Source organism: Scyliorhinus torazame, chromosome 5 (assembly GCF_047496885.1).
Source record: "Scyliorhinus torazame isolate Kashiwa2021f chromosome 5, sScyTor2.1, whole genome shotgun sequence".
Classification (NCBI taxonomy): domain Eukaryota; kingdom Metazoa; phylum Chordata; class Chondrichthyes; order Carcharhiniformes; family Scyliorhinidae; genus Scyliorhinus; species Scyliorhinus torazame.
The window spans coordinates 68,856,646-69,145,003 of record NC_092711.1 but is presented as its reverse complement, the minus strand read 5'-3'; the positions used below and the strand labels follow the sequence as shown (position 1 = coordinate 69,145,003).

General features: G+C 47.7%; 8 protein-coding genes, 4 long non-coding RNA genes and 3 pseudogenes across 25 annotated transcripts; 8 read left to right on the top strand and 7 right to left on the bottom strand.

Moving 5' to 3' along the window:
• Positions 1–6,273: 6,273 nt before the first annotated feature.
• On the bottom strand, positions 6,274–20,508 carry LOC140418291 (uncharacterized). Of its 3 annotated transcripts, none has more exons than XR_011944913.1 (3): positions 20,451–20,508; positions 17,315–17,800; positions 6,274–7,253 (listed from the first exon to the last, which is right to left on the bottom strand). It is a non-coding gene; the product is annotated as an uncharacterized lncRNA (long non-coding RNA). The 3 variants fall into 3 exon arrangements; XR_011944911.1 differs by lacking the exon at positions 20,451–20,508 and adding an exon at positions 20,015–20,152; XR_011944912.1 differs by lacking the exon at positions 20,451–20,508 and adding an exon at positions 19,499–19,982.
• On the top strand, positions 20,270–29,023 carry LOC140418282 (uncharacterized). 3 transcript variants are annotated; one of them, XM_072501746.1, is made up of 4 exons: positions 20,270–20,343; positions 20,921–21,010; positions 24,469–24,583; positions 27,648–29,023. In XM_072501746.1, the coding sequence occupies exon 4, from the start codon at positions 27,759–27,761 to the stop codon at positions 28,800–28,802; it is 1,044 nt and encodes a 347-aa protein (XP_072357847.1). In that variant the 5' UTR covers positions 20,270–20,343; positions 20,921–21,010; positions 24,469–24,583; positions 27,648–27,758; the 3' UTR covers positions 28,803–29,023. The 3 variants fall into 3 exon arrangements, with proteins under 3 accessions (XP_072357847.1, XP_072357848.1, XP_072357850.1); XM_072501747.1 differs by having other exon boundaries at positions 24,469–24,590; XM_072501749.1 differs by having other exon boundaries at positions 20,921–21,027.
• A 13,494-nt stretch (positions 29,024–42,517) lies between these two features.
• Positions 42,518–43,696, top strand: LOC140418295 (uncharacterized). Its single transcript, XR_011944916.1, has 2 exons — positions 42,518–43,094; positions 43,179–43,696. It is a non-coding gene; the product is annotated as an uncharacterized lncRNA (long non-coding RNA).
• Positions 43,697–50,244: 6,548 nt separating this feature from the next.
• Positions 50,245–88,367, bottom strand: LOC140418290 (uncharacterized). Its single transcript, XM_072501759.1, has 4 exons — positions 88,318–88,367; positions 85,188–86,663; positions 65,532–66,009; positions 50,245–52,329 (listed from the first exon to the last, which is right to left on the bottom strand). The coding sequence occupies exons 2-4, from the start codon at positions 86,493–86,495 to the stop codon at positions 51,653–51,655; spliced, it is 2,463 nt and encodes an 820-aa protein (XP_072357860.1). The 5' UTR covers positions 86,496–86,663; positions 88,318–88,367; the 3' UTR covers positions 50,245–51,652.
• LOC140418288 (sodium/potassium-transporting ATPase subunit beta-1-like) lies at positions 58,474–59,362 on the bottom strand (annotated as a pseudogene).
• Positions 88,160–132,362, top strand: LOC140418286 (uncharacterized). 5 transcript variants are annotated; one of them, XM_072501755.1, is made up of 2 exons: positions 88,160–88,815; positions 129,799–132,362. In XM_072501755.1, exon 2 carries the CDS (start codon positions 130,148–130,150, stop codon positions 130,865–130,867), a length of 720 nt encoding a protein of 239 aa, XP_072357856.1. In that variant the 5' UTR covers positions 88,160–88,815; positions 129,799–130,147; the 3' UTR covers positions 130,868–132,362. The 5 variants fall into 5 exon arrangements, with proteins under 5 accessions (XP_072357856.1, XP_072357859.1, XP_072357855.1 ...); XM_072501758.1 differs by lacking the exon at positions 88,160–88,815 and adding an exon at positions 104,579–104,887; XM_072501754.1 differs by lacking the exon at positions 88,160–88,815 and adding an exon at positions 125,875–125,975.
• LOC140418284 (uncharacterized) lies at positions 104,093–110,280 on the top strand. The gene is made up of 2 exons (XM_072501751.1): positions 104,093–104,152; positions 108,986–110,280. Exon 2 carries the CDS (start codon positions 109,102–109,104, stop codon positions 109,966–109,968), a length of 867 nt encoding a protein of 288 aa, XP_072357852.1. The 5' UTR covers positions 104,093–104,152; positions 108,986–109,101; the 3' UTR covers positions 109,969–110,280.
• Positions 125,991–183,277, top strand: LOC140418280 (uncharacterized). Of its 5 annotated transcripts, none has more exons than XM_072501743.1 (3): positions 175,731–175,757; positions 176,189–176,275; positions 180,458–183,277. In XM_072501743.1, exon 3 carries the CDS (start codon positions 180,574–180,576, stop codon positions 181,534–181,536), a length of 963 nt encoding a protein of 320 aa, XP_072357844.1. In that variant the 5' UTR covers positions 175,731–175,757; positions 176,189–176,275; positions 180,458–180,573; the 3' UTR covers positions 181,537–183,277. The 5 variants fall into 5 exon arrangements, with proteins under 5 accessions (XP_072357843.1, XP_072357844.1, XP_072357846.1 ...); XM_072501744.1 differs by lacking the exon at positions 175,731–175,757 and adding an exon at positions 175,771–175,914; XM_072501742.1 differs by lacking the exons at positions 175,731–175,757; positions 176,189–176,275 and adding an exon at positions 125,991–126,082 and having other exon boundaries at positions 180,466–183,277.
• On the top strand, positions 142,388–146,033 carry LOC140418285 (uncharacterized). Its single transcript, XM_072501752.1, has 2 exons — positions 142,388–142,456; positions 143,626–146,033. Exon 2 carries the CDS (start codon positions 144,246–144,248, stop codon positions 145,086–145,088), a length of 843 nt encoding a protein of 280 aa, XP_072357853.1. The 5' UTR covers positions 142,388–142,456; positions 143,626–144,245; the 3' UTR covers positions 145,089–146,033.
• A 7,822-nt stretch (positions 183,278–191,099) lies between the features above and the next one.
• On the bottom strand, positions 191,100–200,134 carry LOC140418283 (uncharacterized). Its single transcript, XM_072501750.1, has 2 exons — positions 199,762–200,134; positions 191,100–192,922 (listed from the first exon to the last, which is right to left on the bottom strand). Exon 2 carries the CDS (start codon positions 192,489–192,491, stop codon positions 191,469–191,471), a length of 1,023 nt encoding a protein of 340 aa, XP_072357851.1. The 5' UTR covers positions 192,492–192,922; positions 199,762–200,134; the 3' UTR covers positions 191,100–191,468.
• A 7,955-nt stretch (positions 200,135–208,089) lies between these two features.
• On the top strand, positions 208,090–217,848 carry LOC140418294 (uncharacterized). Its single transcript, XR_011944915.1, has 3 exons — positions 208,090–208,144; positions 209,111–209,217; positions 217,469–217,848. It is a non-coding gene; the product is annotated as an uncharacterized lncRNA (long non-coding RNA).
• A 10,939-nt stretch (positions 217,849–228,787) lies between these two features.
• LOC140418279 (uncharacterized) lies at positions 228,788–274,193 on the bottom strand. 2 transcript variants are annotated; one of them, XM_072501740.1, is made up of 4 exons: positions 274,040–274,193; positions 271,447–273,168; positions 267,491–267,495; positions 228,788–230,344 (listed from the first exon to the last, which is right to left on the bottom strand). In XM_072501740.1, the coding sequence occupies exons 2-4, from the start codon at positions 273,057–273,059 to the stop codon at positions 228,918–228,920; spliced, it is 3,045 nt and encodes a 1,014-aa protein (XP_072357841.1). In that variant the 5' UTR covers positions 273,060–273,168; positions 274,040–274,193; the 3' UTR covers positions 228,788–228,917. The 2 variants fall into 2 exon arrangements, with proteins under 2 accessions (XP_072357841.1, XP_072357840.1); XM_072501739.1 differs by lacking the exons at positions 267,491–267,495; positions 271,447–273,168; positions 274,040–274,193 and adding an exon at positions 231,515–231,666 and having other exon boundaries at positions 228,788–230,643.
• LOC140418287 (sodium/potassium-transporting ATPase subunit beta-1-like) lies at positions 234,934–236,883 on the bottom strand (annotated as a pseudogene).
• LOC140418292 (uncharacterized) lies at positions 250,615–264,435 on the top strand. The gene is made up of 3 exons (XR_011944914.1): positions 250,615–250,669; positions 251,636–251,742; positions 259,994–264,435. It is a non-coding gene; the product is annotated as an uncharacterized lncRNA (long non-coding RNA).
• A 3,265-nt stretch (positions 274,194–277,458) lies between the features above and the next one.
• LOC140418278 (sodium/potassium-transporting ATPase subunit beta-1-like) lies at positions 277,459–279,408 on the bottom strand (annotated as a pseudogene).
• Between the last annotated feature and the right edge of the window lie 8,950 nt (positions 279,409–288,358).

The window sequence follows — 288,358 nt, the reverse complement described above, 5'->3', positions numbered from 1 at the left end:
ATTTTTTTCAATAAATTAAGTTCTGAGGTGTTTGGATAATACTAATAATAATAATGAAAAGCATTTTAGTTAACTCCATAAAACAAGGTGACTTCAGCACAATGGTAAAAGCTGATTGGTGAGTAGCTGATAAACCGTTATTTATTTTAATATGAAATTTATCCTGTTTTACTTAATGGATAAAATAAAGGCATGGTACAGCATCCGAGTCCCGTGGACAGCACATCCAGTCCCACGGGAAAAGCAATATGTTTCTCATATGCTGGACAAACACAAGCGGGGCTCCCGCTCGGTCCTCCAGTTCCGCCCGATTCACTCCCATTGGCTGCAGAACCAGCCGCACCCGCTCGGTCCTCCCATCCCGCCTCTCATTCACTCCCATTGGCTGCAGGGTCAGCCGCTCGCACTTGGTCCTCCAGCCCCGCCCCTCATTCTATTGGTCCAGATTTTCCGTCAATCACCCGGGCGTTGTGATCTGGAGCATGCGCAGTGTGATTATGAAGCTGACCTCAGGCCGCCATGTGGAAATTCTCAGCCGTGAGAAGCTGCCGTGTGAGCGGGTGGAATGGAGCCGGTGGGTGGGGCAGAAAGGAAAGTTTCAAATACACCCCATCAGGCTCCAACCCGAATAGGAAGCTGGTCCTGGGTTCAAACCAGCGGTCATTGTTGGGCTCTTTCCGCTGAGCGGCTCGGGTTAACGGCCGCCATCTTCAGAGGGGCGACTGTGTCGCGCAGCCAATCAGCGCCGCCCATTCTCAACTGTAAGTCCCGCCCTCGCATTCTGATTGGTTGGCGGGTCACCCCAATATCAGTCCTCCAAGTATTCCCTCATTTCCTATTGGTCAGGAGCTGCCGTCAATCACATGCCGGGCTATGAACGGAGCCTGCGCAGTAAGGAGACCCTGGTAGGTGGGCGGGGAGCATTCAGAAACAATATCTGGTGTTTGGGGAATTTGAATGTCATAATATACACCAGTATATTGTGCAGACACACACACACACTGATGGACACACAGTGGGACCAATCAACACACACAACACAGCAGCCAATCACCAGTGAGAGCACACGCACTATAAAGACAGGGGGCATCAGAGTTCCCGCTTATTCGAGTAGCAGCTAGCTAGGAGGACAGAGCTCACAGCCTGCAACACAGACATTCACCATGTGCTGAGTGCATCGACTGGTTAGGACAAGGCAAAGGTCTTTAGTTAAAGCTAGTATCGTATTAACCCACAGTCTAAGTAAGTTTAAACAGTTAATGATTCAATAAAATAGTGTTGCACTATTTCAAGTGTTGGTCACCTGTATGTGATCCAGAACACCCAACACATCATGATACCAGGTGTGGTGGGATACTAGCACTTCTTAGACCTACCTGCAAGTGATCTGCCTTCGCCAGCATTCCGTCATCCTGCGACATGGACAACATCAGCACGCCGCCGCCGCTCCGCATCGCCGGCAACAGCGCTTCCAGCTCTTCCTCGAAGCCACGGACAGGGAGGGCGCCTCGGACACCAGAAAGATTGCTCTTCTCCTCTCCACGACCTGGGATCATGCCATCCACATTTTCAACTCTCTCACCTTTGCAGATGATGAAGACAAGATGAAGTTCAAGACGGTCCTCCTCAAGTTTGACACTCACTGCAGCGTAGATGTGAATGAAAGTTTTGAACGCTACGTGTTCCAGCAGCGTTTGCAGGGTAAGGATGAACCTTTCCAATCCTTTCTTACGCAGCTCCGCATCCTTGCGCAATCTTGCAGCTATGGGCCCACCTCCGACTCCATGATACGCGACCAGATTGTCTTCGCTGTTCAGTCGGACCCCCTACGTCAATAGCTCCTCAAAGTAAAGCAACTCATCCTAGCGACCGCTATCGAGACCTGTGTCTTACATGAAAACGCCACAAGTCGGTATTCCCATAGACATGTGGCTGAAACGGCGCGGCAAGGTCCCCACGAGGCGGAACGGGTCCAAGTGATTGAGCACCACCAGGGCCTCAGCCTGGATGAGGGCGGCCATTTCATGCGCTTTTCGCAGACTCCCGCGCGTGTACGCACCAAATGAGGGGACGGCGACGTTGAGGAACGTAATGCGCAGGCGCGCACCACACACGACCGCACCGCGCATGCGCGGTGGCGCAACGAACGTGCTGACGTCACGATGTGCGGCAACTGTGGCTCCGCCCATTTAAAGCAGCAATGCCCCACAAAATCTCGACAATGTCTACGATGTGGAAGTCTTCGCCACTATGCTGCCTGCTGTCGAGCAGCTCAGCCTGCCAACTCGTATCGCTTCAGCCAGCCTCGCAGGAATGTTCGGGCAATTCAACCCATGGTCACCGAGGCCGATGCGGACCACCCACACAGCCGTGACACTGAGGACCTGAAGGCGCCTTTTCGAGTCGGTGTCGTAACGAAAAACAGGCTGTCCCCTAAGCAAAGACACCAGTCGGTATACAGCATCGATCCAGACGATGACTGGTGTGCCACCCTGACGGTCAACCGGTCCCAAATACGATTCCGCCTGGACACTGGTGCCTCTGCCAATCTCATGGCATGGTCTGCTTTCCAAAGCCTTCGTGTCAAACCAGCGATCCTTCCATCTGCCTGCCAGCTATTGAACTACAATGGCAACATCATTCCTGCTACCGGCTTGTGCCAACATGAAGTGACGCACAAGTCACGGAGAGCCATCCTTCTTTTCGAGATTGTGGGCTCCGCGAAGGACTCCCTGCTTGGCGCACATGCGTGCAAGCTGTTGAACCTCGTTCAAAGAGTTCACTCTCTCTCCTGATGACACGCCCGCCTCCCAGGATGCTGACTTCAGTGCGCAACTCAACGCCATCATCGACCAGCACCGCGACGTCTTCAAAGGCATGGGCTCGCTCCCATATACTTACAAGATCCTACTCAAACAGAACGCCACGCCTGTGGTGCATGCACCTCGCAGAGTCCCAGCACCCCTCAAGGACTGCCTCAAGCAGCAGCTGCAGGACCTCCAAGACCAAGGAGTGATCTCGAGAGTTACGGAACCAACTGACTGGGTCAGTTCCATGATGTGCGTAAAACAGCCTTCCGGCGAGCTGAGAATTTGCATTGATCCCAAGGATCTGAATCGCAATATTATCCAATTCCCAAGCGCGAAGAGATCACTTGCGAGATGGCTCGCGCCAAGCTCTTCACCAAACATGACACCTCGAAAGGGTTCTGGCAAATGCAGCTCGACAAATCCAGCAGAAAACTGTGTACCTTTATCATAGAATTTACAGTGCAGAAGGAGGCCATTCGGCCCATCGAGTCTGCACCGGCTCTTGGAAAGAGCACCCGACCCAAGGTCAACACCTCCACCCTATTGGACAGCACGGTAGCATTGTGGATAGCACAAATGCTTCACAGCTCCAGGGTCTCAGGTTCGATTCCGGCTTGGGTCACTGTCTGTGCAGAGTCTGCACATCCTCCCCGTGTGTGCGTGGGTTTCCTCCGGGTGCTCCGGTTTCCTCCCACAGTCCAAAGATGTGCGGGTTAGGTGGATTGGCCATGCTAAATTGCCCAAAGTGTCCAAAATTGCCCTTAGTGTTGGGTGGGGTTACTGGGTTATGGGGATAGGGCAGAGGTGTAGTCCTTGGGTAGGGTGCTCTTTCCAAGAGCCGGTGCAGACTCGATGGGCCGAATGGCCTCCTTCTGCACTGTAAATTCTATGATTCTAATTCTATGATTCTATCCCCATAACCCAGTAACCTCACCCAACACTAAGGGCAATTTTGAACCAGCGGGATTTGTCTGCCAGGTTGACGCCCATGTGGCCTTCGTGGCCTCCAATCTACCTGCCACGGATGAACGCCTCGTCCAAATTCGCCGTGAGACAGCGGCTGACCGTCTGCTACAGCGTGTCATGCGCCACCTAACAGACGGGTGGCTCAAGGGCCAATGCCCGCCGTTCTACAACATCAGAGATGATCTGGTGGTAGTCGATGGTGTTCTGAAACTGGACCGCATTGTCATCCCGCACAGCCTGCGCCAGCTCATCTTGGAACAGCTACACGAGGGCCATCTTGGCGTGGAGAAGTGCCGCCGATGGGTCCGAGAGGCAGTATACCGGCCCGGCATCAATGACGACATCGCCAACACAGTGCTCAACTGCCCCACTTGTCAGCGCTTACAGCCGGCCCAACCACGTGAGACCCTACAGCCCCATGAGTTGGTCACGTCCCCTTGGTGCAAGGTCGGCATCGACCTGTTCCATGCGCTGGGCAGGGACTATGTCCTGATTGTAGACTATTTTTCAAACTACCCGGAGGTGATATGTTTACACATCACATCGTCTGCAGTCATCCGTGCCTGTAAGGAAGGACACCTTTGCTCAACACGGCATCCCACTCACTGTGATGTCGAACAATGGCCCCTGCTTCGCAAGCCAGGAATGGTCCAACTTTGCCAGGAGGTACAACTTTGTGCATGTGACATCCAGTCCCCTGTACCCCCAATCCAAAGGCAAAGCGTCCACATAGTCAACCGGCTCCTCTGCAAGGCTGCCGATGCTGGGTCTGATTTCTACCTCGCCCTGCTGGTCTATCGCTCGGCCCCACTGTCCACTGGCCTGTCGCCAGCCCAGCTGTTCATGGGTCGCACCCTGAGGATGACGGTGCCGTCCGTTCATGTCCCAGACTTCGACCACGTTCCGGTCCTTCAACGAATGCAACTGTCTCGTGTTAAGCACAAGGCGGCTCATGACTCCCGTGCAGCTGATCTCCCTGCTCTAGCTCCAGATGACAACGTCCGCATCCATATTCCGGATGGTGGCTGGTCTGCAACTGCTGTGGTTCTTCGGCAGGTGGCCCCCCGCTCGTTCCTGGTTCGTCTACCGGATGGCTCCATTCTGCGTCGCAATCAACGTGCCCTTTGTCTCGTTCCATGATCGCTACGTGATCCTCCACCATTGCCACACCCTCCTGTTGATCCTGACCTGGACTATGCAGAGATTCCGGTCACTCTGCATCCTCCTCACTTTGACACAGTCCAGCCCGCTCCTCAGCCAGCGGCTCCCGACCCACCCTTGAGGCGGTCAACCAGAATTCGTCGCCCACCTCAGAGACTTAATTTGTGAACTTTGTGGACTTATGGACTTTCTGATTTGTTCTGTTCTTCCGTTTAATCGTTCAAGTGGTTTGTATATAGTGTTCATCTCGTTATTCTTGTGACACACTGTTTTTCTGCACCAGGTACCTTCCCATGTAAATAGCTTAGTTTTTATGTACATAGTCCTGTAAATATTTCACACGTAGTCAGGAACATTCTCCATACACTATTTATTGCCATGCAGGTACATTTTTTATAAAAGGGGGGATGTCACAATATACATCAGTATATCATGGTGCAGACGCACACTGATGGACACACAGTGGGACCAATCAACATACACAACACCGCAGCCAATCACCAGTGAGATCACACGCACTATAAAGACAGGGGGCATCAGAGTTCCCACTCATTCGAGTTGCAGCTAGCTAGGAGGACAGAGCTCACAGCCTACAACTCAGACATTCATCACGTGCTGAGTGCATCGACTGGTTAGGACAAGGCAAAGGTATTTAGTTTAAGCTAATATCGTATTAACCCACAGTAAGTTTAAACAGTTAATGATTCAATAAAATAGTGTTGCACTATTTCAAGTGTTGGTGACCTGTATGTGATCCAGAACACCCAATACATCAGTGAAGATATCGAACTTTCTGTTCATTTAATTGACCAGGCAACACATGGACTATCTTTCTCTCCGGTTTTTATTTAGACATATGCATATGGGAGCTATCTCCCAAGAACAGCATGCAGACTCCCTAAACAATTCATTATTATACCTTCAGGTCGTCTTACAGAAAGGTAATTTACATATTCCAATCAGAGGTTTGCATTTGTTTTTCGCCCATCGATACTCAATCACAACTGGTGGTTCCAATTACCTAATTTGTCTCCCATGATTGTAGTTAACCAATTACAACATCGATATGCTGACCTAATTGCAATACTAACAAGCACATGTCCATAATTATACCATTCAATCAATACTAAGACATATGCAGGCATGGGGAGAACGTGCAGACTCCACACAAAGAGTGACCCAAGCAGGGAATCGAGCCCGGGTCCCTGGCGCTATATCATAGAATTTACAGTGCAGAAAGAGGCCATTCGGCCCATCGAGTCTGCACCGGCTCTTCGAAAGAGCAGCCTACTCCAGCCCACCCCCCCTCCCCATCCCCATAGCCCAGTAACCCCACCCAACATTGAGGGCAATTTTGGACACTAAGGGCAATTTAGCATAGCCAATCCACCTAACCTGCACATCTTTGGACTGTGGGGGGAAACCGGAGCACCCGGAGGAAACCCACGCAGACACAGGGACAACGCGCAGACTCCGCACAGACAGTGACCCAAGCCGGGAATCGAACCTGGGACCCTGGAGCTGTGAAGCAATTGTGCTAACCACTGTGCTACCGTGCCGCCTGTGTGAAGTAACAGTGCTAACCATTGTGCTACTATGCTGCCCTGTATTTATCAATATCAGCAGAAACAGACCCATTTCACATATTTCAGTCTGGATGCGATTAACAGCAGAATCCAACCATTAGAGTTAGTTGTGAATTCTTTGATGTTTCAGCAGGTTGGATGACTGAGTGAATCCCTTCCCACAATCAGAGCAGGTGAACGGCCTCTCCCCAGTGTGAACTCGCTGGTGTACAATGAGGTTATATGATTGTCTGAACCCAGTCCCACAGTAAGAGCACCTGAATGGTCTCTCCTGATGGTGAACATGTTGATAGAGCATCAGTACACCGGAACCTTTGGAGCACTTCCCACAGTCTGGGCATTTAAACGGTCTTTCCCCAGTATGAACTCGCTGATGTGTCAACAGGTAGGATGAAGAAGTGAATCCCTTCCCACACTCGGAGCAGGTGAACGGTCTCTCCCCAGCGTGGCTACGCCGATGAATTTCCAGCTTAGATGGGTAACTAAATCCCTTACCACAGTCCCCACATTTCCATGGTTTCTCCATGGAGTGACTGCTGTTTTGACAGGTCAGATGTTGGCGGAAACCTCATCCACCCAGAAAACAGTTTCTCCTCACTGTGAACGGTGCTTTTCAGTTCTACGTTCAAAATCCGATGATATTCAGGTTACAAAAACATCAGCAACTGTCACATTTGACGGAATGATTAGGCTGAGTTTCCCGACTGTAAGTCCTTCCCCTTCTTACATCCTGTGAAATGGATTTAAAACAGAAAGAAAAAGTGAGAAAGAAACCACAAAAACAGTTTCTGAAACTGAGCTGAATGAATCTGGTAATTTGTGGGATCAGCACTCAGAAAAAAGTGACCAGGAAAACTGTTGGATTGTTGCAGAAGCCCAACTGGATCACTCATGTCCTTCAGGAAAGGGAGGCTGCCACCCAGTCTGGACTGACACAAGACGCTGGTCTCTGTGGGAGACGGAGGGAGAAGTGGGAAAAGCAGGGGCTGAAAGAGAAAGATCTATATATCTACAACCAGACACAGTCTTCCAAACCCTCGGCCCCTACCACCTAGATGGACGAGAGTAGCAGGTTTATGTGAAGAACACCATCTCCAAGTTCCCCCCAACTCACACATCATCCTGACTTCTCTGACATCTAGTGCTGCATGAACAGAAATTTCCTCCAATTAAATATTGGAAAAACTGAAGCCATTGTCTTCAGTTCCTGCTTCAACCCTAGCTGCCAACTCCATCCCTTTCCCCAGCAACTTTCTGAAGCTGAATAAGACGGTTGAGAGCCTTGGTGTCATACCTGATCAGAGATGATTATCTGCACCATCACTAAGACTGCCTATTTCCACTTCAGTAACATTGTCTCACTTAACCCCTGCCTCAGGTTGTCTGCTTCTAAAACTTGTAAATATATATACGCAACTGTTACCTTTAAACTTGATTATTCTAACACACACCTGGCCACCTCCCACCTTCAACCCTACATAAAATTGAGACGTGTACCGAGGTACAGTGAAAAGGATTGTTCTGCGTATTGTCCAGGCAGATCATTCCATAAATGAAAAACATAGGACATACGATAAATACATAGACATTGGGTGAAGCATATGGAGTATTGTATATTACAGAGTATAATTTCCTCCAACCCTTTGAGATTACTGCGCCTGACAGCTGCCCCACATCCCCACTGGAGGCAGACATTGAGCAGCTGGAGCCTGCAGCTTGGAACTCGGCGTGGAAGCAGAGGGTGAATGAAAGGCAATAAAGTCTAACACTCACAGCAATCTACAATCCACTCACATGACCGAATAGGGAGACAGAATTTGTAAATGCTCAAAACATGACTCCAGTAAAATGCTCCACAAGAAAAATACATTGGTTTCTCTTCTGCAAACCCCCTCCTTCTGACCAACCCCCTGTAAAAGGAGTTTCCAGAATCCATCCCTGTCAGTCCAGGAGAGAAATTCACAACATTCTCTCCTCCTGCTGACAGGGAGCACCGCGCATGCGCCCTTAACTCGGTAAAAATGGCGGCCGTTAAACCGGCTCCAACAAAAGTCTCGGAGGAACCGAGAATTCTTTGGAATGAGGCCGAAACATGGTTTTTCAATAAGTTTTCAGATGTCCTGTCCTAAGCTCCCCCGGCATACAATCAGTTCCATTTCTCCCGCCAGCCCCATTCCTCTCCAGTCCTTTCTCACCCGAAACCTCGGGTTCTCACCCCGTTAACCAAACTGCGCATGCTCCAATCACAGCAGTCCGGGCGCATGCGCAGTCTCTCCTTGTAGGGAAGATCGGTTGCATTCGGACACAATCTTGGTGAAGTCTAAATTATCATTTGTGATCCGATTAGCTGAAGGGCCCAGGTGGGAAATTAGGAATTAATTGTTTGGAAAGCTCCAGTGGATTGGTTCTGTACCATAGTGCTGTCCTGGATATATTTTTTTCTTTTTTTTTTAAATTTAGTGTACCCAATTTATTTTTTCCAATTAAGGGGCAATTTAATCCACCTAACCTGCACATCTTTTGGGGTGTGGGGGTGAAACCCACGCAGACATGGGGAGAATGTGCAAACTCCATACGGACAGTGACCCAGGGCCGGGATTCGAACCCGGGTCCTCAGTGCCACAGCCCCAGTGCTAACCACTGCACCACATTCCACCCCGTCCTGGATATTAATAACATTAGAAGCTAGTCAAATTTGAAACAACTCGTGAGTGATCAAGTGGGATGAATGAATCTTTTTCCACACATACGACATTTAAACAGCCTCTCACCAATCACAATGCACCAATCGTGTAACAAATCTATTGACGTTTTGAAGCTGGAGTGTTAACTGCGAAGTATCTGAACAGTCTGCCTCCAGTGTGACTGCTGATGTCAGTAAGTGTGAAAACGGAATTAATTTTTTTCTGCATACAACTGGTGAACAGCCTTTCTGTATTATGATTGTATCCACCCAATGAATAACTGAATACCATCCCAGTCTTCAGTAACTACAGCATGTTTTATACAGTGCCTTCGTCACAGTAAAATGTTGCAAAATGTTTTTTAAAAATATTTTATTGAAAATTTTTGGCCAACCATCACAGTACATTGTGTATCCTTTACACAGTAATATAACAATATAAATAACAATGGCCAGTTTTATAAACAAGAAATAAATAATATGTAAACAAAAACAAAACTAAATGGCAACTGCCTTGTCCCAGATAGATATTCTCCAAAAATATGTTTTAACAGTCCAATGTGCAATTATCTATAACAACAACCTATACATATTATACTTATATATTAACAGCCCTGAGAATCCCTCTGGTTCCAGTCATATGCGCCCTGTGTAACACCTTAAATTGTATCAGGCTTAGCCTGGCACACGAGGACGATGCGCTTACCCTATTTAGGGCATCAGCCCACAGCCCCTCCTCAATCTCCTCCCCCAGCTCTTCTTCCCATTTCCCTTTCAGCTCGTCTACCATAATCTCCCCATCGTCTCTCATCTCCCTATATATGTCTGACACCTTACCGTCCCCCACCCATGTCTTTGAGATCACTCTGTCCTGCACCTCCTGCGTCGGGAGCTGCAGGAATTCCCTCACCTGTTGCCTCGTAAAAGCCCTCAGTTGCATATACCGGAATGCATTCCCTTGGGGCAACCCATATTTTTCGATCAGCGCTCCCAGACTTGCAAACGTCCCATCTACAAACAGATCTCTCAATTGTGTTACTCCTGCTCTTTGCCATGTTCCAAATCCCCCATCCATTCTCCCCGGAGCAAACCTATGATTATTTCTTATCGGGGACCACACCGAGGCTCCCGTCTTTCCCCTATGCTGTCTCCATTGCCCCCAAATTTTCAGAGTAGCCACCACCACCGGGCTTGTGGTGTATTTCTTCGGTGAGAACGGCAACGGCGCCGTCACCATGGCTTGTAGGCAAGTCCCCCTACAGGACGCCTTCTCCAATCTCTTCCACGCCGCTCCCTCCTCTTCTCCCATCCACTTACATACCATTGAGATGTTGGCGGCCCAGTAGTACTCACTCAGGCTCGGTAGCGCCAGCCCCCCCTATCCCTACTCCGCTGCAAAAATCCCTTCCTCACTCTCGGGGTCTTCCCGGCCCACACAAAACTCATGATACTCTTCTCAATCCTTTTGAAAAAAGCCTTCGTGATCACCACCGGGAGGCACTGAAACACAAAGAGGAATCTCGGGAGGACCACCATTTTAACCGCTTGTACCCTCCCTGCCAATGACAGGGATACCATGTCCCATCTCTTGAAGTCCTCCTCCATCTGTTCCACCAACCGCGTTAAGTTTAACCTATGCAATGTACCCCAATTCTTGGCTATTTGGATCCCCAAGTAGCGAAAGTCCCTTGTTACCTTCCTCAACGGTAAGTCCTCTATTTCTCTGCTCTGCTCCACTGGATGCACCACAAACAGCTCACTTTTCCCCATGTTCAGCTTATATCCTGAAAATTCTCCAAACTCCCCAAGTATCCGCATTATCTCTGGCATCCACTCCGCCGGGTCTGCCACATACACCAATAAATCGTCCGCGTAAAGAGATACCCGGTGTTCCTCCCCTCCCCTGAGTACTCCCCTCCACTTCCTGGAACCCCTCAATGCTATTGCCAGGGGCTCAATCGCCAGTGCAAACAATAATGGAGACAGAGGACATCCCTGCCTCATCCCTCTATGGGGCCGAAAATACGCAGACCCCCGTCCATTCGTGACCACGCTCGCCATCGGGGCCCTATACAGCAGCTGTATACATCTAATATACTCATCTCCAAAGCCAAATCTCCTCAACACCTCCCACTCCACTCTATCAAATGCTTTCTCGGCATCCATCGCCACCACTATCTCCGCTTCCCCCTCTGGTGGGGGCATCATCATTACCCCTAGCAGCCTCCGTATATTCGTATTCAGCTGTCTCCCCTTCACAAACCCAGTTTGGTCCTCATGGACTACCCCCGGGACACAATCCTCTATCCTCATTGCCATTACCTTGGCCAGAATCTTAGCGTCTACATTTAGGAGGGAAATAGGTCTATAGGACCCGCATTGCAGCGGGTCTTTTTCCTTCTTTAGGAGAAGCGATATCGTTGCCTCCGACATAGTCGGGGGCAGCTGTCCCCTTTCCTTCGCCTCATTAAAGGTTCTCATCAGTATCGGGGCAAGCAAGTCCACATATTTCCTATAATATTTGACTGGAAATCCATCCGGTCCCGGAGCCTTCCCCGCCTGCATACTCCTAATTCCTTTCACTACTTCCTCTATCTCTATCTGTGCTCCCAGTCCCACCCTCTCCTGCTCCTCCACCTTAGGAAATTCCAGCCGGTCCAGGAAGCACATCATTCTCTCCTTCCCATCCGGGGGCCGAGCTTCGTATAATCTTTTATAGAATGCCTTGAACACTCCATTCACTCTCTCCGCTCCCCGCTCTATCTCTCCTTCCTCATCCCTCACTCCCCCTATTTCCCTCGCTGCTCCCCTTTTCCTCAATTGATGGGCCAGCAACATGCTCGCCTTCTCCCCATACTCATACTGTACTCCCTGTGCCTTCCTCCACTGTGCTTCTGCAGTACCCGTTGTCAGCAAGTCAAATTCTACGTGTAACCTTTGCCTTTCCCTGTACAGTCCCTCCTCCGATGCCTCCGCATATTGCCTGTCCACCCTCAGATGTTCTTGCAGCAACCGCTCCCGTTCCCTACTCTCCTGCTTTCCTTTATGTGCCCTTATTGATATCAGCTCCCCTCTAACCACTGCCTTCAGCGCCTCCCAGACCACTCCCACCTGGACCTCCCCGTTATCATTGAGTTCCAAGTATTTTTCAATGCACCCCCTCACCCTTAGACACACCCCTTCATCTGCCATTAGTCCCATGTCCATTCTCCAGGGTGGACGCCCTTCTGTTTCCTCCCCTATCTCCAAGTCTACCCAATGTGGAGCGTGATCCGAAATGGCTATAGCCGTATACTCCGTCCCCCTCACCATCGGGATCAACGCCCTTCCCAAAACAAAATAGTCTATTCGCGAATAAACTTTGTGGACATAGGAGAAAAACGAAAACTCCTTACTCCTAGGTCTGCTAAGTCTCCACGGGTCTACTCCTCCCATCTGCTCCATAAAATCTTTAAGCACCTTGGCTGCAGCCGGCCTCCTTCCAGTCCTGGATCTCGACCTGTCCAGCCCTGGCTCCAGCACCGTATTAAAATCTCCCCCCATTACCAACTTTCCCACCTCTAGGTCCGGGATGCGTCCTAGCATGCGCCTCATAAAATTGGCATCATCCCAGTTCGGGGCATATACGTTTACCAAGACCACCGCCTCCCCCTGTAATTTGCCACTCACCATCACGTATCTGCCCCCGCTATCCGCCACTATGGTCTTTGCCTCAAACATAACCCGCTTCCCCACTAGTATAGCCACCCCCCTGTTTTTTGCATCTAGCCCCGAATGAAACACCTGCCCCACCCATCCTTTGCGTAGTCTAACCTGGTCTATAAGTTTCAAGTGCGTCTCTTGTAACATAACCACGTCTGCCTTAAGTTTCTTAAGGTATGCGAGTACTCGTGCCCTCTTTATCGGCCCGTTCAGCCCTCTCACATTCCACGTGATCAACCGGGTTGGGTTTTTTTTACCCACCCCCTTGTCGATTAGCCATCCCCTTTTTCCAGCTCCTCACCCGGTTCCCACGCAGCTGTGTCCCCCCCAGGCGGTGCCCCCCTGCCCACCCACCCCCATTCCGGCTCCCCCCTCTCTCCAGCAGCAGCAGCAACCCAGTAGCTCCCCCCTCCCACCCCCCCCACCCCCGCTAGATCCCCCACTAGCGTAGTTACACCCCCCATGTTGCTCCCAGAAGTCAGCAAACTCTGGCCGACCTCGGCTTCCCCCCGTGACCTCGGCTCGCACCGTGCGACGCCCCCTCCTTCTTGCTTCCCTATTCCCACCATGATTATCATAGCGCGGGAACAAAGCCCGCGCTTCCCTTTTGGCCCCGCTCCCCATGGCCAACGCCCCATCTCCTCCACCTCCCTTCCTCCCTCCACCACCACCTGTGGAAGAGAGAAAAGTTACCGCATTGCAGGATTAATAACATAAAACTCATCTTTCCCCCCCTTTTTCCCCCCCTCTTCGCCCCCCATACTCGCCCCACCACTTTGTTTCAAACGTCCTTTTTTAATAACCCGCTTATTCCAGTTTTTCTTCCACAATAAAAGTCCACGCCTCATCCGCCGTCTCAAAGTAGTGGTGCCTCCCTTGATATGTGACCCACAGTCTTGCCGGTTGCAGCATTCCAAATTTTATCTTCTTTTTGTGAAGCACCGCCTTGGCCCGATTAAAGCTCGCCCTCCTTCTCGCCACCTCCGCACTCCAGTCTTGATATACGCGGATCACCGCGTTCTCCCACCTACTGCTCCGAGTTTTCTTTGCCCATCTAAGGACCATCTCTTTGTCCTTAAAATGGAGGAATCTCACCACTATGGCTCTAGGAATTTCTCCTGCTCTCGGTCCTCGCGCCATCACTCGGTATGCTCCCTCCACCTCCAGCGGACCCGCTGGGGCCTCCGCTCCCATTAACGAGTGCAGCATCGTGCTCACATATGCCCCGACGTCTGCTCCTTCTGCACCTTCAGGAAGACCAAGAATCCTTAAATTATTCCTCCTCGTGTTATTCTCCAGCACCTCCAGCCTTTCCACACATCGTTTATGGTGTGCCTCGTGCATCTCCGTCTTCACCACCAGGCCCTGTATATCGTCCTCGTTCTCGGCAGCCTTTGCCTTCACGACCCGAAGCTCCCGCTCCTGGGTCTTTTGCTCATCTTTTAGCCCTTCAATCGCCTGTAATATCGGGGCCAACAGCTCCTTCTTCATCTCCTTTTTAAGCTCTTCCACGCAGCGTTTCAAAAACTCGTGTTGCTCAGGGCCCCATATTAAACTGCCACCTTCCGACGCCATCTTGGTTTTTGCTTGCCTTCCTTGCCGCTGCTCTAAAGGATCCACCGCAATCCGGCCACTTTCCTCTCCTTTTTCCATCCGTATCCAGGGGGGATTCCCTTCTGGTTTACCGCACAGTACTTTTAGCCGTTAAAATTGCCGTTGGGGCTCTTATTAAGAGCCCAAAAGTCCGTTCCACCGGGAGCTGCCGAAACGTGCGACTTAGCTGGTCATCGCCGCACCCAGAACGTTGCAAAACTTTTTACAGGTGTGTTAACAATTCCCACATCAACTTTGTTGAATGTTCCATACACCTATACCTGGGTCTCCAATTTGATCCCTGGAACAATGTCAAAATGAATTTATTCATCAGTCACTCTGGAATTGGCTCTGACATCCTCCGCGACTGTGGGTCACTATCCCTCCTCATACCTCCTGACCTCCCAGACGAGAGCACCGTCCTCCATTACCTCTCCCCCACTGTCCAGCTGAGAGCCACTGACCTCACTCGGCTCCACTCAGACCGATCCAATCAGAGCCAATCAATCTCCAACAATGGCTTCTCTTCTCACTCCATGTCCTTTGGTGTCTCCCAACGACCTATTGATGGCCCCTCTGCCCCTCATCGATCTGCTGCCCCTTGGTGCCACCATCTGAAGACAGGACATTAGGTTCCCCATGTCCTGTGATGACCCCCATCTCGATCTCCCCACCCCTCCCTTGATCAGTGTTTCTGTGTGGTCAGCCTGCTTGTCTATTCTAATGACCTCATCCAAACTCTGCCGCCCTTTTCCCTGATTATCCCCAAATCCCACTCACCCATCACAACTGCGCTCACTGACTTCATCAGCGGGCACGGCTTCATCAAAGCCTCAATTTTAAACTTCTCAGCTCCTGTTCAAATCTCTTCAGGGCCTCACAGCGTTCCTTTATCTGTAACCTCCTCCAGTCAGACATTCTCAGAGCGCTCTGCATTCGTCCAACTGTGGCCTCTTACACATCCTTCAGTCTCTCAGCCCCATTCACTGTGCCTTCAGTCATCGCCCCCTACCCTGGAATTCCCTCCCTGACCCTATCTGCCTGTCCACAGATATCTCCCTTTAACAAACTCCTAAAAACCTACATCTTTAACCAAACCTTTAGTCAGCCCTCTTAACATCCCCTTAGTCATGGAGTTTTACAGCATAGAAAGAGGGCTTTCAGGCCATCGTGTATGCACCTGCCATTAAGCACCTATCCATTTTACTCACATTTCCCAGCACTCGGTCCGTAGCCGTGTCGGCTCTGGCATTGCAAATGCTCATCTAAATGCTTCTTAAATATTGTGAGGGTTCGCGCCTCGACCAACCTTTCAGGCAGTGAGTACCAGATGCCCACCACCCTCTGGTGAAAAAGCTTTCCTCAAATTCCCTCTAAATCTCTTGCCCCTGACCGTAAAACTGTGCCCCCTGGTTATTGACCCCTCACCGGCAGCATGGTAGCACTATTGCTTCACTGCTCCAGGGTCCCATGTTCAATTCCTGGCTTGGGTCACTGTCTGTGTGGAGTCTGCACAATCTCCCCGCGACTGCGTGGGTTTCCTCCGGGTGCTCCGGTTTCCTCCCACAAGTCTCGAAAGACATGCTGTTGGGTAATTTGGACATTCAGAATTCTCCTTCTGTACCCAAACAGGTGCCTGAATGTGGCGACTAGGGGCTTTTCACAGTAACTTCATTGCAGTGTTAATGTAAGCCTACTTGTGACAATAAAGATTATTATTGTACTGTGGGGAAACGTTTCCTCCTATCTACTCTACCCTATTTCCTTTATAATTCTGTACACTTCAATTATACCCCACCTCAGCTTTCTCTGCTCGTAAAACAGCCCAGGCAACATCATGGTGACTCTCCCCTGCAACTTTTTCAGTGCAATCACATCCTTCCCATTGTGTGACTCAGTGTCAGGTTTTTTTTCCAATGAAGGGGAAATTTAGCGTGGCCAATCCACCTACCCTGCACATCTTTGGGTTGTGGGGGTGAGACCCACGCAGAAACGGGGAGAATGTGCAAACTCTACACGGACAGTGACCTGCGGCCAGTATCGGACCAGGGGCCTCGGTGCCGTGAGGCAGCAGTGCTAACCACTATGTCAGTGTGTGCCCCTCAGTGTCAGTTTCTGTCTAGTTGATGTTTTTGAGATTTTCCTCGGGACACTCTCCTACATTAATGGTCTGATGTAAACAAAAGTTTGTTTTAAATCACATTGTAACAGACTGGGGAAGTCAGGATTAAAATAATATCTGGCTAAATGGAGTTAGGTCACAGATCAGCCAGGACCTCGATGAATAAGAGAACAGGCTTGAGGGTGATAAATGACCTCCTCCTGTTCCCATGTCCCTAATAAACCTGGACTCAAACACCAGCTGATGAATGGAAAGTGATGGGAGAGCTGGGGAAGAGACAATTCACCAGTGGCTTCAGCACTGGAGCAGAATTAGAGAGTGGGTGAAATCTCAGGGGAAACTACACAGGAACTGGTTAGGAGGGGTTACTGGATTACGGGGATAAAGGGGGATAAGGTGCAGGCATGGGGCTTGAGGAGGGTGCTCTTTCCAAGGGCCGGTGCAGACTCGATGGGCTGAATGGCCTTCTTCTGCACTGTAAATTCTATGATTCTATGAACTGGAGTAGGTTGTTCAGCTGTTTGAGTTTGTTCTACCATTCAGTTAGACCATGTCTGATCAATTATTATCTCTTAACTTGCAGAACAAATACGTGAATAGTTAATTCCAGTTGATTTTAGTGGTTATTAACAGCAGCAGAAATTAACCACAACTATCAGAATGAATATGGGTCAGTCCTGGATGGGATTACCTGATCAATGACAGGAGAATCTACCTTCAGAAGTTACTTGTGAACTCGCTGGTGTCTCACAAGGTTTTGTGACTGAGTGTATCTGTTCCCACACATGGAGCTGGTGTGTCAGGAGGTCAGTTGAATTAGTGAATCCCTTTCCACACATGGAACAGATGAATGGCTTTTCCCCAGTGTGACCACGCTTGTGTTTCAGCAGGTATGATGAACTGCTGAATCCCTTCATACACACAGAGCAGGTGAACGGCCGCTCTCCAGTGTGAATTCGCTGGTGTGTGCGAAGGTTGAACGATCGATTAAATCCCTTCCCACACACAGTGCAGGTGAATGGCCTCTCCCTAGTGTGACTGCGCTGATGAATTTCCAGCTGGGATGGGGAATGGAATTCCTTTCCACAGTGCCCACATTTCCACAGTTTCTCTATGGTGTCGATGTCCTTGTGGGTTTCCAGGTTGGATGATTTCACGCCTGTAGATTTCAAATATCCTGTAAAAGGAGTTTACAAACGTCACTGTCAGTACAGCATAGAAATTTCAGAACAAACATTTCTAGTTTCGACGGAACATGTTTTCTCCACTTGTTCGTGTAAAGAACATAGAACATACAGTGCAGAAGGAGGCCATTCGGCCCATTGAGTCTGCACCGGCTCACTTAAGCCCTCACTTCCACCCTATCCCCGTAACCCAATAACCCCTCCTAACCTTTTTTGGTCACGAAGGGCAATTTATCATTTATCATGCACATCTTTGGACTGTGGGAGGAAACCGGAGCACAGGAGGAAACCCACGCAGACATGGGGAGAACGTGCCGTCTCCGCACAGAGTGACCCAGCAGGGAATCAAACCTGGGACCCTGGTGCTGTGAAGCCGCAGTGCTAATCACTGTGTTACCATGCTGCCCTAGCAGTAAATCTCCGTCCCACACCCTCTCCCTCCTGCGGTGCTGGAATCCAAACCACAGGGAGACCACCCATTGCACATTTTATCAGATTATCCTGTATTTGGATCCACAGTGCCAGGCTGCATGGTGTTTGGATGCTGTTTAACCCGTACAATGGATCTGTGCAGCACCATGTCAACTGTTCTGGCTGCCAACCAGTCCATTCCCTGCACTCTCAGTTCTGGCAGCATCCCACCCAACACCGTACACCTGCTCCAATGGCTTCAAGCAGGCTGTCCCTTAACTTTCTCTGACAGAGTGAAAATACAATCAATCATTTTCTCTCCTGATCACTGGAGCCCTGAAGCCCCGCCCACCCTGCTGCTCCACCAGATCATAGAATCATAGAAGTTTACAGCATGGAAACAGGCCCTTCGGCCCAACCAGTCCATGCCGCCCAGTTTTTACCATTCAGCTAGTCCCAGTTGCCCGCACTTGGCCCATAACCCTCTATACCCATCTTACCCATGTAACTATCTAAATGTTTTTTAAAAGACACAATTGTACCCGCCTCTACTACTACCTCTGGCAGCCCATTCCAGACACTCACTACCCTCTGAGTGAAGAAATTGCCCCTCTGGGCCCTTCTGAATCTCTCCCCTCTCACTTTAAACCTATGCCCTCTAGTTTTAGACTCCCCTACCTTTGGGAAAAGATGTTGACTATCTACCTTATCTATGCCCCTCATTATTTTATTACATAGAATTACATAGAACATACAGTGCAGAAGGAGGCCATTCGGCCCATCGAGTCTGCACCGACCCACATTAATCCCTCACTTCCACCTTATCCCCGCAACCCAATAACCCCTCCCAACCCTTATGGACACTACGGGTAATTTATCATGGCCAATCCACCTAACCTGCACGTCTTTGGACTGTGGGAGGAAACCGGAGCACCCGGAGGAAACCCACGCGGACACGGGGAGAACGTGCAAACTCCGCACAGACAGTGACCCAGCGGGGAATCGAACCTGGGACCCTGGCGCTGTGAAGCCACAGTGCTAATCACTTGTGCTACCGTGCTGCCCACGGTAGCACAAGTATAGACCTCTATAAGATCACCCCTAAGCCTCCTACGCTCCAAGGAAAAAAGTCCCAGTCTATCCAGCCTCTCCTTATAACTCAAACCATCAAGTCCCGGCAACATCCTAGTAAATCTTTTCTGCACTCTTTCCAGTTTAATAATATCCTTCCTATAATAGGGTGACCAGAACTGCACACAGTATTCCAAGTGTGGCCGTACCAATGTCTTGTACAACTTCAACAAGACGTCCCAACTCCTGTATTCAATGTTCTGACCAATGAAACCAAGCATGCCGAATGTCTTCTTCACCACCCTGTCCACCTGCGACTCCACCTTCAAGGAGCTATGAACCTGTACTCCTAGATCTCTTTGTTATGGCCCGACATGAAGCAAACAAGCCCGGGAGCTGCAAACTCGGGATCTCTGGGTTCTTGTTGGGGGTTTGGGGCCTCCAGTGGGTGTTTGTGAATCCTCCCCGCCCACCTGCCAGGGTTTCCTTCCTTGCCAGAGATGAGAGTCCTCATTGATTTGAGTGCAAAGTGTCAGCTCTTATTTCTTATCACCCCCTCCCCCATCCTCTGGTGTGAACCATCCTCCAGTGTCTGAAGCAGGATGGTGCCCGTTAACCTGGGCCTGTTCCCGGGAGAAAAAGCCCCGCAGCTGCAAACCAGGGAGCTGACAATGATGGTGAAGGGTTTGCGGATCCACAAAGTGTTTCCAAATCCTCCCACCCACCGCCTGACGCTGACTCCGCTTCTCCGGGACAAAGGACTCTTCCCGAGGCCAACACTGGAAATGCGCATGCTCCAAACTCCGTCCCCGCGCCTGCGCTCAGCTGTTCAACTACAGCAGTTGCACCGCGCATGTTCCGAATCACAATGCCCAGGGAGTGATTGGCAGCAGCGCCGGACCAATGGGAAGAGAGGGCAGCATTGGGGGACCCATTGAGGGCAGCTCGTCCTCCCACCAATCGGAGTGAATGAGGGGCGGGTCCGCTGTGATTGAAGCATGCGCAGTGTGGGTAATGGCGATCGAGAAGAGCTGTGGCTTCAGATCCGAAATTGGTAAGGGGCGTTTAACAATATGGAGGGAGCGAGAGATCGCGGGAGTGGGCGAAAACGTTGTGTAAAGTTTTTGTAAGCCGCAATCTTCGGAAAAGAGTTTATACGACCTAGTTTGTACCGAGCGGGGCTGCAGCCTCTCATCTTCGGCTCGGGTTAACGGCCGCCATCTTTATTGAATGTGCATCAGGGCGCATGCGCGTCTGCCGTCTTTGGCCGATGTTTCAATGAGTGGGAGGAGCTTGTTGCCCATTGTTCAGAATGGAGACAACTTGTCCATCAAACTAGATTAGTCTTTGAGTCCCAATGTCTTATTGATGATGCAAAGCGGGGGCAGAAATGAAAGAAAACCTGTTCTCCGGATTTTACTGTCTCATTAGACATCCTACCCCATGTGTCCAAAGCTCTGCGGCTCTGTTCAGTCACATGAAGACCCAGGGCATCTCACAACCCTGAGTCAACATCACCCTAAAATCAGGGGGGCATGAGCGATCATCCTGGACCCATAAGCAAGAGGGGAGAATGTAGTGAATTTCTATCCTGGACTGACAGTTTTTAATTTTGTAAAATTCTTTCACAGGGATTTAGAAAGGGATTCGCAGACAGGAAACACATAAGTAATCCTCACATCAAATTCCGACAGCACCATTCGGATTATCAGGATCTGGAGGTAATCAACCTTTGTGTGTAAGCATTGAGTTCAGATCATTACCACTCACTGTGTAAAATATCATCATCATATCTCCCCTATGGATCTTGCTCACAATCATAAATCTGTGTCCCATAATCCTTTTACAATCTGAAAATGAAAATCGCTTATTGTCACAAGTAGGCTTCAAATGAAGTTACTGTGAAAAGTCCCCAGTCGCCACATTCCGGTGCCTGTTCGGGGAGGCTGTTATGGGAATCGAACTGTGCTACTGGCCTGCCTTGGTCTGCTTTCAAAGCCAGCGATTTAGCCCTGTGCTAAACAGCCCCATCTGCAGATGGGAACAGATTTCTTTATCTTTTGCCGGGTTTGCTGTTGTTGTTTCCGGTGCCTGGGTCATGCCAGGTGGTCCGTCCAGATTTCACTCCATTTTTGTGTATTTGTAGTGGTTGAATGGGCTTGGACCAGTCCATTTTAGGATCCAATACACAATTGAAGTTTGCTCCAAGAATTAATTGATGTGTATTCAGGTCTGGGATGGATCCCACCAATGTTTTTTTTTAAATACCACATCGTCCCAGTTAGGAGCATAGCCATTCATCAGCACCACCAATTTACCCGCCAACGACCCACTGACCACCACGTATCTCCCATTAGTGTCCGCAATGATCTCAGTGACCGAAAGAGGGACCCGTTTATTGATTAGAATTGCATCGTCTTGAGCCCTTCATCAAAGCCCAAGTGAAACACTTGGCTCACCCCTCCGCAGTCTGGTCTGATCTCTAACCCGCAAGTGAGTCTCCTGCAAGAACACCAGACCAGCATTTAGATTTTTAGGTAAGCGAAAATCCTGAACCCTCACTGGTCCACCTAATCCCCTTACGTTTCAATTGACCAGTTGAAGCAGGGGTCTCTCCTCCCCCCCACCCCCCATCACGGAATCAGCCATTTTCACCATGAGGGACTATCCAGCAAATCTTCGAAAAGTACAGGCCAACGGTCCACCCAAGATGGCCGCCACACACACACACCATCAGAGTAAAACAAAATCAGTTCTATAGTCATTATCAGTGAGCCAACCCCTCCCCCACCATTTCTCACCAACGCCCAACCTACACACACAAATTGAAACCAAACCCAAGATCGAAACCCACCCCCCAGGCTGCGGCCCAGACTCTGAACTTGTCGAACCATCCAAAACTGCAGCTTCACCTCCCATCTCACTCCCATTCACCAGCTTGCTGCTGCCGGGACAGCCCTTCTCAGGACAACATGAAAATAAAAACAATGATATTGCCTACTGCGAGGATAAAACATATTTCAGAATGCAGTCCTAGACTCTACTTACTAGACTATCTCTAACACTAAAAGGCCTATACTTAGCTTTGGAACTGGCCCCACCAGGTCAGGGGAACAAATGGCCTTTTGTTTGATTCTGAGTTTGCAGGATTCAAAGCTGGTATAGACTGGTAGCTAGGAGCGCCTATCTGGTAGCGTGCATTGACTGGAGACTTACTTGGTTGATGCGGCAGCTAGGCAGGTCACTGTCAAGGATTGTTTTGAGCTGCTGACTGACCCTGTCAAGAAGGACAATTTGAACTTGGGGGCTTTACTTTATAGTCCCCAGGGGCTTCCTGCCTTTCGGGGCGGACCCCGTACCTGGTCCCAAGTGATTGGACTACTTTGCAATCACTTGGATCGATTTCTCCAACCCTGGAGTGGTTGCCTGATCGCTGGGCGGTTCCTGAGTGTCCATTGGCCTTCCTTTGTCTGCTGGCGCCGAGGAGTCTGGCTTGGCCTTATTTCCCTTAAATGTTTCCAATTGTTCCCGGGGATCGCTCATTAATATGCAGATGGCTTTGGTTCCAGGGCTGTCTGGGTTTCTGCAAGTTCTAATAAACAGGAAACTTTGCACCTGTTAATTTTTTTCCTGGCTTGACTGAATTTCCCTACATTCTTTGCGGATCTCCATTTTAAGTTGGGAAGTGGCCAACCCAGTGGCTACATAATCAGTTTGCAAAGCATAATTTATATCAAAAATATCCATTTCAATGGCGGGTTTATTGCCCAACATGTGTAGCAGCTGAGAATGTGCTCTATCCACATGACAGAAGCTCCTCGCACATGCACAGAGTCCGGCTGTGACTGGAGCATGCGGCGTTCGGGCTGTGACTGGCGCATGCGCAGTTCAGGTTGACGCTGATGGTGCGAGGAGAGGGAAAGAGACAATCGAGTGACTTTCAGGATTGGAGCCGGTGGGTGACTGGGGAGCAATAGAAGCTGCGGAGTGAGCCGGGAGGCTTCATAAATACCCCGTGGAGGCTTCAACTCCCAAGGAAAATGTTAATGGTCCCGCCTTAAACAGCACCAAACAGAGTGAGAGCTGAGCGGTGCCAGGCCTGGGTTACCGGCCGCCATCTTTACAGAGGACAAGATGCCGCAGGGAAGGGGCTGCTTTAGCACAGTGCGCTAAGACAGCTGGCTTGTAATGCAGAAAAAGACCAGCAGCGCGGGTTCAATTCCCGTTTCAGCCTCCCCGAACAGGCGTCGGAATGTGGCGACTAGGGGCTTTTCACAGTAACTTCATTGAAGCCTCCTTGTGACATTAAGTGATTATTATTATTTTGCGCTACGAGCCTGGACCGGATGCCAACTCTCCCGGATTGACTGACTGGAGTCTCCAGGATTTTATTTTAATAATTTGTGGGAGTCACTGGCTGGGCCAACATTTATTGCCCATCCCTAATTTCCCTGGAACTGAGCGACTTGCTCGGCCATCTCGGAGGGCATTTAAAGAGTCAACCACATTGCTGTGGTATGGAATCGTGTCGGCCAGACCAGGTAAGGATGGCAGAATTTATTTTCTGTTCATTCACGGGATGTGGGTGTCGCTGGCTGGGCCAGCATTCACTGCCCATCACTAATTGCCCTTCAACTGAGTGTATCTCAGAGAGCATCTCAGAGAGTCAACCAGCTGACTGTGGATCTGGAGTCACATGTAGGCCAGACCAGGTAAGGATAGAAGATTTCCTTCACTGAAGGACATGAGTGCATCAGGTGGGACTTTGCAACAACCAACAATTGTTTCAGGGTCTTCAATAGACTTTAAATGAATTCAAATTTAACCTTCTGTCTTGGTGAGAATCGTGTCTGGGAAATCATTACGACAGTAAAGAAGATTTTAATGTAATTTTCTTTGAACATTTCTCTTCAGTGGATATAAAAATATTGAAAATGGGGTAAAGGTTATTTGGCTGACAGTCAATCACTGTCCTGTAAGGTAATGAGTCCTTTTGCTTCCTAATTGGCCGAGGAAGGCAGTGTGTCACAAGGATGGATGTGTTGACCGATTAATGGCTGGAGGATGGGGGCAGGTCATGTGATCAAACCTCCAGGAATACATTTAATCAAAGTTGGCGAGGAGAGAATGTTGTGAATTTCGACCCTAAACTGACAGTGAGGTTTCTGTAAATTTACAGGATAATGGAAGTGGACGTTTAACAGACGGGAACGCAAACCAAACGTCACATCACAATCTGACAGAGTCACTCGATTCATCAGAACCTGAATATCAGCAGCATCTGGGTGTGGAAGGTAAAAGGTTTGACTGTTCTGTCTGTGAGGGAAGATTTCAGGTCTCAGTGTGACTGGAAAAGCCCCGAGATTCACAAACCCTGGTTAGGCCAAACCTGGAGAACTGTGTTCTGTTCTGGGCAACAAACCTGAGGAAGGAGAGAATGAAATGAAAATGAAATGAAATGTAAATTGCTTATTGCCACAAGTAGGCTTCAAATGAAGTTACTGTGAAAAGCCCCTAGTCGCCACATTCCGGCGCCTGTTCGGGGAGTCTGGTACGGGAATCGAACCGTTCTGCTGGCCTGCCTTGGTCTGCTTTAAAGGCCAGCGAATTAGCCCAATGTGCTAAACCAGAATGGCCTTGGAGCGAGTGTAGCACAGATTTACCTGAGTGATATCTGAACCCCCAGATGTTAAATTACAAGGCGAGATTGGACAAAAGTGTCAGCTGGCAGCACGGTGGCGCAGTGGGTTAGCACTGCTGCCTCACAGCGCCGAGGTCCCAAGTTCGATCCCGGCTCTGGATCACTGTCCATGTGGAGTTTGCAAGTTCTCCCCGTGTTTGCGTGGGTTTCGCTCCCAAAACCCAAAGATGTACAGGTTAGGTGGATTGACCACGCTAAATTGCCCCTTAATTGGAAAAAATGAATTGGGTACTATAAAGTTATTTTTAAAAATAAAAAAAAAAAAACATTATGGGCCGTGAAGGGCATTCGGTCCATTGAGTCCATGCTCGCTCTCTAATCGGCGCGGTGGTTAGCACTGTTGCTTCACAGCGCCAGGGACCCGGGTTCGATTCCCGGCTTGGGTCACTGTCTGTGCGGAATCTGCACGTTCTCCCCGTGTCTGCTGTGGGTTTCCTCCGGGTGCTCCGGTTTCCTCCCACAAGTCCCGAAAGACGTGCTTGTTAGGTGAATTGGATATTCTGAATTCTTCCTCTATATACCCAAACAGGTGCCGGAGTGTGGTGACTTGGGGATTTTCACAGTAACCTCATTGCAGTGTTAATGTAAGCCTACTTGTGACACTAATAAAGACTATTATTATTATCTGGAGCAATCCAGTCAGAGTCATTCTCCTGCTCTGTCTCTGTATCCTCACAGCTTTATTTCTCTCAGGTTTCTATCCAATTTAAAAAAAAAAGATTTATTGTGTCTATTTCCAAACTCCGTCATAGGCAGCAAGTTTAAGGTCATTGCCACTGGCTGTGTAAAAACATTCTTCCTCATACCTCCTGGACCTCACATGCATAGATACGGAGCAACGTAGAAAATAGGAGCAGGAGGCCATTTGGCCCTTCGAGCCTGCTCCGCCATTCATTACGATCAGAGCTGATTAGGCTCAATACCCTAATCCCGCTTTCCCCCATATCCTTTGATCCCCTTCACCCTCAGTGCTGTATCTAACTACTTCTTGAAAACATGCAATGTTTTGGCCTTCATTAGTTCCTGTGGCGACGAATTCCAAAGGCTCACCACTCTCTGAGTGAAGACATTTTTCCTCATCTCTGTCCTAAATGGTCTACCCCGTATCCTCAGACTGTGACCCCTATTTCTGGACACACCCACTATCGGGAACATCCTTCCTGAATCTACTCTGTCTCGCCCTGTTTGTTTTTTAACATAAATTTAGAGTGCCCAATTCTTTTTTTGCAATTAAGGGGCAATTTTAGCATGGCTAATGTACCTACCCTGCACATCTTTGGATTTGTGGGGGTGAGACCCACGCAAACACAGGAAGAATGTGCAAACTCCACACAGACAGTGGGCCGGCATCGAACCAGGGTCCTCAGCTACATGAGGCAGCAGTGCTAACCACTGTACCACCCACTTTTTATACGTTTCTGTGAGATCCCCTCTCATTCTTCTGAACTCCAGCGAACACCATCCTAACCGATTCAACCTGACCTGCACATCTTTGAACTGTGGGAGGAAACCGGGGCATCCGGAGGAAACCCACACAGACACGGGAGAAAGTGCGAACTCCACACAGTCAGGGTCGGAATTGAACCCGGGTCCCTGGTGCTGTGAGGCAGCAGTGCTGAGCACTATGCCACCCTCCGTCTTGCAACCCTCAAGAGAAAAATAAATCCTTATCCCCATCTGAAATGGGTGCCCCCTTATTTTGCAACAATGACCCCCCTTGTTCCAGATTCTCCCATAAGAGGAAACATCCTCTCCACATCCACCCTGTCAAGACCCCTCAGGATCTTGTATAGTTCAATCCAGGTTTTACCCAAAACTTTAAATCTGTGTCCCGACTGCTTGTACGATCAGTGAATGAAAACAGTTTCTTTGTCCACCTGATCGAAACCTGGTATAATCTTGTGTACCTGAATCAAATCTCCACTCAACCTCCTTTGCTGGAACCATTCTGGTAAATCTCCTCTGCACCTTCTCCAAGAACCTTCACATCCTTCCTGAAGAGTTGTAACCAGAGCTTTATAAAGATTCATAGAATAGAATTAGAACCATAGAATTCCTACAGTGCAGAAGGGGGCCATTTGGCCCATCGAGTCTACACCTATTCTCTGAAAGGACACCATGCCTAGGCCCACACTCCTACCCTGTCCCTGTAGCCCCATTGCCCCACCGAACATGCACATCCCTGGACACTAAGGGGCAATTTATCAAGGCCACTCCACCTAACTTGCCCTTCTTTGAACTATGGGAGGAAACCTGAGCACCAAGTGGAAACCCACGCAGACACGAGGAGAAAGTGCAAACTCCACACAGACAGTCGCCAAGGCAGGAATTGAACCCTAGTCTTTGGCGCTGTGAGGCAATAGTGCTAATCACCACCAGAAGCATAGTTTTGGTGTCAATATTACTGTTTATGAAGCTCAAGATCGAATTTGCTTTGCCAACTACTCTCTTAATATGTCTTGTAGATACACAGAATCCCTCATCACCTCTTTCTCTCTCCTCCCAAAGAGGCCAGTTGGGTTTTTATGACAATTCGGCAGTTTTCATGGTCACTTTTTCCTGGGGTCGGCCCCACAAATGACCAGATTCATTCAGCTCAATTTCACAACCTCACCAACCTCTCACTCCCTATTTTCTGTTTTCAATCCATTTCACAGGGTGGTCGAAGAGGAGGCTTCAAAGTCTGGAGAATCAAACCAAGTTCACATCAAGATCCGACAGAGTCCTCAATTTATCATACCCTGAACATCATCAGAATATCATTGAACATGGAAGGAGAAAGCATTGTTCACAGTGCGGGGAAACCGTACACGTGTTGTGTGTGTGGACGAGGATTCAGTCAATCATCAGGCCTCACAAGCCACAAATGCAGTCGCACTGAGGAAAAACCGTGGAAATGTGCGGACTGTGGGAAAGGATTCACTGTCCCATCCAAGCTGGAAATTCATCGACGCAGTCACACTGGGGAGAGACCATTTACCTGCTCTAAGTGTGGGAAGGGATTCACTAAGTCATCCCACCTGGTGAGTCACCAGCGAATTCACACAGATGAGAGACCGTTTCAATGTGCAGACTGCGGGAAGTGCTGTAAAAGTTCTGGGAGTCTGACAAGCCATCAACGTGTTCACACTGACGAGAGACCGTTTAGGTGCCCGCACTGTGGGACTGGATTCAGACGATCATCTGACCTCGCTGTACATCAGCGAAGTCACACTGGGGAGAGGCCATTCACCTGCTCCAAGTGTGGGAAGGGATTTACTATTTCAGCCCGCCTGTTGAATCACCAGCGAGTTCACACTGATGAGAGACCATTTCAATGTCCAGACTGTGGGAAGTGCTCTAAAAGTTCTGCGGAACTGATGCGCCATCAACGTGTTCACACTGACGAGAGACCGTTCAGGTGCTTTCACTGCGGGACTGGGTTCAGACGATCATCTGACCTCACTGTACATCAGCGAAGTCACACTGGCGAGAGGCCATTCACCTGCTCCAAGTGTGGGAAGGGATTTACTATTTCAGCCCGCCTGTTGAATCACCAGCGAGTTCACACTGATGAGAGACCATTTCAATGTCCAGACTGTGGGAAGTGCTATAAAAGTTCTGGGAATCTGACAAGCCATCAACATGTTCACACTGACGAGAGACCGTTTAGGTGCTCTCACTGCGGGACTGGGTTCAGACGATCATTTCACCTCACTGCACATCAGCAAATTCACACTGGGGAGAGACCGTTCACCTGCTCAGAGTGTGGGAAGGGATTCACTCAGTCATCCACCCTGCAGAACCATTGTCAAATTCATACTGGCGAGTGACCAGTCACCTGCTCCGAGTGTGGGAAGGGATTCACTCAGTTATCCCACCTGCTGAGACACCAACGAGGCCACAAGTAACCATAGTGATTGGATTTTGCTGTTACTCACATTCAGGACTGAACCATGTTCATTTGGGTCTCTTTCTGCTGATGACAAACTCCAGCCCATTTACAGGGGCTAATATTCTGGCTAAAAGTCAAATAAATTAGATTTGTGTGAAATACCCTTGTCTGACTCTGTGAGCCCGTTGCCCATATTGTCTAAAGCTCAATAGAGTCAGGGATTGTCCCGAGATTGGAATATAGCTCACGTCGTTCACGTTTTCCAAATCAGAGCCAGGGAACGACAGGTTCATCAGTGTGACCTCGATTACAGGGAAGATGCTTGACGGATGCTTGGAGATATTGTTTCTCATCACTGGGGAAGAGAAGGAACCATTAGAGATGTTCTAGTGTCCAATTCACTGAGCAAGTCTTGAAACCTGTTCTTCAGCCCAGACTCACTATGCACATCCACATGTTAGCTAATCCACGCCTAATAAATAAATCTGTCCACTCACACTGGTATCCCATTATCATGCACACGTTCCCTATGATTACAACCCATTCATAGACTTTCAGGTGATCTTATCAAAAGTTCAAGGTGGTGTCTGTCTCGAGATCTTTGTTTATCTTAACGGGTTAGAGGGATATGAGGAACAGGTCGACAGGTGGATTTGAAACCAGGAAGAGATCAGCCATGATCTGACTGAATGGTGGAGCAGGCTCGAAGTGCTGAATTGCCTGTCTCAGCTCCTAATTCCTATATTCTATCTCCCTCTGAATGGTCCCAGTATCTTGGGCAGTGGCCAGGCTCACTAACGAATGCAGGATTTTAGATATATTAGATTATAAGTATTTGGCAATTTAAGGGTTAACAGCTAGGGTTACAGTGTGTCTGACTGCTGTAGTCATGTTTTTAAAAAGAACCTTGTTTTGCAAGACCAGAAAGTTTTTAGGAGCCAGAGGTGAAATTAACCAGTGGAATGTGTTTTCAGTCTGGGGTAATGCAATGTTGTTTGACTAGGGGGAATCCCTGGGGAGTTAATGTGTTTTCAGCCTGGGGTAATGCAATGCTGTTTGACTAGGAGGAATCCCTGGGGAGTTAATGTGTTTTCAGCCTGGGGTAATGCAATGCTGTTTGACAAGGGGGAATCCCTGGGGAGTTAATGTGTTTTCAGCTTGGGGAGTTAATTTGTTTATAGCTTGGGATATGATGTCATTGCTGGGTGGAGCTACGGTATTCAGACATTTTGCGAAAGCATTTTGAGTTCAGGTCTGATCTGGCTACCATTTGGACCACAAGAAAGGTATTTTGCTCTCACTGTAAGATAGTTAAAGGAGAGTAATAGTATTTAATGCAGAGCAGAATTGTATGAGGACAAGGGAAAACAAACCATTTGAAACAGCTTTTTGACGAATTCCTGCCAAAAGACATCCAGCCAGGCTGACAAGGTGGTTAGCACAGCTGTCTCACAGCGCCAGGGACCCGGGTTCAATTCTGACCTTGGGTGACTGTCCGTGTGGAGTTTTCACTTTCTCCCCATGTCTGTGTGGGCTTCCACCGGGTGCTACAGTTTCCTCCCACAGTCCAAAGATATGCAGGTTCAGTGGAATGGCCACGCAAAAATTGCCCCTTGGTGTCCAGAGATGTTCAGGCCAGGTGGGGTTACAGGGATAGGGCGGGCAAGTGTGGCTAGGTAGGGTGCTCTTTCAGAGGGTTGGTGCAGACTCGTTGGGCTGAATGGCCTCTTTCTGTACTGTGGGGATAATATAATAGAGTCTGCAGGGGTTCTAACAGAAGTCAAATCTGTTCTGGAAAACTAATATTACTCTGTGCCATTGGGATGTGGGATGAATTGAGAGCTGTAGGGTTTTCCTTTCTTGTTATTTACTTAGGAACAGAGATGGTAATTAAGGGTATTTATTGTGTTGAGTAATGTTATTTACGGGGTCATTGGAAGCTATTTTCGGGTGTGATGTTAAAGTGTTTAATGTTGTGTTAATAATAAAGTTTTGTTTTAAAACACCAAATTCCTATTTTTTTGTGCAATCACTCCTGGTGCAAAGTATTCTTTTTGCACAGCCTTACAAAATAAACAAAAATATTGGGGCTTTGGTCCAGTACACTAGCGACTGCTGGGGTCTGGTCTGGGATTGTAATATAACAAATGTAGTTTCCTTTTAAAAATGATCATTGACAAAGATACAAACTTCTTCAAAAGAATGCTGTCAATTTATTCATCTCATTCACACTTTCCTTTCACTAGAACGTACATTAATACCGGATTGAGATGTTACATTGAATTACGTTCATTTGCTGCTGTGATTTCCTGTCTCTTCCCCTATCCTCCCTCACTTCTACTCAATCTGAGACATCTCATTAATTCCCACCCTCTCTCATTGATGAGCTCTGGATAAACTTTCCTGTCCAACAATATGCTCAGAAAACCTTGAGATCAGAGATCCAACATTCCCATTGATTCCAGGCATTAATATATTTTGTTTGTTTATTTTTCACTTTAACCCATTGTAAAAGCTCCTGATGTTTTATCATTTCAAAATGATTCCAAATTCAAACAGGATTTCTGCCGGACATCCTTCAAGGCTGAAGCTTATCCTTTGGGAATCAAACATAATCCTTTTCTCAGTTGTAATTTTACTGTTTAATTTTTATTAGTACAGAAGCTGGCAACATTTTAGATTAAATAACAATTGTTTTCAAACTTCTTCCTCAAATCAATTTACTTTTGGATTTTTGATGTTTATGTACAACACACCTCTTTAACAATGACCGGACGGTGTTTTGAGTGTCTGTCGTACTCTCAGCAGGGAGAGGGTACTGTTTCATGGGACACTGTGTCGGTCCGCTTATATCTTTGAGTTTGGACACGTCTCCATAACCATGTTTATGGATTGTGAATACACCCGGCACAGACTCGAGAACAGCCGGGACCTCAGGATCATCAGAGGTGATTGGTTCACACTCTGCTGCAAAGCCTGGGAAAACCTGGACCTCGGGATCATCAGTGGTGACTGGTTCACACTCTGCTGCAAAGCCTGGGAAAACCTGGACCTCAGGATCATCAGCGGTGACTGGTTCACGCTCTGCTGCAAAGCCTGGGAAAACCTGGACCTCAGGATCATCAGTGGTGACTGGTTCACGCTCTGCTGCAAAGCCTGGGAAAACCTGGACCTCAGGATCATCAGCGGTGACTGGTTCACGCTCTGCTGCAAAGCCTGGGAAAACCTGGACCTCAGGATCATCAGTGGTGACTGGTTCACACTCTGCTGCAAAGCCTGGGAAAACCTGGACCTCAGGATCATCAGTGGTGACTGGTTCACGCTCTGCTGCAAAGCCTGGGGAAACCTGGACCTCAGGATCATCAGCGGTGACTGGTTCACACTCTGCTGCAAAGCCTGGGAAAACCTGGAGCTCAGGGTCATCAGCGGTGACTGGTTCACGCTCTGCTGCAAAGCCTGGGAAAACCTGGACCTCAGGATCATCAGTGGTGACTGGTTCACGCTCTGCTGCAAAGCCTGGGGAAACCTGGACCTCAGGATCATCAGCGGTGACTGGTTCACACTCTGCTGCAAAGCCTGGGAAAACCTGGAGCTCAGGGTCATCAGCGGTGACTGGTTCACGCTCTGCTGCAAAGCCTGGGAAAACCTGGACCTCAGGATCATCAGTGGTGACTGGTTCACACTCTGCTGCAAAGCCTGGGAAAACCTGGACCTCAAGATCATCAGCGGTGATTGGTTCACGCTCTGCTGCAAAGCCTGGGAAAACCTGGACCTCAGGATCATCAGCGGTGACTGGTTCACGCTCTGCTGCAAAGCCTGGGAAAACCTGGACCTCAGGATCATCAGTGGTGACTGGTTCACACTCTGCTGCAAAGCCTGGGAAAACCTGGAGCTCAGGATCATCAGAGGTGACTGGTTCACACTCTGCTGCAAAGCCTGGGGAAACCTGGAGCTCACCCTTCATGGAGTCAGGGTGAGGATCATAGATGATGGTGGTGGGGGAGTCAGAGTCGACTAATATTAATTGCTGATGGCCGCCATTGTGGGAATGGTGAAGCAACTCATTCCAGGGCATCGTTATAATGTTATAAATGCTCAACATGCTACAGACTCATGGCTGGAGCCCTTTCAGAAAGAGAGTCTTGAAGCTCAGGGAGTGAGAATGGTTTACCAGTCCCAGAGGACAGACAGACAGATGCTGCAGAGTGAGAGCTGGTCTCTGTAGCTGGTGGCGGCCGTCTCCTCTGAATTTTTAACTGGCAGAAGCCAATGTGTTGGTGTTGGGCTGAAGCTCATCTTCCTGGCAAAGTGGTATTTTTCCTTGCGAAAGCCAGTTTTAACCTTTACAGAGTCAAACCACAGATAGTTGGTTTACTATGGGTCATGAGATCCAATTATATTCGGGTTAGAAATGACTTTTTCAGGGTCCGTGCGAGAGACATGTCCTTAGAATACAGACCTATCCTGTGTTTGTCGGCCAGCAAGCTACTCTGGAATCTGTCTTCGTAAGACCATAAGACGTAGGAGCAGAATTAGACCATTTGGCCTGTCGAGTCTGCCCCATTCTCCTGCCTTCTCCCCATAACCCATGATCCCCTTATTAACCAAGAACCTAGCAATCTCTGTCTTAAAGAGACTCAGTGATTTGGCCTCCACAGCCTTTTGCGGCAAAGAGTTCCACAGATTCACCACCCTCTGGCTGAAGAAACTCCTCCTAATCTCGAAGGATCATCCCTTCAGTCTGAGGCTGTGCCCTCACGTTCTAGTTTTTCCTACCAGTGGAAACATCCTCTCCCCCTCCACTCTACCGAGGCCTCTCAGTATCTTGTAAGTTTCAATAGGATCCCGCTTCATCCTTCTAAACTCCAATGAGTAACACCCAGAGTCCTCAGCCGCTCCTCATATGACAAGCTCTTCTGGAGAGTGAGAGAGAGAGAGCTATTTCAATAATCAATAACGTTCTGAAGATTTCATAAGATTATTAGACGGTGATTTCTTACAGTCCAGTACTTGAATTGAACGTGTCTCCATTCCTGTCCTCGGGGGTTTCTGTACCAGGCGGCATTTGGAGACTCTCGATTCTCCACCAATTCCCATTCTCCTTCTTCCTGCTGGATAATGGAGGTGTCGCTGTGTGTAATGTACAAACCAGTAAGAATTGTCAGCAATGATCAATCAGCACTTTCTAATTGGAGATGTTCATCAGTATAATCTTCCAAATCTTGGATTATAAATGTGTCAAAGTTCAATTTTACAAGTGAAGTAAAAGTTCATCTAAACCCATTTCTGATGAAAGTTCCTGAATTATAGGGAAGGTCACAGACAGCGGAACTGCAGCCCCAGGAACACAACCAGCCCAGTTACTGAGAGTATTAAAACAGCAGAAACAAATATGAACTGTCACAATGAGCATCTTTCAGTGCTGGATGTGATTAAGAGAAGAATCCAATCTCTACAATCACTTGTGAATTTGTTGGTGCGCCAAAAGGTTGGACAAATCAATGAAACTCTTCCCACACTCGGAGCAGGTGAATGGTCTCTCTCCAGTGTGAACTCGCTGGTGTGTCAGCAGGTGAGATGACTTTGTGAATCCCTTCCCACACTCAGGACAGGTGAATGGTCGCTCTCCGGTATGAACACGTCGGTGTGAAATGAGGTGTGATGAACTCCTGAACCTCTTTCCACAGTATGTGCAGCTGAATGGTCTCCTCAGTGTGAGTTCGTTGGTGTGACAGGAGGCAGGATGAATCAGTAAATCCTTTTCCACACGCGGAACAGGTGAATGGTCTCTCCCCAGTGTGAACCCGCTGGTGTATCAGCAGGTGGGATGGCCGACTGATTCCCTTCTTACACACAGAGCAGGCGAACGGCCTCTCCCCAGTGTGAATTTGCTTGTGCGTCAGCAAGTTGGATGATTTTGTGAATCCCTTCCCACACAAGGAGCAGGTGAACGGCCTCCCCTGTGTGAACCCGGCGGTGTGTAATGAGGGTGCCTGACTGCCTGAAGCTCTTTCCACAGAAAGTGCAGCTGAATGGCTTCTCCTGAGTGTGAATGAGCTGGTGTGACTAGAGACTGGATAACTCGGTGAATCCCTTGCAACACACAGCAGGTGAATGGCCTCTCCCCAGTGTGACTGCGTCGGTGAGCTTCTAGCGTGGATGGGCATTTGAATCCCGTCACACAGTCCCGACATTTCCACGGTTTCTCCATGGTACAGTTGTCCTTGTGTCTGTCCAGGTTGGATGATCAGTTGTCCCATCCACACACAGAACACGTGTATGGTTTCTCCTCACTGTGAATGGTGTGATGTTTTGTCAGGCTGTGTAACTGGTTAAAGCTCTTTTCACAATATGTTCACTGGAACACTCTCACTCACGTGTGTGTGCGTCTCGATGCTTTTCCTGCCACATTGATGTTTTAAATATTTTTTTTAGATAGAACAATTGTTTCTCATTCCACATTGAAAAGCTGATAATATTCAGGTCCTGATGGAATCTCTTTCAGAGATTGTTTCATTTTAGTTTCCTTGCGCAATCTATAAAAGGAATTTACAAAGGTCATCACTGTCAGTCCAGCATAGGATAGAAATTTTGAAGAGACAATTCTCGTTCCTCTGGAACATTTTTTCCTCTCTTGTTCCCCCAAAGCTGTAAATCCCCGTCTCACACACTCTCCCTCCTCCCTGGGCTGAAATCCAAACCCATCTCACCATCTGCACCATTTCTTTCCTCCACTCCCAGTTTTCTCCCTCCCTCTCCTCTGCCTGGATTCAGTTCTCCAGCTCCTGTCTGCAGACTGACAATAAAATCAATGGGTTTTATTGGGGGTTTGGGGTCTCCAGCGGGTGTTTGTGAATCCTCCCCACCCACCTGCCAGGGTTTCCTTCCTTGCCAGAGATCAGAGTTCTCATTGATGATTTGAGCCCAGCCTGGAACCACGCTAAATTGCCCCTTTATTGGGGGAAAAATAATTACATGATTCGCGGCTCCACAAAGTGTTTCCAACTACTCCCACCGATCTCCTTAACAGGTTTACGCATTTCTTTGTCTGACTAAAAGGATGGCACAGTGGTTAGCACTGCTGCCTCGTGGCGCTAAGGACCCGGGTTCGATCCCGGCCCCAGGTCACTGTCCATGAGGAGTTTGCACATTCTCCCATGTCTGCGTGGGTGCCACCTCCGCCACCCAAAGATGTGCAAGGTAGGTCGATTGGCCACGCTACATTGCACCTTAATTACAAAAAAAAAACAATTGGTTGCTCTAAATTTATTTCAAAAACGGCTTGTCTCTTTCCTAATGTTCACAATTAAAGGGGTGGGTTCCCCAGGAGATGGCTGACATTTCAGGGCAATTAAATTAATAATGGACAGAGAAATGTCTAGTGTTGTTACATGGTACAGATTAGATATATTATTTACCGTTCTGTAATAAAGTAAATGTATTATTATTTCTCGTCTTGTAATAAAAGACTGTAGCTACGTTATGGATTTCCAGTCATCTCTTCCTCAAAGGGTTGTGAGTCTTTGGATTTCTCTTCCACAGGGACCAGTTGTACCTGGGGGTCATTGAATATATTGAAGCACAAGTTTGACCGATATTTTATTGACAATGGAGTTAAGGGTTATGGGGAACAGGTAGGAAAATAGAGAGAAAGCTGAGATGAGGAGGGATTTCTTCACTCGAGGATGTGGTGAAGCTTTGGAATTCTCTACCCCAGGGAAATGTGGAGCCTCAGTCATCAGGTATGTTCAAGACAAATATTGATATGTTTCTAGATATTGAAGATATTAAGAGATATGGGGATCATGTGGGAAAATGGTGCTGAAGTAGAGTGACCAAGGATCGCATTGAATAGTGGAGCAGACTCGGTGGGCCGAATGGCCTACCCTTGCTCCCATTCTAATTTCTGTGTCCTGGTCAGGAAGCAGTGAGCTGAGCTTGGATCTGTCAATCAACATGAATCAGCACGCCGGTTGCGGTGATGCCTTGCTAGCCGCACGTTTCGGCGGCTCCAGTTCCGACGGACCTTCGGGCTCTTTTAAGAGTCCCAACGGGAAATTTTGGGGCGACGCAACCCGGTGTGGGGTGAGTGAGAAGGGAGTCCCCCCCTAACGAAGGAGGAAAAAACCGGCGGCGGCGGCTGCAGCGTGAGGAATCGTCGACCAAAGAGACAGAAAGGGAGAAGCACAAGATGGCGGCGGAGAAAGCGCAGGCGACATGGGGGCCCGAGCAGGATGAATTTTTGAGAAGGTGCGTGGAGCTGCTGAAGAGGGAGGTGCTGACCCCGATGCTACAGGCAATTGAGGGGCTCAAGGAGACACAAAAGACCCAGGAGACAGAGCTCCACGTGGTGGAGCAGAAGGTGACGGATAATGAGGACGAGATCCTGGGCCTGGCGGTTAAGACACAGACGCACGAGGCACTTCATAAAAAGTGTACTGAAAGGATCGAGGCCCTAGAAAACGGAGCGCGAAGGAAGAACCTTCGGATATTGGGTCTCCCTGAGGGTGTGGAAGGAGTGGACTGTGGAGCTTATGCAAGTACGATGCTGAGCTCACTGATGGGTGCTGAGGCCCCTACGGGCCCCTTGGAGGTGGAGTGGGCACATCGGATCCCGGCGAGAAGACCAAAAGCGGGAGAACCACCCAGGGCGATAATCGTGCGATTTCACCGCCTTAAGGATAGAGAAGAGGTCCTGAGATGGGCTAAAAAGGTGCGGAGTAGCAGATGGGAGAATGCAGTGGTACGGATGTACCAGGATTGGAGTGCGGAGGTGGCGAGAAGGAGGGCGAGATTTAACCGAGCCAAGGAGGTGTTGCATAAAAAGAAGGTGAAGTTCGGGATGCTGCAGCTGGCAAGATTATGGGCCACGTATCAGGAGAGACACCATTATTTCGAGACGGCGGAGGAAGCATGGACCTTTATCAAAGAGGAGAAATTGGATTGGAACTGAGGGACTGATGCTGCAGGAAATGTTATTGTTAATGTTATGCTGGAAGTTAATTGAGAAGTAAATTGGGAAGGGGGGAGACATTGGGAAATGTGGGCGCCGGTGAGGAGGGAAAGACGGGACATAGATGGAGAATGAGGAAGGGGAGGGGGAGGGGAAAGGGAGCTGTGCCACAAGAGGCGGGTCAGGTAAAGGGATGTTCCCGCGCCAGAAAGAATATGGCGGGAAGATAGGCGCAAGGTGGATGGGAGTTCCCCACACGGGGGGGTCGAGGAGTGAGCAGGAGCAGCCGGGGTCAGTTGAAGTCAGCTGACTTACGGAAGTAATATGGGGGGAGCAATCACGCTAGAAAGAGATCTGGGGGTGGGGGGGGGGGGGGACAGCTGGGTTGCTGCTGCGGAAATCCAAAAGGAAATGGCTAAATAGTGGGTGGACGGGGATGGTATGCGATGCTGGGAGAGCGAGTGGGAGCGCGGAGGCGGGATATGGGACTGGCCTAGAGAAGGTAATGGCTAGTCGACATGGGAGGGGGGCAGGTAGCCCCCTAGTGAGGCTGATCACGTGGAACGTGAGAGGCCTGAACGGACCGATTAAAAGGGCCCGAGTGCTCGCGCATTTGAAAGGACTAAGGGCAGACGTGGTTATGCTCCAAGAGACGCACCTAAAGGTGGCAGACCAAGTTAGGTTAAGGAAAGGATGGGTGGGACAGGTGTTCCACTCAGGACTAGATGCAAAGAACAGAGGGGTGGCCATTTTGGTGGGGAAACGGGTAGTATTTGAAGCAAAGAACATCGTAGCAGATAGCGGAGGTAGATATGTAATGGTGAGTGGCAGGCTGGAGGGAATGGAGGTCGTGTTGGTTAATGTATAAGCCCCGAACTGGGACGATGCGGGATTTATGAGACGGATGCTGGGGCGTATACCGGACCTGGAGGTAGGAAACTTGATTTTAGGAGGGGAGTTTAATACTGTGCTGGACCCGGGGCTAGATAGATCCAGCTCAAGGACTGGAAGAAGGCCGGCAGCGGCCAAGGTGCTTAAGGGGTTTATGGACCAAATGGGGGGAGTGGATCCATGGCGATTTCTTAGACCTAGGGCTAGGGAGTTCTCCTTCATCTCCCATGTCCATAAAGTGTACTCCCGGATAGATTTTTTTGTTTTGGGAAGGTCGTTGATCTCTAGGGTGGAAGAAGCTAAGTATTCAGCCATAGCGGTTTCGGACCATGCCCCACACTGGGTGGACCTGGAATTAGGAGAGGAAAGGGAGCAGAGAGCACTCTGGCGATTAGATGTGGGATTGATGGCGGATGAGGGAGTGTGTGCAAGAGTGCGGGGGTGTATTGAGAGATACCTGGAGGTCAATGACGACGGCGAGGTCCCTGTGGGAGTGGTATGGGAAGCACTAAAAGCAGTGGTCATAGGAGAGCTGATCTCCATTGGGGCCCACAAAAGGAAAACAGAGGCCAAGGAAAGGGAAAGATTACTGGGGGAGATTTTAAGGGTGGATAGGGAATTTGCAGAGACCCCGGAGGAGGGACTGTACAGGGAGAGGAGACGACTCCAGACGGAGTTTGACCTTCTGACCACCAGAAAGGCGGAGGTGCTGTGGAGGAAGGCACAGGGGAGGAGGTATGAATATGGGGAAAAGGCTAGTCGCCTGCTGGCTCATCAATTGCGAAAGAGGACAGCAGCGAGGGAGATAGGAGGAATTAGAGATGAAAAGGGAGACACGGTGCGAAGAGCAGGAAAGATAAATGAGGTGTTCAAGACTTTTTATGAGGGACTGTATAGGTCTCAACCCCCAGAGGGAGAGGAGGGGATGCGGCAGTTCCTGGATCAATTGAGGTTCCCGAAAGTGGAGGAGCAGGAGGTGGTAGGCCTGGGGGCACCGATTGGGGTGGACGAGGTTATGAAGGGACTGGGAAGCATGCAAGCAGGGAAGGTTCCGGGACCAGACGGGTTCCCGGTGGAATTTTACAGCAAATATGTGGACTTGTTGGCCCCGTTGATGGTGAGGGCGTTCAACGAGGCTAGGGAAGGAGGGACTTTACCCCCGACAATGTCGGAGGCGACGATATCGCTAATTTTGAAGAGGGATAAAGATCCGTTGCAGTGCGGGCCCTATAGACCTATTTCATTATTGAACGTGGACGCCAAATTGCTGGCAAAGGTACTAGCATCGAGGATAGAGGACTGTGTCCCAGGGGTGGTGCACGAAGACCAGACAGGGTTCGTAAAAGGGAGACAACTGAATGTTAACGTGCAACGACTATTAGGGGTGATAATGATGCCCCCAGTGGAGGGGGAGGCAGAGATAGCGGCGGCAATGGATGCAGAGAAGGCATTTGATAGGGTGGAGTGGCAGTATTTATGGGAAGTGTTAAGGAGGTTTGGGTTCGGGAACGGGTTTATTAGCTGGGTCAAACTTCTTTATGGGGCTCCAACGGCAAGTGTAGTTACGGGTCGACAAAGATCGGAGTATTTCCGACTATATAGGGGAACAAGACAGGGATGCTGTCTCCATTGTTGTTCGCGTTGGCAATTGAACCTCTGGCCATGGCGTTGAGAGACTCCAGGAAATGGAGAGGGGTGATTAGAGGGGGAGAAGAACACCGAGTCTCGCTATACGCAGATGACCTATTGTTATACGTGTCGGACCCAGCGGGGGGATGATAGAGGTTATGCGAATGTTGAGGGAGTTCGGGGATTTCTCGGGGTATAGGCTAAACATGGGGAAGAGTGAATTATTTGTGATACATCCAGGGGACCAGAGTAGAGAGATAGAAGGCCTGCCTCTAAGGAAAGTGGAAAGAAACTTCCGATACCTGGGGATTCAGATCGCTAGGAGCTGGGGAACCTTGCACAGACTTAATCTGACACGGCTGGTAGAACAAATGGAGGAGGACTTCAAGAGGTGGGACATGCAGCCTCTGTCGCTGGCGGGCAAGGTGAAGGCAATTAAGATGATGGTCCTCCAGAGGTTCTTATTTGTATTTCAATGTCTCCCTATACTAATCACTAAGACCTTTTTCAATAAAATAGACAGGAGCATCACGAGCTTCGTGTGGGCAGGGAAAGTTCCGAGAGTGAGGAGGGGGTTCCTTCAGCGTAGCAGGGACAGAGGAGGATTGGCACTACCGAACTTGGGCGATTACTATTGGGCCGCCAATGTGGCAATGATACGTAAATGGATGATGGAGGGCGAGGGAGCGGCGTGGAAAAGACTGGAGAGAAAGTCCTGTAAAGGGACGAGTTTAGAGGCGCTGGTGACGGCGCCGCTACCGTTCTCGCCAAAAAAGTTTACCACGAACCCGGTGGTGGCGGCAACATTGAATATCTGGCGAGAGTGGAGGCGACAGAGAGGGGTGCGGGGTGCCCTGGTGGGGTCCCCAATTAGGAACAACCATAGGTTCGCCCCAGGAAGAATGGATGGAGGATTTCAGAGCTGGTACCAGTTGGGAATTAGGAGGGTGGGAGATTTATTTATAGATGGGACTTTTGCGGGCTTGGGAGCATTGGAGGAAAAGTATAAGTTGCCCCGAGGAAACTTCCTGCGATATATGCAGGTGAGGGCGTTTACTAGACAACAGGTGAGGGAATTTCCGCTGCTCCCGACACAGGGGACTCAGGACAGAGTGCTTTCAGGGGTGTGGGTCGGAGAGGGCAAGGTGTCAGAGATATACCGAGAGATGAGGGAAGAGGGGGAGGAGTTGGTGGGCGAACTAAAAGGAAAGTGGGAAGAAGAACTAGGGGAGGAGATAGAGGAGGGTATGTGGGCTGATGCCCTAAGCAGGGTAAATTCCTCTTCCTCATGCGCCAGGCTTAGCCTGATTCAATTTAAGGTGCTACATAGAGCACACATAACGGGAGCAAGATTGAGCAGGTTCTTTGGAGTGGAGGACAAATGTGGGAGGTGCGGCGGGAGCCCGGCAAACCACGCACATATGCTTTGGGCGTGCCCGGCACTGGAGGGGTATTGGAAGGGAGTGACGGGAGTGATTTCAAAGGTGGTGAAGGCCCGGGTCAAACCAGGCTGGGGGTTAGCTCTATTTGGAGTTGCGGATGAGCCGGGAGTGCAGGAGGCGAAAGAGGCAGACGTTGTGGCCTTTGCGTCCCTAGTAGCCCGGCGTAGGATCCTACCTATGTGGAAGGAGGCGAAACCCCCCCGGACTGGAGGCCTGCGTAAACGATATGGCGGGGTTCATTCAACTGGAGCAGATAAAGTTTGCCCTGAGAGGATCGGCTCAAGGGTTCACCAGGCGGTGGCAGCCATTTCTCGACTACCTAGGGGAACGTTAGAGGGAAGACAGATGACCAGCAGCAGCAACCCAGGGGGTGAGGGGGGGGGGTGAGGGTTTTAGTTTAGTTTATGTTAAAAGATTATGGGGTATAGTTATTTGTGTACTGTTTAAAAATTTCTTTACTGTTATGTTTGCTTTGTAAGAGGGAAAAAATTGTTGTTTGGAAAAAAATTTCAATAAAATATATTTAAAAATAAAAAACATGAATCAGCCCTTCAGGAGAATTGGGAGGGTGAATATTAGGTACAGCAGAGTGAGAATGGAGGAAGATTGTGTGGGATGGAGATTTATAGCTTTTGGAGAATGAGAGAGGAAATAATGTTCCATAGGAACTAGAATTGTCTGTTCTGAATTTCTATCCTGTGCTCACTCATGACTTTTGTAAATTGTTTTTAAAAGGATATTGGAAGAGGAGGAATTATAGACAGAAATCTCAAACATCACGTCTCGATGTGACAAACTCACTCGATTCCTTCTGACCTGAATATCATTGGGCTCTGAATATCATTGGCGAGAAGGAGTAATGTTTGTCCAATCTGTCGGCTTCAAAAGATTTTTAAACGTGAGTGTGACTGGAAAAGCACCGAGATCCACACAACACACACCCGAGTGAGAGTGTTCCAGTGAACTGGTTGTGGAAAGAGCTTCAACCAGATACACAGCCTGAAACAACATCACACACCATTCACAGTGAGGAGAGACAGTGCACATGTTCTGTGTTTAGAAAGGCTTCCACTAATTGTCCAATCTGGAGAGACATGAGGAGACCCAAAACATGGAGAAACCGTGGAAATGTGGCGACTGTGGGAAGGAATACAGATTCCCATCTGAGCTGGAGATTCACCGACGCAGTCACACTGGGGAGAGGCCATTCATCTGCTCCGAGTGTGAGAAGGGATTCACTCAGTTGTCCACCCTGTGGAAACACGAGCGAATTCACACCGGGAAGAGACCATTCACCTGCTCTCAGTGTGGGAAGGTATTCATTGATTTATTCAACCTGCAGACACACCAGCGAGTTCACACTGGGGAGAAGCCATTCACCTGCTCTTAGTGTGGGAAGGGATTACATAGAAATATAGAAAATAGGAGCAGGATGAGACCATTTGGCCCTTCGCACCTGCTCTGCCATTCATTATGATCATGGCTTATCATTCAACTTAATAGCCTATTGGTGTCTCCTTAAAGCCCTGATTAGCCTCAACATTTGAAACTGTATGAAAAAGGAATTGTACAAAATCAGATAAAGGAACTGTATGAAACAGTTCAATTGTATTCCTGTCTAAGGTGGTGTCAGGAATTGGAGATTCAAGTAAATTAAACTATTGCCCAATTGACCAATGGTCATGTTACAACAGGCCCAACTCTGACATGAGGTAATGGTCACTTTGGGGAGAAAGGTCGATGTTCCGAAAGTCTTCCTTGCTGGCCAAGTACTTAAGACTCGAGGCCGAGTTCCAAGGAAATTACTGTCAAAGATGAAGCCAGAGAGTGTTACACTCCACCGACTTGAAGTTGCAAATGCCACTGTCTTCAAGTTGTTCAGTAAACTTTTTCTTTTAATAAACTTTTTAAATTGACTATCCAGAGAATTCTGCCTTTTCTTTAATTGGTTAAAATTCTTATCCGAAGGCAGCACGGTGGCACAGTGGTTAGCACTGCCTCACGGTGCCGAGGTCCCAGGTTCGATCCCGGCTCTGGGTCACTGTCCATGTGGAGTTTGCACATTCTCCCCGTGTTTGCTTGGGTTTCACTCCCACAACCCAAAAATGTGCAGGGTAGGTGGATTGGCCACACTAAATTGCCCTTAATTGGAAAAAATGAATTGGGTACTCTAAATTTAAAAAAACAATTCTTGTCCGAAACAAAGCAAATTTATTAAATGGGAAGTTGGGGATCGCTGAAATAAATTTAGGATCAGAAAACATTAATCTTCAATTTAAAACTTTCAGTTCTGTTGTAGAGGGTGCCATCTCCGCTACTCCACTACTGGGCCGATATCTGGGGTTTGGATGTCTGTGTGTGTCTCTCTCCAGCTGGCACTGAAACTTCAGAGGCCAGGGGATGTCGCACTGGGACACTTCCACTGAAGAGAGCACTGATTCAAGCCTGCCGTTTATTCCTAACCGACAGCCTGAGACTTATATCACACAGATCTCCAGACCCCTACCAATACCCAGGTGATTCTCTCTCTTGCCGGTGGGGCAACACCCACCCGGTTCCTACTCCACTAGAGTAGCTTTCCCAAGAGAGAGAATAGGACACTGCTGTTTATTTCCTAACCAGCAGTCTGTCCTGAGTGAATCGCTCAAGATGACCCTCGATTCTTGAACCCGGAATTAAGGTGAGGAGTATTTTAACAATGACTTGGTCAGAGATCGCTGGTGAAGGATTGAAGAATTTAAACGACTCCAATTATCATCAAATCAAGGTTTATTGTAAAACCCAGGTCAAAATCATCAACAGAAGGAACACAATAAAATCTTATGCTCTAATACAACTAAGTCTATTCAAAAGTAATATAGCGGACACAACGAAAATTCTTATGATTACACAGGTTTTAGCAATATCACAAGGCACAAAACAAGTTCCCTTCCCCAAAGCCTCAACCACTATTAAAGCCAAGGGAGTTTCGCAAGCTGCTGCAGAGTACTTACGGTCACAGGCTGCAGAGGTCAAGTCAGGGGTGCAGAGGTCGAGCCAAGAACGAAGAGACCCTCAATCGAAACACAGCCCCCTTTATATTGTTTTACCTGGCTTTGTTCTGTGATCGGCCAGCCCCTTTTGCATTGAAAAAGGTAAGTTTTAAAGTTCCCGCTGGTCCCGCCCCCTTTGAGCCGGTCAGAGCTGTATGTTTCCGGGTATTCCTTGCAGGTCCGCTTCTTCCAGCTAGGCAGACCTGCGCGATTTGAATTTGGCGCTGGCTCCGCCCCCTCCTTCCAGTGAGTTTCTGCCGGTAGCTTCTGTCAAGCTTGGAGTACCTCCCCCAGGTCCGCCTCCAACTTGGTTTTTCTGCCGGTAGCTTCTGTCAAGCTTGGAGTACCTCCCCCAGGTCCGCCTCCAACTTGGTTTTTTCTACCGCTCCGCGATTTGAATTTGGCGCTGGCCCCGCCCCCTCCTCCCAGTGAGTTTCTGCCGGTAGCTTCTGTCAAGATTGGAGTACCTCCCCCAGGTCCGCCTCCAACTTGGTTTTTTCTACCGCTGATCTTACAGGGGCTTTTCCAGCGCAATATGCTGAATCCAGACAGTCTGTTTCCTAGGATAACGGGGTTAAGCTCTCTTTGTGAAGAATTTCAGTGTCTTCCAGCTGCTCCGGAGATGGCTGCTATTCTCACCTCGCTATGTTGATGGGGTGTTAATTGGATTCTGCTCTGGTGGAGGCCAGGTCATTTACATTTGCATGGGGCTATGACCATCCCATTGTCCTGCTTGCATGCAAGCCTCCTGTGTATTCCCGTGCCCCTTTGTCTGTGTTTTGATGTTATCTTGTTGTCTGGCTCCTTCTTTCTTGTAGCTCCTAGGGGGGTGTTTGTAAATATTTATGTACTTATGTCCCTACTCAGCTCAGCGGACCAAGCCTGCTGGGAAAACTGGTTCTGTTCTCTTGGCTGAAAAGTCAGTTTACAGTCTCTGAGTTTTTCCAAAAGGGCCGAATTGCCCGAAAACCTTACACTGTAGTGCCTTTCATTACCACAACATGTCCCAAAGAGCTTCTGAAGTGTGGTCACTGTTGTCGGAAATGCAGCAGCCAATTTCAACAAAGCAAGATGCCACACACAGCAATGTGGCAATGAGCAGATGATCGGATTTTGGCAATGTTGATTGAGGGATAAATATTTGCCAGGACACCAGGGTTTATGAGCTGGTCTAGCTCAGTGGACTAGACAGCAGGTTTGTAATGCAGAACAAGGCCAGCAGCGTGGGTTCAATTCCCGTACCGACTTATCCGAAAAGGCGCCGGACTCTGGCGACGAGGGGCTTTTCACAATAACATCATACTTGTGACAATAAAAGATTAGGGCCGGTTTAGCTCAGTGGGCTAGACAGCTGGTTTGTAATGTAGAACAAGGCCAGCAGCACGGGTTCGATTCCTGTACCGGCCATTTCTGTATCCATCTTGTCAGCTCACCTCTGATCCTGTGCGACTTCATCTTCTGTAACAGTCTGCCATGAGGGACCTACCTTGTCAAAGCCCTTACTGAGGTCCATGTAGACAACATCCACTGCCCTACCCTCGTCAATCATCTTGGTCACTGCCTCGAAAACTCGATCAAGTTCATGAGACACGACCTCCGCTTCACAAAACCATGTTGCCTCTCACTAATATGTCCACTTATTTCCAAGTGGGAGTAAATTGTGTCTCAAAGAATCCCCTCCAATAATTTCCCTACCATTGATGTAAGGCTCACCGGCCTGTAATTACATGGATTATCTTTGCTACCCTTCTTAAACAAAGGAACAACATTGGCTATTCTCCAATCCTCTGGGACCTCCCCTGTAGCCAGTAAAGATTTATCTCACGGCCCTAGTAATTTCCTCCCTTGCCTCTCACAATATTCTGGGATATATCCCATCAGGCCCTGGGGACGTGTTTACCATCATATTTTTCAAGACCCCCAGTACCTCCTTTTTAATCTTAGCATGCCGCAAACTATTTACACACCCTTCCCCAGACTCATCATCCACCAAGTTGAGTCCGTAATTAAGAAAGCAAATGCAATGTTGTCATTCATCTCAAGAGGCTTGGAATATAAAAGCAGGGATGTACTTCTGATGCTTTATAAAGCATTAGTTAGGCCCCATTTAGAATACTGTGAGCAATTTTGGGCCCCACACCTCAGGAAGGACATACTGGCACTGGAGCGGGTCCAGCGGAGATTCACACGGATGATCCCAGGAATGGTAATTTGGACATTCTGAATTCTCCCTCAGGCACCGGAATGTGGCGGCTAGGGACTTTTCACAGTAACTGCATTGCAGTGTGAATATAAACCTACTTGTGACAATAAAGATTATTAAAATTAAGACTTGGAACTTTCCTTAATCCTGCCGGCCAATTACTTTTTGTGACCTCTTTTAGCCCTCCAGACTCCTTTCTTAAGTTTTTTTCTACTTTCCTTGTACTCCACACTTGCTTTGTGTGTTCCCAGCAGTAGAGTGAGGGATTATGCCGGCCTATAGCAAATGTTGTCCCCTTGTTCAAGAAAGGGTGTAGAGACAACCCCGGTAACTATAGACCAGTGAGCCTTACTTCTGTTGTGGGCAAAGTCTTGGAAAGGTTTATAAGAGATAGGATGTATAATCATCTGGAAAGGAATAATTTGATTAGAGATAGTCAACATGGTTTTGTGAAGGGTAGGCCGTGCCTCACAAACCTTATTGAGTTCTTTGAGAAGGTGACCAAACAGGTGGATGAGGGTAAAGCAGTTGATGTGGTGTATATGGATTTCAGTAAAGCGTTTGATAAGGTTCCCCATGGTAGGCTACTGCAGAAAATACGGAGGCATGGGATTCAGTGTGATTTAGCAGTTTGGATCAGAAATTGGCTAGCTGGAAGAAGACAAAGGGTGGTGGTTGATGGGAAATGTTCAGACTGGAGTCCAGTTACTAGTGGTGTACCACAAGGATCTGTTTTGGGGCCACTGCTGTTTGTCATTTTTATAAATGACCTGGAGGAGGGCGCAGAAGGATGGGTGAGTAAATTTGCAGATGACACTAAAGTCAGTGGAGTTGTGAACAGTGCGGAAGGATGTTAGAAATTACAGAGAGACATAGATAAGCTGCAGCGCTGGGCTGAGAGGTGGCAAATGGAGTTTAATGCAGAAAAGTGTGAGGTGATTCATTTTGGAAGGAATAACAGGAAGACAGGGTACTGGGCTAATGGTAAGATTCTTGGTAGTGTGGATGAGCAGAGAGATCTCGGTGTCCATGTACATAGATCCCTGAAAGTTTCCACCCAGGTTGAGAGGGTTGTTAAGAAGGCGTACGGTGTGTTAGCTTTTATTGGTAGAGGGATTGAGTTTCGGAGCCATGAGGTTATGTTGCAGCTGTACAGAACTCTGGTGCGGCCGCATTTGGAGTATTGCGTACAATTCTGGTCGCCGCATTATAGGAAGGATGTGGAAGCATCGGAATGGGTGCAGAGGAGATTTACCAAAATGTTGCCTGGTATGGAGGGAAGATCTTGTAAGGGAAGGCTGAGGGACTTGAAGTTGTTTTCGTTAGAGAGAAGAAGGTTAAGAGGTGACTTAATTGAGGCATACAAAATGATCAGAGGATTAGGTAGGGTGGACAGTGAGAGCCTTTTTCCTCAGATGGTGATGTCTAGCACAAGGGGACATAGCTTTAAATTGAGGGGAGATAGATACAGGACAGATGTTAGAGGTAGGTTCTTTACTCAGAGATTAGTAATGGTGTGGAATGCCCTGCCTGCAACAGTAGTGGACTCGCCAACACTAAGGGCATTCAAATGGTCATTGGATAGACATATGGACGATAAGGGAATAGTGTAGATGGGCTTTAGAGTGGTTTCACAGGTCGGCGCAACATCGAGGGCCGAAGGGCCTGTACTGCGCTGTAATGTTCTATGAGGTTTGATTGTAATTGAGTATTAGGCTGCTGATGGTCACAGCAGCTCTGAAAATGAAATTAAAATCGCTTATTGTCACAAGTAGGCTTCAAATGAAGTTACGGCGACTAGGGGCTTTTCACAGTAACTTCATTTGAAGCCTACTTGTGACAATAAGCGATTTTCATTTCATTTCATTTTCATTTCTTGGATACCCTGTTTTTATCGAGATGTGTTCTGAATCTACCCCATTTAGCACAGTGATAGTGTCACACGGGACAATGGAGGGTATCCTCAGTGTGAAGATGGGATTTTGTCTCATAAGATCACAAGAATATTGTTTTTTCTATTCTTCCTGCCAAACTGGACAAGTGAAATACATCCCATGGCCTGAGGCAAGGACAAAGTTACACTTTAATGGTTTAATTACAGGGCAACTGCTGTGAATCCCATAAAGGTTGGATGAACAAAGGTTTGGAACCGTTAAACTCTCCTGCCATTGAAAATGAACAGTTATACATCAGTTTGAGTGAAGAAAACTGTGAGGTTGTGTGAAGAAAACTGAGATTTCAAACCTTCAGCCTTGTATTTTAAATTAGTTTAACCTTTAACTTGTAGTTTCTGGAAAGAAGCAGTCACTTTCTGTCACACTATGTAACCACCTTTGGTTTGTGAACTTAAATAATTTAAGTTCTCCAATCAGTTTTCATAGTTCTTTCGTCAGTTTAACACATATTACATACAAATATGTTTTATTTGAATATGTCATGCTGTAGTTTATAATATATTTTGCTCTCTCAACATTTACACACTGACACCTTTATGCACTGATTTTATGCACACTTGTTATAAATTTTATGAGATAACTTTGTAATTTCTGTATTAGTTTTAGGCTGTGTGTCACTTAGTATCCTTTTCATTAACTGTGTTCCAAGCTTTTGCAGCCACTATGAAAACATAAACCAGCAGTTTATTTTTCAAAACATATTGATAGGTGCCTGTCCCAGTGAGAACTCAGGATTTCTATACGTCAACTAAACATTTGGGAAAATGAGCCTTGTGATGAATGGAGGGATTTCAGATATATTGTATTATAGGTATTTGGTGCAGTAAGGGTTAAAGCCTGGGTTAGTGTGTGTATGACTGCTGCAGTGGTGTTTTTAAAGAATCCTGGTTTGAAAGATTTTGGCAGCCAGAGGTGTAATTATGGCATTGTAAAAAGTTTGGGCGAATGGAGTTTTATTTGTATTAAGGAGGTTCCCTGTGGAGTTAATTAAGTTTCATCTTGGTAAGATGATGTAATTAATGGGAGGAGCTATGGTACCAGGCATTTTGCAGAAAAACAGTTGAATTGAGTTTTCGTTTGGAAGGTGAGCTGAAACGAGCTGAGAAGTAGCTTCTGAAGAAATACAGCCAGAGTTTCTGCATGGGTCTGACCGTCAGTAAATTGTGAGCCTGAAGTTCAGTTGCTGCCGTATGAGCCTCCCCCAGATTGTCCTTTCTGAGCTCGAGACACGTGATGTTAAATACTCAGATGGGAAACACAAAAATGTACAACAGGTTTAAACAAAGCTGATTTATTTGACATTTATCCAGAATATTAAACTTCATTCCAGTTACTGGAATTATTATCAACAGAAACAAACTCCAACTGTCAGAATGAACATGGTTCAGTCCTGGATGTGATTAACAGCAGCAATAACAGCAGAATCCAACCCCTGTAATCACCATGAATTCACTGGTGACTCAGTGGGGGTGATGACCAAGTGAATCTCTCGCCACACACAGAGCGGGTGAACAGCCTCTTACTCGTGTGAATGTGTTTGTCAGCAGATCCGATCTGCTCACAGTCAGAACTTTGAAAAGTGTGGACAAGTGGATGTGTGTTGAGGTGGGATGACTGAGCGAATCTCTTCCCACACATGGAATAGATGTACAGTCTCTGCCCAGTATGAGTGCGCTGGCGGACACTGAGTCCACATGATCACCTGAACCCACAGTGAGATCCTGAATGGTCAGTGTGAACATGCTGATAGGACATCAGCTCCAGAGAAATTTTAAAACACATTTAAAATAGCTTCCGACAGTATGAACCCGCTGGTGTGTTAACAGGTTGAATGACTCAGTGAATCCCTCCCCACACATGGAGCAGGTCATAGAATCATATAATTTACAGTGCTAAGGAGGCGATTCGGCCAATTGAGTCTGCACCGGCCCTTGGAAAGAGCACCCTACCCAAGCCCACACCTCCATCCTATCCCCGTAACCCACTAACTCCACTTAACCCAGTAACCCCACTTAACCTTTTTGGACACTAAGGCAATTTAGCATGTCCAATCCACCTCACCCGCACATCTTTGGACTGAATGACCTCTCCCCGGTGTGAACTCACTGGTGCTGCTGCAGGATAGACAATCGGCTGAACCTCTCCCTGCACTGAGAGCAGATGAATAGAGTGGAACCAGAGTGACTGCACTGGTGAACCATCAGTGAATGTGGGTTTTACAGCTCCTGTCACAGTCTCAGCATTTAAACCCTCTCTCTGCAGTATGAACTCACTGGTGTGTGAGGGTGCTGGATGGAGGAAGATAGGAGTTCAGGACTCAGACAAGGGGGAAATTAAGAGTCAGTTTGTCCCGGTGGGCTAGTAGGAGGGAGGGAAGCAGCAGAGGCAGCGGATTGGATTGTCACAATTTTAGTTATAAAGAAGCTCCAAGAGCCCCTCACACTTGTTGTTAGTGATGAAGATGGAGGAGACTGGGGAGGGGGAGAGCATTCAAAAGGAACTCATTTGTGTTAGAGACAGTAAAAACATTCACCAAACTGCTCAACACAAAGTTGTTTTTTAAAACTTTTATCCATAACATGTCCTACAACTGTGCTGGGGTCTATTAACCTCAGCAGAAACAGATGCCAATAAAAATGATTTGGTCCTGGATGTGATTAACAACAAAATCCAATCACTGCAGTCACTGGTGAACCCGCTGGTGTTTCAGCAGGTGAGATGACTGAGTGAATCCCATCCCACATTTGGAGCAAGTGAATGGCCTTTCCCCAGTGTGAACTCGCTGATGTCTCAGCAGGGTGGCTGAATCAGTAAATCCCTTCCCACAACTGGAGCAGATGAATGGCCTCTCCCCAGTGTGAACACGCTGGTGTTTCAACAAGATGAATGACTGAGTGAATCCTTTCCCACACTCAGAGCAGGTGAATGGTCTCTCCCCGGTGTGACCTCGCTGGTGTTTTTGCAGGGTCTTTGACTGAGTAAATCCCTTCCCACACACAGAGCAGATGAATGGCCTCTCTCCGTTATGAATTCGCTGATGTTTCAGCAGGTCGGATGAATCAGTGAATCCCTTTCCACAATCCGAACAGGTGAATGGCCTCTCCCCTGTGTGAACTCGCTGGTGTTTCAGCAGGATAGACGAGGTAGGGAATCCCTTCCCACACTCGGAGCATGTGAATGGTTTCTCTCCAGTGTGAACCCGTTGGTGTGTCAGCAAGATGGATGAGGTGGTGAATCCCTTCCCACAGTCGGAGCAGGTGAACGGTGTCTCTCCATTGTGATTGTGTTGATGAGTTTTCAGCTCAGACGGGTATCTGAACCTCTTCCCACAGTCCCCACATTTCCATGGTTTCTCCCCAGCGTGTTTGCATTTATGTCTCAAGAGGCCAGATGATCGGCTGAATCCTCGTCCACACACAGAACACGTGGACGGTTTCTCTCCATTGCTTTCTCCTTCCATGTTCAAGATTAAATGATATTCAGATTACAGTAATTTAGGCAATCGCGTCAGATCCTGATGTGATGTTTGGTTTGAGTTTCCTGCCTTCATCTCCTGCTTTTCCAACATCCTGTGAACACAATGTCGAAGGTTAAAAATTCAACAGAGACAAATATTTTTTTTGGTTTGAGTTTGCGGTGTTACACCCTATAAAAGGAGTTCCAAAATCCATTGCTGTCAGTCCAGGATGGCAATTCAGAACATTTACATATATATTTCATAGAATCCCTACAGTGCAGGAGGCCATTCAGCCCAGAGTCTGTACTGACCCTCCGAAAGAACACCCGACAGGACCCACTCCCTCACGCTATTCCCATAACACCACCGGACCTTTAGACATGAAGGGGCAACTGAGGGATGCCAATCCACCGAACCTGTACACGTTTGGACTGTGGGACTAAACGAGAGCACCAGGAGGCAAGCCTGACACAGCCACGGGGAGAATGTGCAATCTCCCCGCAGTCACCCAAAGTTGGAATCAAACCCGTGTTCCCAGTGCTGTGAGACAGCGGTGCTAACCACTGTGCCACCGCACAGGGACAGTGATGACCCTGCACATGTCCTGCCCCCCCGAGGAAGTTGACTGTCATTAACCCAAGTCCATCAATTTTTCCTTTGTTATTTTATGGGATGTGGGTTTCATTGGATTTGTTTCTGAATCTCATGTAGGCCAGACTAGGGAAGGACAGCAGATTCCCATCAGTTTACAATTGATGGTAGCTGTAATGGTCATTCCTACTGAAAGTGAATTTATGTTCCAGATTCCTCCCCCTTTATTAATTTAATTTAAACTTCCCCAACTCCAGGGTGGGATTTGAGCCCCTGTCCGCAGACCATTGGCCTGGGTCTCTGATCCACTGGAATTACCCCCATCTCCCCAGTTACAGAGGTTCTGCAATTACCACCGGGGTCGGTTCAAATTGGGGACGGGGAGCTTCTTGTTCTGGGTTTGAGGCCTCCTCCACTGGGTGTTCCTGAAGCCACTCCATCGCGCCCCTGCAGCTCCAGCACCCAAACTGCGCATGAACACGCATGGCGCATGCTCTATTCAACAACATCCGTTGTGCATGCGCACACATCTGCTATTGTGATGATAGGGCATATTCTCGTTCGCCAGGAATGCTGGGTACCACCACCCGCCATTGAAAGGTGATATTGTTTGACGAAAATTGTATTTCATGTCTGATTATGATCGCAGCTATAGGGTTAACATGTAAAATTATTAAACTAATTGATGCATCAACCAATTTCTCAGGAAGCATAGTCCTGTCCTCAGTGTAATTAACTGCAGAATAAACCCCAATAGTTCGATATGTACTCACTGGCGCCTCAGCAGGTGGGGTGAACAAGTGAATTTTCCCCATACACCGAATATTTAAACTCTGTCTTGCCAATAAGAATTCAGCAATTGTGGATCAGAGCCTTTCGAACCTTTAAAGCTGGAGTGTTAATGAGTAGGGAAACTGAGTAAATCCCTCTCATACACACTATGTATCTGAATGGTCTCTCTCCAGTGTGACTGTGTGGCCAAGTCAGTAAATGGCATGACCGAGTGAACTCTTTTCCACTTTCAACTGGTGAACAATCTTTTTACAATGGCATTTACACATGTGTTTCCAGCCCAGAGAGGGATTTCAAGTCCCAAAATACACTTTCCAGATGACGCGGGACATACTTATACTTCTTGCAATTTAGTTATGTTCACTTGCTGCTCACTATGTGATCTCCACACAGTTTAGGACAGTGGAATTACGGCCGGGATAAGATCAGACATGATTAAATTGCGGAGCAGATTCGATTGGCCAAATGGCCTAATTCTGCTCCTATTGTCTTATTGACACAACCAGACCTCACTTCCCTTGGAACAACATGAAGTGTCTACTGCTTTCCAGATCCCTTCCTTTCAACTCACTTTTCAATTCGACTGCTTTGTATTATTCTGAAACTAAATTCAGATTTTGTGACTGCTTTGTGGAACATCACCACATGATGAATGTGATTCTGAGCATTCATTTGAATTCTCTGCTCCACTCCTAGTCTGACCTCTGTACCTTGGATGTCCTGCACTGTTCCAATGAAGCTGAATGGTAGGTCAGAGAACTCATCTGTTGATCAGGCACATTCATTTCAACAATTTCAGATTGGAACCATCATTCAATCTTTCAGACATTAGATGTTGATAGTGGTTTGTCTGTTATAATTTTAAATTCGGACCTGTCTTTTGTTTCTTTTCTTGGTCTATTAGTTTTTTTACTTCTCTCATTATTACAATATTGCCCGGTACCATCATCCTCTTTGTCATTTAATCACTCCATTTATCAATCCCATCATAAGATCATTTGTTCTTTCCTCCCCAGCCCCTCTCTTTTTCCTGACTCTCTGCTGGCACTGTTTAAATCTAAGTATTTTTTCCTTCTTTCTGTCTGTTAATCTAAGTTAGCAATCATATGGAATGGTGAAATGTATCTGCTGCTTTTAATGTCTACCCCATTCTGTCTCTCTTTGTTTCTATATTTGGCTCAGTCTCCTTCACTCTTACATTCTGCCTATCTGTGTCTCTATCGCTTTTCACCTTTCTGCTCTTTCTTCTCTCTATTCGCTCACTGCCAGTGAGGAGCTAATTTTCACTGGATTGATTCCTGAGATCAGGCAGTTGTCCTTGGAGGAGAGGTTCTGTGGGATGAGTGTTCTCTCTGGAGTTGAGAATAATGCAAAGCAGTCGAATTGAAAAGTGAGTTGAAAGGAAGGGATCTGGAAAGCAGCAGACACTTCATGTTGTTCCAAGGGAAGTGTTTTTTAAAAAAAAAAATTTATTCTCCTCCATTTTCACATTTTCTCCCACATTTACATCCATCAACAATAAACAATAATCAGCAAGATATGTCAGTCCCCATAATAACAACAACGATCCCATCTACCCACCACCCCCCAAACCTCAACCCGCATGTTTACATAAACAAATTACAAAAATAAATCAGGGATTACCCGTAGTCACCCTTAATCTTACACAGCTCCCCCCCACCCCCCCCACCCCCCCCACCACCACCCCCCCACCACCCACCCCCCCACCACCACCCCCACCACCCCCACACCACCCCCCCCACACCCCTCCCCCACCCCCCAACCTCCCCCACCACCCCCACCACACCCCCGCCCCCCCACCCCCCCCCCACCCCATCCCCCCACCACACACCCCCACCCCCCCCACACACACCCCACCACACCCCACCCCCACCCACCCCACCCCACCCCCACCCACCCCACCCCCCCACCCCCACCCCACACCCCCACCCCCCCCACCCCCCCCACCCACCCCACCCCCACCCCCCCACCCCACCCCACCCCCACCCCACCCCACCCCCACCCCCCCCACCCACCCACCCCCACCCACCCCCACCCCCACCCCCCCCCCACCCCCGGTCTCCAGCTCCTCGGGTCCACTGCCTCCTGTAAAACTCCTCCCCCTACCCTCAGTTCCTTCCCCCCCAACTTTCCACCCCGGCTAGACCACTCGGACCCTGTTCTGCCAGGCTCCGATGGCCGCAGCCCCTCCCCCACCTCACTTCCGTTCACTGGCCGGCACACACCGGCCAGCATGGAGGCCCCCGCCCTGGTCCCTTTCCCACTTGCCCGGCCCCAGGAAAGTCCAAAGATCCCCTTTTAGCACACAAACCCCGCATATCCACCTACACCCCAAAGAACTCTCATTTTGAGTGAAAGTCCCATCCCTTCCCTTGTCCAAATATATACCACCTTGGCTCCTTTAATCTCTACACCCGCGCGCAGTGATACAAAAAAGAAGAAAATACAGTCATGAGGTTACATCGGCACATGGCCATTCCTCAATTTGTCAGTTCTGCCTTCGCAGTCCTTCTGCTTTCGCAAACTCCTCCGCTGCGTCCGTCGTTCCAAAATAAAAGTCCCTGAGCTTGTAAGTCACCCTCAGCCTCACTGGATATACAATGCCGTACCGCACCTTGCTAATGTACAGTGCCCTCTTCACACGGTTGAAGGCAGCCCGCCTCCTTGCCAGCTCCACCGTAAAGTCCTGGTATACCCGTATACCAGCTCCAGCCCACTGCACCACACGCTTCTGCTTGGCCCAGCTCAGGACCTTCTCCTTCACCCTGTACCTACGAAAGCACAGAGTCACTGCACTTGGCGGCTCACTCGCCTTTGGTACAGGCCTCCACGACCGATGAGCCCGATCCAGTTCATATCGGGAGGGGTCCTCCCCCTCCCCCAGTAGTTTTGCCAGCATCGCGGCAAAATACTCAGTCGGCTTCGGTCCTTCAACTCCTTCGGGCAGCCCCACAATCCTCAAGTTCTGTCACCTGGATCTATTTTCCAGGTCTTCCATTTTTCCTCGCAGATCCTTGTTAGTATCCATCACCTTCCGCATCTCTTTCCCCATCGAGGCAAGTTGATCACCGTGCTGCAATGTCTCCTTCATTTCCTTCTGTGCCTCCTCTTGCTCTCGCACCTCCGCCACTGCACTCGTCCTCCGTCCTCACCGGGGAAACCGCCTCCTCCACCAGCACACACAAGACCTCCCTCATCTCCTTCCTCACCGTCTCCATGCATTTCGCAATCTGCGCCAACTGCTTTTCAAATTCCGCAGCCATCACCTTAGTTATTTCTTCAGCCGTAAGCAGTGCGGCCTTCCCTGGTGCTCCTGCCTCCATTTTTCCTGGTGACCCCGCGGTGACCTTTCCACTCCCCGACGGACCTCCAGCTGGTTTTTTTTCAGCCGTTTTTTTGCTCACCCTCGACATTTTTCTTTGGGGGTTTTTCCCTCCTGTGTCTTCTCAGTGCCTCCTCCGTGCCTTCTCCCATCTTCTGCCGCCTCCGTGGGACCGGGCTTAAAGCCCCGAAATTGCCGTTCCCGAGCGGGGGCTCTCCATTCTGCGGCCGCCTCCTGCCCGCCGTCACCGGACGTCCTCCAAGGGAAGTGTTGATAAGTTCATAAGATATAGGAGCAGAATTAGGCCATTTGGCCAATCGAATCTGCTCCGCCATTCAATCATGTCTGATCTTATCCTGGCCGTAATTCCACCATCCTTCCCATTCTCCATAACCCTTCAACCCATTACCAATTAAAAATCTGTCTAACTCATCTTGAAATTTACTCACTGTCCCAGCATCCACCGCACTCTGGGGCAGCGAAGTCCACAGATTCAGCCCTTTGGGAGAAATAGTTTCTCCTTAACTTTGCTACCTTCACTCAGTCATCCAGCCTGTTAAGACACCAACAAAGTCACACTAAGGAGAAGTATATTCATACACATGGGCATAACAGAAACAAAATCAAATACCATGGCAATTTTCAGAGTATTTACAACTGGGAAAGCAAAGTGTGCTTAAAAACGGCAACATAATTTGAAGGACCTGTGAATGCTCTACAGTAATGTACACTCAAACTCACACGAGGCACAAGGCAGCAATACCCAAGAACACAAACACTGCTTCATTAGTGGAATTATAATTTACAGTAATGGGCATACCCATAGCTCAAGTATTATCATTTACAGTGGAATAAATATGTACTACTATTGCTTTTATGTTACGTACCTAGGTAAATGCAGAAAGCTAGTGTAAAGCATATAGATTAAGTGTAGGTCCCATATATACGACAGTTTGTTCAAGACTAATTTGAAATAAAGGGGCAAATTGTATTATGCAGTTATCAGCTCGTGATCTCAAATTTTACTTCAAAACGTCCCAGAAATGAAAATCACTTATTGTCACAAGTAGACTTCAAATGAAGTTACTGTGAAAAGCCCCTAGTTGCCACATTCCTATAGTTAATATTTTCACCATACACTTTACGCTCAATGCGCACTTCCGTATTCTGTTTGACGTTTATAAACTGAATAGCAACAAAGAACTGAAGGTATTTTTCCTGCAGACGGTTGCCATGTATGGGGAGTACTGCAAAGGAAAGCCGCTGAATCCTCCCAGTCCAAAGATGTGCAGGTTAGGTGGATTGGCCATGACAAATTGCCCTTAGTGTTGGGTGGGCTTACTGGGTTATGGGGATAGGGTGGAGGTGTGAACCTTGGGTAGGGTGCTCTTTCCAAGAGCTGGTGCAGACTCGATGGGCCGAATGGCCTCCTTCTGCACTGTAAATTCTATGAAAACTATTTCACAGGTCCAATTTTATCTCGGTCTTCTTTCTTTGCTGCACAATGAATGGGAATAATAAACGGATTATAATTGATTTGCAAATCTTCTGCAAGTTCGGTGGAATTCTTTGGAGGCCCGGGATAAAAGTTAAGAATCCTGTTGAGCTTCGGAACAATGTGGGGTTTTCAGCATAACCGTAATTAGGATCATTTAATCCAGAGCAAGTCTTAAACCACGTCCGGTAAAATCTGCACGCTCTCTTCTGTCCTGAATCACCCAGTGGGCCTGCATGAATGTAGGCTGGAGGAATCTCTTCACAGTTCTCAAAAGGAGTGTTGCCACCCTGACTGGAGTCATTGTAAAGATCCAAGAACGTGTTCAAACTTTTCGCAAAACTTTCGTAGGAGTTTGGGTCTGACATACTAAAGGAACTTTCTGTTTTGAACAAATACAGTGTTTGTGATAGTCCTGGGGGTGCAACTCTGTCTTGGTGTTTGGGTTCAAATAGACTAATCGTGAGCAGCAGCGCTTGAATGGTTCCAATGAAGATCCCAGCGAGGCAGCCATAAAAGATCAAGAAGAACCAGAATATCTTGAGCCAACGACTGCCGGTCCTGCCTAAAAAGTGCTTTTTTATTTCGGAATCCCAGAGGAATTTCTTCCAGTCTCCACCTGCCTCCTTGCCCTTGGCCCGGGCCCGGGCCATGCTGTCTCGAGGAGGCTGAGCGGGGGATTGTGGGAGAGTTTGAGGAAAGCTTGGCCTCGCTGTTGAGCTGATGCTGGCCGGCGGCGCGCGCACTCCCTCGCGCGGCTGCCGTTGCTTTTCAAACAAGAAAGGGGCGGGGAGGGGGGGGGGGGGGGGGGCGCGGAGGAAGGGAGGGGGAGGGGCGCGGGCATCGGTGGGGGCGGGGCGGGCGGGAAGTGGAGTTGAGAAGCTCCAGGTGTCAGGAGTCCCGCGGAAGGTGAAGCTTCATTCAGGAACTCTGAACAGGAACAAGACAATTCTGAACTTTTACTTCAATCCGAAATTGATGTTTGATCCAAAATCTACAATTCAGAGTTTGAAAGGTTCCACTGATTAACATCTCCAATTAGAAAGTGCTGATTAATCATTGCTGACAATTGTTACTCACACATTCCTCACAGTAGCATGTCCATTGTGAAATGACATTATCAAGGAACATTAAACTAAACTGTGAAATATTTCACAGGCACATCAATAAAAACTTCATCAATCAACATTGATATTGATGAAACTTGGAAGTCACTGAGTTCAATCATTTCTGACACAGCAGCAGCAGCCAGGGTTAGGGGGATAGAGCGGGGGAGTGGGCCGAGGTTGAGTGCTCTTTCACAGGGTCACTGCAGACTCGATGGGCCAAATGGCCTCCTTCTGCATTGGAAAGATCCTACAGCATTCAACGATAAAGATGGAGCGCACAACACAGACTGGTTTGAGAGCCACTCAGCAGAGATTAACCTGTCATTGAAGCAAAAATGGGTCTGACCATCACCAAAGTCGTTCCCCTGAAATCCCAGATGGTGACATCCTGACGGATGTGAATAGATGTCCCGCTAGGTTGAACATGACTGTCAGCTGTAGACATATCCCAGTCTCTTTCTGACGCTCCTGCAGCTTCCAGTTATGGTTAAGTTGGACAAGGCCATTGATTGCTCAACAAGTAGAAAGGTGCCCGGCAAGGATGGAATTCCAGCTGAACTGCTCAAACGCAAAGTCCCATCGACTGTCACACCTTCACGACCTCCTTCCCGGTTGGGAGGCTGGAATCATTCCATGTGCATGATGCTAAAATCATCACAAATGATAAAAACAGCAGTGACAGAGGAAATTGCAGCAACTACAGGATTAGCATCACCAGGAAGACCTTCACTAGGGTCATGTTTAAAAGATTCATCTACCTGCAGAATGAGTGTATCCAGAAGCACAGTGCGGTTTCTGTGCTGACAGATCTACAGTGAACATGATCTCTCCACACACCAGTTGATAATGATGCTCCTTCATTAAATGTTTTCAAGATAAAGGTAAATAGTTTTTTGAGGAATAAAGGGTGATGGTGTTTGGATGGGAAAGTGGAGCTGAGTCCACAAAAGATCAGCCATGATCTCATTGAATGGCGGAGCAGGCTCGAAGGGCCAAATGGCCTACTCCTGCTCCTAGTTCTTATGTTCCTTTATAGTCTGTGTTGTTCTAAATGATGACATTATTAACCTTCTCCGTAACTTGTCCTGACCCTACTGCTCGTTCACCAACTGAAATCAGGGACTCCTTGTTCTCATGGTGACATTCCCTGTCTGCCGAATTATTCCTTTAAATCAGCATTATTTCATCATGTTGCCACATTTCAGTAACAAATGTTGAAATGTTTGCTCCACACCCACAGGGTTAAAGCCACAAACAGAAAGGTCCAGTTTTCTCCTGGAGTTTGAGACAAATCAGCTTTCGAAATGATGCAGAGTTTCAGCCAATAAGGGAGTTCTGGGCTCAGCCCCGCCCCTCATTCATTCTCATTGGTTGGAGGACCAGCTGCTCCTGCTTGGTTCGCCAGTCTCGCCCCCCTTTTCCCATTGGTCCTGAGCTGCCGTCAATCACTCCCCGGGTATTGTAATCTGGAGCATGCGCAGCGCCGATACTGGAGCGATGTTCTTGGGGTGAAATTCTTCGCAGTTCAGAATTATATATGATGTGGAGATGCCGGCGTTGGACTGGGGTGGGCGCAATAAGAAGTCTTACAACACCAGGTTAAAGTCCAACAGGTTTGTTTTGAATCACTAGCTTTCAGAGCACTGTTCCTTCACCTGAGGAAGGAGCTGCGCTCCGAAAGCTAGTGATTCGAAACAAGCCTGTTAGACTTTAACCTGGTGTTGTAAGACTTCTGACAGAATTAGAAACTGCAGGCGAGCGGGGAGCGATAGTACTGGCGGGTGGTTTGTGAGGCTTCATAAACACCCGGTGTAGGCCCAGAATGAAAAGCTACCGATCCGCATTTGCAAACAACCACTGTGTTCTCGTGCCGCCCCTTCAATGCGGTTCTCCGATGAAAGGCCCAGGTTAACGGCTGCCATCTTGCTGAGGGCGATATGCTGCAGTACCAGCCCGTACCAGCCTCCCCGAACAGGCGCCGGAATGTGGCGACTATGGGCTTTTCACAATAACTTCATATGAAGCCTACTTGCGACAATAAGCGATTTTCATTTTCATTTCATTTCAGTGCACCTGTGCGGTCATTGCTGAGGGAGTCTGAAGGTGATCCAAGCCCCGCCCACTCGGTGCTTCAAGCCCCGCCCCCTGACAGGAACATAGTTTCACCTCCAAGGTAGGAATTTGTTATTTATTCTTTCATGGGATGTGGCGAGGCCAACATTTATTGCCCATCCCTAATTGTCCTTGAGAAGGTGGTGAGCTGCCTTCTTGAATCGCTGGAGTCCGTGTGGTATAGATACACCTACTGTGCTGTTCCTGAGGGAATTCCAGGAGTTTGACCCAGTGACAATAAAGGGACAGTTGAAGGGGTGGCACGGGAGCACAGTGGTTAGCACTGTTGCCTCACAGCACTTGGGATCCGGGTGCGATTCCGGCCTTGGGTGACTCTCTCTCGACTTTTGCAGCCTCCTTAAATCTACTTCACATATTACTTCCCTTCCTGAGTCATACATTCAATCCCATCATCCTAACACATTCATGTTGATTGTAAATGGTTGGGAGCCCAGCATTGATCCTGGTGATATTCCACTTGTCACATCTTACCCACCCAGAAATTACCCATTTATACCTGCTGGCTGCTTCCTGTTAGCTAACCAATCCTCTATCCATGCTGATATGTTGCCCCCCACACAGTGAGCTCTTATTTTGTGTAATAAGCTTTGATGTTGCACCTTGGGACATACCTTCTGGAAATCCAAATAAAGCACATCTACAGGTTTTCCTTTATTGACATCCCTTGTTACCTCCTCAAAGAACCTTGATAAATTAGTCACGATTGATTCCCTGAACTTCATTTTCAAACTATGCATCAAAAGAAAAATCAAATCTTCTCTACCCCAGGACAAGTCCAGCAAATTAATGTATTTTCTGGTTGAAAGTTTATTGATGAAACAGAACATGGTTAAAAAAACTAACAGAGAATTGTTTGAGGATCAAAGACAACCAGAGAAAAAGGATGTTCACAATGTTCTGGTCCCAAATTGTTTTCCTTCAGCTCCTCTGTACCCTGTTTCTCTAACTCCCCGCTTTGGACACAGGAGCAATGAAACCTGGCAGTCGCATCACCATCAGCCCCTGTCACCCTCCACCCCTGATTAGTTGGAGGTCCATTTGCCAGTCAGGCCTCCAACACCTTCCTGTCTCTATTAGTGAACAGGCCCCTTTATTCTCAGCTAAATTCAGTCCTCAGCTCCATCACCGGGCTGTCATTGACACGAGCAACAGAGACAGAAAAGTGCACGAGGGAAGTCAGAATTTGTGGATTAGGACCTCCATAAAGGTCAGCAACTTCTTGAAAAAAAATTGAATTCCCAGTCAACAAATTAAAGGATCACACGACGGGACTTCACCTTTTATGACTTTTAATGCAACAAACAAATTAGAAGCTACTTTATCCTGCGCACAGAACTTTGCTCTTTTTAAATAATAATAATCTTTATTATTGTCACAGGTAGGCTTACATTAACACTGCAATGAAGTTACTGTGAAAATCCCCTAGTTGCCACGTCCGGCGCCTGTTCGGGTACCCAGAGGGAGAATTCAGGATGCCAAATTCATCTAACAAGCACATCTTTCGGGACTTGTGGGAGGAAACCAGACCACCTGGAGGAAACTCACGCAGACACGGGGAGAACGTGCAGACTCTGTACAACAGTGGCCCAAGTGGGAATTGAACCTGGGACCCTGGCGCTGTGAAGCTCCAGTACTAACCACTGTGTTACCGTACCAAAGTTACACAATCTAAAGTCGCACTGCACGATTATAGTTACTCTGCCCTGCAAGTCGAAATTGAATTATCTCAGAACCAGTCCAATGTAATGAGTCATTTCTGAGGATTCACTTCCGTTCTTTTCTTTTCACAGTCTGGCAGTCTTTAATCCCAGAACGGTCTTTCACAGGGAAAGATTAGCCAGCTGCCAGAAAACCGAGAGTAGGCACAAATAGGCCATTTTCTGGTTGGCAAGATGTAATGAGCGGTGTGTCACAGGGATCAGTGCTGGAGCATCAACGTTTCACAATTCATATCAATGACTTTGATGACAGGACCAAAGGTATGGTCGCTTAGTTTGTTGATGATGCAGGCAAAAAGGAAAAGGAGGTGAGGTGATGTTGCTCGGATAATAAGGGACGGCATCAGAACATTAGTAAGGGTGGATCTCAGATCAGGAATACAAAATGTGGAATATGTTTGGGTGGAGCCAAGAAACAGCATGGGGCAGGAAACATTGGTAAGAACTGTTTCGGACACCAAACAGCAGGGGTTGTGTGGGATATGGTATTGATCGGAGATGAGAGAAGCTTGTAGCATGGGTAAAACATTATTGGGTGACTTCAATCTGCATGTAGACTCGGTTAACCTAATGGGCACTAATGCTGGACAAGTTTCTGGAGTGTGTTAGGGACAGTTATCTACAGCAGTAAGTTGTGGAACCAACTAGAGAACAGGCTCTTGTAGATCTAATATTATGCAACGATAAAGGGCTAATTGATAATCACGCTGAAAACAACCTTTAGGGATGAGTGACCAGAATATTGAATCTGAGGTATTCCAATCTGAAGCCAGGATATTAAGTTTGAAGGAAATTTTGAAGGTCGAAGGGACAAATTAGTTGAGGTGGATTGGGGTAAATACATTAAAAGGTGTGACAGTCCACAGGCAATGGATAGACTTTCAATAATTATTTCACACTTTACATTCCTTCAATAATAATAATAATCACTCATTGTCACAAGTAGGCTTCAATGAAGTTACTGTGAAAAGCCCCTGGTCGCCACATTCCGGCACCTGTTCGGGGAGGCTGGAACAGGAATTAAAGCTGCGCTGCTGGTCTTATTTTGCATTACAAGCCAGCTGTCTTAGCCAACTGTGCAAAACCAGCCCTTAAGGCATAAGAACCTCAAAAGGTCAAAAAACCATCACTACCAGAGGAAGTGGTTTTGGATAAGATTGAAAGAAAAGGCCGATAAAGTTATCAGAAATAGGAAAAAACTTGAGGATTGGGAGGATTTCAGAATATAGCAGAGGACCAAGATACTGAGACAGCGAGGGAGAACAAACAGAAATGGAAACTAAATATCTTCAATCTTCCAAACACCCTTGTGAAATTTGAAGCAAGGTATTAGCAACAAGGCTCAAAGAGCAACAGCCCATTGGAGGCAAAGTGGTGAGACAGGCCAGTCCAGCAGAAGAAAACCCTCCGACCATCCCCACTGACCACCTGTCAGAATGAACAAAATGCAGTCCTGGATGTGGAGCAGAAACAATAACAGCAGAATCCAACCCCTGTAATCAATTGTGAAATTGTTGGTGTCACAGCAGGTGCGATGAAACATGCAATACCGTCTCACACTGAGAGCAGGTGAATGGCCTCTCCCCAGTGTGAACTCGCTGGTGTCTCTGCAGGTTGGATAACCGAGTGAATCCCCTTCCACACTGAGAGCAGGTGAACGGCCTCTCTACAGTGTGAACTCGCTGGTGTCTCCGCAGGGTGGATAATTGAGTAAATCCTTTCCCACACTGAGAGCAGGTGAATGGCCTCTCCCCAGTGTGAATTCTCTGGTGTGTCTGCAGGTTAGATAACTGAGTGAATCCCTTCCCACACTGAGAGCAGGTGAATGGCCTCTCCCCAGTGTGAGCCCGCTGGTCTGACTGCAGGCTGGATAATTCAGCAAATCCTTTCCCACACTGAGAACAGGTGAATGTCCTCTCCCCAGTGTGAACTCGCTGGTGTGATTGCAGGTTGGATAACTGAGTGAATCCCTTCCCACACTGAGAGCAGGTGAATGGCCTCTCCCCAGTGTGAACTCGCTGGTGTGTCTGCAGATTGGATAACTGAGTGAAGCCCTTCCCACACTGAGAGCAGTTGAATGGCCTCTCCCCAGTGTGAACTCGCTGGTGTGACTGCAGACTGGATAACCAAGTGAATCCCTTCCCACACTGAGGGCAGGTGAATGGCCACTCCCCAGTGTGAACTCGCTGATGTGAATGCAGGTGAGATAACCGAGTGAATCTCTTCCCACACACAGGGCAGGTGAATGGCTTCTCCCCAGTGTGAACTCTCTGATGTTTCTGCAGGCTGGATAACCGTGTGAATCCCTTCCCACACTGGGAGCAGGTAAACGGCCTCTCCCCAGTGTAACTGCGTTGATGAGTTTCCAGCTCTGATGGGACTCTGAATCCCTTCCCACAGTCCTCACATTTCCACAGTTTCTCCATGCTTTGGGTCCCCTCGTGTCGCTCCAGGCTGGACAATCAGTTGAAGCCACTTCCACAGACACAACACAGGTATAGTCTTTTCCCGCTGAGTATATTGTGATGTTTTTCAGGCTGTGGAACTGGTTAAGGAACTGTCCACAGTCAGTTCACTGGAACACTCTCACTCGGGTGTGCGTTGTGTGGGTCTCGGTGCTTTTCCAGTCACACTGATGTTTGAAATCTTTAGCTGACAGTTTGGGTAAACTTTCTCCTTCTAGATTCAAAGGCCGATGATATTCAGGTTCCAAGGAAGGGAGTGACTGTCAGATCGAGACATGATGATTGAGATTTGTCTATAATTCCACCTCGTCTAATATCCTGTAAAATCAATTTACAAAATTCATCACTGTCAGTACAGGATAGAAACTCAGAACAGACAATTCCCATTTCTATGGAACATTATTTTCTTTCTTAATACCCAAAAGCTGTAAATCTCCAACCCACACAATCTCCCTCCATTCTCACTCTGCTGTATCTAATATTCACCCTCCCTATTCTCCTGAAGGTGCTGATTCAGGCTGATTGGCAGATCCAAGCTCAGCTTCCTGTCCAGGAGATCAAAACAAATATGAGCTGCAGTCGGCCATTCGGTCCATCGAGGGAGGCTTCGGGGCCTGGGGCCAATGTGGAATTCTGTCCAGGCAGGGATTCGCCCAGACGGGATACCACCATTCAACTGTGCGTCCTCCAAACCGCAAGTGCCAGCGGATCCGAGCACCACTGTTTTGAGATCTCGGATGGCATTGGCCTCAAGCCGGATGTCCACCGCCGCACGTTGTGCTAACTCATGGGGTGTCAACCAGCCCATTCTTCCGCCACCCAGCACGTCCAGGATCCTGGTTAGCCCAGCAGCCACAGCTCGTTCCTCCGCCAGCCGCTCAAAATGGTATTGGTGGAGGTGCGGATTCCTGAGCAGAGCAGGTCCTGGTAAAAGACGGGCAGCGCCAGCGGAGGGTAACAAAGACCCTGCAGATCTATGAACAGGAGCTGCATGTCATAATTCAGGCCGTGCACATGGCAGAAGAAATGCATCGCTAGGACACACCATCGTGGAGGGGACTCAAAGTAAAGGTAACGCTGCAGAGTCTGAAGGCGGAAGGTCACCACCTGGGTGCGAAGGCACAACAGCACCTGGCCGCCCTCCCTACGTGGGAGACTCAGAATCTCAGCAGCGACCCAGTGCAGTCCCTTGTCCCAGAAGAACTCTACAAGCATTCTCTGGAGCTTTGTGACAAAGTCAGAGGGAGGGGTCGAAGTGACCAGCCGGTACCACAACATGAAGGCTATCAGCTGGTTTATGACGAGAACGCGACCCCTGTAAGACAGCACTCAGAGCAGTCCTGTCCAATGTTTCCTGCGAGCATGACCTTGGCCGCCAGCTCCTGCCAGTTAGCCTGCCAGGATTCCTCAGCCGGGCAAAGATGTACTCGCAAGTAGAGGAGGCTGGTCCTGCTCCAGGTGAAAGGCCTGAGCTCCTCTGGGAGGGGGTCCGTCTGCCACAGAGTGACCAGGAGTCCGGAACATTTGGCAGTTTATCCTGGCAGAGGACACGGCGGAGTACACAGCCTGGCACTCTTGCATCCTCCGCAGGTCAGCAGGATCAGTGAACATGAGGAGCACGTCATCAGGGTAAACCGAGAGGACCACCCCAATGCCCGGCCTGCGCAGAAGCAGCCCGACAACCTCCTCCGCATGAGGCGCAGGAAAGGCTCCACGCAAATAGAATAGAGTTGACCAGGCAAGGGGCAGTTTTGATGCACTCCTCCCCCAAAGTGAAGGGGCGCTGACAGGGACCCATTGACCTTAACGAGACACTCTGCAACAGTGTACAGAAGTCGGATCCCGGCGACAAAATGTGTCCCGAACCCGAATGCTTGCAGAGTCCTGAATAAATATTCGTGATCCTCCCTGTTGAACGCCTTCTCCTGATCAAGGGGCAGGAAGGTGCTCGACAAACCAGCCCTCTGGGAATGATGGACCAGGTCCTGGACCAGATAGATGTTGCTATGGATCGTGCGGCCCGGGACCGTGTAGAACTGGTCAGGGTGGATCATGTGGTCCAGCACAGTGCCAAGGCACAAACACATCGCCTTGGCGAAGATCTTGTAATCCGTGCTGAGGAGGGAGACCGGACACCAGTTCTTAAGATGGTGGAGATCCCCCTTTTTTGGCAGCAGGATAATGGTGTCTGCAGCCCATGAGAGGAGCATCTTCCCGGTCGTGATACCTTTCCCCAGGATCGCCGCATAGTCACTCCCCAGGACATCCCAGAACGCCCTGAAGAACTCGACGGTCAGCCCATACACCCCAGGTTTTGCCCCTGGATAGACTGTCGAGGGTGCCGGTCAGTTCCCCAAGGCTCATAGGGGTAGAAAGTCTCCCGGCACCCTCTGGGTCGACCTGCGGCAGGTCCTCCCACAAATCTCTGCAAGCACCTGCTGCACAGATGCCATCGGGACATGGGGCAGATACGCCCTTGAAATGTAGAGGCAGTCGATTCTGGATGCTCCGACCCCAGGCCTCATTAAATTGCAGATGCTGGAGTCAGGATGGATAGTCCACCAGACATCCACCAAGTCAAAGAACCCGAGCAGGTTCCTTAACTTCACCACCGCATGAGAGCTGCACTGGGTACGAGGCAGTCCTTTGTTCCGAGGGTGCAATTAAAATTCCACCCCCAGGATGATGCACTTTTCCACAGCAATGGTGCCAAGATGAGTGGACACTTGTTCGAAGAAAGTCATCTTCTGCTGTCCAGCCTGGGGAGCATAGACATTCACAAGATGAATACCTCAGCCCCCTCGTGGACCGTCAGGTCGGGCACTGGCCCCTTGACCCCAAAGATCTCCGCTGAAAATGTGGGGTCAAAAATAGAGCCACTTTGCCTAAATGTGAGGTTAGGTGACTCATGTAGACACCCCTCACCACTCCAGGAGCCACGTGGCTTCATCTCCCAGAGCAGTGTGGGTTTCCTGCAGGAAGCACGCCGCATACTTCCTGTCCCGGAGGACCAAAAAGTTCTGGAACCTGCAGGGCGTGTCCCTGCTGCCTTTGATGTTGTGGTTGACTATGTCACCTCCATGTCAGCAGTAAAGTGCTACCTTTACGTTTCTAGTATTCAGAGAGAGCAGAGGAGCACGGGCCCCAACTCTCCCTCAGGAGTCCAGTGAGGAAAGATTTCAGCCAACGCTGCTCAGTCATGTTCGTGTCTCCCACCTCTTTAACGTAGGTGCGGGAAGACTTAATGAGCAGTGCCACAGTTGCACAGTGGTTAGCACTGTTGCTTCACCGTGCCAGGGTCCCAGGTTTGATTCCCAGCTTGGGTCATTGTCTGTGCAGAGTCAGCACGTTCTCCCTGTGTCTGCGTGGGTTTCCTCCGGGTGCTTCAGTTTCTTCCCACAAGTCCTGAAAGACGTCCTGTTAGGTGAATTGGACATTACGAATTCTCCCTCGGTGTACCCGAACAGGTGCCATAATTTGGCGACTTGGGGCTTTTCACAGTAACTTCATTGCAGTGTTAATGTCAGCCTGCTTGTGACAATAAAGCTTATTATTATGTCCAACCACCGGTCGAGATCTAGCTGCACTCGGTTTCGGCGACTAAGGTTGGCATATAGAAAATCCCAGTGTTCCCCTCAGGAGATGAGGGGCGACTTGGTGTCGGGCACGAGGGAAACCACCGCCTCGCTACAGATGGACTCAAAATCATCCCCCGTCCTCCCCACCGAGCAGCCGTTCTCATCCAGGCAGTCGGACCAACTTCTCAAGAGCAATTACAGTTGAGCAATGACTGTTGGCAAAGCAGTGAAGCCCACCTCCTGTGAATGAATAAAAGAATATTTAGTGTTGATTTATATAGATTTTTGATCGACAAGGGAGTGAAAATGAAAATTGCTTATTGTCACAAGTAGGCTTCAAATGAAGTTACTGTGAAAATCCCCTAGTCGCCACATTCCGGCACCTGTTTGGGGAGGCTGGTACGGGAAGTGTAATGGGGACAGACAAGAAAGTGGAGTTGGGGCCATAATCGGGTCAGCCTTGATTTAATTGAATGGCAAACAGGCTCAAGGGTTCAAATGGTCTGTTCCTGCTCCCAATTCCTGTGTTCTTCTGGTTTTACAAAAATGATGGGGGAAATAGGACAAATTGGATTTCTCCATTAAAGAGCTGGCACAGACCTAATGGGCCAAATGGCCTCCTTGTGTTGGAGTATTCTGTGACTTTTTAAAATTCATATGTGGTATGTGGGCATCGCTGGCTGGGCCAGTATTTATTGCCAATTCCTAAAGGCCCTTGAACTGAATGGCTTCCTCGGCCATTTCAGAGGGCAAGAACAACCACATTGCTGTGGGTCTGGAGTCACATGTAGGCCAGACCAGGGCCTTCCCTAAAGGACATTAGTGAAAGATGGGTTTTACGATAATGGTTTCATATTTCAGCATTGGACTTATAATTACAGATTTTTTGTTAAATTCAGGTTCCACTGTCCACCGTGGTAGGAATTCGAACCTGGATTCCCAATAAGTTTTTACGGACACTAATTAGTCATTAGCATATCCCTTCCTTTTTAAACTCGATGCTCAATCATTATTTCCTTAATTTGCAGCTATTTCCTGACCATCACCATTTTCACAGATCCCACTTTTCCCCATTTATCATTTGCCTTCATTTTTACAGACGCTCCGAGTGAGCTCCACACTGCGCATGCGAGAGACGGACCCGGACGCCAGGGATGAAACCAGGGAGTCGAGATTGATGCGGGAAATAATATTCATGGTTTTGTTTGAAATTTTTTTTATTCTCCTCCTTTTTCACATTTTCTCCCACATTTACATCCATCAACAATAAACAATAATCAGCGAGATATGTCAGTCCCTATAATAACAACGATCCCATCTACCCACCAACCCCCAAACCTCAACCCGCATGTTTACATAAACAAATGGCAAAAAGGAATCAGGGATTACCCATAGTCACCCTTAATCTTACACAGCCCCCCCTCCCCCCACCACCGCAGGTCTCCAACTCCTCCCGTCCACTGCGTCTTGTAAAACTCCTCCTCCCAACCTCGGTTCCTTCCCCCCAACTTTCCACCCCGGCTAGACCACTCGGACCCTGTTCTGCCTCTACACCCGCGCGCAGTGATACAAAAAAGAAGAAAATACAATCATGAGGTTACATCGGCACATGGCCATTCCCCAATTTGTCAGTTCTGCCACAGTCTTTCTGCTTTCGCAAACTCCTCCGCTGCTTCCGCCGTTCCAAAATAAAAGTCCCTGAGCTTGTAAGTCACCCTCAGCTTCGCTGGATATACAATTCCGCACCGCACTGTGCTAATGTACAGTGCCCTCTTCATCCGGTTGAAGGCAGCCCGCCTCCTTGCCAGCTCCACCGTAAAGTCCTGGTATACATGTATAACAGCTCCAGCACACTGCACCACCTGCTTCTGCTTGGCCCAGCTCAGGACCTTCTCCTTCACCCTGTACCTACGGAAGCACAGAGTCACTGCCCTTGGCGGCTCACTCACCTTTGGTACAGGCCTCCACGACCGATGAGCCCGATCCAGTTCATATCGGGAGGGATCCTCCCCCTCCCCCAATAGTTTTGCCGGCATCGCGGCAAAATACTCAGTCGGCTTCGGTCCTTCAACTCCTTCGGGCAGCCCCACAATCCTCAAATTCTGTCGCCTGGATCTGTTTTCCAGGTCTTCCATTTTTCCTCGCAGATCCTTGTTAGTATCCATCACCTTCCGCATCTCTTTCCCCATCGAGGCAAGTTGATCACCGTGCTGCAATAACGTCTCCTCCACTTCCTTCAGCGCCTCCCCTTGCTCTCGCACCTCCGCCACTGCGCTCGCCACCTCCGTCCTCACCGGGGAAACCGCCTCCTCCACCAGCACACTCAAGACCTCCCTCATCTCCTTCCTCACCGTCTCCATGCATTTCGCAATCTGCACCAACAGCTTTTCAAATTCCGCAGCCATCACCTTGGTTATTTCTTCAGCCGTAAGCAGTGCGGCCTTCCCTGATGCTCCAGCCTCCATTTTTCCTGGTGACCTTTCCACTCCCCGACGGACCTCCAGTTGTTTTTTGTCCGGCCGTTTTCTTGCTCACCCTCGACATTTTTCTTTGTTCTTTTTTTCCTCCTGTGTCTTCACTGTGCCTCCTCCGTGCCTCCTCCCTGCTTCTGCCGCCTCCGCGGACCCTGGGACCGGGCTTAAAGCCCCGAAAATGCCGTTGCCGAATGGGAGCCCTCCATTGTGCGGCCGCCTCCCGCCCGCCGTCACCGGAAGCCAATATTCATGGTTTGATAGTCATGTTGACGATTTTATTTTGGACTCTGGGCCCGCACTCGGTCTTCGGACAATCTCCATTTTAAACTCGCTCGCTCGAGAACTCATACCAAATGCTGCCATTGCCTGCGCATGCTCGGTTCACTCTGCCCGGGAGTGATTGACAGGAAAAGGAGCGGGACCAGAGGACCAAGCTGGTGTTTCCGGTCCTCCTGCCAATCGGAGTGAATGAGGGGCGGTGCTGCGTGTGAGCAGCTTCTTCCAATAACAGCTGATGGAAAGCTGGACCACTCTCTTCTCAGTGTCAACTCACTGCTGTGACAAAACGTGCATTAAATTGCTCCCCATATTCAACACAGTTGAAAGGACTTTCTCCAGATGAACTCTCTGGTGTTTCAGAAGGTCGGATTATAGAGTGAATCCCTTCCCACAGACGGAGTAGGTGAACGGCCTCTCCCTAGTGTGAATACACCAAATAATTTCCAGGTTAGATGGATAATTAAATCCATTTCCATAGTCCCCACATTTCCAGTGCTTGGAAAATGTTTCTTACACACCTCAGGTTTATTCCACATCTTATTGAAAGTGAAGAGAGGCAAGAAAGACCAAAGTGACTTTTGTAACTCAGTATAGCTCACATCCAAAGAGGTGCAGACAGGTATGTGAGGAGAGGGAATCAGGAAAGGCCCACTCCCACGACCCAAAGGACTACAGTGGATCACACAATCCTTATTTCCATTTAAATAGTTATTTTGATATGGGGGGAGCAATCAAGCTAGATAGGGATCTAGCGGGGGGGGGGGGGGGCACAACTGGGTTGCTGCTGCGGAAATCCAAAAGGAAATGGTTAAAGAGAGGGTGGTCGGGGGCGGAATGCGACGCTGGGGGAGCGAGCGGGAGCGCGGAGGCGGGATATGGGACTGGCCGAGAGAAGGAAATGGCTAGTCGACACGGGAGGGGGGCAGGTAGCCCCCCAGTGAGGCTGATCACATGGAACGTGAGAGGCCTGAATGGACCAATAAAAAGGGCCCGAGCGCTCGCGCATTTGAAAGGACTAAGGGCAGACGTGGTTATGCTCCAAGAGACGCACCTAATGGTGGCGGACCAAGTTAGGCTAAGGAAAGGATGGGTGGGACAGGTGTTCCACTCAGGACTGGACGCAAAGAACAGAGTGGTGGCCATTTTGGTGGGGAAACGGGTAGCATTTGAAGCAAAGAACATCGTAGCAGATAGTGGAGGTAGATATGTAATGGTGAGTGGTAGGCTGGAGGGAATGGAGGTCGTGTTGGTTAATGTGTATGCCCCAAATTGGGACGATGCGGGGTTCATGAGATGGATGCTGGGGCGTATTCCGGACCTGGAGGCAGGAAATTTGATTTTAGGAGGGGACTTCAATACGGTGCTGGACCCGGGGCTAGATAGATCCAGCTCAAGGACTGGAAGAAGGCCGGCAGCGGCCAAGGTACTTAAGGGGTTTATGGACCAAATGGGGGGAGTGGATCCATGGCGATTTCTTAGACCCAGGGCTAGGGAGTATTCCTTCTTCTCCCACGTCCATAAAGTGTACTCCCTGATAGATTTTTTTGTTTTAGGAAGGTCGTTGTTCTCTAGGGTGGAAGAAGCTGAATACTCAGCCATAGCGGTTCAGCCATAGCGGTTTCGGATCATGCCCCACATTGGGTGGACCTGGAAGTAGGAGAGGATAGGGAGCAGAGAACACTCTGGCGATTAGATGTGGGACTGATGGCGGATGAGGGAGTGTGTGCAAGAGTGAAGGGGTGTATCGAGAGATACCTGGAGGTCAATGACGACGGCGAGGTCCCTGTGGGAGTGGTCTGGGAAGCACTAAAAGCGGTGGTCAGAGGAGAGCTGATTTCTATTGGGGCCCACAAAAGGAAAACAGAGGCCAAGGAAAGGGATAGATTACTGGGGGAGATTTTAAGGGTGGACAGGGAATTTGCAGAGACCCCGGAGGAGGAGCTGTAGAGGGAGAGGAGACGACTCCTGACCGAGTTTGACCTTCTGACCACCAGAAAGGCGGAGGTACTGTGGAGGAAGGCACAGGGGAGGAGGTATGAATATGGGGAAAAGGCTAGTCGCCTGTTGGCGCACCAACTGCGAAAGAGGGCAGCAGCGAGGGAGATAGGAGGAATTACGGATGAAAGGGGAGACACTGTGCGAAGGGCAGGAAAGATAAATGAGGTGTTTAAGACCTTTTATGAAGAACTGTATAGGTCTCAGCCCCCAGAGGGAGAGGAGGGGATGCGGCAGTTCCTGGACCAGTTGAGGTTCCCGAAAGTGGAGGAGCAGGCGGTGGCAGGCCTGGGGGCGCCGATTGAGGTGGACGAGGTTATTAAGGGACTGGGAAGCATGCAAGCAGGGAAGGCCCCGGGGCCGGATGGGTTCCCGGTGGAATTCTACAGAAAATATGTGGACTTGTTGGCCCCGTTGTTGGCGAGGACGTTCAATGAGGCCAGGGAAGGGGGAACACTACCCCCGACAATGTCGGAGGCGACGATATCGCTAATTTTGAAGAGGGACAAAGATCCGATGCAGTGTGGGTCCTATAGACCTATTTCACGATTGAACATGGACGCCAAACTGCTAGCAAAGGTGCTGGCATTGAGGATAGAGGACTGTGTCCCAGGGGTGGTGCACGAAGACCAGACAGGGTTCGTAAAAGGGAGACAATTGAATGTTAACGTGCGACGGCTATTAGGGGTGATAATGATGCCCTCAGTGGAGGGGGAGGCAGAGATCGTGGCGGCAATGGACGCAGAGAAGGCATTTGATAGGGTGGAGTGGGAGTATTTATGGGAAGTGTTAAGGAGGTTTGGGTTTGGGAACGGATTTATTCGCTGGGTTAGACTACTTTATAGGGCACTGACGGCAAGCATAGTTACAGGTCGACATAGATCGGAGTATTTCCGATTATATAGGGTAACAAGACAGGGATGCCCGCTGTCTCCATTGTTGTTTGCGCTGGCAATTGAACCTCTGGCCATGGCGCTGAGAGACTCCAGGAAATGGAGAGGGGTGACTAGAGGGGGAGAAGAACACCGAGTCTCGTTATACGCGGATGACCTATTGCTATACGTGTCGGACCCAGCGGGGGGGGGGGGGGGGGGGGTGATAGAGGTTATGCGAATCTTGAGGAGGTTCGGGGAATTTTCGGGGTATAGGTTAAACATGGGGAAGAGTGAATTATATGTGATACATCCAGGGGACCAGAGTAGAGAGATAGAAGGCTTACCGCTAAGGAAAGTGGAAAGAAACTTCCGATACTTGGGGATTCAGATCGCTAGGAGCTGGGGAACCTTGCACAGACTTAATCTGACACGGCTGGTAGAACAAATGGAGGAGGACTTTAAGAGGTGGGACATGCAGCCTTTATCGCTGGCGGGCAGGGTGCAAGCAATTAAGATGATGGTCCTCCCGAGGTTCTTATTTGTATTTCAATGTCTCCCTATTTTAATCACCAGGACCTTTTTTAATAAAATAGATAGGAGCATTACGAGCTTTGTGTGGGCAGGGAAAGTTCCGAGAGTAAGGAGGAGGTTCCTTCAGCGCAGTAGGGACAGAGGAGGATTGGCAGTACCGAACTTGGGAGATTATTATTGGGCTGCCAATGTGGCAATGATACGTAGATGGATGATGGAGGGTGAGGGAGCGGCGTGGAAAAGGCTGGAGAGAAGGTCCTGTAAAGGGACGAGTCTAGAGGCGCTGGTGACGGCGCCGCTACCGTTCTCACCGAAAAAGTACACCACGAACCCGGTGGTGGCGGCAACACTGAACATATGGGGACAGTGGAGGCGACAGAGAGGGGTGCGGGGAGCCCTGGTGGGGTCCCCTATCAGGAACAGCCATAGGTTCGCCCCAGGAAGAATGGATGGAGGATTTCAAAGCTGGTACCAGTTGGGAATTAGGAAGGTGGGAGATTTATTCATAGATGGGACTTTTGCGAGCTTGGGAGCACTGGAGGAAAAGTATAAGTTACCCCGGGGGAATTTCTTGAGATATATGCAGGTGAGGGCGTTTACTAGACAACAGGTGAGGGAATTTCCGCGGCTCCCGACACAGGGGATACAGGACAGGGTGCTTTCAGGGGTGTGGGTCGGAGAGGGCAAGGTGTCAGAGATTTATAGTGAGATGAGGGAAGAGGGGGAGGAGTCGGTGGGCGAACTAAAAAGAAAGTGGGAAGAAGAATTAGGGGAGAAGATAGAGGACGGTATGTGGGCTGATGCCCTAAGCAGGGTAAATTCCTCTTCCTCATGCGCCAGGCTTAGCCTGATTCAATTTAAGGTGCTACATAGAGCACACATAACGGGGGCAAGATTGAGCAGGTTCTTTGGAGTGGAGGACAAATGTGGGAGGTGTGGCGGGAGCCCGGCAAACCACGCACATATGTTTTGGGCGTGCCCGGCACTGGAAGGGTATTGGAAGGGAGTGACGGGAGTGATTTTGCAGGTGGTGAAGGCCCGGGTCAAACCAGGCTGGGGGTTAGCTCTATTTAGAGTTGCGGAAGAGCCGGGAGTGCAGGAGGCGAAAGAGGCCGATGTCGTGGCCTTTGCGTCCCTCGTAGCCCGGCGCAGGATCCTACTCATGTGGAAGGAGGCGAAACCCCCCAGACTGGAGGTCTGGGTAAACAATATGGCGGGGTTTATTAAACTGGAGCAGATAAAGTTTGCCCTGAGAGGATCGGCTCAAGGGTTCACCAGGCGGTGGCAGCCATTTCTCGACTACCTAGGGGAACGTTAGAGGGAAGATGGATGACCAGCAGCAGCAACCCAGGGCGGGGTGGGGGGGGAGGAGGCTCAGTTGAGTCTAGGTCAATAGAGTCCGAGGTATTGTTACTTGAAATTATTATTATTGTTAAAAATTTCTGTTTTGTTACTGTTATCGTTTCGCTTGTTTTGTAAGCGGGAAAAATGTTGCTCAGGGAAAAAAATTTCAATAAAATATATTTTTTTTTAAAACAATTATTTTGAAAAATTATTTTTAAATCTAGAGTACCCAATTTATTTTTTCCAATTAAGGGACAATTTAGCATGGCCAATCCACCTACCCTGCACACCTTTGGATTGTGGGTGCGAAACCCATGCAAACACGGGGAGAATGTGCAAACTCCACACGGACAGTGACCCAGGGCCGGAATTGAACCTAGGACCTTGGCGCCATGAGGCAGCAGTGCTAACCAGTGCACCACCGTGCTGCCCCTTGTTGAAAAAAATCTTGATTGCGCTTTTGGATTATGTCAACAGAGAGACTGGATGATAGCATTGTCATTCTGAAGAAGAGTCAGACGGATTCAAAACGTTAACTCTGTTTCTCTCTCCACAGGTGAATCTAGACCTGCTATACCTTTCCAGCATTTTCTGTTTTTATTGCAGTTTATGTTGTGTATGTGAATATTAGATCAAGTACCATTTATTAATTATGTAGCAAACTTGAAGCCCACAGGATTAAATTGTCAGCAGAAGCATGGATACAAAATAAGCCATGGGATGAAATCAGAGCTGTGGTGAATGGTTGTTTTTCATGAAGGAGTAAGGGATACAGTGGACCTCGCTATGGTTAAGTATCAGGATCACAACTCAAGTATCAGGATCACTGCTCTTTTTGATTCTATATCACTGACTTCCATAAAATCAATATCCATAGAAACCTTACAATGCAGAATGAGGCCATTCAGTCCATTGAGTCTGCACTGATCCTTTGAAGGAGCACCCTACCTCAGCCCTCTTCCCCACCCTACCCCTGTAACCCCATCTAACCTGCATATTTTTGGACACGAAGGAGCAATTTAACATGGTCAATCCACCTAACCTGCTCATTTTTGGACTGTGGGAGGAAACCGAGCACCCAGAGGAAACCCATGCAGACACGGGGAGAAAGTGCAAACCCGGAGAGTCAACCAAAGCCTGAATTGAAGCCGGATCCCTGGCTCTGTGAGGCAATCATGCTAACCACTGTCCCACCATGCCGTCCTTCTGACTGGGATTAGAGGTTACAGGAACTATATGAATATTTTTAGAAGACACAAAAGTTGAAAGCATCGGAAACAGTGAGGAAGAGCGTGAGAGATTTGAGTAGGACAGAAGCAGAATGGTTGAATGCGTGAGCTCACCGCAGATGAAATTCAACACAGCAAATTGGGAGGTGATCTACCCTGGGTGGAAGAATGAGGAGAAATAATCCAAAGAAGGGCAGAATTTTGTTAGAATTTCGAATACACAGCCAGATCGGGTGGTGGATACAGATTCAATAATAACCATCAAAAGGGAATTAGATTAAAAACTCAAAGCAGCAACAAATGCAGGGAAATGGGAAAATTGGACAAACTGGATTGGTTTTCTAAAGAGATAGTACAGAATCGATGGGCCGAATGACCATTTTTTTTACTGTACTATGATTCTTACAATTCTGCAATATTGTATTTTTATTTGGGTCTTGCTGAATAGAGCAAAATCAGGAGCTGAGTTTCTTGTCAATCAGTGAGACTGCTCTGTGTATCAATCCACTTCCTGAGATTGTTAAACTAGCTGCAGCCCCTGAACCAATTTCCTGTATGTTCAGACATGTCCTGTTTGTTTTTCCAATGGCTTCAGTCAATGCAGTTTTGTTTTTGAACAACACATTACTCTATATCCGACCTGTGGGATTTGACTTATTTCCTCCTTATCAGTTGTTTTTGAACACTGTTCCTGTTTTTATCCTGAATCAAACTGCACAAACTGTTTCACCAGGGGTTCCTGGATCCTTTCTCTCCTTCACGGTATCATTGTCAGACTTTTACAGCGTGCTCTTTCCAAGGGCCGACTCGATGGGCCGAATGGCCTACTTCTGCACTGTGAATTCTATGATACTATGTTCCCCTTCAGCTTTCTTTGCTCCAAAGAAATCAATCCCAGCCTATCCAGCCACCCTGAACCGCTCCAGCCCAGGCAACATCCTGGTGAATTTCTTCTGAACTCTTTCCAGAAAAATTAAATGCTGACTCTGACTGGGTTCAGTTCTACATTCACTGGTCACTAGTTCTACTCCAGCCTCTTGTCCAAGTGCTCAGTATTACAAAAGCTCAATTCTCCAGCCAATTGATGCTGGGGCTCTGATATCGGAATCTGGAGTTGACCTCACCTGATGCGACGCACCATGTAAAGAAAACGAGGTCCTTTTAACCATGACGATTGAAAATTGTGTCTGTATCTTTAAGAACTGCTCGCCCACGTTTCCATCAATGTGTGAAATATGGCCCGTCAAGAACTGCTCTCACTCCCACGTTTCCTTGTTTGAAATGCAACACATTTACTTACCAATGTTAACCTATGTCTCCACTCCAGCAAGTTGATTTCTTGAACCAATAGATTGTTGAGCTATTTCTGAGTTGGGTTCCAAAGGCGGCCGGAAAGATCCTGGACTCTGATCCACTGAACCCGCCCCACCCACTGACAGCTCACAATGCCCGGGGAATGATTGACGGCAACTCCGGACCAATAGCGGGTCTGGAGGAGCGAATATGGCGATTGGTCCTCCAACTAATCGGAGTGAATGAGGGGCGGGGCTGATCCCGGACCCTCTAATTGGCTGAAACTCTGCATCATTTTGAAGCTGATGTGTCTCAAACCCCAGGAGAAAACTGGACTTTTCTGTTTGTGGCTTTAAACAGATGAAACCCTGTGGGTGTGGAGCAAACATTTCAACATTTGTTACTGAAATGGATTCCTTCAGAACAAACAGTCGGGATTATTTGAGGGTTAGGTGTCAGTCAACTCAGTTGGCTGGTTCGTGCTGTGGAGCGTCGCCAACAGCGTGGGTTCAATTCCCGTGCCTGCTGAGGTTATTCATGAAGACCCACCTTATCAAACTTGAGAGTGATGAAAATCGGGGATCTGTGAGGTCCAGAGTTGGAGGAGCAGAACGATCTGGGTGGGATGGCGGGCAGGAGGTGATTACATAGAGAGGGAGGAACGACATCAGGCAGGGATTTGAAAAAAAATCTGAGAATTGTAAAAAAAAAATCGATGCATTGTTGGACCGTGAACCAATGTAGATCAGTGAATGGGACTAACTGTGAGTTAGGATACAGAGAGATGGAGGGGTAGTGATTATGTCACTGGACTAGTAGTCCAGAGGCCCAGATAAATATTCTGGAACATAGGCTTAAATCCCAATATGGATTGGTGGAATTTAAATTCCATTAATAAAATCCTCAATAATGGTGACCATGAAATTAACATGAATTGTCGTAAAAACCCTGGTCTGGCCTACATGCGACTTCCGACCTAAAGCTATGTGGTCGACTTTTAACTGCCCTGAAACGGCTGTAAACTCCAATCAGCAACCCCCCCCCCTCACCCCCCACCCCCAGGACTAAAAAAAAAAGGAAATCCACACAAAACAAATGTTCCAGTGTTCAGCGACAGTACAGAGGACAAAGCCTAACCTCCGATATTGGAGGAAGTTGTGTCCACTCACACTCCTTTCCCTGTCTCTGAACATTTTACATCTGAAACAGTGTGATTTTTGTGAAGTACATCAGGTGACATTGAAAAAATATATATATTGAACCTCAGGAAGTCCCAAAACCTTTATAAAATGAAATGCTGTTGAAGGTGAGTCACTGTTGCAATGCAGAAGGCCTGGGAGCTCCCACATCAGCAATGTGCCGATGACCAGCGATGCTGGTGGCCACCCAATACAGCCAGTTGGGAACTCGCTGGTGTGTCAGCAGGTTAAGTGACTGAGTGAATCCCTTCCTACACAGTGCAATGAATGGTTTCTCTCCTGTGTGAGTTGGTATTTCATCAGATATTTATCGCTTTAAAAGTTTTCACACAGTGCGGACACTTAAATATGCTGGTGTTTCTGGAAGCTGGACAATTCAGTGAATTTCTTCCCACGCACACCGAGCAGGTGAACGGTCTCTCCCTGGTGTGGCGGTGTCTCATTAGAGCGGAGAAGGATGAGGGGCGACTTGATAGAGGTTTATAAGATCATCAGGGGAATAGATAGAGTAGACAGTCAGAGACTTTTTCCCCGGGTGGAACACACCATTACAAGGGGACATAAATTTAAGGTGAAAGGTGGAAGATATAAGAGGGATATCAGAGGTAGGTTCTTTACCCAGAGAGTAGTGGGGGCATGCAATGCACTGCCTGTGGAAGTAGTTGAGTCGGAAACATTAGGGACCTTCAAGCAGCTATTGGATAGGTACATGGATTATGGTAAAATGATATAGTGTAGATTTATTTGTTCTTAAGGGCAGCACGGTAGCATTGTGCATAGCACAATTGCTTCACAGCTCCATGGTCCCAGGTTCGATTCCGGATTGGGTCAATGTCTGTGCGGAGTCTGCACATCCTCCCCGTGTCTGCGTGGGTTTCCTCCGGGTGCTCCGGTTTCCTCCCACAGTCCAAAGATGTGCGGGTTAGGTGAATTGGCCAATGATAAATTGCCCTTAATGTCCAAATTGCCCTTGGTGTTGGGTGGAGGTGTTGAGTTTGGGTAGGGTGCTCTTTCCAAGAGCCGGTGCAGACTCAAAGGGCCGAATGGCCTCCTTCTGCACTGTAAATTCAATGATAATCTATGATTAATCTAGGACAAAGGTTCGGCACAACATCGTGGGCCGAAGGGCCTGTTCTGTGCTGTATTTTCTATGTTCTATGTGTCAATGAGTTCCCAGCTGGTATGGAGAACTGAATCCTTTCCTACAGTCACAAAATTTCTAAGTTTCTCCCTGTTGCAGCTATCCTTGTGTCTTTCCAGGATGGATGATCAGTTTCAACCTTGAATGGGATACACAGGATATACAGTACAGAGACTGGCCATTCGGCCCACCCAGTTTGTACTGGTGTTTGAGTTCTATTTGAGCCTCCTCCCAACTTTGCTTCTCCCATACATACACGTTGTCCAGCCTCCCTATAAATACATGGATACTATTCGCTTCACCCACTCCCTTTGATAGAGTAATAGAAGTTTACAGCATGGAAACAGGCCTTTCGGCCTAACTTGTCCATGCCACCCAATTCTTACCCCCAAGAGAGTTCCAATTGTCTGCATTTGGTCCATATACCTCGATGCCCATATTACCCATATAACTGTCTAAATGTTTTTTAAAAGACAAAATTGTATCCACCTCTACTACTACCTCTGGCAGCACATTCCAGACACTCACCACCCTCCCTGTGAAAGAATTGCCCCTCCGGACCCTTTTGTATCTCTCCCCTCTCACCTTCAACCTATGCCCTCTAGTTTTAAACTCCCCTATCTTTGGGAAAAGATATTGACCTTAATGTCCCTCATTATTTTATAGACCTACATAAGTTCACCCCTAAGCCTCTGACACTCCAGGGAAAAGAGTTCCAGTCTATCCAGCCTCTCCTCTTAACTCAAACCATCAAGCCCTGGTAGCATCTGAGTAAATCCTTTCTGCGCTCTTTCAATTTTAATAATATCCTTTCTATAATAGGACCAGAACTGTAGACAGTGCTCCAAGGTGGCCTTACTAATGTCTTGTACAACTTCAGCAAGACGTCCCAACTCCTGTATTCAATGTTCTGACCAATGAAACCAAGAATGCTGAATGCCTTCTTCACCATCTTGTCCACCCATGACTCCACTTTCAAGGAGCTATGAGCCTGTACTCTTAGATCTCTTTGTTCCATAACTCTCCCCAATTCTCTACCATTAACTGAGTAGGTCCTGCCCCGATTCGATCTACCAAAATGCATCACCACACATTCATCTAAATTAAACTCCATCCGCCATTCATCTACCCACTATCCCAATTGATCAAGATCCCAATGCAATCCTAGATAACCTTCTTCACTGTTCACTATGCCACCAATCTTGGTGTCATCTACAAATGTACTAACAGTGCCTCCTACATTCTCATCAAATCATTATTAGTAACAAATAACAATGGACCCAGCACTGATCCCTGAGGCACACCACTGGTCACAGGCCTCCAGTTTGAGCTCATTCTCACCATTCTCTGGGTGAAAGTGTTTTCTGAATTTCCTATTGGGTTTCTTGATGACTATCGTATATCGTGGTCTCTGGTTTTGCTCTTCCCCACAAGAGGAAACATTCACTGTGAATCCTCGCTATCAAAACCTTTCATCATTTTATACACCTCCATTTGGTCACCCCCTCAGTCTTCATTTACCAGGAGTAAAGAGGACCTGCCTCTCAATACTTTCCTGATTTATAAGCTCACACATTTCTGGTATCATCCTTGTGAATCTTCTCTGTTCCCTCTCCAGTGTCTCCATCTTATAATGTGGGGACCAGAGAAATGGAAAGTTCAGTTTGCTGAGGAGAGGATCCAGAGAATCCAGCACCTTCTCAGCCCAATGTCTTCATCTGCAGCAAATGTGTCAGGTTTTGTCTTGCCACAGAAAGGCTCCTGAACTATCCCAGGCAATGGTTAAAACAGAGCTGAAACCTTAAGATGCAAACTGTCATCTCACAAGATGGAAGGTTGCCTAAGATGTAGGCTGGACAGAACCACAGCCTGTACTCTACGTATGGTGTAACCAAGGTCCCAAAGGATTATCATAACTTCCTTCTTTTTATTTCTAACCCTCCGACATTAACGCTCCGTGCTTGGTTTAATTTCTTTATTGCTCGGAGACCTCTGTTTCTCTCCAACATCAACACTCACAACTTCCACGTAAGTGACCTCCCTATTCCTACCAAAATGCACAACCTCACATTTTTCCATGTTCTACTTCAGTTGTCAATTATTTGTCTATTCAGCAAGTTTTGAAATGTCCTCGTGTAATTTATTGCAGTTCTCCTCGATTCTATCTTCCCAGTTTAGAGATTGTGTATTGGATTTCAAAGTCCAAGTGGTGAATGGAAATTGTGAACAGCCATGGTCCCAGCACTGATCCTTGTGGAACATCACTTCCCACCTTCTGTCACTCTGAATAACTCCCCTTTACTCCCACTCTCTCCTTTCTGTCTTGAAGCCAGCTGGCAATCCAGTCTATCATTTGTCCCAACACATTCTCAAACCATGTCCATTATTCTCCCGTAGGTAATCTTATCAATGGCCTTTTGAAAATCCAGATAAATAACATTGACTGCATTACCATTGTCTATGCTCTCTGTTATCACATCAAAACATTCAAGAAGATTGGTCAGGCAAGATTTTCCCTTCTGAAATCCACACTGACTGTTCATTGTTATATTTATTTTTTCTAGATGTTCTTATATTCTCTATTTTAGTCAGGATTGTATTATTTGCTGATGTGAAGCTGACTGGTGTACCATCCCTGGGCATGGTCTGTCCCCTTCTTAAATACAGGAATTACATTAGTGATCCACCAGTCCTCTGACACTACACCTTTCGTGAATGAATTATAAGCAGTACTGCCTGTGCTACCACTTCCCAGGGGCTGGTTTAGCACATTGGCCAAATCGCTGGCTTTTAAAGCAGACCAAGACAGGCCAGCAGCATGGTTCGATTCCCGTACCAGCCTCCCCGAACAGGCGCCGGAATGTGGCGACTAGGGGCTTTTCACAGTAACTTTATTGAAGCCTACTCGTGACATGGGTTCTTGAATTAAGCGGAAAATTCACAGATGGTGCTTTTAAAAAGGGGGACTGTGATCCTCAAAATCAGTGGCTTGTCCAGAATATTAAACTCCAGTCAGTTATTCTTAATATCAGCAGAAACAAACCAAATAGACTCAGATGACCAATTATTGACGTAATTAACAGCAGCAGTTACAGCAGAATTCAACGACTGCTGTCACTTGTGAACTTGCTGATGTGACAGTAGGTGTTGTGACTGAGTGAATCCCTTCCCACTCACCGAGCAGGTGAACGGTCTATCCCCAGTGTGAACTCGCTGGTGTGTCAGCAGGTGAGAGCATTGAGTGAATCCCTTCCCACACTGGGAGCAGGTGAATGGTCTCTCCCCAGTGTGAGTGCGTTGGTGTGCAGTGAGGACGGAAGAATGTCTGAAGCTCTTTCCACAGATAGTGCAGCTGAATGGCTTCTCCTCAGTGTGAACTCGCCGGTGTGACCAAAGGCCGGATGAATGAGTGAATCCTTTCCCACAGACAGAGCAGATGAACGGTCTCTCCCCAGTGTGAATGCGTTGATGTGCAGTGAGGACAGAAGGCTGCCTGAATCTCTTTCCACAGGAGGTGCAGCTGAATGGTTTCTCCTCGGTGTGAACTCGCCGGTGTGACCAGAGGCCAGATGAATGAGTGAATCTCTTCCCACACACGGAGCAGATGAATGGTGTCTCTCCAGTGTGAATTCGCTGGTGTCTAGTGAGGTCGGAAGACTGACTAAACCTCTTTCCACAGTAAGTGCAGCTGAATGGCTTCTCCCCAGTGTGAGTGCGTTGGTGTATCAGCAGGGTGGAGGACTCAGTAAATCTCTTCCCACACACGAGGCAGCTGAATGGTCTCTCCCCGGTGTGAACCCGCTGGTGTGCAGTGAGGTTGGTTAACTGCCTGAAACTCTTTCCACAGTCAGTGCAGCTGAAGGACTTCTCCTCAGTGTGATTTCGCTGGTGTCTCAGCAGGGTGGTTGACTTATTAAATCCCTTCCCACATTCAGAACAGGTGAATGGCTTCTCCCGAGTGTGACTGCGTCGATGGATTTCCAGCAGACATGTGAAATTAAATCCTTTGCCACAGTCCTCACATTTCCTCAGTTTCTCCATGGTCCCTCCCCCAGTGTGGCTGCAGTGATGGTATTCCAGCAGGGATGGATAATTGAAACCTTTCCCACATTTCTCACATTTCCATATTGTCTCCCCAGTAAGACTGCGTCGATGGTTTTCCAACAAGGAGGCATGATTGAATCCTTTCCCACATTCCTCACATTTCCAGGGTTTCTCTCCCGTGTGACTGCGTTGGTGAATTTCCAGCAGGGATGGATAATTGAATCCTTTCCCACAGTCCTCACATTTCCAGGGTTTCTCTCCCGTGTGACTGCGTCGGTGAAGTTCCAGCAAGGATGGATAATTGAATCCCTTCCCACATTCCTCACATTTCCATGGTTTCTCCATCGTGCCAGCCACAGTGTGACTGCGTCGATGGACTTCCAGTCGGGATGGGTAATTAAATCCCTTCCCACAGTCCCCACATTTCCACGGTTTCTCCATGGTGCCGATGTCCTGGTGTCTCTCTGGGTTGGATGATCAGTTGAAGCTTCGTCCACACACCCAACACGTGTTTGTTTTCTCTCCACTGTCAGGCTTTGCAACCAGAGAAACCTCTTTCTACAGTCAATATACTGGACTCTTTCACTCCGGAGTGAATGCTTCCAGATCCTGTTATAAAAGAATAGAATGAGACAAAGTCACAGCACAGAAGGAGGTAGTCACCCTGAAGTTAGAATCCTTTTAGTTCTGAGACAAATCAGGATTTCACAAAAATCATCACGTCAGTACAGACAGAAATTCAGAACGGACAATTCTAGTTTCTATGGACCATTTCTTCCTCACTTGTTGCACCGAAGTTTTAAAACCCCATCCTGCATTTTTTGCTCCTTCCTGCGCTGAAACCATAGAGTTTTACAGCACAAAAAGACGCCCATTGTGACTGTGCTGACCATCAAACACCATCTATTCTAATGCCAGTTTTAGGACTTGGTCCAAAGTCATGCATGCTATTCCATATCAAGACCACAAGACATAGGAGCAGGATTAGGCTACTCGACCCAACAAGTCTGCTCCGCGATGCAATCATGGCTGATATTTTTCTCATCCCCATTCTCCTGTCTTCTCACCCCCCCCCCCCCCCCCCCCATTCTCCTGTCTTCTCCCCATAACCCAAGAGCCCCTTATTAATCAAGAACCAGGACCTGGGATTCATGTCGTATTACATTCACTCCCCACCATCTGGCCTGGGCTTGCAAAATCTTACCAACTGTCCTGGCTTGAGACAATTCACACCTCTTTAACCTGGGGTTACCCCTATCTCTCGATCTGTAAACACTTAATTAACTGCAAATGCTCGCATTCTGAGCATTGTCTTGCATCTTTGAATTTGTCTATATTAAGACTTCTTACTGTGCTCACCCCAGTCCAACGCCGGCATCTCCACATCATTCTATGCTTCGGCTAATCGGGACTCCCCTGATGAAGGAGCTGTGCTCCGAAAGCTAGTGATTCGAAACAAACCTGTTGGACTTTAACCTGGTGTTGTGAGACTTGTCACAATATACACACAGGTATATGATGGTGCACAGACAGGCAGTGATTGACACACAGGATGACCAGTGAACACATAGAACACAGCAGCCAATCACCAGACAGGACACGAGCACTATAAAGCTAGAGGGCACTAGCTTTCCCGCTTTCTGGGGATCCAGCCTTTGAGACAGTCAGAGCCGTGAGCAGCAACTAGAACATACACCATGTGGTAGTAAGATAGTCTGGTCAGGTTAGTCTCAGGTCTCCAGTCAAGTCAGCATAGTGTCAACCCACAGTTAACGTATGGATGATATCTAAGAGTTCAATAAAATCGAGTTGCATGTCTTCAAGTGTTGGAAGCCTGTCTCTCTCATTGCTGCAGTAAACACAGTCCTCGCAGACCCAGCTTACCCAACACACCAAGACAGTCCAACGCCGGCATCTCCACATCTTGGCTAATAAAGACAAGTATCCCATCTGCCTTCTGAAGCAGCTGATGTCCCTGTGCTGCTGCCTCAGGATCTGTGGACAAGCTCCCTCTGACCCTCCACTTCCCAGCGTCCTGCCCTTCATTGTTACGTCACCAAGAAACCCGCGCCTGCGCTCTGCTCCCCGCTGGAAAAAGATGGCGGCCGTTAACCTGGGCCTGTCCCGGAGAAAGCACCGACGCCTCAAACGCGGGAGCTGCAGGTTGTTATTTGGGGTTTGCCGCCTACACCGGGTGTTAATGAAATCTCTTCCGAACTACGCAGTCGCAGAATCCCCTCCCGCCGCTGCTATTGCCTCTTACCGGCTGCCGAGCGACAAACAGACGTCTCTCCATCACCATCAGAGCCTGCGTGTGCTCGGAACACTGGAGGAACCGCGCATGCGTTCAGATCTCCAGCTGATAGAGGGCATTCACCATCGCTGGGAAGGCTGGGTAAAATCCCCGCCATTAGAGGTCCCTATTTGTTTATATTCGGTGTTACTGAGTCTGCGCTAATGCCCGTCTCAGCTTCCTGCAGCCGCGCATGCTCCGGGAAGCAGGCTCCAGGGGGTGGAGCTTTTTTGGATTCACCCATTCATAGAGAGAAACATCGTGTGTCATTGAAAAATAAAATGTTATAAGTCAAGGCCTCATTTTGTTTCATCCTCCAAACCCCTGAACTTTATCTGACGTGTAATGTTGGCGACTGTTGATCGATTGTCCTGGAAGCCAACAGGAAGAGAACTCAGAGGTCAGAGGATTAAGGGAGCAGCGAGTTCTGTAACAAATCACGGGCAAGATCCTCTGTTCACCAGTCAAGTGAGTAATTTGAATTAAAAATAGGAAATTCTGGAAAAGACCAGAGAAACTGAAGGAATGTTTTGAGTTCGTCTGGCTTCTTCAGAGTTCAATTATTGTGAAACCCTGGTTACCAATTTATCTTTCGTCGTTTTATTTTCCATCTGGACCAAATCAGTTGTCCACCAATCTCCTGATTTGACAGCCTGTTTCTGACATTTTCTGTTCTTCTTCCTGGCTCTGAGCACAGTTGTAAAAGAGTCTTCAGTTCCATATCGAAGAGCTGGGAAAGAGAGAGAAGCCGGGAAACATTTATTTTATGTTAACGCACACTGTTAGTGAAGAGAGATGAGAAAGACCAAAGTGCATGTTCGTCTCTCTGTGTGACCGTGAAGAACTGTCCAGCCTGAAGCTCAGTTATTGCTGTATGATCCTCCCCAGATTATCCTTTCTGAGCTCCAGATAGTTGAAGTTAAACAATCAGGTAGGAAAGACACGAGGTTCAAAACAGTTATGGGTATTATCAACAGAAGCAAAGGCGAATTGTCAGAATGAAAATGATTCAGTCCTAGATGTGATTACAAAGAACAAAGTAACACACTGCACAGGAACAGGCCCTTCGGCCGCCAAGCCTGTGCTGATCATGATGCCCTAACTAAAAAAAAAAACCTTCTGCCCTGACTCGGACCCTATCCCTCTAATTCCTGCCTATTCATGTACCCATCCAGAAGCCTCTTAAATGTTGCTAATGTGCCTGCTTCCACCAAATCCTCTGACAGCATGTTCCAGGCACCCACCGCTCTCTTCGTAAAAAGCTTAGCCCGCACATCTCCCTTAAACTTCCCCCTCTCACCTTGAACCTGTGCCCCATTTGTAATTGACACTGCACCCTGAGAAAAAACCTCCAACTATCCATCCTGTCGATGCCTCTCATAATTTTGTAGACCTCCATCAGGTCTCCCCTCAGCCTCTGTCTTTCCAGTGAAAACAAACCTAGTTTATTCAACCTCTCCTCATTGCCAACACCCTCGAGATCAGGCAACATTCTGGTGAACCTGCTTTGCACTCTCTCCAAAGATTCCACGTCCTTCTGATAATATGGTGACCAGAACTGCACGCAATATTCCAAATGCGGGCTAACCAAGATTTTATATAGCTGCAACATGATTTTCCAACTTCTGTACTCATTGCCCCGGCTGATGAAGGCAAGCATGCTGCATTGTCAGCAGCAATAACAGCAGAATCAAATCCTTGCAGTCACTTGTGCATTGGCAGGTCAGTTTGTGAGTTGACAAATTGAATCTCTTCTCACACAGAGCAGGTGAACAGCCTCTCACCAGTATGAATGTGTTTGGGTTCAGTCCGAGTCGCTGATTGCCCTCTAGTACATTAAAAAGTGGTTATTCTGAGCTTGTGATCCTACAGAATGAGCTGCCAGCATTTCAACTATGGGGAGCAGCACAGCCACTGCCCATGGCTGAGTCTGACTGACAAAGCGGAGGCCAATGGTAGCACACACCAAGGTAGAGACAAGACAAGAGACAAGTACTAATATAGGAAATGGTAAACAGACCGTGACAGCAAGGGACAGATCTAAGAGTGATTCAGCAGATAAGGCAAGATGCTATGAGTGGCACGACTGCATAGTGGTTAGCACAGTTGCCTCATAGCTCCAGGGTCCCAGGCTCGATTCCTGGCTTGGGTCACTGTCTGTGTGGAGTCTGCACGTTCTCCCCGTGTCTGCGTGGGTTTCCTCCGGGTGCTCTGGTTTCCTCCCACAATCCAAAGATGTGCAGGTTAGATGGATTGGCCATGCTAAATTGCCTTTAGTGTCCAAAAAGGGTAGGAGGGCTTATGGGGATGGGGTGGAGGTGTGGGCTTAAGTAGGGTACTCTTTCCGAGGGCCGGCAAAGACTCAATACGCCGAATGGCCTCCTTCTGCATCGTAAATTCTATGTTTATGCTACAAAAATGATAAAAGGACAACAGTTAAGGCTCTGTGTCTGAATGCACGTAGCATTCAAACCAAAATGAATGAACTGATACTAAATCCTATTTGCAGTAAGTGTGATCTGATAGCTATTACAGAGACATGGCTACAGGATCACATAGCTTGGGACCTGAATATTGAAGGGGAGGTGAGATTTAGGAATGATAAGAAGCTAGGAATAGATGGAAGGGTGGCTCTGTTTATTAAGGATGCTATTAGCACATTAGAGAGGGATTACCTAAATTCAGAAAACCAGGATGTAGAAGCAGTTTGGGCCAAGGTGAGAAATTATAAAGGTCGATGTTACTTGTGGGAGTGATGCTTCCAAATTGTAGCTATGCAATAGGACAGGGTATAAAAGAAGAAATAATGTGAGCTTGTCAGAAAAGTACAGCAATAATCAAGGGAGATTTTAATCTACATATAAATTGGAAAAATCAGATGGCAAAAGTACCTTAGATGAGGAGATTATACAATGTTTTCAGGATAGTTTCCTAGAACAGCACATTCTGAAACCAACCAAAGGACAGGCTATACTAGACCTGATATTGTGCAATGAGATAGGATTAATTGATACCCTCATGGATTGAGGGTATTCTTTTTTTCAATTAAGGAGCAATTTAGCATATCGGATTCAACTCTCCTGCACATCATTTTGGGTTGTGGGGGTGAGACCCATGCAGACACGGGGAGAAGTACAAACTCCACATGAGACCCGGGTCCGGAATCAAACCCGGGTCCTCAGCGCCGTGAAACAGCAGCGCACGGCAGCATGGTAGCACCCGGGTTCGAATCCCGGTTTTGGTCACCTGTCTGTGCAGAGTCTGCACATTCTCACTGTGTCTGTATGGGTTTCCTCTGAGTGCTCCTATTTCCTCCACCAAGTCCCGAAAGAAGTGCTTGTTAGGTGAATTAAACATTCTGAATTCTCCCTCTGTGTACCCGAACAGGCGGCAGAATGTGGCAACTCGGGGATTTTCACAGTAACTTCATTGCAGTGTTAATGTAAGCCTACTTGTGATAAGAAAGATTATTATTATTAACCACCATGCCACCCCATGATTGAGTTTTACATTCAGTTTCAGGGAGAGAAGAGTTTGTCCAAGACGAGTATTTTGAACTTGATTAAGAGCAATTCTGAGGGCATGAAGTTGGAGCTAGTGAGAGTGAACTGGCAAATGTGCTTAAGGGATGGATCAACAGATGTTTAGTGGCAGACATTCAAAAGGATATTTGAGAATATACCGAATAGCCACATTCAAATGAAAAAGAAAATTCCAAGGGTAGGGCCCATCATCTGTGGTTCACTAATGGAGTTAAAGACAATATTGAACTGAAAGAAAAAGCACATATTTGCACAAAGACAAGTGGCAGGTCAGAAGATTGGAAAGAATATAAAGAACATAAAAAGTGATGAAACTATTTATAAGGAAGGAGAAACTAGAGTATGAGCGAAAGTTAGCCAGAAATATAAAGATGGACAATAGGAATTCTATAGATATTTAAATAAGAAAATAATTAACAAAGTGAACATTGGTGCTTTAGAAAGTGCATCTGGGGAATGGAAAGTAGGGCGATGGCGGATGAATTAAACATGTATTTTACATCTACCTTCACAATTGAGGAACAAGTAATATTGCAGAAATAGCTGCAAATCATGAAATGGAAGGGTGGGAGGAACGCGTCAAAATTACAATAACCAAGCAAGTGGTATTGGGCAAATTATTGGGTCTGTGGGCTTAAAAGTCCCCTGGTCCAGATAGACCTCACCGTAAAGACTTGAAAGAAGTCACTAATCAGATAGTTATTGCACTGGTTTTAATTTTCCAATATTCCCGAGATTGGAGGAAGGTCCCATTAGATTGCAAGATAGCAAATGTAACTAATTTATTCAAAAAGGGAGACAGAAGCAAGGAACTATAGGCCAGTTAGCTAAAAATCTGTCAGAGTGAAAATGTTAGAAGCCATTACTAAATATGTTACAGCAGGAAACTTGGAAAAATTCAATCAGGCAGAGTCAAGATGGTTTTGTGAAAGGAAAATTATGTGAAACCAATTTATTGGAGTTATTTGCAGGAGTTATATGTACTGTGGATAAAGGGGAACCGGTGGATGCACTGTATTTAGATTTACAGGAGGCATTTGATAAGGTGCCACATCAAAGGTTATTGTGTGAAATAAAAGCTCATGGTGTAGGCCGTAACATATTGGTATGTATTGCAGATTGGCTAGCTATCAGGAAGCAGAGTTGGTGCGAATGGGTCTTTTTCTAGTTGACAGGTTGTGACAAGTGGTGTGCGACAGGGATCAGTGCTAGGGTCTCAACTTATTATAATTTAGGTAAAGACTTAAGAGATTGAAGGTATGGTTGTTAAATTTGCTGATGACAGAAAGATAGGGAGGAAAGTAAATTGTGAAAAGGACATAAGGAGGCTACAAAGGGACATAGATAGGTGAAGTGAGTGGGCAAAGCTCAGGCAAATGGAGTATAATTTGAGAAAATGTGAAATTGATCAGCTTGGCAGGAAGAATTTGAAAAACGCTTTTATCTACATGATGAGAAGTTGAAAAGCTCTAGGGTGCATAAGGATTTGGGTGTCCTTGTGTGTGAATCACAAACGGCTGGTATAGAAGTACAGCAAGTGAATAGGAAAGCTCATTGAATTTCATCATTTATTGTGAGGGGAATTGATTACAAAAGTAGGGAGATTATGCTTCAGTTGTACAACAAATTGGTGAGGCCACATCTGGAGTACTATGTACAGTATTGGTCTACTTATTTAAGGAAATATGTAAATGCATCAGAAGCAGTTCTGAGAAAGTTTACTGGACTAATACCTGGAAAGGGTGGCTCATCTTATGAGGAAAGGTTGAGGAAGTTATCTACTAGAGTTCAGAAGAGTAAGAGGCAACTTGATTGAAACCTTTAAGATCCCGAGGGCCGTTGAAAGTGTGGATGTGGAGAGGATGTTTCCTCGTGTCGGAGAATCTAGAACTCGGGGTCAGGGTTTGAAAATAAGGAGGTAGCTTATTTATTACAGAGATTAGAAAAATTTGTTTCTCTCAGACGGTCATGAATCTCTGGAACTCATCCTCAAAAGGCAGCAGAAACAATAGTCTCTGAATATTTTTTAAGGCAGAGCTAGAGAGATTCTTAATCAACACGGGGGTGAAAGGCTATTCGGGGGGGACAGGAATGTGGGGTTGAGGTTAAATCTCTGAGTGGCATGGTAGCACAGTGATTAGCACTGTTGCTTCACAGCGCAGGGTCCCAGGTTCGATTCCGGCTTGGGTCACTATTTGTGTGGAGTCTGCGAATTCTCAGTGTCTGCGTGGGTTCCCTCCGGGTGCTCCAGTTTCCTCCCACAAGACCTGAAAGACGTGCTTTTAGGTAACTTGTGAATTCTCCCTCAGTGTACCCGAACAGGCTCCAGAATGTGGCGACTAGGGGATTTTCACAGTAACTTCATTGCAGAGTTAATGTAAGCTTACTTGTGAGAATAAAGATTATTATTATTAAATTAAGAGGATCTCAGCGGAGCCTGTTAACTGCTGCTATGATTATACAACAGATCTCCAAATAAAGAAAGGTACGATAGCCGAGTGGTTACGTTATTGGATTAGTAATGCGGAATCTAAACAAAATGCTCTGGAGATGTGAGTTCCAATCCCACAACAGCAGTTGGAGAATTTGTATTTAGTTTGAGTCATAAATCTGACAAGATTAACCCACGTGGGGACTTTACTGTCACTGAAGAGAGATGAGAAAGCGGTGATTCTCTCAGTGGGAGCCTGAAGGACTGTGTCCAGGCTGAAGTTCTGTTCCTGCCACATGATTCTACCTCCGATTGTCCTTTGAGCTTCAGACAGGTGATTCTAAACACTCAGGAGGGAAAGACAAAAATCTACAAAAATGTGTTGGAAGCAAATTTGACATTTATCGAAAACATTAAACACCAGCTCAGTTATTGGGCTATGAAAATCAGGAAAACAAACTTCAATTATCCGAACAAACATGTTTCAATTTGGATGTGATTAACAACAGTGAAACAAGCCCCTGCTCTCACTTCTGAACTCGCTGGTGTGTCACAAAGTTGGATGAACGAGTGAATCCCTTCCCACACACAGAACAGATGAATGACCTCTCCCCAGTGTGAACTCGCTGCTGTCTCAGTAGGTTGAATGAATGAGTAAATCCCTTCCCGCACACAGAGCAGATGAACGGCCTCTCCCCACTGTGAACTCTTTGGTGCTCCACCAGACTGGATGACTGAGTGAATCTCTTCCCACACATAGAGCAACTGAGCGGTCTTTCACCAGTGTGAGCTCTCTGATGTATCCGCAGGGTGGATGACTGACTGAATCCCTTCCCACACATGGAGCAGGTGAATGGCCTCTCTCCCGTGTGGCTGCGCTGGTGTGTCAGCACCTCACCTCTGCTTTTCAAACTCTTCTCACACTCAGAACATTTAAAAGGTCTCTTATCAGTATGAACACGTCGATGTGTCAGCAGGCTGGATAATTGTGCAAATTCCTTCCCAAACACCAAGCAGGGGAATGGCTTCTCCCCGGTGTGAACTCGCATGTGGATAGGGAGCTTGGATAACTCCGCAAATCCCTTCCCACACACACAGCAGGTGAATGACCTCTCTCCAGTGTGACTGCGTCGATGAATTTCCAGCTGGTATGGGTAACTGAATCCCTTCCCACAGTCCCCACATTTCCACGGTTTCTCCATGGTGTCAGTGTTGTTGTGTCTCTTTAGGTTAAATGATCAGTTGAAGCTTCGTCCACACACAGAACACGTGTACATTTCTCCCTGCTGTGAATGGTGTGATGTTTTGTCAAGCAGTGTAACTGGTTGAAGCTATTTCCACAGTCAGTTCAGTTCACTGGAACACTCTCACTTGGCTGTGTGGGTATCTCGGTGCTTTTCCAGTCACTGATTTTTGAAATCTTTCCCACAGACAGAACAGACAAACATTTCTCCTTCCACATTCAGGTCCTGATGAAGAGAGTCACTCTGAATGTTCCTGATAATTAATTTCAGATCGCTGCCAGTAAATTCTCGTCTTCTAATACCCTGGAAAAGTTTAGAGGAATTACAGAGAATACACAGAACAGAAACAGGCCACTTGTCCCAACTGGCTTCTGCGGGTGTTGGTACTCCACACGTTTCTCCTCCCATCCCATCTACTCAGCTCAGTCTTTCAGTCTCTCTTTCTATTCCTTTCTCTCTCATGCATTCATCTAGTTTCCTTTTGAAAGGATCTCAGCTTTTTGCCACAACCACATCCTGTGATAGTGAGTTCCACATTCTAATCGCTCGGAGTAAACACATTTCTCCTTATTTCCCATGAGATTTATCTGTGACTTTCATGCATTTCTGACCCCAAATTTTGGATTGTCTCAGAACTGGAAACAATCTCTCTACATCTACACGGTGCCATATGGCAAACTGGGCAGAAAACTAAAAGATCATGAGATCCAAGAGAAAGTTATGAGTTGGATTTAAAATTGCCTCAATGGCAGGAAGTGCTAATTGACGATTGTTGGGTGTTTTTTTGTGACTGGAAGATGGTGACACTGTGGTAATATCACAGGACAAGTAATTCAGAAGCCTTGGCTATCATTCTGTGGACATGGATCAAATTCCACCATGGCAGCTGGAAGAAACAAATTCAATGAATAAATCTGGAATTAAAAGCTAGTCCCTGTGTGAACATTAAATTATTGTTGATTGTTGTAAAAACCACCCCGTGGTTGCCTCTGGGAAGGAAATCTGCCATCATTACCTGGTCTGGCCAACCCATTGCAATGTGTTTAACTCTGAACTGCCCTCTGAAATTGCCCAGCAAGCCACTCAGTTTAAGGACAATTAGGTATGGGCAACCCAGCTGGTTTGCCCCTGACACTCACATCCCATAAAGAATAGAGAAAATCAAAGGGCTGTTTCCAGTGCCGGTTTCAAAGGATTCGGTACTGGATCCTTCATTCCTGGTTTATATCATTGATTGGAAAGTAAATGTAGGAACATCAATAAGAAGTTAACCTATGACACAAAAAATGATTAGACACTTGATAGTGAGGAAAAATCTGGAGGGAAAACAAGGCAAAGGATTACATGATAAAGGGCAGGGCAGGACTAGTTAGGTCAGAGCCAGGGTCCTGTGCACAGGACAAGAAGGATGTCCTAGTCTATCCAGCCTCTCCTTATAACTCAAACCATCAAGTCCTGGTAGCATCCTCGTAAATCTCTTCTGCACTCTTTCTGGTTTAATAATATCCTTTCTATAATATGGTGACCAGAACTGTACACAGTACTCCGTGTCTGGCCTTACTAATGTCTTGTCCAACTTCAGCAAGACATCACAACTCCTATATTCAATGTTCTGACCAATGAAACCAAGTATGCTAAATGCCTTCTTCACCACCTGTGACTCCACTTTCAAGGAGCTATGAACCTGTACTCCTAGATCTTTTTGTTCTATAACTCTCCCCAACTCCCGACCATTAATTGAGTAGGTCTTGCCCCGAATTGATCTAACAAAATGCATCACCTCCTACTTATCTAAATTAAACTCCATCTGCCATTCATTGGCCCACTGACCCAATTGATTCAGGTCCCGTTGCAATCCTAGATAACCTTCACTGTCCACTGGATAACCTTCACTGTCCACTGGATAACCTTCACTGTCCACTGTGCCACCAATCATGGTGGCATCTGCAAACGTACTGACCTGCCTCCTACATTCTCATCCAAATAATTAATATAAATAACAGTGGACCCAGCACTGATCCCTGAGGCACACCGCTGGTCACAGGCCTCCAGTTTGAAAGACAACCCTCTACAACCACTCTTTGTCTTCTGTCGTCAAGCCAATTTTGTATCCAATTGGCTACCTCGCCCTGGATCCCGTGAGATTTAACCTTGTGCAACAACCTACCATGCGGTACCTTATCAAAGGCCTCGCTAAAGTCCTTGTCGACAGTGTCAACTGCACTGCCCTCATCTACCTTCTTGGTTCCCCCTTCAAAAAACCCAATCAAATTTGTGATTCATGATTTTCCACTTGCAAAGCAACGTTGGCTGTCCCTAATCAGCCCTCGTCTTTCTAAATGCCTGTTGATCCTCTCTCAGAAAGCCTTCTAACAACTTATCCACCACAAACGTGAGGCTCACCTGTCTGTAATTCCCAGGCTTTTCCCTCTGGCCTTTCTTAAACAAAGGCATAACATTTGGTACCTTCCAATCTTCAGGCACCTCACCTGTGGCTATCGACGATTCAATATCTCTACTAGGGAACCCGCAATTTCCATCCTAGCCTCCCACAATTTCCTGGGATACATTTCACCAGTTTCCGGGGATTTATCTACCTGGATGCACTGTAAGCTTGATCTAACCCCATTCCCCCACTCCATGTTGTGGGTAATCTGCAATCCCCAAACCAAATTTTAACAGTCCCAGCTCCCAATACCTTCCATTCTGTCTCTCCTAGCCGTGGCATCCAGGGATGGTTTTGCTAACCTGCCTGTGTATCTGCTCTGGCAGTGTTTGATGACCGAGGGTAACTGGAGCTTTACTCTGTATCAAACCCAGTGTTGTACCTGTCCGAGAGTGTTTGATGAGGTCAGTGTATATGGGGATTTCTTCTGTATCTAACCCCGTGCTGTAATTGTCCTGGGAGTTTTTGATGGGGACAGTGTGTAAGGGGATTTCTACTGTGTCTAACCTTGTGCTATACCTATTGTGGGAGTGTTTGATGGGGACAGCATCGAGGGAGATTTACTCTGTATCTAACAACATTTTGTATCAGCCTTGGGAGTGTTTCATGGGGCAATGTAGAGGGAGCTGTGCTGGAACTGATTGGAGAATGGTTCAAGCTGGCACGTGGTACTCAGATTTTCCAGTACAGGCACCCTTCACTTTAAAAATAACATTTCATTCAGAGATCAGAGACACCATCACCCCCCCCCCCCCCCCCCCCGCACAGTTCCTGAGGGACAGTGAGAGTGCTGAACACTGTTGCACCATTTCTTTATATTTCATCCAAGTATTTTTCTGTTTCATAGAATCCCTACAGCGCAGAAGGAGGCCACTCGGCCCATCGAGTCTGCACTAACGCTTCAAACCGGCACCCCACTCAGGACCACTCCTCCACCCTATCCCCGTAACCCCACCTAACCTTTGGACACTCAGGGGAATCTTTTAGAATGGCCAATCCACCTAACCTGTGCGTCTTTGGACTGTGGGAGGAAACTGGAGCACCCGGAAGGAACTCATGCAGACGTGGGGAGGAAGTGCAAACTCTACACAGTCACCCAAGGCCGGAATCGAACCCCCCTCCCTTTGATCTCCTGTCAGCCTCTGTTCGAATGAAAAGAGCCCCAGTTTCTCTAATCTCTCCTGGTAACTGAAGCCTCTCTTCCCTGGGATCATTTCAGTGAATCTCTTCTGCACCCTTCCCATGGCCTTGACATCCTTCCTGGTGTAAGATCCCCAAAACCTGATCTAATATTCTAAACTGCAGCCAAACCAATAATTTGTACAGATTTAAATGACCTCTGTCATTTTGTATTCCACACCAAGAATTATAAAACCTTGGATCCCATGTGTTTTTTAAACACTTTATCAACTTGTCCTCCCACATTTAAACATTTGTGTATCTGAACTCCTTTTAGGGTTTTGGAGATATTAACATGGCTGAAATACATTGACATCCAATGTCTGATATAATGCGTGTTATGGGAGAGAGAAGTTTAGTCTGAGTTAGAAACTCAAGCAGGCGCTTCACTGCAGACAGGTCACCGTGGAAACGCTGATAAGACATTCCTTCACTGCAGACAGGTCACCGTGGAAACGCTGATAAGACATTCCATTCCACAGAATCGACTCATTGGAAACTCTAATCAGATACGTTGGGGGGGGGGGGGGAAAGGAGGACAGAGTTTGTCTGTTATTAACCTCAACATAAACTTAAACCAGAGTGAATCATGGAACAGATTTTAAAAATTTAAAAATAAATTTAGAGTACCCAATTTTTTTTTTTTTTCAATTAAGGGGCAATTTAGCATCGTCAATTCACCTACCCTGCACATCTTTGGGTTTTGGGGATGAGACCCACGCAAACACAGGGAGAATATGTAAAGTCCACACAGACAGTGACCCAGGGCCAGGATCGGACCTGGGACCTCAGTGCCGTAAGCAGCAGTGCTAACCACTGTGACATCGTGCTGCCCTTGCAACGGATTGAATTCTAATTTGTGATGTTTGTTGTTACAGTAGTGGAACTATCAGAAATAACAGAATTAACAGGCAGGGTAGTTTAGGGAGAATGAGGAAATTACTGAAGAAACGTAACTGCTGGGAACCGGAGTATGTGTCCTTGTAAATCACAGATTAGAAAAATTCCTGCTGTCTTTTCCTCACTTGCTGCATGAACTGTGTTCCGTACAGGGCACCAAACCTCAGGAAAGATACATTGCACTTGGTAACAGTCCAGTACAGATTGACCCTGATGAAGTGAGGCTGGTTAGCTGAGTGAATCCCTCCCCACACACGGAGAACATTAACGGTCGCTCCTCAGTGTGAACAGGTCGATGAATCTCCAGGTCTGATTACATCTATTCCACAGTCCCCAGATTTCCAAAGCTTCTCCCAGCGAGACTACATATTGTTCGAAAGGTTAGGTCATCGGCTAAAACATCATCTACATTCAGAACACGTGAACTGTTTCTCCCCACATTGAACAGGGCTCTTTGCTTCCATGGTTAAAGGCTGACGATGTTCATGGCCATAGAGGGATTTGACAACATGAATGCAAATTTTATAATGGAGGCTTTGCTTAATCAGACCCAATGTAGGTCAGTGAGCACAGCGGTGAAGGTGAACAGGACTTTGTGTGAGAAAATACACGGTCCGCAGAGTTTTGGATGATCTCCCATTTCCATGTGGGGTGAATGGGAGGCTGGACAGGAATGTATTGGAATCAAGTCTAAAGGTAACAGGGGCATGGATGAGGTTTCAGCAGCAGCTGGGGTGGGAATGGACACAGGTGACATTATGGAGATTGAAATATCTGGTATTAGTGATGGTGTGGATATGGGGTCAGAAACTCACCTTTGGGTCAAATCTGACACGGAGATTGTGCAGAGTGTTGTTCAGCCTCAGACAGTTCCCAGGGAGAGGGATGGACTCGGGAGTTAGGGAATGGAATTTCTAATGGTGACTGAAGACAATGGCTTTGGTCTTCCCAATTTTTAATTGGGGGAAATTTCAGCCCATCCAGTACCGGATGTGGGACAAGCAGTTTGATAATTTAGTAACAGTGGAGGAATGTGGAGGGATGGGGGTGAGGTAGAGCTGGGTGTTGTCAGTGGACATGTGAAAACTAACACTTTTGGATGATGTCACCTAGTGGCAGCATTTAAACGGTCTCTCGTCAGTGTGAACTCTTTGATGGGACATCTGAACCCGAGAACTTTTAAAGCACTTCCCGAATTTTCTGAATTTAAAAGGTCTCTCATCATTGTGAATCTGCTGGTGTGTCAGCAGTTGGGATGAATGAGTGAATCCCTTCCTACACTCGGGGCAGGTGAAAGGCCTTTCCCTAGTGTGAACTCGCTGGTGCATCAACAGGCTGTATGACTGAGTGAATCCACGCCCACACTCGGGGCAGGTGACAGGCTTCTCCCCAGTGTGAATGTGTCGATGGGTTGCCAGGTCAGATGGGTAATTGAACGCCTTGACACAGTCCCCACATTTCCATGGTTTCTCCCTGCTGTGACTGCGCTTGTGTTTTGACAACTCACAGAACACTTGTATGGTTTCTCCCCACTGTGAACTGTGCTTTTTCCTTCCATGTTCAAAATCTGATGATTTTCAGGTTACGATCAGTTCCACGACTGTCAGATTTTGATGTGGTGCTTGGTTGGAGTTTCCCAATTGCACATCCTTCCCTGCTAATACCCTGTGAAACTGATTTAAAACTGAAAATAGGGAGTGAGAGAGAACCCACAAAAACACAAAGGCATGTTGTGAAATTGAGCTGAATGAATCTGGTAACTTGTGGGGCCGGCACTGGGAAAAAGTGACAACGAAAACTGTTGAACCTGTTGTGAAAAGTTAACTAGATTCGGGCCTCTGCACGAACACAAGAAATAGGAGCAGAAGTAGACCATTTGGTCCGTCGAACCTGCTCTGCCTTGAACACGATTGTGGCTGACCTCCATCTTCAATTCCACTTTCCCATTAGCTCTCTATGTCCTTTGACTTCCTGAGACCAAACATCTCACCATCTGAGCCTTAAATATATTCATCGATGGTCACAGTAACTTCATTGCAGTGTTCATGTAAGCCTACTTGTGACAATAATGATTAGTATCATCCACAACCCTCTGGACTCGAATTTTATGTGAGAAACAGAGTGAGAGAGAAAGAGAGTGAGTAGTGGGAGAGAGAGAGAATCAAAAAGATTGATGGAAAGGGAGAGAGTGAGAAAGGAGTGAGGGTAACAGCAAGCAATGGACCAACAACTGAATCACAATTTGACAGAATCTCCTAAACACTTAACCTCCACCACCTGGATGGAGCAGGACAGCAGATGTATGTGAACATCACCACCTGCAAGTTCCTTTCCAAGACACACACTGTCCAAACTCGTCCAACATCCAGGGCTGGATGAGCAGAACTTTCCTCCATTTAAATATTGACAAGACTGAACCCATTCCCTTTCAACCCCGCTACAAACTCCACTCTCTTGTTACAAATTCCATCCCTGTCAAATGTCTGAGGCTGAAGCAGACTGTTCACAACCATGGTGAACTATTTCACCCCTAGATGAGCTTGTGACCACAGATCCACATCATCACCAAGATTGCAGACTTCCACCTCAGGAACATAGCTCGACTCCACCTTAGTCTCTGTCCATCTGCTGCAGAAACCATCATCCATTCTTCTGTTACCTCTCAACCAGATTATTCCAACGCACTCGCAGCTGGACTCTAACATTAAACAACCCCCTCCATCCCATCCAAAACTCTGCTACCCAAGTGCTTACTCACACCAGCCCCTGTGCCCACCGATCTGCAAATGCTTCCTTTTAAAAGGCACAAAAAGTTTAAATTTCTCATTGTTTTACTCCAAGGTAATGACCATCCTGATCACTGTAATCTCCTCCACACACACCCCTTTGAGATCTCTGCACTCATTTAATTCCAGCCACGTGAGCATTCCTGATTTTAATCTCTCAACCATTACTTAGTTTCCAGGGCCTCTATTTCTGGAATTTCCTCCTTAAAACTCTCCGATTCACTTTCCTCCATTAAGATTGTCCTTAAAATCTAATATCTCCTCTTGTGGCTCAGTGTCAATTGTTACTTTGATGTGGAGATGCCGGCGTTGGACTGGGGTGAGCACAGTACGAAGTCTTACAACACCAGGTTAAAGTCCAACAGGTTTGTTTCGATGTCACTAGCTTTCGGAGCGCTGCTCCTTCCTCAGGTGAATGCAGAGGTCTGTTCCAGAAACACATATATAGACAAATTCAAAGATGCCAAACAATGCTAGGAATGCGAGCATTGGCAGGTGATTAAATCTTTACAGATCCAGAGATGGGGTAACCCCAGGTTAAAGAGGTGTGAATTGTATCAAGCCAGGACAGTTGGTAGGATTTTGCAGGCCAGATGGTGGGGGATGAATGTAATGCGACATGAATCCCAGGTCCCGGTTGAGGCCGCACTCATGTGTGCGGAACTTGGCTATAAGTTTCTGCTCGGCGATTCTGCGTTGTCGCGGGTCCTGAAGGCCGCCTTGGAGAACGCTTACCCGGAGATCAGAGGCTGAATGCCCTTGACTGCTGAAGTGTTCCCCGACTGGAAGGGAACATTCCTGCCTGGTGATTGTTGCGTGATGTCCGTTCATTCGTTGTCGCAGCGTCTGCATGGTCTCGCCAATGTACCACGCTTCGGGACATCCTTTCCTGCAGCAATTGTTACTTTGTAATGTTTCTCTGAAAGTCTTCAAAGTTTTATTCTGTTCAAGTCACCATATAAATTCGAATTATTGTCACTGCCCTGGACATATATTCTGCCCCATAAATAGGAATTTGTAACTCAGAGTGAAGCAGTTTGCTGGACATTCTGTCATGAAGGAACGTTTCGAAAATGTTGCCCCCAACAATGATGGCGACTGAGCCTGCGCTCTTCTGCTCGTGCCCCGATAAAGATGGTGGGTGCGCGTGCGCACTGCCGCTAGTGAACCAAATAAGGATCCCGATGGCGCATGCGCGCCGCTGCCAGTACCAAATAAAGATGGCGGCCGCAAAATCTTGTTTGTGAGAAAGCTGCAGCTCCCGCTCAGATCCCCAGGTACCGGCAGGTTATTTTTCCGGATTTTTGGTCTATCTAACATGTACTCGAATTTTCCTACCGACCCTCCTGATTCATCTCTCCCTCCGTCCCGTCATCCCCGGATTGTGGATCCGAGAAAGAACCTTTTGCTGTCACCATTAATCACATTGCGCATGCTTCACTCAGCCCAGTCCCGCCTCATCATTCACGCTGATTGGTTGGAGGACCAGTTGGTCCTCCGGACATGCCCACCCTTCGCCTATTGGTTCGGTGCTGCCGTCAATCACCCCGCGCATTGTGAGGGGTCAGTGTCGGGGGGGTGGGGTTTACAAACCGCAGTCCGGCCCCAGAGTCGAATGTGAAACAATGAACATGTTCCACTCTCACTATCCGCCGCTTCCGGCTTCTCTCCACAAACAACCTCACAGAGACCAAGGGGGGGGAGACACTGACCCAGTGACAATGTCACTGCATTGGAGAAAAAGACTAATGGCACCCCTCCTGTTCAAAAAGGCAGAAAGTCGGAAACTAGTTAGTTTAAAGCCTGTTGTTGGGAAACTGCTGGAATCCATTATTGAGGAAGTAGTAACTGGACATTTGGAAAGTCAAACCGCAATCCATCAGTCAGCCTGGTTTGGTGAAGTGTTTGACTCGTTGGAGTTCTTGGAAGATGCAACAGGCCAGGTGGATAATGGGGGTCCTGTAGATGTATTTGGACTTCCAGAATACAGTTGATAAGGTGTCACACAAAAGGTAATAAACAAGGTAAGATCCCACGAGGTTTAGAGGTAATATATTAGCTTGGATTGAGGATTGGCTAACCAACGGACAGCAGAGAGTGGGGTTAGATTATATTAGATTTATTGACACATATATTGAGGAAAAACATTTTTACCCAGAGGGTGGTGAGGGTCTGGAATGCACTGCTGAGGAGGATGGTAGAGACGGGTTGCCTCACATCCTCTTAAAAGTACCTGGATGAAGACTGGCACGTCATAACATTCAGGGCTATGGGCCAAGTGCTGGCAAATGGGATTAGGTAGGTGGGTCAGGTTTTGATGTGTTGGTGCAAACTCGACGGACAGAAGTGCCTCTTCTGCACTTTTGCTGATAATACAAAGTTCGGTGGCATCGTAGACAGCATTGATGACAGCATAAAACTGTAAGAAGATAATGATAATATTAATAATAATAATCGCTTATTGTCTCAAGTAGGCTTCAATGAAGTTACTCTGAAAAGCCCCCAGTCACCACATTCCGGTGGCTGTTTGGGGAGTCCGCTGCAGGAATTGAACCTCGCTGCTGGCATTGTTCTGCATTACAAGCCAGCTATTTAGCCCACAGTGCTAAACAGCCCCTATTGACAGATATTGACAGACAAGGTGAATGGCCAAGATTGTGGCAATGTAAACAAGTGTGAGGTTATCTAGTTTGAACCAATAACGGTTAGAGCTGAGTACTTTCTAAATGGAAAGAGGTTAAGTACAGTGGGTGTCCAAAGAGACTTGGGGTTCATGGATAGAACCTACAGCACGGAAACAGGCCCTTTGCCCCAAACTGGCCCATGCCAACCAAAAGGTCCATCTAAGCCAACCCAGTTTGCATGCTTTTGGCCCATATACCTCTGAACCTTTCCTATCCATGTATCTGTCCTAATGCCTTTTCAATGTTGCCAATGTCCCTGCCTCAACCACTTCCTCCTTCAGCTCATTCCACATCCGTACCATCCTCTGTGTAAAACCGTTGCTCCTTAGGTTCCCATGAATTCTTTCCCCTCTGAAATTAGACCAAAGTCTTTTAGTTCTCAATTCCCCAACCCTGATAAAAAGACTGAGAGCATTCATCCTATCCATGCCTCTCATGATCTCATACACCTCTGGAAGATCACCCCTCAGTGTCCTACGCTCCAAAGAAAAAGGTCCTGGCCTGTCCAATCTCTCCTGATAACTCAGTCTCGAGTCCTAGCACCATCCTTGTGAGCTGGTTTAGCACACTGGGCTAAATCGCGGGCTTTTAAAGCAGACTAAGGCAGGCCAGCAGCACGGTTCAATTCCCGTACCAGCCTCCCCAAACATGCGCCGGAATGTGGCGACTAAGGGCTTTTCACAGTAACTTCATTGAAGCCTACTCGTGACAATAAGCAATTTTCATTTTTTTTCAAATCTTGTCTGCGCTTTCTCCAGTTTAATAACAACTTTCGACTCTCCTATTGCAAAGCAGCCAAAACTGAACACAATACTCCTGGTGTGACCTCACCAACGTCCTGGACAACTGCAACATAACTTCCCAACTTCTATACTCAATGTCCTGACTGATGAAGGCCAAAAGTCATCTTCACTGCCCTATATACCTGTGAAGGAGGAAGTGTATATCACACCTTTAGAGATCCGTGCACCTGAAGTCCAAGGTTCCTCTATTCCACGATATTCCCTCAGGCCCTACCATTCACTGTGACTTTCCAACTTTCCGAAATGCAACTCCTCACACTTACTGTATTGAACTCCATTTGCCATTTCTCGGCCCACTTCCCCAGCTGATCAAGATCCAGCTGCAATTTTTGATAACCTTCCTCACTGTCTTCAATACCAGTAGTCATCTGCAAACTTACTGATCATGCCTTGTACATTCTCATCCAAATCGTTGATATAGATAACATTCAGCAATCTCCTAGTTACTAATCTCCTAGTTACTAATCTCCTTACTAATCTCCTAGTCACTAAGTCCCCAACTTAGTTAATTACTCTGATGTCACGTTTCAGTTTTTGCCCCCAGTCCAGATACCCAACAGGTAAGTTATTTATACTTACTGATGGCAGCACGGTGTCGCAGTGAGTAGCACTGCAGTCTCACGGTGCTGGGGTCCCAGGTTCGATCCCGGCTCTGGCTCACTGTCCGTGTGGAGTTTGCACATTCTCCCCGTATTTGTGTCGGTTTTGCCCACACAACCCAAAAAGATGTGCAGGGTAGGTGGATTGGCCACGCTAAATTGCCACTTAATTGGAAAAATGAATTGGGTACTTTAAATTTAAAAAAAAAAATTATACTTACTGTTCCGAAGGATCCTCCTCGGATTCGCCCCAACTCCGCTCCCTGCCGACTAGGGCGTGAATCCCCGAGGTAAGTTATTGAAAATGAAATGAAATGAAAATCGCGTATTGTCACAAGTAGGCTTCAAATGAAGTTACTGTGAAAAGCCCCTGGTCGCCACATTCCGGTACCTGTCCGGGGAGGCTGGTACGGGAATTGAACCGTGCTGCTGGCCTGCCTTGGTCTGCTTTCAAAGCCAGCGATTTAGCCCAGTGTGCTAAACCAGCTTACTGTTCCGAAGCTAATCCTCCTCGGATTCACATCAACTCTGCTCCCTGCCGACTAGGCCATTAATCCCCGAGGTTATTTATACTGACTGTTCCGAAGCTGCTCCTCCCCGGATTCGCACCAACTCCGCTCCCTGCTGACTAGGCCGTGAATTCCCGAGGTAAGTTATTTATATTTACTGTTCCGAAACTCCTCCTCTACGAGTTCACACCAACTCCCTTAGTGTTGGGTGAGGTTATTGGGTTATGGGGATAGGGTGGAGGTGTTGACCTTGGGAAGGGTGCTCTTTCCAAGAGCTGGTGCAGACTCGATGGGCCGAATGGCCTCCTTCTGCACTGTAAATTCTATGAACTCCGCTCCCTGCGTTGGCGAGGTTCATACCTGGGTGTCTGGAAAATCATTAGGATAGTAACTGTCCTGTAAAGTAATGAATCCTTTTGCTTCCCCATTGGCCGAGGAAGGCAGTGTGTCACAAGGATGGATGTGTTGACAGATTAATGGCTGGAGGATGGGGGAAGGTCATGTGATCAAACCTCCAGGAATACGTTGAATCAAAGTTGGCGAGGAGAGAATGTTGTGAATTTTTATCTGAAACTGACAGTGAGGTTTCTGTAAATTTACAGGACAATGGAAGTGGAGGTTTAACAGACGGGAAACAGAAACCAAATGTCACATCGCGATCTGACAGAGTCACTCGGTTCATTAGAAAATGAATATCACGATCAGTGAATGGAAACAGTTTCTTTGTCCACCCGATGGAAACCTGGCATAATCTTGTGTCCCTGAATCAAATCTCCCCTCAACCTCCTTTGCTGGAACCATTCTGGTAAATCTCCTCTGCACCTTCTCCAAGAACCTTCACATTCTTCCTCAAGAGTGGTGACCAGAGCTTTATAAAGATTCATGGAATAGAATTAGAACCATAGAATTCCTGCTGTGCAGAAGGAGGCCATTTGGCCCATCAAGTCTGCACCAATTCTCTGAAAGGGCCCCCTGCCTAGGCCCACACCCCTACCCTGTCCCTGTAACCCCATAGCCCCACCTAACCTGCACATCCCTGGACACTAAGGGGCAATTTATCAAGGCCAATCCACCTAACTTTCCCTTCTTTGGACTGTTGGAGGAAACCTGAGCACCGGGTGGAAACCACGCAGACACGGGGAGAAACTGCAAACTCCACACACCCAGTCACCAAGGCCGGAATTGAATCCAGGTCCCTGGCGCTGTGAGGAAGCAGTGCTAACCACTGTGCCACCAGAAGCATTGTTTTGGTATCAATATTATAGTTTCTGATGATCAAGATCGAGTTTGCTTTGCCATCTATTCTCTTTAATCTGTCTTGTAGATGTACAAAATCCCTCTTCACCTCTTTCTCTCTCCTCCCAAAGAGGCCAGTTGGGTTTTTACAACAATCCAGCAGTTTTCATGTCACCTTTTCCCAGTGCCGGCCCCACAAATGACCAGATTCATTCAGCTCAATTTCACAACCTGTTTTTGTGGGTTCTCTCTCATTCCCTATTTTCTGTTTTGAATCAGTTTCACAGGGTGTTCGAAGGGGAGGCTTCAAAGTCCGGAAACTGAAACCAAGCATCACATCAGGATCTGACAGAGTCTTCAATTTATCATATCCTGAATATCAGCGGATTTTGAACATGGAAGGAAAAAGCATTGTTCATAGTGGGGAAAAAACGTACTCTTATTGTTTGTGTGGACGAGGATTCGCTCTATCAGACCTCACAAGCCACAAATGCAGTCACACTGAGGAGAAAGCATGGAAATGTGCGGATTGTGGGAAAGGATTCACGTCCCCATCCCACCTGGAAACTCACCGACGCGTTCACACTGGGGAGAGACTATTCACCTGCTCCAAGTGTGGGAAGGGATTCGCTCAGTCATCCACTCTGTATAGACACCAGCGAGTTCACACTGGGGCGAGACCATTCGCCTGCTCCAAGTGTGGGAAGGGATTCAGTGATTCATTGGCCTTACGGAAACACCAGCGAATTCACACTGGGGAGAGACCATTCACCTGCTCCAAGTGTGGGAAGGGATTCGCTCAGTCATCCACTCTGTATAGACATCAGCGAGTTCACACTGGGGCGAGACCATTCGCCTGCTCAGAGTGTGGGAAGGGATTTACTATTTCAGCCCACTTGCTGAGTCACCAGCGAGTTCACACTGGTGAGAGACCGTTTAGGTGTCTGGACTGTGGGAAATGCTATAAAAGTTCTGGGCAACTGATGAGCCATCAACGTGTTCACACTGACGAGAGACCGTTCAGGTGCTCTCACTGCGGGACTGGGTTCAGACGATCATCTGACCTCACTGTACATCAGCGGATTCACACTGAGGAGAGGCCATTCATCTGCTCCAAGTGTGGGAAGGGATTAACTCAGCCATTCGCTCTGTCCACGCACCAGCGAGTTCACACTGGAGAGAGACCATTCACCTGCTCAGAGTGTGGGAAAGGATTCAGTGATTCATCCAACCTGCGGAGACACAAACGAGGCCACAAGTAACCACAGTGATTGGATTTTGCTGTTCCTCACATTCAGGACTGAACCATGTTCAGTTGGGTCTCTTTCTGCTGATAACAATTCCAGCCCATTTACAGGGGCTAATATTCTGGCTAAAAGTCAAATAAATTGACTTCCGGTGGCGTTCGCGAGCGGAGCGGCCGCGATGAGGAGAAGCTCCTGCTGGTCCACGATATCGCGGTCTTTTTCAGGGGGCCACCGCTGTTTTTAAAAAAATGTAACTTCTCCGGGGTCGGCCCTGCCTCCCTCGCCCGTCAAAGCTCCATTTCAGGGAGCCGGAGGGTTGGAAGGGTGAGGGGGGAGGGGGGGCGGGGGGGGGGGGGGGGGGGGGGGGGGGGACTGGTCCCGGTGGGTTCGGTGGAGCGGCTGCACGTGGAGGAGGAGCGGGACAACCTGAAAGCCGGACCTGAAAATTTGAAAGGAGCAGCGGGGGCGGAGCCAAACGGAGGCCGAGGCGGCAGGCCCAAAGCCAGGGCGTGATGTAGGTGAGATGTCCCACATCGGATGTCCCGCCTAGAATGTGGTAAGAAGACTGAAGCCTGGTCCGAGGGAATTTTTGGAGGAATACAAAAAAGAAGAGAAAGATGTTTTAAAGAAATTTGGTGAAAATTTTTTTTCCCCCTTTTTCTTTGAAGGAAGAAAATCTTTTTGTTTTTTAAAAAAAAAACGAAAGGATTGAAGAAGGAAAGAAGATGGGAAAAAAAGGAAAAATAATAAGCCGTTAAAGGATGCGAAAAGCAGCGTTGAGAAAGGTTGGAAACGTGGGCTCGCCGTTGAATGAGAAGATGAGCAAATATGCTGACAAGATGGCGGATGCCGGACCGCGTGGTGGGTCAGCACTACTTACGGTGTAGAAGATGACCGAGGTGATGGTGGTGGAGCTCGAAAAGCAGTTTGTGAGGCACATGGATGCGTTGAGGAAGGAGACGGCGGTCGCATTGAAGACATTGGTGGAGGAGGCAATCGCCCCAGTGAGGATAGCTGTGGCAAAGACATCGGCCGAGGTGAGAGAGCAGGACGAGAAGGTGAAGGAAGTGGAGGAGGCCGTGTCGCAGCACATCATCAGCTCACCTCGATGGGGGATGAGCTACGGAGGGTGGTGGAGGTCAACAGAGGACTCCGAGCAAAGCTCGAGGACTTGGAGAACCGCTCGAGGCGGCACAATCTGAGAATTGTGGGCTTGCCCGAAGGGACAGAGGGTGCAAGGCCAACAGAGTACTTCGCTAAGAAGCTGGTTTTCAAAAATATATTTTATTGAAGTTTTTCATTCACAATTTTTTCCTCTTACACATCAAACAAAAAGAAAAGTTAACAGTACAAGTAACATGATAACTACAATCTAATAATGAGTAACTAACTAACATGGTAAACTAACCAAATAACATAAAATGAAACTTCCCCCCCCCCCCCCCCCCCCCCCCCCGGGTTGCTGCTGCTGGTCATCTATCTTCCCTCTAACGTTCCGCTAGGTAGTCGAGGAACGGTTGCCACCGTCTGGTGAACCCTTGAGCCGATCTTCTCAGCGCAAACTTAATCTGCTCCAGTTATATGAACCCCACCATATCGTTTATCCAGGCCTCCAGTCCGGGGGGTTTCGCTTCCTTCCACATGAGTAGGATCCTACGCCGGGCTACTAGGGACGCAAAGGCCATGACATCGGCCTCTTTTGCCTCCTGCACTCCCGGCTCATCCGCAACTCCAAATAAAGCTAACCCCCAGCCTGGTTTGACCCGGACCTTCACCACCTTCGAGATCACTCCCGTCACTCCCCTCCAATACCCCACCTGTGCCAGACACAACCAAAACATATGTGTGTGGTTCGCCGGGCTTCTGCCGCACCTCCCACACTTGTCCTCCACCCCGAAGAATCTGCTCAACCTTGCTCCCATTATGTGTGCTCTATGCAGCACCTTAAATTGAATCAGGCTAAGCCTGGCACACGAGGAAGAGGAATTTACCCTGCTTAGGGCATCAACCCACAAACCCTCCTCTATCTCCTCCCCGAGCTCTTCTTCCCATTTTCCTTTCAGTTCGCCCACCAGCTCCTCCCCCCCTCTTCTCTCATCTCTCGGTATATCTCTGACACCTTGCCCTCCCCGACCCACACCCCTGAAAGCATTCTATCCTGGATCCCCTGTGTCGGGAGCAATGGAAATTCCCTCACCTGTTGTCTTGTGAACGCCCTCACCTGCATATACCTAAAGAAATTTCCCCTTATACTTTTCCTCCAGCGCTCCCAAGCTCGCAAACGTCCCGTCTATAAATAAATCTCCCACCCTCCTAATTCCCAACTGGTGCCAGCTCTGGAATCCTCCGTCCATCCTCCCTGGGGCAAAACCTATGGTTGTTCCTAATTGGGGACCCCACCAAGGCTCCCAGCACACCTCTCTGTCGCCTCCATTGCCCCCAGATATTCAATGTTGCCGCCACCACTGGGTTTGTGGTAAATTTTTTTGGTGAGAACGGTAGTGGCGCCGTCACCAGCGTCTCTAGACTCGTCCCTTTACAGGACTTCCTCTCCAGTCTTTTCCATGCCATTCCCTCTCCCTCTATCATCCATTTACGGATCATCGCCACATTGGCAGCCCAGTAGTCATCGCCCAAATTCAGCAGCGCCAGTCCCCCTCTGTCTCTACTACGTTGTAAGAACCCCCTCCTTACCCTCGGAACTTTCCCTGCCCACACGAAGCTCGTGATGCTCCTGTCTATTTTTTAAAAGAAGGCCTTAGTGATCAGTATAGGGAGACATTGGAACACAAATAGGAACCTCGGGAGGACCATCAGCTTAATTGCCTGCACTCTGCCCGCCAGTGACAGTGGCTGCATGTCCCACCTCTTGAAGTCCTCTTCCATTTGTTCCACTAGTCGTGTCAGATTAAGTCTGTGCAAGGTTCCCCAGCTCCTGGCTATCTGAATCCCCAGGTATCGAAAGTTTCTTTTCACTCTCCTTAAAGGCAGGCCATCTATCCCTCTACTCTGGTCCCCAGGGTGTATCACAAAAAGTTCACTCTTTCCCATGTTAAGCCTATATCCCGAGAAATCTCCAAACTCCCTCAATATCTGTATGACCTCTGTCATCCCCCCCACTGGGTCCGTCACATACAGCAGTAGGTCATCCGCGTAGAGTGACACTCGGTGTTCCTTTCCCCCTCTAATCACCCCTCTCCATTTTCTGGAGTCTCTCAGCGCCATGGCCAGTGGTTCAATTGCCAACGCGAACAGCAATGGAGATAGCGGGCATCCCTGTCTTGTTCCCCTGTATAGTCGTAAATACACCGATCTTTGCCGACCCGTGGCCACACTTGCCGTTGGGGCCCCATAGAGGAGTTTGACCCAGCTAACAAACCCGTCTCCGAACCCGAACCTCCTCAGCACCTCCCATAAGTACTCCCACTCCACCCTATCAAATGCCTTCTCTGCATCCATTGCCGCCACTATCTCTGCCTCCCCCTCTGCTGGGGGCATCATTATCACCCCTAATAGCCGTCACACGTTGACATTTAGTTGTCTCCCCTTTACGATTCCTGTCTGGTCTTCGTGCACCACCCCCGGGACACAGTCCTCTATCCTCGTTGCCAGCACCTTTGCTAGCAATTTGGCGTCCACATTTAGTAGTGAAATAGGCCTATAGGATCCGCACTGCAGCGGATCTTTATCCCGCTTCAAAATTAGCGATATCGTCGCCTCCGACATTGTCGGGGTAGATTCCCCCTTCCCTGGCCTCGTTAAAAGTCCTCACCAACAGCGGGGCCAGCAAGTCCACATATTTTCTATAAAATTCCACCGGGAACCCATCTGGTCCCGGGCCTTCCCTGCCTGCATGTTCCCCAGCCCCTTGGTAACCTCGTCCACCCCAATTGGTGCCCCCAGGCCTTCCACCTCCTGCTCCTCCACCCTCGGGAATCTTAATTGGTCCAAAAACTGCCGCATCTCCTCTTTTCCCTCCGGGGGTTGGGACCTATAAAGTCATTCGTAAAAGGTCTTAAACACCTCGTTTATCTTCCCTGCTCTCCGCACCGTAGCTCCCTTTTCATCTCTAATTCCCCCTATCTCCCTCGCCGCTGTCCTCTTTCGCAGCTGATGGGCCAACAGGCGACTAGCCTTTTCCCCATATTCATATCTCATCCCCTGTGCCTTCCTCCACTGCACCTCCGCCCTCCTAGTGGTCAGAAGGTCGAACTCCATCTGGAGTCGTCGTCTCTCCCTGTATAGTCCCTCCTCCGGGGCCTCCGCATATTCTTTATCCACCCTTAAAATCTCCCCCAGTAATCTTTCCCTTTCCTTGGCCTCTGTTTTCCCTTTGTGGGCGCTGATGGAGATCAGCTCTCCTCTGACCACCACCTTTAGTGCTTCCCATACTACTCCCACTCGGACCTCCCCGTCGTCATTGGCCTCCAGGTATCTCTCAATACATCCCCGCACCCTTCCACAGACTCCCTCATCCGCCAACAATCCCACATCTAATCACCAGAGTGCACGCTGCTCCCTCTCCTCTCCTAGTTCCAGGTCCACCCAATGTGTGGCATGATCTGAGACAGCTATGGCTGAATACTCAGTTTCTTCCACCCTCGAGATCAACGACCTTCCCAAAACAAAAAAATCTATCCGGGAGTACACCTTGTGAACATGGGAGAAGAAGGAGAACTCCTTGGCCTTCGGTCTAACAAATCGCCATGGATCCACTCCCCCCATTTGGTCCATAAACCCCTTAAGCACCTTGGCCGCTGCCGGCCTTCTTCCGGTCTTAGATCTAGATCTATCTAACCCTGGGTCCAGCACGGTGTTGAAGTCTCCCCCCATTATCAAGTTTCCTACCTCCAGGTCCGGGATACGTCCCAGCATCCGCTTCATGAATCCCGCATCATCCCAATTCGGGGCATATACGTTAACCAACATGACCTCCGTTCCCTCCAGTCTGCCACTCACCATCACATATCTGCCTCCACTATCTGCTACAATGCTCCTAGCTTCGAATGATACCCGTTTCCCCACCAGTATGGCCACCCCTCTATTCTTTGCATCCAGCCCTGAATGGAACACCTGTCCCACCCATCCTTTCCTTAACCTAACTTGGTCCGCCACCTTCAGCATAGCCACATCTGCCCTCAGTCCTTTCAAGTGTGCGAACACTCGGGCCCTTTTAATCGGTCCATTTAGGCCTCTCACGTTCCACGTGATCAGCCGCACTGGGGGGCTACCTGCCCCCTTCCCGTGTCGACTAGCCATCACCCTCTCTCGGCCGGTCCCACGTCCCGGTTCCGCTCTCCCACCCGTTCCCCAGGTGGCGCATTCCAGCCCCGACCACCCTTTCTTTAACCAGTTCCTCTTTGATTTCTGCAGCAGCAAACCAGTTATTCCACCCCCCCCCTCCCCCCCCCCCCCCGCTAGATCCCCATCTAGCGTGATTGCTCCCCCCATATTCATTCTGGATATGAGCGAAAGTAACAGGGTAGTTATTATGGGAGACTTTAACTTTCCAAATATTGACTGGAAAAGATATAGTTCGAGTACAATAGATGGGTCGTTTTTTGTACAGTGTGTGCAGGAGGGTTTCCTGAAACAATATGTTGACAGGCCAACAAGAGGCGAGGCCACGTTGGATTTGGTTTTGGGTAATGAACCAGGCCAGGTGTTGGATTTGGAGGTAGGAGAGCACTTTGGGGACAGTGACCACAATTCGGTGACGTTCACGTTAATGATGGAAAGGGATAAGTATACACCGCAGGGCAAGAGTTATAGCTGGGGGAAGGGCAATTATGATGCCATTAGACGTGATTTGGGGGGGATAAGGTGGAGAAGTAGGCTGCAAGTGTTGGGCACACTGGATAAGTGGGGCTTGTTCAAGGATCAGCTACTGCGTGTTCTTGATAAGTATGTACCGGTCAGACAGGGAGGAAGGCGTCGAGCGAGGGAACCGTGGTTTACCAAGGAAGTGGAATCTCTTGTTAAGAGGAAGAAGGAGGCCTATGTGAAGATGAAGTGTGAAGTTTCGGTTGGGGCGATGGATAGTTACAAGGTAGCGAGGAAGGATCTAGAGAGAGAGCTAAGACGAGCAAGGAGGGGACATGAGAAGTATTTGGCAGGAAGGATCAAGGAAAACCCAAAAGCTTTCTATAAGTATGTCAGGAATAAGCGAATGACTAGGGAAAGAGTAGGACCAGTCAAGGACAGGGATGGGAAATTGTGTGTGGAGTCTGAAGAGGTAGGCGAGATACTAAATGAATATTTTTCGTCAGTATTCACTCAGGAAAAAGATAATGTTGTGGAGGAGAATGCTGAGCCCCAGGCTAATAGAATAGATGGCATTGAGGTACGTAGGGAAGAGGTGTTGGCAATTCTGGACAGGCTGAAAATAGATAAGTCCCTGGGACCTGATGGGATTTATCCTAGGATTCTCTGGGAGGCCAGGGAAGAGATTGTTGGACCTTTGGCTTTGATTTTTATGTCATCCTTGGCTACAGGAATAGTGCCAGAGGACTAGAGGACAGCAAATGTGGTCCCTTTGTTTAAAAAGGGGAGCAGAGACAACCCCGGCAACTATAGACCGGTGAGCCTCACGTCTGTAGTGGGTAAAGTCTTGGAGGGGATTATAAGAGACAAGATTTATAATCATCTAGATAGGAATAATATGATCAGGGATAGTCAGCATGGCTTTGTGAAGGGCAGGTCATGCCTCACAAACCTTATTGAGTTCTTTGAGAAGGTGACTGAACAGGTAGACGAGGGTAGAGCAGTTGATGTGGTGTATATGGATTTCAGCAAAGCGTTTGATAAGATTCCCCACGATAGGCTATTGCAAAAAATACGGAGGCTGGGGATTGAGGGTGATTTAGAGATGTGGATCAGAAATTGGCTAGCTGAAAGAAGACAGAGGGTGGTGGTTGATGGGAAATGTTCAGAATGGAGTACAGTCACAAGTGGAGTACCACAAGGATCTGTTCTGGGGCCGTTGCTGTTTGTCATTTTTATCAATGACCTAGAGGAAGGCGCAGAAGGGTGGGTGAGTAAATTTGCAGACGATACTATTGTTGTCGATAGTGTGGAAGGATGTAGCAGGTTACAGAGGGATATAGATAAGCTGCAGAGCTGGGCTGAGAGGTGGCAAATGGAGTTTAATGTAGAGAAGTGTGAGGTGATTCACTTTGGAAGGAATAACAGGAATGCGGAATATTTGGCTAATGGTAAAGTTCTTGAAAGTGTGGATGAGCAGAGGGATCTAGGTGTCCATGTACATAGATCCCTGAAAGTTGCCACCCAGGTTGATAGGGTTGTGAAGAAGGCCTATGGAGTGTTGGCCTTTATTGGTAGAGGGATTGAGTTCCAGAGTCGGGAGGTCATGTTGCAGCTGTACAGAACTCTGGTACGGCCGCATTTGGAGTATTGCGTACAGTTCTGGTCACCGCATTATAGGAAGGACGTGGAGGCTTTGGAGCGGGTGCAGAGGAGATTTACCAGGATGTTGCCTGATATGGAGGGAAAATCTCATGAGGAAAGGCTGATGGACTTGAGGTTGTTTTCGTTGGAGAGAAGAAGATTAAGAGGAGACTTAATAGAGGCATACAAAATGATCAGGGCGTTGGATAGGGTGGACAGTGAGAGCCTTCTCCCGCGGATGGAAATGGCTGGCACGAGGGGACATAACTTTAAACTGAGGGGTAATAGATATAGGACAGAGGTCAGAGGTAGGTTCTTTACGCAAAGAGTAGTGAGGCCGTGGAATGCCCTACCTGCTACAGTAGTGAACTCGCCAACATTGAGGGCATTTAAAAGTTTATTGGATAAACATATGGATGATAATGGCATGGTGTAGGTTAGATGGCTTTTGTTTTGGTGCAACATCGTGGGCCGAAGGGCCTGTACTGCGCTGTATTGTTCTATGTTCTATATTACTTCCGAAAGTCAGCTGACTTCAACTGACCCCGGCTTCTCCCGCTCACTCCTTGACCCCCCCGTGTGGGGAACTCCCATATACCTTGCGCCTATCTTCCCGCCATCACCTTTCTGGCGCGGGAACAAGGACAGTAGGCCCCATATTCTCTGTAGTTGTCCCGCCCCTTGTGGCGCAGCTCCCTCTACCGCCCCACTCTCATTCCTCATCCCCCGCCTATGTCTCTTCTTTCCCCCCACCGGCACCCACATTTCTTAGTGTCCCCCCTTCTCAATTTACATCCCTATATACATCGACAGTGTCATTTCCCCTCTAAGATCAGTCCCTCAGTTCCGATCCAGTTTCTCGTCTTTAATAAAGGTCCATGCTTCTTCCGCCGTTTCGAAGTAGTGATGTCTCTCCTGGTACGTGACCCATAGTCGCGCCGGCTGCAGCATCCCGAACTTCACCTTCTTCTTGTGTAGCACCTCCTTGGCTCGATTAAAACTCGCCCTCCTTCTCACCACCTCCGCACTCCAATCCTGGTACACCTGTACCACCGCATTCTCCCATCTACTACTCCGTACCTTTTTGGCCCATCTCAGAACCACTTCTCTATCATTGAAGCGATGAAATCGCACGATTGTCGTCCTAGGTGGTTCTCCCGCCTTTGGTCTCCTCGCAGGGACCCGATAAGCCCCTTCCACTTCCAAGGGGCCCGAAGGGGCCTCAGCTCCCATCAGCGAGCTTAGCATTGTGCTCACGTAAGCCCCGCAGTCCGCTCCTTCCACTCCTCTGGGAGACCCAGAATCCGAATGTTCTTCCTTCGTGCTCTGTTTTCTAGGGCCTCAATCCTTTCAATGCACTTTTTGTGGAGCGCCTCGTGCGTCTGTGTTTTGACCGCCAGGCCCAGGATCTCGTCTTCATTATCCGTCACTTTCTGCTCCACCACGCGGAGCTCCATCTCCTGGGTCTTTTGTGCCTCCTTAAGCCCCTCAATTGCCTGTAGCATCGGGGTCAGCACCTCCTTCTTAAGTAGCTCCACACACCGTCTTAAAAATTCGTCTTGATCGGGCCTCCATGTCGCCTGGGCTTTCTCCGCCGCCAGCTTGCTTCTTTTTTCCTCCTGTCCCTATCCTCGAGGATTCTTCGCGATGTAGCCGCCGCCGATATTTTTCTCTTGGGTTGGGGGGGACTCCCTGTTAACTCACCCCACACCGGGTTTCGTCCTGAAAAAATTCCCCGTTGGGGCTCTTAAAAGAGCCCGAAGGTCCGTTTGAGCTGGAGTCGCCGAAACGTGCGGTTTAGCTGGGCATCGCCGCAACCGGAACTCAGAAGCTGGCGGAGTTGATGGGGGAGGGTGAGAACCCCTCCCGGTACGAGCTGGACCGAGCTCATCAGTCATTAAGGCCGAAGCCCAAAGTGAATGAGCCGCCAAGAGCAGTAATTATCTGCTTTCATAAGTACTGCATGAAGGAGAAGGTGGTAAGCTGGGCGAAGGAGAAGCGCAAGGTGCAGTGGGATGCTGCTGGAGTTTGGATCTACCAGGACTTGACGGTGGAGTTGGCAAAAAGACGAGGTTCGTTCTGGCGAGTGAAAGCGGCACTGTACAAAAAGGGGGTGCGATTTGGTATGGTATACCCGGCGAAGCTGAGGGTGACGTATGATGCCAAAGACTTTTATTTTGAGACAGAGGAGGCGGCTGATGCGTTCGTGAGGGCAGAAGGCTTGGGACAGACGTGAGGAGTGGAGCTGGAAGAGAGACTGGGCTGTTATTGGGGAGCTGGAAAATGTATAAATGTTATAACTTTCTTTTTACTGACGTGTATTGTAATTTAATTCTCTTTACATTGTTGCAGAGTTCAGGTTATTGGTTGGGTTGATTGGCATTCTGTGTTGCGACGGTTATATCTTAGTTTAGTGAATTGTATGGGTTTAGAACAATACAGCGCAGTACAGGCCCTTCGGCCCACGATGTTGCACCGAAACAAAAGCCATCTAACCTACACTATACCATTATCATCCATATGTTTATCCGATAAACTTTTAAATGCCCCCAATGTTGGCGAGTTCACTACTGTAGCAGGTAGGGCATTCCACGGCCTCACTACTCTTTGCGTAAAGAACCTACCTCTGACCTCTGTCCTATATCTATTTCCCCTCAGTTTAAAGTTATGTCCCCTCGTGCCAGCCATTTCCATCCGCGGGAGAAGGCTCTCACTGTCCACCCTATCCAACCCCCTAGTTTGATTATTGTTTTTTCTTTCTCTGGGACTGTGTGGGAGGGGACGGTATTTCTTGGCGAAGGGAGCTACCCACGCTAGCTAACTAAAGTCGGACAGTGAACGGATGTGAGGTGAGAGGAGGGCTGCGGACATTGGAGCCTGGTTAGCAGGTTTTGATGGGCCTACGAGGCGAACGAGGGGGGATTGATGCTGGAGATGTTTTTTCGAGAGGAAATGTAAGCGGTGGGGGGGGGAAGGGGTTCAATGCTAATAATGGATAGGGGCGGGTCAGGCTCATGGGGTAGGGCCCGGTGGTATGATGATGGTGGATAAGAAGGGTGGGGAGGTGAGAGACCCCCAGTTAGGATAGTCACGTGGAACGTGAGGGGGTTAGGAGGTCTGGTCATGGGTGCATCTTAAAAGTTTGAAAGCTGATGTAGCAATGCTGCACGAGACTCACTTGAGGGTGAAGGATCAGGTGAGACTTAAAAAGAGCTGGGTGAGTCAGGTGTTTTCACTCTGGATTTGACGGAAGGTCTTGAGGGGTAGCGGTGCTGGTCAGCAAAAGAGTACGCTTCCAGATGGAGAAGGTGGTGGCAGATCAGGGGGGTAGATATGTGATTCTGACAGGGCCGCTGGAGGGGAGGTTTGTGGTGCTGTTAAGTGTATAAGGTCCGAATTGGGACGATGTGGGATTCGCAAAGAAGGTGTTTGGGGCCATCCCCGACTTGGACACACACAAACTGTTAGTAGGAGGGGGGGGGGGAGGACTGGAACTTGGCGCAGGAGCCAAGGTGGGCAGGTCATGGCCGTGCTCACTGACACCATCAGGGGGGGCGAAGGCGTTGGCTGGGCTAATTGTGGGAATGGGAGGGGTGGACCCTTGGAGGTTCCTGCACCCAAGGGAACGGGAGTACTCGTTTTGCTCAGCAGTCCATAAGGAATACTCGCGGATCGCCTTTTTCGTGGTGGGGAAGGCTTTGCTGGCTGGGGTTAAGGGGTCGGAATACTCGGCAATTGCAGTGTCAGATCATGCTCCGCATTGGGTGGCTATGGTGCTGGAGAAGGGGGCAGCGCAGAGGCCGGGGTGGAAATTAGATGTGGAAATTTTGGGGGACCAAGTGTTCTGTGACAAAATTGAAAAAAGGTAATTGAGGAATATGTAGGTTTCAACTGCACGGATGAGGTGTCGAAGGCAGTTGTCTGGGAGGCTCTAAAGGTGGTGGTGAGAGGGGAGGTGATTTTGTTTAAGGCCAGTGTGGACAAAGAGGAGAGGTTGGAGCGGCAGAGGGTAATAGATGAGATGTTGGAGGTAGATAGGAGTTATGCAGAAGGTGGGGACCCAGTAAAGCTGGAAAAGAGGAAGGAACTCCAGGCAAGCTTTGACCGACTATCCACCAGGAAGGTGGTGCGCCAACTGAGATGAGCATGGGTGCAATTTACGAACATGGAGATAAGGATATGTTAGCAGGTCAGCTCCGGAGGGATGCAGCAGCAAGGGAAATTATTTAGGTGAGGGATAGGGCAGAGAAGTTGGTGGTGGCTCTGGATCTGATTAACAAGGTTTTTGAGGAATTTTATGAGAGGTTGTACAGGTCAGAGCCACCTGGGAGAGACTGTGAGATGCAGGAATTTCTAGATGGGTTGGAGTACCCGAGGTTAGGGGAGGGGGACAGGGCTACATTAGAAGGAGCGATAGTGGAGCAGGAGATAAAGGAAGGTGGCAGCGCCGGATGGGTTTCCGGTGGAATATTATGAAAACTTCAATGATAAGCTGGCACTCCTGATGGTGGGGATGTTTGAAGAGGCGATAGGGAAGGGGGTGTTGCCACAAACTTTGGGGCAGGCGTCGATTTCCCTGTTGCTAAAAAAAGAAAAGCATCCAACGGGGTGTGGGTCGTATAGACCCATATCGCTTCTGAATGTGGACGCAAAAGTATTGGCAAAGTTACTGGCGGGTAGGCTGTAGGAGTGCCTCCCGAAGGTGATAGGTGAAGATCAGACGGGGTTCGTGAGAGGGAGGCAGCTCTTTTCAAACATTAGAAGGGTATTGAACGTTGTTATGGTACCGGCAGAGGGGAAGGAAACAGAGGTGGTTGTGGCATTGGACGCTGAGAAGGCGTTTGACCGGGTAAAATGGGGGTACTTGATGGCAGTTCTGGAGCGGTTTGGGATTGGACCAAGATTTGTGAACTGGGTAAAGCTACTATATAAGGAGCCGAGGGCGAGTGTCCGCACAAACAACTTCAGCTCGAGATACTTTTCTCTCCACCGTGGGACTAGGCAGGGATGTCCTATGTCCCCCCTGCTGTTCACACTTGCGATTCTGCCGTTGGCCATCGCATTAAGAGGTTTGAGGGTATAGAAAGGAATAGTGCGGGGGGGGGTGGATAGAGCATAGGGTGTCCTTATATGCCGATGGCTTGCTGTTATACGTGTCGGATCCGAGTGTGTCGATGGGGAGAATATTGGAGCTGCTTCGAGTGTTTGGGTCTTTCTCGGGGTACAAACTAAATCTAGATAAGAGTGAGTATTTTGTGGTGTCTCAGCCGGGGGTGGGGGAGCTGCCATTCCGTAGGGCAGGGACTCACTTTAGGTACCTGGGGGTGCAGGTTGCCCGGGAGTGGTGGGGAGAGTGAAAGCTGATCTGGCAAGTTGGGATGGTCTCCCTCTGTCGCTGGCGGGTCGGGTACAGGCGGTTAAAATGAACGTGTTGCCACGATTTCTGTTTATTTTTCAATGCCTGCCGATTTTCCTGTTAAAGGCTTTTTTCAGAGAGATTGAGGGAAGGATTACGTCGTTCATATGGGGAGGGAAGGTGGCCAGAGTTAGAAAGGTGCTGCTACAGAGGGGAAGGCAGGCAGGGGGTTTGGGTCTTCCAAACCTGATGTATTACTACTGGGTGGCGAATGTGGAGAAGGTGCAGAGCTGGGTGAGAGGGTTTGATTCCCAGTGGGTCAGAATGGAGGAGAGTTTGTGCAGGGGGTCGGGATTGAAAGCACTGGCAACAGCGCCACTCCCGATGGCCCTGGGGAAATACTCAGGGAGTCCGGTAATAATAGCTTCATTGAGAATTTGGAGACAGTTTCGCCAACACTTCGGGTTGGGGGCAGGGTCAAGGGAGATGCTGATTTGGGGGAACCTGAGATTTGAGCCAGGGAAGTGGGATGGAAATTTTCGGAAATGGGAGGAGAAGGGGATTAAGACACTAAAAGATTTGTTTCTTAGGGGTCGGTTTGCAGGATTGAAGGAGCTGGAAGCGAAGTATGGGCTGCAGCAGGGGGAAATGTTTAAATACATGCAGGTTCGAGATTTTGCCAGAAAGGAGATACAGAGTTTCCCGGTGGAGCCGGCCTCCACATTGCTGGAGGAGGTGCTGACGACAGGGGGACTGGAGAAGGGGGTAGTGTCGGCAGTTTACGGAGCTATTTTGGACGAGGAAAAGGCAGCACTGGAAGGGATCAAAGCAAAGTGGGAGGAAGAGTTGGGAGAGGATATGGAGGAGGGGTTCTGGTGTGAGGTGCTCCGGAGAGTGAATGCCTCCATTTCGTGCGCGAGGTTGGGGCTGATGCAGCTGAAGGTGGTATACAGAGCACACCTCACGAGGCTGAGGATGAGCCGATTCTTTGAAGGAGTAGAAGATGTGTGTGAACGTTGCGGGTGGGTGGGGGTGGGGGGGGTGGGGGGGTGGCACTAATGACGTTCATATGTTTTGGTCCTGTCCAAAGCTAGAGGATTACTGGAAGGAAGTTTTTAGGATAATTTCTAAAGTGGTGCACGTGAAACTGGACCCGGGCCCCCGGGAGGCCATATTCGGGGTGTTGGACCAGCCAGGGTTGGAAACGGGTGCGGAGGCAGATGCTGTAGCCTTCACCTCGTTGATCGCCTGAAGACGGATCCTGATAGGTTGGAGAGCAACCTCCCCACCCTGTGCCCTGGCATGGCGGGGGGACCTGTTGGAATTCTTGACTCTTCAGAAGGTTACATTTGAACTGAGGGGAAGGATGGAGGGGTTCTACAATTCATGGGCATTATTCATTATGCACTTTCAAGAACTGGATAACATCAAACATTAGTTGGGGAGGGTGGGTGGGAGGGTTGGGGGAGGGGGGCTGTGTGGGATAATGGTGACTATGGGCGATCCCTAATTCCTTTTTGTCATTTGTTTGTGTGAACATGCGGGCTTTGGTGGTTTGGGGTTTGGTGGGAGGATGGGATCCTTGTTATTGATATGGGGATTGACATATTTGTTACTGATTATTGTTTATTGTTGGTGGGTGTAAATTTGGGAGAAAATGTGAAAAAGGAGAATAAAAAATATATATATTTTTTTAAACTGCCAGTTACTGTGAAAAGCCCCTAATTGCCACATTCCGGTGCCTGTTTGGGTACACAGAGGGAGAATTCAGAATGTCCATATTACCTAACAGCACGTTTCAGGAATTGTGGGAGGAAACTGGAGCACCCGGAGGAAACTCACGCAGACACGGGGAGAACGTGCAGACTCCACACTGACAGGGACCCAAGCTGGGAATCAAACCTGGGACGCTGGAGCTGTGAAGCAACAGTGCTACCCACTGTGCTACCGTGCCACCTATCCCACCCAGCTACAATGCACTGTTTTATCCAGACCCAAGAGTAGATTCAAGATGTCACGTTCGGCAGAAGGATACTATAGACTGTAAGATCCACAAACTCTGCCAAACTGATTGCAACTTAACAGGTTATTATGGACATTAAACTGTGGGTAATATTCAATTCTGTGACCAATATTTAGTTAAACACGGATCTGAATAAGGAAACGTTGCAGCCACCTGTGAAGTTTAAATGTCTCGTTGTGTCAGGATGAACCAGCACTTGAGGAATATGAAATCTCTGGACTGTTGATCTCCAAGTGTCATATTGAACACAGGAGAATCACTGGAGAATGAGCTCGAATTGAGGCAGAGTGAGCATCGTAAACTGCTATTGTATCTGGGTGTTCTGGGTCTGAGTTTTAACCCTGCAGTTAATTGTCAGGGATGCAGTATAATAAACCCTGAACAAAGCAAATGTGTGTGTGAGAAGCATCTGGAGCACCAGGAACCAGCTGAACGAGCAAAGCTGAATGTCTCCCAGTGCAGCCACAGTACTGAACGTATTCCAGCTTCCAAGGCCACCTGAGAACCAACCTCCTGGCTATTCATCTACAAGAAGCTTCAGAGCCTCATGAGAATTATCTGTTTCTAAAAACCCTTCACTCCAACTAAAGGATCAGCTCAACAAGAAGACAACAGACCTGCAGAGATATAAAGATTGCAGTCTACATTCCATTTTCATCATTACAGCTTCAACTTGACCTGTACCTAATTTCTGTGTATGTGTCAGTGAGTGTGAAAGAGACGAGAGACTGAGATGTTCAAACATCCAGGGAAATAGTGTGATAATAAATAACCTTTCCTTTAAAAATCACCAGTAAGCCTGATGCTGAAATGTATTTTAAATAAAGAAAGATCACCCAGAGGTTAAGAAAATATCACACAAACATTCTGATAATGGACTGGAAAGGACCACGAATTGTAATCAAAGCTGTCTCACTCTCTTCAGGTTGCTATATAGAGGCTGCAACCTCTCACACTGAATGTCTACGTAATCAAGAGACACCTCCAGGCCACAAACATCAGCTTCAGCCCAGGCGTGGGTGGAACCTTTTAAAAACCTGTTGCCCGCCAAATGTGAAGACCGGCACTAGGACCCGGCTGGGAACAGAAACCTTCAGGTCCCGCCCACTAGCTGTTGCGTCACCAAGACGCCAGCGCATGCGCTCTGCTTTCCCAAGATGGCGGCTGTGAACCAGGGTCTGGTCCCGGGAGAGAGCTGACCGGCGGTGATGTGACCTGAGGATCACCGCACCTCAGGCAAGGGGCCAGGTTGGGAAGGCGGTGTTTTCAGGAATAACTGGGAAGGTGATGTTTGGTCAGTTGCTGCAGTCTGTGTAGTGAAGGTGCTGTCACAGTGGTGTGAGGTGAGGAAGTACAGGATTATCACCCAGCAATGATCAATTAAGGGGAATGTAAATCCAGCTCAGGCTGCTTTCAGATTGGAAAGGGAGCTAAGGTGTGTCCTCAGAGCTGGTGAATGTTGTGGCTTTGGCAGTTTCTCTATAAAGTCCCTCTCATTTATTCCCTCCCTCTGCCACCTCTATCTTTAGAATCATAGAGTTTTACAGCACGGAAAGAGACCCTTCGGCCCATTCATAATAATCTTTATTATTGTCATAAGTACGCTTACATAAACACTGCCAGTTATTGTGAAAATCCTGTAGTCGCCACATTCCGGCGCCTGTTCGGGTACTCGGGGAGAATTTAGAATGTCCAATTCACGAACAAGCTCGTCTTTCGGGACTTGTGGGAGGAAACCGGCGCAGCCAGAAGAAACCCATGCAGACACAGGGAGAACGTGCAGACTCCGCACAGACAGTGACCTAAGCTGGGAATCGAACCTAGGTCCTTGCTGCTGTGAAGCAGCAGTGCTAACCACTGTGCTACCGTGCCGCCCATAAGATTATTAGATTACTAGATCTGGATGAATTGTTTCCCAGAATGCTGTGGGAGGTGAGGGAGGAGATTGCAGGGGCTCTGACCGAAAGTTTTAATTCCTCTCTGGCCACGAGGGGAGTTGCCAGGGGACTCAAGAACAGCTAATGTGGTCCCACTGTTTAAGAAGGTTGTAGAGATAAGCCAGGGAACTGCAGACCAGTGAGTCTCAAGTCACTGGTACGGAAACTATTGGAGAAAATTCTGATGGACTCTATCTCCACTTGGAGAGGTTTGATCAGGAATAGTCAGCATGACTTTGTCAGAGGGAGGTCATGCCTAACAAATTTGATTGACTTTTTTGAGCATGTGACCAGGTGTGTCGATGGGGGTAGTGCAGTTGATATAGTTTCCATGGATTTCAGCAAAGCCTTTGACACAATCCCACATGAGAGACTTGAAATTGATCAGGTGGATTCAAAATTGACTTAGATGTAGGAGACAGAGGGTGATGACTGTTTTAGTGACTGGAAGCCAGTGACCAGTGGCATACCACAGGGATCTGTGCTGGGTCCCCTATTATTCAGCATTGATACAAACAACATGGATGACTATGTGGGGGGTAGGATCATTGCTTTGTGGATGACACAAAGATTAGCCGGGTGGTTAACAGTGAGGTTGAGTGTCTTAGGTTACAGGAAGATGTTGATGGGTTGGTCAAATGGGCGGATAAGTGGCAAATGAAATTTAACCCTAAAAAGTGTGAGGTGACACATTTTGGAACGGATAATGTGAGAACAAAATATTCAATGGACAGCGTGACACTGGGATGTTCTGAGGAACAAAGGGACCTTGATGTGTTTGTCCAAAGATCTGTGAATGTGGAAGGGCAGGTTAATAGGGTGGAGAAAATGATATATGGGGCATTACTGTGAGCAGTTCTGGTCACCACATTAGAGGAAGGATATGATTGAACTGGTGGTGCAGAGGAGATTCACCAGGATGTTGCCTGGGATGGAACATTTTGAGTTATGAAGAGAGGTTGGATAGAACAAACAAAGTACAAAGAAATGTACAGCACAGGAACAGGCCCTTCGGCCTTCCCACACCTGTGCTGAAAATGCAGCCCATCTAACTTAAAACCTTCTACTCTTCCGGGGTCCATATTACTTTATTCCCATCCTATTCATGTATTTATCGAGATGCCCCTTAAACGTTACTATCATACCTGCTTTCACCACCACCTCCGGCAGCGAGTTCCAGGCACCCACTACCCTCTGTGTCAAAAAGCTTCCCTTGCACATCTCCTCTAAACTTTGTCCCTCGCAACTTAAAGGTCTGCTTCCTAGTAATTGACTCTTCCACCCCTGGGAAAAAGCTTCTGACTGTCTATGCCCCTCATAATTTTGTAGACATCTATCAGGTCGCCCCTCAACCTCTGTCGTTCCAGTGAGAACAAACTGAGTTTATCCAACCCCTCCTCATAGTTAATGTACTCCATAAAAGGCTAATAGGCAACATCCTGGTAAACCTCTTCTGTACCCTCTCCAAAGCCTCCACATCCTTCTGAAAGTATGTGTGGCGACCAGAATTGAACACTATATTCCAAGTGTGGCCTAACTAAGGTTCTATGCAGCTGCTACATGACTTGGCAATTTTTATACTCAATGCCCCGGCCGATGAAGGCAAGCATGCCATATGGCTTCTTGACTACCTTCTCCACCTGTGTTGTCACTTTCAATGACCTGTGGACCTGTAGACCCAGATCTCTCTGCCTGTCAATACTCAAAAGGGTTCTGTCATTTGTTGTATATTTCCACCTGCATTAGACCTTCCAAAATGCATTACCTCACATTGTCTGGTTTAAACTCAATCTGCCATCTCTCCGCCCAAGTCTCCAACCAATCTATGTCCTGCAGTATCCTCTGACAGTCCTCATCGCTATCCGCAATTCCACCAACAATTGTGTGATCGCAAACTTACTAATCAGACCGGTTCCATTTATGATACGATGCACCCTTTCTAATTTGAAACACCTAGGCTTCACATCCAGCTTGAGAAAACGTGGCAGTCGGTCCTCGAAGAACCTAGCAGGAGCCTTACCCTCCACACCTTCTGACAGGCCGACGACTCGGATGTTCTTTCTCTGACCCTCGGTTCTCCAGGACCTCCGCCAGCCACTCTGCTGGTTTTCAAAGGATTGAATTTCGACGGAAGCATCTTGCTGAATGTTCAGGATTCTCTCCTCCGGATCATCGAGCCTCTTCATGGAGTTTTGCAGCTGGTCCTCAGGAGCTCACAGATATTGAGTCAGCACACTCCGCCTTTGGTTGATAACACCGATATTGTCGGCATCATTTTCGCTGCCCCCAGGGCCCAGAGAGCGCGGGGTCGAGAGACCTCCTGAGGGTCAGGCCGCCATGTTGAAAAGGCGGCTCAACCCCCGCTGAATCCCCCTGCGCTGTTTTATCGACAGATTTCTTGACTTTTTTCGGCATAATCCTACCAATCCGAATCCTGAAGTCTTCCAGGGACGTGATAACAAATATTAATTCAAGGATTAGGTAGGTGAGTGCCGGGCAATCAGGATAAGTGACAGATTATAGGTGAGTGGCACCAGAACCTACGGAAAAGCAGCTCCCGCACCCGTAACAAATATCAGACAGCTCAGCCACAGGCAGATTTTGATGAGGGTGTCGAGGGTTATGGGGAACTGGCAGGTAAATGGAGAGAAAGGAGGGATTTATTTACTCAAAGATGTGGTGAAGCTTTGGAATTCTCTCTCCTAGAGGATTCTAGAGATTCAGTCATCAAGTAGTTTCAAGACACAGATTGATAGGTTTCTAGAGATTGAAGATATCGAGGGATATGGGGGATAGTGTGGGAAAACGGTGCTGAGGTAGATCAGCCAATGATCCCATTGAATGGTTCAGCCTCAATGGGCCGAATGGCCAATTGCAGCTCATATTTGCTGTGATCTCCTGGACAGGAAGCTGTGAGCATGGATCTGTCAATCAGCCTGAATCAGCACCTTCAGGAGAATAGAGAGGGTGAATATTAGACACAGCAGAGTGAGAATGGAGGGAGAGTATTTACAACTTTTGGGGAATGAGAGAGGAAAAAATGTGCCACCAAAACGAGAATTGTCTGTTCTGAGTTTCTATCCTGTACTGACAGTGATGAATTTTGTAAATTGTTTTTACAGGATATTAGACGAAGAGGAATTACAGACAGAAATCTCGATCAAATCTGACAAAGTCACTCGATTCCTTGGAACCTGAATATAATTGACCTTTGAATCTAGAAGAAGAAACATTTACCCGAACTGTCTTCTTCTTAAGATTTGGAACATCAGTTTCACTGGAAAAGCACCGAGACCCACACAAGCCGAGTGAGTGTGTTCCGGTGAACTGACTGTGGAAAGAGCTTCAACCAGACACACAGCCTGAAAAATATAACAACATTCACAGCGGGTAGAGACTGTACACATGTTGTCTGTGTAGACAAGGGTTCAACTGAGCATCCGACCTGAGAGACAAGAGGAGACCCAAAACATGAAGAAACCGTGGAAATGTGGAGACTGTGCGAAGGGATTCAGAGCCCCATCTGAGCTGGAGACTCATCGACGCATTCACACTGGGGAGAGGCCATTCACCTGCTCTGTGTGTGGGAAGGGATTCACTCAGTTATCTCACCTGCAGACACACCAGCGAGTTCACACTGGGGAGAAACCATTCACCTGCTCTCAGTGTGGTAAAAGATTCAGTGATTCATTCACCCTGCGGAACCACCAGCGAGTTCACACTGGGGAGAGGCCATTCACCTGCTCTCACTGTTGGAAGGGATTCACTCAGTTATCTCACCTACAGTCACACCAGCGAGTTCACACTGGGGAGAAGCCATTCACCTGCCTTCAGTGTGGTAAAAGATTCAATGATTCATCCACCCTGCGGAACCACCAGCGAGTTCACACAGGGGAGAGGCCATTCACCTGCCTTCAGTGTGGTAAAAGATTCAGTGATTCATCCACCCTGCGAAAACACCAACGAGTTCACACTGGGGAGAGGCATTTCACCTGCTCTAAGTGTGGGAAAGGATTCAGTGATTCTTCCCGCTTATTGAGACACGTGCAAATTCACACTGGAGAAAGGCCATTCACCTGCTCTCAGTGTGGGAAGGGATTTACTCAGTTATCTCACCTGCGGACACACCAGCGAGTTCACACTGGGGAGACGCCGTCCACCCCTCAATGTGAGACGGGATTGCATGTTTAATCACACCTGCTGTGACCAACAATTTCACAATTGATTACAGGGGTTGGATTCTGCTGTTATTGTTTCTGCTCTACACCCAGGACTGCGTTTTGTTCATTCTGACAAGTGGTCAGTGGGGATGGTTGGAGGGTTTCTTTCTGCTGGACTGGCAGGTCTCATCATTTTGCCTCCAGTGGGCTGATGCTCTTTGAGCCTTGTTGCTAATCCCTGGCTTCAAATTGCACAAGGATCACAGAGTGAAAGGGTGTTTGGAAGTTTGAAGATATTTAGTTTCTGTTTCTGTTTGAACCCCCCCCCCCCCCCCCCCCCCACAAAACAAAAATATGCCACATTGCCATGGAGATGGGCCCTGGTGGTTACAAGGTTATTTTGTTTAATTTATCTGGGTGTTCCTCACATTAGAAAACTATGAGGGGCAAGTTGTCTAAGGTGGACTGGGAAACTGATTAGTACAGGGAATACCGAATATTTAAGGAATTATTACATATTTATCAGGGTCGGTTAGCGCAGTTGGCTGGACGACTGGCTTGTGGTGCAGAGCAAAACCAACAGTGAGGATTCAACTCCCGTATAGGCTGAGTTTATTTATGAAGGCCCCGCTTTCTCAACTAGGCCCCTCGCCTGAGGTGTGCTGACCCTCAGGTTAAATCATCACCAGTCAGCTCTCTCTCTGTCAAAGGGCAGAGCAGCCTATGGTCCTCTGGGATTTTAGGACTTTTATTACACATATATACAACAAATATAGATTCCTTTAAGGAACAAAATTCATTCCAACAGGAAAAGTAATGTAACCGTGACTAACAAGAAAAGTTAAAGATCCCATTAGATCAATGGAAGAGGCTCATAACATGTCACAATAGTGGTAAACCTGCTGATTAGGAACTTACATAGATACATAGAAGATAGGAGCAGTAGGAGGCCTATTGGCCCTTCGAGCCTGCTCCGCCATTCATCACGATCATGGCTGATCATCCAATTCAATAGCCTAATCCTGCTTTCTCCCCATAGCCTTTGATCCCATTCTCCCCAAGTGCTGTATCCAGCCGCTTCTTGAATGTATTCAAAGTTTTAGCATCAACTACTTCCTGTGGTAGTGAATTCCACAAGCTCACCACTCTTTGTGTGAAAAAATGTACATAAATGTTTATGTATTTGCTGGTTCACATTCATATTCTGTTCTCCCTCGCTTTCTCAATGTCTTGGTCCTTTGCTGTATTATAAAATCCTCCCAATCAGGCCGATGTCGTGGCCTTTGCGTCCCTCGTAGCCCGGCGCAAGATCCTACTCATGTGGAAGGAGGCGAAACCCCCCGGACTGGAGACCTGGGTAAACGATATGGCGGGGTTTATTAAACTGGAGCAGATAAAGTTTGCCCTGAGAGGATCGGCTCAAGGGTTCACCAGGCGGTGGCAGCCATTTCTCGACTACCTAGGGGAACGTTAGAGGGAAGACGGATGACCAGCAGCAGCAACCCAGGGGGGAGGGGAGGGGGGTGGGGGGAGGCTCAATTGAGTATAGGTCAATAGAGTATGAGGTTTTGTTACTTGTATATTATTATTATTGTTAAAAAGTTTTAAAATTTCTGTTTTGTTACTGTTATCGTTTCGCTTGTTTTGTAAGCGGGAAAAATGTTGCTCGGGGAAAAAAATTTCAATAAAATATATTAAAAAAAAAAAAAAAAAAAAATCCTCCCAATCCTCAGGTTTATTCCTACTTCTGATAACTTTATCGGCCTTTTCTTTCAATCTTATCCAATACTTCACTTCCTCTGGTAGTCACGGTTCTCTGGCCTTTTGGGGTTCTTGTGCCTTGAAGGAATGTAAACTGTAATAATGATTGAAAGTCTATCCATTGCCTGTGGACTGTCACACCTTTTAATGTATTTACCCACCAATCCACCTCAGCTAATTTGTCCCTTCTACCATCAAAATTTCCTTCAAACTTAATACCCTGGCTTCAGATTGGAATACCTCATATTCAATATTCTGGTCACTCATCCCTAAAGGTTGTTTTCAGCTGATTATCAATTAGCCCTTTATCGTTGCAAAATATTAGATCTACAAGAGCCTGTTCTCTAGTCGGTTCCTCAACTTACTGCTGTAGATAACTGTCCCTAACACACTCCAGAAACTTGTCCTCCACAGCATCAGTGCCCATTAGGTTTACCCAGTCTATATGCAGATTGAAGTCACCCATTACTGTTTTACCCATGCTACGTGTTTCTCTAAACTCTGATTAATACCATGTCCCACACAACCCCTGCTGTTTGGTGACCTGTAACAGCTCTTACCAAAGTTTCCTGCCCCATGCAGTTTCTTGGCTTCACCCAAACATATTCCATGTTTTGTATTCCTGATCTGAGATCCACTTTTACTAATGTTCTGATGCCGTCCCCTATTATCCGAGCAACACACCTCCTTTTCCGTTTCGCCTGCAACATCAGCAAACTAAGTGACCATATCTTTGGTCCCATCATCAAAGTCATTGATCTGAATTGTGAAATGTTGATGCTCCAGCACTGATCCCTGTGACACACCGCTCATTACATCTTGCCTACCAGAAAATGGCCTGTTTGTGCCTACACTCGGTTTTCTGGCAGCTGGCTAATCTTTCCCTGTGAAAGACAGTTCTGGGATTAAAGGCTGCCAGACGGCGAAATGAAAAGAACGGAAGTAAATCCTCGGGAATGAATCATCACTTTGGACTGGTTCTGAGATAATTCAGTATCGACTTCCAGGGCAGAGTAACTATAATCGTGGAGTGTGACTTTAGATTGTGTAACTTTGGTACGGTAGCACAGTGGTTAGCACTGCTGCTTCACAGCGTCTGGGTCCCAGGTTTTATTCCCATTTGGGTCACTTGTGCAGAGTCTGCACGTTCTCCCCATGTCTGCGTGGGTTTCCTCTGGGTGTTCCGGTTGCCTCCCATAAAGGTGTGCTCGTTAGGTGAATTAGACATCCTGAATTCTCCCTCCGGGTACCCGAAGAGGCGCCGGAGTGTGGCGATTAGGGGATTTTCACAGTAACTTCATTGCAATGTTAATGCCAGCCCAGTTGTGACAATAATAAAGATTATTATTATAAAAGAGCAAAGTTCTATGTGTAGGTTAAAGTAGCTTCTAGTTTGTTTGTTTGTTGCATTCAAAGTCATAAAACTTGGAAGTCCCGCCATGTGATTCTTTCATTTGTTGACTGGGAATTCGATTTTTTTTCCAAGAAGTTGCTGATCTTTATGGAGGTCCTAATCCACAAATTTTGACTTCCCATTTGAGCCTCGGGCACCTTTCTGTCTCTATTGCTCGTGTCAATGACAGCCAGGTGATGGAGCGGAGGGTTGAATTTAGCTGAGAATCAAGGAGCCTGTGCACGAATAGAGACAGGAAGGTGCTGGAGGCCTGCCTGGGAAATGGACCTCCAACTAATCAGGGGTGGGGGGGGTGGGTGACAGGGGCTGATGGTGATGTGACCCCAGGGTTCAGTGCCCCTGTGTCCAAAGCGGGGAGTCACGGCAACAGGGTACAGAGAAGCCAAGGGAAACTATTTGGGACCAGAACATTGTGAACATCCTGTTACTCTGGTTATCTTTGATCCTCAAGTAATTTTCTGTTAGTTTTTTGAACCATGATCTGTTCCGTCAATAAACTTTTAACCAGAATTTTTTTTAATTTGGTGGACTTTTCCTGATTAAATTTGTTCACTTTCCGGAAAGTGGGTGAGAGGGGTTGCCGAGCTCTTTCACAGAAAGTGAGTCCCTCTAAGGTAACTGGTAAAGGAGCCAGAGGGGTAGAGGAGATTTGATTTTTCTTTTGATACATTGTTTAAAAATGAAAATGAGGTTCAGGGAATCAATCATGACTAATTTATCAAGATTCTTTGAGGAAGTAACAAGGGATGTCAATAAAGGGGAACCTGTGGATGTGCTTTATCTGGATTTCCAGAATGTATTTCCCAAGGTGTCACATCAAAGGTTATTACACAAAATAAGAGCTCATGGTGTAGGGGCAACATATCAGCATGGAAAGAGGATTGGTTAGCGAGGAGGAAGCAGCCAGTAGGTATAAATGGGTAATTTCTGGTTTGGTAAGATGTGACAAGTGGAATGTCACCAGGATCAGTGCTGGGCTCTCACCCATTTACAATCTGTATGAATGTGTTGGATGACGGGATTGAATGTATGGCGGCTACATTTTCTGATGCCTCAGATAGGTCGGACAGTAATTTGTGAGGTGGATTTCAGGACTCTGCAAAGGCTACAAATAGGTTAAGTGAGTGGCAAAAACCTGACAGATGGAGCATAGCTTTGGAAAATGTGAATTGTCCACTTTGTCAGGGAGTATTAAATAAAACAATATTTTTTAAATGGAGAGAGATTGCAGAACAGGGATCGGCGTGCCCTGGAATCGCAAGTTAGTCTGCAGGTACAGCAAGTGATTAGGAAGGTCCATGGAATATTGTTGTTTATTGCAAAGGAAATGGAATATAAAATTAGGGATGTTTTGCTGCAGTTTTACAGGGCCTTCGTGAGACCATATATCGAGCACTGTGTACAGCTTGGGTCTCCTTATTTCAGAAATGAGATAAGTGCATTAGCAGCAGTAGAAATGAAAATGAAAATTGCTTATTGTCACAAGTAGGTTTCAATGAAGTTACTGTGAAAAGCCCCTAGTCGCCACATTCCGGCGCCTGTTCGGGGAGGCTGGTATGGTAATTGAACCCGCGCTGCTGGCCTGCCTCGGTCTGCTTTAAAAGCCAGCGATTTAGCCCTGTGCTCAACCAGCCCCTGGTTTGGAAAGAAGGTTGACTGCCCGGATTCCTGGAATGAGGGGGGTTAGCCTTTGAGGAAAGGTTTCACAGGTTGGGCCTGGATCCATTGCAATTTAGAAGAACGAGTGATGATCTTATTTAAACACATGAGACCCTGGAAGGAATTGACAGAGAGAATGCTGAGAGGATGTTTCCCCTTGTGGCAGAGACTAGAACTAGGGGACACCATTTACAAATAAGGGGTCTCCCATTTAAGATGCTGATAATTTTGCCCCCTGATGGCTGTGGGTCTGTGAACCTTTCTTCCCCACAGAGGGCGGGAGGCAGGGCATTGAATCTGCTTTGAGGCTGAATTTGATAGATTTTTGATTGACAAGGGAGTGAAAGGGTGGAGGAAGGAAAGGAGTTGAGACCACAATCCGATTAGCCCTGATTTAATTGAATGGAGGAGCAGGATCGAGGGGCCGAATGGCCGACTCCTGCTCCTAATTTGTATTGACCCTTAACACCCCCACTTTCCCAAACTCTGAAATGATTCACAGTTAGAACCCTTATTGGTGGCAGTGGTCAGATTTTATTCAGTATAAATACGAGCTGACACAGTCTAATGTCTGAGCAGTAGTATCAAAGTGCAGCAGCATTACCATTGCATTCTGGGTAGAAGCACCATCTCCATTGATTGTTTTAAAGTCAGTTTCTCTCTGGAGTGTGTCACTGCCTTGATGATGTCACAATGTTGTCTCAATCCCTTGGACACATTAACCATTTCATCTCCTGCTGTGTCTGAAGTAGCTGTGTGTGTTTGGGACCCGGTCCTCAGTCCGTTTCAACATGAATTTACACTTGCTGTTCTTCACATGTAACAAATCACATCTGCACTCTCACACCGGTATCCCAAAATCATGTCACACATTCTTAACTCTCAGATGTGCTGATGAAAAGACCAAAGTAAGTCTGTCTTTCTGATCTCCCCCTGTTACGGTGCTGATATTTTATGTAGTGGCTGGACTTCTATAAAACAAAGTTCATGGGCAAGGATTTGGGCAGCACGATAGCATTGTGGCTAGCACAACTGCTTCACAGCTCCAGGGTCCCAGGTTCGATTCCAGCTTGGGTCACTGTCTGTGCGGAGTCTGCACATCCTCCCCGTGTGTGCGTGGGTTTACTCCGGATGCTCCGGTTTCCTCCCACAGTCCAAAGATGTGCAGGTTAGGTGGATTGGCCATGATAAATTGCCCTTAGTGTCCAAAATTGCCCTTAGTGTTGGGTGGGGTTACTGGGTTATGGGGATAGGGTGGGGGTGTTGACCTTGGGTAGGCTGCTCTTTCCAAGAGCCGGTGCAGACTCGATGGGCCAAATAGCCTCCTTCTGCACTGTAAATTCTATGATCTATATGTAAATATTTCCAAGAGAAAGTGATCAACTCATTCATCCCATCTACACATTCCAGACTTTCACTGGAATTTAGGTGGATACCAGATTCAAATATTCCATTCAGACACACCCAAGGGAAAGTATTCCAATTCATTTATTGTCCAGGACAATATATTCACAAGATTTTTAAAACAGAAATTAAACATTCCAAATTGATTTCAGATATTAACATATTCTGTTTGTTCTTTATGGTCGATGTCAGACTGGGGTTGTTCACCTTGTAGCAAAGGAGGTTGAGGGGGAGTTGATAGAGGTGGACAAGATTACAACAGGTTTCGATAAGGTGGATAAAGAAAAGCTGTTCCCATTAGCTGAAGGGACGAGGACGAGGGGGGACACAGATTTTAGGTTTTGGGTAAGAGATGCAGGGGGAATGTGAGGGAGAATATTTTGATGCAGCGAATGGTAATGACTTGGAACTCACTGCCTGTGAGGAGGGTGGAAATTAAGACAATGTGAGATTTCAAACAGAAACCGAATGGGCATTTAGGGATCTAAACTTGCAGGGCTACAGGGATAGAACAGGGCAATGGAACTGACTGATTTGCAACAGGGAATCGATGCGCTGAATAGCCTCCTTCTCTGACCTCATGACCATAAGACATAGGAGCAGAATTAGGCTGCTCGGCCCATCGAGTCTGCTCTGCCATTCAATCATGGCTGATATTTTTCTCAACCCCATTTTCCTGCCTTTTCCCCATAACCCTTGATCCCCTTATTAATCAAGAACCTATCTATCTCTGCCTTAAAGGTATTCAGTGACTTGACCTCCACAGCCTTCTGCAGCAGAGTTCCACAGATTCACCACCCTCTGGCTTAGGAAATTCCTCCTCATCTCTGTTTTAAAGGATCGTCCCTTTAGTCTGACGCTGTGCCCTTGGGTTCTAGTTATTCCTCCCAGTGGAACCATCCTCTCCACGTACTCTGATCTAAAAAGTACAATTTCAGCAGCTCCAGTCTCTCCAATTCACTGAAGTCTCATCCCTGCTCCCATTCTCGTAAATCTCCTCTGCATCCTCTCCGAGAACTTCACATCTTTCCTAACATGTGGGGCCCATTTATAGGGTTGCTTTCTCGAGGGATAGAATCGAAAAGCAGGGAGGTTATGTTCAACTTGTTTGGAACCAGGGTTAGACTACACTGGGAGCTCTGTCAACATTCTGATCTCCATTGAGAAAAAGGAAATAGAGACACTGGAGAAGGAGCAACAAAGATTCACAAAAATAATACCAGGCCCAAGATCATTTAACCCTCAGGAAAGGCTGGGATTGCTTTTCTCTATAAAAGAGAAGACTGAAGGGTGACCTGATGGGAGTCTAAGATTATGCAGTGGTTCAATAATCCAATAGGAATTTCAATGGGAAACCTCTTACCCAGCGAGTGGTGAGAACGTGGAACTCACGACCACAGCAAGTGGTTGAGGTGAACAGCATGAATACATTGAAGGGGAAGCTAGATACAGACATGAGGGAGAAAGGAATAGAAGGAAATGCTGATGGCAGAGATGTAGAGGGGCGGGTGGAGGATCATGTGGAGCATAAATACTGACACAGACCAATTGGTCCGACTGGCCTGGCCCTGTGCTGTAGGCTCAATGGAACAGAGACAAATATATTTATGAGAGATTTACCTGCAGTTGTAGAAATAACAGTATTCACTACTCAGGATAAAATAAGTGTCCTTCATCAGTTTGTGGATCATTCCAGTGGAAATGTGCTCTGGAAGCAAAGTCAGGAGACCGGCTAGTCCAGCAGAAAGAAACCCTCCGACCCTCCCACTTCACTAACTGTCAGAATGTCAGTCCTGGATGTGATTAACAGCAGCAACAACAGCAGAATCCAACCCTTGTAATTGCTTGTGAACTCGCTGATGTGTCTGCAGGTTGGCTGACTGTGTGAATCCCTTCCCACAAACAGAACAGGTGAATGGTCTCTCCCCGGTGTGAACTCTCTGATGTGTCAGCAGGCTAGATGACTGAGTGAATCCTTTCCCATACTGAGAGCAGAGGAATGGCCTCTCCCCAATGTGAATTCGCTGGTGAGAGAGCAGGGTGGAGGACTGTGTGAGTGAATCCCTTCCCACATTCGGAGCAAGTGAACGGCCTCTCCCCAGTGTGAAAACGCTGGTGTATCAGCAGCTTGGATAACTGAATGAATCCCCTCCCACATTCAGAGCAGGTGAACGGCCTCTCACCTGTGTGAACCCACTGGTGTTTCTGTAGATTGGATGAATTAGTAAATCCTTTGTCACACTGGAAGCAGGTGAATGGCTTCTCCCCGGTGTGAACTCTCTGCTGTGTCTGCAAATGGGACAACAGAGTGAACGCCTTCCCACATTCAGAGCAGGTGAATGGCTTCTCCCCGGTGTGAACTCGCTGGTGTGACTGCAGGTTGGATGATCGACTGAATCCCTTCCCACAATCACAGCAGGTGTATGGCCTCTCCCCGGTGTGAACTCGCTGGTGCATCAGAAGGTTGGATGAATCACAGTCAAAGCAGGTGAACGGCCTCTCTCCAGTGTGGGTGCATCGATGGATTTCCACCTCAGACGGAGCTTTGAATCCCTTCCCACAGTCCCCACATTTCCACGGTTTCTCCATTGTGCGGGTCACCTTGTGTCTCTCCAGGTTCGTTGATCAGTTGAAGCCTCGTCCACACAGAGCACGGGTGCAGTCTCTCCTTGCTGTGAATGGTGTGATGTTTTTCAGGCTGTGTAACTGGTGAAAGATCTTTCCACAGTCAGTTCACATGGAACATTCTCACTCGAGTGTGTGTTGTGTGGGTCTCGGTGCTTTTCCAGTCACACTGATGTTTCCACAGTCAGTTCACATGGAACACTCTCACTTGGGTGTGCTGTGTGGGTCTCGGTGCTTTTCCAGTCACACTGATGTTTGAAACCTGTAGCTGACAGTTCGGGCAAACATTTCTCCTTCTAGATTCAAAGCCCGATGACATTCAGGTTCCAAGGAATCGAGTGACTGTCAGATCGAGACGTGACGTTTGAGACTTCTGTTTGTAATTCCTCCTCATCTAATATACTGTAAAAACAATTTACAAAATTCATCACTGTCAGTACAGGATAGAAACTCAGAACAGACAATTCTAGTTTCTATGTCACATTTTTTCCTCTCTCTTATTCCCCGAAAGCTGCAAATCTCCATCCCACACACGCTCCCTCCATTCTTACTCTGCTGGATCCCTGTGGTGTGCCACTCGACACTGACTTCCAGTCACTAAAGCAGCCATCTGTCATCACCCTCTGTCCCCTACAGCTGAGCTGATTTTGAATCCACCTTATCATGTTACGTGTATCCCATGTGCTTTTGCCTTCTTTATAAAGTCTCCCCTGTGGGATCTTGTCAAAGGCTTTGCTGAAATCCATGTAAACCACATCAACTGCCCTATCCTCATCTACACAGCTGGTCACATAAAAAATCAATTCAGATTTGTTAGGCATAACCTCCCTCTAACAATGCCATGTGGACTATTCCTGATCAAATATTGCCTCTTCAAGTGAAGGTAAGTCTCGCTCCTTCTGAATTTTCTCCAATATTTTCCCTACCACTGACATGAAATGAATTGAAAATGAGACTCATTAGTCTGTAGTTCTCTAATTTATCTCTACAACCTTTCTGAAATAGTGGGACCACATTAGGTGTTCACCAGTCCTCTGGCGCCTCTCTGTGGGCAGAGAAGAATTAGAAATTTGGTTCAGAGCCCCTGCAATCTCCTCCCTCGTCTCTCAGCATCCTGGGACACAGTTCATTCAGACTTGGAGATTCGTCCACTTTTAAGCCAGCCAATACCTCCAATACCATGTCACTCCCTATCTCAATTTGCTCGTAAACGTCAGTCTCTCTGTCTGAGTTCCATGTCTACCTTCTCATTCTCTTGGGTGAAGACAGATGTGAAGTATTTGTTCAACGTCCAACCAATGCCCTCTGGCTCCACCCACAGATTTCCCCCTTTGTCCCTAATGGGAACACTGTTCTTGATCTGTTGAAAGATCATGCTGACCTGAAACATTAACTCTGTTTCCCTCCCCAGACGCTGCCTGGTATGCTGAAGCTTTCCAGCTTTTGTGTTTTTTTTTTGTGAAATCACAGCAGTCCAGATGGTGTCTAACGAGGATTTTATATATCTCAGTGCTTCTCCAGTCACACAGATATTGGAAATCTTTACCTACAAACAGAACAGACCAGAAGAAACAGGAACACGAGTCAACCGTTCAGCCCTATGAGCTGCTCCACCATTTAATAAGATCATGGCTGATCTAATACTCACTATGTCCTTCCTACCTTCCCTCAGTAACCCTTAATTCCCCTACTGATTAAAAACAGATCGATCTCAGCCTTGCAACTGATCAAGGACTCGGCCTCCACATTTCCTGGGGTAAATAATTCCAAGATTTACCATTTTGGGAGAAGAAATTCTTTCCACATTTGGCAGTCCCTCATCTTTCCTTGAAGAAGGTGATCAAGACTGTACAGTGTTCTAAATGTGGCCTCACTGGCTGCTTGTGCAGTTGCAGCAACACCACTTTGCTATTAGACTCCACCCTCCTTGAAATAAATATAATAATAATCTTTATTAGTGGCAGAAGTAGGTTTTACACTGCAATAATAAAAACTTGGACAGCCAGCACAGGGATCAACCCTGTAACCCTGGCATTATTAGCACCACACTCTAACCATTCTTGATTCACTGAATTGTCCACCCTGCGGAATGGCCACCATCAGTGTTAGAAATCTTTCTATATTCCTGATTACCATCTCATTTTGTCTTACATCCCTTTCGCCATTTAATCTCTCCTGCATTTCATAGACCTCTTATATTCTACTTGTGACAATAATAATGATGATTATTATTATTACACAATCGAGTTCTGGTCAGATTCGTAACTCAGGAGCATTAAAAGACCCCTGGATAGAAAGAACCGCTGACTTATGCACAATAACAGGAATCTTTATTATTGTCACAAGTAGGCTTACTGCTCAAGGCAGTTATGAATAGCAATAAATACTGGCCCAGCCAGCCACTCCAGTATAAAATTAATGAATTTTTAAAAAGCAAAAACATTGCAGATGTTGGAATATCAAAATATGACACACTAATGAGGTTAGACCGCATCTGTAGAGAGAAAGGAACAGAATTATAGGTTGAGGTTTGAGCTGCGGTTAGTCGCCAGTAAAACACTGACTTCCTGCAGCTCATGAATGGTGGCTAAGGTTCCCACAATCCTCCGCGGCCCAGAAACCTCTCATCCAACTCTCTCATTGCGCAGGCGCTGAGTGCGCATGCTCCAGGGCCAGCCGCGGGGCATTCTGGGTGGCTTCCTCTTCCGATTCGGAGGGAACCGGGAAGTGGTGGCGCGGAGAGGCTGCAATAAACTGGTAAGGATATGGAACCCGGGGGGGAGAGATGATGGATGGAGCCAGCTGTGGAGAGGAGAGTGTCTCAACTCCCGAGTGAAGGCCGCAAACCCTCAATAAGACCCTGAGGTAGCGAGATTTTGGCTCTGGGTCCTGTGTCTGGGACCAGGCCCAGGCGAGCGGCCGCCATGTTGGTTCACCGAGGAGAAGAGCGCTGGCGGCTGGCCGAGGTCAGACAATGGGCAGGACTTTAGGGTCTCTTTTCCAACTGGGTCCTAATGCCGGGCGATCGTTTAAATTGTTAATAAGCGGCATTGTGGTTGGCACTGCTGCCTCACAGCGACAGAGACCTGGATTCGAATCCGAGCTTGGGTGGTTGTCGTTGTGAAGTTTGCAGTCTCCCTGTGTCTGTGGATTTCTTCCGGTGCTCTGCTGTCCTCCCTCAACCCAAAGATCTACAGGTTAGGGGGGGGGGGGGGGGGGGGTTATGGGGATAGGGTGGGGGAGTGGGCTCAGGCAGGATGCTCTTTTAGAAAGTCAGCTTTGCTACACGGAGGGGTCTGGGCTAGTCGGAGCGGAAATTCTGCTCCTAGTCTGCTTAAAATACCAATTTGTACATCTGGATGGGTGAGCCCTATGGGGGATGCTGCTGGCCTCTCTTTTGTGCTCTTGTCCATGTTCAGATGGCCCTGGAGCGGGACCATGAGGTGTCCACGCTTGATACCTTCCACAGCTGTTGTTACCTCGGGTGCAGAGTGCTTCTGAGACACTGAAAGCATCATTCTTGTTCAGTTAAAAAGCTTTCCTTTTTTTCCTAAATTTTTAGTCCCCAATTTTTTTTTCCAATTAAGGGGCAATTTAGCATGGCCAATTCACCTACCCTGCACATCTTTTTTGGGTTGTGGGGATGAGACCCACGCAGACAGGCGGAGAATGTACAACTCCACATGGGCAGTGACCCGGCGCCGTATCGAATCCAGGTCCTCAGCGCCATGAGGCAGCATTGCTAACCACAATGCTACCCTAGCTTACCATTGTTCATGTTGGGATTTTTCCTCCTTTTACTTTAATTGGGCAACATATTTGGGGAAACCAGAGAGGGAAGAATATTCCATAGAAATTAGAATGATTTGTTCTGAATTTCTATCCTGGAATGAAAGTGATACTGACACTGTCAACTCCTTTTACAGGGGATTGGAAGGAGAGGATTTGACACATTCACCAGGATCTGAATATCACCAACTTTTGAATGTGGATGGAGAAATGTTTGTCTGTTCTGTTTGTGGGAAAGGATCGGAAACATCATTGTGACTGGACAAGCACCGAGACCCACACACACCTGAGTGAGAGTGTTCCAGTGAACTGACTGAAAAGCCTGAAAAAACATTGCACCGTTCACAGTGGGGAGAAACCGTACACGTGTTGTGTGTGTGGAAGAGGCTTCAACTGATTATCCAGGCCTGTTTTTTTTTTCATTTGTTCATGGGATGTGGGCATTGCTGGTTGTGGAAGCATTTATTGCCCATCCCTGAGGGCATTTAAGAATCAACCACATTGCTATGGATCTGGAGTCGTATGTAGGCCAGACCTGAAGGACATCAGTGAACGAGATGGGTTTTTACAAAAATTGACAATGGTTTCATGGTCATCATTAGAATTTGAATTCCAGATCTTTATTGAATTCAATTTACCATCTGCCGTGGTGGGATTTGAACCTGGGTCCCGAGAGCTTTACCCTGGGTCTCTAGATTGTTAGTCCAGTGACAATACCACTACGTCACTGCCTTGGTAACACAAGGAGGCCGGCAGCATGGGAAAACCGTGGAAATGTGGGGACTGTGGGAAGGGACTCAGATCCCCATCAGAGCTGGAAAATCATCGATGGAGTCACACCAGGGAGAGGACTTTCAACTGCTCTGACTGTGGGAAAAGCTATAAGAATGCTGGGAGTCTAATTATTCATCAACGTGTTCACACGAGAGAGAAGCTGTTTACCTGCTCCACCTGTGAAAAGGAATTCACTTCAGCATCCAGCCTAACGTCGCACCAGCGAGTTCACACTGGAGAGAAACTGTACGATTGCTGTCAGTGTGGGAAGAGCTTCCGGTCTTCATCCAACCTCACAGAGCATCTACGGGTTCACACTGGGGAGAGACCATTCCACTGCTCTGAGTGTGGGCAGAGATTCACTTGTTCTTCCCACCTCACTGATCACAAGCGTGTCCACACTGGTGAGAGGCCGTTCATCTGCTCCGTGTGTGGGAAGGGATTTATTAAATCAGCACACGTTCTTAGACACCAGCGTATTCACACTGATGAGAGACCATTCACCTGCTCTGAGTGTGGGAAGAGTTACACTAATCCATATAATCTCCGGGATCACCAGCGAGTTCACACTGGGGAGAAACCCTTTTCCTGCGCTGAATGTGGGAAGGGGTTCACTTTGAAATCGCAGCTTAAGAAACATAAACTTGTTCACACTGATGAGAGACCATTTCAATGCTCTGTCTGTGAGAAGAGCTTTAAAAGCGGAAGTGATTTGACAAAACACCAGCGAATCCATTCTGGGGAGAAGCCGTTCACCTGCCCCGTGTGTGGCAGAGGATTCACTCGGCCATCCAATCGTCTGAAACACCAGAGAGTTCACATGTGATTACAGGGATTGGATTCCTACACCCAGAAATGAACCATGTCCATTTTGACAGTTGAGATTTATTTCCCTAATGTTAAACTCGAGCCCTGTTAAAGGGATTAATAGAATGGACATGAATTGCATTAAATGGACAGTGTTGGAATCCTTCATTTCTCTTAGAAAGTGCTTTACACACAAAGAAGTTCTTTTGAAATGTAGTGACTGTTGTAATGTAGGAAATAAAGCAGCCAGATTGTGTACAACAGGCTCCAACAAACACAAATAAGATGCTGGAAATACTCAGCAGGTCAGGCAGCATCTGTGAAGCAAGAAAGTGAGTTCAAAACTATGATTATGACCAGATTATCTGTTCAGTGCTCATCACTGAGGGCTTTATAGTGAGCAGTTCACCCGAGAGAACTTCCTCCTTCGAAATATCATCAGCAGAACCTTTTAAGTCCAGCTGCAAGAGCAGATGGGGTTATATTGGAAGGTTTCCTCTGAAAGACAGTGCTGTATTCCCTCGGTACAGCATCGGAATATCAGCTGGATTTTATGGTCCGGTTCCTGGAGGTGAAGTTGAACCCACATCCTCCTGACTCCGAGATGGGACTGTAACCACTGAACAATAACACCTCATCATGAACTCCAGATTATTTCCACTCTCACATCTTTGTTGTTCTCCTGAACAAATTAGCCCATTGAATCATGCAGGGGGATGAACAAAAGTCTTTACAGACACCTATAAGTGGGACTAGGTAGTAAATTTCAGTAGAAATTATTCATTTTTAGACAAGTTACATTTAATATTTATTGAATAAGCAAACAAGATCAAGGAAACCATTTTGAGACTAATATTTACATGTAAAGGGCATTTTGTATCCAGCTATTAAGCAATGAAGTGTATTCATCATTCACCAGCCAGAAACAAATAGCGTCAATTAAATTTAATTGAAGATTTAATAATCAGTTAGTATGTGTTTAAAGACATACCTAAAACTATATCAGTCTGTTTTAAATTATGTACTACAGCTTCTGTAAGAAGGAATGTATGATCTGATAAGATGGTTAGCAGTGAGGTTTCATACACTTGGTAATCTTATTTGGAACTGGAAGGTCATACAATGAATTGAAGAGTTGTGCAGGATCAGACAGGAGGGATACATTAAACATTCCCATTGTATCCTGATCTGAAACATTTACCCAAATGGTTAAAACCCAATCAAATCGATTCAGTAATGAAACTGACCAACCATTGAGTTCTAATCTGTTTATTCAAACTGAGGGAGGAGCTACTTAGGTATTTAAACCCCGAGGAGAAGGTCTGTTGCCAGCCAAGAACTGGAATCCCCAAAGCAAGATTCCCATCAGAATTGTTGTCAAAGAAGGGGTACAAGAGGGATTATGTTTTTACAGCCATCAACCAAAAGAAATGGTAAAGGTCTGTTTTGTGTTGATAAGTTTCCCCTTTTCCTTCTATATCGATCAGTTTCCCCTTTTCCTTCTATATCGATCAGTTTCCCCTTTTCCTTCTGTATCGATCAGTTTACCCTTTTCCTTCTGTATCGATCAGTTTACCCTTTTCCTTCTGTATCGATCAGTTTACCCGTTTCCTTCAGTATCGATCAGTTTACCCTTTCCCTTCTGTGTCGATCAGTTTACCCTTTTCCTTCTGTGTCGATCAGTTTACCCTTTTCCTTCTGTGTCGATCAGTTTACCCTTTTCCTTCTGTGTCGATCAGTTTCCCCTTTTCCTTCTGTATCGATCAGTTTACCCTTTTCCTTCTGTGTCGATCAGTTTACCCTTTTCCTTCTGTGTCGATCAGTTTACCCTTTTCCTTCTGTATCGATCAGTTTACCCTTTTCTTTCTGTATCGATCAGTTTACCCTTTTCCTTCTGTATCGATATGCACCTATATTCTCGTTTTTTAAAATAAATTGAGAGTACCCAATTCGTTTTTCCAATTGAGGGGCAATTTAGCATGTCCAATCCACCTACCTTGCACATCTTTGGATTGTGGGGCAAAACCCATGCAGACACAGGGAGAATGCAAACGCCACACTGACAGTGACCCAGAGCCGGGATCGAACCTGGGACCTCGGTGCCGTGAAGCAGCAGTGCTAGCCGCCGTGCTGCCCATGTATCTTTATTTTAACTACATTTCTTTCAATTTACCATCTGAAATTCCTGTCCTTCCTAATCGTTAAAAGTCTTGTTCAGACTTCTGGTTGTGGCGATGCGGAGCTAAGCCGCACATTTCGGCAGCTCCCGCTATAACGGACTTTTAGGCTCTCCGGAGGAGCCACAACGGGAATTTGTTTTGATTGAATCCCGTGTGGGAAGGTGAAGTAAGGTCCCCCTACGTCGTATGGCGGGGATTAGCAGTGGAGCGACGGAAAAAGAGGCTTTGGAGCAGTGGCAGAAACGAGGGGGAAAAAACAAGATGGCGGAGGGCAGAGATCGAGCAGCATGGGGGCCGGACCAGCAGGAGTTCCTTAGGCGCTGCGTGGAGGAGCTTAGAAAGGAGGTGCTGGCGCCAATGCTGATGGCGATCGAGGGGCTGAAGGAGACCCAGAAGGCCCAGGCGGTGGAGCTCCGTGAGGTGAGGGATAAAACTAACGAGGACGGGATCCTGGGCCTGGCGGTAAAGATGGAGGCGCACGAGGCGGTGCACAAGAGGTGGGCCGAGAGATTCGAGGTCCTGGAGAACAGGTCGAGGAGGAAGAATCTCCGGATTCTGGGTCTGCCCGAAGGAGTGGAGGGGGCTGATGCCGGGGCGTATGTGAGCACGATGCTCCATTCGCTGATGGGTGCGGAGGTCTCTCCGAGCCCCCTGGAGCTAGAAGGGGCTCACCGGGTCCTGGCGAGGAGACCCAAGGCTGGCGAGCCGCCAAGAGCGATAGTGGCGAGGTTCCATCGCTTTGCGGACAAAGAGAGTGTTCTGAGATGGGCCAAGAAGGTGCGGAGCAGTAGACGGGAGAATGCGGTGATCCGAGTCTACCAGGACTGGAGTGCGGAGGTGCCAATTTGGGTGGAGGAGCTGGTTAAAGGACTGGGGAGCATGCAGGCAGGGAAGGCCCCGGGACCGGATGGGTTCCCGGTGGAGTTTTATGGGAAGTATGTAGACCTGTTAGCCCTGCTGCTGGTAAGGACCTTCAATGAAGCCAGGGAGGGGGGACCCTGCCCCCGACAATGTCGGAGGCGACGATCTCTTTGATCCTGAAGCGGGATAAGGACCCACTGCAATGCGGGTCGTATAGGCCGATCTCGCTCCTCAATGTAGATGCTAAGTTGCTGGCAGAAATGTTGGCTACGAGGATTGAGGACTGTGTCCCGGGGGTGAGGACCAGACGGGATTCGTAAGGGGTAGGCAGCTAAATAACAATGTGCGAAGGCTCCTAAACGTGATAATGATGCCATCGGTGGAGGGAGAGGCGGAGATAGTGGCAACAATGGACGCGGAGAAGGCCTTTGACCGAGTAGAGTGGGAATATCTCTGGGAAGTGTTGCGGAGGTTTGGAGAGGGGTTTATCAGTTGGGTTAAACTATATAGAGTCCCGGTGGCGAGTGTGGTTACGAATCGGCGGAGGTCGGACTATTTTCGGCTGTATCGAGGGACAAGGCAGGGGTGCCCCCTGTCCCCCTTGTTGTTTGCACTAGCAATTGAACCTTTGGCCATGGCATTAAGAGAGTCTGGGAAATGGAGGGGGTGGTCCGAAGGGGAGAGGAGCATCGAGTGTTGCTGTCTGCAGACGACCTGTTGCTGTATGTGGCGGACCCAGTGGAGGGGGTGGTGGAGGTCATGCAGATCCTAAGGGAGTTTGGGGACTTCTCGGGCTATAAGCTCAATGCAGGGAAGAGCGAGCTCTTTGTGGTGCATCCGGGGGATCAGGGAAGAGGGATAGACGACCTACCATTGAGGAGGGCGGAAAGGAGCTTTCGGTACTTGGGGATCCAGGTAGCTAGGCGCTGGGGGGCCCTGCACAAACTTAACTTGACGAGGCTGGTGGAGCAGATGGAGGAGGACTTTAAACAGTGGGACATGTTGCCACTCTCGCTCGCGGGCAGGGTGCAGTCGATTAAAATGGTGGTCCTCCCGAGGTTTCTTTTTGTATTCCAATGCCTTCCAATTGTGATCACCAAGGCCTTTTTTAAGAGGGCAGGCAGGAGCATTATGGGCTTTGTGTGGGCGAGTAAGACCCCGAGGGTAAGAAGGGGGTTCCTTGAGCGTAGTAGGGATAGAGGAGGGCTGGCGTTGCCGAATCTGGGTGGCTACTATTGGGCAGCCAACATGGTGATGATCCATAAGTGGGTGATGGAGAGAGAGGGGGCAGCATGGAAGAGGTGGAGATGGTGTCCTGCAGAGGAACGAGCCTGGGGGCGCTGGTGACGGCACCGCTGCCGCTCTCGCCGACAAGGTACACCACGAGCCCGATGGTGGCGGCAACGGTAAAGATCTGGGGGCAGTGGAGACGGCACAGGGGTGCGACGGGAGCCTCGGTGTGGTCCCCAATCAGAGACAACCATAGGTTTGTCCCGGGAAGGATGGACGGAGGGTTTCAGAGCTGGCATCGGGCAGGGATTAGAAGAATGGGGGACCTGTTCATTGACGGGACGTTTGCAAGCTTAGGGGCGCTGGAGGAGAGGTTTGGGCTACCCCCGGGAAACGCTTTCAGGTACATGCAAGTGAGGGCGTTTGTGAGGCGGCAGGTGAGGGAATTCCTGCTGCTCCCGGCACAGGGGATTCAAGACAGGGTGATCTCGGGTGTATGGGTCGGAGAGGGCAAGGTGTCGGCGATATACCAGGAGATGAAAGAAGAGGGGGAGGCTTTGGTAGAGGAGCTGAAGGGTAAATGGGAAGAGGAGGGGCTGTGGGCTGATGCCCTAAGTAGGGTTAATTCCTCTTCCTCGTGTGCCAGGCTTAGCCTGATACAGTTTAAGGTAGTTCACAGAGCGCATATGACGGGGGCGAGGTTGAGTAGGTTCTTTGGGGTGGAGGACAGATGTGGGAGGTGCTCAGGAAGCCCAGCGAACCATGTCCAAATGTTTTGGTCATGCCCGGCTCTGGAGGGGAGTTGCGAGAACATCTAAGGTAGTGAAAGTCAGGGTCAAGCCAAGCTGGGGGCTAGCACTATTTGGAGTAGCGGACGAGCCGGGAGTGCAGGAGGCGAAAGAGGCCAGCATTCTGGCCTTTGCGTCCCTAGTAGCCCGGCGAAGGATCTTGTTAATGTGGAAAGAGGCGAAGACCCCCAGCGTGGAAGCCTAGATAAATGATATGGCAGGGTTTATCAAATTGGAGAGGATAAAGTTTGCCTTGAGAGGGTCTGCGCAGGGGCTCTACAGGCGGTGGCAACCGTTCCTAGACTATCTCGCGGAGCGTTAGATGAAGGTCGGACAGCAGCAGCAACCCGGGGGGGGAAAGAGGGGGAAGGTTTTTTTTCCTGGGGGGCATTTGAGCAAGAAAATACATGAATGATCCGGAAAACTGATATGTATGGGAGGAATCCAATGTCCAAAGTTCTGTACCATATTGACTTGCCATGTTCATGTCTTGCTATGTGCGCTTTCTTTCTTTTTGTTACGGGGGGCGGGGTTTGTTTGTATGGTTGAAAATTTTGTTAAAAAATTCTTAATAAACATATTTAAAAAAACGTCTTGTTCAAACTATAACAATTGAGTGAACTGTTTACAAACACTAGTGGATTGGTTGAAAATAATTCCAAGTTCTAATATGAGATCACCTGAAAGTCTATGAATTGTCTGCATTGGGTGGAGCCCATGTCGCCTCATGTGAGGATATCGGTGCGAGTGTGCAGATGTGATTTGGCAAATGTAAAATATCAAGAAATGTTTTGTGAAATTCACTTTGTAGGTAATCTGCGACTCCCGAAACCAAATTTAAACAGTCCCAGCTCCCCATACCTTCCATGCTGTCTCCCCTAGCCTTGCCATCCAGGGATGGTTTTGCAAACCTGCCTGTGTATCTGCCCCAGCAGTGTTTGATTATACTAACCCTGTGCTGTACCTGCCCTGAGAATGTTTGATGATATCGTGTAACTGGAGCTTTACACTGTATCTAGCCCTGTGTTGTACTTGCCCGGGAGTGTTTGATGGGGACAGTGTATAAGGGGATTTCTTCTGTATCTAACCCCGTGCTGTACCTGGCCTAGGGGCTTTTGATGGGGATAGTGCAGGGGAAGATTTACGTTGTATCCAACCTTGTGGAGTGTTTGATGGGAACAGAATCGAGGGAGATTTATTCTGTATCTAACACCATTTTGTATCAGCCTTGGGAGTGTTTAATGGGGCAATGTAGAGGGAGCTGTGCTGTAAGTTTGGAGAATGGTTCAAGCTGGCACTTGGTACTCAGATTTTCCAGTACAGACACCCTTCACTTTAAAAATAACATTTCATTCAGAGATAAGAGAAACCATCACCGGTCCCCCCCCCCTTACCACACACACACACCCCGCAGGCCCAGAGGGACAGTGAGTCCTGAACATTGTTGTACAGTCCTGCTTGATATTTTATATGAGCCCTTTTTCCATTTCATAAAATCCCTATTGTGCAGATGGAGGCCATTCAACCCATCGAGTCTGCACCGACCCTCCAATACGGCACCCCACTCCTCCACCCTATCCCCAGAACCCCACCTAACCTTTGGACACTCAGGGGAAATCTTTTAGAATGGCCAATCCACCTAACATGTGCGTCTTTGGACTGTGGGAGGAAACCGGAGCACCCGGAAGAAACCCACGCAGACAAGGGGAGAAATTGCAAACTCTACACAGTCACCCAAGGCCAGAATCAAATCCCCTCCCTCTGATCTCCAGTCAGCCTCTGTACGAATGTAAAGAGCCCCAGTTTCTCTAATCTCTCCTGGAAACTGAAGCCTCTCTTCCCTGGGATCATCTCAGTGAATCTCTTCTCCACCCTCTCCATGGCCTTGACATCCTTCCTGGTGTAAGATCCCCAAAACCTGATCTAATATTCTAACTGCAGCCTAACCAATGATTTGTAGAGGTTTACATGACCTCTGTCCTTTTGTGCTCCACACCCAGAATTATAAAACCTTGGATCCCATGTGTTTTTGAAACACTTTATCAACTTGTCCTCCCACATTTCAAAGTTTGTGGTATCTGAACTTGTTTTCGGATTTTGGAGACATTAATATAACATGGCTGAAATACATTGACATCCAATGTCTGATATAATGTGTTCATGATGTGGAGATGCCGGCGTTGTACTGGGGTGAGCACAGTAAGAAGTCCAACAGTGACTTTGTCTACATATATATATATATATATATATATATATATATATAATATATATATATATATGTTTCTGGAACATACCTCTTCATTCACCTGAGGAAGGAGCAGCGCTCCGAAAGCTAGTGTTTGAAACAAACCTGTTGAACTTTAACCTGGTGTTGTAAGGCTTCTTACTGTGATATAATGGGATGTTATGGGAGATAGAAGTTTAGTCTGAGTTAGAAACTCAAGCAGGCGCTTCACTGCAGACAGGTCACCGTGGAAACGCTGATAAGACATACCTTCACTGCAGACAGGTCACCGTGGAAACGCTGATAAGACATTCCTTCACTGCAGAAAGGTCACCATGGAAACACTGATAAGACATTCCATTCCACAGAATCGACTCATTGGAAACTTTAGTGGATCGGGGAGAGGACAGAGTTTGTCTGTTATTAACCTAAACTTAAACCAGAGTGAGCAACAGAATAGATTAAATTCTGATGCATAATGTTTCTAGCTACAATAATGGAACTATCAGAAATAATAGAATTAACAGGCAGGGTAGTTTAGGGAGAATGAGGATGTTACTGAAGAAAAGTAACTGCTGGGAACATACATACATAGAAGATAGGAGGACGCCTTTTGGCCCTTCGAGCCTGCTCCGCCATTCATCATGATCATGGCTGATCATCCAACTCAATAGCCCAATCCTGCTTTCTCCCCATTGCCTTTGATCCCATTCTCCCTGAGTGCTATATCCAGCCGCCTCTTGAACATATTCAAATTTTTATCCTCAACTACTTCCTGTGGTAATGAATTGCACAGGCTCACCACTCTTGTCTCCTTATCTCTGTCCGAAATGGTTTACCCTGAATCTTCAGATTGTGACCCTTGGTTCTGGACACACCCATCATTGGTAACATCTTCCCTTCATCTACCCTGTCTAGTCCTGTTAGAATTTTATAAGTCTCTATGAGATTCCCCCCTCATTCTTCTGAACTCCAGTGAGAACAATCCCAACCTAGTCAATCTCTCCTCATATGACAGTCCCGCCATCCCTGGGATCAGTCTGGTAACACACCCTCGGGAGCAAGAACATGCTTCCTCAGAGAAGGAGACCAAAACTGCACACAATACTCCGTGTGGCCTCACAAAGGCCCTGTACAATTGCAGCAGCACATGCCTGCTTCTGTACTCGAAACCTCTTGCAATGAAGTCCAACATACCGTTCGCCTTCTTTACTGCCTGTTGTATCTGCATGCTTACCTTCAGAGAATGGTGCACAAGGACACCCAGGTCCCAAAGCACACTTCCCTCTCCCAATTTACAACCATTCAGGTAGTAATCTGCCTTCCTGTTTTTGCTTCCAAAATGAATAACCTCACACTTATCCAAATTATACTGCATCTGCCATTGATTTGCCCACTCGCCCAACCTGTCCAGATCAGACTGTAGGATCCCTGCATCCTCGTCACAATTCGCCCTCCCATCTAATTTGGTATAATCTGCAAACTTTCAGGATGTTACATTTGTTCCCTCATCCAAATCATTAATATATATTGTGAATAGCTGGGATCCCAGCACCGATCCCTGTGGTTCCCCACTAGTTACTGCCTGATAATTTGAAAAGGACCCATTAATCCCTACTCTTTGTTTCCTCTCTGCCAACCAGTTTTCTATCCACCTCAATACATTTCCCCCAATCCCATGCGCTTTAATTTTGCGCAATAATCTCTTATGCAGGACTTTGTCAAACGCCCTCTGAAAGTCCAAATATATCATATCGACTCGCTCCCCCTTATTGCCTGTACTGGTTACCTCTTCAAAGAATTCCAACAATAATAAATCAAATCATCGTTCAGAAAAGCACAGACGATAAATGAGGAACTGATCTTAAAGACAATCTCTTGTAGTTTGTCTGGAGGGGGATGTAATGAGTCAGTTTTAATTGGGTTTTTACATTTGTTCATGGGATGTGCACATTACTGGATAGACCAGCATTCATTGGCCACCCCAAATTGTCCTTGAGATGGGGGCTGCCTTCTTGAAGTGAAAATTTGAGGTTACTATCAGATCAGTTGTGATCTTATTGAATGACGGGCAGGGTTGAGGGGCTGAATGACCTACTTCTGCTCCTATGTTTGTATGTTCATTGCAGTCCATGTAGCAGGGGGACACCCAAAGTGCTGTTAGGAAGGGAGCTCCAGGACTTTTATCCAATGGTCTAATTCCAAATCAGGATTGTTTGTGACTAGGAGAACTTGCAGGCGGACGTGGTCCCATGTACCTGCTGCCCTTGTCCTTTAGGTGGTAGAGTTTATGCTAAATTGCCCCTTACTGTCCAAAGATGTGCTGGTTAGGTGGGGTAATGGGAGTTACAAGTATGGGATGGGGCAGTGGGAGGAGGGTGCTCTTCAGAATGTTGGTGCACACACGATGGGCTGAATGGCCTCCTCCTGCACTGTAGGAATTCTATGGTTCTGTGGAAGTTAGAGGTCGTGGGGTTGGAAGATGCTGTTGAAGGTTAAATGATATACGTTTTCTATGTGAACAAATAATCATATTAAACAGTGGAACTCACGTGAGGATATGGATTACTGACATCTAGATCAATGTATTGCTTGCAGAATCCTTAAAATCAGAGAGGTAGTATTTTAGAAACAATCCCGGTGATAGCAGATATCCCATTGCTGTTGGCAAGACCAATGTAAATATTTAAAATGGAGGCCATAGGTGGCTGGAGGATGATGCACATGTGGAATTTGTTAGCTATCTGAGATAATAGTGAGGGGAAAGGAAGAGGCCTGGAAAGCAGCAGACATGTTGTTCCAGGAAAAGTGGGGTCTGGTTGTGCAGATGTCAGGTTTGACACAGTACACGGTCACCCTGTGGATGGATTTGTTTATTGTCACGTGTACCGAGTTACAGTGAAAAGTATTTTCCTCCAAACAGATCATTTCGAACATGAAAATAAAATAAAATACATAATAGGGTGACACAAGGTACACTATGTAAATACATAGACACCGGCATCGGGTGAAGCATACAGGAGTGTTGTACTAATCAGGTCAGTCCATAAGAGGGTCATTTAGGAGTCTGGTGACAGTGGGGAAGAAGCTGTTTTTGAATCTGTTGGTGCGTGTTCTCAGACTTCTGTATCTCCTGCCCGATGGAAGAAGTTGGAAGAGTGAGTAAGCCGGGTGGCAGGGGTCTTTGATTATACTGCCCACTTTCCCCAGGCAGAGGGAGGTGTAGATGGAGTCAATGGATGGGAGGCAGGTTCGTGTAATGGACTGGGCTGTGTTCACGACTCTCTGACGTTCCTTGCGGTCTTGGGCTGAGCAACGCCCTGTACAATTGTGGCAAGACATCCCTGTCCCTGTACATAAATCCTCTCACTAAGAGGTCCAACAGACCATTTGCTACTTTACTGCCTGCTGTATCTGCAATGCTTACCGTCAGTGACTGGTGTATGAGGATACCCAGGTCTCATTGCACATTCTTCTCTCTTAATTTATAGCCACACAGATAATATTCTACCTTACTGTTTTTCCTACCAAACCTCACAATTATCCAAATTATACGAACCTGCCATTCATTTACCCACTCATCCAAATCACATTGAAGGATCTCTGCTTCCTCCTGATCACTCATCCTCCCACCCAGCTTTGTGTCATCTGCAAATTTGGAGATATTACATTTTGTTCCCTCATCTAAATCATTAAATGTACATTGTGAATAGCTGGTGTCCTAGCACCGATCCCTGCGGTATCCCACTGGGCACTGCCTGCCACTCAGTAAAAGACCTATTTAGACATAGAATTTACAGGGCAGAAGGAGGCCATTTGGCCCATCGAGTCCTCATCGGAAAGACCAACCCACCTAAGCCCATACCATCCACACCTAACCTTTTTTGAACACTATGGGCAATTTAGTATGGCCAATCCACCTAACCTGTACATCTTTGGACTGTGGGGGGAAACCGGAGCACCCGGAGGAAACCCACGCAGACACGGGGAGAACGTGCAGACTCCGCACAGCTAGTGACCCAAGCCAGGAATCGAACCTGGGACCCTGGAGCTGTGAAGCAACTATGCTAACCACTGTGTTATTTCCTGACTGCCAACCAGTTTTCTATCCATCTCAATACACTACCCAATCCAATGCGTTTTAATCTTGCACGCTAATCTCTTATATGAACTTTGTTGAAAGCCTTCTGAAAGTCCAAATAAGCAACATATACTGGCTCCCCCTTAATCAGCTCTACTAGTTGCATCCTCCAAGAATTCCAGATTTCTCAAGCATGAATTCCCTTTTGTAAACCCATGCTGACTGTCTGATGCTGTCACAGACTGTGAATCACTTTGGGATGTTCAGAGGGTGTGAAAGCTGTGAAATAAATACAAGAACTTTCACCTCCACATATATCCACAGGGGAGTTCTCCTGGTGCAGTATGACCAACATTTGTGTTTCAACTAACACCCAAAGAAACACTGGATTAATCAGTCACTGGTCTGCTTGCTGTTTGTGGAATCTTAGTTTGCACAAACTGGCTGTGGTGAAACAATAACAACCTGTATTTATATAACACAATTAATGTAATAAAACATCCCAGGGTGTTTCAGCTAACTTGGAGAAAGTAGGCGGTCAGCAGTTTAGTCAGAGTGGGATCGAGGGAGAAGGCAGGTCTCATGGACAAGAGAATATAGAAGGAGCTAAAAGAGAGGAGAGAAACTGGACGATGATGCGAGTTCAGGGCTTGCACAAGCCGGACCTTTAGGATGCAATTTGGCCCTGTGGGAAGGGAGAGAATCAGCAGAGGCAGCTGATTGACTGTCTCAATCTTAGTGACAAAGAAGCTCTCGGAGCGCCTCCCACTTGTTGGAGGTGAGCATGGAGGAGACAGGGCAGAGGGAGAGCACCTATTTCACAAGTTCATAAGATATAGGAGCAGAATTGAGCCATTTGGCCCATTGGGTCTGCTCCGCCATTCGATCATGGCCGATCTTATCCTGGCCGTAACTCCACCGTGCTGCCCATTCTCCAAAACCCATCACCAATTAAAAATCTGTCTAACTCCTCCTTCAATTTCCTCACTGTCCCAGCATCCACCACACTCTGAGGTAACGGATTCCAATTCACCACCCTTTGAGAAAAGTAGTTTCTCCTCAAATCTGTTTTAAATTTGCTACCTCTTATCCTAAGAGTCTGACCTCCCATTCTAGAATGCCCCACAAGTGGAAGCATCAGCTAAAAAAGGAACAAACTTGTATGAGAGTTATTAAAATATTCAGCACACTGTGTATTGAAAATAAAACTGATCTATTCTTCATAGAGAAATATTATTTTAATATAAATTTAGTGTACCCAATTATTTTTTCCAATTAAGAGGCAATTTAGCATGACCAATTCACCTACCCTGCACAGCTTTGGGTTGTGGTGGGGGGAGATGCACACAGACATGGGGAGAATGTGCAAACTCCACACGGACAGTGACCCAGAGCCAGGATCTAACCTGGGACCTCAGCGCCGTGAGGCAGCAGTGCTAACCGCTGCACCACAGTGTTGCCCCTTTATACAGAAAATTAATCATTCTATCCGGGTTGGCCTTTAACATTAGCAGAAACAGATTCAATGAACATGGTTCAATCCTGGATGTGATTAACAACAAAATCCAGTCACTGCGGCTACTTGTGAATTTGCTGGTGACTCAGCAGGGTGGACGGCTGGGTGAATCCCTTCCCACCCTGGGAGCAGGTGAATGGCCTCTCCCCAGTGTGGACTCTCCTATGTTTCTGCAGGGTGGATGAATCAATAAATCCCTTCCCCCACACAGTGCAGGTGAATGGCCTCTCCCCAGTGTGAATACGCTGGTGAACAGTAAGTTGAGAAGCTCGTCTGAACTCAGTTCCACAGTCAGAGCACCTGAATGGCCTCTCGTCGGTGTGAGAACGCTGATGGAGCATCAGGTTCCCAGCACTTTTATAGCATTTGCTGCAGTCTGGACATTTAAAAGGTCTCTCGCCTGTGAACTCGTTGGTGTGTCAGCAGCATGAATGAGTGTTTGAATTTCTTCCCACACTTGGAGCAGGTGAACGGCTTCTCCCCAGTGTGAACGCACTGGTGTGCAGTGAGTTCAGAAGATCGCCTGAACCCAGTCCCACTGTCAGAGCACCTGAACGGTCTCTCGTCAGTGTGTACACGTTGATGGGATATCAGTTCCCAGGAACTTTTAAAGCACTTCCCACAGTCTGAACATTTAAAAGGTCTCTCCCCAGTATGAACACGTTGATGGCGTATTAGCTCCAGGGAACCTTTATAACACTTCTCACAGTCTGGGCATTTGAATGATTTTGTGTCTGTGTGAACCTGCTGGTGTCTCTGCAGGTGCTGAGACCGAGTAAATCCTTTCCCACATTCAGAGCAGGCGAATGGCCTCTCCCCTGTGTGAACTCGCCGGTGTCGCAGCAGTCCTGATGATTCAGTGAATTCCTTCCCACACTCTGAGCAGGAGAAAGGCCTCTCCCCAGTGTGAACTCGCTGGTGTGTCTGCAGACTGGATAACCGAGTGAATCTCTTCCCACATTTTGAGCAATTGAACGGTCTCTCTCCAGTGTGAACTCGCTGATGTACAGTGAGGTCAGACGATCGCCTGAACCCAGTCCCGCAGTGAGAGCACCTGAACGGTCTCTCGTCAGTGTGAACACGTTGATGGGACATCAGTTCCCAGGAACTTTTGACACAGTTTTATGGTTTCTCCACTGTGTGAACTTGCTGGTGTGCAGTGAGATCTGGTGATGAATTGAACCTCTTTCCACAGGATTTGCAGTTGGGGCATCTGAAAAGTCTCTCTCCAGTGTGAACTCGCAGGGTGAATGACCGAGTGAATTCCTTCCCACAGGATGAGAAGTGGCCTCTCCCTTCTGTTACTGCACCGATGAGTTTCCAGCAGAGACAGGGACCCGAATCCCTCCACACAGTCCCCACATTTCTCAAAACATCTGATGATATTCAGATCCTGATGTGATGTTTGGTTTGAGTTTTCCACCCACAAATCCTCTTCTTCTAATCCTCTGTGAAATTGACTTAAAACAGAAAATAGGGAGTGAGAGAGAGCCCACAAAAATTCAAAGGCAGGTTGTGAAATTGAGTTGAATCAATCTGGTCATTTGTGGGGCCAGCACTACCTAAAAATGACCATGAAAATGGCTGGATTATTGTAAAAACCGAACTGGTTCATTAAGATCCTTCAGGGAAGGGAACCTGCCTCCCAGTCTGGACCTACACAAAACTCGGACCCCTATTGGATCATAAGAAATAGGAACAGCAGTAACATATTCGGCCCATCGGGTCTGCTCTGTTAATTACTCTGATCGTAGATGGCTTTGGTCTATTAACTCCACTTTTCTGCATCTCCCCAACTCCCCTTACCCCCTGAGAGATCAAAACTCTCCATCTCAGCCTGAAGTATATTCAATGATGGAGCATCCACAAACCTCTGGGATAGACAATTCTACGTGACGAGAGAGAAAAAATGTGAGAGAAGTGGGAGAGAAAAAGATTGAGAGGTGGGAGAGAGACAAGTGGTTGGGAAAGACAGGGTATAATGGAGAGATATTTTATAGATGTTAAACTGAACCACCATTTGACAATCTCCCAACCCCTCAACATCCACCACATAGAAGGGTCAGTCTAGCAAGCGAATATGAACAACATCATCTCCAAGATCCCGATCAGGTCAAACACCATCCGATCTGTCTGATGTCCAATACTGCATGAGCACACATTTCCTCCAGTTTAATATTGGGAAGACCAAAGCTGTTGTCTTTAGTTCCCAGTATAAACCACACTCCCGAGCCAATGACCCCATTATTCTCCCTGGGAACTTTCTAAGGCCAAACTAAACTATTCACAACAATTCCCAAACTGAGATTCTGACCAGATATTCAAATCATCACCAAGACCAACTATTTCTGCTTCAGTTAAATCGCTCAATTCCACTCTGCTGCTGAAACCATCACACATTCTTTTATTACCTCTAGATTTAACAATCCTAAAGCACTCCCAGTCGGCCTCCCACATTCAACCTCCCTGTATTCTGGAGGTCATCAAAATCTTTGCTGCCTATGTGCTTAGTCACACCAAGTCGTGTTCCGCCCCTGTGCTCGCTGACCTACAAAGGCTCCAGTTTAAGAAATCACTCCATCCTTGGTGTCCATTCCCCAGTTTCCAAGCCTATAAATGCTGGAATTTCCTCCCTAATCCTCTCCCCTCTATCTTCCTTTCCTACTTTAAAATATTCCGTAAATTCTATATCCTTGGCCAAACCTTTGACAATCAGTCCTCAAGTGTCCCTACATACTTCTGTGCCAAATGTTGCTTTATAAAATTCCCATGAAACACCTTGGAATGTTCCATGACATGAATGATACGATATAAACACACATTGTATGAGACAAATATTGCTGTTCCTTCAACATTGTTGCATGAATAACCTGCAACTACCTATCGAACAACACTGTGGGAGCAACTTCTGCAGCAGTTCAAGAAGATCAGTCATCAACTTCTCCACAGGTAACGGGATGGGGAATATTTGCAGCTGGTCCTGTGAGTGAAAGCACAGGGGAGTGGGACTAACTGCTTTGTTCTGGCAGAGAACTGGCACTAACAGGAAGGCTAAGCAGTCTTCTTCTGTAATAGTAAGAAGTCTTACAACACCAGGTTAAAGTCTAACAGGTTTGTTTCGATATCACTAGATTTCGGAGCGCTGCACCTTCCTCAGGTGAATCTTCTGTAATGTAATCATTCAATGATTCTACGACTTAACGAACAAGAGACAAACATTGGAAGCCAGGTACTAACTTCTGGAATTCATGCCAAATGCCCCAAATAAAGATGGCGCAGCACATGCGCCATGCTGCCCATTGCCCCCTACAAAGATGGCGGCCGCACTGCTCGCTGTTATCTAAAGATGGCGGCTGCAACATCGGTCCCAACAAAGGGCCTCGATGTTTTTATTTGCGGATGAGGCCTTCGTCCGGTGTTTATGAAACCTTCTATTCCTGCACCAGGTATTCATGAAGCCTCCCTCCTCACACGCCGGCTGCATTTAACCTCACTCGCCCGCTATCTTAATTAGTTCATCTCTGCCTGCAGCTCCTGCACATCCCATCCGAACACTTCCAACACCCGCACTGCGCATACTCCAGTAAGAGAGACACTGCGCATACGCCAGTAAGAGAGACACTGCGCCTGCGCAATGGTCTTCTGGACTGAAGCTGGGGCATAGCCACCCTCTCGGTGAATGCTGGGTAACCGCATCGCCATGGGCAAGCCCCATTGTCCAATATAAAATCATCCATCGCCGATTACGATTTCAGAGATAGATATAAAACAATTAAGTCAGCTGATACAGCATCCGAGCGAATGGGATCTGCTCCATAGTTCTAGCCTAGATTTGATTAAAAGCAGAGTTGGTCAGATGCCAACTCATTTGAACCTCAGCAGACAATGTGAACAGGTGTCTCTTTTCTCACAAAGAGAATATTAAAACATCACCTTCGCACTAAGAAGCAGTGACTGTATATTAATTGCTTTGGACTTTCAAAGCTCAAGTGTTAACAGGTAGAAAAATTGAATAAATCTATTTGCATATATGAAGTTCCATGGTTAAAGAAAAGCAAAATACTGCGGATACAATAAATATGAAATAAAAATAGAAAATGATGCCAATACTCAGAATTTGTACAACTTCCAGGTCAAACCTTAAATTGAAGTGATGTGTCACAGCTTTGAAGAAACTGGTGGGCATCAATATGATTCACAGCAATGGCATCTGCAGTAAATGCAGCACCAGGAATATCAGCTCAGAGTTGTTGAGCTGTCGCCTGAACTATAGAAATTAGACTGGGGAAGGAGAAAGTTTCCTGGATAATTTGATCCAGAAAGTCGTAAATTACATAATTTATGATTTAATCTATGGTCAGGGTTAGGAGGATCATAGAATCCTACAGGAGGCCATTCGGCCCATCGAGTCTACACCACCCCTCTGAAAGAGAATCACACCTCGACCCAAATCCCACACTATCCCCGTAATCCCACCTAGGGCCAATTTAGCATAGCCAATCCACCTAACATGCACATCTGGGACTGGTTTAGTACAGTGGGCAACCCGCTGGCTTGTAATGCAGAACAAGGCAGCAGCATGGATAAAACAGAAATCAAACATTCCCATTTGGTTCCAGGCATTCGCAGATTTTATTAGTTTCTTCTCCATTTTGACCCATTATAAAGTGCCTGATGTTTTCTCATTTCAAAATGATCCCAAATCCAAATAACAGTGTTTGCTCCTTAGTTTTATAGAACAGTACAGCACAGAACAGGCCCTTCGGCCCTCGATGTTGTGCTCAGCAATGAAAACTAAAAATCCCTACAATTGGTTTGTCCAGTCCTTGAAGATGCACTGAAAACCTTCAAGGACCAAGGTTCATTAAATTGCCGTCTAAACAGTTTTTGGCGACGTCTCGCAACACCACACACACGACCACTCAGAGTTCCCCAGCTTTACTACTACTGAAGAGGAAGCTGAGAACGACATGTGATCAACATTTGCCCCGAGACGTCTGAGATAGTGGAACACAATCAGCAGTCACAAACCTGAAGAGAAGGTAATCCCAAAAAGCACTCGATTGTACAAGGAGAGCAAGTATTTGTGCACAGCTGTACTACCAGCGAGAAGTGGGTTCCTGCAATTGTATTGGCAATACCATAATAATCATGGGGGACTTCAACATGCAGGTGGACTGGGAAAATCAGGTTGTTAGCAGATCCCAAGAAAGGGAATTTTTGGAGCAACTTGTGGTAGAGCCCACTGGGGAACAAGCAATTCTGGATTTGGTGATGTGTAATGAGGCAGACCTGATTAGGGAACTTAAGGTGAAGGAACCCTTAGGGGGCAGTGACCACAATATGATAGAATTTACCCTGCAGTTTGAGAGGGAGAAGCTGGAATCAGGTGTAACGGTACTACAATTGAATAAAGGTAACTACAAAGACATGAGAGAGGAGCTGGCCAGAGTTGATTGGAAGGGTAGCCTAGCACGGAAGACAGTGGAACAGTAATGGCAAGAGTTTGGGGGGATTATTCGGGAGGCACAACTGAAATTTTGTTCATGTTTAGTTTATTTCTCGACAGCTCGTGTGGTCGAAACCCAGGGACCACCCTGACTGTTTTATAGCTCGCTTTTTAAAATGAACATTTGATTATCCTCCAAAGCTTCAAATACATTTGCTTGAAATTTCCCAAAACATGACCATGGGCCTGTGGATTACTGGTCTAGTTGGAGGACAATATCACTACGCTATCACCTCCCCATATAAAACCTTTCGTCCATGTTGTCACCAGAGTGTTGTTGGGTTGAAATTAGAATCAATCACTTCAAAATCACTTTCCTGTCTAAAATTATTATTTCTCTCTCAAAGGCCTGGTGCAACATTTACTCAGACAAACCAACGACAATTGGTTTACGTATCCAACTGAATCAGGGTTATAAATGTTTTGTTTTAAAACCCGTGCTGGAGTCTTGTTCTGAGCAGAGATCACAGGCCTGTCCTATAATTGTCAGCCAGCAAGCTGTTGTGAAAGCTTTATTCAAGATAGATTGAGTGTGAGCTTTTGCCATAACATATAATGACTTTCTTGAGATTTAAAAGATTAATACATGGTTATTTCTTGAGGTCGATTCCATTCCCGTGCTGAGGAGATTTCTGTACGAAGTCTTACAACACCAGGTTAAAGTCCAACAGGTTTGTTTCGATGTCACTAGCTTTCGGAGCGCTGCTCCTTCCTCAGGTGAATGAAGAGGTCTGTTCCAGAAACACATATATAGACAAATTCAAAGATGCCAAACAATGCTAGGAATGCAAGCATTAGCAGGTGATTAAATCTTTACAGATCCAGAGATGGGGTAACCCCAGGTTAAAGAGGTGTGAATTGTCTCAAGCCAGGACAGTTGGTAGGATTTCGCAGGCCAGATGGTGGGGGGTGAATGTAATGTGACATGAATCCCAGGTCCCGGTTGAGGCCGCACTCATGTGTGCGGAACTTGGCTATATGTTTCTGCTCGGCGATTCTGCGTTGTCGCGGGTCCTGAAGGCCGCCTTGGAGAATGCTTACCCGGAGATCAGAGGCTGAATGCCCTTGACTGCTGAAGTGTTCCCCGACTGGAAGGGAACATTCCTGCCTGGTGATTGTTGCGCGATGTCCGTTCATTCGTTGTCGCAGCGTCTGCATGGTCTCGCCAATGTACCACGCTTCGGGACATCCTTTCCTGCAGCATATGAGGTAGACCACGTTGGCTGAGTCGCACGAGTATGTACCGCGTACCTGGTGGGTGGTGTTCTCACGTGTAATAGTGGTATCCATGTCGATGATCTGGCACGTCTTGCAGAGTTTGCCATGACAGGGTTGTGTGGTGTCGTGGTCACTGTTCTGAAGACTATTTGTCTATATATGTGTTTCTGGAACAGACCTCTTCATTCACCTGAGGAAGGAGCAGCGCTCCGAAAGCTAGTGACGTCGAAACAAACCTGTTGGACTTTAACCTGGTGTTGTAAAACTTCTTACTGTGCTCACCCCAGTCCAACGCCGGCTTCTCCACATCAGGAGATTTCTGTACCTGACAGGAGGGATAGCATTTGGAGACTCTCGATTCTCGACCAATTCCCATTCACTGTTGGATAATGGAGGTGTCACTGTGTGTAATGTACAACTTAGTAAGAATTGTCAGCAAGGTTAATCAGCACTTTCTAATTGAAGATGCTAATCAGTGGCACATTTCAGTGGCACATTTCAGACACTGAAATGTAGAGTTCTTACCAAAAGTCAATTCAGGAATTACCTGATCAGCGTTTCTGAATTCTGGGGAAAGATCAGACAGCAGTTGTGAAAGGGGCACCACAGCCCCGTGTACGCAATCGGCTGTAGATCCCCAATATTAAACTCTGGTCCAGTTATTAACTTTTATTTCTTTATTCTTTAAGGGGATGTGGGCATCACTGGCAAGGCCAGCATTTGTTGCCCATTCCTAATTCCCCTTGAACTGAGTGACCTCGAGGCCCATTTCAGAGGGAAGTTAAGTGGCAACCACATTGCTGTTGATCTGGAGTTGCATGTTGGCCAGATCAGATAAGGATGGCAGCTTTCCTGAAAGGACATTAGCGAACCAAATTTGTTTTAAAAAAAAATCGATGCTGGGTTCATTGTCATCATTAACTGAGACTAGCTTTCCAGATTTTGTAACTGAATTTATATTATCTCAGCTACTGCTGAATTCAGTCTTAGAATCAGTCTTAGAGATTCAGTCTTAGAATCAGAATGGTGACGCCACAGAAGGGGGCCATTTGGCCCATCGAGTCCATGCAAGAGCATGTGTGGGAATTTGAACCTATGTCCTCAGAGAATTAACCTGGGCCTCTGGATTACTAATCTAGTGACATTACAACAACACCACCATCTCCCCTGAATAACCTTGAACATCAGCAGAAACAAACTCGAACTGTCGGAATGAACATTGTTCAGTGTGATTAACAGCAGCATTAACAACAGAATCCAACTTCACTTGTGAACTCGCTCATGTGTCAGCAGGTTGGATAACTGAGTGAACCCCTTCCCACACTCAAGGCAACCAAATGCCCTCTTCCCAGTGTGAACCCTCTGGTGTGTCAGCAGGGCAGATGACTGAGCAAATCTCTTCTCGCACACAGAACAGGTGAATGGCCTTCCGCCAGTGTGGATTCGCTGGTGTATCAGCAGCTGAGATGACTGAGTGAATCCATTCCCACACAGGGGGCAGATGAATGGTTTCTCCCTGGTGTGACCTCGCTGGTGCAGTGAGGGCGAATGACTGCCTGAAATTCGTTCCACAGAATGAGCAGCTGAACCGCTTTTCCAGTGTGTGAATTCTCTGGTGTGACTGGAAGATGAATAATGCAGTGAATCCCCCCACCCCCCAACACACACTGAGCAGGTGAATGGCCTCTCTCCAGTGTGACTGTGGCGATGAGTTTCCAGCTCCGATGGGTAATTGAATTCCTTCTCACAGTCCCCACATTTCCACGGTTTCCCCATGGTGTGGCTGCGCTTGTGTCTCGACAGGCCGGATGAATGGCTGAAGCCTCGTCCACGCACTGAACATGTGTAGGGTTTCTCACTCTGGTGAACGGTGCATTTTCGCTCCATGTTCAAATTCCGATGATAGGTGTCAATAAATGGAGCAGCTGTCAGATCTTGAAATGATGTTTCTGATGTCTGACTGCAAATCCTCTCCTAATATCCTGTGGAATTGATTTTATAAAGAAAACAAGGATGATAGAACTGTAAAGAGGCCTGTAAATCCCCGTCCCACACACTCTCCCTCCTCCTTGGGCTGAAATCCAAACCCATCTCACCATCTGCACTCTTTCCTCCACTCCCAGTTTTCTCCCTCCCTCTCCTCTGCCTGGGTTCAGTTCTCCAGCTCCTGTCCGCAAACTGACAATAAAATCAGTGGGTCTTATTGGGGGTTTGGGGCCTCCAGCGGGTGTTTCTGAATCTTCCCCGCCCACCTGCCAAGGTTTCCGTCCTTACCAGAGATCAGAGTCCTCATTGATTTGAGTGCAAGGTGTAAGCTCTTATTTATTGTCCCCCCTCCCCCATCCTCTGATGTGAACCATCCTCCAGTGGCTGAAGCAGGATGGTGACCGTTAACCGCTTCCACTGGGCAGAAGATACGAAACTCTGAGAACACACACCAACAGATTCAAAAACAGCTTCTTCCCCATTGTTACCAGCCTCCTGAATGGCCCTCTTATGGACTGAACTAATCTCTCTATGCATCTTCTCTATTCTTGTAGCACTGTACTCCATGTGCTTCACCCATTGTCCAGGTTTATGTATATACGTTGTGTATTTATTGTATGCCCTATGTTTTCCATGTATAGAAAGATCTGCCTGGACTATACGCATGACAATACTTTTCACTGTACCTCGGTACATGTGACAATAAATCTAAATCTACACAGTGTCAAAGACTGTTTTCCAAAGTCACCGATTTACTTTGGCAAAACTTGAACTTTCTTCTTTTATTGCACAGAAATTATTGCAGTGTTTTGGGGAAGATGTTGAAGGCACAAGCATGATATGTTGGAATGATTCCCTTAATATGGAGAGTATTAATGCTTCTGTGAATTGCTTCAAATTTTTATAAACATAGTGAATGTGCTCTATAAATGCAAGTAGTTACTGTTGATTATGGATGATCCTTGTTTGCCATTCCAGGCAGAAAACGCAAGGATACACTCACTCTGCAAAAAGACTATTCGCCAGCTAATTGTGGATTCACGGGGTCGTCCATTTACTGACACAATAACACAGAAACATTGGAGAGGGACCATTCAGATATTACACATGTCCAAAGGGGTTCACTCACCATTTCCAATTGTTAACACTCCAATTTTCAAAGACGAAAGGATTTGATTCATGATTCGCTGTGCAAATATTTTGCACAGGGAAAAGCTTCATTCGTTAACCCCCGTTTACTGACCATTAATGAGTTTACATCTGTTCATCGTCGTTGGTTCTGATATTGTTGCTGTTACAATAACCAGGATGGAATTATGGTGTAGATCCCTTGAGATTCTGTACTAATTCATTCATTTTATATCCTGGCCCACTGGCTCTCAGTAAGATCATTAACTTGTTTTTTAATCTCTCCATTCAGCATAAAAAATCACTATAAACTAATGGAGACATTCAATGACGGGACTATTACACAGCATTCCCCGCTGTGGCGAATATCCCCGATCCACAGCACAGGACACCAGAGCGCAGGAGGAGAGAATATTCTGAATTATACTGGAATTTGAGGAACATAAAGACCAGGATTGAACGGCGGAGCAGACTCGATGGGCCGAATGGCCCAATTCTGCTCCTATTTCTTATGTTCTTTTGATCTCTATTCTTCACTAATCCTCAATCCCCTTCTTTCCTGTAAATATGATGTGGAGATGCCGGCGTTGGACTGGGGTGAGCACAGTACGAAGTCTTACAACACCAGGTTAAAGTCCAACAGGTTTGTTTCGATGTCACTATTTTTTTTCTCAAGCTTTCTGTTCTTGGTCCTCTTGGTCTGTTCTCTCCTGTAAATAATGGAAGGAACGTGCACTTCGTTTTATCTACAGTTTTGGTTATTGACACTCATGCCCACGTCTCCATCTCAATACAATAAAATATCAGTGTAAACGAATGGAGACTGCCAATGGCGATATATATACCCAACATGCCCCGCGATGGAGAATATCCCCCATCCATACAGAAGAGACCAATGCGCAGGCGCAGTGCCAGTGATGGCGATGACCAGAATCTTGTTTGTTTCGGCCTGCGCCAGGTCAGAGGCGGCGAAGGTGCGGAGGGAGCGACGGAGCCGGTGGGTAGAGGAGGACTACATTGTAAATACTTTGCGAATTACCTAATACCCGAATAGGAAGCTCCTGGTGCTGCCTTTGTACCGGCCTGTTCAACCTCTCAGTGACCGGCCCGGGTTACCAAGGACAATGTGCAACAGAGCGCATGCGCGGTGATCTCTGTCCTGTCAGCGGGAGGAGAGGATGTTGTGAATTTCTCTCCTGGACTGACAGGGATGGATTCTGGAAACTTCTTTTACAGGGGTTTAGAAAGGGAGGATTTACACACAGAAATCTCAAACCAAGAGACATGTTTGTCTCATTTGAATTTCTATCCTGGACCAACAGTGACGGTTTGCTTAAGCATAGAGATTGAAACGATTAGAGAAGATTGGCTAGTTGGGGTTTTTCATTTAGAAAAAGGAAAATTTGCAATCCCCTGATGAAGGTCTTCAAAATTTATGAATGAATTGCAGGAATAGATGTGGGGAGACTGTTTCAATTTGTGGGAGGTTCCTAAACTAGAGACATGAATACAAGATAGGTACTGACAAATCCACAGGGAAATAAGCAGAAATGTGTTTCCTCAGAGTGGTTAGAATGTGGAACTGTGTCAAAAAGCTGAAGATTCTTTCAAATGGAAACTACATGAGAAAATTAGAGCGATGAAGATAAACGGATAAACTGATGAGATTGGATGAGGCAGGTGGAATTGGATGAAGATAGGAGAAGCTTAATCACTAGGAGAAGCTCATTGAGCCAAATAACCTATTTATGTTTCATTTTCCAGGGTATTTGAACGGGAGGATTTGTAGACAGGAAATCTTATCATAGAATCATAGAATTTACAGTGCAGAAGGAGGCCATTCAGCCCATCGAGTCTGCACCGGCCCTTGGAAAGAGCACCCCACTTAAGCCCACACATCGAACCTATCCCCGTTACCCAGTAACACCACCTAACTTTTTTTGGACACCAAGGGCTATTTAGCATAGCCAATCCACCTAACCTGCACATCTTTGTACTGTGGGAGGAAACCGGAGCACCCAGAGGAAATCCACGCAGACATGGGGAGAACGTGCAGACTCCACACAGGCAGTGACCCAAGCCGGGAATCGAACCTGGGACCCTGGAGCTGTGAAGCAACTGTGCTAACCACTGTGCTACCGTGCTGCCTGAGGACCAGAATATCATCAGCCTTTGAATGTGGAAGGAGAATGTTATTTCTGTCTGTGGGAAAGGATTTGAAAGAATGGAGTGACTGCAAAAGCACTGAGATACACTCACACTGAGCGAGAGTGTCCCAGTGAGCTGACTGTGGAAAGAGCTTTAACCAGTTATACAGCCTGAAACAAACATCACACCATTTACAGTGGGGGTAAACTATACAAGTGATCTGTGTGTAAACAAGACACAAAGTGATCATCCAACCTGGAGAGACAACGGCAGCATGGATAAACCGTGGAAATGTAGGGACTGTGGGAAGGGATTCACTTATCCATCCACACTGCAAATTCATCAATGCAATCACACTGGAGAAAGACTCTTCATCTGCTCTGTGTGTGGGAAGGGATTCATTAATTCATCTGACTTTCTGACACACCAGTGGGGTTACACAGGGGAGAGACCATTTATCTGATCCGAATGTTGTAACGGATATGCTCGCTCATCCCACCTTCTGATACACAAGCGATTTCACATTGGGGAAAGACCGTACACTTGCTCTGTTTGTGAGAAAGGTTTCACAAATTCATCTGATCTTCGAACACACAAGCAAGCTCATGCTGGGGAGAGGCCATTCACCTGTTCCATCTGTGGTAAGAAATTCACTCGGTCATCACTCCTCACTGCGCACCAACGTGTTCATACTAACAATAGACCATTTAAATGTTCTGACTGTGAGAAGAGCTTTAAAAGCAGATGTGAAATGCTGACACACCAATGTGCACACACTGGTGAGAGACCGTTCACCTGCTCTGAATGTGGGAAGGGATTCGCCTGTTCATCCAACTTTCTGAGACACCAGCGAGTTCACACTGGTGAGAGGTTGTTTACCTGCTGTAAGTGTGGGAAGGGATTTGCTCAGTTAAACAACCTGGTTAGACACCAGCGAGTTCACGAGTGACTGCAGGAGTTGAATTCTGCTGTTATTGCTGCTGTTAACCACGTCCCGGACTAAACCATGTTCATTTTGACTTTTGGTGTTTCTGCTGATGTTAATAATTATAAGTGCTTAGTACTCTTGTTATTCCTCAAATAAATCAGCTTTGTGTTAAACCCATTGTTGTAGATTTTTGTCTTTGCTACCTTAGTGTTTAACATCACCTGGCAGGAACTCAGAAAGGACGATCTGGGGGAGGTTTGTACAGCAGGAAGAGAATTTAAGTCTGGGCACAATCCAGGAGATGATGGTCATCTACAACTTGTTTCTAATGGAAAAACCTAACACAGTATTTATATGAGCAGCACAGTAGCACAGTGGTTAGCACTGTGGCTTCACAACTCCAGGGTCCCAGGTTCGATTCTGGCTTGGGTATCTGTGCGGAGTCTGCATGTTCTCCCTGTGTCTGTGTGGGTTTCGGCCGGTGCTCCGGTTTACTCCCACAAGTCCCGAAAGATGTGCTGTAAGGTAATTTGGACATTCTCAATTCTCCCTCTGTGTACCCAAACAACGCCCGAATATGGCGACTAGGGGCTTTCCACAGTAACTTTTTGCAGTGTTATTGTAAGCCTACCTGTGACAATAATAAAGATTATTATTATATTCAATCTAGTTTTTGGATTTTTCATTTTGTACAGTTTACACGGTCTCCGTGATAGCACTTAGCTCCTCGGGGGCCTCTGCATATCTCCTGCCTACCCTTAGGATCTCCCCCACTAACCTCTCCCTTTCCCTGCCCTCTCTCTTCTCCCTGTCAGCCCTGATGGAGATTAACTTTCCCCTGACCACCACCTTCAGCGCCTCCCATACTACCCCCACCTGCACCTCCCCATTGTCGTTGGCCTCCAAATACCTTTCAATGCACCCCCGCACCCCTCCTAATCCGCCAGTAATCCCACATCCAGACGCCACAGCGGGCGTTGGTCCCTCTCCTCTCCCAACTCCAGCTCCACCCAGTGTGGGGTGTGGTCTGAGATAGCTATGGCTGAGTACTCCGTTCCCTCCACTTTCGGGATCAGCGCCTTGCTCAAAACAAAAAAATCTATCTGGGAGTAGGCTCTGTGTACGTGGGAGAAAAAAGAAAATTCCCTGGACAGGGGCCTAGCAAATCTCCACGGGTCTACTCCCCCCATCTGGTCCATAAACCCCCTAAGCACCTTGGCCGCAGCCGGCCTCTTCCCCGTCCTAGATCTGGAGCGATCTAATGTTGGGTCCAACGCCGTGTTGAAATCCCCCCCCCCCATTATAGAACATCGAACATAGAACAATACAGCGCAGTACAGGCCCTTCGGCCCACGATGTTGCACCGAAACAAAAGCCATCTAACCTACACTATGCCATTATCATCCATATGTTTATCCAATAAACTTTTAAATGCCCTCAATGTTGGCGAGTTCACTACTGTAGCAGGTAGGGCATTCCATGGCCTCACTACTCTTTGCTTAAAGAACCTAACTCTGACCCCTGTCCTATATCTATTACCCCTCAGTTTAAAGCTATGTCCCCTCGTGCCAGCCATTTCCATCCGCGGAAGAAGGCTCTCACTGTCCACCCTATCTAACCCCCTGATCATTTTGTATGCCTCTATTAAGTCTCCTCTTAACCTTCTTCTCTCCAACGAAAACAACCTCAAGTCCATCAGCCTTTCCTCATAAGATTTTCCCTCCATACCAGGCAACATCCTGGTAAATCTCCTCTGCACCCGCTTCAAAGCCTCCACGTCCTTCCTATAATGCGGTGACCAGAACTGTACGCAATACTCCAAATGCGGCCGAACCAGAGTTCTGTACAGCTGCAACATGACCTCCCGACTCCGGAACTCAATCCCTCTACCAATAAAGGCCAACACTCCATAGGCCTTCTTCACAACCCTATCAACCTGGGTGGCAACTTTCAGGGATCTATGTACATGGACACCTAGATCCCTCTGCTCATCCACACTTTCAAGAACTTTACCATTAGCCAAATATTCCGCATTCCTGTTACTCCTTCCAAAGTGAATCACCTCACACTTCTCTACATTAAACTCCATTTGCCACCTCTCAGCCCAGCTCTGCAGCTTATCTATATCCCTCTGTAACCTGCTACATCCTTATCAAGCTTCCTGCCTCCCGATCCGGAATCCGCCCCAACATGCGCTTCATAAATCCAGCATCATCCCACTTCGGGGCGTATACGTTTACCAATACCACCCACGCCCCCTGCAACTTACCGCTCACCATCACGTATCGACCTCCATTGTCCACTACAATATTCTTGGCTTCAAACGACACCCGCCTCCCCACCAGTATTGCCACCCCTCTGTTCTTCGCATCCAGCCTCGAATGGAATACCTGTCCTACCCATCCCTTTCTTAACCTGACCTGGTCTGCCACCTTCAAATGTGTCTCCTGAAGCATGACTGTGTCTGCTTTCAGTCCCTTTAAGTGCGCGAACACTCGGGCCCTCTTAACCAGCCCATTCAGGCCCCTCACATTCCAAGTTATCAGCTGGATCCCCCCCCCCCCCCCCCCCCCCCCGCCGACTAGCCATCTTCTTTTCTAGGCCAGTCCCGTGCCCGCGCCTCCCGCACTCTCCAGTCTCCCAGCCGGGGGCCCCCGCCCCGACCACCTCTTCTGTTTCCAGTTCCCCATCGGCCAATGCAGCAGCAACCCTTTTTCCTCCCCCCTCCCCCGCTAGATCTGTATCTAGCTCTTTTGCTCCCCCCATAACACTCCCGTAAGTCAGCTGACTCCTGCTGACCCCGGCCTCCCCCGCTGTCCCATTGACCCCTCCCGTGTGGGAATCCCTCCTCCCCAGCAATCAGTGTGCGCTCCTCCACCCCCTTCCGTCCTTCACTAGCGCGGGAAAAAGCCAGCGCTTTCCTGAGCCGGCCCCGCCCCCTCTGGCGCCGCTCCTGTTGTGGCCTTATCTCAATTCCCCCATCCCCGTGCCTCCTCTCCCTCCAGCACCGGCGCCCACATTCTCTCACAGTCTCCCCATCAGATCTCTTCCCCCATCCCCATCCATCACCCAACTCGTGGAACATTCCTTGCGCATAGTTAAAACCCTGTATACAACTGACATCCCCCCCACAACCACAAACCCTCAGTTTGAGTCCAACTTTTCAGTTTGTATAAAGGTCCAAGCCTCCTCAGGCATTTCGAAGTAGTGGTGTCGATCCTGAAACGTGACCCACAATCGCGCTGGCTGCAGCATTCCGAACCTCACCTTCTTCCGATGGAGCACCGCCTTGGCCCGATTAAAACCAGCTCTCTTCTTTGCCACCTCTACACTCCAGTCCTGATAGATTCGGATCTCCATATTCTCCCACCTGCTGCTCCGCTCTTTCTTGGCCCATCTCAAGACACATTCTCTATCCACGAAATGGTGAAATCTCACCACTACTGCCCTTGGCGGCTCGTTGGCCTTGGGTCTCCTCGCCAGGACCCGATGAGCCCCTTCTAGCTCCAGGGGACTCGTAAAGGCCCCCGTACCCATCAGCGAGTTGAGCATCGTGCTCACATATGCCCCAGCATCAGCCACGTCCACTCCTTCAGGGAGACCCAGAATCCGAAGATTCTTCCTCCTTGACCTGTTCTCCAGGTCCTCAAATCTTTCCGCCCACCTCTTGTGCAGCGCCTCGTGTGCCTCCATCTTCACCGCCAGGCCCAAGATCTCATCCTCGTTCTCCGTGTTTTTTCCCGCACCTCCCTGATCGCCGCCTTCTGCGTCTCCGCTAACCCCTCTTTCGCCGTCAGCATTGGCGCCAGCACCTCTTTCTTCAGCTCCTCAAATCAGCGCTTGAGAAACTCCTGCTGCTCCTGCACCCATGCCGCTTGATCTCTGCCCGCCGCCATCTTGTTTTTTCTCCCTTGCATTTTTCGCTGCTCCAAAAACGCTTTTTTGACTGCTCCGCTCCTGGTCCAATCCATATACTATGGGGGTGAACCTTGCTATCACCTTTCCACACTGGAAGTCGTCGAAAAATTTCCGTTGGGGCTCCTCTGGAGAGCCCAAAAGTCTGTTTTAGCGGGAACCGCCGAATGTGCGGCTTAGCTCCGCATAGCCACAACCGGAAGTCAGCACTGCTTCTCACGGTTCCGAGAACCTGTGTTCAATCCGGCCGCGGGTCACACCCATGTCTGCATGGGTTTTACCCCCTACATCCCGGGCAGCACGGTAGCATTGTGGATAGCCCAATTGCTTCACAGCTCCAGGGTCCCAGGTTCGATTCTGGCTTGGGTCACTGTCTGTGCGGAGTCTGCACATCTTCCTCGTGTGTGCATGGGTTTCCTCCGGGTGCTCCGGTTTCCTCCCACAGTCCAAAGATGTGCAGGTTAGGTGGATTGGCCATGATAAAATTGCCCTTAGTGTCCAAAATTGCCCTTAGTGTTGGGTGGAGTTACTGGGTTATAGGGATAGGGTGGAGGTGTTGACCTTGGTTAGGGTGCTCTTTCCAAGAGCCGGTGCAGACTCGATGGGCCGAATGGCCACCTTCTGCACTGTAAATTCTATGATAATCCCAAGAAAATGTGTAGGGTAGGTGAATTGGACACTCTAAATTGCCCCTTAATTAGAAACATTCAAAAATATATCTAAGCGATCATCTATTCACAACAATGAGTCTGAAATTTTTGAAAAGCAATTCATCTCAGTTGGGTAAAAATTTATTTTCTCTGCAGTTTCACGGTTCAATGGCGCTGACATACCCAGCATTCACTTCGGGTGTGCAAGTACTCTATTCACTCCACAGGAGCGAACTGCCCAGGCGCAATGCTGGGCTGTATGTGGAGCATGCGCAGTGTCACTTTGCTCGGGGCCCTGTGCGTGCGGGAGACGGTTTTCTGAACGGGTGAGAGTCGGTGGGCCGGAGGGAGGAATGGAGCCGGGAGTGGGGTTGGAGAGGGAGCGGAGGCTTCATAAACACCCAGTGCAGGTCTCACAACCTCAATAAGAACCGGAGGCCCCGGGTTTGGAACGCCGAGGCTTTTCCCCATGAACAGGCCCAGGTAACTGGCCGCCACTAATCAGTCGGGAGTGAAGCGCATGCGCCGTATGTGACGCAATAGTGTGGGCGGGGCCTCGATCCCGGTGGCCAGGGGAGAGTCTCCTTTGGGACCTTTCTGTTCTCAAGAGCTGGATTCATGTGGACGCAGAGGCGACACTGGTTCAGGTGGCGATGGACATCCTGGTGCACCCTCAGCCACCAAGAGTAATTATGCAACATGTCGAGGATTTGAAAGAGAGAAACATGCTTCAATTTGATCCATTTTTTTTTCTAAGGCATCGAGGTGTCGCCCAATTCAAAGCAACATTTGACACTGAGCCACACAGGGAGATATCAGAGCAGGTGGACAAAGCTTGTACAAGGTAGGTTTTAAAATAGGCAAGTAAAGGAGTGAGCAGCGGAGGTTGAAGGAAGAATTTCCAGAGCTTGGCTATCAGGCAACTGAAAGAACAGCCACCATTCATAGAGTGATTAATATTGCAAATGCTCATGACCATAAGATGTAAGATGCAGAGCAGAAGTAGGCCATTCGGCCCATCGAGTCTGCCCTGCCATTCCATGAAATCGTGGCTGATCTGATCTCCTCAACTCCACTTTCCCGTCTTATCCCCATAACCTTGATTCCCTTCCTGATTAACAATTGTCTATCTCAGTCTGCGTCCAGAATTAGATGAGAGCAAACATCTCGGCGGCTGCATGGGATGACAGAGATAGGGAGACACAACCCTGGAGGAAAAGGTGCTTCTTTAACGGGAAATTTTATAGGTCAGTGAGCCAGGGGTGATGGGTGACCACGTCTTGGTGTGAATAAGCAAGAGTTTTGGATTCACTCAATATTACAGGGAGGTTGAATGTGGGAGGTCATCCGAGGGTGCGTTAGGTTAGTTGGGTCTAGAGGAAATAAAAGAATGGATTGGGCAACACAGCAGCACCAAGTGGCCAGCACTGTGGCTTCACAGCGCCAGGGTCCCAGGTTCGATTCCCCGCTGGGTCACTGTGTGTACGGAGTCTGCACATCCTCCCCGTGTTACTGGGTTATGGGGATAGGGTGTAGGTGTTGACCTTGGGTAGGGTGCTCTTTCTAAGAGCCGGTGCAGACTCGACGGGCCGAATGGCCTCCTTCTGCACTGTAAATTCTATGATAATCTATGCTAAATTGCCCTTAGTGTCCAAAAAGGTTAGGAGGGGTTATTGGGTTACGGGGATAGGGTAGAAGTGAGGGCTTAAGTGGGTCGGTGCAGACCCGATGGGCCGAATGGCCTCCTTCTGCACTCTATGTTCATGTCGGCCAGACCAGGTAAGGATGGCAGATTTTCTTTTCTATTCATTCACGGGATGTGGGTGTCGCTGGCTGGGCCAGCATTCACTGCCCAACACTAATTGCCCTTGAACTGAGTGCATCTCAGAGAGCATTTTAAGAGTCAGCCAGTTAACTGTGGATCTGGAATCACACGTAGGCCAGACCAGGTAAGGATAGAAGATTTCCTTCACTGAAGGACATGAGTGAACCAGATGGGTCTTTATAACAATCGACAATTGGCCGAGCAAGCCACTCATTTCTAGGGAAATTAGGGATGGGCAATAAATGTTGGCCCAGCCAGTGACTCCCACAAATGAATAAAATCAAATCCTGGAGACTCCAGTCAGTCAATCCGGGAGAGTTGGCATCCTGTCCAGGCTCGCAGTGCCATCATGGTCAGCAGTAGACTTTCAATTAATTAAAATTTTACCTTCAGCCTTGCTGAGATTCATGCCTGGATCTCTGGAAAATCATTAGGACAGTAAAAACAATTTTTGGGTCTCTGAAAAAAATAGTTGGCCCCTCGAGCCTGCTCCTTACATACAAACTAGGAGTCGGCGCCTCGAGATTGCTCGTTACATACATACTAGGAGTCGGCTGCTCGAGCCTGCTCCTTACACACAACCCAGGAGTCAGCCCCTCAAGCCTGCTCCTTACACACAAACTAGGAGTCGGCCCCTCGAGCCTGCTCCTTACACACAAACTAGGAGTCGGCCCTCGAGCCTGCTCCTTACACACAAACTAGGAGTCGGCCCCTCGAGATTGCTCGTTACATACAAACCAGGAGTCGGCCGCTCGAGCCTGCTCCTTACACACAAACCAGGAGTCGGCCCCTCGAGATTGCTCGTTACATACAAACCAGGAGTCGGCCCCTCGAGCCCACACACAAACTTGGAGCCGGCCCCTCACGTCTGCTCCTTACATACAAACTAGGAGTCGGCCCCTCGGGCCTGCTCCTTGCACACAAACTAGGAGTCGGCCGCTCGAGCCTGCTCCTTACACACAACTAGGAGCCGGCCCCTCGAGCCTGCTCCTTACACACAACCTAGGAGTCGGACCCTCGAGCCTGCTCCTTACACACAAACTAGGAGTCGGCCCCTTGAGCCTGCTCCTTACACACAAACTGGGAGTCGGCCCCTCGAGCCTGCTCCTTACACACAAATTAGGAGTCGGCTGCTCGAGCCTGCTCCTTACATACAAACCCGGAGTCGGCCCCTTGAGCCTGCTCCATCATTCAAAAATGTTAACCTCCCTCCACATTCCTGCCGACCCCGATACCTTTCACCCTCTTGCTTATCAAGAATCTATCCATCTCTGCCTTAAAAATATTCAAAGACCGAGCAGCACGGTGGTGCAGTGGTTAGCACTGCTGCCTCACGGCGCCGAGGTCCAAGGTTCGATCAAGGCTCTGGGTCTCTGTCTGTGTGGAGTTTGCACATTCTCCCCTTGTTTGAATGGGTTTCACCCCCACAACCCAAAGATGTGCAGGTTGGGTGGATTGGTCACGCCAAATTGCCCAATAATTGGAAAAAATGAATTGGGCACTTCAATTTATTTTTAAAAAAATGTTCAAGGACACTACTTCCACTGCATTTGAAGGACGGAAGTTCCAAAGTCATAGAATCCCTACAGTGCAGAAGGAGCCCATTCGGCCCATCAGGTCTGCACCAACCCTCTGAAAGAGCACTCCACCCAGGCCACCCCCCATCCCACCCACTCCATCCTCATAACCCCACCCAACGTGCACATCCTTGGAGACGAAGGGGCAATTTAGCATGGCCGATCCACCGAGCTTGCACATCTTTGAACTGTGTGAGGAAACTGGAGCACCCAGAGGAAACCCACACAGACATGGGGAGAACGTGCAAACTCCACACAGTCACCCAGGGTCGGTATTGAATCTGAGTCCCTGGTGCTGTGAGGCAGCAGTGCTAACCACTGTGCCAATCCCTGTCTTGCAACCCTCAAGAGAAAAAAAAATCCTTATCCCCATCTGAAATAGGTGACCCCTTATTTTGCAACAGTGACCCCCTTGTTCCAGATTCTACATCCTCTACTCTCCACATCCACCCTGTCAAGACCCCTCAGGATCTTATATTGTTCAATCCAGGCTTTACCCAAAACTTTAAATCTGTGTCCCGACTGCTTGTACGATCAGTGACTGGAAACAGAGTTTCTTAGTCCACCTGATGGAAACCTGGCATAATGTTGTGGACCTGAATCAAATCTCCCCTCAACCTCCTTTATTGGAACCATTCTGGTGAATCTCCTCTGCACCTTCTCAAGAACCTTCACATTCTTCCTGAAGATGAACACGCTTGAACATTGTCGAAAACAGCTTCTTCCCCGCCGTTACCAGACTCCTAAACGACCCTCTTATGAACTGACCTGATTAACGCTACACCCCCGTGTGCTTCACCCGATGCCGGTGTCGATGTAGTTACATTGTATACCTTGAGTTGCCTGTTATGTATTTTGTTTTCTTTTCCTGTACTTAATGATCTGTAGAGCTGCTCGCAGAAAAATACTTTTCACCTTGGTACACGTTACAATAAACAAATCCAATCCAATGAAGAGTGGTGACCAGAGCTTTATAAAGATTCATAATATATAATTAGAACCATAAAATTCCTACAGTGCAGAAGGGGGCCATTCGGCCCATCGACCCTGCACCTATCCTCTGAAAGGGCACCCTGCCTAGGCCCACACCCCTGCACTGTCCCTGTAACCCCATAGCCCCACCTTATCTGCACATCCCTGGACACTAAGGGACAATTTATCAAGGCCAATCCACCTACCTTCTCTTCTTTGGACTGTTGGAGGAAACCTGAGCACTGGGTGGAAACCCACGCAGACACAGGGAGAAAGTGCAAACTCCACACAGACAGTCACCAAGGCCGGAATCGAACCCGCGTCCCTGGTGCTGTGAGGCAGCAGTGCTAATCACTGTGCCACCAGAAGCTTAGTTTTGGTATCAATATTACTGATTATGAAACTCAAGATCGAATTTGCTTTGCCAACTACTCTCTTAATATGTCTTGTAGATATACAAAATCCCTCTTCACCTCTTTCTCGCTCCTCCCAAAGAGGCCAGTTGTGTTTTTACAACAATCCAGCAGTTTTCATGGTCACTTTTTCCCAGCGCCGGCCCCACAAATGACCAGATTCATTCAGCTCAATTTTACAACCTGCCTTTGTGTTTCTGTGGGTTCTCTCTCACTCCCTATTTATTGTTTTCAATCAGTTTCACAGGGTGTTCGAAGGGGAGGCTTCAAAGTCCGGAAACTCAAACCAAGCATCACATCAGGATCTGACAGAGTCCTCAATTTATCATATCCTGAATATCATCGTACTTTGAACATGGAAGGAAAAAGCATCATCCACAGTGGGGAGAAACCGTACACGTGTTGTGTGTGTGGACGAGGATTTGCTCGATCATCAGGCCTCACAAGCCACAAATGCAGTCACACTGACAAGAAACCGTGGAAATGTGCAGACTGTGGGAAAGGATTCACTTCCCCATCCAAGTTGGAAACTCATCGACGCAGTCACAGTGGGGAGAGACCATTCGCCTGCTCCAAGTGTGGGAAGGGATTCACTGAGTCATCCGCCCTGCGGAAACACCAACGTATTCACACTGGGGAGAGGCCATTCACCTGCTCCAAGTGTGGGAAGGGATTTACTTTTTCAGCCAACCTGCGGAGACACCAGCGAGTTCACACTGGGAAGAGGTCATTCAGCTGCTCTATGTGTGGGAAGGGATTCAGTGATTCATCCACCCTGCAGAAACATCAACGTATTCACGCTGGAGAGAGACCATTCACGTGCTCTCAGTGTGGGAAGGGATTCAGTCACTCATCCGCCCTGCAGACACACCAGCGAGTTCACACTGATGAGAGACCGTTCCAATGTTCAGACTGCGGGAAGTTCTATAAAGGTTCTGGGGAATTGATGCGCCATCAACATGTTCACACTGACGAGAGACCGTTTAGGTGCTCTCACTGCGGGACTGGGTTCAGGCGATCAACTCAGCTCACTGAACATCAGCGAATTCACACTGGGGAGAGACCATTCACCTGCTCCAAGTGTGGGAAGGGATTCACTCAGTCATCTGCCCTGCTGAGTCACCAGCGAATTCACACTGGGGAGAGGCCATTCACCTGCTCCAAGTGTGGGAAGGGATTCACTCAGTCATCTGCCCTGCTGAGTCACCAGCGAATTCATACTGGGGAGAGGCCATTCACCTGCTCTCAGTGTGGGAAGGGATTCACTCAGTCATCCAACCTGCTGAGACACCAACGTGGCCATAAGGAACCACAGTGATTGGATTTTGCTGTTCCTCACATTCAGGACTGAACCATGTTCATTTGGGTCTCTTTCTGCTGATAACAAACTCCAGCCCATTTACAGGGGCTAAAAGTCAAATAAAGTTGATTTGTGTTAAATACCTCTCTGACAAAAGTTAGATCCTTTTGAAGTACTCTCGCTCTTCCCTGTCTCTTCCATCCTCACCTCCAACAAGAAGTGTGAGGCGCTTGTGGAGCATCTTTGTGACTGAGATTGAGTAAATCCGATCAGCTGCCTCTGCTGCTTCCCTCCCTCCCACGAGCCCACCGGACCAAACTGTCTCTAAATTTAATCCTTTCCCGAGCCCTGAACCCACATCTTTCTCTAGTTTCTCTCCCCTCATGCCCTCTCAGAGCTCATCTTGTCCATGCGACCCAGCTCCCGCTCCATCGACCTTATTCCCACTGAGCTACTGATCAGCCAACTACCCTGTGTCCATGGATATTGTCAACATTTCTCTCTCTTCTGGTACTGTCCCTCTGTCTTTCAAATCTGTCATCATCAACCCCTCCTCAATAAAACAAACCCTTGGCCTGCCATACTTATAAATTACTGCCCCATCTTCAACTTCCCTCTCCTCTCCAAACACTTTGAACATGTTGTCACCTCCCAAATCCTTGCCCATCTTTCCCAGAACTCCCATGTTTGAATCCCTTCAATCAGGTCTCTGCCCTGTCACAGTGAAATACAAGAGACAAACAGAATCTTACCCGGAGAGAAAGACAGACAATCCGGGAGCTTGGATCCAACACCGATATGTTCAGAAGACTAGAAGCAAGGGTAGCAGCACAGTCATTATCGAGAGACAACAATACCTGCTGGAGACAGACAGACAGACAACTAAACAACACAAATCGCAACACCAAGCTACCTAGACCAATATACCCGAGACAGGAAGGAGAATTGGAGACGGACTGGAAGAACTCAGACTTCAGACACATTAACCAAAAACAGATGGAATATCTGAGGGGACAACAGGGAGAACCAAGGAGGTTCCACCTGTTGCCTAAAATACACAAACATATAATGTTTATTATTGTCACAAGTAGGCTTGCATTAACACTGCAATGAAGTTACTGTGAAAAGCCCCTAGTTACCACACTCCGGTGCCTGTTCGGGTACACAGAGGGAGAATTCAGAATGTCCAATTCACCTAACAAGCACGTCTTTTGGGACTTGTGGGAGGAAACCGGAGCAGCCGGAGGTAACCCATGCAGACACTGAGAGAACGTGCAGACTCCGCACAGACAGTGACCCAAGTGGGAATTGAACTCGGAACCCTGACACTGTGAAGCAACTGTGCGACCCATTGTGCTACCGTCAGGAAAATGCCACCAGACACACCCAGCGGATCAGATTGAGAGAGAAAATCCTACAGAATCATAGAATTTACAGTGCATAAGGAGGCCATTCGACCCATCGAGTTTGCACCGGCCTTCGGAACCGGCCCCCTACCTAAGCCCATGCCTCCACCCTATCCCCGTAACCCCGCCTAACCTTTGGACACGAAGGGGCAATTTAGTGTGGCCAATCCACCGAACCTGCACATCTTTGGACTGTGGGAGAAAACTGCAACACCCGGAGGGGACCCACACAGACACGGGGAGAATGTGCAAACTCCACAGTCACCCAAGGCCAGAATAACTGAAACATCAACACACTGCTCCTGGGAGTTGATGGTATAGTGGTTCAATAAATATAATTAATGAATTAAAAATGTGTGTAATTTAGAATTAAAACTGAAAATGCCAGATTAACTCAACAAGTCTGCAGCATCATAGAATCCCTCCAGTGCAGAAGGAGGCCATTCGGCCCATTGAGTTTGCACCAACCCAACAAAAGAACACCCCACCCAGGCACACTTTCCCTTCTCTCTCCCCGTAACCCCACTTCACCTTTGGAACTAAAGGGCTATTTCTAGCGTGGTCACACTTGGGAGAGACCATTCACCTACCTTGTGTGTGGGAAGGGATTCACTCAGTCTACCCACCTCACTTCACACCAACGTGTTCACTCTGACACAAGACCTTTTAAATGTTCCGCCTGTGAGAAGAGCTTCAAAGGCAAAATGGATCTGCTGATTCACCAGCAGTCACACTGGAGAGAGGCCGTTCAACTGCTCTGTGTGTGGGAAGGGATTCACTCAGCACTTAAGCAAGGAGTCAGGAGGGCTAGAAGGGGTCACGAAAAGTCATTGGAAAATAGGGTTAAGGAAAATCCCAAGGCTTTTTCCACGTACATAAACAGCAGGGTAGCCAGGGAAAGGGTTGGCCCACTGAAGGATTGGCAAGGGAGTCTATGTGTGGAGCCAGAGGAAATGGGCGAGGTACTAAATGAATACTTTGCATCAGTATTCACCAAAGAGAAGGAATTGGTGGATGTTGAGTCTGGAAGGGTGAGTAGATAGCCTGGGTCACATTGAGATCCAAAAAGATGATGTGTCGGGTGTCTTGAAAAATATTACGGTAGATAAGTCCCCAGGGCCTGATGGGATCTACACCAGAATACTGAAGGAGGCTAGAGAGGAAATTGCTGAGGCCTTGACAGAGATCTTTGGATCCTCACTGTCTTCAGGTGATATCCCGGAGGTCTGGAGAATAGCCAATGATGTTCCTCTGTTTAAGAAGGGTAGCAAGGATAATCCAGGGAACGACAGGCCGGTGAGCCTTACGTCAGTGGTAGGGAAATTACTGGAGAGAATTCTTCGAGGCAGGATCTACTCCCATTTGGAAGCAAATGGACGTATTAGTGAGAGGCAGCATGGTTTTGTGAAGGGGATGTCGTGTCTCACTAACTTGTTGAGTTTTTCGAAGAGGTCACAAAGATGACCTACCCTGCAGGTAGGGCAGTGGATGTTGTCTATATGGACTTCAGTAAGGCCTTTGACAAGGTCCCTCGTGGTAGACTCGTACAGAAGGTGAAGTCACACGGGATCAGGGGTGAGCTGGCAAGGTGGATACAGAACTGGCTAGGTCATAGAAGGCAGAGAGTAGCAATGGAAGGATGCTTTTCTAATTTGAGGGGTGTGACTAGTGGTGTTCCGCAGGGATCAATGCTGGGACCTTTGCTGTTTGTAGTATATATAAATGATTTGGAGGAAAATGTAACTGGTCTGATTAGTAAGTTTGCAGACGACACAAAGGTTGGTGGAATTGCGGATAGCGATGAGGACTGTCAGAGGCTACAGCAGGATTTAGATTGTTTGGAGACTTGGGCGGAGAGATGGCAGATGGAGTTTAATCCAGACAAATATGAGGCAATGTATTTTGGAAGGTCTAATGCAGGTAGGGAATATACAGTGAATGGTAGAACCCTCAAGAGTATTGAAAGTCAGCGAGATCTAGGTGTACAAGTCCACAGGTCACTGAAAGGGGCAACACAGGTGGAGAAGGTAGTCAAGAAGGCCGGGGCATTGAGTATAAGAATTAGCAAGTCATGTTGCAGCTGTATAGAACCTTAGTTAGGTCACACTTGGAGTATAGTGTTCAATTCTGGTCGCCACACTACCAGAAGGATGTGGAGGCTTTAGAGAGGGTGCAGAAGAGATTTACCAGAATGTTGCCTGGTATGGAGGGCATTAGCTATGAGGAGCGGTTGAATAAACTCGGTTTGTTCTCACTGGAATGACGGGGGTTGAGGGGCGACCTGATAGAGATCTACAAAATTATGAGGGGCATAGACAGAGTGGATAGTCAGAGGCTTTTCCCCAGGGTAGAGGGGTCAATTTCTAAGGGGCATAGGTTTAAGGTGCAAGGGGTAAGGATTAGAGTTGATGTTCGAGGCAAGTTTTTTACACAGAGGGTAGTGGGTGCCTTGAACTCACTGCCGGAGGAGGTGGTGGAAGCATGGACGATAGTAACATTGAAGGGGCATCTTGACAAATACATGAATAGGATGGGAATAGAGGGATACCGACCCAGGAAGTGTAGAAGATTGTAGTTTAAAAAGTGCAGAGGGAAAGGTACAAACATCACCAGATATTGACTATTTTCATGTACTGGAATGTACCTGGATGTCAGATTATTTTTTAAAGTATTTTTTTCATGAGATGTGGCCATTCCTAATTGCCTGAAGACCATTTCAGAGTCCAGCACCTCACTGAGGGTTCGGCCAGACCAGGTAAGGACACCAGAATCATTACTGAACCAGATGGTAACTCAGACCAGCTTCCATTAACTGAATTTAAATTCCTCCAGTGACTATGATGGGGTTTGAACCCATGTCCCCAGAGCATTGTCCTGGCCGACTAGCCCAGTGACTTTACCCCAGCCCATCATCTCCCCCTGATAGATTGATCTGTTCTATTGAACTATACCCAGGCTGAGTTATTCCAATTCCCGTTTGATGGTGTGACTTTTCTCTTTTATTCCAAGTGGGACATTCAGGAACACAGGTCCAGGTATTTCCAATCAGCTCGGAGATAACTCCCTCATTTCCCATTCCCAAGAATTTTATTTTGAAAGATAACAGGTGGGATTTTCCGGTCGCACTCCTCCACCTTACCAAACTCCCCAAGCCCATACCGGAAAGTCCCGCCCAAGGTAAAGGACCTTTAAAGGGGCGGCCCGGTAGCACAGTGGTTAGCACTGTTGCTTCACAGTACCAGGGTCCAAGTTCGATTCCCGGCTTGCGTCATTGTCTGTGCGGAGTCTGCATGTTCTCACCGTGTCTGTATGGGTTTCCTCCGGGTGCTCCGGTTTCCTCCCACAAGTCCCGAAAAACGTGCTGTTCGGTAATTTGGACATTCTGAATTCTCCCTCTGTGTACCCGGACAGGCGCTGGAATGTGGCGACTAGGGGATTTTCACAGTAACTTCATTGCTGTGTTAATGTAAGCCTACTTGTGACTAAAGATTATTATTTTCAAAATGTTCCAGCAAATTTTCATCCCGCCCGCGATGATTCCCGCAGCCGGAAATATGACCCCAACAAATGGGATGAAGCCAAATCTTTAAAAGGCAAAGTCGTTATTTCAAATCATTGCCGTGCTGTCAGGGGAAAGGGTTAACTTCTCTGCTTGTTTACAAAAGGGAAGAGGAAACAGTCACAAAGCTTTCCACAGCTTGTGAGCTCCGAAACATGACTTCAAGGCTGAAGTTTATATTCAGAGATTGAAACATTTTAGTGCCTTTTCCATTTGTACCAGTAAATTGTGATTCGCACTGAAAGGTTTACTTTCACTCAGTAATTAGAACATTTCACTTTCTCAGCACAAATGCTTTAGGTCAAATCCCAATTGTTTTCTTCCCTTGTAGCTGGTGTGTGGAGAAGATCATGTTCACTGTAGATCTGTCAGCACAGAAACCGCACTGTGCTTCTGGATAAACTCAGTCTGCAAGTAGATGAATCTTTTAAACATCACCCAAGTGAAGGTCTTCCCCTGACTCGAAGGAGTGAGATGTCCCTGTAGTTGATGCTGTCTCCTCTGTCACTGCAGTTTTTATTGCATCTCGTGGACCAGTCTCACAGCCCAAAAGGGGAGGGCAGGAAGGTGTGACAGTCGATGGGACTTTCCGTGTGTGGGCAGTTCAGCTGGAATTCCATCCTTGCTGGGCACCTTGCTGTTTGGTCAGCAATCAATGGCCTTTTCCAGCTCAAATGACGAGAGTTCCTTGTCCAACTCAACCATGATAGGAAGCTGTAGGAGAGTCAAACAGAGACTGGGAGATGCCCTTCTCACAGGGATACAGCTCACTGTTGTGTTCAACCCAGCTCCTCCTCACTCTCTCACCATGACTGACACTGAGCATGCTCAGAGCACACACCCACACTGCACCTGCGCACTGGCCTCGTACACTCACTGATCGGGAACTTTCTGCAGCGCGGGGGATTCTGGGTAACACAGCCGCCATAGAGCAATTAGTAAACAGGAAGATTCTATTTCCCAGTTAGCAAAACAGAAGATCCACAGTTAGGCAAGATGCTGGGCATGAAGCACAATGAGAGTTTTGGATACTTTATTTAATACAGAAGCACATTATTCTGATATCACTTAGACATGGGCAGCAAGCAGACTGATCTACAGTATGTACAGTATTTACAACACCTGGGACACGTTAAATCAAAGAATTTAGAATTTACATTGCAGAAGGAGGCCACTCGGCCCATCGACTCATCTCATCAAACCAGTGATAGATTTAGTTTACTGTTCATAATTGTGACTGGATCACTCACGATTCATACAAAATGCAACTCTCCAGGTTTTTTGACCCACTCCCTCCAGACTTGTTTTCACTCCAAGGGTCTTGACATCTGCCTTAATCTTTATCCAGCCATGTATGTTCAGCTCACACTGCCCAACAACCAGCCTCTCCTGCACTGGGGCACAGGGTTTCCATCACCAAAAATCTGTCCTGGTCCACGCACATCGACACTACCACCAAGAAAGCACAACAGCGCCTATACTTCTTCAGGAAACTAAGGAAATTTGGCATGTCCACACTGACTCTTACCAACTTTTACAGATGCACCATAGAAAGCATCCTATCTGGCTGCATCACAGCCTGGTATGGCAACTGCTCGGCCCAAGATCGCAAGAAACGTCAGAGAGTAGTGAACACAGCCCAGTCCATCACACAAACCTGCCTCCCATCCACTGGCTCTATCCACACCTCCCGCTGCCTGGGGAAAGCGGGCAGCATAATTAAAGACCCCTCTCACCCGGCTTATTCACTCTTCCAACTTCTTCGATCGGGCAGGAGATACAAAAGTCTGAGAACACGCACAAACAGATTGAAAACAGCTTCTTCCCCGCTATTACCAGACTCCTAAATGACCCTTTTCTGGACTGACCTGATTAATACTACACTCCTGTATGCTTCACTCAATGCCTTTGTCTATATATTTACATTGTGCACCTTGTGTTGCCATATTATGTATTTTCTTTTTAGTTTACTTTCTTTTCATTTACAAAATGATCTGTTTGAGCTGCTCGCAGAATAATACTTTTCACTGTACCTCGGTACACGTGACAATAAACAAGTCCAATCCATATCGAGGGAGTAATCTGCCTCTCTTGCATTGGTGTTCTGCATTTCCCTCATAACACAGAGGCATAGAAAGGTGACAGCACAAAACAAAGGCACTCAACAAATTGTACCTGTGCCAACTTTCTGCAACAGTCACAATCCCCTGTCATTGGCCCTGAACTCTGCAGATATTTTTCTCCTCAAAAGATACGAATAGATGAGCAAGGAGCTGGAGTTGGCTATTCAGCCCAGTCTGCTCCACCATTTAATAAGCTCATGGCTGATCTGATAGTAACAGATAGTTGTCCAATTCTCTTTTCAAGGCATCAATTGAATCTGCCTCCACCACATTTTCGAGCAGTGCATTCATGATCCCACACGCAGCACAGAATGTTTTTCTTCACATCATATGACATAGGAACAGAATTAGGCCCATCGGATCGGCTCCGCCATTCAATCAAGGCTGATATTTTTCTCATCTCCATTCTCCTGCCTTCTCCCCATAACCGCTGATCCGCTTATTAATCAAGAATCTATCTATCTCCATCTTAAAGACTCTCAGTGATTTGGCCTCCACGGCATTCTGTGGCAAAGAGTTCCACAGATTCACCACCCTCTGGCTGAAGAAATTCCTCCTCATCTGTTTTAATTCCTCATCATCATCTGAGGAAGGAACTGTGCCCTTAAAGCTAGTGAGTCGAAACAAACCTGCTGGACTTTAACCTGGTGTTGTAAGACTTCTTACTCTGTTTTAAAGGATCGCCCTTTAGTGTGAGATTGTGTCCACTGCTTCTACTTTTTCCAACTAGTGGAAACATCTTCTCCATGTCCACTCTACCCAGGCCTTGCAGTATCCCATAAGTTTTAATAAGATCCCCCATATCCTTCTAAACTCCAACAAGTACAGACCCAGAGTCCTCAACCGTTCCTCATACAAATTCTTCATTCCAGGGATCATTCTTGTAAACCTCCTCTGGACCTTTTCCAAGGCCAACACGTCCTTCTTAGATACGGGGCCCAAAACTGCTCATAATATTCCAAATGGGGTCTGATCAGATCCTTATACAGCCTCAGAATTACATCCCTGGACTTGTATTCTCGCCCTCTTGACATGAATACATTGCATTTGCCTTCCTAACTGCCGACTGAACCTGCACGTTAACCTGAAGAGAATCTTGAACAAGGACTTCCAATTCCCTTTGTGCTTGTGATTTCCTCAGCATTTCCCCATTTAGAAAATAGTTTATGCCTGCTTCGAAAGTCCATAACCTCACACTTTTCCACATTGTATTCCATCTGCCACTTCTTTGCCCACTCTCCTAGCTTTGCTCAGCATTGCTTCTTTTTATAATCACTTTAAATGAATGCCGTCTGTTTATAATCTTGCCCTAAATATGACTTGCTTGATCAAAGGTCAATTGCAGATCCTTAGTTTTAATGTGGGCAAGTGCCTTTCCATTTGAGAACTGTTCAATAAAGTTATTTGAATTATTTGTAGCTAGGACAGCACGTGGAGCAGTGGGACTACAGCGCTGAGGAGCCTGGTTTGAATCCTGGCCCTTGGTCACTGTCCGTGTGGAGTTTGCACATTCTCCACGTGTCTGCATGGGTTTCACCCCCACCACCTAAAGATGTGCAGGTTAGGTGGATTGGCCACGCTAAATTGCCCCTTAATTGGGAAAAAAATAAGAATAACTGGGTACTCTGAATTTATTATTTTTTTTAAAAAGGATTATTTGTAGCTTCCCCACCAATCAGTGACCTTATTTTTATCGGGAATTAACTGTCGTGTGTTTCGAACCTCTCCGTATCTAAATTTCCATTCACCATTTTTCTGTCCACCTGACCCAGTCCATGGCTTTCTCCCTCATTGTCTAAAACATATCTGCACCTTTTGTGTAATCCTGGTGCATACATTTAAGTCTAAATCATTGATATATACTGGAAACTGTGGAGTCCCACTGGAAACAGACATCCAGGCATCATTCAGTCCTGGATGTGACTAACAGTAGCAACAACAGCTGAATCTAAACCCTGCTGTTGCCTGTGAACTTGCTGATGTCTGTTCAGGTTGTTTGACTGAGTGAATCTCCTCCCACACACGGAGCGGTTGAACAGCCTCTCCCAAGTACCGCTCCCACGTTTGGGTGACACAGTAGCACAGTGGTTATGACGAATGTGATATAAAATAGTTACTTTAGGGATATTAGTTACTGTAATGTAGAGATAGGCCAGTCTCATTCTGGTGAGTTCACAGACAAAGGATTTCAGACCGCATGGCAAAGCAAGGAGGAGGTGTGTCCACCATAGGGGGAGAAAAGGATGCTGGGTAATAGGGGCCAGAGGAAGGGATTGGAAGTGAGCCAATCAGAATGTCTGACTAGGTCAGGAGTGGTATAGGATGACCTATGGGAATCGTGTATGTGAAACTTGATACCATTTGAATTGATTTGCAGAGATCCCTTTGTCTCTTTGTTCATTCGCTTTCCGGGGTGTAGGAGACTAGATGTGTGTGTCTTATGCCTCTGTGAAATGAATCAAGCTTGCAAGCTAAATAAAATAACTAATGCTGTACCTGCAAATCCATCTCGACTTTTATTGAGGCCAGACTGACGGGTAAAGAAATTTGGGATTTAACAGTTAGCACATTTGCTTCACAGCTCCAGGGTCCCGGGTTTGATTCCCGGCTTGGGTCACTGTCTGTGCGGTGTCTGCGCGTTGTCCCAGTGTCTTCGTGGGTTTCCTCCAGGTGCTCCGGTTTCCCCCCACAGTTCAAAGATGTGCAGGTTAGATGAATTGGCCATGATAAATTGACCTTAGTATCCAAAAAGGTTAGGTGGGGTTATGGGTTAGGTTGGAGGTAACTTGGCTTAAGTAAGGTGCTCTTTGCAAGGGCCGGTGCACTCGATGGGCCAAATGCCCTCCTTCTGCACTGTAAATTCTATGATTCTGTTTCAGTGTGAACTCGCTGGTGTTTCCGCAGACTTGTTTTTCTTTTAAATCTCTTTTCACATTCAGAACATTTAAAAGGTTTCTGATCAGTGTGAACAAGTTGGTGTGAAGTCAGGTCGGATGACCGAGTGAATTTCTTCTCACACATGGGGCAAGTGTACGGTCTCTCCCCAGTGTGAACTCGCTGGTGTTTCAGAAGGTCGGATGAACATGTGAATCTCTTCCCACACATGGAGCAGGTGAACGGCCTCTCCCCAGTGTGAGTCCGTTGATGTGACATTAAATGCTTTTTACTTTTAAAACTCTTCTCACAGTCAGCACATTTAAAAGGTCTCTGATCAGTGTGAACAAATTGGTGTATCACAAGGTCGGATGAACATGTGAATCTCTTCCCACACACGGAGCAGGTGAATGGCCTCTCCCCAGTGTGAGTGCGTTGATGTATCAGTAAATTATTTCTGCTTTTATAGCTCTTCTCACAGTCAGCACATTTAAACGGTCTCTGGTCAGAGTGAACCTGATGGTGAGTCCGGAGGTTTGACAAATCATTAAATCCCTTCCCACATTCCAGACAGGTGAATGGCCTCTCCCCAGTGTGAGTGCGTTGATGTGTCAGTAAATTATTTCTGCTTCTAAAGCTCTTCTCACAGTCAGCACATTTAAAAGGTCTCTGATCAGTATGAACAAGTTGGTGTGTCTGGAGGTGAGATGCACAAATGAATCCCTTCCCACACACGGAGCAGGTGAACGGCCTCTCCCCAGTGTGAGTGCGTTGGTGTGTCAGTAAATAATTTCTGCTTTTAAAGCTCTTCTCACAGTCAGCACATTTAAACGGTCTCTCATCAGTATGAACAAGTTGGTGTGTCAGGAGGTGGGATGACAGAGTGAATCCCTTCCCACACACAGAGCAGATGAACGGCCTTTCCCCAGTGTGAATACGTCGATGAGTTTGCATTTCAGACGGAGAATAGCATCCCATCCCACAGTCCCCACATTTCCACGGTTTCTCCATGGTTATTGACAGGTTACCAGGTGTAGGTGGGATGCAGATTTGCAGTCACTGTCAGATCAGCCGTGAAGTTATTAAATGGTGGAACAGGCTCACGGGGCTGAATGTCCAATTGCTGCTTCTTGATTCCTTTGGTGCGAATGTCCTTATGTCTCTCCAACTTGGATCATCAGTTGAAGCCTGAGTACGGTGTCTCCCTGATGTAAATGCTGCAATTTAATTTCATGCTGTGTGATTGGTTAAAGCTCAGTTCCAGCTAACTGTGGAAAATTACTTTGATGTCTGTGTCTCGGTGCTTTTCCAATCACAGTGATTTTTGAATTTTTTCCCGAAAGACAAAACAGACAAACATTTCTCCTTCCACGTTGAAAGGCCGGTCCTGATGAATCAAGTGACTGTCAGATCTCGACATGATGTTTACATCTGCAAATATTCTGTAAAAGGAGATTACATTGAATTACTGTGAATATATAAGACACAAACAGGCCATTCTGTCACAGATTCTGCTGCTGTCCTTACTCGGGCCCCACACCTCAGGAAGGACATACTGGCACTGGAGCGGGTTCAGCGGAGATTCACACGGATGATCCCAGGAATGGTAGGCCTAACATACGATGAACGTCTGAGGATCCTGGGATTATATTCATTGGAGTTTAAGAGATTGAGGGGAGATCTAATAGACACTTACAAGATAATGAATGGCTTAGATAGGGTGGATGTAGAGAAGTTGTTTCCATTAGCAGGGGAGACTAGGACCCGGGGGCACAGCCTTAGAATAAAAGGGAGTCACTTTAGAACAGAGATGAGGAGAAATTTCTTCAGCCAGAGAGTGGTGGGTCTGTGGAATTCATTGCCACAGAGGGCGGTGGAGGCCGGGACGTTAGTGTCTTTAAGACAGAAGTTGATAAATTCTTGATTTCTCGAGGAATTAAGGGCTATGGAGAGAGAGCGGGTAAATGGAGTTGAAATCAGCCATGATTGAATGATGGAGTGGACTCGATGGGCCGAATGCCCTTACTGCCACTCCTATGTCTTATGGTCTTATACATCTCCGACTGTCACACCTATCAAATCTCAGCCTTTCAGCTGATTTTCGATTCCATTTTCTCTCATGTGCTTGTCCCGTTTCCTTTTGAAAACATCTCAGCAGTTTCCTCAACTCCTTCCCATGGTAATGAGTTGCACATTCTGAACATGTGATAAAAAATTTGTCCAAATTGCCCCCTTGGATTTATTCGTAACTATCTTGTAATTATGACTTGTTGTTTATTAATGGTCACTGATTTTGGACTCTCTCACATCGACCCCTCTCAAAAGTACTGATAATTTTAAAGAACTGATAATTTTAAAGATTTCTATCAGGCCACCGCTTAATTGGTTGTTTTCAATAGAAAAAAGGCCCCTCTCCATTTAATCTTTCCTGAGAGCTGTAATCTCATGTTACAAAAGTCATCACTGTCAATGCAGGATAGAAATCAACCTTTCTGTTGGATTGAGTTTTGTGGTAGTATGTATTAGGGGTCATGTGGGACTGGAAGCCCTAATGTCATTGGCTGACGGATCCCGGGTCCTGGTTGGCCGTTGAGCTCTAGCTCCGCCCTGAAGGCGGAGTATAAGAAGCCGGAGTCCTCACCCGCAGGCCATTCTACTATCGAGCTGCGGGGGAACAGACATGCTTAATAAAGCCTCATCGACTTCACTCTATTCGTCTCACGAAGTCTTTGTGCGCTACAATTTATTAAGCGTGCCTAAAAAAAAAAAGGACTATGGAGCTCAGGATCATTCCGGAATGCCTGAGGATCAGCCCCCACGCAGTGAACGTGGCAGCAGCCTTCAAGCACTGGCAGACTTGTTTCGAGGCCTACCTCAGAACGGCCACCGGCCGGGTCACAGAAGACCAAAAACTACAGGTCCTGCACTCGAGGGTGAGCACGGAGATCTTCTCCCTCATCGAAGACTCGGAGGATTTCCAGACGGCGTTTGCAGCACTGAAAAGTCTCTATGTCCGCCCAGTTAACCAAATCTACGCTCGCTACCAGCTCGCGACGAGACGGCAAGGTCCCGGAGAATCGATGGACGAATTCTACGCCGCGCTGCTGATTTTGGGACGAACCTGCAGCTGCCCTTCGGTGAACGCAAATGAACACACGGACATGTTAATGCGCAATGCTTTTGTGGCAGGTATGAATTCCTCCCAAATCCGCCAAAGACTTCTAGAAAGAGAGTCGCTAGGACTCTCAGAGGCCCGGGCCCTAGCAGCCTCCCTAGACGTGGCCGCGCGTAATACCCGCGCCTACGGCCCCGACCGCGCGGCAGCCCATTGGGCTCCGTACGTACCCGTCGCGACAAACCCACCCCCCACCCTCCCCGGACACCCCACAGGCTTGCGCGGTCCAAACGCCAAGTCGCACCGGGGGCGCCCGCTGCTATTTCTGCGGCCAGGCGAAACACCCCCGGCAGCGCTGCCCGGCCCGCGCAGCGATCTGCAAGAGCTGCGGGAAAAAGGGCCATTTCGCGGTTGTGTGCCGGTCCCGTGAGGTCGCCGCTGTCCCGGGAGAACAGGGAGCCCTGCAAGCCGTTTACGCTCCCCACCCGCAGGCGCAGCCGCTCTGGGTCCCGACCACCGCGGTCCCGGGAGAACAGGGAGCCCTGCACGCCGCTTACGATCCCCAACCCCCCCCCCCGCGCACCCCATGTATGACCCGCCGGCGCTACCACTTTGGGTCCCGACCACCACTCCCCACGGAGAAGAGGGAGTTCTGGCCGTCTCTAACGCCCCCCTAACACCCCCCCGCGCCCCACGTCTGACCCGCCGGCGCTACCAACTTGGGTCCCGACCACCGCTGTCCCCGGAGATGAGGGAGCCCCGTGCGGTCCTAACGCTCCCCAACCCCCCCAGCGCCCCATGTGCGACCTGCAGACGCCGCCATTTTGGGTCCCGGCCACCACGAGGGGAGGAAGGGCGCCGCCATCTTGGACCACCCCAAACCTCTACGACGCGTGGGGGTGGCCATTTTGTCCACCCCCGCCACCATCTGCGATGTATGGGGCGGCCATTTTGTCCACCCCCGCCGCCATCTGCGATGTATGGGGGCGGCCATTTTGATCATCCCCGACGCCATCTTGGACGGCAACAATGGACCCCACTCCACTACTACAACCACGTCTCGCTTCAATTACGCTCGATCAAGCTCGGCCCCGGACACTCCAGACGACGACGACAACGGTGCTAATAAACGGCCACGAGACACCATGCCTAGTCGACTCCGGGAGCACGGAGAGCTTTATCCACCCCGACACGGTAAGACGCTGTTCCTTGACCACCTATACCAGCGCACAAAAGATTTCCCTAGCTGCAGGATCCCACTCCGTACAGATCCAAGGATTCTGCATAGTTACCCTAACGGTGCAGGGGAGGGAGTTCAAAAACTACAAACTAAACGTCCTTCCCCAACTCTGCGCCCCCACCTTACTGGGATTAGATTTCCAATGCAATCTACAGAGCCTTACGTTCAAATTCGGCGGCCCAATACCCCCACTCACTATCTGCGGCCTCGCAACCCTCAAGGTGCAACCCCCGTCCTTGTTTGCGAACCTCACCCCGGATTGCAAACCCGTCGCCACTAGGAGCAGACGGTACAGCGCCCAGGACCGGACCTTCATTCGGTCCGAAGTCCAGCGGCTACCAAAGGAGGGCATAATCCAGGCCAGCAATAGTCCCTGGAGAGCGCAGGTGGTAGTAGTGAAGACAGGGGAGAAACAAAGGATGGTCATAGACTATAGCCAGACCATCAACAGGTACACGCAACTAGACGCGTACCCTCGCCCCCGCATATCCGACATGGTCAATCGGATTGCCCAATATAAAGTCTTCTCCACCGTGGACCTCAAGTCCGCCTACCATCAGCTCCCCATCCGCCCAAGTGACCGCAAGTACACAGCCTTCGAGGCAGACGGGCAATTATACCATTTCCTAAGGGTCCCATTTGGCGTCACAAACGGGGTCTCGGTCTTCCAACGGGAGATGGACCGAATGGTTGATCAACATGGGTTGCGGGCCACGTTCCCGTATCTCGACAATGTAACCATCTGCGGCCACGACCAGCAGGACCACGACGCCAACCTCCAAAAATTCCTCCAGACTGCCAAAGCCTTGAACCTCACGTACAACGAGGACAAGTGCGTTTTTAGCACCAATCGGCTAGCCATTCTGGGCTACGTAGTGCGCAATGGGATAATAGGCCCCGACCCCGAACGTATGCGCGCCCTCATGGAATTTCCCCTCGCGCACTGCTCCAAAGCCCTGGGGTTTTTTTCATACTACGCCCAGTGGGTCCCCCAGTACGCAGACAAGGCCCGCCCCCTAATACAGACCACTACCTTCCCTCTGTCGACAGAGGCTTGCCAGGCCTTCAGCCGCATCAAAGCGGATATCGCAAAGGCCACGATGCGCGCCATCGACGAGTCCCTCCCCTTCCAGGTCGAGAGCGACGCCTCAGACGTAGCTCTAGCAGCCACCCTTAACCAAGCGGGCAGACCCGTGGCCTTTTTCTCCCGGACCCTCCACGCCTCAGAAATCCGCCACTCCTCAGTGGAAAAGGAAGCCCAAGCCATAGTGGAAGCTGTGCGACATTGGAGGCATTACCTGGCCGGCAGGAGATTCACTCTCCTCACTGACCAACGGTCGGTAGCCTTCATGTTCGATAATGCACTGCGGGGCAAAATCAAAAACGACAAGATCTTAAGGTGGAGGATCGAGCTCTCCACCTTCAACTACGAGATTTTGTATCGTCCCGGAAAGCTGAACGAGGCGTCCGATGCCCTATCCTGCGGCACATGTGCCAACGCACAAATTAACCGCCTCCAAACCCTCCACGAGGACCTCTGCCACCCGGGGGTCACTCGGTTTTTCCACTTTATCAAGTCCCGCAACCTCCCATACTCTTTAGAGGATGTCCGTACAGTCACAAGGGACTGCCACATCTGCGCGGAATGCAAACCGCAATTTTTCAGTCCGGATGGTGCGCACCTGATTAAGGCTTCCCGCCCCTTTGAACGCCTTAGTCTCGATTTCAAAGGGCCCCTCCCCTCCACCGACCGCAACACATACTTTCTTAATGTGGTGGACGAATACTCCCGCTTCCCATTCGCCATTCCCTGCTCTGACATGACCGCGGCCACAGTCATTAAAGCCCTGAACACCATCTTCACACTGTTCGGTTGCCCCGCATATATCCACAGCGACAGGGGGTCCTCTTTCATGAGTGACGAGCTGCGCCAGTTCCTGCTCAGCAAGGGCATAGCCTCGAGCAGGACGACCAGCTACAACCCCGGGGGAACGGGCAAGTAGAGAGGGAGAACGACACGGTCTGGAAGACCGTCCTACTGGCCCTACGGTCCAGGGACCTCCCAGTTTCACGGTGGCAGGAGGTCCTCCCGGACGCTCTCCACTCCATCCGGTCGCTATTATGTGCGAGCACTAATCAAACGCCTCATGAGCGTCTCCTTGTCTTCCCTAGGAGGTCCTCCTCTGGAACGTCGCTGCCGACCTGGCTGGCGGCCCCAGGACCCATCTTGCTCCAAAAGCATGTGCGGGCACATAAGGCGGACCCGTTGGTCGAAAGGGTTCACCTCCTCCACGCGAACCCGCAGTACGCTTACGTGGAGTACCCCGACAGCCGACAGGACACGGTCTCCCTGCGAGATCTGGCGCCCGCCGGCAACACACACCCCCCCGACACCATTCACCCAACCCCCCCCCTTCCTGCCACCGCCGCACCCCGCGACCTCCCACTTCCCAGGAGGATCGGTTCCCCTCCCCTCAGGCCCGACCAAGAATAAAGCCCAAGCGGAAACCGTAAGGATCCCGGAGACGACAACACCGGTACAAGCACCACCACCACCACCGGGGCCGCGGCGATCGACACGGACGACCAGACCGCCCGACCGACTCGTGGCGTCGATCTAAATCAATGTATGGACTTTTCACAAGAACATTTTGCTTTTCTCCCGATACCTTCTGTAAATAGTTGAAACAGGACAAAATTGTACAATACTGTATTGCCATGTGACTGTTTTTTCCTCCCAGGACCAGCCCTGTAAACCCTTACCACCATACGAAGCATCACCCCGCCGGGTTCATTTTTGACAAGGATTGAGTTTTGTGATAGTATGTATTAGGGGTCATGTGGGACTGGAAGCCCTAATGTCATTGGCTGACAGATCCCGGGTCCTGGTTGGCCGTTGACCTCTAGCTCCGTCCTGAAAGCGGAGTATAAGAAGCCGGAGTCCTCCCCCGCAGGCCATTCTACTATTGAGCTGCGGGGGAACAGACACGCTTAATAAAGCCTCATCGACTTCACTCTATTTGTCTCACGGAGTCTTTGTGCGCTACAAGTTTATGATGCGTAACTTCTCCAATTCTAACCCCCTGTAAAAGGAGTTTACAATAGTGTACAACAGGCAATTCTAGTTTCTCTGGAACATTTTTTCCTCTCTTGTTCCCCCAAAGCTGTAAATCCCCATCCCACACAGTCTCCCTCCTCCCTGGGCTGAAATCCAAACCCATCTCACCATTGGCACCATTTCTTTCCTCCACTCCCAGTTTTCTCCCTCCCTCTCCTCTGCCTGGGTTCAGTTCTCCAGCTCCTGTCTGCAGACTGACAATAAAACCAATGGGTCTTATTGGGGGTTTGGGGCCTCCAGCGGGTGTTTGTGAATCCTCCCCGCCCACCTGCCAGGGTTTCCTTCCTTGCCAGAGATCAGAGTCCTCATTGATTTGAGTAAAAAGTGGAAGCTCTTATTTCTTATCGCCCCTCCCCCATCCTCTGATGTGAACCATCCTCCAGTGTCTGCAGGATGGTGCCCGATAACCTGGGCCTGTTCCCGGGAGGGAGAAGCTCCGCAGCTGCAAACCAGGGAGCTGACAATGATGGTGAAGGGTTTGCTCCAGCTCACAATGCCCGGGGACTGATTGACGGCAGGTTCGGACCAATAGGGAGAGGAGGCGTGGCTGAGGGACCGAAAGAGAGCGGCTGGTCCTCCAACCAACCAGAATGAATGGGAGGCGGGGCAACGCAGGGGCGCTCGATCCGTGCGCATGCGCACTGCCCCACACTTCGTCCACCCGGGCCTGTGTTGGGGAAAATCCCGAGCAGCTTTCGCCGGTTCAGCTGCTGTATCCGAGCTTCGTATTCGGGGCTTGGAGCCTGAACGGAGTTTTTATGAAGCCGCCGGACACATCCGCCGCCTCAATCCCTCCCTCATGACTTACCCGGCGGTAGCAGATCGGACTGAGAATTTCCGCACAACCGTCTCAACCGGAGCTACTCCAGGCACTGCGCATGCTCCAGCCCACCATGCCCTGGGAGTGATTGACGGCAGCTCCGGGCCATTTGGAGTAGGGGGCGGGACTGGAGAACAGAGCGGGAGCAGCTGGTCCCCCAACCAATCGGAGTGAATGAGGGGCGGGGCTCAGCCCGGATCTCCCTCATTGGCTGAAAGTCTGCATCATTTTGAAAGTTGATTTGTCTCAACTCCAGGAGAAAACTGGAGCTTTGTATTTGTGGATTTAAACAGATTCTTCATGTTGTTCCAGGAAAGTGGGGCCTGTGGAATGTCAGGTTTTACACAGCACACCGTCAGCCTGCAGTTTCGCGCTGGGTAAAGAATCTGCAAACAAGGCAAGAGAATAAACAATTAATGGTCGGACCCTAGAGGATCAGAGGGACCTTGGTGGGCATATCCATCGGTCCTTGAAGACAGGAGGACAGGTAGATAGGGGGATTAAAAAGCAATATGGAATACTTGCCTTTATTAACTGAGGCATAGACTATAAGAGCAGGGAGGTTATGATGGGGCTGTAAAAAATGCTGGTTAAACCACAGCTGGAGTAGTGTGTGCAGTTCTGGAAGGAAGTGATTGCAATTGAGAGGATGCAGAGTAGATTCACCAGGATGGCCTGGGCTGGAGTATTTCAGCAAGCAAGAGAGACTGGATCGGCTGGGATTGTTTTCCTTGGAGCAGAGAAGGCTGAGGGGAACCTGATTGAGGTATATAAAATTATTGAGTGAATTAGTGGTGAATAGATGGGATGAATAGGAAGGAATCTTTCCTCTGAGTGGAAGGGTCAATAACCAGTGGGCATAGAAGGGAACTTTCCCCTTACCGGAGGGGTCAATAAGCAGGTGCATAGATTTCAGGTAATGGCAGGAGGTTTATAGGAGATGCGAAGAAAAACTTCTTCACCCAGAGGGTGGTGGGAATCTGGAACTCACTGTCTGAAAGTGTGGTAGAGAATGTAAACTTCACAACATTTAAGAAGTATTTAGATGAGCATTTGAAATGCCATTGCATGGAAGGCTACGGACTAAGTGCTGGAAAATGGGATTAGAGTAAATAGGTGCTTGATGGCTGATGGAGACCCGATGGGTCAAAGTGCCTCTTTCACTCCTGGAAAAACTCTCTGACTCAAATCGTACCATTCAAATCAATGGAATTCTCAGGAACCACATTGGGGAGGAAGGTTGCTTACACCTAATGATAAGCAGCACACGCACAAGCAGCAAGACACATAACTTTGGTCAGACAAAGTTGGTCAGACAAGATTTTCCCATTTGAAATCCATATTGACTATTCATTGTTATGTTTATCTTTTCCAGATTTTAAAAGTTCCCTCCTTTACTCAGGATTCGATTATTTACCAATGTGCAGCTAATTGTTTCATAATTTCCTGGGCATGTTCTGGCCACCATTTTAATTATAGGAATTACATTACTGAGCTGCCAGTCTTTTAGAACTGAACCTTTTTAATGAATTATTAAATTTGAGCAGTAATGTCCCTCCCTGCAAATCTTTTAAAATACATGGATGTAATCCATTCAGATCAGGGGCTTTATCCCCTTTGAGTTTGATTAGTGCAATCAATAATCACCTTATCATTCAATGTCCTGTTGACCTGTTCTATCTCCCTGGGAAACAATGATGCAAAGTAATTATTTAATATTTCTGTTATTTCTCCATCGTTCCTGGTGATCTTCTCCTGTCTGAACCTTAATGCTCCCTCAATGCTCCTTCATGCTTCACAGCACCAGGGTCCCAGTTCGATTCCCGGCTTGGGTCGCTGTCTGTGCGGAGTCTGCATGTTCTCCCTGTGTCTGTGTGGGTTCCCTCCGGGTGCTCCGGTTTCCTTCCATAAGTCCCGAAAGACGTGCTGTTAGGCAATTTGGACATTCTGAATTCTCCCTCAGTGTACCCGAACAGGCACCAAAATGTGGTGATGAGGGGCATTTCACAGTAACTTCATTGCAGTGTTAATGTAAGTCCCTATGTGACAATAAAGATTATTATTATTTACTTTCCTCCTAATGTTAACTGGCTGGAGTTTAATCTTCAAGATATATGTTGGTTTTTGTGATGGCAGGGTCCCTTTTTAAAAGCATCATCTGTGATCTTATCCTTCGATTTAAGACCTCCCAAAGAAACTGATGAACAATAAAATTATGAATTTTTACTTCAGTCCTAAGTTGTTTTTGTAAAAAACTCTGCAATTCAGTGCCTGAACGCTTCCTCTGATTAACATCTCCAATTAGAAAATGCTGATCAATCCTCACTGACAATCCTTACTGACTGACACATTCTTCACGGTGCCACCTCCATTATGAAAGTAAATTATCAAAGAAAATATAACAGGTCAATATTTTACAAGAACATCAATAAAACAAAAAATAATAATCTTTATTGACAAAAGTAGGCTTACATTAACACTGCAATGAAGTTACTGTGAAAATCTCCAAGTCGCCACACTCCGGCACCTGTTCAGGTGAAAGCTCAATTCTCCTAACAAGCACGTCTTTTGGGGAGAACGTTCAGACTGCATAGGCAGTGACCCAAGCGGGAATCGAACCCGGGACCCTGGTGCTGTGAAGCAACAGTGCTAATCACTGTGCTACCGTGCCACCCTAATGATGATGTTTGATGCACACGTTGTCACGATAGTGACCGATTGGCAGCAACCTCTTCCCAGTCATTATGATCAATGCTTATTACATAAGTGGAGATTGAACAGGAGTGGAGTAAATTCAGAGACAGGCAAGGCAGCACCCAGTTATTAGCCTTGACCAGAACATCAGCTTTCTCAGCATTGGTTCTCCAGCGTTATTAAAGCTCTCGAATGTCTCACAGGAAGATCCTGGTGCATCCTCAACCACCAATAGTAATTATATATAAAATCTAGGATTTGAAATACGTGAAGATTGGAGGTATGATCAATAAGTCTGCAGATGGAAAATTGTTGGTGTGGGAACTAGCGAGGACAAAAGCCTTAAATCACAGGATGATACAGATGGGCTGGTCATATGGGGGCAGAACAGTCGCAAATGGAACTTAACCAGGAAACCAAGGCTCTTGTACAAAGTCAGTACAGACATGACAAGACCATAAGACATAGGAGCGGAAGTAAGGCCATTCGGCCCATCGAGTCCACTCCACCATTCAATCATGGCTGATTTCAACTCCATTTACCCGCTCTCCATAGCCCTTAATTCCTCGAGAAATCAAGAATTTATCAACTTCTGTCTTAAAGACACTCAACGTCCCGGCCTCCACCGCCCTCTGTGGCAATGAATTCCACAGACCCACCACTCTCTAGCTGAAGAAGTTTCTCCTCATCTCTGTTCTAAAGTGACTCCCTTTTATTCTAAGGCTGTGCCCCCGGGTCCTAGTCTCCCCTGCTAATGGAAACAACTTCCCTACTTCCACCCTATCTAAGCCATTCATTATCTTGTAAGTTTCTATTAGATCTCCCCTCAACCTCCTAAACTCCAATGAATATAATCCCAGGATCCTCAGACGTTCATCGTATGTGAGGCCTACCATTCCTGGGATCATCCATGTGAATCTCCGCTGGACCCGCTCCAGTGCCAGTATGTCCTTCCTGAGGTGTGGGGCCCAAAATTGCTCACAGTATTCTAAATGGGGCCTAACTAATGCTTTATAAAGCTTCAGAAGTACATCCCTGCTTTTATATTTCAAGCCTCTTGAGATGAAAGACAACATTGCATTTACTTTCTTAATTACGGACTCAACCTGCAAGTTTACCTTTAGAGAATCCTGGACTAGGACTCCCAAGTCCATTTGCACTTCAGCATTATGAACTTTGTCACCGTTTAGAAAATAGTCCATGCCTCTATACTTTTTTCCAAAGTGCAAGACCTCGCACTTGCCCACGTTGAATTTCATCAGCCATTTCTTGGACCACTCTCCTAAACTGTCCAAATTTTTCTGCAGCCTCCCCACCTCCTCCATACTACCTGCCCCTCCACCTATCTTTGTATCATCGGCAAACTTAGCCAGAATGCCCCCAGTCCCGTCATCTAGATTGTTAATATATAAAGAGAACAGCTGTGGCCCCAACACTGAACCCTGCGGGACACCACTCATCACCGGTTGCCATTCCGAAAAAGAACCTTTTATCCCAACTCTCTGCCTCCTGCCTGACAGCCAATCGTCAATCCATGTTAGTACCTTGCCTCGAATCCCATGGGCCCTTCTTTTACTCAGCAGTCTCCCGTGAGGCACCTTATCAAAGGCATTTTGGAAGTCAAGATAGATAACATCCATTGGCTCTCCTTGGTCTAACCTATTTGTTATCTCTTCAAAGAACTCTAACATGTTTGTCAGGCACCACCTCCCCTTACTAAATCCATGCTGACTTGTCCTAATCCGACCCTGCACTTCCAAGAATTTAGCAGCAGGGGTAGGCCATTCGGCCTATTGACACTGCTCTGCCATTCAATAAACGCTGATCCGAATGTGCCATTAATTACATTTTCCTGTCTGCCCCCAAAACCTTTGACCCCCCAGTAGATTAAAAAAAGACGAACTCAGCTTTGAGTATATTCAGTGACCCAGCGCTACTGCTCTCTGCAAAAGACAATTCCACAAACTCAGCCTTGACAAAGAATCATCCAGGCTCAAAACGTTAGCTGCCTTTTCTCTCCACAGATACTGTCAAACCTGCTGAGATTGTCCAGTATTTACTGTTTTTGTTTCAGATTCCAGCATCCGCAGTAATTTGCTTTTATCCACAGACTGATGAGCCTCTGAGGGAAGACATTTCTCCTTATCTCAGTGTCAAATTGAAGAACTCTTATCTTTAAACTGTCCCCCTTAGTTCCTGAATCCCCATGTGGGAAATATTCTTTCATCAAAACACCTCAGAATCTTAGATGTTTCAATAAGATCACCTCTCATTCTTCTAAACTCCATCAGGTACAGACCAATCAGGTTCAATCTTGCTCCATAAAACAAATTCTCCTATCCCAGAAATCAGACTAGTGAAACTTCACTGAACTGCCTCCAAAGCAACTTCAAAAACAAGGTGGGAGTAAAGCCCTTTGGACTGCTTGTTTGCTGGCCCCTCCCGGGTTGAGGGCCTGGCCCAGTCTTACCAACTGATAACATCTGCCTTCAGCAAGGACACAACCCTCCTTATTCTATCCGGTGTGCTTGTTCCGGGGCACGGGGATTGAGTGGGCAGTGTGTTTGCTGAGCCTCCTCCCGGCCTGAAGACTCCACACAGGAGCAGGGAGGAGGTGGATTCTATTGGGTGTTGTTCCAGGGTGGGAGCACGGACTGTGTTTTTGCTGAGTCCTACTTTGGCCGAAGACCTCGCGAACCAGTGCCACTTATCTCCTTGTGAACCTGCTTCGGGGCTTGGCGAAGCGCGTCATTTCTTGCTCCAGGCAACGGGCAACCGAGGGGGTCATCTGATCAGACTGGTTTCCTCTTTTCCGTGGCTACATTCGCAGCTGGGTGTCCCTAGAAAGGGAGCTGCAGTGTCCATGGGCACCATCAAAGCCTTCCATGCCCGGTGGGCACCGCAGGGGTTGGGGTGCTTTATTGACCCCTTTAAATGCACTCTCATTAGATGTTTTTAAGTTTCTGCTGATCTTTGTTACATTCGGGGAGTGCCCCTAACTGGAGCGGCCCTTTTTGCTTTGTCCCTAAGTTTGTTTCCTTTGTTCTATTTTGTTGGTGGACCTCAAAAGAGTGGCCAATCCACCTGGCCTGCACATCTTTGGGTTGTGGATGTGAGACCCACGGAGACATGGGGAGAATGTGCAAACTCCACACGGCAGTGACCCGGGGCCGGGATCGAACCTTGGTCCTCAGCACCGTGAGGCAGCAGTGCTAACCACTGCCACTCTTTGTCATGATGGTTCCATTCCTATTTTATCACACACCTCCCAGTGACATCCATTGCAACACAGAAACTTCAAAATATCAATGCTATCTTGCCCTCCTATTATTGTCTGGTGATAACAGTAACAGAGTAACACACACCAGAATTGGAATATCAGATAGGTTGTTGTCTAATAATAATAGTGACAGAGTAACAGACATCAGAATTGGAATAACAGGCAGGTTATTGTCTAATCATGACAGAGTTACGGGGGTGGCTCGGTAGTTAGCACTGTTGCCTCAAGCACCAGGTACCTGGGTTTGATTCCGACCTTGGGTCACTTTCTGTGTGGAGTTTGCACATTCTTCCCGTGGCTGCAAAGATTTCCTCCCACAGTCCAAAGATGTGCAGGTTAGGTGGATTGTCAGTGCTAAATTGTCCCTGGGTGGGGTTACGGGGTGGGGGTTTGGCCAAGGTAGGGTGATCTTTCAGAGGGTCGGTGTAGATTCACTGGGCCGAATGATCCCCTTCAGCAATGTAGGGATTCTATGATTCTACACTGGATCCAAAGATGTGTTCATTCACACACTGCAGCCTGACTTGTTGGAACATACACTGTGTTTGTTCCTCTCAAAGTGAGTGAATCCTTTTGCTGTTTCTCCTCTGGGCCCCATCTCCACTATTATTGTCTGATTGCCCCCCAGACAGGCTGAAAATAGATAAGTCCCTGGGACCTGATAGGATTTATCCTAGGATTCTCTGGGAGGCCAGGGAAGAGATTGCTGGACCTTTGACTTTGATTTTTATGTCATCATTGGCTACAGGAATAGTGCCAGAGGACTGGAGGACAGCAAATGTGGTCCCTTTGTTCAAAAAGGGGAGCAGAGACAACCCCGGCAACTATAGACCGGTGAGCCTCACGTCTGTAGTGGGTAAAGTCTTGGAGGGGATTATAAGAGACAAGATTTATAATCATCTAGATAGGAATAATATGATCAGGGATAGTCAGCATGGCTTTGTGAAGGGTAGGTCATGCCTCACAAACCTTATTGAGTTCTTTGAGAAGGTGACTGAACAGGTAGATGAGGGTAGAGCAGTTGATGTGGTGTATATGGATTTCAGCAAAGCGTTTGATAAGGTTCCCCATGGTAGGCTCTTGTAGAAAATACGGAGGCTGGGGATTGAGGGTGATTTAGAGATGTGGATCAGAAATTGGCTAGCTGAAAGAAGACAGAGGGTGGTGGTTGATGGGAAATGTTCAGAATGGAGTACAGTCACAAGTGGAGTACCACAAGGATCTGTTCTGGGGCCGTTGCTGTTTGTCATTTTTATCAATGACCTAGAGGAAGGCGCAGAAGGGTGGGTGAGTAAATTTGCAGACGATACTAAAGTCGGTGGTGTTGTCGATAGTGTGGAAGGATGTAGCAGGTTACAGAGGGATGTAGATAAGCTGCAGAGCGGGGCTGAGAGGTGGCAAATGGAGTTTAATGAAGAGAAGTGTGAGGTGATTCACTTTGGAAGGAATAACAGGAATGCGGAATATTTGGCTAATGGTAAAGTTCTTGAAAGTGTGGATGAGCAGAGGGATCTAGGTGTCCATGTACATAGATCCCTGAAAGTTGCCACCCAGGTTGATAGGGTTGTGAAGAAGGCCTATGGAGTGTTGGCCTTTATTGGTAGAGGGATTGAGTTCCGGAGTCGGGAGGTCATGTTGCAGCTGTACAGAACTCTGGTACGGCCGCATTTGGAGTATTGCATACAGTTTTGGTCACCGCATTATAGGAAGGACGTGGAGGCTTTGGAGCGGGTGCAGAGGAGATTTACCAGGATGTTGCCTGGTATGGAGGGAAAATCTTATGAGGAAAGGCTGATGGACTTGAGGTTGTTTTCGTTGGAGAGAAGAAGGTTAAGAGGAGACTTAATAGAGGCATACAAAATGATCAGGGGGTTAGATAGGGTGGACAGTGAGAGCCTTCTCCCGCGGATGGATATGGCTGGCACGAGGGGACATAACTTTAAACTGAGGGGTAATAGATATAGGACAGAGGTCAGAGGTAGGTTCTTTACGCAAAGAGTAGTGAGGCCGTGGAATGCCCTACCTGCTACAGTAGTGAACTCGCCAACATTGAGGGCATTTAAACGTTTATTGGATAAACATATGGATGATAATGGCATAGTGTAGGTTAGATGGCTTTTGTTTCGGTGCAACATCGTGGGCCGAAGGGCCTGTACTGCGCTGTATTGTTCTATGGTCTATGACACTCTCACAGTTATTATTGGACAATCAGCGAGTCAGCCTGAGCCTGTGGCCGCTCTCAGGTAGGAAGAGGAGGGGCGGGTCTGAATGATCAAACGGGAGCAGCTGGTCCTCCAACCAATCGGAGTGAATAAGGGGCGGGGTCTCCTGTGATTGAAGCATGCGCAGTGTGGGTAATGGCGAAGTGGAAGGGCGTCTTTTTCAGATCGGAAATTGGTACGAGGCGTTCAACAATATGGAGGGAGCGAGGATCGCGGCGCTGGGCGGAAACGTTGTATAAAGCTGTTGTAAGCTGGAAACCGCGAAAATATTGACGGGACCCAGTTTGTACCGAGCGGAGCTGCAGCTCCTCATGTTCGGCTCGGGTTAACGGCCGCCATCTTTGTTGGATGTGCATCAGGGCGCATGCGCGTTTGTCATTTTTGTCGGGGCGATGTTTCATTGAGTGGGAGGAGCTTGTTCCCCATTGTTCAGAATGGAGACAACTTGTCCATTAAACTGGATGAGTCCTTGAGTCTCAATGTCTTATTGATGGGGCAGAGTGGTGGCAGAGATGGAAAGAAAAGGAAGCCAATCCTGCTCTCCAGATTTCACTGTCTGCGTGGGTTTCCTCCGGGTGCTCCGGTTTCCTCCCACAGTCCAAAATGTGCAGGTTCGGTGGAGTGGTCATGCTAAATTGCCCTTTTCGTGTCAAAAGGGTTTGGGTGGGGTTACTGGGTTGAGGGGATAGATTGGAAGTGTGGCTTGAAATGGGGTGCTCTTTCCAAGGGCCGGTGCAGACTCGATGGGCTGAATGGCCTCCTTCTGCACTGTAAATACAAGATTCATTGGACATCCTGTCCCATGTGTCCAAAGCTCTGTGGCTCTGTTCAGCCACATGGAGACCCAGGGCAGAAACTCCCAACCCTGAGTAGACAACACCCTCAAATCAAGGGACTGCTGATGACGAGAGGGACTGTGTGCAGAGGGGGCGCATCAGTGGTCATCCTGGACCAGGGAACAGGAGGAGAGAATGTTGTGAATTTCTGTCCTGGACTGACAGTGATTAATTTTGGAAACTCCTTTAAAGGGGGCTAGGTGGGGAGGATTTACACACAGCAAATACAAACCGGGAGAAATATTTATCTTTCCTGAATTGTATTTCTGGACTGACAGTGATGCCTTTGTAAACTTCTTTCACAGGGACTTAGAAAGGGATTCGCAGACCAGAAACTCACAACCAAGCCTCACATCAAATTCTGACAGCAACATTCGAGTTATCAGGACCTGGAGATTATCGACCTTTGTGTGTAAGCATTGAATTCGGATCGTTATCACTCACTGTGTAACATCTCCCCTGTAGATCTTGTACCCAATCTTAAATCTGTGCCCCATAATCCTTTTACAATCTGCTAATGAACAGCTTTTCTTTATCTTTTGCTGGGTTCGCCGTTGTCATTTCCGGTGCCCGGGTCACTGCCGTGTGATCTGTCCAGTTTCATTCCTTTTTGTTTTTGTAGCAGTTGAATGGGCTTGGACCAGTCCATTTTAGGATCCAGTATGCAATTGATGTTTGCTCTGTAGCGCACAAAGACTCCGTGAGACGAATAGAGTGAAGTCGATGAGGCTCTATTAAGCGTGTCTGTTCCCCCGCAGCTCGATAGTAGAATGGCCTGCAGGGGAGGACTCTGGCTTCTTATACTCCGCCTTCAGGGCGGAGATAGAGGTCAACGGCCAACCAGGACCCGGGATCTGTCAGCCAATGACATTAGGGCTTCCAGTCCCACATGACCCCTAATACATACTACCACATTCACCCCTTGTCAAAATGAACCCGGCGGGGTGATGCTTCGTATGGTGGTAAGGGTTTACAGGGCTGGTCCTGGGAGGAAAAAACATTCACATGTCAATACAGTATTGTACAATTTTATCCTGTTTCAACTATTTACAGAAGGTATCGGGAGAAAAGCAAAATGTTCTTCTGAAAAGTCCATATATTGATTTAGATCGACGCCACGAGTCGGTCGGGCGATCTGGTCGTCCGTGTCGATCGCCGCGGCCCCGGTGGTGGTGGTGGTGCTTGTACCGGTGTTGTCGTCTCCGGGAGCCTTACGGTTTCCGCTTGGGCTTTATTCTTGGTCGGGCCTGAGGGGAGGGGAACCGATCCTCCTGGAAGGGGGCGTTCGCGGGGTGCGGCGGTGGCAGGAAGGGGGGGGGGGGTTGGGTGAATGGTGTCGGGGGGGTGTGTGTGTTGCCGGCGGGCGCCAGATCCCGCAGGGAGACCGTGTCCTGTCGGCCGTCGGGGTACTCCACGTAAGCGTACTGCGGGTTCGCGTGGAGGAGGTGAACCCTTTAGACCAACGGGTCCGCCTTATGTGCCCGCACATGCTTTCGGAGCAAGATGGGTCCTGGGGCCGCCAGCCAGGTCGGCAGCGACGTTCCAGAGGAGGACCTCCTAGGGAAGACAAGGAGACGCTCATGAGGCGTTTGATTAGTGCTCGTACATAATAGCAACCGGATGGAGTGGAGAGCATCCGGGAGGACCTCCTGCCACCGTGAAACTGGGAGGTCCCTGGACCGTAGGGCCAGTAGGACGGTCTTCCAGACCGTGCCGTTCTCCCTCTCTACTTGCCCGTTCCCCCGGGGGTTGTAGCTGGTCGTCCTGCTCGAGGCTATGCCCTTGCTGAGCAGGAACTGGCGCAGCTCGTCACTCATGAAAGAGGACCCCCTGTCGCTGTGGACGTATGCGGGGCAACCGAACAGTGTGAAGATGGTGTTCAGGGCTTTAATGACTGTGACCGCGATCATGTCAGAGCAGGGAATGGCGAATGGGAAGCGGGAGTATTCGTCCACCACATTAAGAAAGTATGTGTTGCGGTCGGTGGAGGGGAGGGGCCCTTTGAAATCGAGACTAAGGCGTTCAAAGGGGCGGGAAGCCTTAATCAGGTGCGCATCATCCGGCCTGAAAAAATGCGGTTTGCATTCCGCGCAGATGTGGCAGTCCCTTGTGACTGTACGGACCTCCTCTAAAGAGTATGGGAGGTTGCGGGACTTGATAAAGTGGAAAAACCGAGTGACCCCCGGGTGGCAGAAGTCCTCGTGGAGGGTTTGGAGGCGGTTAATTTGTGCGTTGGCACATGAGCCGCGGGATAGGGCATCGGACGGCTCGTTCAGCTTTCCGGAACGATACAAAATCTCGTAGTTGAAGGTGGAGAGCTCGATCCTCCACCTTAAGATCTTGTCGTTTTTGATTTTGCCCCGCAGTGCATTATCGAACATGAAGGCTACCGACCGTTGGTCAGTGAGGAGAGTGAATCTCCTGCCGGCCAGGTAATGCCTCCAATGTCGCACAGCTTCCACTATGGCTTGGGCTTCCTTTTCCACTGAGGAGTGGCGGATTTCTGAGGCGTGGAGGGTCCGGGAGAAAAAGGCCACGGGTCTGCCCGCTTGGTTAAGGGTAGCCGCTAGAGCTACGTCTGAGGCGTCGCTCTCGACCTGGAAGGGTAGGGACTCATCGATGGCGCGCATCGTGGCCGTTGCGATATCCGCTTTGATGCGGCTGAAGGCCTGGCACGCCTCTGTCGACAGAGGGAAGGTCGTGGTCTGTATTAGGGGGCGGGCCTTGTCTGCGTACTGGGGGACCCACTGGGCGTAGTATGAAAAAAACCCCAGGCAGCGTTTCAGGGCTTTGGAGCAGTGCGGGAGGGGAAATTCCATGAGGGCGCGCATACGTTCGGGGTCGGGGCCTATTATCCCATTGCGCACTACGTCGCCCAGAATGGCTAGCCGATTGGTGCTAAAAACGCACTTGTCCTCGTTGTACGTGAGGTTCAAGGCTTTAGTGGTCTGGAGGAATTTTTGGAGGTTGGCGTCGTGGTCCTGCTGGTCGTGGCCGCAGATGGTTACATTGTCGAGATACGGGAACGTGGCCCGCAACCCATGTTGATCAACCATTCGGTCCATCTCCCGTTGGAAGACCGAGACCCCGTTTGTGACGCCAAATGGGACCCTTAGGAAGTGGTATAATCGCCCGTCTGCCTCGAAGGCTGTGTACTTGCGGTCACTTGGGCGGATGGGGAGCTGATGGTAGGCGGACTTGAGGTCCACGGTGGAGAAGACTTTATATTGGGCGATCCGATTGACCATGTCGGATATGCGGGGGAGAGGGTACGCGTCTAGTTGTGTGTACCTGTTGATGGTCTGGCTATAGTCTATGACCATCCTTTTGTTTCTCCCCTGTCTTCACTACTACCACCTGCGCTCTCCAGGGACTATTGCTGGCCTGGATTATGCCTTCCTTTAGTAGCCGCTGGACTTCGGACCGAATGAAGGTCCGGTCCTGGGCGCTGTACCGTCTGCTCCTAGTGGCGACGGGTTTGCAATCCGGGGTGAGGTTCGCAAACAAGGACGGGGGTTGCACCTTGAGGGTTGCGAGGCCGCAGATAGTGAGTGGGGGTATTGGGCCGCCGAATTTGAACGTAAGGCTCTGTAGATTGCATTGGAAATCTAATCCCAGTAAGGTGGGGGCGCAGAGTTGGGGAAGGACGTTTAGTTTGTAGTTTTTGAACTCCCTCCCCTGCACCGTTAGGGTAACTATGCAGATTCCTTGGATCTGTACGGAGTGGGATCCTGCAGCTAGGGAAATCTTTTGTGCGCTGGGATAGGTGGTCAAGGAACAGCGTCTTACCGTGTCGGGGTGGATAAAGCTCTCCGTGCTCCCGGAGTCGACTAGGCATGGTGTCTCGTGGGCGTTTATTAGCACCGTTGTCGTCGTCGTCTGGAGTGTCCGGGGCCGAGCTTGATCGAGCGTAATTGAAGCGAGACGTGGTTGTAGTAGCGGAGTGGGGTCCGTTGTTGCCGTCCAAGATGGCGTCAGGGATGAACAAAATGGCCGCCCCCATACATCGCACATGGCTGGGGGGTCACAAGATGGCGGCGGTGGTGGACAAAATGGCCGCCCCCACGCGTCGTACAGGTTTGGGGTGGTCCAAGATGGCGGCGCCCTTCCTCCCTTCGTGGTGGCCGGGACCCAAAATGGCGGCGTCTGCAGGTCGCACATGGGGCGCTGGGGGGGTTGGGGAGCATTAGGACCGCGCGGGGCTCCCTCATCTCCGGGGACAGCGGTGGTCGGGACCCAAGTTGGTAGCGCCGGCGGGTCAGACGTGGGGCCGGGGGGGTTAGGGGGGCATTAGAGACGCCCAGAACTCCCTCTTCTCCGTGGGGAGTGGTGGTCGGGACCCAAAGTGGTAGCGCCGGCGGGTCATACATGGGCTGCGGGGGGGGGGTTTGGGGAGCGTAAGCGGCGTGCAGGGCTCCCTGTTCTCCCGGGACCGCGGTGGTCGGGACCCAGAGCGGCTGCGCCTGCGGGTCGTACATGATGCGCTGGGGGGGTTGGGGAGCGTAAACGGCTTGCAGGGCTCCCTGTTCTCCCGGGACAGCGGCGACCTCGTGGGACCGGCACACAACCGCGAAATGGCCCTTTTTCCCGCAGCTCTTGCAGATCGCTGCGCGGGCCGGGCAGCGCTGTCGGGGGTGTTTTGCCTGGCCGCAGAAATAGCAGCGGGCGCCCCCGGTGCGACTTGGCGTTTGGACCGCGCAAGCCTGTGGGGTGTCCGGGGGGGGGGGTGGGTTTGTCGCGACGGGTACGTACGGAGCCCAATGGGCTGCCGCGCGGTCGGGGCCGTAGGCACGGGTATTACGCGCGGCCACGTCTAGGGAGGCTGCTAGGGCCCGGGCCTTGGAGAGTCCTAGCGACTCTCTTTCTAGAAGTCTTTGGCGGATTTGGGAGGAATTCATACCTGCCACAAAAGCATCGCGCATTAAAATGTCTATGTGTTCATTTGCGTTCACCGAAGGGCAGCTGCAGGCTCGTCCCAAAATCAGCAGCGCGGCGTAGAATTCGTCCATCGATACTCCGGGACCTTGCCGTCTCGTTGCGAGCTGGTAGCGAGCGTAGATTTGGTTAACTGGGCGGACATAGAGACTTTTCAGTGCTGCGAACGCCGTCTGGAAATCCTCCGAGTCTTCGATGAGGGAGAAGATCTCCGTACTTACCCTCGAGTGCAGGACCTGTAGTTTTTGGTCTTCTGTGACCTGGCCGGTGGCCGTTCTGAGGTAGGCCTCGAAACAAGTCTGCCAGTGCTTGAAGGCTGCTGCCGCGTTCACTGCGTGGGGGCTGATCCTCAGGCATTCCGGAATGGTCCTGAGCTCCATAGTCCTTTTTAGGCACGCTTAATAAATTGTAGCGCACAAAGACTCCGTGAGACGAATAGAGTGAAGTCGATGAGGCTTTATTAAGCGTGTCTGTTCCCCCGCAGCTCGATAGTAGAATGGCCTGCGGGGGAGGACTCCAGCTTCTTATACTCTGCCTTCAGGGCGGAGCTAGAGGTCAACAGCCAACCAGGACCCTGGATCTGTCAGCCAATGACATTAGGACTTCCAGTCCCACATGACCCCTAATACATACTACCACATGCTCCCAGAATCAATTGTTGTGTATCCAGGTCTGGGATGGATACCAACAATTCTTTTTGCAAATGACACATCGTCCCAGTTAGGGGCTTGCCATTCACCAGCACCCAACGACATAGTGACCACCACATATCTCCCATTAGTGTCCACAATGATCTTAGTGACCGAAAGAGGGACCTGTTTATCGATTAGAATTGCAGTACCTGACAGGAAGCACAGTGGTGCCCTGGGTACCGCTGCTGCATCACGGCGCCGAGGTCCCAGGTTCGATCCCGGCCCTGGGTCAATGCCTGTGTGGAGTTTGCACATTCTCCCCGTGTTTGCGTGAGTTTCACCCCCACAACCCAAAGATGTGCAGGGTAGGTGAATTGGTCACGCTAAATTGCCCCTTAATTTGAAAAAATGAATTGGGTATTCTAAATTTATTTGAAATGAATTGCAGCACCTCGAGCCCTTTGTCAAAGCCCGAGTGAAACACTTGGCTCACCCCTCCACAGTCTGGTCTGATCTCTAACCCGCAAGTGAGTCTCCTGCAAGAACACCCCCCCCCCCCCACCCCCCATCACACAATCAGCCATGAGGGACTATCCAGTAAATCTTCAAAATGTGCAGGCCAAGAGTCCCCCAAGGTGGCCGCCATATACGCACCCATACACTTAGAGTAAAACAAAAACAGTTCTTTAGCCATCAGGTAGCTAACCCGTCTCCCTCCCCACCCCCTAATATGTCTACATTGTGCTTCATAAAGAAAATCTCCCTTCACACCAAACAGAAAAACAGATTTTATCAGAAAATATCAAAACTATATAGAGGATATCACAACACCCATCCCACCCCACAGGGAACATAGATCTTGTCCAACAGAGATAATTGGACCCCAGTCCATGCTTTACCATGTTCGCCTCCTCTGGTGTCTCGAAAAGGAAGTCTTTGGACTAATTTGTAACCCGCAGCTTTGCCGGGTAAACCATCCCGAATCAAACTCCTTTCTTACATGGAGCAGCCTGAACCTTATTAAAGGCCGCTCGCTTCCTCACCAGCTCGGCTCCCAAATCCTGGAAAATCCTCACTCGGATAACTGAGTGAATCCCTTCCCACACTCAGAACAGGTGAGTGCTCTGTCGGCGGTGTGTCTACGGTGATGAATCTCCAGCTCACATGGGGATCTGAATCCCTTCCTACAGTCCCCACATTTCCATGGTTTCAGGATGCTGCTGGTGTCCTGGTCCCTCTTCAAATTTGACAATCAGTTTATGTCTGTCCCCACAGAGAGCATGTGTATGGTCTCTCCCCACTGTGAATGGTGTGATGTATTTTCAGACTGGAACTGGTTAAAGCTCTTTCCACAGTCAGTTCACTGGAACACTCACTCGAGTCGCGTGTGTATCGGTTTTTTTTCAGTCACACTAATCTTGAAAACCTTTTCCTTCAGCCGGAGCAGACAAAAATTTCTTCTTCCACATTCACAGGCCAATGATATTCAGGTCCTGATGAATGGAGTGACTCTGTTAAATCTTTACAAAAGCAATTTTTTAAAATTTAGAGTGCCCAATTTATTTTTTCCAATTAAGGGCCATTCCACCGACTCTGCACATTTTTGGGTTGTGGGGGCGAAACTCACGCAGACACGGGGAGAATGTGCAAACTCCACACGGACAGTGACCCAGAGCCGGGATCGAACCGGGTACCTGCCCCGTGAGGTAGCTGTGCGAACCACTAGGTCACCGTGCTACCCAACTCTGTTAAATCTTGAAGTGAAGTTCGATTTGAGTTTCCATCTGTAAATCCTCCCCTTGTAATACCCTGTAAAAGGAGTTTATAAAAGTCATCATTCGGGGCAGGCACGGTGGCTCAGTGGTTAGCCGAGGTTAGATTGACACTTAATTGGGAAAAAAAAAATACATGAAGGTTCACGGCTCCACAAAGTGTATCCAACTCCTCCCACCCATCTCCTTAACAGGTTGGCACATTTATTTGTCTGACTAAAAGAATGGTTTCTGGTGGCACAGTGGTTAGCACTGCTGCCTCACAGCACCGAGGACCTGGGTTTGATCTAGGCCTCGGGTCACTGTCCTTGTGGAGTTCGCACATTCTCCCCATGTCTGCGTGGGTCTCACCCCCACAACCCAAAGATGTGCAGGGTAGGTAGATTGGCCACGCTAAATTGCACCATAATTGGAAAAACAATAATTGGTTACTCTAAATTTATTTCAAAAAAGGATTGTCTCTTTCCTAATGTTCACAATTAAAGGGGTGGATTCCCCAGGAGATGACTGACATTTCAGGGCAATTAAATGAATAATGGACAGAGATATGTCTAGTGTTGTTACATGGTACAAATTAGATATATTATTTACGGTTCTGTAATACAGTAAATGTTTAATTATTTCTCATGTTGTAATATCAGACTGTAGCTACGTTATAGATTTCCAGTCATCTCTTCCTTCAGAGGGTTGTTAGTCTTTGGATTTCTCTTCCACAGGGACCAGTTTTATCTGGGGGTCATTGAATATATTGAAGCACAAGTTTGACAGATATTCTATTGACAATGGAGTTAAGGGTTATGGGGAACAGGTAGGAAAATAGAGAGAAAGCTGAGATGAGAGATCTCTTCACTCAAGGATGTGGTGAAGCTTTGGAATTCTCTACCCCACAGGAATGTGGAGCCTCAGTCATCTGGTATGTTCAAGACAAATATTGACAGGTTTCTAGATACTGAAGATATCGAGGGATATGGGGATCGTGTGGGAAAATGGTGCTGAAGTAGATCGGCCAAGGATCGCATTGAATGGTTGAGCAGATTCGGTGGGCCGAATGGCCTACTCTTGCTCCCATTCTAATCTCTGTGTCCTGGTGAGGAAGCAGTGAGCTGAGCTTGGATCTGTCAGTCAACATGAATCAGCACCTTCAGGAGAATTGGGAGGGTGAATATTAGATACAGCAGAGTCAGAATGGAGGGACAGTGTGTGGGATGGAGATTTACAGCTTTTGGAGAACGAGAGAGAAAATCAAGTTCCATAGGAACGAGAATTGTCTGTTCTGAATTTCTATCCTGTGCTCACTGATGACTTTTGTAAATCATTTTTAAAGGTTATTGGAAGAGGAAGAATTATAGACAGAAATCTCAAACATCACATCTCGATGTGACAAACTCACTCGATTCCTTCTGACCTGAATATCATCGGGCTCTGAATATCATCGGCGACAAGGAGAAATGTTCGTCCAATCTGTCGGCTTCAAAAGATTTTAAACGTGAGCGTGACTGGAAAAGCACCGAGACGCACACAACAGACACCCGAGTGAGAGTGTTCCAGTGAACTGATTGTGGAAAGAGCTTCAACTAGATACACAGCCTGAAACAACATCACACCATTCACAGTGAGGAGAGACCGTGCACAAAGTTCTGTGTGGAGACAAGGCTTCCACTGATTGTCCAATCTGGAGAGACACGAGGAGACCCAAAACATGGAGAAACCGTGGAAATGTGGGGACTGTGGGAAAGAATACAGATTCCCATCTGAGCTGGAGATTCATCAACGCAATCACACTGGGGAGAGGCCATTCATCTGCTCTGAGTGTGAGAAGGGATTCACTCAGTTATCCACCCTACGGAAGCACGAGCGAATTCACACTGGGGAGACACCATTCACCTGCTCTCAGTGTGAGAAGGGATTCACTTGGTTATCCAGTCTGCAGAGACACCAGCAAGCTCATACTGGGGAGAGGCCATTCACCTGCCCTCAGTGTGGGAAGGGATTCACAGGGTTATCCAATCTGCAGTCACATCAGCGAGTTCACACTGGGGAGAGGCCGTTCACCTGCCCTCAATGTGGGAAGGGATTCACAGGGTTATTCAATCTGCAGACACATCAGCGAATTCACACCGGGGAGAGACCATTCACCTGCTCTCAGTGTGGGAAGGGGTTCAGTGATTCATCCGCCCTGCGGAAACATCAGCGGATTCACACTGGGGAGAGACCATTCACCTGCTCTCAGTGTGGCAAGGGATTCATTTGGTTATCCAGCCTGCAGACACACCAGCGAGTTCACACTGGGGAGAGGCCATTCACCTGCTCTCAGTGTGGGAAGGGATTCATTGATGCATCCACCCTGCGGAAACATCAGCGAGTTCACACTGGGGAGAGGCCATTCACCTGCTCCCTCTGTGGGAAAGGATTCACTCGGTTATCCAGACTGCAGACACACCAGCGAGTTCACACTGGGGAGAGGCCACTCACCTGCTCTTAGTGTGAGAAGGGATTACATAGAAACATAGAAAGTAGGAGCAGGAAGAGACCATTTTGCCCTTAGCACCTGCTCTGCCAGTCATTAAGATCATGGCTTATCATCTAACTCAATAGCCTAATCCCGCTTTCTCCTCCATATCCTTTGATCCCCTACACCCTAAATGCTATATCTAACTGCTTCTTGAAAACATAGAATGTATTGGCCTCAACTATTTCCTGTGGTAAGAAATTCCACAGGCTCACCACTCTCTGGTTGAAGAAATTACTCCTTATCTCTGTCTAAATGATCGACACCGTATCCTCAGACTGCGACCTCTGGTTCCGTACATTCCCACCATCGGGAAAGTCTTTCCCACATCTACCCTGTCAAGTCCTATTAGAATTTTATAGGTTTCTATGAGATCCCCCCCCTCATTCTTCTGAACTCCAATGAATATAATAAACCTAACTGATTCAGCTCTCATATTTCAGTCCCACCATCCCAGGAATCGGCTTGGAAAACCTTTGCTGCACTCCCTCTCGAGCAATAACAACCTTCCTCAGATACAGAAATCAAAACTGCACACAATATTCCAGGTAGGGCCTCGCCAAGGCCCTGTATAATGACAGCAAGATATCCCCGCTTCTGTACTCTAATCCGCTCGCAATGAAGGCTAGCATACCATTTGCCTCCTTTACCGCCTGCTGTAGCTGCCTGCTTACCTTCAGTTACTGGTGTACGAGGATACCCAGGTTTCGTTGCACATTCCCTTCTCCTAATTCATTTTTTGTTTTAATTTAGAGTACCCAATTCATTTTTTTCTGAATTAAGAGGCAGTTTAGCGTGGCCAATCCACCTACCATGCACATAGAACAAAGAACAAAGAAATGTACAGCCCAGGAACAGGCCCTTCGGCCCTCCAAGCCCATGCCGACCATGCTGCCCGACTAAACTACAATCTTCTACACTTCCTGGGTCCGTATCCTTCTATTCCCATCCTATTCATATATTTGTCAAGATGCCCCTTAAATGTCCCTATCGTCCCTGCTTCCACTACCTCCTCCGGTAGCGAGTTCCAGGCACCCACTACCCTCTGCGTAAAAAACTTGCCTCGTACATCTACTCTAAACCTTGCCCCTCTCACCTTAAACCTATGCCCCCTAGTAATTGACCCCTCTACCCTGGGGAAAAGCCTCTGACTATCCACTCTGTCTATGCCCCTCATAATTTTGTAAACCTCTATCAGGTCGCCCCTCAACCTCCTTCGTTCCAGTGAGAACAAACCGAGTTTATTCAATCGCTCCTCATAGCTAATGCCCTCCATACCGGGCAACATTCTGGTAAATCTCTTCTGCACCCTCTCTAAAGCCTCCACATCCTTCTGGTAGTGTGGCGACCAGAATTGAACACTATACTCCAAGTGTGACCTAACTAAGGTTCTATACAGCTGCAACATGACTTGCCAATTCTTATACTCAATGCCCCGGCCAATGAAGGCAAGCATGCCGTATGCCTTTTTGACTACCTTCTCCACCTGTGTTGCCCCTTTCAATGACCTGTGGACCTGTACTCCTAGATCTCTTTGACTTTCAATACTCTTGAGCGTTCTACCATTCACTGTATATTCCCTACCTGCATTAGATCTTCCAAAATGCATTACCTCACATTTGTCCGGATTAAACTCCATCTGCCATCTCTCCGCCCAAGTCTCCAGACAATCTAAATCCTGCTGTATCCTCAGACAGTCCTCATCGCTATCCGCAATTCCACCAACCTTTTTGTCGTCTGCAAACTTACTAATCAGACCAGTTACATTTACCTCCAAATCATTTATATATACTACAAAGAGCAAAGGTCCCAGCACTGATCCCTGTGGAACACCACTGGTCACAACCCTCCAATTAGAAAAGCATCCCTCCATTGCTACTCTCTGCCTTCTATGGCCTAGCCAGTTCTGTATCCACCTTGCCAGCTCACCCCTGATCCCGTGTGACTTCACCTTTTGTACTAGTCTACCATGAGGGACCTTGTCAAAGGCCTTACTGAAGTCCATATAGACAACATCTACTGCCCTACCTGCATCAGTCATCTTAGTGACCTCCTCGAAAAACTCTATCAAGTTAGTGAGACGCGACCTCCCCTTCACAAAACCGTGCTGCCTCTCACTAATACGTCCATTTGCTTCCAAATGGGAGTAGATCCTGTCTCGAAGAATTCTCTCCAGTAATTTCCCTACCACTGAAGTAAGGCTCACCGGCATGTAGTTCCCGGGATTATCCTTGCTACCCTTCTTAAACAGAGGAACAACATTGGCTATTCTCTAGTCCTCCGGGACATCCCCTGAAGACAGCGAGGATCCAAAGATTTCTGTCAAGGCCTCAGCAATTTCCTCTCCAGCCTCCTTCAGTATTCTGGGGTAGATCCCATCAGGCCCTGGGGACTTATCTACCTTGATATTTTTTAAGACACCCAACACCTCGTCTTTTTGGATCACAATGTGACCCAGGCTATCTACACCCCCTTCTCCAGACTCAACATCTACCAATTCCTTCTCTTTGGTGAATACTGATGCAAAGTATTCATTTAGTACCTCGCCCATTTCTTCTGGCTCCACACATAGATTCCCTTGCCTATCCTTCAGTGGGCCAACCCTTTCCCTGGCTACCCTCTTGCTTTTTATGCACGTGTAAAAAGCCTTGTGATTTTCCTTAACCCTATTTGCCAATGACTTTTCGTGACCCCTTCTAGCCCTCCTGACTCCTTGCTTAAGTTCCTTCCTACTTTCCTTATATGCCACACAGGCTTCGTCTGTTTCCAGCCTTTTAGCCCTGACAAATGCCTCCTTTTTCTTTTTGACGAGGCCTACAATATCACTCGTCATCCAAGGTTCCCGAAAATTGCCGTATTTATCTTTCTTCCTCACAGGAACATGCCGGTCCTGTATTCCTTTCAACTGACACTTGAAAGACTCCCACATGTCAGATGTTGATTTGCCCTCAAACATCCGCCCCCAATCTATGTTCTTCAGTTCCCGCCTAATATTGTTATAATTAGCCTTCCCCCAATTTAGCACATTCATCATCGGACCACTCTTATCCTTGTCCACCAGTACTTTAAAACTTACTGAATTGTGGTCACTGTTCCCGAAATGCTCCCCTACTGAAACATCTACCACCTGGCCGGGCTCATTCCCCAATACCAGGTCCAGTACCGCCCCTTCCCTAGTTGGACTGTTTACATATTGTTTTAAGAAGCCCTCCTGGATGCTCCTTACAAACTCCGCCCCGTCTAAGCCCCTGGCACTAAGTGAGTCCCAGTCAATATTGGGGAAGTTGAAGTCTCCCATCACCACAACCCTGTTGTTTTTACTCTTTTCCAAAATCTGTCTACCTATCTGCTCCTCTATCTCCCGCTGGCTGTTGGGAGGCCTGTAGTATACCCCCAACATTGTGACTGCACCCTTCTTATTCCTGATCTCTACCCATATAGCCTCACTGCCCTCTGAGGTGTCCTCTCGCAGTATAGCTGTGATATTCTCCCGAACAAGTAGCGCAACTCCGCCTCCCCTTTTACATCCCCCTCTATCCCGCCTGAAACATCTAAATCCTGGAACGTTTAGCTGCCAATCCTGCCCTTCCCTCAACCAGGTCTCTGTAATGGCAACAACATCATAGTTCCAAGTACTAATCCAAGCTCTAAGTTCATCTGCCTTACCCGTAATGCTCCTTGCATTAAAACATATGCACTTCAGGCCACCAGACCCGCTGTGTTCAGCAACTTCTCCCCGTCTGCTCTGCCTCAGAGCCACACTGTCCCTATTCCCTAGTTCTCCCTCAATGCTCTCACCTTCTGACCTCTTGCTCCCGTGCCCACCCCCCTGCCATACTAGTTTAAACCCTCCCGTGTGACACTAGCAAACCTCGCGGCCAGGATATTTATGCCTCTCCGGTTTAGATGCAACCCGTCCTTCTTATACAGGTCACACCTGCCCCGGAAGAGCTCCCAGTGGTCCAGATATCGGAAACCCTCCCTCCTACACCAGCTGTTTAGCCACGTGTTTATCTGCTCTATCTTCCTATTTCTAGCCTCACTGGCACGTGGCACAGGGAGTAATCCCGAGATTACAACCCTCGAGGTCCTGTCTTTTAACTTTCTGAACCACCTTCATCTTTCTGAACCACAACATCTTTGGGTTGTGGGGGCGAAGCCCACGCAAACATGGGGAGGATGTGCAAACTCCACACGGACAGTGACCCAGAGCTGGGATCGAACCTGGGACCTTAGCGCCATGATTAATTTCCTCTTGAACCAGCACTGCCACTCCACTGCTTTTCCTTTTTGTCTGTCCTTCCTAAATACTGAATATATTAAGTTCCCATCCCTGGTCACCCTGCAGCCATGTCTCCATAATCCCAATTATCTCACACCCGTTTATGTTGATTTGTGCGATTCACTCGGGTATGCCGTCTGCAGTCACACCAGGGAGTTCATACTGGGGAGAGGCCGTTCACCTGCCCTCAATGTGCAAAGGGATTTTGTAATTCATCGCACTTTCTGAGACACAACAAGTTCACAACTGATTACAGGGATTGGATTCTGCTGTTATTGTTTCTGTTCTCAATTACACCCAGGGCAGGCAGCACAGCGACGCAGTGGTTAGCACTGGGACTACGGCGCTGAGGACCCGGGTTCGAATCCCGGCCCTGGGTCTCTGTCATTCTCCCCGTGTCTGCGTGGGTTTCACCCCCAAAACTATTGGTGTCTCCTTCCAGCCCAGATTAGCCTCAACATTTGAAACTGTATGAAAAAGGAATTGTACAGAATCAGATAAAGGAACTGTATGAAACAGTTCAATTGTATTCCTGTCTCAGGTGGTGTCAGGAATTGGAGATTCAAGTAAATTAAACTAGTGCCCAATTGACCAATGGTCATGTTACAACAGGCCCAACTCTGACATGGGGTAATGGTCACTTTGGGGATAAAGGTCGATGTTCCGAAGGTCTTCCTTGCTGGCCAAGTACTGAAGACTCGAGGCCGAGTTCCAAGGAAATTACTGTCAAAGATGAACCCAGGGAGAGTTACGCTTCTACAGACTGATCACCGCCTTGAAGTTGCGAACGTTACTGTCTTCACGTTGTTCAGTAAACTTTTTCTTTTAATAAACTTTTTTAATTGACTATCCAGAGAATTCTGCCTTTTCTTTAATTGGTTAAAATTCTTCTCCAAAGGCGGCACAGTGGTTAGCACTGCCTCACGGTGCTGAGGTCCTAGGTTCGATCCCGGCTCTGGGTCACTGTCCATGTGGAGTTTGCACATTCACCCCGTGTTTGCGTGGGTTTCACCCCCACAACCCAAAGTTGTGCAGCGTAGGTGGATTGGCCACGCTAAATTGCCCCTTAATTGGAAAAAATGAATTGGGTACTCTAAATTTAAAAAAACAATTCTTGTCCAAACCAAAGCAAATTTATTAAATGGGAAGTTGGGGATCGCTGAAATAAATTTAGGATCAGAAAGCATTAATCTTCAATTTAAAACTTTCAGTCCTGTAGTGCCTTTCATTACCACAACATGTCCCAAAGAGCTTCTGAAGTGTGATCACTGCTGTCGGAAATGCAGCAGCCAATTTCAACAAAGCAAGTTGCCACACACAGCAATGTGGCAATGAGCAGATGATCGGATTTTGGCAATGTTGATTGAGGAATAAATATTTGCCAGGACACCAGGGTTTATGGGCTGGTCTAGCTCAGTGGACTAGACAGCAGGTTTGTAATGCAGAACAAGGCCAGCAGCGTGGGTTCAATTCCCGTACCGACTTACCCGAAAAGGTGCTGGACTCTGGCGACGAGGGGCTTTTCACAATAACATCATACTTGTGACAATAAAAGATTAGGGCCGGTTTAGCTCAGTGGGCTAGACAGCTGGTTTGTAATGTAGAACAAGGCCAGCAGCACGGGTTCAATTGCTGTACCGGCCATTTCTGTATCCATCTTGTCAGCTCAACTCTGATCCTGCGCGACTTCATCTTCTGTACCAGTCTGCCATGAGGGACCTAACTTGTCAAAGCCCTTACTGAGGTCCATGTAGACAACATCCACTGCCCTACCCACATCAATCATCTTTATCACTTCCTCGAAAACCCGATAAGTTCGTGAGACACGACCTGCGCTTCACAAAACCATGTTGCCTCTCACTAATATGTCCACTTATTTCCAAGTGGGAGTAAATTGTGTCTCAAATAATCCCCTCCAATAATTTCCCTACCACTGATGTAAGGCTCACCGGCCTGTAATTACATGGATTATCTTTGCTACCCTTCTTAAACAAAGGAACAACATTGGCTATTCTCCAACCCTCTGGGACCTCCCCTGTAGCCAGTAAGGATACAAATATTTATCTCAAGGCCCCAGCAATTTCCTCCCTTGCCTCTCACAGTATTCTGGGATATATCCCATCAGGCCCTGGGGATGTGTCGACCATCATATTTTTCAAGACCCCCAGTACCTCCTTTTTAATTTTAGCATGACGCAAACTATTTACACACCCTTCCCCAGACTCATCATCCACCAAGTTCTTCTCTTTGGTGAGCACTGATGCAAAGTACTCATTTAATACCTTGTCCATTTCCTCTGGCTCCACACATAGATTCCCTCCCCTGTCCTGGAGTGGGTCAACCTTCTCCCTGGCTAACCCCTTGCTCTTTATATATGGGCAGCACGGTAGCATAGTGGTTAGCACTATGGCTTCACAGCGCCAGATTCCCAGGTTCGATTCCGGGCTTGGGATACTCTGGAGAGTCTGCAATTTCTCCCTGTGTCTGCGTGGGTTTCCTCCGGATGCTCCGGTTTCCTCCCACAAGTCCCTAAAGGCATGCTGTTATGTAATTTGGACATTCTGAATTCTCCCTCAGGCACTGGAATGTGGCGGCTAGAGGCTTTTCACAGTAACTTCATTGCAGTGTTAATATAAGCCTACTTGTGACAATGAAGATTATTAAAATTAAGAAGACTTGGGATTTTCCTTAATCCTGCTGGCCAATGACTTTTTGTGACCCCTTTTAGCCCTCCAGACTCCTTGCTTAAGTTTCTTTTTATTTTCCTTGTACTCCACACTTGCTTTGTGTGTTCCCAGCAGTAGAGTGAGGGATTATGCCGGCCTATAGCAAATGTTGTCCTCTTGTTCAAGAAGGGGTGTAGAGACAACCCTGGTAACTATTGACCAGTGAGCCTTACTTCTGTTGTGGGTGAAGTCTTGGAAAGGTTTATAAGAGATAGGATGTATAATCATCTGGAAAGGAATAATTTGATTAGAGATAGTCAACACGATTTTGTGAAGGGTAGGTTGTGCCTCACAAACCTTATTGAGTTCTTTGAGAAGGTGATCAAACAGGTGGATGAGGGTAAAGCAGTTGATGTGGTGTATATGGATTTCAGTAAAGCGTTTGATAAGGTTCCCCACGGTAGGCTACTGCAGAAAATACGGAGGCATGGGATTCAGGGTGATTTAGCAGTTTGGATCAGAAATTGGCTAGCTGGAAGACAAGGTTGATGGGAAATGTTCAGACTGGAGTCCAGTTACTAGTAGTGTACCACAAGGATCTGTTTTGGGGCCACTGCTGTTTGTCATTTTTATAAATGACCTGGAGGAGGGCGTAGAAGGATGGGTGAGTAAATTTGCAGATGACACTAAAGTCAGTGGAGTTGTGGACAGTGCGGAAGGATGTTAGAAGTTACAGAGAGACATAGATAAGCTGCAGCGCTGGCTGAGAGGTGGCAAATGGAGTTTAATGCAGAAAAGTGTGAAGTGATTCATTTTGGAAGGAATAACAGGAAGACAGAGTACTGGGCTAATGGTAAGATTCTTGGTAGGGTGGATGAGCAGAGAGATCTCGGTGTCCATGTACATAGATCCCTGAAAGTTTCCACCCAGGTTGAGAGGGTTGTTAAGAAGGCGTACGGTGTGTTAGCTTTTATTAGTCGAGGGATTGAGTTTCGGAGCCATGAGGTCATGTTGCAGCTGTACAAAACTCTGGTGCGGCCGCATTTGGAGTATTACGTACAATTCTGGTCGCCGCATTATAGGAAGGATGTGGAAGCATTGGTAAGGGTGCAGAGGAGATTTACCAAAATGTTGCCTGGTATGGAGGGAAGATCTTATAAGGGAAGGCTGAGGAACTTGATGTTGTTTTCGTTAGAGAGAAGGTTAAGAGGTGACTTAATTGAGGCATACAAGATGATCAGAGGATTAGTTAGGGTGGACAGTGAGAGCCTTTTTCCTCAGATGGTGATGTCTAGCACAAGGGGACATAGCTTTAAATTGAGGGGAGATAGATATCGGACAGATGTCAGAGATAAGATTCTTTACTCAGAGAGTAGTAAGGGTGTGGAATGCCCTGCCTGCAACAGTAGTGGACTCTCCAACACTAAGGGCATTCAAGTGGTCATTGGATCGACATATGGACGATAAGGGAATAGTGTAGATGGGCTTTAGAGTGGTCGGCAGCAATATCGAGGGCCAAAGGGCCTGTACTGCGCTGTAATGTTCTATGTTCTATGAGGTTTGATTGTAATTGAATATTAGGCTGCTGATGGCCACAGCACCTCTTGGATACCCTATTTTTATCGAGATGTGTTCTGAATCTACCCCATTTAGCACAGTGATAGTGTCACACGGGACAATGGAGGGTATCCTCAGTGTGAAGATGGGATTTTGTCTCATAAGATCACAAGAATATTGTTTTTTCTATTCTTCCTGCCAAACTGGACAAGTGAAATACATCCCATGGCCCGAGGCCAGGACAAAGTTACACTTTAATGGTTTAATTACAGGGCAACTGCTGTGAATCCCATGAAGGTTGGATGAGCAAAGGTCTGGAACCGTTAACTCTCCTGCCATTGAAAATTAACAGTTATACATCAGTTTGAGTGAAGAAAACTGTGAGATTTCAAACCTTCAGCCTTGTGTCTTAAATTTGTTTAACCTTTAACTTGCAGTTTCTGGAAAGAAGCAGTCACTTTCTGTCACACTATGTAACCACCTTTGGTTTGTGAACTTAAAGAATTTAAGTTCTCCAATCAGTTTTCATAGTTCTTTCGTCAGTTTAACTCATATTACTTACAAATATGTTTTATTTGAATATGTCATGCTGTATTTTATAATATATTTTGCTCTCTCAACATTTACACACTGACACCTTTATGCACTGATTTTATGCACACTTGTTATAAATTGTATGTGAGATAACTTTGTAATTTCTGTATTAGTTTAAAGCTGTGTGTCACTTTGGATCCTTTTCATTAACTTGTGCTGGCGGACACTGAGTCCACATGATCACCTGAACCCACAGTGAGATCCTGAATGGTCAGTGTGAACATGCTGATAGGACATCAGCTCCAGAGAAATTTTAAAACACATTTAAAATAGTTTCCGACGGTATGAACCCACTGGTGTGTTAACAGGTTGAATGACTCAGTGAATCCCTCCCCACACATGGAGCAGGTCATAGAATCATAGAATTTACAGTGCTAAGGAGGCCATTCGGCCAATTGAGTCTGCACCGGCCCTTGGAAAGAGCACCCTACCCAAGCCCACACCTCCATCCTATCCCCGTAACCCACTAACCCCACTTAACCCAGTAACCCCACTTAACCTTTTTGGACACTAAGGCAATTTAGCATGTCCAATCCACCTCACCCACACATCTTTGGACTGAATGACCTCTCCCCGGTGTGAACTCACTGGTGCTGCTGCAGGATGGACAATCGGCTGAACCTCTCCCTGCACTGAGAGCAGATGAATAGAGTGGAACCAGAGTGACTGCACTGGTGAACCATCAGTGAATGTGGGTTTTACAGCTCTGTCACAGTCTCAGCATTTAAACCCTCTCTCTGCAGTATGAACTCACTGCTGTGTGTGTGGGGGCTGGATGGAGGAAGATGGGAGTTCAGGACTCAGACAAGGGGGAAATTAAGAGTCAGTTTGTCCCGGTGGGCTAGTGGGAGGGAGGGAAGCAGCAGAGGCAGCAGATCGGATTGTCACAATTTTAGTTACAAAGAAGCTCCAAGAGCCCCTCACACTTGTTGTTAGTGATGAAGATGGAGGAGACTGGGGAGGAGGAGAGCATTCAAAAGGAATTAATTTGTGTTCAAGACAGTAAAAACATTCACCAAACTGCTCAACACAAAGTTGTTTTTTTAAACTTTTATCGATAACATGTCCTACAACTGTGCTGGGGTCTATTAACCTCAGCAGAAACAGATGCCAATAAAAAGATTTGGTCCTGGATGTGATTAACAGCAAAATCCAATCACTGCAGTCACTGGTGAACCCGCTGGTATTTCAGCAGGTGAGATGACGGAGTGAATCCCATCCCACATTTGGAGCAAGTGAATGGCCTCTCCCCAGTGTGAACTCTCTGGTGTTTCTGCAGGTTGGATGACTGTGTGAATCTTTTCCCACACTTGGAGCAAGTGAATGGCCTTTCCCCAGTGTGAACTCGCTGATGTCTCAGCAGGGTGGAAGAATCAGTAAATCCCTTCCCACAACTGGAGCAGATGAATGGCCTCTCCCCAGTGTGAACACGCTGGTGTTTCAACAAGATGAATGACTGAGTGAATCCTTGCCCACACTCAGAGCAGGTGAACGGTCTCTCCCCGGTGTGACCTCGCTGGTGTTTTTGCAGGGTCTTTGACTGAGTAAATCCCTTCCCACACACAGAGCAGATGAATGGCCTCTCCCCGTTATGAATTCGCTGGTGTTTCAGCAGGTCGGATGAATCAGTGAATCCCTTTCCACAATCCGAACAGGTGAATGGCCTCTCCCCTGTGTGAACTCGCTGGTGTTTCAGCAGGATAGACGAGGTAGGGAATCCCTTCCCACACTCGGAGCATGTGAATGGTTTCTCTCCAGTGTGAACCCATTGGTGTGTCAGCAGGATGGATGAGGTAGTAAATCCTTTCCCACACTCCTGGCAGCTAAACGGTCTCTCCCCAGTGTGAACCCATTGGTGTTTCAATAGGTGGGATGAACAGATGAACCCCTTCCCACACTTGGTGCAGGTGAATGGTCTCTCCCCAGTGTGAACTCGCTGATGTCTCAGCAGGGTGGAAGAATCAGTAAATCCCTTCCCACAACTGGAGCAGATGAATGGCCTCTCCCCAGTGTGAACACGCTGGTGTTTCAACAAGATGAATGACTGAGTGAATCCTTGCCCACACTCAGAGCAGGTGAACGGTCTCTCCCCGGTGTGACCTCGCTGGTGTTTTTGCAGGGTCTTTGACTGAGTAAATCCCTTCCCACACACAGAGCAGATGAATGGCCTCTCCCCATTATGAATTCGCTGGTGTTTCAGCAGGTCGGATGAATCAGTGAATCCCTTTCCACAATCCGAACAGGTGAATGGCCTCTCCCCTGTGTGAACTCGCTGGTGTTTCAGCAGGATAGACGAGGTAGGGAATCCCTTCCCACACTCGGAGCATGTGAATGGTTTCTCTCCAGTGTGAACCCGTTGGTGTGTCAGCAGGATGGATGAGGTAGTAAATCCTTTCCCACACTCCTGGCAGCTAAACGGTCTCTCCCCAGTGTGAACCCATTGGTGTTTCAATAGGTGGGATGAACAGATGAACCCCTTCCCACACTTGGTGCAGGTGAATGGTCTCTCCCCAGTGTGAACTCGCTGGTGTGTCAGCAAGATGGATGAGGTGGTGAATCCCTTCCCACAGTCGGAGTAGGTGAACGGTCTCTCTCCATTGTGATTGTGTTGATGAGTTTTCAGCTCAGACGGGTATCTGAACCTCTTCCCACAGTCCCCACATTTCCATGGTTTCTCCCCAGCATGTTTGCATTTATGTCTCAAGAGGCCAGATGATCGGCTGAATCCTCGTCCACACACAGAACACGTGGACGGTTTCTCTCCATTGCTTTCTCCTTCCATGTTCAAGATTAAATGATATTCAGATTACAAAAATTTAGGCAATCGCATCAGATCCTGATGTGATGTTTGGTTTGAGTTTCCTGCCTTCATCTCCTGCTTGTCCAACATCCTGTGAACACAATGTCGAAGGTTAAAAATTCAACAGAGACAAATATTTTTTTTGGTTTGAGTTTGCGGTGTTACACCCTATAAAAGGAGTTCCAAAATCCATTGCTGTCAGTCCAGGATAGCAATTCAGAACATTTACATATATATTTCATAGAATCCCTACAGTGCAGGAGGCCATTCAGCCCAGAGTCTGTATTGACCCTCCGAAAGAACACCCGACAGTACCCACTCCCTCACGCTATTCCCATAACACCACCGGACCTTTAGACATGAAGGGGCAACTGAGGGATGCCAATCCACCGAACCTGCACACCTTTGGACTGTGGGACTAAACCAGAGCACCAGGAGGCAAGCCTGACACACAGACAAGGGGAGAATGTGCAAACTCCCGCAGTCACCCAAAGTCGGAATCAAACCCGTGTTCCCAGTGCTGTGAGACTGCGGCGCTAACCACTGTGCCACCGCACAGGGTCAGTGATGACCCTGCACATGTCCTGCCCCCCGAGGAAGATGACTGTCATTAACCCAAGTCCATCAATTTTTCCTTTGTTATTTTATGGGATGTGGGTTTCATTGGATTTGTTTCTGACCCCTTATTACCCTTGTCAGAGGGCTGTTGAGAGTCTGAATCTCCTGTAGGCCAGACTAGGGAACGACAGCAGGTTTCCATCAGTTTACAATTGATGATAGCTGTAATGGTCATTCCTACTGAAAGTGGATTTATGTTCCAGATTCCTCCCCCTTTATTAATTTAATTTAAACTTCCCCAACTCCAGGGTGGGATTTGAGCCCCTGTCCCCAGACCATTGGCCTGGGTCTCTGATCCACTGGAATTACCCCCATCTCCCCAGTTACAGAGGTTCTGCAATTACCACCGGGGTCGGTGCAAATTGGGGACGGGGAGCTTCTTGTTCTGGGTTTGAGGCCTCCTCCACTGGGTGTTTCTGAAGCCTGTGCATCCACTCCGCCGCGTCCCTGCAGCTCCAGCACCCAAACTGCGCATGATCAGGCTGAACACGCACGGCGCATGCTTTATTCACCAACATCCGCTGCGCATGTGCACACATCTGCTATTGTGATGATAGGACATATTCTCTTTCGCCAGGAATGCTGGGTACCACCCCGGCCATTGAAAGGTGATATTGTTTGACGAAAATTGTATTTCATGTCTGATTATGATCGCAGTTATAGGGTTAACATGTAAAATTATTGAACTAATTGATGCATCAACCAATTTCTCAGGAAGCATAGTCCTGTCCTCAGTGTAATTAACTGCAGAATAAACCCCAATAGTTCGATATGTACTCACTGGCGCCTCAGCAGGTGGGGTGAACAAGTGAATTTTCCCCATACACCGAATATTTAAACTCTGTCTTGCCAATAAGAATTCAGCAATTGTGGATCAGAGCCTTTCGAACCTTTAAAGCTGGAGTGTTAATGAGTAGGGAAACTGAGTAAATCCCTCTCATACACATTATGTATCTGAATGGTCTCTCTCCAGTGTGACTGTGTGGCCAAGTCAGTAAATGACTTGACCGAGTGAACTCTTTTCCACTTTCAACTGGTGAACAATCTTTTTACAGTGAGATTTACACATGAGTTTCCAGCCCAGAGAGGGATTTCAAATCCCAAAATACACTTTCCAGATGACGCGGGACATACTTGTAATTCTTGCAATTTAGTTATGTTCACTTGCTGCTCACTATGTGATCTCCACACAGTTTAGGACAGTGGAATTACGGCCAGGATAAGATCAGACATGATTGAATGGCGGAGCAGATTCGATTGGCCAAATGGCCTAATTCTGCTCCTATATCTTATGAACTTATCGACACAACCAGACCTCATTTCCCTTGGAACAACATGAAGTGTCTACTGCTTTCCAGATCCCTTCCTTTCAACTCACTTTTCAATTCGACTGCTTTGCATTATTCTGAAACTAAATTCAGATTTTGTGACTGCTTTGTGGAACATCACCATTCAGTCCATGAATGTGATTCTGAGCATTCATTTGAATTCTCTGCTCCACTCCTAGTCTGACCTCTGTACCCTGGATGTCCTGCACTGTTCCAATGAAGCTGAATGGTAGGTCCGAGAACTCATCTGTTGATCTGGCACATTCATTTCAACAATTTCAGATCGTGACCATCATTCAATCTTTCAGACATTAGATGTTGATAGTGGTTCGTCTCTTATAATTTTTAATCGGACCTTTCTTTTGTTTCTTTTCTTGGTCTATTAGTAATTTTTACTTCTCTCTTTATTACAATATTGCCCGGTACCATCATCCTCTTTGTCATTTAATCACTCCATTTATCAATCCCATCATAAGATCATTTGTTCTTTCTTCCCCAGTGTTGCTCTTTTTAGCCTTAGTTTATTAGCTCTGATTACGTCACCTTTGCTCACGAGTCGCCAGGTATCTTTCTGATACCACCACGTGGTTCAATTTCAAGTTATGATTAATAAGTCAGCACACCGCTTAGTACGATTGAAATCAACGGTCATTTATTATATACAACAAGTAATGTTTACACAATAATACTACTATCTATATAATAAACCTATCACTACTGGCCAATACTTAACTTTAGGACGAGCCCACCAGGTCAGGGAAACGAATGGCTTATCCAATCGGATCTGGCCCGCGGGATTCAAAAGGCTGCTACAGGTCGATGGCTAGGAGTCTTTACCGGATAGCGATCGCTGGATTCAAACTTACGGTTGCCGGTTGCTGTTCTTGCTAAGGTCTCGAGCAGGCGTAGAAGGGAGAGAGAGAGAGATCTGAACTTGGCCCCTTACCTTATAGGGCCCAGGGGCTTCCCGCCTCCCGGGGCGGCCCTTGACCCTGAGTCCCAAGTGATTGGACCTGTTCCCAATCACTGGGGTCGATACGTCCAATTGCGAGGCGATTCCCTGATCGGTGGGTGGTCGTTGACCTGCCTTTGTTTCGGCCACTGCAGGCGCCGACAGGACTGGCCCGGTATTCAATTGCTAATATGTTGCAATTGTTCCTGGGGATAGGTGATTACACTGCAGATGTCTGGGTGGATGGGCTGTTAATAGCCCTGAGTATCGATCTTGGCCAACTTCCCCAGAGCCGAATATGCTATTCTGTCTGCAGCTGTCCGTTTCTGTCTTGTTACCTGCTTTTCCCAGCAGCCTTTCCGGTTAGCCATTTTAAGTCGGGTTTTGGCCAAATTAATCGGGACGCAGCCATTTTACGTGGCTACACCAGCCCCTCTCTTTTTCCAGACTCTCTGCTGGCACTGTTTAAATCTAAGTATTTTTTCCTTCTTTCTGTCTGTTAATCTAAGTTAGCAATCATATGGAATGGTGAAATGTATCTGCTGCTTTTAATGTCTACCCCATTCTGTCTCTCTTTGTTTCTATATTTGGCTCAGTCTCCTTCACTCTTATATTCTGCCTATCTGTGTCTCTATCGCTTTTCCCCTTTCTGCTCTTTCTTCTCTCTGTTCGCTCACTGCCAGTGAGGAGCTACGTTTCACTGGATTGATTCCTGAGATCAGGCAGTTGTCCTTGGAGGAGAGGTTCTGTGGGATGAGTCTGTTCTCTCTGGAGTTGAGAATAATGCAAAGCAGTCGAATTGAAATGTGAGTTGAAAGGAAGGGATCTGGAAAGCAGTAGACACTTCATGTTGTTCCAAGGGAAGTGAGGTGTGGTTGTGTCGATAAGTTCATAAGATATAGGAGCAGAATTAGGCCATTTGGCCAATTGAATCTGCTCCGCCATTCAATCATGTCTGATCTTATCCTGGCCGTAATTCCACTGTCCTTCCCATTTGCCATAACCCTTCAACGCATTACCAATTAAAAATCTGTCTAACTCCTCTTGAAATTTACTCACTGTCCCAGAATTCACCGCACTCTGGGGCAATGAAGTCCACAGATTCAGCCCTTTGGGAGAAATAGTTTCTCCTTAACTTTGCTACCTTCACTCAGTCATCCAGCCTGTTAAGACACCAATGAAGTCACACTAAGGAGAAGGTTCACAAAGGGCCGAGATCAACATCGACTCTGTGGGAAGGGATTCACTCAGTCATGATATGAGCTGAGACATCAGCAAGTTGTCAAGTGCCTGCAGGGATTGGATTTTGCTGTTTGTGCTGCTGTTAATCAAATCCAGGATTGATGGTCTGACAATATCTGCTGATGTTAACAAATGCTATAATTGGCTACAGTTAAATACTTTCAGATGTCACTGATTTTCAGCGTTACAACGTCCCATTTTAAAAGCACCATCTGTGATATTCTCCTTGAGTCATGAACTCTTTTTTTTAGGTTCATGAGTTTTATTTGTTGATGCTTTAAATCGGGTGGAGTATTGATCTCCCAACAAGTTTACAGATGTTACATTACACACCATGAACATCATCCTACTGCATTGGTTTAAAATAAAGATTATGATTTTACCAGTGACTTTGGTATCTTTTATAATTACACTTTGCAAAAAATTTTACAACTGCATAAATATAAAATCTTCCATGAAAATGGTTTAAAACATTCCTGGACACCACCATGTGATGGTTCCAGCAAACAACTTTAATAACTAATCACAATAGCTTGATAGCCAGACGCAGATCTCAACATGGATTGAAGATTAAACAGATCTAAAAGGAAGCGTAATAAAACCCATCACCATACACTTAACATTGCCAAAAAAAAAGCAACTTTTCCCCCCTCTCCGCCACAAACTTCAGAGTGAAGGATGTTCATACACATGGGCATAACAGAAACAAAATCAAATACCATGGCAATTTTCAGAATATTTACAACTTGGAAAGCAAAGTGTGCTTAAAAACTGCAACATAATTTGAAGGACCTGTGAATGTACACTCAAACTCACATGAGGCACAAGGCAGCAATACCCAAGAACACAAACACTGCTACACATTAGGGGAATTATAGTTTACAGTAATGGGCATTCCCATAGCTCAAGTATTATCATTTACAGTGGAACAAATATGTACTACTATTGTTTTTATGTTACATACCGAGGTAAATGCAGAAAGCTAGTGTAAAGCATATAAATTAAGTGTAGGTCCTATATATACGACAGTTTGTTCAAGACTAATTTGAAATAATGGGGAAAATTGTATTATGCAGTTATCACCATACACTTTACACTCAATGCGCACTTCCGTGTTCTGTTTGACGTTCATAAACTGAATAGCAACAAAGAACCGAAGGTATTTTTCCTGCAGACACTTGCCATGTATGGGTAGTACTGCAAAGGAAAGCCGCTGAATCCTCCCAGTCCAAAGATGTGCAGGTTAGGTGGATTGGCCATGATAAATTGCCCTTCGTGTCCAAAATTGCCCTTAGTGTTGGGTGGGCTTACTGGGTTATGGGGATAGGGTGGAGCTGTGAACCTTGGGTAGGGTGCTCTTTCCAAGAGCCGGTGCAGACTCGATGGGCCGAATGGCCTCCTTCTGCACTGTAAATTCTATGAAAACTATTTCACAGGTCCAATTTTATCTCGGTCTTCTTTCTTTGCTGCACAATGAATGGGAATAATAAACGGATTATAATTGATTTGCAAATCTTCTGCAAGTTCGGTGGAATTCTTTGGAGGCCCGGGATAAAAGTTAAGAATCCTGTTGAGCTTCGGAACAATGCGGGGTCTTCAGCATAACCGTAAATAGGATCATTTAATCCAGAGCAAGTCTTCAACCACGTCCTGTAAAATCTGCATGCTCTCTTCTGTCCTGAATCGTCCAGTGGGCCTGCATGAATGTAGGCTGGAGGAATCTCTTCACAGTTCTCAAAAGGAGTGTTGCCACCCTGACTGGAGTCATTGTAAAGATCCAAGAACGTGTTCAAACTTTTCGCAAAACTTTCGTAGGAGTTTGGGTCTGACATACTAAAGGAACTTTCTGTTTTGAACAAATACAGCGTTTGTGATAGTCCTGGGGGTGCAACTCTGTCTTGGTGTTTGGGTTCAAATTGACTAATCGTGAGCAGCAGCGCTTGAATGGTTCCAATGAAGATCCCAGCGAGGCAGCCATAGAAGATCAAGAAGAACCAGAATATCTTGAGCCAACGACTGCCGGTCCTGCCTAAAAAGTGCTTTTTTATTTCGGAATCCCAGAGGAATTTCTTCCAGTCTCCACCTGCCTCCTTGCCCTTGGCCCGGGCCCGGGCCATGCTGTCTCGAGGAGGCTGAGCGGGGGATTGTGGGAGAGTTTGAGGAAAGCTTGGCCTCGCTGTTGAGCTGATGCTGGCCGGCGGCGCGCGCACTCCCTCGCGCGGCGGCCGTTGCTTTTCAAACAAGAAAGGGGCGGGGGGGGGGGGGGGGCGGGGGGGGGGGGGGCGGAGGAAGGGAGGGGGAGGGGGAGGGGCGCGGGCTGATGGGTGGGGGGTGGGGGGGGGGGCGGAGGAAGGGAGGGGGAGGGGCGCGGGCATCGGTGGGGGCGGGGCGGGCGGGAAGTGGAGTTGAGAAGCTCCAGGTGTCAGGAGTCCCGCGGAAGGCGAAGCTTCATTCAGGAACTCTGAACAGGAACAAGACAATTCTGAACTTTTACTTCAATCCGAAATTGATGTTTGATCCAAAATCTACAATTCAGAGTTTGAAAGGTTCCACTGATTGACATCTCCAATTAGAAAGTGCTGATTAATCCTTGCTGACAATTGTTACTCACACATTCCTCACAGTAACATGCCCATTGTGAAATTACATTATCAAGGAGCATTAAACTAAACTGTGAAATATTTCACAGGCACATCAATAAAAACTTCATCAATCAACATTGATATTGATGAAACTTGGAAGTCACTGAGTTCAATGATTTCTGACACAGCAGCAGCAGCCAGGGTTAGGGGGACAGAGCGGGGGAGTGGGCCGAGGTTGAGTGCTCTTTCACAGGGTCATTGCAGACTCGATGGGCCAAATGGCCTCCGTCTGCACTGGAAAGATCCGACAGGATTCTACGGTAAAGGTGGAACCCACAACACAGACTGGTTTGAGAGCCACTCAGCAGAGATGACATCTGTCATTGAAGCAAAAAGCAAAGCCGACCTGATGTACAACATAAACCCAACACCGAGAACACGGCATCACTTGAAAGTAGTCAAGACAGTTGTGTAAAACACGGAGAGATTGTGCAAATAAACACTGGATCAGCCACCGTCAATAACTCCAAACGGCCTGTGATAACAGAAATCTATGTGCTGTGTGTGAAGGGAAGAAGAGGGCTCTGGGTCTGACCATCACCAATGACGTTCGCTGAAATCCCAGATGGTGACATCCTGACAGATGTAAACAGATGTCCTGCTGGGTTGAACATGACTGTCAGCTGTGCTCCATCAGACGGACATCTCCCAGTCGCTGTCTGACTCTCCTGCAGCTTCCTGTCATGGTTCAGTTGGACAAGGCCATTGATTGCTCAACAAGCAGAAAGGTGCCTGGCAAGGATGGAATTCCAGCTGAACTGCTCAAACACAAAGTCCCATCGACTGTCACACCTTCACGACCTCCTCCTCTGTTGGGAGGTCGGAACCATTCCATGTGCATGTTGCTAAAATCATTACAACTGATAAAAACAGCAGGGACAGAGGAGGTTGCAGCAACTACAGGAATGTCTCACTCCTTAGCAGCACCGGGAAGACCTTCACTCGGGTCATGTTTAAAAGATTCATCTACTTGCAGACTGAGTGGATACAAAAGCACAGTGCGGTTTCTGTGCTGACAGATCTACAGGAACATGATCTTCTCCACACACCAGCTGATAATAATAATAATCTGCATTGTCACAAGTAGGCTTATATTAACACTGCAATGAAGTTACTGTGAAAGCCTCTTATCGCCACATTCCAGCGCCTGTTCTGGTACACAGAGGGAGAATTGAGAATGTCCAAATTACCCAACAGCACCTCTTTCGGGACTAGTGGGACGAAACCCACGCAGACATGAATAGAACGTACTGACTCTGCACATTCAGTCACCCAAGCCGGGAATCAAACCTGAGACCCTGGCGCTGTGAAGCAACAGTGCAACCTGCCCACTGTGTTACCGTGCCACCCAAAGTGAACAATTGGTGTTTAATCTAAAGAGTCTGTGCTGAGAAAAGTGAAGTACTAATTACTGAGTGAAAGTAAATCTTTAAGTATGAATTGCAATTTACTTGTACAATTGTAAAAGGCAGAGAAAAGTTGGATTCACTGAAGTTAATCTTCAGCCTTAATGTTGTGCATTGGATTTCACAATCTTTTGGAAGCTCCACCTCTTTAAGTCTTTTTGGTCTAAGAACGTTGAAGCTTTGGTTACCTCTGAAAGCTGATCGTTTTACTTTTATTTTTCTTTTGTTTTATTTGAGTCACTTGGAAAAGTGCCTGAAGAAAGAGGGGAAAAAACAATTTGGGCAAAGCTGAAAAAGTTGACAAATGAATTGAGAATACAAAGTTTAAAATGGTGTTTGATTCATTTCATATCTGAAAATAAAGTTACGTAAAGTCAACACAGTTGTGCGCATTTGAGCACGTTTGCTCCAACACCTTTGAGAGCAGAGAAGTTAACCCTTTCCACTGACAGCACGGTGATGATTTAAACTAGAGACTTTGCCTTTTCAAGATTTGGCTTCATCCCATTTGGTATCTGTCAAGACAAAATGTTTAAGAATGGGAAATATCAGAGTTATCTCCAAACTGATTGCAAATTCCTGTTGTTCTGTCTCTGATCTACAAATATATTATGTGAATATTAAATTGGACAGTAAAGTTCCTCAGTTGTTGCTTGAAAGTCTGTGTTGTTCTGAATGATGACAGTATTAACCTTCTCCCTAACCTGTCCTAACCCACCAACTGAAACCAGAGACTCCTTGACCTCAGGGTGACATTCCCTGTCTGCCTAGTTATTCCTTTAAATCAACCCCTGAATTGTTGGTGGATTGTTTCATCCTGCTGCCATATTTCAACAACAAATGTTGAAATGTTTGCTCCACACCCACAGGGTTTCATCTGTTTAAAGCCACAAACAGAAAGGTCCATTTTTCTCCTGGCGTTTGAGACATGATGCAGAGTTTCAGCCAATGTGGAGAGGCCGTTCATCTGCTCTGCGTGTGGGAAGGGATTCACTCAGTCATCGCACCTCCTGACACACCAACTTGTTCATACTGATCAGAGACCTTTTAAATGTGAGAAGAACTAGAAAAGCAGAAAGGATTTGCTGATACATCAAGGCACTCACACTAGGGAGAGGCCATTCACCTGCTCCAAGTGTGGGAAGAGATTCACTTGTCCCTCCCACCTTCTGACTCACCAATTTGTTCACACTGATCAGAGACCAATTAATTGTTCTGATTGTGAGAAAACATTTAAAAGCAAAAAGGATCTTCTGAAACACCAGCGCACTCAAACTGGGGACAGGCCATTCACCTGCTCCAAGTTCGGGAAGGAATTCACCCGATCACCTCACCTTCTGAGACACCATTGAATTCACACTGGGGAGAGACCGTTCATCTGCCCTGTGTGTGGGCAGGAATTCATTGATTCATCCGACCTTCTGATACACCAGCGGGTTCACACTGGGGAGAGACTATACACTTGCCCCGTGTGTAACAAGAAATTCACTCAGTCATCCCACCTTACAACACACCAACTTACTCACACTGATCAGAGGTCTTTCAATTCTCTGATTGCGAGAAAGGATTTAAAAGTAAATGGAATCTGCTGACACATGGTTCACAGTGGGGCGAGGCCGTACACCTGCTGTGTGTGTGGGAGGGGATTCGCTCAGTCAAACAACCTGCTGAGACATCAGCAAGTTCACAGGCAACAGCAGGGGATGGATTCTGCTGTTATTGCTGCTGTGAATCACATCCAGGACTGAATGATGTCTGGATGCCTGTTCCCAGTGGGGTTCCACAGTTCTCTGGTACATATGAATGATTATGACATTTGCAGATGATACAACAATTCTGCGTATGGTTGACATTGCGGGAGAAAGCCATGGACTGCAGGAAGATATCAGTGGACTGGTCAGATGGGGAGAACAATTGCAAATGGAATTCAATCTTTTTTAAACTCCAGCGCCTTTTCAGGTACACAGGGAGAATTCAGAATGTCCGATTCACCAAACAAGCAAATCTTTCAGGACTTGAGGGAGGAAACTGGAGCACGCAGAGGAAATCCAGGCAGACACGGAGAGAACGTGCAGACTCCACACAGACATAATAATGTTTTATTGCCACAAGTATGAGGTTACTGTGAAAAGCCCCAAATCGTCACCTGTTGGGGTAAGCTGGTACGGGAATTGAACCCCCGCTGCTGGCCTTGTTCTGCATTACAACCCAGTGACCGAAGCTGGGAATCGACCCTGGCGCTGTGAAGTAACAGTGTTAACCACTGTGCTACAAATAGTGAGAGATAATGAATTTCAGAGTGAAAACAAGACAAGTGAATGAACTATAAATAGGATGAGACTTAGAATTGGTGAGCAACAGAGAGACATTGGAGTGCCTATCCACAGGTAGCTGGATAGATCGATCAGGCAGCCAAGAATCCTTTCTTGGACGAGGCCTGGAATATAAGAGCAAGGAGATTATGCTAGAACTTTATAAAAGGCGAAGAGTACAGCGAGAGGATGGAGAAGCATTATGGTCACTGTATTAATGAACTATAAGTCATGATTCATTAATTAGTATAAACCTGAAGTCAATTTGATTATTTATATAATTGCAGTCAGTGTTCTGTTGATCAAATCGTGAGGATAAAGTTGAAGCTGAATGACAAGCGATTGTAACAGTGAAAAAGTCTGAATTCTTCAGGAAGTTAAAATCCGAGCTGTTTCGGTAACAAGAATGAAGAAAATCATTTCAGTTAATTCCTGATAAAAATAACGTGACTTCAGGCAAATGGAACGAGCTGATTGGTGAGTGGCTGATGAATCTTTATTTATTTTAACCTGAAGTTTATTGTTGCTTCAGTCAGTTAATAATGGAATAAATAAAGGCAATGACAGGGTATCCCAGTCCTGTGGCGAGCACATCCTGGTCACTGCATTCATCAATGATAAAGTGAGATGATTCATTAATTATCACAAAGCTAAAATCAATCTCATCATCGTTCATAGAATTACAGTACGTGGTCCATTCATCAAACCTAGGGGATAAAGATGAAGTTGCGATTGTCAGAGTGAAGACATTTGAATTTTTCAGTCAATTAATAATTTCAGAGGTTTAGATATTAACAATCAACAAAAAAGGGTGGCATGGTGGCACACTGGTTAGCACTGCTGCCTGAAGGCGCTGAGGACCTGGTTTCGATCCTGGCCCCGGGTCACTGTCCGTGTGGAGTTTGCACATTCTCCCCGTGTCTGCCTGTGTTTTACCCCCACAACCAAAGATGTGCAGGGTAGGTGAATTGGCCACACTATATTGTCCCTTAATTGGGAAAAAAAAGAATTGGGTACTCTAAATTAATTTAAAAAAACAATTCACAAAAACATTTCAGTGAATTCCTGATAGAAGTACGGTGACTTCAGCTCAATGGAAGAAACTGATTAGTGAGAAGCTGATGAATCTTTATTTATTTTAATCTTAAATTTATTTTGTTTAAGTCAACTAATCAAATAACTAAAGACCTGGCCGGGGATTCCAGTCCTGCTCCACGTGGGAAAACCAGGATACTTCTCATGTCCAGAACAATCACAAGTGCAGGAAGTGAATCAGCTGGAGCAGCAAGAAGGGCAGTGGTCGAGGGGTATGTTTGTGATTGGTGGAGTATTTCCAGTGGGATTCTAGATTTCGCAGGACATGATTCCGTGCTTCTTGAGTTCTATATCAATGCTTTAGACTTTAACATGGGGACATGATTAAGTCATTTGCGGTCCTCTTTTTGACAGTGAGCAAGAAAGCTGCAGACTTTTATTATTCATTTATGGGATGTGGGCTTCACTGGTTAGGTCAGCATTTATTGTGCATCCCACGATGCCCTTCAGAACGTGGTGGGGAGTTTCCTTCTTGAACCGCTGCAGTCCTCCAGGTGTAGGTACACCCACTGTGCTGTTAGGGAGAGAATTCCAGGATTTTCTCCTAGCGACAGCGAAGGAACGGTGATATATTTCCCAGTCAGGGTAGTGAATGACTTGGAGGGGAGCCTCCAGGTGGCAGGATTCCCAGTGATCTGCTGCTCTTGGCTTTCCAGATCGTAATGGTCATGGGTTTGGAAGGTGCTGACTAAGGAACATTGGTGATGGTACACACGGCTGTCACTGTTCGTCGGTGATGGATGGTTTGAATGTTTGTGGAGGAGCAATCAAGCGGGCTGCTTTGTCCTGGATGCTGTTGAACTTCTTGAGTGTTGTTGGAGCTGAACTCATCCAGGCAAGTGGAGAGTATTCTATTACACTCCTGACTTGTGCCTTGCAGATGGTGGACAGGCTTTGGGAGGGGGGGGGGGGGGGTCAGGACATGAGTTACCCTTTATAGAATTCCTGGTCTTTGACCTGCCCTGGTAGCCGCAATGCGAATATGGCTCGTCCAGTTCAGTTTTTGATCAATGGCACCCCCCAGGATGTTCATTGTGGGGGATTCAGTGATGGTAATGTCATTGAATGTCAAGGGGAGATGGTTAGACCCTCTCTTGGAGGAGGTGACCATTGCCTGACACTTGTGTGGCACGAATGTAACTTGCCACTTATCAGCCCAAGCCTGGATATTGTCCAGGTCTTGCTGCATTTGGACAAGGGCTGCTTCATTATTTGAGGAGTCACGAATGGTGCTGAACATTGTGCAGTCACCCACAAACATCCCCACTCCTGACCTTATGATGAAGGCAGATCATTAATGAAGCAGCTAAAGATGGTTGGGCCGAGGACACTGCCCTGAGGAGCTCCTGCAGTGATGTCCTGGAGCTGAAATGGTTGGCCTCCAACCACCACTACCATCTTCCTTTATACCAGGTACGACTCCAACCAGCGGAGAGTGTTCCCCCTGATTCCCATTGACTCCAGATGAGCTGGGGCTCCTTGATGCCATAGTCGGTCAAGTGCTGCCTTGATTCCAAGGGCAGACACTCTCACCTCACCTCTGGCATTCAGCGCTTTTGTGCATGTTTGAACCAAGGCTGTAATGACTGCAGGAAGACATCATTAGACTGATCAGCGGGCCAGAAAAGTAGTAAACTGAGGTCAATCCAGAGAAGCGCGGGGTAATAAATACATTTGGGGAGGAAAAACACGACAAAGGGAAAGAATATGAATGGTATGATAGTGAGGTGTAGAGGGACAGAGAGGCATAAGAGTGCATGTCACAGATCCCCGAAGGTGACAGGAGAGGTAGATACAGTGATTGTAAAGGCAGAGAGGATAATTTGTTATTCACAAGGACACAGAGTACTAGAGCAGGGAATATTCCCAGCAATGTCCATTGGAGTAAAGGCCTGAAACCCCTCTCTCCACAGATGCTGCCAGAGCTGCTGAGTATTTCCAGCATTTTCTGTTTTTATATAAGATCAGGGAGGTTATACTGGAGCTATGCAAAACACTAGTTAAACCACAGCTGCATTACTGAGTACTGTTCTGGTCACCACATTACAGGAAGGATGTGTTCATACCAGAGAGGATGCAGAGGAGATTGACGAGGATGTTGACACAAATGGAGAATTTTACCAGTGAGGAAAGATTGGAGAGGCTGAGGTGGTTTTCTGTGGAACAGAGAACGCTGAGGAGAGATTAACTGAGGTGTTTAACATTATGAGGGGCCCGGATAGAATGGATAAGAAGGATATATTTCATTAACAGATCAATAACCAAGGGGTTTAGATTTAAAGTAATTAGCAGAGGATTGGGAGTGGAAGGGGGATAATGGATCTCTGTGCCTATTTGGAACCCTAGACATGCGTTATCCCTTCTCAGTTCCCGAATAACAGAGGTCAAGTCTGTGCTTTTTGGCAAAATCCAGTTGAACTTCATTTGTCAGCTGTGCCACTGGAAAACCTGTTTTTGATACAAAATTTAGAAAGAACTAGCCCTGCAGCAAGCTAGTCAGATTAATTGTCTTTCATGAATATAGAAGTTGAGTTTTCATTCAAATCATAATACACCAGATAAAATAACTGGGCAATTGCGATTAGCACGGTAGCATTGTGGATAGCACAATTGCTTCACAGCTCCAGGGTCCCAGGTTCGATTCCCGGCTTGGGTCACTGTCTGTGCGGAGTCTGCACATCCTCCCCGTGTGTGCGTGGGTTTCCTCCGGGTGCTCCGGTTTCCTCCCACAGTCCAAAGATGTGCAGGTTAGGTGCATTGGCCATGCCACATTGCCCTTAGTGTCCAAAATTGCCCTTAGTGTTGGGTGAGGTTACTGGGTTATGGGAATAGGGCGGAGGTGTTGACCTTGGGTAGGGTGCTCTTTCCAAGAGCCGGTGCAGACTCGATGGGCCGAATGGCCTCCTTCTGCACTGTAAATTCTATGATAATCTAAGCACAGCAAGCAGCAAAGGTTTCAGAAATATAGGTGGAGTGAGCAAGAGGAGAAACAGAACAGAGCAACAGAAGCACTTTTCCATTCCGGTAAGTGATTCTTAAGAGAATTGTTACCTCAAAGTCTGGCCTTCTTTTTACTGCTGATTGGCTTTAACTAATTTATAATTAATCAATTCGACCAAAGTGTCTGTCCATCAATTTAAGAGATGTAGGTATGTGAATATGTTGGTGTAATTTTCCCATTCCATCGCTTGCCACTTTTCCAAGTTATCGACAACTGCATCTCAACATTTATTGAAAAAACACAGCCTTCAGGGCATTATGACCTCAGACTGTCCATTACCATGGAAACGGGACTGCTGTGCTGGAAAAGCAGCAGCATACAATGGGGTCTTTTAGCTAGTTGGCATCACTGACCTTGCTTGTCTCAAGCAATTTGCAAATGTTAAAATCTAGGTTTAATGAAAGAAAATTAAAGTGTATGATCTGTATTAATCCTTAATGGGTTTCCAGCTACTGTTGCACTCAAATAATGCTTAATATGCTTAATGAGTTCTCACTTCACCCTTTTACCTTTATCATCAGTAGGTAACTAGAAAAGCCAATTTCTCTCAGTCCCCTCCCTTTTGATTCTTCTAAAGATTAATAAGATGAATCAAAATAACGCATAGAAATTAAGGAAGAAATGCGACAGGATAGAAGTAAGCACGGGGAGGAACTCACTCACATTGTCGTGAATGGTTCACTTGTTTGAGAACAACCTTCAACACTGGAGCGGGCAAAGCTTTGCAAGCATTCCAAAAGTATTTTATTCAAAAAAGTAATTATACAGTGCAATAACAATTCAGTAATAATGGAAATTGATTATATGATTGCAGTAATAATTGGGTAATAATGCTGTAATAAAAGTTCAATAGTAGGAGCCTTGTTCAATGTCAGGAGCCTTGTTCAATGTCTTGGGCTGGTGGTGCAGTTGGACCACTATGAACCACTTTGATTGTTGGGGTATTATGGGTAGCCATACATTGGCCAATGCATCTGATCAGCAAGACCCACTATGTAAATGACAAGTCCAAAAATGAACAATAAGAGAAATCCCTGAATGATGGAAATTCCTGTGCCACCCACCCATCCAGAGAGCCATCCCCAAAGAGAGGTGTCAGAGGGTTGGTAAAGTTTCCCAACTTCCTCTTGAATATGTGCTGACAAGCTTTTGATTTCTTCTGAATTACTGGGGTGTAGGTGCACCATTGCACCAATCAGGGCACAGGTTCCACCTTTTTCGGATAGCAAATAGTCAAGTGCCACCCGATTCTGTAAAGCCACAGTTCAAATGGCTAGCATCTCGGCTGAAATGCTGCTTAAGGCTCGGGCAGTGTCATTGGCTATTTTCTCTAAGGCTGCGGCCAATTTAATGTATTCTCTGGTCAATACAATGACGCCATAGGCAGGGATGAGAGCAGAAAATAATTTCTCAGCCCCTGTGATCTCGCGTTTAGATCTCATGATGATAGTGGTAGGTTGATATTTCTCAAACTGTGGGATGAGAGGTCCATGTTTTGAGTCTGCATTATAGCATCGGCTAGGGAAAGGGAATGGCAGATGAAGGGGACAATGAATCATAAATAGCACGCTCCTCTCCAGCTCAATCCGACCCTGCACTTCCAAGAATTTAGCAGCAGGGGTAGGCCATTCGGCCTATTGACACTGCTCTGCCATTCAATAAACGCTGATCCGAATGTGCCATTAATTACATTTTCCTGTCTGCCCCCAAAACCTTTGACCCCCCAGTAGATTAAAAAAAGACGAACTCAGCTTTGAGTATATTCAGTGACCCAGCGCTACTGCTCTCTGCAAAAGACAATTCCACAAACTCAGCCTTGACAAAGAATCATCCAGGCTCAAAACGTTAGCTGCCTTTTCTCTCCACAGATACTGTCAAACCTGCTGAGATTGTCCAGTATTTACTGTTTTTGTTTCAGATTCCAGCATCCGCAGTAATTTGCTTTTATCCACAGACTGATGAGCCTCTGAGGGAAGACATTTCTCCTTATCTCAGTGTCAAATTGAAGAACTCTTATCTTTAAACTGTCCCCCTTAGTTCCTGAATCCCCATGTGGGAAATATTCTTTCATCAAAACACCTCAGAATCTTAGATGTTTCAATAAGATCACCTCTCATTCTTCTAAACTCCATCAGGTACAGACCAATCAGGTTCAATCTTGCTCCATAAAACAAATTCTCCTATCCCAGAAATCAGACTAGTGAAACTTCACTGAACTGCCTCCAAAGCAACTTCAAAAACAAGGTGGGAGTAAAGCCCTTTGGACTGCTTGTTTGCTGGCCCCTCCCGGGTTGAGGGCCTGGCCCAGTCTTACCAACTGATAACATCTGCCTTCAGCAAGGACACAACCCTCCTTATTCTATCCGGTGTGCTTGTTCCGGGGCACGGGGATTGAGTGGGCAGTGTGTTTGCTGAGCCTCCTCCCGGCCTGAAGACTCCACACAGGAGCAGGGAGGAGGTGGATTCTATTGGGTGTTGTTCCAGGGTGGGAGCACGGACTGTGTTTTTGCTGAGTCCTACTTTGGCCGAAGACCTCGCGAACCAGTGCCACTTATCTCCTTGTGAACCTGCTTCGGGGCTTGGCGAAGCGCGTCATTTCTTGCTCCAGGCAACGGGCAACCGAGGGGGTCATCTGATCAGACTGGTTTCCTCTTTTCCGTGGCTACATTCGCAGCTGGGTGTCCCTAGAAAGGGAGCTGCAGTGTCCATGGGCACCATCAAAGCCTTCCATGCCCGGTGGGCACCGCAGGGGTTGGGGTGCTTTATTGACCCCTTTAAATGCACTCTCATTAGATGTTTTTAAGTTTCTGCTGATCTTTGTTACATTCGGGGAGTGCCCCTAACTGGAGCGGCCCTTTTTGCTTTGTCCCTAAGTTTGTTTCCTTTGTTCTATTTTGTTGGTGGACCTCAAAAGAGTGGCCAATCCACCTGGCCTGCACATCTTTGGGTTGTGGATGTGAGACCCACGGAGACATGGGGAGAATGTGCAAACTCCACACGGCAGTGACCCGGGGCCGGGATCGAACCTTGGTCCTCAGCACCGTGAGGCAGCAGTGCTAACCACTGCCACTCTTTGTCATGATGGTTCCATTCCTATTTTATCACACACCTCCCAGTGACATCCATTGCAACACAGAAACTTCAAAATATCAATGCTATCTTGCCCTCCTATTATTGTCTGGTGATAACAGTAACAGAGTAACACACACCAGAATTGGAATATCAGATAGGTTGTTGTCTAATAATAATAGTGACAGAGTAACAGACATCAGAATTGGAATAACAGGCAGGTTATTGTCTAATCATGACAGAGTTACGGGGGTGGCTCGGTAGTTAGCACTGTTGCCTCAAGCACCAGGTACCTGGGTTTGATTCCGACCTTGGGTCACTTTCTGTGTGGAGTTTGCACATTCTTCCCGTGGCTGCAAAGATTTCCTCCCACAGTCCAAAGATGTGCAGGTTAGGTGGATTGTCAGTGCTAAATTGTCCCTGGGTGGGGTTACGGGGTGGGGGTTTGGCCAAGGTAGGGTGATCTTTCAGAGGGTCGGTGTAGATTCACTGGGCCGAATGATCCCCTTCAGCAATGTAGGGATTCTATGATTCTACACTGGATCCAAAGATGTGTTCATTCACACACTGCAGCCTGACTTGTTGGAACATACACTGTGTTTGTTCCTCTCAAAGTGAGTGAATCCTTTTGCTGTTTCTCCTCTGGGCCCCATCTCCACTATTATTGTCTGATTGCCCCCCAGACAGGCTGAAAATAGATAAGTCCCTGGGACCTGATAGGATTTATCCTAGGATTCTCTGGGAGGCCAGGGAAGAGATTGCTGGACCTTTGACTTTGATTTTTATGTCATCATTGGCTACAGGAATAGTGCCAGAGGACTGGAGGACAGCAAATGTGGTCCCTTTGTTCAAAAAGGGGAGCAGAGACAACCCCGGCAACTATAGACCGGTGAGCCTCACGTCTGTAGTGGGTAAAGTCTTGGAGGGGATTATAAGAGACAAGATTTATAATCATCTAGATAGGAATAATATGATCAGGGATAGTCAGCATGGCTTTGTGAAGGGTAGGTCATGCCTCACAAACCTTATTGAGTTCTTTGAGAAGGTGACTGAACAGGTAGATGAGGGTAGAGCAGTTGATGTGGTGTATATGGATTTCAGCAAAGCGTTTGATAAGGTTCCCCATGGTAGGCTCTTGTAGAAAATACGGAGGCTGGGGATTGAGGGTGATTTAGAGATGTGGATCAGAAATTGGCTAGCTGAAAGAAGACAGAGGGTGGTGGTTGATGGGAAATGTTCAGAATGGAGTACAGTCACAAGTGGAGTACCACAAGGATCTGTTCTGGGGCCGTTGCTGTTTGTCATTTTTATCAATGACCTAGAGGAAGGCGCAGAAGGGTGGGTGAGTAAATTTGCAGACGATACTAAAGTCGGTGGTGTTGTCGATAGTGTGGAAGGATGTAGCAGGTTACAGAGGGATGTAGATAAGCTGCAGAGCGGGGCTGAGAGGTGGCAAATGGAGTTTAATGAAGAGAAGTGTGAGGTGATTCACTTTGGAAGGAATAACAGGAATGCGGAATATTTGGCTAATGGTAAAGTTCTTGAAAGTGTGGATGAGCAGAGGGATCTAGGTGTCCATGTACATAGATCCCTGAAAGTTGCCACCCAGGTTGATAGGGTTGTGAAGAAGGCCTATGGAGTGTTGGCCTTTATTGGTAGAGGGATTGAGTTCCGGAGTCGGGAGGTCATGTTGCAGCTGTACAGAACTCTGGTACGGCCGCATTTGGAGTATTGCATACAGTTTTGGTCACCGCATTATAGGAAGGACGTGGAGGCTTTGGAGCGGGTGCAGAGGAGATTTACCAGGATGTTGCCTGGTATGGAGGGAAAATCTTATGAGGAAAGGCTGATGGACTTGAGGTTGTTTTCGTTGGAGAGAAGAAGGTTAAGAGGAGACTTAATAGAGGCATACAAAATGATCAGGGGGTTAGATAGGGTGGACAGTGAGAGCCTTCTCCCGCGGATGGATATGGCTGGCACGAGGGGACATAACTTTAAACTGAGGGGTAATAGATATAGGACAGAGGTCAGAGGTAGGTTCTTTACGCAAAGAGTAGTGAGGCCGTGGAATGCCCTACCTGCTACAGTAGTGAACTCGCCAACATTGAGGGCATTTAAAAGTTTATTGGATAAACATATGGATGATAATGGCATAGTGTAGGTTAGATGGCTTTTGTTTCGGTGCAACATCGTGGGCCGAAGGGCCTGTACTGCGCTGTATTGTTCTATGGTCTATGACACTCTCACAGTTATTATTGGACAATCAGCGAGTCAGCCTGAGCCTGTGGCCGCTCTCAGGTAGGAAGAGGAGGGGCGGGTCTGAAGGATCAAACGGGAGCAGCTGGTCCTCCAACCAATCGGAGTGAATAAGGGGCGGGGTCTCCTGTGATTGAAGCATGCGCAGTGTGGGTAATGGCGAAGTGGAAGGGCGTCTTTTTCAGATCGGAAATTGGTACGAGGCGTTCAACAATATGGAGGGAGCGAGGATCGCGGCGCTGGGCGGAAACGTTGTATAAAGCTGTTGTAAGCTGGAAACCGCGAAAATATTGACGGGACCCAGTTTGTACCGAGCGGAGCTGCAGCTCCTCATGTTCGGCTCGGGTTAACGGCCGCCATCTTTGTTGGATGTGCATCAGGGCGCATGCGCGTTTGTCATTTTTGTCGGGGCGATGTTTCATTGAGTGGGAGGAGCTTGTTCCCCATTGTTCAGAATGGAGACAACTTGTCCATTAAACTGGATGAGTCCTTGAGTCTCAATGTCTTATTGATGGGGCAGAGTGGTGGCAGAGATGGAAAGAAAAGGAAGCCAATCCTGCTCTCCAGATTTCACTGTCTGCGTGGGTTTCCTCCGGGTGCTCCGGTTTCCTCCCACAGTCCAAAATGTGCAGGTTCGGTGGAGTGGTCATGCTAAATTGCCCTTTTCGTGTCAAAAGGGTTTGGGTGGGGTTACTGGGTTGAGGGGATAGATTGGAAGTGTGGCTTGAAATGGGGTGCTCTTTCCAAGGGCCGGTGCAGACTCGATGGGCTGAATGGCCTCCTTCTGCACTGTAAATACAAGATTCATTGGACATCCTGTCCCATGTGTCCAAAGCTCTGTGGCTCTGTTCAGCCACATGGAGACCCAGGGCAGAAACTCCCAACCCTGAGTAGACAACACCCTCAAATCAAGGGACTGCTGATGACGAGAGGGACTGTGTGCAGAGGGGGCGCATCAGTGGTCATCCTGGACCAGGGAACAGGAGGAGAGAATGTTGTGAATTTCTGTCCTGGACTGACAGTGATTAATTTTGGAAACTCCTTTAAAGGGGGCTAGGTGGGGAGGATTTACACACAGCAAATACAAACCGGGAGAAATATTTATCTTTCCTGAATTGTATTTCTGGACTGACAGTGATGCCTTTGTAAACTTCTTTCACAGGGACTTAGAAAGGGATTCGCAGACCAGAAACTCACAACCAAGCCTCACATCAAATTCTGACAGCAACATTCGAGTTATCAGGACCTGGAGATTATCGACCTTTGTGTGTAAGCATTGAATTCGGATCGTTATCACTCACTGTGTAACATCTCCCCTGTAGATCTTGTACCCAATCTTAAATCTGTGCCCCATAATCCTTTTACAATCTGCTAATGAACAGCTTTTCTTTATCTTTTGCTGGGTTCGCCGTTGTCATTTCCGGTGCCCGGGTCACTGCCGTGTGATCTGTCCAGTTTCATTCCTTTTTGTTTTTGTAGCAGTTGAATGGGCTTGGACCAGTCCATTTTAGGATCCAGTATGCAATTGATGTTTGCTCTGTAGCGCACAAAGACTCCGTGAGACGAATAGAGTGAAGTCGATGAGGCTCTATTAAGCGTGTCTGTTCCCCCGCAGCTCGATAGTAGAATGGCCTGCAGGGGAGGACTCTGGCTTCTTATACTCCGCCTTCAGGGCGGAGATAGAGGTCAACGGCCAACCAGGACCCGGGATCTGTCAGCCAATGACATTAGGGCTTCCAGTCCCACATGACCCCTAATACATACTACCACATTCACCCCTTGTCAAAATGAACCCGGCGGGGTGATGCTTCGTATGGTGGTAAGGGTTTACAGGGCTGGTCCTGGGAGGAAAAAACATTCACATGTCAATACAGTATTGTACAATTTTATCCTGTTTCAACTATTTACAGAAGGTATCGGGAGAAAAGCAAAATGTTCTTCTGAAAAGTCCATATATTGATTTAGATCGACGCCACGAGTCGGTCGGGCGATCTGGTCGTCCGTGTCGATCGCCGCGGCCCCGGTGGTGGTGGTGGTGCTTGTACCGGTGTTGTCGTCTCCGGGAGCCTTACGGTTTCCGCTTGGGCTTTATTCTTGGTCGGGCCTGAGGGGAGGGGAACCGATCCTCCTGGAAGGGGGCGTTCGCGGGGTGCGGCGGTGGCAGGAAGGGGGGGGGGGGTTGGGTGAATGGTGTCGGGGGGGTGTGTGTGTTGCCGGCGGGCGCCAGATCCCGCAGGGAGACCGTGTCCTGTCGGCCGTCGGGGTACTCCACGTAAGCGTACTGCGGGTTCGCGTGGAGGAGGTGAACCCTTTAGACCAACGGGTCCGCCTTATGTGCCCGCACATGCTTTCGGAGCAAGATGGGTCCTGGGGCCGCCAGCCAGGTCGGCAGCGACGTTCCAGAGGAGGACCTCCTAGGGAAGACAAGGAGACGCTCATGAGGCGTTTGATTAGTGCTCGTACATAATAGCAACCGGATGGAGTGGAGAGCATCCGGGAGGACCTCCTGCCACCGTGAAACTGGGAGGTCCCTGGACCGTAGGGCCAGTAGGACGGTCTTCCAGACCGTGCCGTTCTCCCTCTCTACTTGCCCGTTCCCCCGGGGGTTGTAGCTGGTCGTCCTGCTCGAGGCTATGCCCTTGCTGAGCAGGAACTGGCGCAGCTCGTCACTCATGAAAGAGGACCCCCTGTCGCTGTGGACGTATGCGGGGCAACCGAACAGTGTGAAGATGGTGTTCAGGGCTTTAATGACTGTGACCGCGATCATGTCAGAGCAGGGAATGGCGAATGGGAAGCGGGAGTATTCGTCCACCACATTAAGAAAGTATGTGTTGCGGTCGGTGGAGGGGAGGGGCCCTTTGAAATCGAGACTAAGGCGTTCAAAGGGGCGGGAAGCCTTAATCAGGTGCGCATCATCCGGCCTGAAAAAATGCGGTTTGCATTCCGCGCAGATGTGGCAGTCCCTTGTGACTGTACGGACCTCCTCTAAAGAGTATGGGAGGTTGCGGGACTTGATAAAGTGGAAAAACCGAGTGACCCCCGGGTGGCAGAAGTCCTCGTGGAGGGTTTGGAGGCGGTTAATTTGTGCGTTGGCACATGAGCCGCGGGATAGGGCATCGGACGGCTCGTTCAGCTTTCCGGAACGATACAAAATCTCGTAGTTGAAGGTGGAGAGCTCGATCCTCCACCTTAAGATCTTGTCGTTTTTGATTTTGCCCCGCAGTGCATTATCGAACATGAAGGCTACCGACCGTTGGTCAGTGAGGAGAGTGAATCTCCTGCCGGCCAGGTAATGCCTCCAATGTCGCACAGCTTCCACTATGGCTTGGGCTTCCTTTTCCACTGAGGAGTGGCGGATTTCTGAGGCGTGGAGGGTCCGGGAGAAAAAGGCCACGGGTCTGCCCGCTTGGTTAAGGGTAGCCGCTAGAGCTACGTCTGAGGCGTCGCTCTCGACCTGGAAGGGTAGGGACTCATCGATGGCGCGCATCGTGGCCGTTGCGATATCCGCTTTGATGCGGCTGAAGGCCTGGCACGCCTCTGTCGACAGAGGGAAGGTCGTGGTCTGTATTAGGGGGCGGGCCTTGTCTGCGTACTGGGGGACCCACTGGGCGTAGTATGAAAAAAACCCCAGGCAGCGTTTCAGGGCTTTGGAGCAGTGCGGGAGGGGAAATTCCATGAGGGCGCGCATACGTTCGGGGTCGGGGCCTATTATCCCATTGCGCACTACGTCGCCCAGAATGGCTAGCCGATTGGTGCTAAAAACGCACTTGTCCTCGTTGTACGTGAGGTTCAAGGCTTTAGTGGTCTGGAGGAATTTTTGGAGGTTGGCGTCGTGGTCCTGCTGGTCGTGGCCGCAGATGGTTACATTGTCGAGATACGGGAACGTGGCCCGCAACCCATGTTGATCAACCATTCGGTCCATCTCCCGTTGGAAGACCGAGACCCCGTTTGTGACGCCAAATGGGACCCTTAGGAAGTGGTATAATCGCCCGTCTGCCTCGAAGGCTGTGTACTTGCGGTCACTTGGGCGGATGGGGAGCTGATGGTAGGCGGACTTGAGGTCCACGGTGGAGAAGACTTTATATTGGGCGATCCGATTGACCATGTCGGATATGCGGGGGAGAGGGTACGCGTCTAGTTGTGTGTACCTGTTGATGGTCTGGCTATAGTCTATGACCATCCTTTTGTTTCTCCCCTGTCTTCACTACTACCACCTGCGCTCTCCAGGGACTATTGCTGGCCTGGATTATGCCTTCCTTTAGTAGCCGCTGGACTTCGGACCGAATGAAGGTCCGGTCCTGGGCGCTGTACCGTCTGCTCCTAGTGGCGACGGGTTTGCAATCCGGGGTGAGGTTCGCAAACAAGGACGGGGGTTGCACCTTGAGGGTTGCGAGGCCGCAGATAGTGAGTGGGGGTATTGGGCCGCCGAATTTGAACGTAAGGCTCTGTAGATTGCATTGGAAATCTAATCCCAGTAAGGTGGGGGCGCAGAGTTGGGGAAGGACGTTTAGTTTGTAGTTTTTGAACTCCCTCCCCTGCACCGTTAGGGTAACTATGCAGATTCCTTGGATCTGTACGGAGTGGGATCCTGCAGCTAGGGAAATCTTTTGTGCGCTGGGATAGGTGGTCAAGGAACAGCGTCTTACCGTGTCGGGGTGGATAAAGCTCTCCGTGCTCCCGGAGTCGACTAGGCATGGTGTCTCGTGGGCGTTTATTAGCACCGTTGTCGTCGTCGTCTGGAGTGTCCGGGGCCGAGCTTGATCGAGCGTAATTGAAGCGAGACGTGGTTGTAGTAGCGGAGTGGGGTCCGTTGTTGCCGTCCAAGATGGCGTCAGGGATGAACAAAATGGCCGCCCCCATACATCGCACATGGCTGGGGGGTCACAAGATGGCGGCGGTGGTGGACAAAATGGCCGCCCCCACGCGTCGTACAGGTTTGGGGTGGTCCAAGATGGCGGCGCCCTTCCTCCCTTCGTGGTGGCCGGGACCCAAAATGGCGGCGTCTGCAGGTCGCACATGGGGCGCTGGGGGGGTTGGGGAGCATTAGGACCGCGCGGGGCTCCCTCATCTCCGGGGACAGCGGTGGTCGGGACCCAAGTTGGTAGCGCCGGCGGGTCAGACGTGGGGCCGGGGGGGTTAGGGGGGCATTAGAGACGCCCAGAACTCCCTCTTCTCCGTGGGGAGTGGTGGTCGGGACCCAAAGTGGTAGCGCCGGCGGGTCATACATGGGCTGCGGGGGGGGGGTTTGGGGAGCGTAAGCGGCGTGCAGGGCTCCCTGTTCTCCCGGGACCGCGGTGGTCGGGACCCAGAGCGGCTGCGCCTGCGGGTCGTACATGATGCGCTGGGGGGGTTGGGGAGCGTAAACGGCTTGCAGGGCTCCCTGTTCTCCCGGGACAGCGGCGACCTCGTGGGACCGGCACACAACCGCGAAATGGCCCTTTTTCCCGCAGCTCTTGCAGATCGCTGCGCGGGCCGGGCAGCGCTGTCGGGGGTGTTTTGCCTGGCCGCAGAAATAGCAGCGGGCGCCCCCGGTGCGACTTGGCGTTTGGACCGCGCAAGCCTGTGGGGTGTCCGGGGGGGGGGGTGGGTTTGTCGCGACGGGTACGTACGGAGCCCAATGGGCTGCCGCGCGGTCGGGGCCGTAGGCACGGGTATTACGCGCGGCCACGTCTAGGGAGGCTGCTAGGGCCCGGGCCTTGGAGAGTCCTAGCGACTCTCTTTCTAGAAGTCTTTGGCGGATTTGGGAGGAATTCATACCTGCCACAAAAGCATCGCGCATTAAAATGTCTATGTGTTCATTTGCGTTCACCGAAGGGCAGCTGCAGGCTCGTCCCAAAATCAGCAGCGCGGCGTAGAATTCGTCCATCGATACTCCGGGACCTTGCCGTCTCGTTGCGAGCTGGTAGCGAGCGTAGATTTGGTTAACTGGGCGGACATAGAGACTTTTCAGTGCTGCGAACGCCGTCTGGAAATCCTCCGAGTCTTCGATGAGGGAGAAGATCTCCGTACTTACCCTCGAGTGCAGGACCTGTAGTTTTTGGTCTTCTGTGACCTGGCCGGTGGCCGTTCTGAGGTAGGCCTCGAAACAAGTCTGCCAGTGCTTGAAGGCTGCTGCCGCGTTCACTGCGTGGGGGCTGATCCTCAGGCATTCCGGAATGGTCCTGAGCTCCATAGTCCTTTTTAGGCACGCTTAATAAATTGTAGCGCACAAAGACTCCGTGAGACGAATAGAGTGAAGTCGATGAGGCTTTATTAAGCGTGTCTGTTCCCCCGCAGCTCGATAGTAGAATGGCCTGCGGGGGAGGACTCCAGCTTCTTATACTCTGCCTTCAGGGCGGAGCTAGAGGTCAACAGCCAACCAGGACCCTGGATCTGTCAGCCAATGACATTAGGACTTCCAGTCCCACATGACCCCTAATACATACTACCACATGCTCCCAGAATCAATTGTTGTGTATCCAGGTCTGGGATGGATACCAACAATTCTTTTTGCAAATGACACATCGTCCCAGTTAGGGGCTTGCCATTCACCAGCACCCAACGACATAGTGACCACCACATATCTCCCATTAGTGTCCACAATGATCTTAGTGACCGAAAGAGGGACCTGTTTATCGATTAGAATTGCAGTACCTGACAGGAAGCACAGTGGTGCCCTGGGTACCGCTGCTGCATCACGGCGCCGAGGTCCCAGGTTCGATCCCGGCCCTGGGTCAATGCCTGTGTGGAGTTTGCACATTCTCCCCGTGTTTGCGTGAGTTTCACCCCCACAACCCAAAGATGTGCAGGGTAGGTGAATTGGTCACGCTAAATTGCCCCTTAATTTGAAAAAATGAATTGGGTATTCTAAATTTATTTGAAATGAATTGCAGCACCTCGAGCCCTTTGTCAAAGCCCGAGTGAAACACTTGGCTCACCCCTCCACAGTCTGGTCTGATCTCTAACCCGCAAGTGAGTCTCCTGCAAGAACACCCCCCCCCCCCCACCCCCCATCACACAATCAGCCATGAGGGACTATCCAGTAAATCTTCAAAATGTGCAGGCCAAGAGTCCCCCAAGGTGGCCGCCATATACGCACCCATACACTTAGAGTAAAACAAAAACAGTTCTTTAGCCATCAGGTAGCTAACCCGTCTCCCTCCCCACCCCCTAATATGTCTACATTGTGCTTCATAAAGAAAATCTCCCTTCACACCAAACAGAAAAACAGATTTTATCAGAAAATATCAAAACTATATAGAGGATATCACAACACCCATCCCACCCCACAGGGAACATAGATCTTGTCCAACAGAGATAATTGGACCCCAGTCCATGCTTTACCATGTTCGCCTCCTCTGGTGTCTCGAAAAGGAAGTCTTTGGACTAATTTGTAACCCGCAGCTTTGCCGGGTAAACCATCCCGAATCAAACTCCTTTCTTACATGGAGCAGCCTGAACCTTATTAAAGGCCGCTCGCTTCCTCACCAGCTCGGCTCCCAAATCCTGGAAAATCCTCACTCGGATAACTGAGTGAATCCCTTCCCACACTCAGAACAGGTGAGTGCTCTGTCGGCGGTGTGTCTACGGTGATGAATCTCCAGCTCACATGGGGATCTGAATCCCTTCCTACAGTCCCCACATTTCCATGGTTTCAGGATGCTGCTGGTGTCCTGGTCCCTCTTCAAATTTGACAATCAGTTTATGTCTGTCCCCACAGAGAGCATGTGTATGGTCTCTCCCCACTGTGAATGGTGTGATGTATTTTCAGACTGGAACTGGTTAAAGCTCTTTCCACAGTCAGTTCACTGGAACACTCACTCGAGTCGCGTGTGTATCGGTTTTTTTTCAGTCACACTAATCTTGAAAACCTTTTCCTTCAGCCGGAGCAGACAAAAATTTCTTCTTCCACATTCACAGGCCAATGATATTCAGGTCCTGATGAATGGAGTGACTCTGTTAAATCTTTACAAAAGCAATTTTTTAAAATTTAGAGTGCCCAATTTATTTTTTCCAATTAAGGGCCATTCCACCGACTCTGCACATTTTTGGGTTGTGGGGGCGAAACTCACGCAGACACGGGGAGAATGTGCAAACTCCACACGGACAGTGACCCAGAGCCGGGATCGAACCGGGTACCTGCCCCGTGAGGTAGCTGTGCGAACCACTAGGTCACCGTGCTACCCAACTCTGTTAAATCTTGAAGTGAAGTTCGATTTGAGTTTCCATCTGTAAATCCTCCCCTTGTAATACCCTGTAAAAGGAGTTTATAAAAGTCATCATTCGGGGCAGGCACGGTGGCTCAGTGGTTAGCCGAGGTTAGATTGACACTTAATTGGGAAAAAAAAAATACATGAAGGTTCACGGCTCCACAAAGTGTATCCAACTCCTCCCACCCATCTCCTTAACAGGTTGGCACATTTATTTGTCTGACTAAAAGAATGGTTTCTGGTGGCACAGTGGTTAGCACTGCTGCCTCACAGCACCGAGGACCTGGGTTTGATCTAGGCCTCGGGTCACTGTCCTTGTGGAGTTCGCACATTCTCCCCATGTCTGCGTGGGTCTCACCCCCACAACCCAAAGATGTGCAGGGTAGGTAGATTGGCCACGCTAAATTGCACCATAATTGGAAAAACAATAATTGGTTACTCTAAATTTATTTCAAAAAAGGATTGTCTCTTTCCTAATGTTCACAATTAAAGGGGTGGATTCCCCAGGAGATGACTGACATTTCAGGGCAATTAAATGAATAATGGACAGAGATATGTCTAGTGTTGTTACATGGTACAAATTAGATATATTATTTACGGTTCTGTAATACAGTAAATGTTTAATTATTTCTCATGTTGTAATATCAGACTGTAGCTACGTTATAGATTTCCAGTCATCTCTTCCTTCAGAGGGTTGTTAGTCTTTGGATTTCTCTTCCACAGGGACCAGTTTTATCTGGGGGTCATTGAATATATTGAAGCACAAGTTTGACAGATATTCTATTGACAATGGAGTTAAGGGTTATGGGGAACAGGTAGGAAAATAGAGAGAAAGCTGAGATGAGAGATCTCTTCACTCAAGGATGTGGTGAAGCTTTGGAATTCTCTACCCCACAGGAATGTGGAGCCTCAGTCATCTGGTATGTTCAAGACAAATATTGACAGGTTTCTAGATACTGAAGATATCGAGGGATATGGGGATCGTGTGGGAAAATGGTGCTGAAGTAGATCGGCCAAGGATCGCATTGAATGGTTGAGCAGATTCGGTGGGCCGAATGGCCTACTCTTGCTCCCATTCTAATCTCTGTGTCCTGGTGAGGAAGCAGTGAGCTGAGCTTGGATCTGTCAGTCAACATGAATCAGCACCTTCAGGAGAATTGGGAGGGTGAATATTAGATACAGCAGAGTCAGAATGGAGGGACAGTGTGTGGGATGGAGATTTACAGCTTTTGGAGAACGAGAGAGAAAATCAAGTTCCATAGGAACGAGAATTGTCTGTTCTGAATTTCTATCCTGTGCTCACTGATGACTTTTGTAAATCATTTTTAAAGGTTATTGGAAGAGGAAGAATTATAGACAGAAATCTCAAACATCACATCTCGATGTGACAAACTCACTCGATTCCTTCTGACCTGAATATCATCGGGCTCTGAATATCATCGGCGACAAGGAGAAATGTTCGTCCAATCTGTCGGCTTCAAAAGATTTTAAACGTGAGCGTGACTGGAAAAGCACCGAGACGCACACAACAGACACCCGAGTGAGAGTGTTCCAGTGAACTGATTGTGGAAAGAGCTTCAACTAGATACACAGCCTGAAACAACATCACACCATTCACAGTGAGGAGAGACCGTGCACAAAGTTCTGTGTGGAGACAAGGCTTCCACTGATTGTCCAATCTGGAGAGACACGAGGAGACCCAAAACATGGAGAAACCGTGGAAATGTGGGGACTGTGGGAAAGAATACAGATTCCCATCTGAGCTGGAGATTCATCAACGCAATCACACTGGGGAGAGGCCATTCATCTGCTCTGAGTGTGAGAAGGGATTCACTCAGTTATCCACCCTACGGAAGCACGAGCGAATTCACACTGGGGAGACACCATTCACCTGCTCTCAGTGTGAGAAGGGATTCACTTGGTTATCCAGTCTGCAGAGACACCAGCAAGCTCATACTGGGGAGAGGCCATTCACCTGCCCTCAGTGTGGGAAGGGATTCACAGGGTTATCCAATCTGCAGTCACATCAGCGAGTTCACACTGGGGAGAGGCCGTTCACCTGCCCTCAATGTGGGAAGGGATTCACAGGGTTATTCAATCTGCAGACACATCAGCGAATTCACACCGGGGAGAGACCATTCACCTGCTCTCAGTGTGGGAAGGGGTTCAGTGATTCATCCGCCCTGCGGAAACATCAGCGGATTCACACTGGGGAGAGACCATTCACCTGCTCTCAGTGTGGCAAGGGATTCATTTGGTTATCCAGCCTGCAGACACACCAGCGAGTTCACACTGGGGAGAGGCCATTCACCTGCTCTCAGTGTGGGAAGGGATTCATTGATGCATCCACCCTGCGGAAACATCAGCGAGTTCACACTGGGGAGAGGCCATTCACCTGCTCCCTCTGTGGGAAAGGATTCACTCGGTTATCCAGACTGCAGACACACCAGCGAGTTCACACTGGGGAGAGGCCACTCACCTGCTCTTAGTGTGAGAAGGGATTACATAGAAACATAGAAAGTAGGAGCAGGAAGAGACCATTTTGCCCTTAGCACCTGCTCTGCCAGTCATTAAGATCATGGCTTATCATCTAACTCAATAGCCTAATCCCGCTTTCTCCTCCATATCCTTTGATCCCCTACACCCTAAATGCTATATCTAACTGCTTCTTGAAAACATAGAATGTATTGGCCTCAACTATTTCCTGTGGTAAGAAATTCCACAGGCTCACCACTCTCTGGTTGAAGAAATTACTCCTTATCTCTGTCTAAATGATCGACACCGTATCCTCAGACTGCGACCTCTGGTTCCGTACATTCCCACCATCGGGAAAGTCTTTCCCACATCTACCCTGTCAAGTCCTATTAGAATTTTATAGGTTTCTATGAGATCCCCCCCCTCATTCTTCTGAACTCCAATGAATATAATAAACCTAACTGATTCAGCTCTCATATTTCAGTCCCACCATCCCAGGAATCGGCTTGGAAAACCTTTGCTGCACTCCCTCTCGAGCAATAACAACCTTCCTCAGATACAGAAATCAAAACTGCACACAATATTCCAGGTAGGGCCTCGCCAAGGCCCTGTATAATGACAGCAAGATATCCCCGCTTCTGTACTCTAATCCGCTCGCAATGAAGGCTAGCATACCATTTGCCTCCTTTACCGCCTGCTGTAGCTGCCTGCTTACCTTCAGTTACTGGTGTACGAGGATACCCAGGTTTCGTTGCACATTCCCTTCTCCTAATTCATTTTTTGTTTTAATTTAGAGTACCCAATTCATTTTTTTCTGAATTAAGAGGCAGTTTAGCGTGGCCAATCCACCTACCATGCACATAGAACAAAGAACAAAGAAATGTACAGCCCAGGAACAGGCCCTTCGGCCCTCCAAGCCCATGCCGACCATGCTGCCCGACTAAACTACAATCTTCTACACTTCCTGGGTCCGTATCCTTCTATTCCCATCCTATTCATATATTTGTCAAGATGCCCCTTAAATGTCCCTATCGTCCCTGCTTCCACTACCTCCTCCGGTAGCGAGTTCCAGGCACCCACTACCCTCTGCGTAAAAAACTTGCCTCGTACATCTACTCTAAACCTTGCCCCTCTCACCTTAAACCTATGCCCCCTAGTAATTGACCCCTCTACCCTGGGGAAAAGCCTCTGACTATCCACTCTGTCTATGCCCCTCATAATTTTGTAAACCTCTATCAGGTCGCCCCTCAACCTCCTTCGTTCCAGTGAGAACAAACCGAGTTTATTCAATCGCTCCTCATAGCTAATGCCCTCCATACCGGGCAACATTCTGGTAAATCTCTTCTGCACCCTCTCTAAAGCCTCCACATCCTTCTGGTAGTGTGGCGACCAGAATTGAACACTATACTCCAAGTGTGACCTAACTAAGGTTCTATACAGCTGCAACATGACTTGCCAATTCTTATACTCAATGCCCCGGCCAATGAAGGCAAGCATGCCGTATGCCTTTTTGACTACCTTCTCCACCTGTGTTGCCCCTTTCAATGACCTGTGGACCTGTACTCCTAGATCTCTTTGACTTTCAATACTCTTGAGCGTTCTACCATTCACTGTATATTCCCTACCTGCATTAGATCTTCCAAAATGCATTACCTCACATTTGTCCGGATTAAACTCCATCTGCCATCTCTCCGCCCAAGTCTCCAGACAATCTAAATCCTGCTGTATCCTCAGACAGTCCTCATCGCTATCCGCAATTCCACCAACCTTTTTGTCGTCTGCAAACTTACTAATCAGACCAGTTACATTTACCTCCAAATCATTTATATATACTACAAAGAGCAAAGGTCCCAGCACTGATCCCTGTGGAACACCACTGGTCACAACCCTCCAATTAGAAAAGCATCCCTCCATTGCTACTCTCTGCCTTCTATGGCCTAGCCAGTTCTGTATCCACCTTGCCAGCTCACCCCTGATCCCGTGTGACTTCACCTTTTGTACTAGTCTACCATGAGGGACCTTGTCAAAGGCCTTACTGAAGTCCATATAGACAACATCTACTGCCCTACCTGCATCAGTCATCTTAGTGACCTCCTCGAAAAACTCTATCAAGTTAGTGAGACGCGACCTCCCCTTCACAAAACCGTGCTGCCTCTCACTAATACGTCCATTTGCTTCCAAATGGGAGTAGATCCTGTCTCGAAGAATTCTCTCCAGTAATTTCCCTACCACTGAAGTAAGGCTCACCGGCATGTAGTTCCCGGGATTATCCTTGCTACCCTTCTTAAACAGAGGAACAACATTGGCTATTCTCTAGTCCTCCGGGACATCCCCTGAAGACAGCGAGGATCCAAAGATTTCTGTCAAGGCCTCAGCAATTTCCTCTCCAGCCTCCTTCAGTATTCTGGGGTAGATCCCATCAGGCCCTGGGGACTTATCTACCTTGATATTTTTTAAGACACCCAACACCTCGTCTTTTTGGATCACAATGTGACCCAGGCTATCTACACCCCCTTCTCCAGACTCAACATCTACCAATTCCTTCTCTTTGGTGAATACTGATGCAAAGTATTCATTTAGTACCTCGCCCATTTCTTCTGGCTCCACACATAGATTCCCTTGCCTATCCTTCAGTGGGCCAACCCTTTCCCTGGCTACCCTCTTGCTTTTTATGCACGTGTAAAAAGCCTTGTGATTTTCCTTAACCCTATTTGCCAATGACTTTTCGTGACCCCTTCTAGCCCTCCTGACTCCTTGCTTAAGTTCCTTCCTACTTTCCTTATATGCCACACAGGCTTCGTCTGTTTCCAGCCTTTTAGCCCTGACAAATGCCTCCTTTTTCTTTTTGACGAGGCCTACAATATCACTCGTCATCCAAGGTTCCCGAAAATTGCCGTATTTATCTTTCTTCCTCACAGGAACATGCCGGTCCTGTATTCCTTTCAACTGACACTTGAAAGACTCCCACATGTCAGATGTTGATTTGCCCTCAAACATCCGCCCCCAATCTATGTTCTTCAGTTCCCGCCTAATATTGTTATAATTAGCCTTCCCCCAATTTAGCACATTCATCATCGGACCACTCTTATCCTTGTCCACCAGTACTTTAAAACTTACTGAATTGTGGTCACTGTTCCCGAAATGCTCCCCTACTGAAACATCTACCACCTGGCCGGGCTCATTCCCCAATACCAGGTCCAGTACCGCCCCTTCCCTAGTTGGACTGTTTACATATTGTTTTAAGAAGCCCTCCTGGATGCTCCTTACAAACTCCGCCCCGTCTAAGCCCCTGGCACTAAGTGAGTCCCAGTCAATATTGGGGAAGTTGAAGTCTCCCATCACCACAACCCTGTTGTTTTTACTCTTTTCCAAAATCTGTCTACCTATCTGCTCCTCTATCTCCCGCTGGCTGTTGGGAGGCCTGTAGTATACCCCCAACATTGTGACTGCACCCTTCTTATTCCTGATCTCTACCCATATAGCCTCACTGCCCTCTGAGGTGTCCTCTCGCAGTATAGCTGTGATATTCTCCCGAACAAGTAGCGCAACTCCGCCTCCCCTTTTACATCCCCCTCTATCCCGCCTGAAACATCTAAATCCTGGAACGTTTAGCTGCCAATCCTGCCCTTCCCTCAACCAGGTCTCTGTAATGGCAACAACATCATAGTTCCAAGTACTAATCCAAGCTCTAAGTTCATCTGCCTTACCCGTAATGCTCCTTGCATTAAAACATATGCACTTCAGGCCACCAGACCCGCTGTGTTCAGCAACTTCTCCCCGTCTGCTCTGCCTCAGAGCCACACTGTCCCTATTCCCTAGTTCTCCCTCAATGCTCTCACCTTCTGACCTCTTGCTCCCGTGCCCACCCCCCTGCCATACTAGTTTAAACCCTCCCGTGTGACACTAGCAAACCTCGCGGCCAGGATATTTATGCCTCTCCGGTTTAGATGCAACCCGTCCTTCTTATACAGGTCACACCTGCCCCGGAAGAGCTCCCAGTGGTCCAGATATCGGAAACCCTCCCTCCTACACCAGCTGTTTAGCCACGTGTTTATCTGCTCTATCTTCCTATTTCTAGCCTCACTGGCACGTGGCACAGGGAGTAATCCCGAGATTACAACCCTCGAGGTCCTGTCTTTTAACTTTCTGAACCACCTTCATCTTTCTGAACCACAACATCTTTGGGTTGTGGGGGCGAAGCCCACGCAAACATGGGGAGGATGTGCAAACTCCACACGGACAGTGACCCAGAGCTGGGATCGAACCTGGGACCTTAGCGCCATGATTAATTTCCTCTTGAACCAGCACTGCCACTCCACTGCTTTTCCTTTTTGTCTGTCCTTCCTAAATACTGAATATATTAAGTTCCCATCCCTGGTCACCCTGCAGCCATGTCTCCATAATCCCAATTATCTCACACCCGTTTATGTTGATTTGTGCGATTCACTCGGGTATGCCGTCTGCAGTCACACCAGGGAGTTCATACTGGGGAGAGGCCGTTCACCTGCCCTCAATGTGCAAAGGGATTTTGTAATTCATCGCACTTTCTGAGACACAACAAGTTCACAACTGATTACAGGGATTGGATTCTGCTGTTATTGTTTCTGTTCTCAATTACACCCAGGGCAGGCAGCACAGCGACGCAGTGGTTAGCACTGGGACTACGGCGCTGAGGACCCGGGTTCGAATCCCGGCCCTGGGTCTCTGTCATTCTCCCCGTGTCTGCGTGGGTTTCACCCCCAAAACTATTGGTGTCTCCTTCCAGCCCAGATTAGCCTCAACATTTGAAACTGTATGAAAAAGGAATTGTACAGAATCAGATAAAGGAACTGTATGAAACAGTTCAATTGTATTCCTGTCTCAGGTGGTGTCAGGAATTGGAGATTCAAGTAAATTAAACTAGTGCCCAATTGACCAATGGTCATGTTACAACAGGCCCAACTCTGACATGGGGTAATGGTCACTTTGGGGATAAAGGTCGATGTTCCGAAGGTCTTCCTTGCTGGCCAAGTACTGAAGACTCGAGGCCGAGTTCCAAGGAAATTACTGTCAAAGATGAACCCAGGGAGAGTTACGCTTCTACAGACTGATCACCGCCTTGAAGTTGCGAACGTTACTGTCTTCACGTTGTTCAGTAAACTTTTTCTTTTAATAAACTTTTTTAATTGACTATCCAGAGAATTCTGCCTTTTCTTTAATTGGTTAAAATTCTTCTCCAAAGGCGGCACAGTGGTTAGCACTGCCTCACGGTGCTGAGGTCCTAGGTTCGATCCCGGCTCTGGGTCACTGTCCATGTGGAGTTTGCACATTCACCCCGTGTTTGCGTGGGTTTCACCCCCACAACCCAAAGTTGTGCAGCGTAGGTGGATTGGCCACGCTAAATTGCCCCTTAATTGGAAAAAATGAATTGGGTACTCTAAATTTAAAAAAACAATTCTTGTCCAAACCAAAGCAAATTTATTAAATGGGAAGTTGGGGATCGCTGAAATAAATTTAGGATCAGAAAGCATTAATCTTCAATTTAAAACTTTCAGTCCTGTAGTGCCTTTCATTACCACAACATGTCCCAAAGAGCTTCTGAAGTGTGATCACTGCTGTCGGAAATGCAGCAGCCAATTTCAACAAAGCAAGTTGCCACACACAGCAATGTGGCAATGAGCAGATGATCGGATTTTGGCAATGTTGATTGAGGAATAAATATTTGCCAGGACACCAGGGTTTATGGGCTGGTCTAGCTCAGTGGACTAGACAGCAGGTTTGTAATGCAGAACAAGGCCAGCAGCGTGGGTTCAATTCCCGTACCGACTTACCCGAAAAGGTGCTGGACTCTGGCGACGAGGGGCTTTTCACAATAACATCATACTTGTGACAATAAAAGATTAGGGCCGGTTTAGCTCAGTGGGCTAGACAGCTGGTTTGTAATGTAGAACAAGGCCAGCAGCACGGGTTCAATTGCTGTACCGGCCATTTCTGTATCCATCTTGTCAGCTCAACTCTGATCCTGCGCGACTTCATCTTCTGTACCAGTCTGCCATGAGGGACCTAACTTGTCAAAGCCCTTACTGAGGTCCATGTAGACAACATCCACTGCCCTACCCACATCAATCATCTTTATCACTTCCTCGAAAACCCGATAAGTTCGTGAGACACGACCTCCGCTTCACAAAACCATGTTGCCTCTCACTAATATGTCCACTTATTTCCAAGTGGGAGTAAATTGTGTCTCAAATAATCCCCTCCAATAATTTCCCTACCACTGATGTAAGGCTCACCGGCCTGTAATTACATGGATTATCTTTGCTACCCTTCTTAAACAAAGGAACAACATTGGCTATTCTCCAACCCTCTGGGACCTCCCCTGTAGCCAGTAAGGATACAAATATTTATCTCAAGGCCCCAGCAATTTCCTCCCTTGCCTCTCACAGTATTCTGGGATATATCCCATCAGGCCCTGGGGATGTGTCGACCATCATATTTTTCAAGACCCCCAGTACCTCCTTTTTAATTTTAGCATGACGCAAACTATTTACACACCCTTCCCCAGACTCATCATCCACCAAGTTCTTCTCTTTGGTGAGCACTGATGCAAAGTACTCATTTAATACCTTGTCCATTTCCTCTGGCTCCACACATAGATTCCCTCCCCTGTCCTGGAGTGGGTCAACCTTCTCCCTGGCTAACCCCTTGCTCTTTATATATGGGCAGCACGGTAGCATAGTGGTTAGCACTATGGCTTCACAGCGCCAGATTCCCAGGTTCGATTCCGGGCTTGGGATACTCTGGAGAGTCTGCAATTTCTCCCTGTGTCTGCGTGGGTTTCCTCCGGATGCTCCGGTTTCCTCCCACAAGTCCCTAAAGGCATGCTGTTATGTAATTTGGACATTCTGAATTCTCCCTCAGGCACTGGAATGTGGCGGCTAGAGGCTTTTCACAGTAACTTCATTGCAGTGTTAATATAAGCCTACTTGTGACAATGAAGATTATTAAAATTAAGAAGACTTGGGATTTTCCTTAATCCTGCTGGCCAATGACTTTTTGTGACCCCTTTTAGCCCTCCAGACTCCTTGCTTAAGTTTCTTTTTATTTTCCTTGTACTCCACACTTGCTTTGTGTGTTCCCAGCAGTAGAGTGAGGGATTATGCCGGCCTATAGCAAATGTTGTCCTCTTGTTCAAGAAGGGGTGTAGAGACAACCCTGGTAACTATTGACCAGTGAGCCTTACTTCTGTTGTGGGTGAAGTCTTGGAAAGGTTTATAAGAGATAGGATGTATAATCATCTGGAAAGGAATAATTTGATTAGAGATAGTCAACACGATTTTGTGAAGGGTAGGTTGTGCCTCACAAACCTTATTGAGTTCTTTGAGAAGGTGATCAAACAGGTGGATGAGGGTAAAGCAGTTGATGTGGTGTATATGGATTTCAGTAAAGCGTTTGATAAGGTTCCCCACGGTAGGCTACTGCAGAAAATACGGAGGCATGGGATTCAGGGTGATTTAGCAGTTTGGATCAGAAATTGGCTAGCTGGAAGACAAGGTTGATGGGAAATGTTCAGACTGGAGTCCAGTTACTAGTAGTGTACCACAAGGATCTGTTTTGGGGCCACTGCTGTTTGTCATTTTTATAAATGACCTGGAGGAGGGCGTAGAAGGATGGGTGAGTAAATTTGCAGATGACACTAAAGTCAGTGGAGTTGTGGACAGTGCGGAAGGATGTTAGAAGTTACAGAGAGACATAGATAAGCTGCAGCGCTGGCTGAGAGGTGGCAAATGGAGTTTAATGCAGAAAAGTGTGAAGTGATTCATTTTGGAAGGAATAACAGGAAGACAGAGTACTGGGCTAATGGTAAGATTCTTGGTAGGGTGGATGAGCAGAGAGATCTCGGTGTCCATGTACATAGATCCCTGAAAGTTTCCACCCAGGTTGAGAGGGTTGTTAAGAAGGCGTACGGTGTGTTAGCTTTTATTAGTCGAGGGATTGAGTTTCGGAGCCATGAGGTCATGTTGCAGCTGTACAAAACTCTGGTGCGGCCGCATTTGGAGTATTACGTACAATTCTGGTCGCCGCATTATAGGAAGGATGTGGAAGCATTGGTAAGGGTGCAGAGGAGATTTACCAAAATGTTGCCTGGTATGGAGGGAAGATCTTATAAGGGAAGGCTGAGGAACTTGATGTTGTTTTCGTTAGAGAGAAGGTTAAGAGGTGACTTAATTGAGGCATACAAGATGATCAGAGGATTAGTTAGGGTGGACAGTGAGAGCCTTTTTCCTCAGATGGTGATGTCTAGCACAAGGGGACATAGCTTTAAATTGAGGGGAGATAGATATCGGACAGATGTCAGAGATAAGATTCTTTACTCAGAGAGTAGTAAGGGTGTGGAATGCCCTGCCTGCAACAGTAGTGGACTCTCCAACACTAAGGGCATTCAAGTGGTCATTGGATCGACATATGGACGATAAGGGAATAGTGTAGATGGGCTTTAGAGTGGTCGGCAGCAATATCGAGGGCCAAAGGGCCTGTACTGCGCTGTAATGTTCTATGTTCTATGAGGTTTGATTGTAATTGAATATTAGGCTGCTGATGGCCACAGCACCTCTTGGATACCCTATTTTTATCGAGATGTGTTCTGAATCTACCCCATTTAGCACAGTGATAGTGTCACACGGGACAATGGAGGGTATCCTCAGTGTGAAGATGGGATTTTGTCTCATAAGATCACAAGAATATTGTTTTTTCTATTCTTCCTGCCAAACTGGACAAGTGAAATACATCCCATGGCCCGAGGCCAGGACAAAGTTACACTTTAATGGTTTAATTACAGGGCAACTGCTGTGAATCCCATGAAGGTTGGATGAGCAAAGGTCTGGAACCGTTAACTCTCCTGCCATTGAAAATTAACAGTTATACATCAGTTTGAGTGAAGAAAACTGTGAGATTTCAAACCTTCAGCCTTGTGTCTTAAATTTGTTTAACCTTTAACTTGCAGTTTCTGGAAAGAAGCAGTCACTTTCTGTCACACTATGTAACCACCTTTGGTTTGTGAACTTAAAGAATTTAAGTTCTCCAATCAGTTTTCATAGTTCTTTCGTCAGTTTAACTCATATTACTTACAAATATGTTTTATTTGAATATGTCATGCTGTATTTTATAATATATTTTGCTCTCTCAACATTTACACACTGACACCTTTATGCACTGATTTTATGCACACTTGTTATAAATTGTATGTGAGATAACTTTGTAATTTCTGTATTAGTTTAAAGCTGTGTGTCACTTTGGATCCTTTTCATTAACTTGTGCTGGCGGACACTGAGTCCACATGATCACCTGAACCCACAGTGAGATCCTGAATGGTCAGTGTGAACATGCTGATAGGACATCAGCTCCAGAGAAATTTTAAAACACATTTAAAATAGTTTCCGACGGTATGAACCCACTGGTGTGTTAACAGGTTGAATGACTCAGTGAATCCCTCCCCACACATGGAGCAGGTCATAGAATCATAGAATTTACAGTGCTAAGGAGGCCATTCGGCCAATTGAGTCTGCACCGGCCCTTGGAAAGAGCACCCTACCCAAGCCCACACCTCCATCCTATCCCCGTAACCCACTAACCCCACTTAACCCAGTAACCCCACTTAACCTTTTTGGACACTAAGGCAATTTAGCATGTCCAATCCACCTCACCCACACATCTTTGGACTGAATGACCTCTCCCCGGTGTGAACTCACTGGTGCTGCTGCAGGATGGACAATCGGCTGAACCTCTCCCTGCACTGAGAGCAGATGAATAGAGTGGAACCAGAGTGACTGCACTGGTGAACCATCAGTGAATGTGGGTTTTACAGCTCTGTCACAGTCTCAGCATTTAAACCCTCTCTCTGCAGTATGAACTCACTGCTGTGTGTGTGGGGGCTGGATGGAGGAAGATGGGAGTTCAGGACTCAGACAAGGGGGAAATTAAGAGTCAGTTTGTCCCGGTGGGCTAGTGGGAGGGAGGGAAGCAGCAGAGGCAGCAGATCGGATTGTCACAATTTTAGTTACAAAGAAGCTCCAAGAGCCCCTCACACTTGTTGTTAGTGATGAAGATGGAGGAGACTGGGGAGGAGGAGAGCATTCAAAAGGAATTAATTTGTGTTCAAGACAGTAAAAACATTCACCAAACTGCTCAACACAAAGTTGTTTTTTTAAACTTTTATCGATAACATGTCCTACAACTGTGCTGGGGTCTATTAACCTCAGCAGAAACAGATGCCAATAAAAAGATTTGGTCCTGGATGTGATTAACAGCAAAATCCAATCACTGCAGTCACTGGTGAACCCGCTGGTATTTCAGCAGGTGAGATGACGGAGTGAATCCCATCCCACATTTGGAGCAAGTGAATGGCCTCTCCCCAGTGTGAACTCTCTGGTGTTTCTGCAGGTTGGATGACTGTGTGAATCTTTTCCCACACTTGGAGCAAGTGAATGGCCTTTCCCCAGTGTGAACTCGCTGATGTCTCAGCAGGGTGGAAGAATCAGTAAATCCCTTCCCACAACTGGAGCAGATGAATGGCCTCTCCCCAGTGTGAACACGCTGGTGTTTCAACAAGATGAATGACTGAGTGAATCCTTGCCCACACTCAGAGCAGGTGAACGGTCTCTCCCCGGTGTGACCTCGCTGGTGTTTTTGCAGGGTCTTTGACTGAGTAAATCCCTTCCCACACACAGAGCAGATGAATGGCCTCTCCCCGTTATGAATTCGCTGGTGTTTCAGCAGGTCGGATGAATCAGTGAATCCCTTTCCACAATCCGAACAGGTGAATGGCCTCTCCCCTGTGTGAACTCGCTGGTGTTTCAGCAGGATAGACGAGGTAGGGAATCCCTTCCCACACTCGGAGCATGTGAATGGTTTCTCTCCAGTGTGAACCCATTGGTGTGTCAGCAGGATGGATGAGGTAGTAAATCCTTTCCCACACTCCTGGCAGCTAAACGGTCTCTCCCCAGTGTGAACCCATTGGTGTTTCAATAGGTGGGATGAACAGATGAACCCCTTCCCACACTTGGTGCAGGTGAATGGTCTCTCCCCAGTGTGAACTCGCTGATGTCTCAGCAGGGTGGAAGAATCAGTAAATCCCTTCCCACAACTGGAGCAGATGAATGGCCTCTCCCCAGTGTGAACACGCTGGTGTTTCAACAAGATGAATGACTGAGTGAATCCTTGCCCACACTCAGAGCAGGTGAACGGTCTCTCCCCGGTGTGACCTCGCTGGTGTTTTTGCAGGGTCTTTGACTGAGTAAATCCCTTCCCACACACAGAGCAGATGAATGGCCTCTCCCCATTATGAATTCGCTGGTGTTTCAGCAGGTCGGATGAATCAGTGAATCCCTTTCCACAATCCGAACAGGTGAATGGCCTCTCCCCTGTGTGAACTCGCTGGTGTTTCAGCAGGATAGACGAGGTAGGGAATCCCTTCCCACACTCGGAGCATGTGAATGGTTTCTCTCCAGTGTGAACCCGTTGGTGTGTCAGCAGGATGGATGAGGTAGTAAATCCTTTCCCACACTCCTGGCAGCTAAACGGTCTCTCCCCAGTGTGAACCCATTGGTGTTTCAATAGGTGGGATGAACAGATGAACCCCTTCCCACACTTGGTGCAGGTGAATGGTCTCTCCCCAGTGTGAACTCGCTGGTGTGTCAGCAAGATGGATGAGGTGGTGAATCCCTTCCCACAGTCGGAGTAGGTGAACGGTCTCTCTCCATTGTGATTGTGTTGATGAGTTTTCAGCTCAGACGGGTATCTGAACCTCTTCCCACAGTCCCCACATTTCCATGGTTTCTCCCCAGCATGTTTGCATTTATGTCTCAAGAGGCCAGATGATCGGCTGAATCCTCGTCCACACACAGAACACGTGGACGGTTTCTCTCCATTGCTTTCTCCTTCCATGTTCAAGATTAAATGATATTCAGATTACAAAAATTTAGGCAATCGCATCAGATCCTGATGTGATGTTTGGTTTGAGTTTCCTGCCTTCATCTCCTGCTTGTCCAACATCCTGTGAACACAATGTCGAAGGTTAAAAATTCAACAGAGACAAATATTTTTTTTGGTTTGAGTTTGCGGTGTTACACCCTATAAAAGGAGTTCCAAAATCCATTGCTGTCAGTCCAGGATAGCAATTCAGAACATTTACATATATATTTCATAGAATCCCTACAGTGCAGGAGGCCATTCAGCCCAGAGTCTGTATTGACCCTCCGAAAGAACACCCGACAGTACCCACTCCCTCACGCTATTCCCATAACACCACCGGACCTTTAGACATGAAGGGGCAACTGAGGGATGCCAATCCACCGAACCTGCACACCTTTGGACTGTGGGACTAAACCAGAGCACCAGGAGGCAAGCCTGACACACAGACAAGGGGAGAATGTGCAAACTCCCGCAGTCACCCAAAGTCGGAATCAAACCCGTGTTCCCAGTGCTGTGAGACTGCGGCGCTAACCACTGTGCCACCGCACAGGGTCAGTGATGACCCTGCACATGTCCTGCCCCCCGAGGAAGATGACTGTCATTAACCCAAGTCCATCAATTTTTCCTTTGTTATTTTATGGGATGTGGGTTTCATTGGATTTGTTTCTGACCCCTTATTACCCTTGTCAGAGGGCTGTTGAGAGTCTGAATCTCCTGTAGGCCAGACTAGGGAACGACAGCAGGTTTCCATCAGTTTACAATTGATGATAGCTGTAATGGTCATTCCTACTGAAAGTGGATTTATGTTCCAGATTCCTCCCCCTTTATTAATTTAATTTAAACTTCCCCAACTCCAGGGTGGGATTTGAGCCCCTGTCCCCAGACCATTGGCCTGGGTCTCTGATCCACTGGAATTACCCCCATCTCCCCAGTTACAGAGGTTCTGCAATTACCACCGGGGTCGGTGCAAATTGGGGACGGGGAGCTTCTTGTTCTGGGTTTGAGGCCTCCTCCACTGGGTGTTTCTGAAGCCTGTGCATCCACTCCGCCGCGTCCCTGCAGCTCCAGCACCCAAACTGCGCATGATCAGGCTGAACACGCACGGCGCATGCTTTATTCACCAACATCCGCTGCGCATGTGCACACATCTGCTATTGTGATGATAGGACATATTCTCTTTCGCCAGGAATGCTGGGTACCACCCCGGCCATTGAAAGGTGATATTGTTTGACGAAAATTGTATTTCATGTCTGATTATGATCGCAGTTATAGGGTTAACATGTAAAATTATTGAACTAATTGATGCATCAACCAATTTCTCAGGAAGCATAGTCCTGTCCTCAGTGTAATTAACTGCAGAATAAACCCCAATAGTTCGATATGTACTCACTGGCGCCTCAGCAGGTGGGGTGAACAAGTGAATTTTCCCCATACACCGAATATTTAAACTCTGTCTTGCCAATAAGAATTCAGCAATTGTGGATCAGAGCCTTTCGAACCTTTAAAGCTGGAGTGTTAATGAGTAGGGAAACTGAGTAAATCCCTCTCATACACATTATGTATCTGAATGGTCTCTCTCCAGTGTGACTGTGTGGCCAAGTCAGTAAATGACTTGACCGAGTGAACTCTTTTCCACTTTCAACTGGTGAACAATCTTTTTACAGTGAGATTTACACATGAGTTTCCAGCCCAGAGAGGGATTTCAAATCCCAAAATACACTTTCCAGATGACGCGGGACATACTTGTAATTCTTGCAATTTAGTTATGTTCACTTGCTGCTCACTATGTGATCTCCACACAGTTTAGGACAGTGGAATTACGGCCAGGATAAGATCAGACATGATTGAATGGCGGAGCAGATTCGATTGGCCAAATGGCCTAATTCTGCTCCTATATCTTATGAACTTATCGACACAACCAGACCTCATTTCCCTTGGAACAACATGAAGTGTCTACTGCTTTCCAGATCCCTTCCTTTCAACTCACTTTTCAATTCGACTGCTTTGCATTATTCTGAAACTAAATTCAGATTTTGTGACTGCTTTGTGGAACATCACCATTCAGTCCATGAATGTGATTCTGAGCATTCATTTGAATTCTCTGCTCCACTCCTAGTCTGACCTCTGTACCCTGGATGTCCTGCACTGTTCCAATGAAGCTGAATGGTAGGTCCGAGAACTCATCTGTTGATCTGGCACATTCATTTCAACAATTTCAGATCGTGACCATCATTCAATCTTTCAGACATTAGATGTTGATAGTGGTTCGTCTCTTATAATTTTTAATCGGACCTTTCTTTTGTTTCTTTTCTTGGTCTATTAGTAATTTTTACTTCTCTCTTTATTACAATATTGCCCGGTACCATCATCCTCTTTGTCATTTAATCACTCCATTTATCAATCCCATCATAAGATCATTTGTTCTTTCTTCCCCAGTGTTGCTCTTTTTAGCCTTAGTTTATTAGCTCTGATTACGTCACCTTTGCTCACGAGTCGCCAGGTATCTTTCTGATACCACCACGTGGTTCAATTTCAAGTTATGATTAATAAGTCAGCACACCGCTTAGTACGATTGAAATCAACGGTCATTTATTATATACAACAAGTAATGTTTACACAATAATACTACTATCTATATAATAAACCTATCACTACTGGCCAATACTTAACTTTAGGACGAGCCCACCAGGTCAGGGAAACGAATGGCTTATCCAATCGGATCTGGCCCGCGGGATTCAAAAGGCTGCTACAGGTCGATGGCTAGGAGTCTTTACCGGATAGCGATCGCTGGATTCAAACTTACGGTTGCCGGTTGCTGTTCTTGCTAAGGTCTCGAGCAGGCGTAGAAGGGAGAGAGAGAGAGATCTGAACTTGGCCCCTTACCTTATAGGGCCCAGGGGCTTCCCGCCTCCCGGGGCGGCCCTTGACCCTGAGTCCCAAGTGATTGGACCTGTTCCCAATCACTGGGGTCGATACGTCCAATTGCGAGGCGATTCCCTGATCGGTGGGTGGTCGTTGACCTGCCTTTGTTTCGGCCACTGCAGGCGCCGACAGGACTGGCCCGGTATTCAATTGCTAATATGTTGCAATTGTTCCTGGGGATAGGTGATTACACTGCAGATGTCTGGGTGGATGGGCTGTTAATAGCCCTGAGTATCGATCTTGGCCAACTTCCCCAGAGCCGAATATGCTATTCTGTCTGCAGCTGTCCGTTTCTGTCTTGTTACCTGCTTTTCCCAGCAGCCTTTCCGGTTAGCCATTTTAAGTCGGGTTTTGGCCAAATTAATCGGGACGCAGCCATTTTACGTGGCTACACCAGCCCCTCTCTTTTTCCAGACTCTCTGCTGGCACTGTTTAAATCTAAGTATTTTTTCCTTCTTTCTGTCTGTTAATCTAAGTTAGCAATCATATGGAATGGTGAAATGTATCTGCTGCTTTTAATGTCTACCCCATTCTGTCTCTCTTTGTTTCTATATTTGGCTCAGTCTCCTTCACTCTTATATTCTGCCTATCTGTGTCTCTATCGCTTTTCCCCTTTCTGCTCTTTCTTCTCTCTGTTCGCTCACTGCCAGTGAGGAGCTACGTTTCACTGGATTGATTCCTGAGATCAGGCAGTTGTCCTTGGAGGAGAGGTTCTGTGGGATGAGTCTGTTCTCTCTGGAGTTGAGAATAATGCAAAGCAGTCGAATTGAAATGTGAGTTGAAAGGAAGGGATCTGGAAAGCAGTAGACACTTCATGTTGTTCCAAGGGAAGTGAGGTGTGGTTGTGTCGATAAGTTCATAAGATATAGGAGCAGAATTAGGCCATTTGGCCAATTGAATCTGCTCCGCCATTCAATCATGTCTGATCTTATCCTGGCCGTAATTCCACTGTCCTTCCCATTCGCCATAACCCTTCAACGCATTACCAATTAAAAATCTGTCTAACTCCTCTTGAAATTTACTCACTGTCCCAGAATTCACCGCACTCTGGGGCAATGAAGTCCACAGATTCAGCCCTTTGGGAGAAATAGTTTCTCCTTAACTTTGCTACCTTCACTCAGTCATCCAGCCTGTTAAGACACCAATGAAGTCACACTAAGGAGAAGGTTCACAAAGGGCCGAGATCAACATCGACTCTGTGGGAAGGGATTCACTCAGTCATGATATGAGCTGAGACATCAGCAAGTTGTCAAGTGCCTGCAGGGATTGGATTTTGCTGTTTGTGCTGCTGTTAATCAAATCCAGGATTGATGGTCTGACAATATCTGCTGATGTTAACAAATGCTATAATTGGCTACAGTTAAATACTTTCAGATGTCACTGATTTTCAGCGTTACAACGTCCCATTTTAAAAGCACCATCTGTGATATTCTCCTTGAGTCATGAACTCTTTTTTTTAGGTTCATGAGTTTTATTTGTTGATGCTTTAAATCGGGTGGAGTATTGATCTCCCAACAAGTTTACAGATGTTACATTACACACCATGAACATCATCCTACTGCATTGGTTTAAAATAAAGATTATGATTTTACCAGTGACTTTGGTATCTTTTATAATTACACTTTGCAAAAAATTTTACAACTGCATAAATATAAAATCTTCCATGAAAATGGTTTAAAACATTCCTGGACACCACCATGTGATGGTTCCAGCAAACAACTTTAATAACTAATCACAATAGCTTGATAGCCAGACGCAGATCTCAACATGGATTGAAGATTAAACAGATCTAAAAGGAAGCGTAATAAAACCCATCACCATACACTTAACATTGCCAAAAAAAAAGCAACTTTTCCCCCCTCTCCGCCACAAACTTCAGAGTGAAGGATGTTCATACACATGGGCATAACAGAAACAAAATCAAATACCATGGCAATTTTCAGAATATTTACAACTTGGAAAGCAAAGTGTGCTTAAAAACTGCAACATAATTTGAAGGACCTGTGAATGTACACTCAAACTCACATGAGGCACAAGGCAGCAATACCCAAGAACACAAACACTGCTACACATTAGGGGAATTATAGTTTACAGTAATGGGCATTCCCATAGCTCAAGTATTATCATTTACAGTGGAACAAATATGTACTACTATTGTTTTTATGTTACATACCGAGGTAAATGCAGAAAGCTAGTGTAAAGCATATAAATTAAGTGTAGGTCCTATATATACGACAGTTTGTTCAAGACTAATTTGAAATAATGGGGAAAATTGTATTATGCAGTTATCACCATACACTTTACACTCAATGCGCACTTCCGTGTTCTGTTTGACGTTCATAAACTGAATAGCAACAAAGAACCGAAGGTATTTTTCCTGCAGACACTTGCCATGTATGGGTAGTACTGCAAAGGAAAGCCGCTGAATCCTCCCAGTCCAAAGATGTGCAGGTTAGGTGGATTGGCCATGATAAATTGCCCTTCGTGTCCAAAATTGCCCTTAGTGTTGGGTGGGCTTACTGGGTTATGGGGATAGGGTGGAGCTGTGAACCTTGGGTAGGGTGCTCTTTCCAAGAGCCGGTGCAGACTCGATGGGCCGAATGGCCTCCTTCTGCACTGTAAATTCTATGAAAACTATTTCACAGGTCCAATTTTATCTCGGTCTTCTTTCTTTGCTGCACAATGAATGGGAATAATAAACGGATTATAATTGATTTGCAAATCTTCTGCAAGTTCGGTGGAATTCTTTGGAGGCCCGGGATAAAAGTTAAGAATCCTGTTGAGCTTCGGAACAATGCGGGGTCTTCAGCATAACCGTAAATAGGATCATTTAATCCAGAGCAAGTCTTCAACCACGTCCTGTAAAATCTGCATGCTCTCTTCTGTCCTGAATCGTCCAGTGGGCCTGCATGAATGTAGGCTGGAGGAATCTCTTCACAGTTCTCAAAAGGAGTGTTGCCACCCTGACTGGAGTCATTGTAAAGATCCAAGAACGTGTTCAAACTTTTCGCAAAACTTTCGTAGGAGTTTGGGTCTGACATACTAAAGGAACTTTCTGTTTTGAACAAATACAGCGTTTGTGATAGTCCTGGGGGTGCAACTCTGTCTTGGTGTTTGGGTTCAAATTGACTAATCGTGAGCAGCAGCGCTTGAATGGTTCCAATGAAGATCCCAGCGAGGCAGCCATAGAAGATCAAGAAGAACCAGAATATCTTGAGCCAACGACTGCCGGTCCTGCCTAAAAAGTGCTTTTTTATTTCGGAATCCCAGAGGAATTTCTTCCAGTCTCCACCTGCCTCCTTGCCCTTGGCCCGGGCCCGGGCCATGCTGTCTCGAGGAGGCTGAGCGGGGGATTGTGGGAGAGTTTGAGGAAAGCTTGGCCTCGCTGTTGAGCTGATGCTGGCCGGCGGCGCGCGCACTCCCTCGCGCGGCGGCCGTTGCTTTTCAAACAAGAAAGGGGCGGGGGGGGGGGCGGGGGGGGGGGGCGGAGGAAGGGAGGGGGAGGGGGAGGGGCGCGGGCTGATGGGTGGGGGGTGGGGGGGGGCGGAGGAAGGGAGGGGGAGGGGCGCGGGCATCGGTGGGGGCGGGGCGGGCGGGAAGTGGAGTTGAGAAGCTCCAGGTGTCAGGAGTCCCGCGGAAGGTGAAGCTTCATTCAGGAACTCTGAACAGGAACAAGACAATTCTGAACTTTTACTTCAATCCGAAATTGATGTTTGATCCAAAATCTACAATTCAGAGTTTGAAAGGTTCCACTGATTGACATCTCCAATTAGAAAGTGCTGATTAATCCTTGCTGACAATTGTTACTCACACATTCCTCACAGTAACATGCCCATTGTGAAATTACATTATCAAGGAGCATTAAACTAAACTGTGAAATATTTCACAGGCACATCAATAAAAACTTCATCAATCAACATTGATATTGATGAAACTTGGAAGTCACTGAGTTCAATGATTTCTGACACAGCAGCAGCAGCCAGGGTTAGGGGGACAGAGCGGGGGAGTGGGCCGAGGTTGAGTGCTCTTTCACAGGGTCATTGCAGACTCGATGGGCCAAATGGCCTCCGTCTGCACTGGAAAGATCCGACAGGATTCTACGGTAAAGGTGGAACCCACAACACAGACTGGTTTGAGAGCCACTCAGCAGAGATGACATCTGTCATTGAAGCAAAAAGCAAAGCCGACCTGATGTACAACATAAACCCAACACCGAGAACACGGCATCACTTGAAAGTAGTCAAGACAGTTGTGTAAAACACGGAGAGATTGTGCAAATAAACACTGGATCAGCCACCGTCAATAACTCCAAACGGCCTGTGATAACAGAAATCTATGTGCTGTGTGTGAAGGGAAGAAGAGGGCTCTGGGTCTGACCATCACCAATGACGTTCGCTGAAATCCCAGATGGTGACATCCTGACAGATGTAAACAGATGTCCTGCTGGGTTGAACATGACTGTCAGCTGTGCTCCATCAGACGGACATCTCCCAGTCGCTGTCTGACTCTCCTGCAGCTTCCTGTCATGGTTCAGTTGGACAAGGCCATTGATTGCTCAACAAGCAGAAAGGTGCCTGGCAAGGATGGAATTCCAGCTGAACTGCTCAAACACAAAGTCCCATCGACTGTCACACCTTCACGACCTCCTCCTCTGTTGGGAGGTCGGAACCATTCCATGTGCATGTTGCTAAAATCATTACAACTGATAAAAACAGCAGTGACAGAGGAGGTTGCAGCAACTACAGGAATGTCTCACTCCTTAGCAGCACCGGGAAGACCTTCACTCGGGTCATGTTTAAAAGATTCATCTACTTGCAGACTGAGTGGATACAAAAGCACAGTGCGGTTTCTGTGCTGACAGATCTACAGGAACATGATCTTCTCCACACACCAGCTGATAATAATAATAATCTGCATTGTCACAAGTAGGCTTATATTAACACTGCAATGAAGTTACTGTGAAAGCCTCTTATCGCCACATTCCAGCGCCTGTTCTGGTACACAGAGGGAGAATTGAGAATGTCCAAATTACCCAACAGCACCTCTTTCGGGACTAGTGGGACGAAACCCACGCAGACATGAATAGAACGTACTGACTCTGCACATTCAGTCACCCAAGCCGGGAATCAAACCTGAGACCCTGGCGCTGTGAAGCAACAGTGCAACCTGCCCACTGTGTTACCGTGCCACCCAAAGTGAACAATTGGTGTTTAATCTAAAGAGTCTGTGCTGAGAAAAGTGAAGTACTAATTACTGAGTGAAAGTAAATCTTTAAGTATGAATTGCAATTTACTTGTACAATTGTAAAAGGCAGAGAAAAGTTGGATTCACTGAAGTTAATCTTCAGCCTTAATGTTGTGCATTGGATTTCACAATCTTTTGGAAGCTCCACCTCTTTAAGTCTTTTTGGTCTAAGAACGTTGAAGCTTTGGTTACCTCTGAAAGCTGATCGTTTTACTTTTATTTTTCTTTTGTTTTATTTGAGTCACTTGGAAAAGTGCCTGAAGAAAGAGGGGAAAAAACAATTTGGGCAAAGCTGAAAAAGTTGACAAATGAATTGAGAATACAAAGTTTAAAATGGTGTTTGATTCATTTCATATCTGAAAATAAAGTTACGTAAAGTCAACACAGTTGTGCGCATTTGAGCACGTTTGCTCCAACACCTTTGAGAGCAGAGAAGTTAACCCTTTCCACTGACAGCACGGTGATGATTTAAACTAGAGACTTTGCCTTTTCAAGATTTGGCTTCATCCCATTTGGTATCTGTCAAGACAAAATGTTTAAGAATGGGAAATATCAGAGTTATCTCCAAACTGATTGCAAATTCCTGTTGTTCTGTCTCTGATCTACAAATATATTATGTGAATATTAAATTGGACAGTAAAGTTCCTCAGTTGTTGCTTGAAAGTCTGTGTTGTTCTGAATGATGACAGTATTAACCTTCTCCCTAACCTGTCCTAACCCACCAACTGAAACCAGAGACTCCTTGACCTCAGGGTGACATTCCCTGTCTGCCTAGTTATTCCTTTAAATCAACCCCTGAATTGTTGGTGGATTGTTTCATCCTGCTGCCATATTTCAACAACAAATGTTGAAATGTTTGCTCCACACCCACAGGGTTTCATCTGTTTAAAGCCACAAACAGAAAGGTCCATTTTTCTCCTGGCGTTTGAGACATGATGCAGAGTTTCAGCCAATGTGGAGAGGCCGTTCATCTGCTCTGCGTGTGGGAAGGGATTCACTCAGTCATCGCACCTCCTGACACACCAACTTGTTCATACTGATCAGAGACCTTTTAAATGTGAGAAGAACTAGAAAAGCAGAAAGGATTTGCTGATACATCAAGGCACTCACACTAGGGAGAGGCCATTCACCTGCTCCAAGTGTGGGAAGAGATTCACTTGTCCCTCCCACCTTCTGACTCACCAATTTGTTCACACTGATCAGAGACCAATTAATTGTTCTGATTGTGAGAAAACATTTAAAAGCAAAAAGGATCTTCTGAAACACCAGCGCACTCAAACTGGGGACAGGCCATTCACCTGCTCCAAGTTCGGGAAGGAATTCACCCGATCACCTCACCTTCTGAGACACCATTGAATTCACACTGGGGAGAGACCGTTCATCTGCCCTGTGTGTGGGCAGGAATTCATTGATTCATCCGACCTTCTGATACACCAGCGGGTTCACACTGGGGAGAGACTATACACTTGCCCCGTGTGTAACAAGAAATTCACTCAGTCATCCCACCTTACAACACACCAACTTACTCACACTGATCAGAGGTCTTTCAATTCTCTGATTGCGAGAAAGGATTTAAAAGTAAATGGAATCTGCTGACACATGGTTCACAGTGGGGCGAGGCCGTACACCTGCTGTGTGTGTGGGAGGGGATTCGCTCAGTCAAACAACCTGCTGAGACATCAGCAAGTTCACAGGCAACAGCAGGGGATGGATTCTGCTGTTATTGCTGCTGTGAATCACATCCAGGACTGAATGATGTCTGGATGCCTGTTCCCAGTGGGGTTCCACAGTTCTCTGGTACATATGAATGATTATGACATTTGCAGATGATACAACAATTCTGCGTATGGTTGACATTGCGGGAGAAAGCCATGGACTGCAGGAAGATATCAGTGGACTGGTCAGATGGGGAGAACAATTGCAAATGGAATTCAATCTTTTTTAAACTCCAGCGCCTTTTCAGGTACACAGGGAGAATTCAGAATGTCCGATTCACCAAACAAGCAAATCTTTCAGGACTTGAGGGAGGAAACTGGAGCACGCAGAGGAAATCCAGGCAGACACGGAGAGAACGTGCAGACTCCACACAGACATAATAATGTTTTATTGCCACAAGTATGAGGTTACTGTGAAAAGCCCCAAATCGTCACCTGTTGGGGTAAGCTGGTACGGGAATTGAACCCCCGCTGCTGGCCTTGTTCTGCATTACAACCCAGTGACCGAAGCTGGGAATCGACCCTGGCGCTGTGAAGTAACAGTGTTAACCACTGTGCTACAAATAGTGAGAGATAATGAATTTCAGAGTGAAAACAAGACAAGTGAATGAACTATAAATAGGATGAGACTTAGAATTGGTGAGCAACAGAGAGACATTGGAGTGCCTATCCACAGGTAGCTGGATAGATCGATCAGGCAGCCAAGAATCCTTTCTTGGACGAGGCCTGGAATATAAGAGCAAGGAGATTATGCTAGAACTTTATAAAAGGCGAAGAGTACAGCGAGAGGATGGAGAAGCATTATGGTCACTGTATTAATGAACTATAAGTCATGATTCATTAATTAGTATAAACCTGAAGTCAATTTGATTATTTATATAATTGCAGTCAGTGTTCTGTTGATCAAATCGTGAGGATAAAGTTGAAGCTGAATGACAAGCGATTGTAACAGTGAAAAAGTCTGAATTCTTCAGGAAGTTAAAATCCGAGCTGTTTCGGTAACAAGAATGAAGAAAATCATTTCAGTTAATTCCTGATAAAAATAACGTGACTTCAGGCAAATGGAACGAGCTGATTGGTGAGTGGCTGATGAATCTTTATTTATTTTAACCTGAAGTTTATTGTTGCTTCAGTCAGTTAATAATGGAATAAATAAAGGCAATGACAGGGTATCCCAGTCCTGTGGCGAGCACATCCTGGTCACTGCATTCATCAATGATAAAGTGAGATGATTCATTAATTATCACAAAGCTAAAATCAATCTCATCATCGTTCATAGAATTACAGTACGTGGTCCATTCATCAAACCTAGGGGATAAAGATGAAGTTGCGATTGTCAGAGTGAAGACATTTGAATTTTTCAGTCAATTAATAATTTCAGAGGTTTAGATATTAACAATCAACAAAAAAGGGTGGCATGGTGGCACACTGGTTAGCACTGCTGCCTGAAGGCGCTGAGGACCTGGTTTCGATCCTGGCCCCGGGTCACTGTCCGTGTGGAGTTTGCACATTCTCCCCGTGTCTGCCTGTGTTTTACCCCCACAACCAAAGATGTGCAGGGTAGGTGAATTGGCCACACTATATTGTCCCTTAATTGGGAAAAAAAAGAATTGGGTACTCTAAATTAATTTAAAAAAACAATTCACAAAAACATTTCAGTGAATTCCTGATAGAAGTACGGTGACTTCAGCTCAATGGAAGAAACTGATTAGTGAGAAGCTGATGAATCTTTATTTATTTTAATCTTAAATTTATTTTGTTTAAGTCAACTAATCAAATAACTAAAGACCTGGCCGGGGATTCCAGTCCTGCTCCACGTGGGAAAACCAGGATACTTCTCATGTCCAGAACAATCACAAGTGCAGGAAGTGAATCAGCTGGAGCAGCAAGAAGGGCAGTGGTCGAGGGGTATGTTTGTGATTGGTGGAGTATTTCCAGTGGGATTCTAGATTTCGCAGGACATGATTCCGTGCTTCTTGAGTTCTATATCAATGCTTTAGACTTTAACATGGGGACATGATTAAGTCATTTGCGGTCCTCTTTTTGACAGTGAGCAAGAAAGCTGCAGACTTTTATTATTCATTTATGGGATGTGGGCTTCACTGGTTAGGTCAGCATTTATTGTGCATCCCACGATGCCCTTCAGAACGTGGTGGGGAGTTTCCTTCTTGAACCGCTGCAGTCCTCCAGGTGTAGGTACACCCACTGTGCTGTTAGGGAGAGAATTCCAGGATTTTCTCCTAGCGACAGCGAAGGAACGGTGATATATTTCCCAGTCAGGGTAGTGAATGACTTGGAGGGGAGCCTCCAGGTGGCAGGATTCCCAGTGATCTGCTGCTCTTGGCTTTCCAGATCGTAATGGTCATGGGTTTGGAAGGTGCTGACTAAGGAACATTGGTGATGGTACACACGGCTGTCACTGTTCGTCGGTGATGGATGGTTTGAATGTTTGTGGAGGAGCAATCAAGCGGGCTGCTTTGTCCTGGATGCTGTTGAACTTCTTGAGTGTTGTTGGAGCTGAACTCATCCAGGCAAGTGGAGAGTATTCTATTACACTCCTGACTTGTGCCTTGCAGATGGTGGACAGGCTTTGGGAGGGGGGGGGGGGGGGGTCAGGACATGAGTTACCCTTTATAGAATTCCTGGTCTTTGACCTGCCCTGGTAGCCGCAATGCGAATATGGCTCGTCCAGTTCAGTTTTTGATCAATGGCACCCCCCAGGATGTTCATTGTGGGGGATTCAGTGATGGTAATGTCATTGAATGTCAAGGGGAGATGGTTAGACCCTCTCTTGGAGGAGGTGACCATTGCCTGACACTTGTGTGGCACGAATGTAACTTGCCACTTATCAGCCCAAGCCTGGATATTGTCCAGGTCTTGCTGCATTTGGACAAGGGCTGCTTCATTATTTGAGGAGTCACGAATGGTGCTGAACATTGTGCAGTCACCCACAAACATCCCCACTCCTGACCTTATGATGAAGGCAGATCATTAATGAAGCAGCTAAAGATGGTTGGGCCGAGGACACTGCCCTGAGGAGCTCCTGCAGTGATGTCCTGGAGCTGAAATGGTTGGCCTCCAACCACCACTACCATCTTCCTTTATACCAGGTACGACTCCAACCAGCGGAGAGTGTTCCCCCTGATTCCCATTGACTCCAGATGAGCTGGGGCTCCTTGATGCCATAGTCGGTCAAGTGCTGCCTTGATTCCAAGGGCAGACACTCTCACCTCACCTCTGGCATTCAGCGCTTTTGTGCATGTTTGAACCAAGGCTGTAATGACTGCAGGAAGACATCATTAGACTGATCAGCGGGCCAGAAAAGTAGTAAACTGAGGTCAATCCAGAGAAGCGCGGGGTAATAAATACATTTGGGGAGGAAAAACACGACAAAGGGAAAGAATATGAATGGTATGATAGTGAGGTGTAGAGGGACAGAGAGGCATAAGAGTGCATGTCACAGATCCCCGAAGGTGACAGGAGAGGTAGATACAGTGATTGTAAAGGCAGAGAGGATAATTTGTTATTCACAAGGACACAGAGTACTAGAGCAGGGAATATTCCCAGCAATGTCCATTGGAGTAAAGGCCTGAAACCCCTCTCTCCACAGATGCTGCCAGAGCTGCTGAGTATTTCCAGCATTTTCTGTTTTTATATAAGATCAGGGAGGTTATACTGGAGCTATGCAAAACACTAGTTAAACCACAGCTGCATTACTGAGTACTGTTCTGGTCACCACATTACAGGAAGGATGTGTTCATACCAGAGAGGATGCAGAGGAGATTGACGAGGATGTTGACACAAATGGAGAATTTTACCAGTGAGGAAAGATTGGAGAGGCTGAGGTGGTTTTCTGTGGAACAGAGAACGCTGAGGAGAGATTAACTGAGGTGTTTAACATTATGAGGGGCCCGGATAGAATGGATAAGAAGGATATATTTCATTAACAGATCAATAACCAAGGGGTTTAGATTTAAAGTAATTAGCAGAGGATTGGGAGTGGAAGGGGGATAATGGATCTCTGTGCCTATTTGGAACCCTAGACATGCGTTATCCCTTCTCAGTTCCCGAATAACAGAGGTCAAGTCTGTGCTTTTTGGCAAAATCCAGTTGAACTTCATTTGTCAGCTGTGCCACTGGAAAACCTGTTTTTGATACAAAATTTAGAAAGAACTAGCCCTGCAGCAAGCTAGTCAGATTAATTGTCTTTCATGAATATAGAAGTTGAGTTTTCATTCAAATCATAATACACCAGATAAAATAACTGGGCAATTGCGATTAGCACGGTAGCATTGTGGATAGCACAATTGCTTCACAGCTCCAGGGTCCCAGGTTCGATTCCCGGCTTGGGTCACTGTCTGTGCGGAGTCTGCACATCCTCCCCGTGTGTGCGTGGGTTTCCTCCGGGTGCTCCGGTTTCCTCCCACAGTCCAAAGATGTGCAGGTTAGGTGCATTGGCCATGCCACATTGCCCTTAGTGTCCAAAATTGCCCTTAGTGTTGGGTGAGGTTACTGGGTTATGGGAATAGGGCGGAGGTGTTGACCTTGGGTAGGGTGCTCTTTCCAAGAGCCGGTGCAGACTCGATGGGCCGAATGGCCTCCTTCTGCACTGTAAATTCTATGATAATCTAAGCACAGCAAGCAGCAAAGGTTTCAGAAATATAGGTGGAGTGAGCAAGAGGAGAAACAGAACAGAGCAACAGAAGCACTTTTCCATTCCGGTAAGTGATTCTTAAGAGAATTGTTACCTCAAAGTCTGGCCTTCTTTTTACTGCTGATTGGCTTTAACTAATTTATAATTAATCAATTCGACCAAAGTGTCTGTCCATCAATTTAAGAGATGTAGGTATGTGAATATGTTGGTGTAATTTTCCCATTCCATCGCTTGCCACTTTTCCAAGTTATCGACAACTGCATCTCAACATTTATTGAAAAAACACAGCCTTCAGGGCATTATGACCTCAGACTGTCCATTACCATGGAAACGGGACTGCTGTGCTGGAAAAGCAGCAGCATACAATGGGGTCTTTTAGCTAGTTGGCATCACTGACCTTGCTTGTCTCAAGCAATTTGCAAATGTTAAAATCTAGGTTTAATGAAAGAAAATTAAAGTGTATGATCTGTATTAATCCTTAATGGGTTTCCAGCTACTGTTGCACTCAAATAATGCTTAATATGCTTAATGAGTTCTCACTTCACCCTTTTACCTTTATCATCAGTAGGTAACTAGAAAAGGCAATTTCTCTCAGTCCCCTCCCTTTTGATTCTTCTAAAGATTAATAAGATGAATCAAAATAACGCATAGAAATTAAGGAAGAAATGCGACAGGATAGAAGTAAGCACGGGGAGGAACTCACTCACATTGTCGTGAATGGTTCACTTGTTTGAGAA

Excerpts from the sequence above, each read along its gene's own strand:
- LOC140418282 (XM_072501746.1), top strand. The coding sequence starts at position 27,759 with ATGGAAGGAGAAAGCATTGTTCACAGTGCGGGGAAACCGTACACGTGT.
- LOC140418290 (XM_072501759.1), bottom strand. The coding sequence starts at position 86,495 with ATGGAGAAACCGTGGAAATGTGGGGACTGTGGGAAGGGATTTAATTAC. Across the intron at positions 66,010-85,187 it reads ATAGACCGTTCACCTGCTCG|GACTGTGGGAAGGGATTCAG; the intron begins GTGAGTGGGAAG and ends TGGAAATGTGAG. Across the intron at positions 52,330-65,531 it reads ATCACACCAGCGAGTTCACA|CTGGGGAGAAACCATGGAAA; the intron begins CTGGGGAGAGGA and ends AATGCAAACACG.
- LOC140418284 (XM_072501751.1), top strand. The coding sequence starts at position 109,102 with ATGGAAGGAAAAAGCATTGTTCATAGTGGGGAAAAAACGTACTCTTAT.
- LOC140418286 (XM_072501755.1), top strand. The coding sequence starts at position 130,148 with ATGAAGAAACCGTGGAAATGTGGAGACTGTGCGAAGGGATTCAGAGCC.
- LOC140418285 (XM_072501752.1), top strand. The coding sequence starts at position 144,246 with ATGGGAAAACCGTGGAAATGTGGGGACTGTGGGAAGGGACTCAGATCC.
- LOC140418280 (XM_072501741.1), top strand. The coding sequence starts at position 177,189 with ATGTTCATGTCGGCCAGACCAG. Across the intron at positions 177,211-180,457 it reads GTTCATGTCGGCCAGACCAG|TTTCACAGGGTGTTCGAAGG; the intron begins GTAAGGATGGCA and ends GTTTTCAATCAG.
- LOC140418283 (XM_072501750.1), bottom strand. The coding sequence starts at position 192,491 with ATGGAGAAACCGTGGAAATGTGGGGACTGTGGGATGGGATGCTATTCT.
- LOC140418279 (XM_072501740.1), bottom strand. The coding sequence starts at position 273,059 with ATGGAAGGAGAAAGCAATGGAGAGAAACCGTCCACGTGTTCTGTGTGT.